This window comes from Rhizophagus irregularis, chromosome 22 (genome assembly GCF_026210795.1).
Source record: "Rhizophagus irregularis chromosome 22, complete sequence".
Taxonomy (NCBI): Eukaryota; Fungi; Glomeromycota; class Glomeromycetes; order Glomerales; family Glomeraceae; genus Rhizophagus; species Rhizophagus irregularis.
In genome coordinates this window covers 1-222,975 of record NC_089450.1, presented here as the reverse complement: position 1 = coordinate 222,975, position 222,975 = coordinate 1, and the positions used below count along the sequence as shown (strand labels likewise).

Here is a 222,975-nt window from a genome sequence, read left to right as displayed (position 1 = left end):
GGTGATACAATCGGTATAATCATCATGATTATTAAAGAAGACAAGGATTTTCTTGTTATCGCCTGATCCATCACATCGTGCGCGAGCACCATAAGAGGAATAACGGAAGAGTGAACAATCCACCCCGTCACACATAAAACGATTGGTGGTGAATTTAACTTTGAACGCGTCAGGCGCGTCATGTAAATAGGCCGCAGCATGATAACGAGAGGGTGCAAATCTGATAGCAGCAGCATTACCATCGGGAGATGGTCGTCGTTCTGGGACATCAAAGACGACAGCTTTGCCTTTACCACTAGTGTTAGAGGGAGCATGGATAGAAGCGTCAATAGTTTCGACAGGAGTGGTAATATTTTGAGGAGAAGTAATCACGTGGACTTTGTTGACAGGAAGACCAGAAGGAACGGTAGAAGTAAAGGTGGGAGCAGGGGACGGGGGAGGGCGAAGTTATATCAACATTCATCGCGTCATCAGAGACAGTACGTGTACGTTTATTAGGAGCGCCAGCGGTATTGGTAGGAGACAAGGGTCGGTCTCCAGAGGGAGTAGAAACAACAGGACGCGGTGGCGGCAGAATATTTGGGTTAATAACAGAAGGAGCTGGAGGTGTAGTCATAGTTTAAAGCTCAGTAAAGAGGAAAGCAACTGGGAAATTATTAGTATATTGAACGAGCACTTTGAAATTTTCGAACGAAAATTTCAAAAATAAATTTTATTAGTATTTTCAAAAATTCAGGAAAGAGTTGCGATGATCCTCCATATTTGGTGATTATTTTACAAGTGTTTTGTAAGTTTAATGGCCACTACTTTCCGCACCCTCTATTGAAGGCTATGGAGGTAAGTCGTTCATTGCATCATCCTTACTAAGCCATGATGTAACCATCCCCGCCACCTTTTAACAGGGACAATTCAACACCACAACCGAAACGCAAGGACTTATCCCAGGGACCCGAAGGCCTTCGAATCTGCTGAACACCACCCTACTCGTCCTTTAATCCGTTGCATAATACTGTAATGGCTACTATTATAACCCCTCACCACTACTACTTTTACGGAGGACTTTCGTCAGATAACCTTCAAACATCTGGACCCCTTCCATACCACCATATTAGGAAACAGGTCTCACTCAAAGGCCACTACAGCCCGCGATTACCCACCACCGATAGTACAGTTGTAATCCCCAAGTGGTATACTTTGTAGTGACCACCTGGACAGTAAGCTTGTAGGTGTTACCCAGGATCATCCCTTATGGTGGGTATCAACCACCAGGGAATCGCCAACCGAACAGCCCATCGGAGAAGGGAATCGAACCCAATCACCAAGCTATCTGTTCTGTGCACGAACACCGTGGTTGGTCTAAGACCTAACAGAAGGTCAAACTACCACTAAGACATTGCACCTCAGCTTTACCATCTAGGACGACCATCTAACCATTACTGACCCCAAGTGGTATCGTAGAGTGACCACCCGGACAGGAAGTCCCCCCCAAGGTATAGTAGTGACCTCAAGGACAGGACTGCGCACATGCCAATGGCCTCATAGGGAACGTTAGAAGGACACCATGACCACTTAGTTGAAATGTGCGGTCTAACCGTACACACTAATTCACCATGATGCAGTCCAACTACACTAATCCCTGTACCTTCACGCTATTGGTTATAGCGTCCGCAGTAAAATTCTTTTTATTTCCGTGGTCATGGGAATCGAACCTGCGACCTCACCATACTCAGGCTTAATGAGGGTCTCAGTGACTAACCACTGAGATAGGGTGACCAACCCCATATTTGGTGATTATGAGCAAACAGTCTTATGACTTTATCTTTTATTATTAAATTTAAACGAAAAGTACAATAAACAGATCGAACAATATTACAAATATCAATATAGAAAATAAACATAAAAAATAAAAAGAACTAGCTTCACGATTCATACAAGTAAAGAAATCTAAACAAAATAAAATTAAGTAAAGAAAAACTAAACTATTACAGAAACGCATACCCCATCTTTACCCGAAGGCCAGTGTGAGTCAACTATCCAGCATGTCCTAAGATCCAATCCGTTACCAAAAAGAAATCCTAAGTAGAGGCTGAACTGTTAAGCGGCGCCAAAAATCCAAATGCGAAATCCAAGATCCCACGGATTATAGAAGAGGAAACCCAAGAAACCCAGGAATCAAGGAAGCTGTCGCCAAGGAAGGTGTCGAAGAGTCAAGAGGAATGTAAGAGGAAGGTCGAAGAATAGAAGAAGGCCCAAGAGCTGACGATTTCATTTGTTTTGTAATGCCTTGAGCTAATTCCCAATGATGAAAGAAAATGGATCGGCACAACCAGATTTGAACATAAAGGTCAAAATGAAAGTCGTGCAAAGGTGTATCCAAGATAGACCATATGGTAGGTGAAGAAAAAAAGTTCCAAGAAATTCTGTCAAAGATTTCGGTATAAGTCCTCTTGTGAGTCGCAGGCAGGCAATTGAAGGAGGGTCACAATCCCAACAATTAAGAGCCATAAATTCAGCAGCAAAAGAGTCTGGTAAAGGCATTAAAGATGACGCGGAAAGGAAATGATCGAAGATAAGTAGTCCGAAGAGCCAATAGTAACGTTTTAAAAGTTTTTAAAGGGCTAAATTCCGGTAAAATATAAGGACAAGTCCACAAGTGGTCTAAAGTCTCAGGAAAGGAGTTACATTGAGGACAAAGCCAACTAGGATTATAAAGATGAGGCTTTCGCCTCTGAAGAGTTGTAAGTGTTGGAAGCATATCTAAAAGTAGACGATACGGAAACCACGAAATTCGGAATGGCCATTCCGATGAGAGACAAAATGCTTATTGTTATTGAGACAAAATTTGGTGCAAAATGCAATCAATATCAGAAGTTGAAGAATAGGAATTAAATCTTGGTAATACAGCAAGAATCAAAAGACTTTTGGCGTCAAAAATATCTCTAATAAATTTCCGGATATTCATATCCACAGGTAAGGAATCAAATTGTAAAATACAAGGAGCCATCAATTCCGGTGGTGGACAGAAGAAAGATGTGAGTCAGTATGAGCGGCTTTGGCTAATGCATCCACTGATTATTCGAAAGGGTCGTCGGCGTGAGCGAACGAACTGATCGAGTAACGTCCAGATTTCGCTTAAGCATAATAGTGCGTATGGAGGACCACAAAAGGTGGTTGGATTCTTTAAGCATTCTGGGAATAAAAGGACAGTCACGTATAGAGACCATAAAGAAAGTAATTGAGCGCAATCAGTGGCGACAGTAATCTTTGAATTCCGAGGAAGGGAGTCCAATCCAGTGCAATAAAGCAAAAACTTCTGAACGTAAAGCAGAAGGAAAAATGGAAGAGACGATATTATAATGGGATTCCAAAATAAATCCATCAGGATCTATAGCAGTCCATGCATAAGCCATCGAAGGATGCCGGATGACTAGGAGGAGAAAGGAAGGAACCATCAATATAAAGTGTAGACACCGAAGAAGGAAGTTGGATATCAGAGACCCTAAGCACTAGTTCATTCGTAGAAGGTAAGCGAACTGGAGCAAAAAAATGAAATAGTAAAAGAGATTTGGCGTAGCCTAACGAGGCAGAAAGTGAAACTGAACGAGTATCCGCATGTATATAAGTACGAGGTTTCGTAGGATAACGGATTAAACTTGATAACGGAACATAAGAGAAATATCCTTCAGAGGGACATCGTTTAATCAAAGTCTTAGAGGTAGAGGATCGCGGAATAGCAGAGGCACAGCCTTGGCATGCAGTAAATTCAGAAAGTAAATCATCAACCGATGACGCAATCCAATGTGAAATAAGAGCTTCATTACGTGGAGCAGGATAGGTAGTAATCACACGGCCAACGAGGAAAGAGTTAGTATTGCGATTAAAAGAAATAGCCCATTGAGGGTTAAACCAATAATTTCGACTAATATCTATAAAAGAAATAGAAGCTACGGTATGAGAACTAGGAATTCTAAATTGTTGTAAAATAAAAAAGGAAAGTGAATTAGGAATAACAATAAGATTAAACAAATAATTAAACCAAGCAGGCACGGATCCTTTGTTTGATACTCGTTTAAGAAAGCGTAAATCTTTCCATGAGAGAAGTCGAGAGCCACACGGTGTAATCAATTGAGCAAGAAATTGAGTGCAGAAATTTTTCCGAACATTTTTCATGGAAGTAAACAAATCTTTTGGTAAAATAGACCGGAGTGGAATCGCCGGACGTAAATCTTTCCTCGGAAGTCGGAACAGTAAAGACCACGTGATATTTAAACGAGAAGAGAACAATAAAGAATTAAATAAAGAATGTGTTCGCAAAGAAAAAGTGTGGGACCATGGTTCCAGGTCAATAGTAGAAGGGCAGACATCACAGTCCAAAAAACTTTGGAGATAAGTAATCATATAATTAGCAAAGAGCTTATATGAAGGGTGAGAAAAAATTTTCTGCCTGTAAGACCACATGAGATGATAGAAATCGACCAAACGCTTGTTGAATAGAGAAAGGCAACAATGTGAAGAGTGTGGAAAGAGGAGTGGCGAGGCTAAACCAGCCTTCTGACGAATAAGAGAAAGCATTGGAGAAACCATGCGATTAATGGTGGATTCTGCAAATAATGTGGTTTGTAGGCGAAATTCAAGCCTCGGAAGTAGGACAACGTTATAAAGATAAGCTATATGTTGTGCTAAAAGTTTTTTAGGACTGAGTAGAGCGGCCATGTCTTTGACCATGGAAACAGTTTGGTTATGAACGAAACGAGAAGAAGCCGAAAGGTTAAACCAAACACCTAAAAACCGAAAAGATGTAGATAAAGCTAACGCTTTTAAAGTAAGGGTATGAATCGTATTTAAAGAAGATGGAAATAGATCAAATACAATAGTTTGAGAAAATTGTTCAGAAGAAAGAAGGATATATTTTGCTGAATTTGCTTGAGTGTTATTTAAGGTGTAAAATTCAGCAGTGATGGAAAGGCGATCTTCAATTCCTTGTTTAGATGAAGCAATCAAAGTAGAGTCATCCATAAATGTAATATGTGAAACAGGAAGATTATGTTGTTCATATTCAATTGGAGAATAATCCAATAATGCAGAAGATTTCAAAATAAAGGGATCACAAGCTTCTCGATTAAGTGTGGTAAGTAATGGATCCAAGTATATAACCCATAATAATGGAGAGATGATTTCACCTTGGTCAATACCAATTCTAACTCTATATCCAGAAGTATCACCATGATGTGTAATAATTTTATTATTACGCCTTGTAAAAAGGTTAATGATAAATTTGATCAATAAAGACGGGATATGCAGACGGATTAAAGCCAGTCTAAGCATATTTAAATCAATTGAGTCGAAGGCCTTAGAAATGTCCTGAGAAACAACCCATAGTTCTTGGTCATCGCTTTTATCAAAGCGTCGTTGATGAATAATAGCATCAAGCATCTTAATAGGAATGTCGGTGGAGCCGCCTGGTAATCCAGCAAAATTACCACCTTGGAGCACTTGATTGTCAGCCAGGATTTTTGATAGTCGAGTTGTAACGACCTTAACCACACATTTTCGTACTGTTTCCAATAGAGTGATAGGTCGCGTATTCTTCAATTGGGCGTCAAATTCATGAGGCTTTGGAATGGGATAAACAAGCGCTTCACGCCAATCGGCAGGAATATCTCCATGAATGAGACAAGCATTGGCTAATACAAGGGACAAATTGAAAGCTTCTCCAGTTAAATGTTTGAGCATCTCATAAGAGATCTTGGAAGGACCAGAGGCTTTATTATTAGGCATAGAATTGAGAGTGTTTTTCCATTCATCGGCCAGAATAGGAGACATAACCAAGTTATATAAGGACGAATCAATATCTGGAAGAGGAGTATAAGCTTGTTGCCATCGTGGAGGAAATGAATCCGTAGAAGAATACTGGACCAAAGGAGGAGTGACAACCGATTGGAAGTGTTTAATAGCAGCTTGTTTGATATCTGAAGGATCAGTAAGTAAAGTGGGTTTGGAGTCAATAACAACCAAAACTCTATCAAGGACAATAGAACGATGTTCCACTGATAGGGCTGAAGAAATAAAAGAGCCCGGGGATGTAGAGAAATGTTCATCTCTAAGAGCAGTATAATATTCAATGGAATCTACACGATGCTGATGAAATTGTGTGGAAAGATAAGCTGAGACCAAAGCTTTTTGTGAACGTAAAAATTTGACAAAAGTAGGAAGCGGTGTTGTACTATAAGAAGGTATAGTATAATCTGTTAAAAGAGACTTAAGGAGGATTAATTGGGTTGGTAAAGAATTAATCATTTGTAAAATTTGAGCAGGACGACCAGGCCTAGATGTGGTCAATTTAAACAATAATCTATCCAAGAATTTGTTGACAGCAATAAGCATGGTAAGTTCAGGGAGGATATTTATGGTGATGAGTATTGGATACATGTTGGAATGGTAGAGAATCAATGGCACCACCAAGAATAGAACGTTTAAGAGCGTGCCAAAGTTTGTCCAATGAAAGAGCTGAAAGTGAAGATACTGAAGGGTGGTGTGTGGTCAAGTATAACTCAAGACGTGAGTTTACTTCTTTGGAAAATTTGTCCCAAGTGTCATCTTTCAAATTTTTGTAAAGAAAGATGGTGCGTTGTTCGCTTTTTTGCTTTAATCGAGCTTTGGATAAAATAGCGAAACATGAGCTAAAATCAAAGGCCGTTAAAAGTACACGGTGATCAGTAAATTGATTATCTTTCAGCTTAGGACAAGTTTCAACTTGAGAAAAAAGACCAGGAGCAGGGAATCCAGGGGATGACCAGATATAATCGAGTCTTGAAGAACCATTCTGGTGATAAAAGGTAGGACTAGGACCTGAAGTCGGTGAAATATGGGATTGATGATCCGTAAAATATCGAGAAGAAAGTGATCGTAAAATTTTTAAATGATGATGAGGAAGATGTGAATGTGAAATTTCATCTGCATTAAAATCACCAAGGATGACTACGTGATAGTTATGAGAACGGGCTTTATCAAGCCATAAATTAAGTTGTGCAAAAATAGCATCTCGTTCTTTATAATGAATAGAGTGATAAGGAGGAATATAAACAGAGATAATAGAAATTTTTGTCTGATGAAAAAAAAGATCTAATTTTAAAAGACGACCTTTCCAGGGATCAATCTTCTGAACATGTTTATGTAAAGGATGACGAAGTAAAAGACCAACACCATCATGTGGTCGTGAATTAGAAGGGGAAGGAGCCCAATAGGACTTAAAATTATATAAGGAATGTTCATTTTGATAAATAAATTTAGCACCAGAAGAAGTAAGGCGAGTATCGTTTAAAGATAAAACGCCAAAGGAAGAATGCAAAAAATAATTTAACAAATGCAATTGTCGGATGGGGGAACACAAACCATTAACATTGATTTGTCCAAAGTTAATAAGAGGAGAAGAAGAAGAAGGAGAAGAAAAATTATTAGAACTATTATTATTAAGTATCGCACTATTAGGGGGGTGAAATCCCTGTAATACACCCGATACAGATTGGTGTTCAATCATTGGAAGGGGAGGGTTTTGAGGAGAGAAGGAGTCCAATTTTTCCATAATCGAACCAAGTTGGGCAGAAAGATTCTTTTGTGTATTGGTGACATTAAAAATTTCTGATTGCAAACGAGAAGTGTCAGCGGGACCGGGGCAACATTAGTAGGTCGGGAGATAGGTAAAGGGACGTGTCTTCTTGATAGAACAGAGTTAGGATCCAGAGCTGAGAAGGAAGCATCAGGGGAAACGTCCATAAGAGAAGAAGAGGTATTGGGAGGAAGATTAAATCCAGAATTCATGTCTCGGGTTGGAGCATCATCCCATCCATTATTATAAGAATGAGTATAATTTTCATGATCATCCTGGGGCGAATGCAATTCAGAGTCGCCAGGGGCGTCATAATTCATCATTGATTCCAGCTCAGATAGTCTATATTCATGAGCCGTAATAGTGTCATTCATCCAAGAGACTGTTTCCTCTAGAGTGTGGAGGGTGGTAGCGATCTCTTTGATTTGTGCCTTTAATTCATCAACAACATGTTGAGGAAGCGTAGGGGCAGGATTGTTAGATGGAGAAGTAGGGTGTATAGAACTGATAGGATGAGGTCTGTGTGGAGGTTGGGCAGAACCAGAAGAATTATCATTGTCCCTGGAATTATTATTATTATTGTTGGTTCTGTTATTACTTCGTGGAGTATTGGGACGAAGTGTTATTAATATTGTTGTTATTGTTGGAACGGAATGAAGAGGAATTATTATTGCGGGATCTAGAGTTGGAACGCGATCTTGAACGGGAATTGGAATTGTCACGTGATTGGCGCGAATCCTGACGACCACGTCTAGGTCCAGCATTGAAACGAGAATAAAGCTTGTTGAGGCGATCGTCCACTTTCCGTGTGGGACGAGGATTGCATACAGAGGGAGAACATCCAGGACGCCCACGAACATGGCATAAAGTTTGTGCTTCATTGGGAGGATGCCATGTTAATCCTTTGCCGCGGAAAGCCACGGTCATTTCTTTGGCAGCTTCAAGAGATTCGAACGAGGAGAAATTCAAATACACATAGGGTTTAGGCTTGTATGAGCTGATAGACAAAGGAACGTTAAGAGCCTTAGCGTTAACTTGAGTAGCAATTTCTATCAGATCAGCTTCTTTAATATTTTTGGGGATACCGGCAAGGATAGCAACATGTTCTCTGCGGCTATCACGTTGGGATTTCGAATAAGACGCCGGGCAGACGCGTAAAGAATTACCAAGGCAAATGATCGCCCAAATATCATGAAATTGGGTAATTGCGTCCGCGGAGGAAAACTGGATATGTCCATTGTAGTAATGCTTACGAGGAGTAAGTTTGCACTTGATTACAGTGCCATATCGGGAAAAGGCCTGACGGACTTGAGTCTCGGTAAGAAAAAGTGGGATATCAGTAACAAACAAAGACTTCGCTTCGTCATTGAGTTTGGCATCTGCAGGGGAATAATGAATAAAGGCTAAATTGAGAAGATCCACGTGGTGAACTGACGCAATCGGTATAATCGTGTTGATCGTTAAAGAAGACAAGGATTTTTTTATTATCGCCTGATCCATCGCAGCGTGCACGGGCGCCATAAGAGGAATAGCGGGAGAGTGAGCAATCCACTTCATCACACATGGAGCGATTGGTGGTGAATTTAGTTGTGAACGCGTCAGGCGCGTCGCGTAAATATGCCGCAGCATAATAACGAGAGGGAGCAGATTTAATAGCGGCAGCATTACCATCGGGAGATGGTCGCCGTTCGGGGACATCAAAGGCGACAGCTTTGCCTTTACCGCTTGGTGTTAGAGGGAGCGTGGATAGAAGCGTCGACAGTTTCAACAGGAGTGGTAGTATTTTGAGGAGATGTATTCACTTGGACTTTGTTGATAGGAAGACCTGAGGGAGCGGTAGAAATAAGGTTGGGAGCCGAAGCAGAAGGTGAAGTTATATCAACATTCATAGCGTCATCGAGACAACGCGTGAACGTTTGTTAGGCGCGCCAGCGGTAGTCGTGGGAGACAAAGGTCGGTCTCCAGAGGGAGTAGAAGTAATAGGACGCGGTGGCGGTGGAATATCCGGGTTGATAACAGAAGGAGCTGGAGGTGTAGTCATAGTTTAAAGCTCAGTAAAGAGGAAAGCAACTGTGGAATATTAGTATTTGAACGACGCATTAGAAATTTTCGAACGAAAATTTCAAAATAAAATTTTATTAGTATTTTCAAAAATTCAGGAAAGAGTTGCGATGATCCTCCCATATTTGGTGATTATAAAGAGATGTGACTATATAAAAAATTTCTTATATTTGTATATCATAATTCCGGCCAAAAATTAACATAATTTTAGCCAGAATTATACTTAAAACTTTATTGTATCGTAACTTCGCCAATATTAATCGTAGAGAGATGATCTTACCGCCATTCGATTCGTCTTGATGAGACGGTTCTAATGGTATAAAATACGTCGAAATCCAATCACTAGATTAATTTCCGAAATTAAAAAAATATTAATGGTTTTTGTGTAATAACTCTGTCAATATTGATCCTAGAAAGATAATCTTACTACCATTCGATTCGTCTTGATGAGACGAATCTAATGGTATAAGATACATCGAAATCCAATCACTAGATCAATTTCCGAAATTAAAAAATATTAAATGGTTTTTAAGTAATAACTCCGTCAATATTGATCACAGAGAGATGAGCTTACCACCATTCGATTCGTCTTTATGAGGCGATTCCAACGAGCTATAAATCGTCTTTTTACAATCACTAGGTACCGAGAAATCTAGCAAATTGTTAAATGGTGCAGTAAACGTAAATCAAAAAATATTATAATGCCGATGTTTAACATTTTGTTGAATAACTCGTCAGCCAGTGATCGGAAAAGGATAAAACATTACTGCGGACGCTACAACCAATAGCGTGAAGGTACAGGGATTAGTGTAGTTGGACTGCATCATGGTGAATTAGTGTGTACGGTTAGGCCGCACATTTCAACTAAGGGTCATGGTGTCCTTCTAAGCGTTCCCTATGAGGCCATTGGTATGTGCGCAGTCCTGTCCTTGAGGTCACTACTATACCTTGGGGGGGACTTCCTGTTCAGGTGGTCACTCCACGATACCACTTGGGGTCAGTAATGGCTAGATGGTCGTCCTAGATGGTAAAGCTGAGGGTGCAATGTCTTAGTGGTAGTTTGACCTTCTGTTAGGTCTTAGACCAACCAAGGTGTTCGTGCACAGAACAGGTAGCATGGTTATGGAGTTCGATTCCCCACTTCTTGGGTCCTGGTTGGTGATCCCTGGTGGTTGATACCCACCATAAGGGGTAATCCTGGACAGAAGCCTGCTACTTCCTGTCAGTGGTTGCATTCTGAAAGTATACCAGCTTGTAAACAACTGTACTATCGGTGCTAGGTAATTGCGGGCTGTAGTGGCCTTTGAGTGAGACTTAGTACCTAAAATGGTGGTATGGAAGGGTACTAGATGGTTGATGTTACCTGTCGAAAGTTCTCCATGAAAGTAGATGCTCTCAAGGTCGTTAAATAAATTGAGTATCGGTATCATGCAATGGGTATAGGATGAGTAGGCGGCGTGCCTAGCTTCGAGATCAGCCTATAATGGCCCGATGGGGGATGTCTTCTATAGTGGTGCTGTTACCTGAGGAATTAAGTACTGGTATAATAGTTGCCCATTGAAGATGATAGGACACAGACCGAGATTAGTCGCATAGAGTGTGTGCGGCCGTAAACGTTAGCGAAGGAAAAGGATAAAACAGGGTTGGTCACTATCGTGGTTAGTCACTGAGACCTCATTAAGCCTGAGTATGGTGAGGTCGCAGGTTCGATTCCCATGACCACGGAAATAAAAAGAATTTTACTGCGGACGCTACAACCAATAGCGTGAAGGTACGGGGATTAGTGTAGTTGGACTGCATCGCGGGTGAATTAGTGTGTACGGTTAGGCCGCACATTTCAAGGCAAGGGTCGTAGTGTCCTTGCGTTCCCTATGAGGCCATTGGCATGTGCGCAGTCTGTCTTGAGGTGCACTACTATACGCTGAGGGGGGACTTTCTGTCCGGGTGGTCGGCTCTACGATACCGCTTGGGGTCAATAATGGCTAGATGGTCGTCCTAGATGGTAAAGCTGAAAGTGCAATGTCTTAGTGGTAGTTAGACCTTCTGTTAGGTGCTAGACCAGGCAAGGTGTTCGTGCACAGAACAGGTAGCATGGCTATGGGGTTCGATTCCCTACTCGCCCAGGTCATGGTTGGTGATCCTGGTGGTTGATACGCATGGGGGGGGTGATCTGGACAGATGCTGCTACTTCCCTGTCAGGTGGTCGCTACAAAGTATACCACTTGGGGAGGTAAACAACTGTACTATCGGTGCTAGGTAATCGCGGGCTGTAGTGGCGCTTTGAATGAGACTTAGTACCTAAAATGGTGGTATGGAAGTACTAGATGGTTGATGTTACCTGTCGAAAGTCCTCCATGAAAGTAGATGCTCTCTAAAGGTCGTTAAATAAATTGAGTATCAGTATCATGCAATGGGTATAGGATGAGTAGGCGGCGTGTACCTAGCTTCAGATCAGCCTAAAAAATGGCCTGATGGGGATGTCTTCTATAGTTAAGGTTGCTTGTCTAAACCTCTTTAAAATTCTACGATTAGTTTCGTCAAAATTTTACTATAGATTTATTATAGTTTCGGCAGAGTTTCAGCAGTTTCGGCATTTATAATAAGTTTCAGCAGTTTCGCCTTTCTCCAAAGTTTCGCCAGTTTTTTAATATAACTTTAATATAGTTTCGGCAGAATTTCGCTTTTCGGTGAAACGCCATCTTGCCTAAACCCCTAGGTTTCGGCAAGCAACCTTATCTATAGTGGTGCTGTTACCTGAGGAATTAAGTACTCAGTATAATGGTTGCCCATTGAAGATGATAGGACAGCACCCGAGATTAGAATGCCGTAAGAGGCATGGGTGGTCTGGCCAGTAAACAGCTAAGCAAAGAAGATAAAACTGTGTGCAGCTTCGAGATCAGCCCTAAAATGAGCCCGATGGGGGATGTCTTACATAGTGGTGCTGTTACTGAGAATCATCACTCGGTTTAATGGTTGCCCATCAAGAAGATGATAGACACGTACCGAGATTAGTCGCAGGAGACAATTGGTACGATCGTAAAGCAAACTTGCAAAGGAAAAGGATAAAACTAGGGTTGGTCGCATATCTCAGACAAGTTAGTGTTGATTGCCCCTTATTAAGCCTGAGTATGGTGAGGTCGCAGGTTCGATTCCTATGACCACGGAAATAAAAAGAATTTTACTGCGGACGCTACAACCGAATAGCGTGAAGGTACAGGGGATTAGTGTAGTTGGACTGCATTATGGTGAATTAGTGTGTACGGTTAGGCGCATATTTCATTAAGGGTCGTAGTGTCGTTGCGTTCACCGCATTAGGCCATTGGCGTGTGCGCAGTCATGTCTGAAGTCACTACTATACGTTGGGGGACTTTTCTTTGTCGGAGTGGTCGCTCTACGATACGCTTGGGTCAGTGTGGTAGATGGTCGTCACAGATGGTAAAGCTGAAAGTGCAATGTCTTAGTGGTAGTTAGACCTTCTGTTAGGTCTTAGACCAGCCAAGGTGTTCGTGCGCAGAACAGGTACGTGGCTATGGGGGTTGATTCCCTACTTCATGAGTCACAGTTGGTGATACACTTGGTGGTTGATCTACATGCGGGGGTAAGATCCTGGACGAATCTTATACTACTTGTCAGAGTGGAATGGCTACAAAAGTATACCACTTAGGGGTAAACAACTGTACTATCGGTGCTCAGGTAATCGCGGGCTGTAGTAGCCGCTTTAGTGAGGCTGAAATCTGCAAATGGTGGTATGGAAGGGTGTAGATGGTTGATGTTACCTGTCGAAAGTCCTCCACGAAAGTAGATGCTCTGCAAAGGTCGTTAAATAAATTGAGTATCAGTATCATGCAATGGGTATAGGATGAGTAGGCGGCGTGTACTGCACTTGATCGCTCTAAATGGCCCGATGGGGGATGTCTTCTATAGTGGTGCTGTTACGAGGAATTAAGTCTTTCGGTTTAATGGTTGCCGTGAAGATGATAGGACGCGACCAAGATTAGTCTCCATAAGAGGCAATGGGTGGTCTGGCCGTAAACACTTGCAAAGGAAAAGGATAAAAGCTACCGCCATTCGATTCGTCTCGGTGAGACGATTCTACAAGCTATGATACATCTTTGTACGATTATTAGATGCCAAGTTATTTAATATATTCTTTATATAACTGTGATTATAAACGGTTTTTTTTAATATAAGATTTTTGAGGATAGGTGTGATAGTGACTATAGATAGATTGTGACTATATAGGATAGATTTTAATAATAAAGTGTTTTGAACATTCAACTGGTGTGACTATATAGTAGAATGTGACTATAACGGGAGTACTATAGAGGGAGTTGACTGTATTTGAAACTTACATGAAATTTATCAACGGAACTTTGCGGCGAGGTGTAAAATTAAAGTTATAAATGACGCGGCAAAAGGTAATTCGCAGTCTTCTTGATCATACGAAAGGCCTTCTGTTCACCTTTTCATTTTCCGCTCCTCAAGTCAGCTTTGTCTGCAGCCGATGGGCTCTTTCCCGCTTCGAGGCTTCGATTGATCTTCTTGGTATTAAGTGGCTATTCCTCCTTAACTGACGACAATCGTGGTTTCGCTACCTGTTGGGTTTTCTGAAGAGTCGAACAGTCATCATCGGAATAATATCTTGGCAGGTTGTAAGATTGGGTAAGATTTTCTGGATTTGGGTAGTTGATCTGAAACTTTGCTTTTTAGGTTTAAAGTTGGGATATACAAGTTTGGGATTTATAGTTTAGTTTACTTCTCTATATGTACAAATTTGTGCGACTATTTTCTTTTTATTTTAGTTTTATTTATTTACTTTTACTTTTTCATTGTATTTTGAGTTTATGAAGTTATAAATGATTAATAAAAATTACTGTTAGCCTATCAAATGTGAGTTGTATCAGTATTGTTTGGGGTCTTATTCTAGTGTAGCATATATAGTGTTAATTAAAAATTTAGTATATAGAAAAATAAAACTTTAAAACTTATTGTGTTAACGAGTCTTTGATTAGTATTTAAACTTGTAACCCGTAATTAACGGGTTATAACGGATATCTGTTTATATTGGGTTTACGGTTTTAAAATTTAACTAACAGATTCTACTCAGGTTTAAAAATTGACTATCGGATACAATTGGTTTAACCTGATAAATGATATTGAGTATCAGTTTTGTAACAGATTATCAGGTTAATAGTTTAAACAAATTAGCTAAACAGGTTGGAGAATTTTCATGTGATGTATTTCAGATAATTATGTAAAAAAAACGTTAAAAAAAATTAATATTTTTTTTTTAAATTTTTATCTTACATTTTATATTATCGTTAATTCTTTAAACCTGTTGCTAAGAAACTATTATTAACCCATTAGACCCTTTAAGCAACCCACTATCCAACCATTAAAATCCATTAAGCAACCCGCTATTCAACTGTTAAAATGACTGTTATTTAATCGATTCATAACCGATAAAGTAAATTTAGGCTTTCTTTCCTTACAGTACTAACCCTGCATTTGTATTTCTCTTAACAGGTCAATCTATTTACCCATTAAGAACTTGGGTCTGAACATTATTTTTGATAAAGTTTTTTTTGGTAAATTTATTTTAAACATGATAAAAGCATAAAGTTTAAGATTAAATGTTTTAATTATATAACAAAAAATTTGATTTAATCCATAGTTTTTTTTTAAAATTTGAAGTAAACTTTTTGTTTAAAGTCTGATATTATAAAATTTGAATACTTGAAGCAATATATTACTAGCCATTATATGACTAACATAATTATAAATATTTTTTAGCTGCAATTGATGATATATGCACCTATCAATATTATAATATTAACTATATAAATAAACACGATAATATTAAAGTAACTTTATGATTAAAATAGTAAAATAGTTTTTAATAAATTGGTGTAATTTATGTTCTATAATTATTTTAAATAATTTTATTATAATATATGCCTGACTAACACTGAAATATTTCAATTTTTAGATGTATTCTGCAAATAATTCAGTCAAATTAAATTAAATTGATTTGACAAATTCATATGTTTCATATATAATTTTTTATATTAAATTATCTCTTAACAAATCAATTATAATTAGTATTATTACTTCATATACAGTATATACCTAATATTTTCTTTTGTGATCACAAATTATAATTCTGGCTGTATATTGTAATTTCAGCCAAAATACGAACACATAATTTTAGAATTCCACTTTTATATTTGTAATTCCTGATGTTAATGTTATAGAAATAGTTAAAATCTCATAGTTCACACATTTTACTTCAAGAATTAGTATGCAGTAATATAATTAAAATTTCATTAGCTATAATACTTTAGTAAATTATTATTTTATTAAATAATTGGACAATAAAAATTAATTTTTTTTTTTAAAAAAAACAAAAAGAGAAGTAATTACATTAAAATACAAAAATTACAAAATAAATTAAATAAAATTATTCCCATACACACACTTTACCTTTTTTATTTATTACTATACTAATATAATTTTAATAGATTTTTTTATTACAACCATTTAACTAAAGTATTAAAAACAAAAACTCTTGCTTCTTGTAATGATTCAGAATCAGAAGGTGAAGGAGGAGCAAAATCTGTCACATGAGAACCACCTTTAATAAGAAAGATTGTATCTTTTTCTACTTTTGGATTAGCTGATTCACTACTGACAGTTAAAGCTGTCCAAGGATCAATATCGCCATTAACAAAAACAGTTTTAGAGAATTTACCATTGAATCCACCAAATTTCTTATTTGTTTTTTTAATTGTTGGAGAAGAAGGTATTCCAGGAAATAAGAAATCACATTGTCCTTGATAATAATCAATATCTATAATTTGAGAACGAGTACTTATTGGAGAAGATTTTGGAAAAGTTTGATAATAACCTAATTCATTACAATATTGATAAGTATAAGGAGCCAAATCATTTTTTTCTTTTGTATTTATAGAAGTTGTAGCGAATTTTGCAAGTTTATCCTCAGGAGTTATTATACCGGTAATATTTAAAAAAGCTTTAACACCTTCAGCATAAATAAAAGCGGAAGTTTCAGGAGATGATGATTGAACTTGAGAGAATGGAGTGCAAACGGACAATATAGGATCAGGTATGTCAGGAGATTGAACATAATTTTGTACAATGTTAGCAGTTGGATGACTTATAGCGGAAGCAAAATCTTTATTATCTTCAAGCATTTCTAAACCGAATTGTTGTTTTAATCCTAAAATGGCAGTTTCATTACCGGATAATAAAATAGGATCATAAACAAATCTAAAAGCATCAGAAATATTTTGTGCGCAAGGTAAAGCTTTAGCTATCCTTTGATCAAATTCAAAGAAATCTAATTTAGCTTCTATTGGAGCCGAAGAAGCATAAGCGGCAGATACAAGGTTAGGAAATTTTTTTCTCATCCAAGTAGCTAAATTTCCTGCATATGAACCTCCTACCATAACCCATTTAGAATCTTTTGTAATATTTAATTCTTTTGGTGGATATTTTATGAAATTTGCAAAATCCGATAATGCCTGATCAATTGTCAAAAATTTCATATTTGGAGTTGACAAATCATTAATTGGTGGATAACTTTCACCATAAAATCTATGTTCAAGGCTTATCAACATTCCATTAAAACTTGCTGCTAAATTACTAACAAAAGAACTTGTTGGTATTATTTGATTAATACCAGATTCACCAGGTGTGTGAACTACATAATTAAAAAAAAAATGGTTAATAAACGAGTGAAACTCTGAAAGAAAAGATAATTTTATTTAAACTTACGAAATATTGGACCGCCTTCTTTATAAAAAGTTGAATTTACATAATATCTTTGCAAGAAATTTCCTGAATTCTTGCTAAAATGATCGATAGTTTGGTTATAATAAAATAATGGTAATGATGAAGGTACTTCCGTTGGTTGAGGTGGACCATCTTCTGTTATAGGACTTGTTCCGGCCTGCGGACTAATAATTACAGAAATAAAGGTTAAATTTAAAATTTATGCGATGATCTTAAAGCGTTAATTCTATCTTCAAATAATCTGAAATAAAAAATAAATCTTTACCTTTGCATCGATCTAGTATGTAAATTAAAAAGTATTGAAGCAGCATTTACTTTAACGCTACATCCACTAACGATAGTAGCGATGATGAAAATTAAAACAAAATATTTCATCATTTATTTTTTCAACGATTTACAAAGAAGGGGTGGGGTGTGATGGAAGAAAGTGGGAAAAAAAAATAATTTTTTTTTTTAGGAAATTTTTATTTTTTTTGGAATACATTTTTTTTTCTCGGTAGGTATTTATAATTTATTCTAAAACCCGGAAACAATATATAAATTTCTACATTTTTTTAGAAAAAGGTTTGTTGTACGATAGAGTAATTTTCAGGGGTATGTGACATATAAAGTTTAAATTATAAAGTTTATTATTGTTTTCAAAATTTTTGTCCAGTAATTATTTATATTTATCGTATATATCCTGCTTTGTTGTTTCAATTTCCTTTTTTTATCTTCAAAAATAAAATATATTTGGTCATCAAAAAATCGAACTGAAGAACTGAAAAAAAATCGGCTGTCGATGAATAACGACATATAATAATAAAATAGACAATATGATAATTTATAAATTAAATATTTGTAGGTTTTAACTTACGGCAAATCAAATGACTCGAATATTATTAGAACAATGAATAATGTAATGGTTAATATTGTATTTGAATTTCATTGCAAATTGTCCCGAATATGGAAAGCGTATGGGATTACGAAATAATATTGTCTCCTTATTATTTATTTTTACTTTTTGTACGAATTTAGAAGTTTGTAGATCTTTTTATACCACGCTCTTATACTGCTCTTATGTCGGTGTGTCTTATTTCGTATAAAAAGCAAAGAAGTAAAGAGGTCTTTATGATTGATTTTGTGTATGTTATGTGAATGTATAAACGTAAAACTCAGTTTGTAATTTACATCTGGATTTGAATCAGTTTATGTACAGTATAAAGAATTAACAAACAAAGTATCATCAAACGTAAAATATTTGAAACATATAATATAAAGTACAGTGTCTCTAAGACAAATTTCAGAATCTTTATTATACAAAAATTTATTAATTATACCGTTTGACGTTATTTATGTCTTTATAGTTAAACAATTAACATTTTATTATCGTTATTAAATATTATTCTTTTTTATTAAGATTGCGTATTTTATTAAAAGTAATCGATTGATTCAAAAATTAGACTTATCTACTAGTATCTGCACTAACTAAGATACGGTAGTAAGTACCTAATTAGATTAATTAAACTGCCAATCATTCTCCATAAATCCATTCCCGATAATCTTGAATAAATGCGTGGAATTTTGTTCTCAAAATTTTCCTTTTCCTTAGTCTTTTTTTTTTTAAAAAAAAACAGTTTTTGTCATGAAACTTACCAGACAACCAAAGTGGGGTAAATAAATTTTACTTTTAAGAAGCTCACCAGCTTAAATTTAATGTTTATTATTTTCTTCAGATATTGCTACTACCAACCTTGCCAATTTTGGCACTCAACTTGAAAAAGACGTTCGTTCTGACGCTAGTGCTCAAGAACAAGCTTGGGCCGATCCTTCTGCAATGGTTGGTCAAAAACCGTAAGTGTGTTTATTATAAAACTAATGATTTAATGATTAATTTAATAAATTCCATAAATTTTATATTAATAGAGGCCTTTGGATATGGCGTATAGAAAAGTTTAATGTTGTGCCATGGCCAAAAGAAAAATACGGACTTTTTTATTCTGGTTTGTATATTGTTATTATTATTTTATAAAATTTGTTCAATTAATATTCGCTATTATTTTATTTTCTAATACAAATCATCTTAACTCATAAAGGCGACAGTTACATCGTACTTTATGCAAGTGTTTTATAAAATTTACATTTTCAATTTTACTACTGATCTAATCAATGATATGTATGTTGTATGTTAAATGATAGTCTTACAAGAAGAATGATAATACTGAAGCATTGGCCCACGATATTCATTTTTGGCTTGGATTAGATAGTAGTCAGGTAAGTAGTTGATTTTTGAGCTAACTTTTATCTTAAAATAATTATTTATTATAACCTTTAATTTAGGATGAAGTTGGAACTGCCGCTTACAAAACTGTTGAATTGGATGATTGTGAGTAATCATTAATCTTTTTTTTTTTTGAAATAAAATTTTAATCGTAAATCTATCTAGTTCTTGGAACATCTCCAGTTCAACATCGTGAGGTAAATTAAATTTAATATTATTTTTTCGTCGCAATTCTCTTTTTAAATTTATTTCGAATTTTAGGTTCAAAGTTGTGAATCTGGATTATTCCTTTCTCATTTTAAACAATTTCGAGTTGAAGATGGAGGAATAGATTCAGGATTTAATCGTCTTAAACCAGTTGAATATCGTCCTCGTCTGCTTAAAATAAAACAAATTAAACGTACTGTTGTAATTAGAGAAGTACCAAAGGATTATACATCATTGAATAGTGGTGATGTATTTATATTGGATGTTGGCACTACTATTTATCAATTAAATGGTAAAAAATCTCAAGGTTCTGAAAGAATGAAAGCTGCTGAACTTGTTAGAGCTATTGAAGGTGAACGACAAGGTGCAAGTAAAGTTGTCGTGATAGGTAAGATTTTTTTATAAAAGAAAATTTTTAATGTCATTCTCGAAATAAGTATAGTAATTTTTCTTAATTTTAGATGAGGGAGATAGAGAAATGAGTAAATTCTGGGATGCACTTGGTAGTAAAGGTGATATCAAATCTGCTGAAGAAGATACTGGCGAAGATATGACTAAAGTTGAACGTAAACTTTTCAGGTATTTATCATTATCCCCTTCATTTAAATATTTTTTACACTCATAAATTAATTTACCTTCCTTCTTTTTTTTCAAAGAGTAAGTGATGCTTCGGGAGAATTGACTTTTAAGGAAGAATCTGCTGGTACAATTACTAAAGATCAATTTGATTCTAACGACGTATTTGTTTTTGATGCTGGTCATGAAGGTATTGTTTAAAGTACATTTACAATATTTTTTTATTCAATTTAATTTAATATTTAAAAATATTTATACTTGTAGTTTTTGTTTGGATTGGTAAGAATTCTACCGCAAAAGAAAAGAAATATTCCTTACATTATGCTCAGGTAAACGTGATAGTATTATATATACTTAATTTGGTGGTAATATTTATATATCGTTTTTGTGTTAATAAATTATTTTTCATATAGGATTATATTCAAAAATATGATCGACCTGCTTATCTTCCTATTACTCGTGTATTAGAAGGCGGAGAAAATGAAACTTTTGAATCTGCTCTCATCGTTGTTTCAACTGTTGTTTAATAATAATTTTTTTTATTTATTTTAAAAAAATGTTTCACATGCCATGGCAATTCAATTTATATTTTTAACTTGCATATATTGTAATAAAAAATTCTGTAAAATATTCATTAAATATTATAATTCAAAAACAATAAACTTTTCGATTTTTTTTTTCGGGATTTCCTTTTCAGTATTTTAATGAAATATAGAATTAAAAGTGACAGGTGATACCAATCATAATAAAGCCATTTTTCTAAAATTTAAACGTCGTTCGCTAGCATCACCTGTACGACGTCGTACGTCCTGTAAAATCTGGACTCTGGAACATTGATTGATTATCTTGTAATAAAGATCGTCTGATTGTTTGTTGACCATTCTCGTCTCCTAATTTTTTGTTTTTTAACAAAATGACAGAAATAAATAATTCGGAAAACGAAGAATTTATTAGAGATAACGAAAAAAAAACACGGTTACTCTTTCTTTTATCTTTTGTGATATCTAATAAAGAATATGCTTCGACACTTAAATTATTAGCTCCCGTGTTGAAAAAATCACTTGCGAAACTTCCAACTCCTGCAGAATTTAAGGCTGTATCCAAGTTAGTTAAAAACTTAAAAAGTCCCTTATTTTAATTTATTCTTTTAATTTCTAAAGTAAAAATTTATTTTTGTGCTAGTTTAAAACCACATACTCATAATACACCTTTATCAGCAACATTTTGTCTACATAAAGACTGTTTACCGCAAACTACACGTAGAGGCTTATTTGCCTTTATACAAGTGTATGCCATTGCTAATGTAGTTGAAGTTGTGGTTCGTTTGCCCAAATTGTTTAGGAGGAAAGCTAGGTTAGTAAATTGATAAATTGAGTTTAAAGGGTAAAAAAATATTTTAAATAATTTGTTTCTTCTTTTTACAGTCTAAATCAGATTTTAAAGAAGGTGTCATTATATTCCTCTACACGATGTGCATTATCGATTGCATCATACGCCATAATTTATAAAAGTTTATTTCGATTCTTTACGCGATTATTTGATCCATTACTTCGGCCACCTCCCTCATCCAGTTTAATAGTTAATGATGTAGTTTGTTCTCCATTGGTTCCACCCTTTTTAGCTGGATTATTGGCTGGTCCTACTTTACTTATTGACAATGTACAATCTCGCAGGATATTAATTGCTGTTTTTATGTTAAGCAAAAGTTTACAATACACTTATCATGCACTTAGGCAAAATGGCATTATTCCTAGAATGCCTTGGTGGTGGGGTTCTTGGTTATTATTTCCAATTAGCTCTGCTCAATTAATTTATGCCTACTTATTACATCCTGACATATTCCCCGTAAGAATGAAAAAAAAATTTTTTTTTCTTCAAGGGAAAAAAAAAGTTATTAACATCACTTTTTTTTTAATAGAAAAATTACGACAAGTTTATTACTAGTCGTAGTACAACATACGTAAATCCAAAACCAAGTGATTTTTCTGATGCAATGCCGTGGCCAATTGGAAGAGAAATAGTTGATCGTATAGAAATATTGGCTTCACTTTACTATCCTGAATTTTATTCATCTAAACTTCATGGTAGAGATGTACCCCCACTTCCTGACAACTTAAAACCCATTCAACCAGTATTGGAAATTGCTCATCCTGCTCATTCAAAAATGTTGTGTGCTATGTTACATCACGAGGAGCCTAGCTGTTTGGTTACTTATACGAAATTTATTGCAAAAGAAGGTATTGATGCCCTTAAGTTTATGGGAATAGTTTATACCATTTCTTTAATTTTAAGTGGAAAATCCAGGTGAGGCGATTGTGTTACTGGTTATATTTAGAATTGGGACTTTTTAGTGAAAAATTCCTCCATAATATCTTGGCACGTAATAATTAGAGTTTTTTTTTTTATTATACATCCATTTTTAGACCTAACGGAGGTATCACCACTATATTAAGCTACGCAATACCTGAGATATTTAAAGGTGCTACATTTATTACAATGGCAATTGCAACTTCATGGGCGTTATTTTGTGGCTTTCAAAAAATACTTCCAAACAAATTCATGCCTATCTCAAGGTATTCTTTTTTGTTTCAACTTTTATTTATATAAAATTACATTGGTTAATTACTTTTTATTTAGATTTTATCTCAATGGATTTATTGGAGGGATGTGGATTTTAGTGGAAAAACCTAATAGAAGATTAGATATTGGGATGTATAGTTTGAGATTATCGATTGAAACACTTTGGAAATTGTTGGTTAAGAAGGGAAAAGTTAGGAATATAAGGTATATGTTTAATTTTTGTGTGACGATCCGGTATGATGACCGTTTAATAATCACACGATAAACGGTTAAGGGATCGACACATTTCTATTTTCTGTCATTTATTAATTACAATTTTTTTCCGGTAATAGAAATGGTGAAGCTATTTATTTTTCACTGGCTATGGCATTTATCATGGCTATTCGTAAAAATCAACCAAAGAGTATAACTAGCCCTTATATTAGATTTGCTTTATCAAGGTTACTTGGAGAGTAGATTTTATTAAAGTAGAAATTATAAACAATCAATATTTACATTATAATAATGAAATATTATTGTATATATAATAGATTCTAATTATCCAATTTTAAATTGTTCTTAAACGTTATCAATATTTAACAGAATATATAAAAATATACAGTAATAAACTTCAGAATACTTTAGTTATACTGTAGCTTACTAAAAAGGTACAAAAAATTTGTTGACTAAAAAAATTAAACCATGAATGCTATAATTATACTTTTATCAATTTGAATTAGAAGCTCATATAGGGAATTTGGTTTCTCCTAAATCTTTTAATTGATTGATTGGTTATCAATCAAAAATCAATTAGTCATATTTAATTAATTAATTGACTAAAATAAAAAGCCATAATAAGACAAATACCTAAATGAATTTTGCATAACAATAAAGTACAGCATTTTTTTATGTCATTATACTACATGTTTTTAGTGAAATGTTAAAATTATTAGATACAAAATATATAACTTATTAGTTTTTAAATACAAGTTTATTAGTTTATATATTTCCTTCAGATTCCAATTATTCTTATAGATAACAAAATTTCTCTTAATTTTATATTTATCATATAAGAATTTTTTTTTAATTAATCAAAATTCTTTGAATTTAGTCAATAAACTTGGTTAGTAATTTTTTTTTTTTTTCTTTGTAAAGGCGTGATCATGTTTATTGATAATAATGTTGAAGTAATACAATATATTTACAAAAGTAAAATAAAATAAAGTATTCTAAATAAATTTAAACATTATTAATATACTACCCTTTCAAAAGGAAAAGACCGACCTGTCACCTTGAGGTCAAAGGTGACATGTCATAAAAGATTTAAAAATTTGACCAGTGACCGCCTGTCACTCGCCTGTCTCAAAAACTAAGCTATTCTATAGCTTCCAATGTAAACTTACTATTTTATTTAATTTATTAACCACTAATTTAGATTTTTTGGCCAATTTTTTCATCTTAGTATTAATTTCTTTCTGATGTTCTAAATCAGCTAATTTAACATTTTTATACTCCCATATAAAAACTTTAAAGTCAAAAATCAATTTGTTAACCAAACCATCTAATAATTTTATTCTATCTTTATCTAATATTTTATAATTCTTAAATAAGTTAACCAAATCTATATGTATAAAACCTTTTGCTAGCATAGACAAATTATATGCTTTATTAAAATCCCAAATCTTATAAAGCAAGATTTCTTTAAGAACGTCATCAGATTTTGCATTTTCCACTTGACTATTAGCTAATATCAATTCTTGTAGGTATTGTTAAAATTTACCTATCATATTTAGTTTATTTGTCCTAAATGTTCACATTTCCATAAATGTATATATGTTTCTTTATCTTTTAAACATATAGAACATTTCCATTTAACTATAAACATGCGATTTCCTTTTAACTAAATTATCCAGTATCGGTAATTCTTCTGTTTGAATTTTGACTTTAAACGAGCTTTAATTGCCATTTTGAAAAATTTGTTAATAATTTAATATTACCTTTAAGTACTCTAAATATACGATCAATCTATTTCTATAAGCATCTCAGAATTATTCCAATACTCATTTCTATATAAGTTGAAAAAATTTTCTATTCATTGAGCTTCCCTTATGTGTTTAATAATAATTGTAACTTCTTTCTCAATAGGGTTATGATTCCAACAAATATTTCCTTTATATAGTCGGATCTCGATGTACCGATATTCTATGTACCGATAATTGCCTGTACTGATAAATTTTTGTTGTCCCATTTCACAATTAATAAAAAAATCTCATTGTACTGATATTATATATAATTTCGCGATGTAATATGTACCGATATTCACCTCTTGTCCCTTTATAGTAGTCTATAGTAAGGTATACCAATATTTTAGATTACACTGATTTAATTCAGGTCAGCACTACAAACTTGGCCTCGAACTTAACGCAGATTTCCATCATTCCATCCAAGTAATTAGATTTTTTAGCTCTTGTTTCAACACAAAACGACACAATGCGAAAGCGTAGCGAAGACTGGGCGTCCGCCCCTACTTTCACATGATGTACAGGTCACAGAACATTAAAAACAATATCGATTTTTCTTATTATATTAGAAGAGCTTCTATCAGTTCTAGAATCTTAATTTTAATATTATATTTCTTAATTCTGTATAGGTTCTCCAACTTCAGAAAACATATTGATTTTTATTAATATATTAGAAAAGCTTCTAACAGCTCTAGAATCTTAATTTCTATATTAACTTTTCAGTTATATTTATTAAATCTAACGAAAATTTTTATATCAGGAATTGATTCTGCGCGTGTTAGCTCTTTAAAATAACATATTAACTATTTAAGTCTAACGAATTTAAGTCTAACGGTCCTTATTACCCATAAATAAGTCTAACGAAAAAATTATGTGACTTTTTAAATCACAAACTTTTCTATATACAAGAATGCCTTCTGTACAAGCTGGCTCATTAAATAGCATATTTGTTAAATAAATCTAACGGGATTTTTGTCCCAACTTTTCCTTAATTAAGAATGGGTTCAATGCAGGCTAGCTTACTAAAAAGCATATTTTTATAAAAGTCTAACGAAATGTCACCCCTGCAAAATCTGCAGAATTGTCCCAACTTTTCCTTAGTCAAGAATGGATTCTGCGCGAGCTAGCTTATCAAATAGCATATTAATTATAAAACTTTAACGAAAAAAAATATGCTCTGCGCCTTTGGCTAAAAAGCAAGTCTAACGAAATGCTCGTTAGATATTGTGCCCAAATTCTGGCTAAAATTAAGGTATAAAACTAGCTGAAATGGTCTTTCCATTTGCTTTACCTATTCTGGCTGACAACTAACACAATATTCTCCTTCTTCTAATTTTATCGGATGAAAGCATTCCCTGCAGAGAGTAATATTTAGCTTTGCAAGTGCATCTCTATGGGTAACCATTAATTCCTCAAAAGTTCTTTCTCGCATCTCTCGATCGAAATCTTTGTTATAAGCTCGATCGAAGACTATTATAGTGTTGTAACATAGGATACATGCTGCCCAAATTATTTTGGGGATGCCATAATTATAATTTGGGATGCCATAATTGAATTTGGAATTTTACTTATAATTACGGCAATCCAAAATAATTTGGGTGGCATGTATATATAGCATCTTACTCTGATATGTAATGGGCGTCGTCCATGAAGCTGAAGCAGTAGGTTTACCGGCAATCGGAATAAGGTATACGTTTTTTAGCCTTTCAATAGAATCGACATCCTTCAGGCCTAAGATTTAGCATTCCCACAAGCCTTTTCGGTATTGCGGAGAAGGGCTAATATTCGCCAATCATCCTACTTTTTATTACTAGATACGAAAAGATTTAAGCAACGTTCTTAGTTTTGCGATACGAACTGCTTGGAAAAGCTTCGTAAATACTTATCTTCAGTAGGTTTCTATGATCGAAAAGTGATAGGTACATAGGAAATAAATAATTAAAAAAAAATTATATAAGCAAGTAATAGCATGACGATTAGAGCTAACTAATATACTAAATGTCTGATGCTTACTTATAAAGCTCCGAACGAGTTGAGTCGAGTCGAGTTATATGTAAACTCGATTCGACTCGAGTTTCAAAGTCGAAGAATGAGTCGAGTTAAAATTATAAAAATATAAACTCGACTCGATTCGAGTTGAGTTGGCCCGTCAAACCGAATTGAGTCGAGCGAATTAAATCACGCGATTTTAATTCGGCTATACTGATCATTTCCTTTTTTTGGCGATAGCCGTTCCACAAAATTCCATTTTTGTAATTTTCAAAAATTTTTCGTCTCGGATTTTGTGTAACATAATTTCCAAAAAAGGAAATTCCATAAATTTGGCCGGAATTATGTTTAATTCAGCTTAACTCGACTCGACTCGATTTTATTAAATTATTGACTCAACTCGAATCGATTCGATTTGATTGTAATTTTCAACTCGACTTGACTCGACTCGACTCGACCAACTCGTGAGTCAACTCGACTCGTTTCGGAGCACTACTTACCCAGAATATATAGAAGAATTTAGTATAGAGATATCTGATTTCAATCTGATTGGTCCTACTGCGTATATACCTTTGCCAGAAACTTTGCCAAAATGTAATAACGGAATTATTAATATTCAAAATAATGATGACTGGTGTTTCAGCTGGAATGTCTTAGGAGCTTTGCATCCTGTAAAAGTTCATCCAGAGAGAAATCCACATCGGCTATATGGATGTTTCATGAAGAAACTTAATATGGAGGACATCAGGACCCCGAAAAATACATAAAAAGGTCACATTTGAGTTTGCTTAAAAAGAACCAAAATTTTCATGAAAATCTTGCATTTTTTAGATAGTGCCTGCCTAAATTTTATTGTCCGTTTTAATACTGGCCAGCATTATCATAATTCCGGCCCTGAAAAGTTGCTTATTTTAGGCCAAAATCTTGCCGATCATTTATGACCTCCATATGTATTTTTCGGGGTCCTAGGACATCCCAATTTCAGTGCCGGTCTCAACACCAGTTTATAAAAAGTTTGAAGAAAATAATCCTAAAATCAGTCTATGTGTCTATGAATGGCACAACCAGAATGAGTGTCTTGAATTTCGTTATGTTTCAGAAAGAAGAGGGGATGATTATAAGCAAGTAAATCTTCTAGTAATTACGAAAAAAGAAAGAAGTCATTACTGTATTATCAAAGATTTACATAAGCTAATATACAATCATAGCAAACATAAAGGGTGAAAATACTTCTGCCGTTATTGTCTCCATGTATACTCTTCAGAGATAAGATATAATGAACATTTGCCAAAATGCAAGGGTCTAAATAATGCCTCCCAGCAACCGCAAATGCCAGTTAAGAATAAGAGTATCAAAGCTTTTTATAACCATAAATGCATGCAACCAAATCCATATCGCATTTTCTGGGATCTTGAAATGTTGACCAAAAAACTAACTCCAGAAGAGAAAATGAAGTTAATCCACACAAAAAGATTACAGATGCACAAGCCATGTGGCTATTGCTATGTAGTTGTTTGTATGGATAGTTCACTCAACTATAAAATCATAAGTCAAGATTTATATAGGAGTCCGGATGCGCTTGAAAGATTCGTTACAAAAATCGAGAAGGAGCTGGCAAACATACAGGAGGACTTATCTTGCGCCCTGCAGAAATTGCTAAATTATGGACCTAGAGCATCTTAAAGCATACAATGAGGTGACAGAATGCTGGATTTGCAAGGGACCTTTTTAAAACCAGCACCAGAGATAGTACAAAAACTCGAAGAAGCAAAGCATAATTTATTAGAAATCAAAGAATGGGAAACATGCATGGAAAAAGAACATTCTAAAAAGAAAGAGGCACAGAAAAGATATCGAGAAGCTTTAAGTGAACTTAATCGAAAAGTAAAGAATCGGTGATCATATAAATGGAAAGTACCGGGGAGACCCAGCTCATGACTCTTGTAACAAAAAATTGCGAATAGGCTCTTTCAAAACTAAAGTGCCTCTTATATGTCATAATTTCTGGGGATATGACTCTCATCCGCTTATGAAAGTTGTGAGTAAGTTCACGGCTGATAAGCTAAATTGCATCCCAGAGAATATAGGAAAGTACAAAGCCATGGATGTTGGCCAGCTCCGATTTCTTGATAGCTTTCAGCATATGGAAATGGGATTAGATAAATTAGTAGAATGTTTAGGAGGAAAGCTCAAAAAATTCATCCTAACTGTTAGGTATTTTACTGAGAAAGGCTATTCAATAGATAAGATTAAACTTCTTTTTCGAAAGGGCGTTTTCCCATACAACTGGACAAATGTATGGGAAAAATTCGACAGAACAAGCCTCTCACCTAGAAAGGACTTCTACTCACTTCTTAGTCAGCAAAATATTAGTAAAAAGGGTTATGAACATGCTCAAAAGGTATGGAAAATATTTGAGATGAAGAACTTTGGAGAATATCATGATCTTTATCTTGAGACAGATGTACTTTTACTTACGGATGTTTTTATGAACTACACTATCATGTGCTTGAAAGATGACGGCTTAGATCCCTCTCATTATGTTTCAGCACCTGAAATGTTTAATGATTCTCTTTACAAAAGTAGCGGGGCAGAACTCAAGCTCATGACAGATATGGATGAATATCTGATGGTTGAAAATGGTATCCGTGGAGGAATGACAATGGCAAGTCACCGATATGCCAAAGCTAATAATCTGAAATGTCCAGATTACGATTCTAGTAAGCCTACAACTTGGACATTATATGAGAATAAGAATGCTTTATATTCAGGTGCAATGACCCAATATATGCCTATAGAAATATTGGGAAAAGTAAACCCAAAAGAGGTTCCGGACATACAAAGCATTGCACCAGATGCGGAAATAGGATATACATTAGAAGTTGATCTAGAAGCCCCAGTGCATTTGCATGATTTCTTTGCAGATTATCCTTTAGCACCAAAAAAGCAGATAGTTCCAGAAAAATGGCTTAGCTTGTATAATGAAAGATTAGTGCAAGATAAAGAAGTTGGGGGTGGAAAATATACAACAGGAGAAAAGCTCGTCCAAACCCTTTATCCTAAAAAGAACTACGTGATCCATTATCATGCACTCCAGTTATACATGAAATTGGGGATGAAAGTTACAAAGATTCATGGTGGATTAAAATTCTGGCAGTCTCCATGGATGAAAGAATATATTGAGGAAAATATTTGTAAACGCAAAATAGCTAAGGCAACTGGGGATGAGTTTGGAGTTATGTATTATAAGTTAAAAAATAATGCAGTCTTCGGCAAACAGATAGAGAATGTCTGTAAACATATGAGAGTAGAGCTACTCCGAACAGAAGAGGATAAAAAAATCAGGCGCCTAGCAAGTTCACCATTATATGTAGGCTTTAAAGCATTCGAAGGGGGAATTACAGCAGTCCATATGTTAAAAAGTACAGTAACTCTAAACAAACCAATCTATGTAGGGCAGGCAATTCTCGACATTAGCAAGGCTATGATGTTCAACTTTTGGTACAGTTACATAAAGCCTCGCTATGGAGATAAGGCCCGTCTACTTTATACAGATACAGACTCGCTCATAATGTAGATAGAAACTGAGAATATCTATAAAGATCGAGCAGAAAGACCAGACATTTTCGATCTTAACTATTCAGGAGACTTGTTTCTAATGAAGGATGAGACAAAAGGAGATCCAATAGGCGAATCAGTATGCTTAAAGCCAAAAATGTATTCAGTTCTTCCAGCAGGTCATGATCCAAAAACTCCCGATGATCCTGATTCAGAAGAACCTAAGAAGAAACATGGCATCCAGAAGGCAAAGGGTGTTAAGAAATGCATGGTCAAAAGGGAGCTTTGACATGATAAATTTCTAGAATGTCTTAGAAATAAGAAACTAACTTGGCATGATATGTATGGCCTCTGAAGTTATGATCATCAAATATATCTGGAGAGGGTAAATAAGATAGGGCTGAATCCATATGATAACAAGCGCTGGATCTTACTTAATGAAATTCGAACTCTCCCATATGGACATTGGCAAATTGGACTATATAAACGCCTGGTGGCAACCGAAATAGCTCCTGAGAAAGCAGAAGAAAGGGCTATGAAAGTTAGACTTCGTGTCAAGGAATAGATGCTTTATAACAAATATTTTTTCTGGGTAAAAAATTATTAAAGAATATATTTTTATTAATTAAAGTTTTTATATTGCTAAAGTAGAAAGATACAAAATGGTTGATCATAAGGATATAGAACTTGCGCAAGTCAAAATCATAAAAACAGCATTGCGAAAAGGCAGAAAATATGATAATCTTGTGAAAAATTATGGAGAATATCTAAAGAAACTGCAAGCTGAAAAAAATCCGAATAACTATATTAAGAAAACCGCAGTAAAGATATTCCCTAATGAAGAAGCATACACTCTAAAGCTAGAAAATTATCGGAAATGATATGAAGATAATGACCTGTATGCTAGCCTAGAGGAATTATATAAGCTTTATTATCATATAGCTAAAGAGGAGAATCATGAAAGATCAGATGATGAAATAGAACAGATGCTAAAAGCAATGGCAATCTAGCCGTCTTCTGGAAAAGTTTTTATAAAGTTATTTTTTCGTCTAGAGAATAATGTAGGTAAAAATTAGTAATTGAAATAAAAAACATTAGTTAAGTAAATCATTACGTTTGATATACAATGCATTCATACAACTCGCTTGAAAAAGCAGATACAAGATGGAAGATACAAGTATTAGAATATTATAAATTAGAATGTGAACGAGAGTTCAAAATGGATGAGGTAGAGAGAAAATATCCTTATGATTATTTTATGCAAGGATTATTTCATCAAGACATAGAGAATTTTTATACTGAAAGGGAAATTGAGACGGCTAAAAAACAGGTAGAGATCGAAAGCTATATGCTTCGAAATGGAATACTCCACGGGCAAGAAAAAGAAATTGTAAATTATAATATACAGAAAATAGCTGAAAATGTGGTCCCTTGGTGGGAAGAAACCGATACCTGGAAACTTTCTGAATTATTAGAGAAGAACAACCTTTTTATCTAGCCAATCACCAAAGGAATTATTTCGATAGAATGCTAACCGAATGGTGATACTCTACCGATCTAACTAGTCCGGAATACTGATCATCAGCTCAGAAGAATTTGCTGGGCCACTCCTGTGGGACAGAAAAATAAGTGGATCATCAGTCAGGTCATGTGCAACATAATTTTCGCATATACTGAAAAGAAGCTATGCACGCTACCAGTACTTTATTTTTTATTAAGTATAATTGCTCTATTAGCAAAATGTCAGATGATGAGACAGATGAAGGCTACAATAAATTTATCAAAGAATATGGATCGAGGTATGAATGGGATAATGAAGGAAATCCTGAATTTATACCAGAGTAGCAAGACTGGGAAGATCTATTTTGCGAAATCAAAATTTATTGGAAGACAAAGGCAGTCAGGCATTGAGGGGAGAAAATACTTAAACGATTTGTATATAGTCTGCCTGGTGTAAGAAATCCAACATCAATACTCCATACATTTACACAATCTGATGCTTTTTATCTTCCACAAATTTTGAGCCTAATAGAATTGCCATATAGTGCTGAGGAACTTCGAGAGGAAATATGGCCGGATGGTATTGATAAAAATGAGATTAAGGTAGATGATGCAGATGAAGTAGATAAGTTCCAGTATGGGTTATTGCTTCAAGGTGAAGACTCAATAGTGGATTATTACTCGAAGATAAAGAGATGTAATGATGTTATCAAGCTCTGTAAAAATCATCTTAGAGAAATATTCCATAAAGGATTGTCATCAGAAAGTCAAAGGTATATTGAAAGATTTGGATGTTATTATGGTCACGATCTTGATCCTGATAAAATGGTAGAAATGCTTATTCGAGCTGAAAAGGAAAATGTGCATGATTTTATTACTGTATTTAGTCAGGCTAGCAATGTTCAGATTTTGACCCAATCTGGGTTCTCTAATAATAATTTTATTTCTGCTTTTCTTAATCTGGAATTAACAAGACCCTCTATGGCGGGGTGGTACACTACCAATCTAACTAGTCCGGAGCTGTGATCTTCAGCTCGCAAGAATTTGCTGAGCCATAGATTTCTGTGCAATGATGTAATGGCTGATCATACAATCAGTCTGTGAAACATTATTTCTTCACATACTGAGTTATGTATGCTAACTAGTATCTCTATTTTTCCCTGAACAAACATGAGAAAAATGGCCTGCTTCACAGGCGCTTCGCTTGAAAGGAGGTCTACATGTAATACAGTACCTACCTTATAAGTTAATAGTGACGACAAAAGCATATGTTATGAAAGGCTGAGGACTTTGGAATTTCGAGATCTACAAGAACTAACTACCTTTGCGTCTCTCCGGTAGATCCCCATGTGAAAAGGTATGAAGATTCCATTTGCATGTGCCTTCATAGAACTCTTGGCATCAGACAACAATACTAATTACGCCTTATACCTCCTTATCTTCGACTTGGCGCTCTTTTTTCCCAGCAAGATATAAAGCATGTAGAGGTATGTGGAAGTTCAGCCAACTTTCCGCAAAAATAATTGAGGTATGTATATGCTAAAAGTCATGTTTACTGCAAGCGATAATTTCTCACAATGGGCCCTTACATTCCAGAAAACGAAAATATGGCCAATATTACTCTCAACTGCTTCATAATTCCCACCGGTAGCTTCATTGGAATCCCAAACAATAATGTCACTCTAATAGTTACAATCCCTCTTGAAAATGCGGTCAGAAACCTCCACACTCAGATTCAGCAACTGCTACCACAGCCATTCAGAAACGTTCCATTTTATCTTCACGCATATCACCTTGAACCTGTAAAATATGTTGCTATGCGAGAAGGGAGCTTGATTTCTGATTTTTTCGATGAGAATCTCACTGCGGACGTTTGCCATATTCTTGTAGAGGAGAATGTATATGGTTATTATAACTAGTATGCGAAATATTCGTGCGAAGCGTCTTAACGGCCAATTTTTATGTATTGTAGGCCAGGTTCTGGCAACGTTTTATTTCATAAATAAAGTATTATTATTTTATCGAACGTATATGAGAAACGGGTCATGTGTAATTAGAGGTAGGCTCCGAATTTGGTCAATCCGGTCATCCTAGGATCAATCCGTCTAATAGGCGGATTCAGATTGATCAGATGAATCCGTCAAATAGACCGGATGGATGACCGGATATCCGATCAATCCTATACGGGATCGACAAAAAAATTCCCTTTTTAGGAAATTTTATGTTACACGACCGGAAACTAAATTTAGAAAAACTGTTTTTTTTGTGGAACGGGTATCGCCATAAATGGAAATGATCGACATACCCGTGCGTCACGTGACAACAATTAAATACCTAATCATAAATTCCGGCTGAAATTAAATGATCGGCGATAAATTTCCTTTTTAGGATTTTTGTGAAACCAAAAATTTCATTTTTGCTGGGAAACAAAATTGCCTTTTTTTGGATTTGCGTAACGTTACTCATACCCTAAAAAGGATAATTCTATGCCGATTACTTAATTCCGGCCGGAATTATAATCAATCCGGTCAATCCGCGGATAATCCGATGATCCGATTTTTTTAATCTGGATTAATCCATCACGTGATCATCCAGATGACGGATTGACCAGATTCATCCGGAGCGCACCTCTACGTGTAATGATGCAATGCCTGTGCTACATAAAAACCTATATTAACGCCCAGTATTTTCTTTCCCGAACAGAAATAAATTTTTATCTTACTCTGGAAAGTAACATTATTTTTTGTCCGAGCCAAATATCCCTATAAAAACGTAACACTATGTCTTCTGAAACCAGTACACCTTATACTCCAGCTTCCACCTCTATCTCTGTTGCTGGAAATGAGACGGTCTCGTTGGCAGATGAAATTAAAAAATATGATACGGCCAAACTTATAGAATATTTGCAGGGGCAGAAAAACTTGGAGCTTAGTGAAACGGCTATCAAAATTTTAGAGAAGGAAGAGCTTAATGGCGGGGACTTGTTTGACTTGACCGAAGAATGGCTTCGCAGTGTTGGCTTAGGCTTGGGACCTGCTATGAGACTCGTGAAGTTCGTTAAGGAGTGTAAAGATAAAAAGTTGAGGTCGTTCTCCTCGTACAAGACTAAGAAAGAGTTGGGTGAGGTGCTAAATATGGGATTGTTAGCGGGGATATAACTCGCATTCCACAGTTCATACCACGTAAGTAATATCAGATTAAAGGGTTTTTTTTATATATTTCGAGCTCACATATTATAATATAGCCACCCACAACATCAACGAAAGCGCCTCCGAATTTAAGCTATGCATTGATGATATCCTTCGTAGAATAAAAAATATGGGACCAGTTGTAGATAGTAACAAAGCTATGCGATGCGAATATATTTCAACGATCTTACATACGGCTATAAGTATTCTCGGCGACTTGGTAATCACACCTCAGGCAAATATAATTGGTGAAGAAAACACAGGCCGTGTCGACTATGCCATCAAAAAAATTATCAGCGAGATGCTGGAGGAAATAATTTGCATAACCGAAGGCAAACAGAATCAAGCAACTATAGGTATCTGCCAAAACTTACTACAATGCCGAAGTGCTTGCGATGTAAGTATAACAGATTCTACTAGCTCACTCGCTATAGGATGATCATGGGCTATTGCTAATTTACTTCTCTATTTCCCTCAGATGAATATAAATATGAACAAGAAAAAAAGAAAGGTGGATGATGCATTCGATCCCGACTACGACTACGTCTATAGTATAGTCAGTACTGGAACTGACTGGTACTTCATTCTTCACAGCACTGAAGGTATCTATAGTACGAGCAGGACCGAGTATTGAATTTCACTTACAGAAGACGCTCTCAAAGATGATACAGAATTGCGTAAGAATGTGAAGAGGGTTTTAGAAGTGATCGTAGGATTATTAAAGAATAGAGCAGTAGGTAGTGAGGAACCCGCAACTAAGAAGCGCTGTGTAGAAGAGATAATTAAGAAAAAATAATCATGTATATTAGATAGACGTCATGTATCACGGGCTAAGTCCTGAACATTTGTATTTATTTTTGCATGTATTAATAAAAAATTTTTTCTTGGCAAAAGTAATCGGCGGGAACAATTGTTCACGTGCACGTGATTTTTGATCGTGAAGATTCTTCACGGTTGCACCTATGATGTGATGATGCATGGAAATAAATCTTTGATCATAGGGCGGAGTCGACTTCTCACATACTCGAAAAGGACATAATACTCTTTGTTATATATTGACATTTTGATCTTTCCGACAGTGAAATTGTTCACATGAATCTCATCACATGCAACGGCACAGCAAAAATCTTACGCAGTACAATCAATGTTTGGCGCAGTATCGTACCGGCGATAAAAAAATTGATTGTAAGAAAGCAAAGAAATAATATGACTCAGGTGTCGCATTACTCTTGAAAGCATATCATGTATTTCTCTTGCCTCTAAGAGTATTTTTCGCTCATATCCAAATTTAAAAATTATTTACATTGGGCCTAAATCTTAACTCATGTATGAATAAATAAAATTTTGATTCAGATTATGCAATTTAATAATAAATTTATTTCGCTTACACATTTTTGATTTAGATTTTTTCTTATTATACATTATTTTACATTATCTAACACTAATGAGCAAATTTAAAGCATTGCAGTAGGATATTGGTTGGATAAGAAGTTCTAGAATATTACATTAAATTTTATGTAAGAATTTTCTTTAAAATATCTGCATCCTCTTTTTTAAAATAATGTTCCAACAACTCTTTGTCAATATACATAATGATATCATTATTTTCAGTATAGCAACCACCTCTAATTGATGGTTCTGACTGATTTGAAGTGCATTCTTTAGCTACACCGGGAAAAATATAATGAATTCGCAATGAACCTTTACAGGTAAAATCTTTGTGGCACACATCATTAAGTCTTTCCTTTTTATTATAGCATTTAGGATTTGCTTCGCCATTCTTCTTGTGATACAGAAGGTTCCAATTTGTTGAACGTTGGTCATCATTAACATCTGTACCTGACAATTTATCGGTATACATTTTTGCACTAATGAGTAAAGTCCAGTAAGTAACTCTATCCAGCTTTCTAATATAAATACCATCTGGACGTACTAAATGTCCAGGTTTAAACATATATTTTGAAAATTTTGATTCATATAAAAGACTCTCAATAACATCCACATCATCTTTCAATTTAGCATCAAGTCGAGAAAGCATTTTTAAATCTCCATATGATTCAATATTGATTATTGCTTCTCCAGCCCAATCTGGCATATGTGGTTGATCGTCACCATAAATTTCATTAACAAACTCAGAGACCATTTTACCATTAAAATCCATTAATCTTCCTATGACAAGATACTCCCAAATGAAGCCTTTAGATATATTTGAATAATAAGCAGATTGTCGTAATTCATATAAGAGTTTCTCAATCAGTGGTTCAGTAGGTTTGTTGTACCGGGAACGAAGGACAATTTTAACAACATCTATCGCTAAAGGTTCTTTGACTTGCCAAAATTTTTCATCTTTGTCTGATTTCAATGAAGCAATGCCACAGTCGACTAATTTTGCTGAATCATCATCTATTTCACTTTTAGATACATAACCATCAAAGAACCTTGAAATATCATTTTACTATAGTGAGTTATCAGTTTATGAATAAACAATAAATATGTCAAGAACATACCAGCAGTTAATAAAGAGTGTCATCAAGATTTTTCATAATTCTGCATTCTCCCAATCTTCCTTTTCATATGCTTTATTTACTATCACTTCAAGATGGTCCATCATATCATTCTTGATAGACTGCACTGTCTTATTTACAGCGTATTCAAGCACCATTTGTTTGTTTTCTTGTGATACTTTTTCTGCATTTATTATTTCCTTTATAAGGCGAGCCATCAGACGAGGACGACCAACAAGATATTTACTATCTTCAATATCGTCAATTTTACAGTCTGACAATTCAAGATAACGCATAATGTAGGCTTCAACACCTTTACTATCTGTTGTATTGAAGTTAATTATATATTTTGCCTTACTTCCTTTGCCGATATCTCTTTGGATATTACTGCCCTGTTTAAGAGTAAATGCGGTGCCAGCGATTACTATTGAAATTTCAAACAGTCTAAGAATCTCAATCATTGGCGTTAATAAACCACGTGGATTATTGTTTATATTGCGAAAATAACCACTAAAAAGTTTATTGCTGGCAACATTAGATTCATCAATGGCAAAAATAAGTGATTTTTGACCGGGTAATTTATCCTGTTATATATATTGCAAATAAATTAAAATGTACATTATAAGAGTAACATTAATTTAATCAATAGATTATTACCTTTAAGTGTTTTAAAGCAGATGAAATAATTGAAATCAGGTCATCAAAGTCACATCCAAAAAGCCTCAATTCATTTCTAATACTTGCGATACATTCTTGTCTGCCGTTGAGCTGGGATAGAAGATAGTCACGAGGTGTAATACCTGGAAACTTCTTTTTGAGAAGAATGAGATAGAGAACTCGTGCAGTAAATTCTAAAATGATAAGTCGCTTTGCTTCTTCTCTAGCAGAGTTATTAATAGTATCGTTATATGGTCCAAAGGCTGAACCTATTGATGCAACAAGCTGTGCAAAATTACGATCCGCTGTTGGCTCATAATTCCGATTAATATCTGAAGATGGCCTACACTCCACATACACTACGTAGATACCATTTTCATTCATAGACATATCAAAAATTGCTCTAGTTTTGCCAGCTCCAGAAACGGCATAAAGGAAATAGCAAGCTTTGGTTTCATTTTTTAAATTGTTGATAAGCTTTCTGCCCGTATCAGTAGTCTCTACATCTAAACGCATATCTACATATTCCTTACTGCTAATTGGTATATCTCTTTTGTAGAAACGCCCGGCAATATTAGAAATAGAGTAAAGTTCTGGGGGTCTGTCAAGAGGGATTTTCTCTTCAAAGTCGACAATCAAACTTTCAAGCGTAGGGATATCCTTTTTTCGTTTTGGTTTTGTGTCAACAAATTCTATGTCAACAGATTCTATAGTTGCGAATGTCATCAACCATTAGTAGTATATTCTAATGTTTTGAGCTCATCATTGTGTCAAAAACATACCTGAATCTGCGTGTCGTTTTTGTCCAGTAGCTAAAAATAAATAAAAAAAAAGGAGATCAGACCAAACTCGATATTTTGTTACTGCAAATTTCTTATTCGAGAGGTAAAACGTTGGGAGACACTTACCAGTAGGGGTGGGGATTATGAAGATGTGAAGATGGCCTTTTTTAGGCTTTTTTCCGGCATCATTAAAATATTCATTAAGATCATGCCCAGGTTTCATTATTGTACCATTAATGTCATCTTTGGTATAAGTTTTATCATCTTCAAGGCTATCAAGTTCAAGTTCGACTTTATAAATATTCATTTTAGTTATATTAGCTTCTTTAACTTCTTTTGTGCGATAAAGTTGTTCTTTAAAGTTTGCAACAGTCATATCAGTAAATTTGATATTGACCTTTCCTTCCCTGGTGAAAGATTTGCCAATAGGTACATTGAGAATATCATTAGGAGTTTGTTCTGAAACCAAACAATTAAGTGAAAATAACATTTCGTTTCTGTAAGAGTAAATACAGAGGGCGATCAGAATTATCCGGCCACTTTTCAAGTTGAAATAATTTATATATATATAATATAGCAATAATAAAAATTTAAGTTAAACAAATTCATTATGTCTTTGTTTACTAATTCAGATAAAATTTTAATAATAAATTCTATCTCCATTTGCAAAAATAACTCCCCAATTCACAGAGATATGCTATTGATAGATTTTTTATAATATTCTGGAGTAATACCTTTCAATGCAACTTTAACATAGTACTTTTCAAGTGGTTTTATCAGAAAATTTAATAAGGTATGCAAGCATAATGTTGAAAAAGTATTATGCCATTATATTACATATTAATTACAGGTATTATGCAAATGTAATACTATGTAAATTATAAATTTTTCGAGTTTGCGAAATTCGCAAATTTTAAAATTTAAAATTGTATGTTAAGGTTATTTTGAGATCTAGTGATTGAAATTTTGAAATTTTGGGTTCATCAGATTCGTCTCATTGAGAGGATTTGAATGGTAATAATTTAATGTTTGTAGGATCGATATTCATCACATGATTACGCTCTAAAAGCCTAAATGTCATCTATGATATTTTCTGATCCTGTGATTGAAATTTTCCGATTTATAGCTCTTTTGATCCGTCTCATTGAGACGATTCGAATGGTGGTAAGCACAGGTCGATCAGATCGATATTGGCGAAATTATGATATTTTTAATATTTTTAAGTTTGTTTACACAAAATTGTAAAATTTATAAAATTCATACTATAGGGTGACTTCATATTTTCGAAAAATATGAAGCATTGGAATTTGTTTATTGTGATTATAAATACAAAGTTATATCTTATTTATATTACATTAACACATCATGATCAACAAAATTTTAGCAAAATAAACTGGCCGGATAATTTTGATCGCCTTCTGTAGCTTTTTAGAAAAAGTTAAAAAATTTCAAGAAAGTCTAAGATATATATAATATATACTTTATATACTTTTCTGAATACATCATGATTAATTATAAAATGATCTTTATAAACTCTTAATTGGTGACACGAAATATAATATAATGATATAAGCATAATATAAAAAAGTTTATATAATGATATAAGCACAGTAAAAAAAAAGTTTATATAATGATATAAGCATAGTAAAAAAAAAGTTTATAAAATTAACTTGTCGGCAAGCGAAAAAGAGTGATTCATACGATTTTATCATTACTCAGATTGCATTCATGAGGTATTTATTAATTCATCGATTGTACAACAATAATTAGTAGCCAATAAAATTAATTTTAAATTATGTCATAACTAAAGCTCCGAACGGGTCAGTTCGGTTCGGTTCTATCCGAAATTAAGAAAAATGCGAAAAAATGAATACACGACCATCCAGTGATCGTACAAGGACGAGCCATAGCTCGTTGGAATCCTCTCATCGAGACGCGTCGAACGGTGGTAAAATCAAGTCTCTAGCATCGATACATCACGAGATAAAACATGGTGAGTGTTTCTTAAAAAATTTGTATTAGAAAACGATCCATTGATGCTAGAGACATGAATTTACCACCATTCGACGCATCTCAACGAGACGAATCTAATGAGCTATAATTCGTCTTTTTGCAATCACTGGATGGTCGTGTATTCGTTTTTTCGCATTTTTTTTAAATTTTCGAACGTCAAAAATTAAAATTCCGATACAAGCGATTAAACGCCATCTATTGATCACACAAAGACGAATTTTAGCTCATTGGATTCGTCTCACTGAGATGAGTCGAATGGTGGTAAAATAAAGTCTCTAGCATCGATAGAACGTGAGATAGCCCATGGTGAGTGTTTCTTAAACAATTCGCATTAGAAAACGATCTATCGATGCTAGTGACATCATTTTACCACCATTCGACTCGTCTCAGTGAGACGAATCTAATGAGCTAAATTCGTCTTTGTGTGATCAATAGATGGCGTTTAATCGCTTGTATCGGAATTTTAATTTTTGACGTTCGAAAATTTAAAAAAAAATGCGAAAAAATGAATACACGACCATCCAGTGATTGTAAAAGGACGAATTATAGCTCATTAGATTCGTCTCGTCGAGATGCGTCGAATGGTGGTAAATTCATGTCTCTAGCATCAATGGATCGTTTTCTAATGCAAATTTTTTAAGAAACACTCACCATGTGCTATCTCGTGATCTATCGATGCTAGAGACTTGATTTTACTACCATTCGACGCGTCTCGATGAGAGGATTCCAACGAGCTATGGCTCGTCCTTGTACGATCACTGGATAGTCGTATATTCGTTTTTTCGCATTTTTTCTTAATTTCGGATAGAACCGAACCGAACCGGACGGTTCCAAGTCCAAAACCGAACCGAGAACCGAACCGAATTTTTTGCCGGTTCCGGATCGGTTCCCGGTTCAAACTGGAACTGTTCGGAGCTTTAGTCATAACTAAATTAGATCTGGTGTAATTAAGGCGTTTTCTCTGATGCAGTATCACTTTTTTTTTCTTATTCCGACCTCAAGCCGTCGTGCTATTTTCTCTGAGCATGAACCTTGCAGTTTAAAAAGTGTTGACGAAAAAATTATTAAAGTACAGATGAGACATTTCGCAATTAAAATATGAATGAAGTATATTTTTCAGACATTTGCAAGGAAGCGACTCGGGGATTGCAAAGCTTATATCTATTTTTTGTTCAGAAATTTCGAAGACCTTATTAAGCGGAGGACATAAATTTTTGGTAAGATCAATACTGTTAACTTATTTCTGACTCTGCATGTTCTACGCTTTTATTCTATCCAGAATATCGATATTGGTGACAAATGAAATCGTGTTAACGTTGAGATGTGTTAGTATATAGATAGCTTAGATGAACAAAACACCAGCAGGCATTAGTATAGAGACTCTACTTAAAACGTTTATATATTTTCGAATCTTGTAATTTATTTTTTTACATCAATAAATCAATTCTGATCGTGACATTTTGTCACAGTTTTTTATCTATGCTAACGAGCTTTTGAATTAATACGTTTTATATAAAAAATTATTATCGAACATGCAATCTATTGATTCATTGAGAGAATTAAATGCCAAGCTCTTAGCTGAGATTGCTGAGCTTAGGAAGGAGAATACTGAGCTTAAGGATAAGAATGCTGAGATCCCTGATCTTAAAAGGAAGTTTGCTGATATTGAGTCCGAGAAAGTTGAGCTTAAGGCCAGGATTGCTGAGCTTTTAAGACAGGCTGTGGAAGAGAGTAAAAGACGTGATGTTAAGAATGCCGAACTTAAGGCCAGAATCGAGGAACTAGAGAAAAATAAAACAGTTACCACTAAACTCGAGTCTGAGAATGCTGAGTTTAGAGATAGAATCACAAAAGTGGAACAGAACCAGTCGCTAATTGATAATTTTTCTAACAACACTTCATCTAACTTCAATTCGGATGCAGATCAGGTGCCCACGATAACGCATTATGAGAAACCATTGGTGGATACTTCATTACCCGAAGATAGGGAAACGGACGCTTTCTACGACGCATGTTAAAAGTTATTAGTGAATGCAGACACAGAATCAAAAGAAACTTAGCCAATCATCCTCAACTACTTCTGAATCGCTTCACCGTGAAGCAGATCTCTCCATGACTAACACTAAACATAATCTCCCGGAACAGGTAGTCAAAGAATCGGCTCCAAAGGAATCCTTCTTGGTTCATATGGAACCCCAGAAGATAGAAGAAAAACAGGTTAATTTATCAGAGATCAAGGAGGCGAAAATCCCCTATAATCAGAAAGTAGAACAAGATTTAATATGTGAATTACTTGAATTTATTAGATGACATGATTCTACACCCCTACCGAATTCTATATCTAGCAAATATATTTCAGATGTTCCAGTCAACGCTGATTTAACTCCAGATTCTGTACTTCATTTAGCTCATTTATTTGATAAGGCTGAAAAAACAGGTCGGAAAGAAAAATTACAATGGTATTACTATAGTGAGGAATATGAAAAAAAGGTTGTAACCCTTAGTTCCGAAAATAATATTAGCGATCAAATGGCAAGAACGCAAATTTATGATGAAATGGAGCTGTATCTCCCTGGTAAAAAAAGAGAGTATTTACGCAAAATGACTCAAAAGGCCAAAAGCATCCATACATTGTTCAAAGGAATAGGAATAGATAAAATTGGAGTAGTTACATCTAGTGCTGATGCAATCTCTAGGCTAACTGATGCACAAATCCAGAATATAATAAATCTTTATACTGATAAACTAATCAAATCTCAAAAATTGATCGGCATGAACAATTGTTCACGTGCACGTGACCTACCAGCAGAATCAAACAAGTCTGGATCACCAGATGTCGGGATAAGTAGAGATGCGATCCGAAATCCGAAAATTCAGATCATCCGCCAATCCATCCGATCCGAACGGATAATGGATGCATCCGGATGGATTAAGGATATCCGTTTTAATTCGAAACAGCATCCAATGATCGTAGAGAGATGCACAATAGCTCATTCGAATCGTCGTAATGAGACGATTTGAATGAGCTATTGTGCATCTCTGTACGATCACTGGATGCCGAGATATTCGGCAAAACGTCAAACATCGGCATTTTCATTTTACGATTATGCAAAATTTTACGTTTTGCCGAATATCTCGGCATCCAGTGATCGTACAGAGATGTACAATAGCTCATTCGAATCGTCTCAATGCAACGAATCGAATGAGCTATAGTGCATCCCTGTACAATCGTTGGATGCCGAGATATTCGGCAAAATGTCAAAAATCGGCATTTTTTATTTACGATACTATCGATTTTTGACGGTTTGCCGAATATCTCGGCATCCAACGATCGTACAGGGATGTACAATAGCTCATTCAATTCGTTGCATTGAGACGATTCGAAGGAGCTATTGTGCATCTCTGTACGATCACTGGATGCCGAGATATTCGGCAAAACGTAAAATTTTGCATAATCGTAAAATAAAAATGCTGATGTTTCACGTTTTGCCAATTATCTCGGCATCCAGTGATCGTACAGAGATGTATTATAGCTCATTCGATTCGTCTAAATGCAACGATTCGAATGAGCTATAGTGCATCTCTATACGATCGTTGGATGCAAAGATACCCAAAAATTTGAAGTTAATTCGGATTATCCGGATTTAATCCTATGATAATCCGGATTGATCTGTGCGGATCACGGATTGTAAAATTTCATCCGGATCGCATCTCTAGGGATAAGCACTCCACCTACATCAAAAACCAATCAGACTAATGTACAAGTCCAATCTAAACCAACTTATGACCGCTCTTATTTTCGTAGCAAAACATTGGATCAATATCCTAATTTATATAGAGAATTTAGTAGTGAAAATTTCGATTATTATGGCATTACTGATAAGACATCATGTCCGTTATGCAGTTTAGATCATGATGATGAGGAAAGCATAGAAGGTAGATATCACAGGTAGAAAGCTGACCAATCGGGTACCATCCCGATTGGTCACTTTTTTTAAATAGCACCTGATTTGTTCAATAAGCTAGAAATGGGTAAACTTTCGATCAGGTACCAATCAGGTTATTACCCGATTGATAACTATTGTTTAGTTTAAATTTACCGATTGATTTCTATTGTACTGTTTAAATTTAAAATTACCAATTTTATAATTTATAAATTTATAAACAATGTTTTAATTATATTGAAACTAAATTTATTAATCAGTATTACTAGAAATATGAATTTACCGATTTAAAACTAATCATAACATTATTACAAATGAAATTGTCTATTGATAGGTATGACTGCCATGTAAGTAATCGGTTTTCGGTTGCCTATTGTAAATTTACAAGGTAAAAATCGGCTATATATATTATGAATCGGTATAATACAATCTCTTAATAATTCGTGAAAATAATCTTTCCACAATTTAATATTACAGCTTTATCATCCTCATTGTCGATTCTACAATGAAATCTTGTTTTTTCCCTCGGTACCCACATATACCATTTTATAAAAGCAAGTCAATGCTGTTTTCGCACCGGTTGGAAGTGTTAACTGTGTGCTCAAAATAAAACTGCACTTGCTTCAAAATATCGACAGATTCATCATCTTGTATAAACTTGCTTGTGATATATGAACTTCTTTGATATCGAGGTGCAAGTGCAGATCCAAAGATTTCAGTAGCAATCTGAATATGACCGAATTGAGACACATTGGGCGATACAACGATTGGTTGATTTTCAGAATTGCTTGATGTTAAATTATTTGAAACAAATTCGACAATTGATACAAAATCCCTATTGTATGTATCATTGTAATATTTTATCAGAAGTTCATATATAGTATCTGGTAACGATACTTGCTTTTTTGGGTAATCATTTCTCCGGAAAATTCTTCACAACTGGTAATTGTAACGTCAATATTTTGATGAAAGGTTCGCATAAATCGGTAAAGTTCAGCAAAATCGAACCCATCGTAAGCCGCTAAACTTCCAGTAGTTGGCCTATTTTGTACCAGAGATAATGCTTCCATCAATTTTGGATTATCTGATTGGGCGGATATTAGGCAATTTAAATCGAGCAGAAGTTTTGCTCAGGAAACACTGTGAATTTTGCGTGATGATTCGCATCAATTCTAGTTTAATAGCTCGCTTACTATTTGGAAAAGAACCTACAGCAAGATGATAAATAAATTAATTCATTTATACCATTTATTAAATTTAACTTATACTGATAACTTATACTGATTTATATATACAGTATATTTACCTAATAATCCGTTCATTCTTTCAAACGAGTAACACCAGAAAAAATATAATGGGCCATAATCATGGCAACAATCGACAATATGGAGTGATAAATGGATGTTTGGAGTTATCATCTCTTTTCCGTAATACGTTTCAATTAAATGAGCTAAAGCAATCGGCTATGAGCTTCGCGCAATGCATTGGTGGTGATAATTCGACAGACAAGCAAAGAGCAAGCTCTTACAAAATTTGCTAATATTTCACGATCAGAAGTATCTAGGAGATCCCACATCAATGGAGTCTCGTAAATTAAAATAAACGATTTCCATTGATCGGCCATAAATCCAGAAAACCCTTCCCCAGTTGCTATTTTATACGGAATCCTTCCGATATCTGCTGGTACTTTAAGAGCTTTTGCTCTTCTTTCCATTAATTCAAGGTCCTTTTTAGTGATTTTTCTGCTATCTATCCATAATTTCTTTACGATCTAATGAGCAATCCCCAGGAATAAACAGTGCATTGGGTTGACAATAAGATGTCTTATCGGATTGAAATAAGGCAATCTTAGCATTTCCGACCACTGCACGTGAGTGTCGGAAACATGTTTTTTTCTTTCTTCCTGAGTTCTGCACTGTCTCTAAAGTTCGGCATTTCGTCAATGCTCATTTGGATCTCTGGAAATGTACCAATCATCCATATCGTCAAACCCACCAAAATTAAACCTTCTTCCGCTGCTATTGGCTGTTTTGTAGCATCAATGACAACCGACCAGTGCCGAAATATGTCCACATAATTTTCTAGCAGCTGGTATGTCATTTCTGCAGCAAATTACGGCCATCCGAATTCTTTTACCAGATGGTAGATCGACACCATCCCAGAATTCTAACAATTCGTTGACAATTGGACTAAGAAAATGATTAATCTTGTGTAATTTTACTTCTTCCGGTCCTGGGAGAAGTCCAAGATATAGCATGTTTTCTTGTTTAAATCTAATATCACAGGGAAGATTACATATGACCCCATAGATAACACCAGAACTGTAAGCTGACGAATTAAATGGCTAGAACCAGTCTAAATTAATCATGATCCCAAGATTAGAATTGGCCGTCTCATTTGTAAAAAATCGAGTATCCAGGTTGTTTAAGGAAAATGGAAAGCTTTTCCATACATCTTTATCGTAAATATCGGTGTATAAGCCTGGTTCATTTCTCCAATTTGTCCATTTCTGAAGTGATTCTTCAAAGCCTGGGCGTTAATACATCACAGTCAATTGCTTTTTCAAAGATGGTATCGGATATAACATTCTGGGTCTTCAGATAAATCCATTAACTACTGGGACTTTATTAATTAATTCTGTTCCACATATCCGCCTTTTATTATGCATAGGATAGTTAGGAAATTCCACTAGTAAAGGCATTCGGAATCCTGGTGTTTGATTGCATTTCCCTGGCAAAATTTCTGATATTTTGTTCGCATTCGACATACCGCACATGTCCTATCTCGTTTATTAATTCCTAAAAGTTTTTTTGCCATATAAAAACTTGTAGGGAAATTTTCAAAACGTGTTTGATCAGTATCCAATAATACCATCCTGAAAACTTAATAAGTGACTTAATAGCAACATCCGGAACACGAAATCTCGCTTGGTATTTGAATATCCACAGAAGTATCCACGAATCATTAAAATTAATGTTCATGTCAAAATATTCATGGTCTGACTCAAGATCATTAAAATCAGGAGCGGTAAATTCTTCAATTGAACATCGTCCTCATCGTAGTAGGAAGCTCCATCATCATCGCTCGGTACTTTATCTTCAAGTTGAACTGGTTTCAGTTTATTAGGTTGTTCAAGATTTACATCACGAAACTTATTGTGGCGTTTTCATCTTTTCGGTCCATCAATCGGCTCATTATCAGTTTCATTATCGTTTTCATCATCATCATTTCGTTCCAATTCATCATTATCATTTCGTTCCGATTCTTCATCATCGTTTCATTCTGATTCACCATTATCGTTTCATTCCGATTCTTCATCATCGCTTCGTTCCAATTCATCATCATCATTTCATTCTGATTCTTCATCATCATCGGTATCTGATAAATTCTCAACAACTCTAGTTCTTCTTTTTTTTCTTTCTTTAGAACTGTTGCTAGAATTGCTTTTTTTTCTTTCTTTAGAAATGTTATGTTTTTTGCCGGTTCCTCTTAATCAAGAAGCTTGAGATCTGGTAGCGATGGCTTGGAGTTGTTCTATTTCTTTGCGATGTCTCTCAAATGTTCTGGGATCCACCAATTTACTACCTCCGCAATGCAATAAACATTTACATTCAACCAAATTTCTAGTTTTAGGACCACTTTTAGTTACTTTCGAACGATCTCTATTAACACGATATTTTCTTGGTCTTGGCATATTTGGTTTGATATAAATATTTACCAACCCAATTTTATTTTAAATTTAAATAACCTGATTTAATAACTTTGAAGTTTGTTTATAAAATTCATCGTAATTAGTTCTCAATCAGTTAACTTATTTCATTTAGTTGATTAAATAAATTCTTAAAATTTCCATATCAATCAATTAATTTATTTCATTTAGTTGATTAAATAAATACTTAAAATTTCCATATCAATCAGTTAGCTTATTTCATTTAGTTGATTAAATAAATTCTTAAAAATAATATATCAATCAGTTATCTCATATGTGCCAATTTTTGGAATTAGTCTAAATTAAGATTTTTATAAAAATTTAATATTTTAGTAAGATTAACATTACACAAATCTAAATTAAATATGTGTTACATATTTACGTAACTCAGATTTAATAAAAATTTTTTTAATCAATATTCAAAAATAACGGTAATAACCACTTTTTTTCCCCATCACTCCCATCACTTTTCCATCATTTTTCTATTCACTTTTATTAAATATGACAAAAAAGTTTATAAGCAAATATAGCAGTTATTTTTAAGTGGTAAGTAAAAGAAAAAACTTAATATTTTATATACATAGATAAGACATATTTTTTCATAATTTTTAGCTTTAATTTATTGTTTTTTCTTTGTAAAAAATACATGCAAATAAAAAATAATTATGATGTAAAATAGTTGTAAAATGAATAATAAGATATTCTTTTTTTTCAAAATAACTAATTATATATTTGTTTTTTATCTTTAAAATTATTTTATTAGATTTATTCTACTAAAATCCTTAAATGGCAAATAAAATCTTTTAAATAAAGTAAAAGAATTTGGGATTCTCTTATGAAAGCATTTTTTGGTAAGAAATAAAATTTTCAGATCGGACTTTATGCAGGTGACAAAATCGTGCATTATTATTCCTGGAGATATGCTAACGTCATCATTTTACATTCATTTGAAAGCAGAGATTTTGCTCTATCGTAAGAATCAAAGATCAGGAAAATTGGATCACTGGATGAGGCGTAATTAACGATCAAAGTCAAATCAAATTTAAAAATTAAAAATAAATATATTAGACGTAATTATTCACAATCCAGTGATTCAATTCATTCGATTTTAGGCTTATTAGATAGACCTCAATTTTCTCTTTTAAATGAATATAATTTCATTCGTGTAGCTTGCATCTACAGGTATTTAATAAATTTTTTTATATCAGATTTTATCAAACTTATAAAATTTTATATTAATAATATAATTGATAATTCCTAAACATTTACATATATTAAACGAATTATTTTAAATTTATTTTAAAGATAAAAGTTGGCATCACCTTAGGGAGCAAAGATCATTCAAATTGAATCACTATATGTGAGTAATTAATGATCAAATTTAGATAAAATTCAATAATATACTGAACGTGATTACTGAACAACTAGTGATTCAATTCACTTGATTTTAGATTCATTAGATAGATCTCGATTTTCTCTTTCAAATGAATGTAAATTTATTTGTATAGCTTATTTCTACGAAGAATTATCAATGATTTTGTCATGAGAGTTATATTTGATCTTTTAAATTTTAATGATATCTTATATTAAAAAAAAATTAAAAATTATATAATTAATTAGTTTTTTTTGCATTATCTGGTATAAATTTATTATTCTTATATAAATAATAATTTATATTTGCTTTAATAAAATTATTTTTGTGTAAAAAAATTAGATTCCAAGGATCGGCCCATATGTTATTGCAATTAATTAAAAAATAATAATATCAATCATGATTGAACAAATGAATTTTATGTATCAATTAATCATATGAACGTATAAATCAGAGAAATTGCGAGAAAATCACTATCGCTACTATTTTTAATATTAATTGCAACGGTTAATTAAATCAGTTTATTTTTATTTTTAAATATATCAATAGTAACAGTTAATTAAATCAGTCTATTTAAGCTAAAATAAACTATCGGGAATATATATATTAGCTAATTTAGACTCGACTTTTTCTTCTCGCTTGTTACCGATTTTTGTAACATAACCCTATATTTTTCTATCTGTAAATTTACTGAAACATATTCTTACTGAAATATTATAATTAAATATGATTAAAAAACATAAAAAACATGAAAAACATGAAAAGAAGAAAAAATTTGGAAAACGGTACCACTCGGATATAGAATCCTCCGATAGCGAAAAATCTGAAGCTAAAGTGCGAAAGACCAATAAAATGGTTCCAAAGAAACAAATGGACAAACAACGGTAATTTAATTTATTTGATTTTCGTCAGATTCTTTAATTTCTCGATTTATTAGCGATCGATACCTAATATTAAACCAACGAAAAGACAAAAGCCCACTTTAATCGACTTTGTTGAAGACGAAGAAAGAAATATTGGTATATTTCGATATATTTATATAATCATGCCCGAATTTATTATATCACCTAATGATTATGAATTTAAAGTACTCAATAAAAAAAAACGAACAAAAAGACGTCAATCGGAACTAATGAAAGGCCAAAAAGGCCGAAAGTTCAGTGTAATTGACTTAGTTGACGATGATGATGATGATCCGATTCAACAGGATGAGAGAGATAATGATCAAACCAATATGTTATTAATGTATATATTATAAGTATATTATAATAAGATTATCAAATTTTATCAATTTTATCACAATTTTTCTTTTTTAGCGTTCTAGGAGCAGGTCGAAGAATTGAGTCGGTTGATCCAGAAAATAACGAAAGGTAAACAAAAAGCAGCAAATCTGAAAGATATGATTATTAACTGGTCGGGAGTAGAAACCTCAGATTCTTTAGAAAAGAGCCAATACGTATCCCGATCACCGAAAAAGAACCGATATATCCAAGCTTATGGAATTGCCAGATCATCAAAAGAATATGGAGTTGCCAGATCATCAAAAAGTGCTCTGCCTCCATCCTCATCGTCATCGTCATCATCATCGTCATCCTCATCCCCATCTCCATCTCCATCTCAATCCCCATCCTCCTCATTTTCATCCTCAAATTCATCATTTCTTCATTACGAGAAAATGGATCGGGATCTAAAGACTGCTTTAAGAGTAATTATTTTTTTTTTAGTTCAGTTTAATTCCCCAGATTGTTTGCTAATCAGTTGATATTCTTACGATTAGAACGAAATTGCCGAATTATGGACCGACTTCCGGAAGACAAAGCATTAAATACTAGGAAAACTTTTGATAGTCAGCAAAAGTTGGTCGAAAATAACATAATTCCGGTAGTACAAAAAATGATCAATAAGAATATATTCTCTGTATCCGACGGTGTGATTAAGCATATCGTGCATGAGAGACATCGTTACCAGAGAGAGCTACTACTCAATAGCGAGAGGGATGCCAATTGGAAAGATCTCAAAAAAAGAAGAAAGCATGCAAATTCAAGACAAAGTGATGTAAATATTAAATCGTTGTTTTTATATTACCTTATCTTATAATTTTCTATTAATTATTTAGAAGCGGGAAAGACGAAATAAAACTATCGACAAGTTAAAAAAATTAAAAGATTGATTGATAAATAAGTTTCATACCAACGAGCTCCAGCCTCTTTAGACTGATAATCAATACCACAGTTCAGAGGTATCGGAGACCGATAGCGATAACCCTAATAAGTGAAAGATCGTCATACGGGATCTCAAATGGAAATCAGCTACCGTAAGTATTTGAATAATTTTTACCAATCAGTGCATAATAATTCGTATTTTTATTATTCTTTTTTTTTATAGCTACGCTCTTTTTTACGAAATTATGTCGATAATGCGGCATCAAATGCTCAACGTGTAAGAAAACGGGTGTATGATACTGAATACGCTCCTAATGAGTACAGTGCACCCGTTAATGCCCCCAAATGGGCAAAAGTTGGTTACAAAGGATTATTGAAACATTTAGTGAAAAAATATAGTGCTAATCGCGAAGAGGTAGAGGATGATAAAAGCCAGGAAGATGATGATGCAACCGGCGGAGAAAAGAACGAAGATCAGGAAAAAGAGCAGGATGAAGAAGTGGACAATAGGAAAAAAAGGAAAAAGAGAAGTATAAGTCTTGTTTCAGAAGAATACGATAGTAGTGATAGTAGTAAATCGGTGGGATGATTCAATTATATAATAATAATTTAGCAATAAATTTATTTCTGTAAAACCGATTTTTATAATTTTAATAATTAATATATAATCGTATTTAGTAAACTAACCAAAATATAATTAATAAAACTGTAAATTTAAAATAAAAATGTATGGCAATCGGAAGATTTTTTATTGGTTGAAAGTTAACAATCGGTATACTGATATGTCAAATAGTAAATGGCCTATTGTAACCCGATTGTACTCTATTTAAATATCCCGATTGGAACCCTAATGTACTCTTATTGCACCATTTTTTGGTAGCAATCAGGATTCTCCCGATTGATAATAAACAAAAAAAATAGGGGACCAATAAGATGGAAATCAGGTGATCCGATTTCCATCTTATTGGTCCCCTATTTGTCATCATTTGACCGGTGGTAGAGAATATTGTTGTGCAGAATTTTGTTCAACAAGACATCTTATATTTTCTGGTGTTCTTAAGATAATTTGATCGTTTGTTAACTCCACATTGTTCAGCTTCTTACGCTCTACTAAACATTTATGACAAGGGTGGTGACAATTAACAGAGTTAAATGTTAAAGTTACCGCAGCATTTTCTGGTAAATCTCCTAACATTACGGAAATAAACGGAAAACATCACTTTATACCATTATCTATTTGAAGATCAAATCCACGATTATAGTCAAGTAATGATCATATCAATATATTTAAAGCATATTGATAAAGGACTCGCTTGGCTAACTGAAAACTCTTTGACCTCTTTTGTGAAATATCTTTTGCCTTTAGGATCGGCAGATAACCCAAAAGTATTTTGGCATCAGGCCTATTTCTGCGCCAACTAACTATATTACCAAGTGTCAAATAAATGGGATGTTTGCTGGTCTTTCCTAAGTGATCACGTGTCGTAGTATCCAAATATAAAATTACTGACAATACATTTCGCACCATTAGGAAGTGATTTTTGACTTTACTTTTACTATTATTGTCCATTATATTGTTCGTTATGATATATTCAAGATTTATGCTCCGTTATGATTTAATAGGTAAATTTAAAAGTACAATGGGCAAATATATCCTTATTGCTCAACAATTCCTTTATAACGTCAAAAATCGGACGATAAATAAGATAATACGTTTCGTTTATATGTCATGATATGTGCTTTTTTAAAAGAAATATGTGGTACAACAATTTGATCCAACAATTGATGACCTTTTTTTACCGACGTAGGTAAAATTACATTATCGCGGCAAATCTTTTTTGAAAATTTAAGTATATCGTTACCACATGCATCAGACAAATTCCATTTAGTAAGCAACTCCGTAAAATTTCCAAACTCTTCGCTTGAAAATTCTGGTATATTTGTTACTCTAATATCAAGAGATTCGAAGGTTGGGATTAGTTCAACATCAATTAGCGAATATTCGATTTCAATGTCTCTTGATTTGTCAATCACTTCCTATATATGGATGTTAATACTTAATAGACAATAAATACTTGATAAATATGTCGATCGCTTTCTATATATAGACATATATAGACGCATACAAAAGTATAAATTATTTTAATTTCATTTAACGTTGATTTCTCACCTCCTCTTCCTCTTCCTCCTCTTCCTCTTCCTCTTCATAGCTCATCTCTTCTAGTTGTTCATCATTATCGCTCCCTTCCTCTTCTTCTTCCCCTTCATCTTCCCCTTCCCCTTCGTAGTTCACATCCTCTAATACTTCATCATTATCTTCCCTTTCTTCTTCGTAGTTCACATCCTCTAGTACTTCATCATTATCTTCACTTTCTTTTTCGTAGCTCACCTCCTCTTGTACTTCATCATTATTAGTACTCCCCTCTCTTCCTCTCCCTCTTCGTAGCTCGCCTTCTCAAGTTGTTCGTCGTCACCCACTTTCTCTTGTTCATATTCTACTTCTTCAGCAATTTTTCTAAGAACTTTATCAATTATATCATCGTGAGTTTTCACATGATTTCGTAGAGAAGCACGACGACTGAAGACTCTTTCACAATGTGGATACGAGTATATAACCATTTTTTGAAGTTGATTTATGGTGAATAAGTTTTTTATTTGACGTTAACAAAGTAGGTTAATTTATATAAAAACATTAAGGTTTTTTACATGTTGATTTATTATATTAACTTGTTTAACAATAAATTGACTATGTGCCTCAATAATATTAACAATACTTAACAATACAGTATTGCTTGACGTATTGCACGGTTTACACAATGTTAACAGTTAGTGTTACTGATTACGATCAATCAAGTAATACATACATTAAATTAATCAATCATCGTGTCGTTTAAATATTTAGGTGAGGATATCAAATGATACCATCAGTTAACTGCGTAATGATACTGATGAAAATATTCACATTTAAGGTGTCAACAAACACAACAAATATCATAGAAATTAACGCATAATTATTATTATTAGTACTTTTACGACGAATAAAATAAAGGATTAATTAATACGGCACAGTAAACTGGAACGTCCAAAAGCAAAACCGAGCGTTGGATGAAGGTAATTATATTTTGTTGGAAATTTCACTTGTTAAAATTTACATCCTCGATATTTACAATTTCCCGTTAAAATTTTCTCTCTTCTTCAGATTTAATCTCTTCCTTCTCTTTATTGCTCACCTCTACTAATTGTTCTGTTCATCGTTAAACGCTTTCATTTCTAGCTGTCCATAGTTACTCATCACGTCTACTTCATCAGCAGAAATTCAATTTGAAACATCACATGATTTCGTAAGGAAGAACAACGATTAATACTTTTTGCAATGTGATGAACAATGACTAATACTTTTTTGCAATGTGGGCATTGAAATTCGAAGTGAAGAAATGAATCAGATTTGTCGTTGTAACATGTGACATGATTAATACTTTTTTGCGATGTGGGCGTTGAAATTCGAATGAATCATTGTAACACGTGACATTGCGCCGCAATTTAGTCTTAAAGTAACATCTAGTTAAGTAATTACATTAATTATGTTTGTTACAAGTTACACTGGACACTAAGTAAGTATACTAATCATTAGTATACTTAAAGATCTTACGTATAAGTAAATCGAAGTAGATCATCGCACATAGAGTTAAAAAATGATTACTTTTTTTTCTCACATTCTAATATTTTTTTTTTCTCATTCTCACATTCTAATAATCAATTAATTCTCTCTTGTCAGTCATCTTTTTATCAATGGATAACGACGATAACAAAAATAATAATAATAAAACCAGCGGCAAACGCTCTTTAGATTTTAATAATTTAAAACGCCCAAAACCTACTACTAGATCTAGTACTAGGTTTACTAGATCTACTAGATCGTCAACGAGTATGAATATAAGAAGTAATTATTTTAACTTTAAATTATTATATATATTTGGTTGTAAATTATTATGATTGTATAAATATACTTATATAATTAATATCTTTTAGATCAACGAACAAAATAATTTGAAAGGTTTTATTTTAGTTTTTTTTTGAACTTGTGTGAACGAATATCTAAAAATACATTATAATTAACAGATACCGAAGCCAATCATCAAACAATTTCAGACGCTTCACAAATAGAGACTCCAAAAAAGACGAAAATTGCAAGTTTAGATTTATTTCGTGATAGAGATATTGATGAGATTATTATCGGTACCAATAAAACTACCAAAGGATCTTCTCAAGTAATATCAGTTATCAATTTTGTTATTGTTTATATTATTCATTATTAGTTTATTAAATACATTTTATTGTTTTCATCAGGCAATAAATGAATCATCAACAATATCCTCTTATATCTTTTCGGTGGTAATTTCTCCTCCTTCCTTCTCTCCTCCTTCCTCTATTAAAACAACGATATCTGATAAAGCAGTATTCTGACGGTAAAGCAAATCGTCCGATAAAGCAGCATCTGGTGGTAAAGCAGCGTCTGGTAAAGCAGCATTTGGTAAAATAGCGTCTGGTAAAGCATCTGGTAAAGCAGCATCCGGTTCTAGTAAATCATCATCATCCAGCGTTAAGGCAGTGATTAGTAAAGAATCGCCATCAGATAATAATGCGACAACATCATCATCTAAAGTAACGGATCAAGGTTAGATATGATATATACTGTTTGTTCATTGTTGTTTTGTTAATAAATTATCAAATTGGTTCTTATTATTCTTATTAACGATAATTTATAGCAGTTAGTTCTGGTGAATTTGCCAAATTAATACAAATTAATCAAAAAACAGCATCAAAACTCAACACGATTATTAATAATTAAGAAAGATTTAAAGCTATGTTAAATGAATAAAAAGACCAGATTTCAAATATAATGTCGGTATTAGATTCTCATCGCAACGTTGAAACTGAAGTCAAGGTTAAAAAAAAGGGTAAAACGAAAAAGAAAGACAAAAACTCAGATGAATTTTATCACGTAAATATATGATTTAAAGTTATGTATTTCTTTATATTATTTACTAAATATAACAATTTGTATGTATTAAGGATGCGATTAAAGATCTTTCTTATGAATTATTTTATGAGCATTGACGAGTAACCGACTGACAAATGAAAAATCGCCTTAAAGAAAAATTAGAAAATGATGAAACATCTGTCAAAATACTCATAAAGTTGTCCAGAAAAGGAGTTTCGTTCGATTATTTGTGGGATGATAGAATGCATTCACAAGTAAGTAGTATTTGTATTATATATTAGTCATTAATTGCCAAATTTATAACAACTTGTTTATTTTATTAAATATAGTTACTTGCTGCAAATCGCGTTAAAAAAGGTTACTACATTAGAAAATTGAAAGAAAGTTTGTAAAGTACTTTCAGTATTAATAGAATAACGCCATTCAAAGATAATTTCAGCAAACAACAGATGCGAACATGGAAAGCAAGTAAAAACGTTCAACAGGTCCATGAAGATTTATACAAACCGAGCGACTCAAATGATCCGTCATCTGATACTTATATTTCGTTAATAATTAAATCGGTTTTTGCATCTGATAAAGAGCGTACAAATGAAAACGCCATTTGGATTCAGTTGGTATTAGAAGTTATATTTGACAAGAAACACCTTTCGTCAAAAATCGATGCAAACATTGTCGATTCATGGACCGGAAATATAACAGATACAGACGTGGTAAGTACTCAACTGAATTGTATGTAATGTTTTAAATTAAATTACTAGTAATATTATATTTCTTTATTTAGGATTCTGAAGAATGTGAATGTGAGTCTTCGCCCAAAACACCTATAACACCTATTGACGATGATGATGAAATCATTGGAGTTGATAATCGTGTTGATGATGTTTATGATGAGCATACGACGGACGATAATCAAGCAGCTGATTTAGAAGTTGCTGATTTAGAAGAAGAGCAATAAAAGTTCACGTGACTTTTAGTATAATTTGATATTATTCGTTGTTATCATTTTTTGTCTTCTAATCTATATGTATTATTCTAGTATGCATTATATTATGTATCAATTGCAATTTAGCAATATCATTCAGTTCATAATATTAATATAATTATCGCGTTTCAGTTTGTAGAAAGATCAATCAAGTGATTTAGTTGTACAAATCACATTCCCACCTTGTTATGGTTGTGTCACCAGAGGCGCTATGTCAACGGAAATTTAGTACATTGATCGCTTAAAAATCCGCGGCAATCCAATTATAACAAGAGGAATTTACATTAGATAATGTATTTAAATTGATATGTATTTTATCATAAATAAATTTATATATTTTATATAATATATATATTAATAATATACAATAAAATCATTGCTTTACGCATTTTTAATATCAATATACGCGTTTTTATACATTGTATACACATTTTTAAACTATCGTTGTTTTACTGTATGTTGTTTTACATTTAAATTGGTGTTGTTTTACGCGTTTTTCAACGTTTTTAGGTGGCGTTGATTGATAAAAGGTTCGTTTCCCTACGTTTTTTGGCGTTGAGCAATACATGGCGTTTTTCAACATTTTATACGCCTGTTTAAAACTTGCTGATGATCCTTAAGGATCCATAGCATAAAAAATTTACTGATGTAGGTAAATTTTATATTGGTGATGATAGGACATGAAAGCAATCTATAGGATAGAAAACCGGTTTGGAGTTTTAATAAATTAGTTATGTTTATAGTAGAAATATCTGTAATTCTATATAACTAATAAATTTATGAATTGCACTACCTTGCAAAAAAAAAAAAAAAAAATTTAATATTAATTTTCTATAAACTTAAAAAAATTCATTAAAGTGAATTTCTCTGTAAATTTATATTGTAATGAAATTCACTAATATATATTAAGGATGCTTGCTAAAACTATTTTTTCAAAATTTTAGTTTAATCAAAATTCAATCTGAAACTATTTTTTATAATAAAATTAATTGCCTAAACTGTTTTTATACTTTTCTGAAACTAATTATAATTTAGAAAAATTTCAGATTTACCAATTTTTTCATTAAAATAAAGTTTTAAATTTCAGATTTTTGAATTTTATTGTTAAATAAGTTTCAGACAATAACACTAGTATATATTACATTAATTTTTATATATATTATATAATTTTTTTATAATATAAAAAATTTAATATTTTAACCTAATATACAAAAAATACTATTTCACTTCTTTTGTTTTTTTTTGTATTTTTTAAATAATAAAATTCTTATTTTAATAATAAATGGATAATATAAAACTATTAGCTTTTTATTTAAATAATAAATATATGTCACAATAAACTTTTTTTGCCATATTTTAAACTTTTTTATAATAAAAACCTTTTGCTATATTTTTAATTTTTTAACATAAATTTTTTATCTGAATTATCTGAATTATTTTTTAGACTTTTAGACTTACTGTTTAAATTATTTTCTAAATCTCCCTTAAATTTTTTTTTAAATTACTTTTCAAGTTACTTTTAAACTACTTTTCAAATTATTTTCTAAACTATTTTTATTACCTTCTAAGCTATGAGTTACCTTTTGAATTATCTTTTGAATCATCTATTAAATTAAATTTGATGAAGATATTAATACTTTAGAGTAATTTAATAATTATCAATACAATCTTATTGTAAAAAATAGTTTTAATTAGTTTTCAGTTGATGTATTTATATATTAGTATTGCTTAAAATATAACTTTGAATAGCAAATTTTCTAAAATAATAAAGATCTAAATTAGTAAAAAATGAAATGCTTTTATTATATTCAGCAAAATATAATTAAATACTTTAAATAAATTAGGCTAAAATTTTTAATTATGATTTATTAAAGCATTTATTTATGTAGAAATATTCTAAATATTAAATTATTTAAATAATGCTGGCAATATATAGTAATAATATTTTCAGAAAGTAAAAGTTATATGACTAGAATATTATATTTAAATTAAGATAATTAAAATTAAAGCATTTTTATCATTTCAATTTAATGATAGCATTCAAAGTATTTAAAGTATAGAATCTTTTAATAGTATAATTAACAAATCATTAAATTCTGTAAGTACACTTTGTGATGTAGAAAAAGCTATTAATAAAAAATATAAAGAAAAAGCAAAGTATTATAAATTATTAAATATTAAATTAAAATATTTAACAATTGAAACCCTTATTTTTCTTCTCAATTTTATCAAATATTAATATAGTTCTTGTAAAATTTTTAATACTAATTATATTATCTTTAGGAGCATGCCAGAAATCAGCTAATTTCTCTCAATTAGTAGCCTTAACCCCCACCCCTACCTGATTGAAATCTGATTGGCTAAAAAAATTATTACTATTAAATATTAAATATTATATATAATAATTAGTATTATATAATTATCTTGGCTTCTAGTGATTCAATTTGAACAAACTTTTTTTTTTTTTGTAAAGCTAGATTTATAGAACTAAATGAGTGCTATAAATTAAAAAAAAGTTTATTAAAATTGGATCACTAGAAGTCAAGATAATTGCATTATAATAATAATTATTATAATATAAATACAAATATCTTGGCTTCTAGTAATTCAATTTGAACAAACTTTTTTTTGTTTTGTAATACTATATTTGTAGAGCTAAATAAGAGCTATAAATTAAAAAAAAAGTTTATTAAAATTGGATCACTAGAAGTCAAGATAACTGCATTATAATAAGGGCACTGTCAGATACCTAATATCACTTTAATATAAGAGTTTACCCTCCTCCCCTAGGTAAGATATGTTATATATAATTTCTTATATAGTATTGTATATAACCTAAGATCTTTATTTACCCTCCCTCCCCCTAAAATATTAGGTAATATCTGACAGTACCCTAATTATATAAAAATAATTAAATTACTTACATTTATATTTAGATATATAAATGTCACGTGATATATATAGATCTGATCTAAAGCTTGACTCCTCCCATTTCCTTTCAAATCAGCTGATTTCTGGTACGCTCCTTATAAAGATTTTAAATATCACAATATTTTATTTATAAATAACAGTTAATACCCATTACATTTATTTCAGATATAATATTTATTATTTTTTATAATATATTAAAAGTTGTATAAAATAATTGAAAACTTACAATTTATTTATTTTCATTATATAATAACTTTATAAAAGATGTAATGAATAAATTACAAATAACTTTAACAGCTTTATTAGATGATATATATACAGCTTTATGCCAATTGTACATATATAGATCTAATGGTCAACATTAGATAATAAGTAGTTTATTGGCCTAATGGCTTTAGATAGTTTAGTTGTATTTGTATATACTTGTAACTTTCTTTACTTTAGTTAATAAATGCATAGTGGAATTCAAAAAAAAAAACTATTTTTTAAAATAAAAATATATAATATTTTTTTTTATAATAAATTAGCCAATTAAATTCTTTAATTTTATATTAACTATAATTTTAAGATATTGCTAAATTTTAATTTTCATTTTCCACTATATTAGTATTAATTAAATAAAAATTTATAATATTTTTTAAGTTATTCTAATACTAATAAAATAATAATTATTAGCAGTGATATTTAATGATACTCACTAGTAAATTTAAAATAAAAATTAAAGAATTCTATTTTATCTAATTTTAATTTTAATTTTATTTGGCACCAAATTTAATAGAGAACAGAATAGAAGCACTATTCCGTCAATATTCAAGAAAAATTTGGGAAAGAGTTGATGAAGTTACAAAATTTGGGGTGTGCTTTCTCTCTCACTTCTTATATATACATCCTTTTATGAATAGAAATGGAAGAGTAGCTAGGTTACTAGGACCCAAAAATATATATATAGCGGTAGGGTACACAGATGCGTCATTATCATAGTGAGTAAAGTTTTGATTTGCATACAATTTTAGAATTTTTCATCTATAGTTAGGTCATCAAGATTGCGTATTTTTTATCAAAATTTTTATATGTAAAAAATTAGTTTGCGTATTTTTGGCCTAAATTTGGCTAATCTTATATATATAATATATTTACTGTACGTACTTATTTAATTAACCGCATTGTAATATTTAGTATTAATTGAAAGAAATTTCTAAGGGTTAAAAAGTGAAATTTTAGAAAAATATTATTAAAAAAATGGTAAATTCTATTTTTTCACATTAGTATTTGGTTTTATAAATAATATAGAAGCCATGATAAAATAATTAATAACTTAATGTCTGAAATTTTATTTGCATATTTTTGCAGGATTTTCAATATCAGGTGTCAATTATGCGTACTACTCATATAAAAAGTCTCTGCGTACAGCTCATAGTAAAAAAATTTTTCACCACCTGACCCCTATATATATATTTCTTGGTCCTGGTTACTCTTGAGTTATTTGAAAATTTACTGTGTTGTCAATTTCTTTGTACAAGAACACGGGATTTATATTTACAGTGTCTGCGAGCATCAAGGTATCATGAGCCATTCATGCTCAACGCACTCGCTACTTTATACTTGAGAAAAATGTATATTTATATTTTAGCACACATCTGCAAAAGAAATATTTCGTAACTTAAAAAAAATATCATTTCATTTATGCTGTTTTTAAGAATTCTTATTTAGTTAGGATTAAGAGTTTAGATTTATATTAGAGTATCAGAACTAACTTGGCTTAGAAATTATCATATACTGTATGTTGTTGTTTTTTAAGAATTCGCAGAAATCAAAAGTCTTCATACCTGATACTTTTTGAGATGATATTTACTCGAATAAAATCTAATGAGTAGCCACAATATTTATATACACGGTTAACTCGAAAAATTTATTGCACAGAATAAATCGCTCGGATCACGTTGCAACAATAATGCATACAGTATATACATTGACCACTTATATCCGAGTCCTATTTCTACCAAGAAATTCTAAGATTAAATTTCGCGAATTTGTTATATTTATGGGATCAACATTTTTTTAATTGGGACTGAACTGCATATATAAATATAGAGGTATATAAAAGGGAATCAAATTTAATACTATACAGTATACAGTTTAGTAACAATGTTTAACGTGCATATTAGTCATGTGATTTTGCTTATTAATTGATGCCGTTCATCATCATCATCATATTAACCATTTATACTTCGTGGGACTTACGGCGTAGAAGAGGCGAACTAGGAACAAATAAAATTTTTGCGAAAGTATGTCGGATGAAGACAAATGGTTTTTTTTGTGTAATTTAAAAAATATCTATTATGCATCACAATCTATACGTAAAGTAATACAATATCTTTAAAAAACCTAAATGATAGTCATTGCGTGAAATAAATAACCGCCTGGATTTAGGTATTCAGAACACTTATTCTTCTTCTTTCCTTTTTTTTCTATCGTATAATTTAAAAAAATATAATTTTTTAAAAAAAATGGCAGACAAACAAGAAAATAATGACCAAGTAGAAATTACAATATCGGAAGTAAGGAATTGATATTTTTTTTTTCTAATACCTTTATGTCAAAATATTAATTTTTTATACATTATTTCAAGGAAAAAAAACCTAAAGATGAACATACACATAAAATATTTAATTTTCTTGGACATTCGAATCGTTCATCAACATCACTTGAAGGCGATGACGATGATGAATTAGTAAAATTGGAAATTATTCCTGAGATAGTTGAAGATCATCGTACTTTACTTTTAATCAATAAAGAAGATCAAAATTTATATCACGAAATCAAAGAATGGCACGAAGAAGATCGTAATCGTAGTCTTGAAGATACAATTTTGAAGTTTGGTAAGATAAAGTTTTTTCGGAAGATTTCGGAAAACCCATGGCGCAGCAAATGTATACGTTATTACTAACATCCATAAATAATTATTTTTTAGATCCTGATAAATATCGTAATTCTGATGCGCTTGCAAAAGTGGTATATAATTATCCGTTACCAGATTTTATTATAAGATATAAGGATGACAAAAAAGATGAGCATCGAAATGAAAAACAAATAACGCGTGATAACTTTGAGATTTTATTACTTCAAGCTGGATTAATTCTCGAACGTGAAGTTGATCCAGATGGAATTTATACTTATGTTAAAATCATTGCTCCATTTAATACATTGTGTGAAATGGCTCAACGAATAAGGCTTAAAGTTCGGTTAAATGTAAGTTTAAAATTTTTTTTTTTCAAAAAAAAGTATTAATGATTTATTCCTTTATTTAGAAAGAAAGTTTACCTAGTGATTTGTCGATTCTTGATGAATATGTTAGATCATCTGATACTATACTTACCAAGATTATTGAACATTTTGTATATGATATAGAGCTCAAAAAAGATTCATCGATTTTTAAAAGAGAGCATTTAAGAAGTTATGAGGGAGCAGAATCTAAAAAAAGCAAAGCAGACATTGCATTAAACTTCTTTAATACTTCAAGGAGGAATTTAATGGTTCATAGAGTGATTATTACGGCCAATCTTATTAACAAAAAAGAAACCTCACCAGATGGAAAAACGGTATATGTTAATAGAAAAATAGAAAGTTTGGAAATTAAAAAACTTATTAAAAAAGGCATTTATGATGAACTTTATCCAATTCATGATGGTCCTTCAAAATATAAAGATGATTCAAAAGAAAATAATAATCCAAGAGCTACATTAGAAGAAAAATGGGTTAAAAGAGGCTTTAAGAGGCAACCGATAGATAAAATAAGAGCTTATTTCGGTGAAAAATTGGCTTTATATTTTGCTTGGTTAGGTAATAAATAATTAATTAATATAATTAATATATACTTTTAAAAAAAGTAATCATGCTCAACTATGAAATCATATCAATATTATTATAGGTTTTTACACGTCATGGTTATCTATAGCAAGTATTGCAGGTGTAATTGTAGTAATTCATGGATTAATTTACATGTCAAGGTAAATATTTATAATAATTTCATTCGCCCTAAGATATTTAATTGAAATTATAAATAGATCTTTTTTGTTTTTAGATCAAATTTCGAAAATAATAACGATAAAATTGCAGCAATTTGGGACAATGCACTCACGGCACCTTATGCACTCTTTATGGCAATTTGGGCCACACTTTTTTTAGAAACATGGAAAAGGGTAAATGCATCAATACAATATGATTGGGATGTTATTGATTATGAAAAAGATGAACTTCCAAGACCCGAATTTTACGGAACTAGTAAATTAATATTATTATATTCAAGAATTTATAATCGAATAATAAAATTAATTTTTATTTATTCGTTTTTTAGCACTTCGGGTATCTTTAATTACTTTGAAAAAAGAAATTGTATTTCCCTTTAGAGAAAAGTTAGTAAAAATTTTTATATCAGTAGCGATAGTTTTAGTTTCGGTAAGTAAAAATTCATATGCTGATTCATTGTATAAAAAGTATATTTATGCACAAATATTTTCCTATTTAGATTGGAATCGTACTTGTAACTGTGGGAGCTTTATTATTATTTCCGGAGAATTTGCAAGTGGTTAAAAATGTTAAATATGTAGGACCAGTTATTACCGCTATTATAAATTTAGCCACTATTATTATATTAAATCTGGTAAATTTTCTTTTAATTTTTTATTATTATTACTATTATTATTATTATAATGAATTGGATTGTAAGTTCATTATTTGATTAGATATATAAAAATGTAGCAAGATTTCTTACGGATTTCGAGAATCATAAAACTGAAACTCAGTTCGAAGGTACTGTATATGTTTAAAAGGTTGAATTTTATATAAATAGGGATCTTTTTTTAACAAATTCTTTTTGTCGTAGATTCATTAATTCTTAAAGCATATCTCTTTGACTTTATCAATTTTTATTCTGCATTGATTTATCTTATGTTTTCTGGAGTAAGTTACTTCACAATTAGATTATTAAATTCCCTATTTAGTTTTTATAATTTTTTTCTTCTTCCATTAAATAGGGCAGATCATGTGAAAATAATTGTAATGTAAGTTGCTTATAATAAAGATTCTTAAATCGTTAATCTCACCCCTTAGAATCTATTTATAATAATTTTCTCTATTTATTAGGACGATGCATGTCGCGAGAGGTGTATTCAACAAGTGAGTATATTGTTTATTTATTAGCTATTAAATTTCTATCTCCTAAAAAATATTTATTCCTAATTAGGGCAGAGGGTTGACTTTACTTACGATTCAACTTGCAATTATTTTTATTGGTAAACAACTTATTGGGCAAATTCAAGAAATTTTAATTCCGTATGTAGTATACTTCATTAAAATTTCTTGAGAAGAGTAAAAATTTCTTCTTTTCTAACATGAAAAAATTTCATTTAAAGATGGTTAATGAGTAAATGGAATAAAGCTAAATCCGCATTGGATCGAGAATCGTTGGAAAAAAAGTATGCAGATTCCGGCAGGAAGAATAAAGAAATTCCACAATGGATAGAAGATGATCATTTGGCGGGATCTTCGGATTCCATTAGGACCGAATATGAAGAAATGGTAATTCAATTTGGATTTCTTGCGTTATTTGGGGTTGCTTTTCCATTATCACCATTGTTTGCTTGGATTAATAATGCTACAGAAATAAGATCTGACGGCCTCAAAGTAAGTAAATAAAGAATATTTTTACATGTCTTTATTAAACGTATAACTTATTCTAAAAAACTCTTCGATAGTATATTAAAACGTTACAAAGACCAGTCGGGTATCAAGCACAAGACTTAGGAATGTGGGAAAAAATTATGAACATAGTATCATTCATAGCAGTATTAACAAATGCAGTAATTATAGCTTTTCATTCAAGATGGATGGAAAATCAATTTAAAAAATATACAGGTGATGATGAAAATAGATTGTTAGTTGCTAGACTCGTATTTGTACTTGCCTTTGAGGTAAATTATATAAAATATTATTTTTTGTATCTTTTAAATTATTTATTTTACTAATTATTTATTTTATTTAACAAAAAGCATCTTGTGTTTATTATTAAATTAATGTTTGCGTATATGATACCGGATGTACCAAATAAAGTTAGAATTGCAATAGAGAGAGAACGTTATCTTTCTAGATTAGTGTTAGAAGGTGAATCACCCGTATTGGATGAATATTGGAGTGATAAAAAAGATGATTCTTCTTTATTTTCTGAAAAAGGTTCTTTATTATTACCTCATAGATTTACTAAAAAATTTAAGTCACAATAATTTTTTTTTCCTTTATAATATATTTATTAATATAACATTTTTTTTATTTTAAATTTGTAATAACTATTAATTAATATTAATTAATGTAACTTTTTAATGTAACTTTTTAATGTAACTTTTTTAGTAACCTTAGTAAAAATAAAAAAAAATTAACGCATTAGTCTCATAGTATTTCCGCAAATTACACGTGATTTTGATCTTTAAAAATCAGACATATGTAAGAGATTTCCGCAAATTATAAACATTTAACCCGGGACTGTTTTATAGTTTAAAAAAAAAAAATTTATTAAAAGCAAATAAATTAAGTAAAACAAAACCAATATATATGTGTGAATAATATATGCAAAAAAAGTGTTGAATAGTTGAAATTGTTCATTTATGGATTATTCGTAGAATAGTATAAAAATCGGGAGTTATTCACCCCTGTTTCCCCTATTTTAGTTCCCTCCTTTTACCCCTATTCACTTTTTAACTACTTGAAATACTTCATATTCTAATACCCAAAATTTAGATAAAGTAGTAACTCTCTCTTGATAATCATCTTTATCGGAAGAACAACTATCATAAGCATTAAAATTTTGTTTCATCCATAAATCTTTGTCACCAAAACAAGGGCCATGAGATTTATCTTTTACACGTATAGCATAACCAGGTCTACTTACTCTTGATAATTTAGCGTCCGCGATATTACCTTGTTTAGGAAAACTAAATAGAAAACTATTTTGAGTTGTAATACGAGAATCCCCAGTCGTCCATTCAATAGGATTATAACCACCAACTAATTCACCCGAATAAGCTATTTGCATTACAACAATAGTTGGACCTTTATGATCACATTTTTCATGAAAAATTTCGGATTCAAACCCATCTTTACTACCTCTAACTAATAATTTAAATTTATATGGAATATCTTCAAATTTATAAGGTTTACCATCTTTTCTATCTATCCAATCACACAATCTTGCTACATGTTCTTGTTTTATTAATGTTGAATCAAATGGAATCAATCTTGGTTTATGCAATGGACTAATAGGTCTACTACTTGGTTTAAAATGAAATTTAATTATATCTTCTCTTAAATCTTTTGGTAAAATTGAATTATAAGGCCAAACTTTATCATAAAAATCAGTTGAAGAAATTTCAAAAAATCTTATTAAAGGTATGCAATTTTTTAGAATTCTTTGTAATTCTTTAAAATCCTTTTTCTCCCATTTAGAAACATTTACAGCTGGAACAAGAGAACAATCATCATATTCACCAGATGATGAAAAATTCATTTGAGCAATACCCCATTGAATTAAATGATCCCAAATTTCAATTTCTTCGGTTTGTAAATCATCTCTAGATAATAATGGTAATAATAATGATTCCTCAAATGTTGAAAAATCTTCAGATTTGAACACCAATAAAGGATTTTTACAAATCGTTTCTAAACAAAAATCTTGTAACCTTTTACATCCTTCACGTGGGTTTATCGTACGATGCACTCTAACTACATTCTTTTTCATCCACTCTGATTTGTTATGTAATAAATAATCTTGTACATGATTAAATAATTCTTGCAATAATAACTCGTCTGATGCAATAAGTAATTCGAGAATATGTGACGGATCTTGATTATTTAAATCTATAGTTCCAGAATATATATACCTTAATTTTTCAAAAGAGAAAAGCATCGTAAAATTTAATTTCATTTCGGTGTTGATTTAAAACGTTTTACATCCTTAAACATAACAACTTACTTGAGAATTATTTCGAAAACAGCTGGAGAAACATTTGGTTTTGTAAATACCGTAGAACCATCTTCTTTTCTAGCCCAATCATTTGATAACGCTCTTTTAAAGTATGGTGATCTTGCTCTAAGAATTACTGAATGGGCTTGAAACGTTTTTTCATTTTTTTCATCGCCGACTCTAATAATAACATTATAATCGTCTGAATGATCAAGTAATACGCTAAAATCTTTTGAAAGACTAGTAAAAAATTCTGACATTATGCTACTTTACGAAAGGAGAGGGGAAATGATAACCGCAAAAAAAAAAAAAAAAAATTAAATTCACAAAGTAAAAAATTAAATTTTATGTTGAAAAAGTTGTGTTAAGGAAAGAAATTTATTCTTTAATAAATAAGTGGATGGAATGATATTTATAGAATAAAATTGAGATCGGCTTGAATGATTAGCTGCATCATTTACAACATACTTTCCGAATATCGGAATCAAGACATTGTTTACCTTTTTTTGCATAAAAATATATTATATACTTTATATTACATCAATAGTGCTTTAAAGTGATATATAAGTAAAAATGATAGCCAACTTTTTTTTTCACATTGTATTCACACTATAAAGACTAGCATCAATTTTTGAAACGACAAGTTTCATCATTTTTAATAACCACAAATTATATTGTTAATCAATAATATTTTAGTAGCTGAGTTAGATATTTTGTAATAACAAAATATTTGTAATCTCTAAGCAATGTACCGCAAGTGCATTTGGCATATCTTTTACTAAATATAGCGTACTGAACTTTTTCTTTTTTTATTGGTTTAAATTATAAGCACAATAAATAATAATAAAAAAATGTTATGTGCAGTGTTACGTAAATCAGTAAAAGAATAAGGATAATTGGATGATTAATAAATAATATAATAATCATATGTGGGCGGAATTTAAACCTTTCCTGAAACTAATTTAGATTCTTTTTAAGTTTAGCTGCTTCTTTAATCGTTAGTAAAGGACCAGCCGCAGATGCCCGAAAGTAAAAAATGCGTGTAGAATTCACCCGAGATTTTCGAACGTTATTATTTCGAGTTTTGCTTGATTTACAGTAAAAAAGATTACCTAAAAATTCTATAAAGAAAGTTTCTGACCTTAATTCAGAAGAGTGGAACGGATTTACGGGGCTTATTAATTATCAGTTTCCGTATGAATCATACAAATTATAAATTAAGGCTTAATGTTTAGAAAAGGCTTTGTTTTATTTATTTCATTCATATGACGCTAATTGTTTATTTATGCATCTCATGATAAGTAATTACTACGGCATTGTATAATAATTATAGATTATCTAATACCAAGTTCTTTCATTCTGATTATATTAATGAAAATTTAAATGAAAATCCCGAATATGAATAATAATAAATTTTCCTTGAAAATCACGTGATAAGATCTTTTTAAGAAAGATTGAATGCTATAATTTTAAATATTACACATCCTCATTAACGTGAGCAAGAATAAGTAAAAAGGTAAAACAGAATTAGTAAAATTGTAAATCTACTAACATTTTATTAACTTTTAATTAATTTCAATTATAACTTCTATTGGTTTAATTACAAATTAAAGCAGTTAAAACCTAGAAATATTATTCTGTAATTTGCTATAATTATAAAAAAGAATTTCAAAATCTTAAATAATCTATTAATAATTCAGAATTTGCAGATCATATATATCCCTTAAACTGTTTTGCAGCCAAATTTGCCTGCAATTTTGTTTTTTAATTAAAGACACTTAAATATCTTAAAATATTTTATTATATAAACCAATATTTTTGTAATAAATTTTATAGTATTTTCTAAGTAAAAATCGAAAAAAAAGTTCAATTTGATTAATGATTTTTATCCATTAAACCTAGAAATATAAAATTACCACCATTTGATGCGTCTTAATGAGAAGAATCTGATAGAAATAAAATTGTCCTTCTACAAATATTATGTAACAGGATAACTTATAAAATCTAAAAATTTATAAATTAATATAACTTTTTATCTATCAATTTTAGAGTTATGATTTTATTACCATTAAATGCGCCTAAATAAGAGGAATCTAACAAATATAATTTCATCTTTCTATGATCACTAGATCTTAAGATATTTTAAAAATTCAAAAATTTTTAAAATTTATTTTAACCCCTACAGTTTAAGGAATAGATCCAATTAATTTTTTATACAGTATTATTGTTAAATTATATTCAAAGAGAATGGTAATTTTATTTAAAAAAAGAAGTTACATGAATTTACAACTTATTTATAAATAAGATATATTCTATTAGTGATTCTAAGTCAAACTGAAAAATTTAGTCATTTAACTAAACTGAAATAGTTTAGATATTTAAAATTAAAAGATAAAATACTAAAATTTAATATTTCATAGTATTTTCATAGATTTTTTATAGATTTTCATGGATTTTAATTATAATAATTACCTATAAAATTATTATATAGTATAAGATTAATTTTAATCTAATGTGATTTAATCTGGATAATTTAACCATTAGTAAATTTATATAATTATATAATTTTACCCAAATTTTTAAAAAAAATGTAAATTATGATTACAATAAAAAATAAAGAAATTTCAAAGTTTATATGAGATATTTGAATATAGGTCATATGAAATATAATGACACCAATGTCACACCCTTTTGCTTTTTCTATGTAATATATGTATTTTTGACTGCTTTGCAAGTTTACTTAAGGCATCAAAGGGGTTTTAAATGCTGTTTTTGACTTACATATGAAAAACTGTCTTTGCTGATCATTTCCTAAATTTTTTTTAAGAAACGTTAGCAAAATCAATTATTCATAGGTAAAGTCAAAACTGACATTCAAAAGCACCTTTAATGCTTTAGGTAAACTTGTAAAGCAGGCAAAAATCCATTTATCTACTAATTTTGAAGTTTATATTATTAGTCAAAATGGCAATAATCACATGATCCGGGTTCAAACATTCCGTATACAAATAGAAATTGCTAAAAATAAAAGACATGTAAAAAAATTTGGTCATTATACTCTATAATATTCAAATAAATAAAATCTATATAAAGTAAAATAGATAATAATACAAATAATTTTTTTTTTAAAAAAAAAATATTAATGTAAAATATAAATTTTAAGGAAGTAATTTAACCTAGATTATTTAATTTAGGAAGCAAGTTAGTAAAATTCTTTTTTTTTTGCAATGCATATAATAATTTATTAAATATAAAAAAAGTCTAATTACAAAAGTAAAGAAAAACTTATTGTTTATTTAACATTATTAATTACTATATTTACATATACACTGTCAAACTGTTGGGTAACAACTGAATTGAAATTCAGTGAAATGATCTTAACTTGATAAGCCTTATTTTCATTGTTCATAAAAATTGTAGAACCTGTTATGCTCTAATATAGAAATGAGGGTTAATTAACTATAATTAATTAATAGTTAATTTGATTAATTATATTTAACTAAAATTGGTTAATTAATAATTAATTTAGTTAATTATAAATTAACTAATCAAAAAAGAAATTTAAATTATATGATTAATTTAAACTAATAAATTAATATATTTTAACTAAAATTATAAAATTAATCAATAGTTAAATAACAGTTAATTAACCAAATTATAATTAACTATTAATTTATCTAATATCATAAATTTTTTGTTTCTGTAAAATAAAGTCTATCTAATCGCTTTTTTATCTATTTCATCAATATACTACTTTAAATAAAAGTTTGCATACAAATTGTTAGATCTAATAACCATTGACATAGATAATATAATAGACAAAAAGCTAAACTAATAAGTTGCACGAATTTTTCTACTTTCATATTAGATTATTTAGAAGTCTTAATATTATTGCAAAAGATTAAATATATAAATGGCAATGTAATTCTTATAGGATACCTTAATACAGTATTAAAAAAAGTACTGAAAAGTTTTAAAGTAACCTAAACACATAACTTAAAATAAAATTACAAATCTAAAATATAAAAATATAAAAAAAAAATATAAATATAAAAGAAAATAAAATAGAAAATTTTATATATAAATGAAATAAAAATTATAGAAAAAATAAAAGAAAAATATTTATAAATAAAATTAATGAAAAAAAAACAGTCCTATCTACATAAGTATTTTGTCATAAATTTATTATAATCTTTTTTCTTGATATAAAAAAATATCCAAGTATAAGATTTATCGCCATTTTCAAAATGGTATATGCAGCTCGATCATGCATGAAATTCGAATACTGATTATGATTATTAGTCATATGATCAAAATAAATAAAATTGGCTAATCAAATATTTTAACGGTCATGTGAGTATGTGACAATAAGTGAAAAAAATCATTGCTTCGCGAAAAAATTAATTTTTATTTAAAATTTTATTTGTTTTATAATTTCAATCTCTCCTTTATACAATTACAAATTAAATCCTTATAAGGCTTCAATTTTACAATATAAAAATTCCAAATTTTCATATAGAATTTCTGTAAAGATAAAGAGAAAATAAATACAAAGTCAATATCATTATTATAAAAATGTTTAGAATTTTTTAAAATAACCATTTAAACTTGATAAAACTTTAGTCTAAGCAACACCATACCTGTTAAATAACTTATTTAATTTTTTAACTTAGCTTTTAACTTGTTTTGAAGCATAAAATATCTATTGTTATAAAATTGTAAAAATAAGCATACACAGTTAGATAGTTTCGCTAAAATTCAATAAATCTAAATTCTAAACATTCCAATATTTACAGAAAAACTTTATATAGCCTTTTAAAACCTTTTAATTAACCAAAAATACTAAATTATTTTATAATAATGCAATATAATGTAATAGGCAAAAAATTTAAAATTACTTACAAAATTTATTAACACTATTAATGTAATTGATTATAATTATTATAAAAAGAGAGAAAATGGTATCTGTGAATAGAAAAAAAATGTAAGAACGTTAAAGTTTTAGAGAAAATCATTAGTTATTGATGGTAAACTCAATAATTGCCAATAATCTCAAACTTTGGACGAAAGAAACTCAAAACTGTATATAATAAATTGACTTATAACTCAAGGAAAAGCTGTAAATAAACCTATTAACACAAGTTCTGGCAGGGAATCTTAGGTAATAGTTAGAAAAGAATGCGAAACATATATTGAGTTTAAAATATTCAGTGAAAATCTGGAAATTTTTTTTAATCAGATGATCAATATTGCACACATCATTTTGAAAACGGCGATAATTATTAAATTGAAGATTATTTAAAAAATTACTAAAGATTATTTTTATAAATTCAATTAAATGATATTAATCCTATAAAAAAAATTCTTTAAAATATATTTAAAATGTACTTATATATTTTAAGTACATTTTAAAGAATTTTTTTTTTTTATAGGGTAAGCTAGTTGTTAAATTTTATATACCAGTAGAAAATTAAAAATAATTTGCTATACTGTTATTATTTTCAAAATAGAAGTTATTTTCATTTATTATTGTATCATCAGAAAATTACAGAAAATATTTAAAAATACCTGACAGCTGATTTTTAATTTAACTAATTTTTGATTGGCTAAACTTAAAATTTTATTGCAAAAAATATTTTAAAAAAATTTTTTTTGTAAATAGGTCATATAAATAAAATAGTTCATTTTTTATGAATATAAATAATAAAAAGTAATCTGGTTGTCCAGAAAAATAATTTATTTTAAAAAAAAATTAGATGATTTCTGAAATATGATTGGTTAAAAAAACATAAATTTTTTTCCTACCTAATAATTTGAAAAAAAATTTATTATCTTTAATAATTTTTTTCCTATCTGGTGATCTGCATGAAAAATTTAAAATATAAATTAAATAATAAAAAAAAAACATTTATTTTAAAATTTTTTGGATCCAGCTGGTATCATATGACTAAAAAAATAAAAAAAGTGTATTTTTTATTAATGTTTTAGGCGAAACTGTTTTGCGATTAATGTTTTGGATGAAACTGTTTTGTGATTAGTGAAACGTTTTGCCCATTTTAAGTTTCAGTTTCAGCTATTCTGAAACTGCCAAAACCTGGCAAAATGTCCAAAATTTGATGAAACTTCTGAAATTTAACAAAACTAAAATTGTCATGTACATATCTTTTTAATTGGTTGTTAAATAAGTTTCATGTCCAAAATTCAGTTGTAGATTACATGTTTATATTAACATTGAATTTTAAATTTTCAAAATCGCAAATCTAAATTCTTTTTATTATTCATGTTTTCATATTTATTTATTTTATTTGCTTTAATTGAAATATTAAATAAATTATATATATATACATATCCGCCAATTCATGAAATTAGCCAAATTAAGATTTTCATAAAGATTTGCACATTTTAACAAGAATTATGTTTCACAAGCTTAAATTATATGTGTTACATAATCAGATGATCTAAATCTATTAAAAAATAAAAAAAAAATTTTTAACATTTATTCAAAAATAACAATGGCAACTACTTTCTTTTTCAATCACTTTTTAATCATTTTTCAATCAGATTTTTGTTAGGTGACTTAGAAAAGTTTATAGGCATATATAGCAAGTTTTTTTTAATCAGTAAGTAAGAAAACAAATATTAATAATTTATATTAATAAGAAAAATCTTTTTTCATTTATTTTTAACCTTAGTTCCTTCTTTTTTTTAGTAAAAATATATACAAAATAAAATGTGAGTTATGATTTAGAGTTTTTGAGATGTTTTTTTTTTGTTTTTTACTATACTGATTTTATTCTACTTGTTAATTACTTTTTAAAATTGATTTTATTAATTTATTCAATTTAAAATAGAAATAGCAAATAAAACCTTATTAAGTAAAGTAAAAAGAGCTCAATAATACCTGTAAAGATCATCTTTTGGTAAGAATTATAATTTTAAAAATTTTTGTATCAGAGTTTTATTCAATTAACAAAATCATTAATATCTTAGTGTATATGTATGTATGCTAAACACATATATTTATATTTATATGAAAACCCAGAAACTACTCTACCTGAAAAAAAAAGATCATTCAAATTGAATTATTAGATGTAAAAATATTAATGATCAAAGTCAAAAGTCAAAAATAAATATATTGAACGTAATTATTCAGCAACTTGTGATTCAATTCATGCGATATTTGGTTTATGGATAGCTTTTGATTATCTTTTTCTAATGAATATAAATTCATTCGTCTAGCACACATACACGTTAAGTCACAGGTTGAAAAGTGAAAAATCAGGCATCAATCAGTCACCAATCGGTCACCAATCAGGTAGCTGATTGGTGATTGATTGGTGACTGATTGGCATTTTTGCCAAATACCATCACCAATCAGGCAGTTTGCTAACTTTTGATCCAGTGATCAGAAAAAAATTAAATATAGCTCATTGGAATCGTCTCAACAAGACGAATCTAATGGTAGTAAAATCGCATTTCTAGGATTAATACTTGATGAGAAATTAAGTAAAATATAAATATAAAAATGTATCATTTATATTTTATTCAATATTTTATTATTAACTATTAATCCTAAAAATATGATTTTACTACCATTAGATTCGTCTTGTTGAGATGATTCCAATGAGCTATATTTCATTTTTTTTTGATCACTGGATTAAAAGTTAGCAAACTGCCTGATTGGTGACGATATTTGGCGAAAATGCCAATCAGTCACCAATCGGTCACCAATCAGCTACCTGATTGGTGACCGATTGGTGACTGATTGATGTCTGATTTTTCACTTTTCGACCTGTGAGTTATTCAATATTTTGTCATAACAATTATATTTAAATTTTTTTAATTTTTTTTTTTTTTTTTCGCAGCGCATTTGCAGTTTTATTAAAATAAAAAAATAAAAAAATATATATAAAGTAAAATTTCCTAATAACTACTCTAATATAATTAAACTACAAACTACTTGTCATACCGGTAGTACTCCACGTGTGCACTGTCAAGTGATCGTTTGACTCCGTAGGTAGACTCTTTTATTTAAGAACAGTCATCTTAAATTTAAAGCTCGATTTCTGCCGGATGCACGACGAGCTGGCTTGGCAGCTTTTCAATCTGAGCCGAGCTGAGTCACGATTAAATTGGCTCAGTGGCTCGCGAGCTAGCTTGAAATGAGCTCGAGCCGGTGATAAATTTCGAACACGAAAAACCGAAACGATGTAAAATTTCAGTACAGCTCCGAAACTGGGCTGAGTATCATACAAAAAACGTTGCAAAAACGTTTTTTGTATAATATTATATTAAAAAAAATGTTTCGCAACGTTTTTTTTAATTCTTTAGTAAAAAATGGTGCGAAAACGTTTTTTTTACTATATTATTTTAGAAAAAACGTTTCGCAACGTTTTTTTAAATTCTTTAGTAAAAAAATGTTGCGAAAACATTTTTTTCATTATCTAATATTAGAAAAAAATGTTTCGCAACGTTTTTCTAAATTCTTTAATAAAAAAACATTGCGAAAACGTTTTTTCACTATATTATATTAGAAAAAAATGTTTCGCAACATTTTTTTAAGTTCTTTAATAAAAAAAACGTTGCGAAAACGTTTTTTTCACTATATTATATTGGAAAAAAACATTCTTTAGTAAAAAATGTTGCGAAAACGTTTTTTTCACTATATTATTTTAGAAAAAAACGTTTCGCAACGTTTTTTTAAATTCTTTAATAAAAAAACGTTGCGAAAACGTTTTTTTTATATTATATTAGAAAAAATGTTTCGCAACGCTTTTTTAAGTTCTTTAATAAAAAACGTTGTGAAAACGTTTTTTCACTATATTATTTTAGAAAAAACGTTTCGCAACATTTTTTAAGTTCTTTAATAAAAAAATGTTGCAAAAACGCTTTTTCACTATATTATATTGGAAAAAACGTTTCGCAACATTTTTTTTAACTTTAGTAAAAAACGTTGCAAAACGTTTTTTTCACTATATTATTTTAGAAAAAAACGTTTTCGCAACATTTTTTTAAATTCTTTAGTAAAAAAACGTTGCGAAAACGTTTTTTTCACAATATTATATTAGAAAAAAACATTTCACAACATTTTTTTAAGTTCTTTAATAAAAAAACGTTGCGAAAACATTTTTTTCACAATATTATTTTAGAAAAAAACGTTTCGCAACATTTTTTTTAATTCTTTAATAAAAAAACGTTGCGAACCGTTTTTCTGAAAATAAAGCTCGAGCCTGGTTTAGCTCGAGCCATGAAAATCATGGCGGCTTCATTTCACTTTAGCTTGAGCCAAAATTTTTATGGCTCGGCTTATTCTGGCTCAGGCCAGAATTTTTTTTTCAAGCTGAGCCGAGCCAGACTGTGGCTCGGCTCAAGCCGGCTCATGCGGAGCTTTAATCTTAGCCATAAAGGCCCTATCTTCAATGTCTGGTGATCACGGGCCCAAAATTTTTTAATTTTAATGATATTATTAAAAAAAATCAAAAAATAATATAATTAAATCAATTTTATTTATGTCAGCTGGTATGAATTTATCATTTTCATGTAACTTGTATTTGCATTATTTGCTTAATAAAGTTAGTTTTTTGAATATAAAAACTTAATTTTATAAATCAGCCCATATGATATATATTTTTACCATATTTATAATATCCAATCATATTTTAACTAATTAGATTACGACAAAATTTTTTAAATGGAAATTAATATTTGGTAGTGTTAAAAATAAGGACTTGTACAAAATTCTACCTTACATCTAAAATAATTTAATGAAAAATGAGATCTTGGAATCATATGATTATACCTTACTATAGCCAATTAAAAGTTTAATGTTTAACACGTGATTTTTTAGGTTTTAAAGTTTTACCAGTTTTGGAATTTTGCACATTTGATGAAATCAGTCTCACCAAATTTCAGAAGTTTCGCTAGATATTACGTTTCAGTTTTGCCTGAAACACTATTTTTCATGACATTTATATGATCCAGCTACTGATGAGAAACTAACAATTTATTTATATAGCCTTAAAATAATCTTATTTAATAAAATTTTATTTGCAAAGGCATATTTAATAAAAAATATTTTAATTAAAGATGATTCTAAAAATTCCTGTTCATTATTTTTCACTAAAAAAATGAGAAAAAATAAAGTTAGAAAAAAGAAAAAGGAGTTTAACAAATAGAAAGTAAAAGAAAAAAAAAAGGAGTTTTTCTTAATATATAGTCAGTCTTTTCTATAGTGAATTTTGATATAATGAATTTTATGATATAACAAATCCTTAATGTAGTATATATTTAATTATATAAAAAAATTTTATTACATTAAATTTTATTTAAAGTTCTAATCAGTTTGATTCTAATCTGGCAATCTGGATTGAAAATTAGGATTGGTTCAGTTTGAGTTGATACTTCAACTCAGACCGAAATATTCAGTTTGGTCTAATCTGATCTGGTCTTGAATTATAAATCTAACCTGAACTGAATCAGGAACGATGATTTTATATAATCGTATAATATTATATAAAATGAATAATTATGTGACAAATACATAATTTGAATTTTACACAATATAATATCACATAATTTGAATTTGTTTTATGATTTAACGCATAATCTATAGTTAAAGAAAAATTTATGATTATCAAATCTATTAAATCCAATCTATTTTTTTTTTTCATACTTTACAATGCTGAAAAGAAAAAAAAATTACAAAAATGTATTAGTTTATACTAAATGTAGTAAATATAAGGATATTTTCCATATTAATAATAAAGTATTTTTTTAATATTTCTGTAAAATAGAGATAAAAATCTACTATAGATAATTATTGTAATAGTTAAAAATATATATCAAATATGAAAAGTCATGAAGAGCAAAATTAAACACAACAACTTACTTTTGCTTCTACTCAAGTGACAGCTGAGTTAAAAAAATAAGTTATTGAAGATTTTATAGAAGCATTTGCAATAGCAGATATTTCTTTGAAAAAGTCAATTCTTTACTTCCTTTTTTTAAAAAACATGTTAAAAAATGGAGGTTCTATTTCTCAAGTTTTAATCTTAAAATAAGTTTACTTACTTAATGTTTTTAAAAGGCATCATCGGAGGATCCTACTTTAGTTACTTACAAGATAGATTATTGAAAACTTAAAATAAAATTTATAATTGAGAATTTTTTGAAGATCTTACTATATATAAATAAAATCTAAAAAAGGAAATACAGTCAACTCCCTCTATAGTCACTCCCGTTATAGTCACATTCTACTATATAGTCACACCAGTTGAATGTTCAAAACACTTTATTATTAAAAACTATCCTATATAGTCACAATCTATCTATAGTCACTATCACACCTATCCTCAAAAATCTTATATTAAAAAGAACCGTTTATAATCACAGTTATATAAAGAATATATTAAATAACTTGGCATCTAATAATCGTACAAAGATGTATCATAGCTTGTTAGAATCGTCTCACTGAGATGAATCGAATGGTGGTAGTTTTATCCTTTTGCGATCACTGGCTGATGAGTTATTCAACAAAATGTTAAGCATCGGCATTATTATATTTCTTGATTTACGTTTACTGCGCCATTTAACATTTTGCTAAATTTCTCAGTACCTAGTGATTGTAAAAAGACGATTAATAGCTCGTTGGAATCGCCTCATCAAGACGAATCGAATGGTGGTAAGCTCATCTCTCTGTGATCAATATTGACGGAGTTACTACTTAAAAACCATTTAATATTTTTTAATTTCGGAAAATGATCTAGTGATTGGATTTCGATGTATTTTATACCATTAGATTCGTCGCATTAAGACGAATCGAATGGTAGTAAGATTGTCTCTCTAGGATCAATATTGGCAGAGTTATTACACAAAAACCATTAATATTTTTTAATTTCGGAAATTAATCTAGTGATTGGATTTCGATGTATTTTATACCATTAGAACCGTCTCATCAAGACGAATCGAATGGCGGTAAGATCGTCTCTCTAGGATCAATATTGGCAGAGTTATTACACAAAAACCATTAATATTTTTTTAATTTCGGAAATTAATCTAGTGATTGGATTTCGATGTATTTTATACCATTAGAACCGTCTCATCAAGACGAATCGAATGGCGGTAAGATCATCTCTCTACAATTAATATTGGCGGAGTTACGATACAATAAAGTTTTGAGTATAATTTTAGCTAAAATTATGTTAATTTTTGGCCGGAATTATGATATACTAATAAGAAATTTTTTATATAGTCACATCTCTTTATAATCACCAAATATGGACTGTCCCAAATGTGTGACTATAAAGAGAGTTGACTGTATTACACTAAGTTGTTATGATTTTTTTCCTTTTTAGATTAATTAACCAATAGAATTGCTGGTAAAATTACTAGTAAATTTAAAATTTTTCCTGAAGACCTTTATTACTAGGAGTAAGTGGAGTCCTATCATTAGTATTTTAAATTGTTTTTTAATTCAAAACCTGTAACTATAATTAGAATTCTGATTTGATTTGATCTGATCCAGATCTGATTTAGTCAAATTCAGATCAAATCAGATAATTATGACCTATCATATTTTAAATCTATACTAATTTGCTAAAACTCAAAATATAAGTTATAGTAAAATTCTAAATAATATAAGTTTAAATTTGCTTAATAAAATATAATTTTAGTTTATTTAAATTATTTGTAAATTGGTAAATTTAATTATTAATTTACTGAAATTAATAATCTTTTTTTTTATTATTAATAAAAAAATAAAAAATTAATATAAATTAAGCTGTTAATTTTTATAATTTATAATTAAAATTATGTAGATTATAGATAAAATAATAATTAATAAAAATAATAAATTAAATATAAATAATTATTAAAAAATAAAATGTTGCAAAACTAATTGAATGGTTTTTAGCCTGCATTATGCTTAATTTTGGCTGGAATTATACTTAATTTTGGCTAAAATATAACCTGTACCCCAAAACTAATATTTTTAAAAATATTATCAATAAAAGTTAAAAAAAAAGGATAAAAAAAAGTACCAATTTACTCAAATATAAAATATAATTTTATAAAGTCAACACAATTTACTAAAACTCATAATTATAACTATTAATTAATTTTCAATCAATTTGCTCTATCTAAATTATAAGTTTAACCTAATTTTGATTGAATTTGCTAAAACTCAAATATGAGTTATATGTGTGATGTCCAGAATCCTGTTATAGTATTACATGTGGCACTATGAGAAATCGTTTGCACTTTTTACTATAATCAAATCCATAAATTCATTAAAAGGTTCTTATTAGTAAATGAGATATCAATTTATAATTTACTTTAGCAAGTTTTTCGTTTATTTGTAAATAATTATTAAAAAAATTATTTTGAATACGTTTTTTTATTGACTATAATTAAGAAAAAATTAAACCTATTTTAAATTTAGTACAAGTTAACAGGAGTAAAAAAAATATACAATTCAAATTTGTCAAAGATCTTCTATAGATTCATGTTCATCTAAAATTATCTGTTCTAATATATCAAGATAACAAGTATATGTATTTTCTAAATCATCTCAAGCTTTTTCTGATAAAATATTTAAATAGTCATACTCAATATTTTTAATGAATTCACTGAAACATGACTTTTCCATTGAAAAAAACTTTTAAATTCACAGTGCATATTCTCAGATAATTTGATCAGGTTATATTAACAAATAAACTCATTATCAAAAAAAGTAATTAAAAATAGTCTCAAACTTCATTTTAGAATTTTAAAAAAGAATCAGGCTACTAGTAAGCTCTGCTAGTCCTTTTACAAGGCCCAAAATCTCCCCATTTATCTGTTATGCTAGTAAACTCTGCTAGTCCTTTTACAAAATCTGGAACCTCCCACATGTATTCTTCTTTTAATTTAAAAAAAAAGATTCATATACGTGAAGTATTTTAGAGAAAAATCAGGCTTATGTTAATAAAACTCTACTAATCCTTTTACAAGGTTTAGAGTTTTCCCACTTGTCTGTTATGCTAGTGAACTTCACTAGTCCTTTTAAAAGACTCAGAGTCTTCTCATATATGCTCTTCTTTTGTTTTTAAAAAAAAAGATACATATTTTAGAAGAGTTAGGCTTTGCCAAAAAAAACTTGCCTGAATTATATGAAATTTTATTAATTTTTCAGATACATAGCTAATTAAAAAATGATAAAGAAGTGAATGAAATGTATAATACTATTAAAGAGGAAGAGAGTACGTGGATCGTAAACCATTTAGTGCGAATTCTAGCATCAAATTATTTTTTTCTTGGATTTCTTATAAATTTCTATACTAGTTATTTTTTTCCTATCATTATCGCTAATACAAAGACTCTTGACTCTATCTATATTAGATTTTTAAAATAAATATTCCTATAAATATTGACATCACTTCTACTAACACAGAAGATATAAAATAATATTTTTCAAAATAAAACCTCTTTTAAATTAAGTAATTTTGAATCTACAGCATAAATTCAAAGATTAGCAATTGAAATAAAAAGAAAGAATCAAGGCAATATTTTCTATTGATACTTGTGTTATAATGAAGATATGTTGATTTTTTTATTGTATTATTGTTAGATGATAGAAAAGCTACAGCAATTTTACTGCACTGATAAGACATGTGAATTCAATTAAATTAGATAATATTTTTGTAATACTGCTAGTTATTTCACTATACCTATTATACGTATAATGATAGTCAAAGATTTTTTTGGTGAAGATCAAAATACTGATATATAATAAGAAAAGTAATATGCCTATTTATTTTGGAATATCTATAAAGGTGGGAAGATTGATTAATATTGTAATGACATATTCAAGAAGCCAACCCAAAACATAAATCAACCTAATGCATTGAATCACAATATGTTGTAAAAAATAGCTTTCTTGAATCAATAGACATTATATTTTCTATAATTTCTAAAAGTTCCACTTCTATTTTTCTATTTTTTTAATATTCATGCAAATCTTGAGAATTTTATTATAGTTTGTTTTAAAATTGATATATAAATTTTTTTTTTTTTGCAAAATATTTTTTTTCTTTAATTTTATTTTATAGATAAATTTATATTTGAATTTTTCTAATTATCACTGGGAGGTGATGATTACTGGTGACTGAAATTATGATGATTGGTCAGCATTAAAAAAATATAGTACCAGTAAAAATTAATAATTCTGGCCAATGGTGATGATCATTCCCAGTGATTTGAAGTAAAAATCTTTATATTTAGTATTTTTGTATAATACTTAAATCTAACCCTGAGATGAAAAAAAAATTGTTGAACAACTTTAAACTTTAGAGTTAGCTGAGTAAGCTATTTTTTTTTTAATAAATTTAATAAATTTATTCTTTTTAATACCGTACAGTTCTGAAATTAAGCAACACTTTTTTATTATAGAGTTGCTTAATTTCGGGTTATATATTTTTTTTAAATAAAAATCCAAAGAAAACGAAAGAAATTATTCATTTTTTTGTAATTTAAATGATCAAATGATCGGTATAACGTGACACAATACTGTGATCGATAAATAATTAGTCACGCGCAATCTTGTTTTTCCTAAAACTCTCCACACGATATGCCGCTACAAAAAAAGAGAAGACAAAATATGGTCGTTAGTAAAAGAGTTGCTAATAAAAAAATTATCAAACGACATCGCAACTCATATTCTATTGAGCAAAAGAGACAAGTTGTTGCTTATGCTAAAGAAAATGGAATAATTAAAGCATTAAAGTCTTTTGAACTTGATAAGAGTATGGTTAGTCGCTGGGTTAATTTAAATGAAAAGTGGGTAAACGAAACAAACCAAAACAGCAAACGGGTAGGTTCCGGTCGAAAAAGCTTTTACCCAGAAGCTGAAAAGGAACTATACGATTGGATTATTGAGCAAAGAAAGCAGGGATTAGGTGTCACATATGCAATTGCACGAGTTAAAATGCTAGACATTTTAAAAAAACCTACTATGTAGTCAAGTCTTTATGGAAATTCAATAAATGAATTTAAAACATCAAACCGTTAGATTTCTGCATTTATGAAAAGACATAATTTATCTTGGCGGCGGCGTACTAAAGTTTTGCAAAAGCTACCATCACAAACGAATGAGCTGCTGAAAAACTTTCAAGAGTTTGTCACTCGGCTGAGAACTGAAAAATTATTTGAGATGTCCAATATCCTTAATATGGACGAAACCCCTGTTTGGTTTGACATGACAGGGAATTTTACTATTGATAACAGAGGCGAAAAAACAATTCATATTCGCAGAACTGGCAATGAAAAAAACTGATTCACGGTTCGTTTTCGACAGTTTCCGCGGTAAGATCATTTTATAATCACTTACTTTTAACATCGCTTACTCTATTTTTTTATACTATAGATGGTACAAAATTTCCACCAATTTGTATCTTTAAGGGAAAACGGCTATCACATGGCGAACAGATTCCTTCTGGCGTCATTGTTTGGTTTCAACAAAATGGGTGGATGGATTCTGAACTAATGAAGGATTATGTTGATTATGTTAATAGTAATCTGGGGAAAATGGGTATCGTAACGCTCCTACAATGATGGTATACGATTCCTTTAGAGGACATTTTGAAGAATCGGTCAAAATCAAATTTCGTGACAGGGGTGGTATTGATCTAGCAGTTATTCCAGGTGGTTTAACTAGCATATGTCAACCACTTGATGTATCCATTAATAAACCATTTAAAGACAATCTTCGTAAGGAATATGCTAATACGGATGGCAGGAAGTGGCTCCGGAATGACTGCATCAGGTAACTTTCGCCGTGCTAGATTATCTGATGTTTGTGGATGGGTCAAACGTGCTTGGGACAGAATCTCAGATGAAATAGTTATTGAGTCTTTCCAGACTTGTAGGATTTCAACGTCCTTGGATGGAACTGATGATGAAATTACTGACAATGAAAGTTCCGATGATGATATCATTGAATAGTGATAGTGAATTAATAATGAATAGCCATAATACTACTGTAGTTTATAATAATTTTCATTTATAATACATAATAAAATTATCTTTTATTTTGAATTGTTAAGTTAATTTTAGCAATGTTGATTATTTTTTATTACATTTATTAATTTTTTATTACAGAAATTCGTGAGTTGCTTATTTTCGGAGGTTATTATTATTGGGGGGTTGCTTATTTTCGGGGGTTGCTTAATTTCGGAACTGTATGGTATTTTATATATTTTATAAAAATTTAATATTTTTATTGGTTTATAAGTAACCATGTAATATATTGTAAAAAAGTATATCTACGTATGGCTACACTATTTTAAATTGAAAAAAAAGTCAAACATATCACGTAATAACTAAATCATTCCTCTTACCCCTTAGGTTTATTATTTATTACTCGCATTTTTATGAAAAATGGCATTACTGTATATTCTATTTCATTGCAAATATGACACTTATAAGAACCTCTAGTTTTAGGTTTTTCTCAAGTACCATATTTATTTATTTCACTACTCTCATTACTGTTATGAATACGAATGGTTTCATCAACAGCAATGAGAAAAAATATGCCAATATATTATAAAATAATTAAAACAAAAAAAAATAGAGTAAGAGAGACATTAGTAATGATAGTTAAAATATTTATAAATAATGATATTAATAAAGAACTATAATTATTTGTAATCATTATAAACTAATTTAATTCAACTTTTACACTATAGTACTGTATATTACAAAATTAGAAAAACTCTTCAATTCAATTTTTATACTTAGTTAATTATAAAATGATTGGTGAAGTAATACTACCTCCTCCTCCTTATAGTGAAAAGGATAATGATGATTTAATTGCACTAAAAGAATCGTTACCCTCTCCTTATAACGAATGTGATATAAGTACGTTAAAAATATATTACCACTTAATTATAACAAATTAGATAACAATATCATAATTAATGTTATTTAAAAAACTAGTGTTCACCTGTTGTCTACGACAACAGTTAATATGTAATTCCGGCCAGAATTAAAAGATCTGCAAAGAATTTCCTTTTTTGGAAATTTGAGCAACACAATTTTTTGAAAAGTAACAGAAGACAAAATTTCCTTTTTTGGAAATTCGCGTAACCGACAATTTCCTTTTATGGAATACTTGTTTAACTCAAAATTTCAGTTTTTCGCCAGAAATAAAATTTCCTTTTTGGTCTTGTGTAACATTGGCGACGAATAGGAGTAGGGTTACACAATTCAAATGACTTATTTATATGGTTAATCTAAACATAACGCCCACGTGATTGCAGTGTTTTTTAATATATAGAAGAAGATAGAAGATAGATTATATTAAGTATGTACGAGAGAACAGTGTAAAAGAGAACAATGTTCAAGATGACGAATCATCATGGTTCAAAAATTTCGTTAAAGAAGTAGAAGTTATAGTAGACATGGCAGCTAAAGCTCATCAAGCTGCTGTTGAAAGATTAGCAAATCTAGTAGATATGGCTGATAAAAAAAAAATATTTGAAGAGGAAGAAATAATTGGTAGAACTGGTGAATTGCAGGAAGCAGCTGAAGAAATAGTTGATAAGAAGAGATAATTGTTAAACAGGAGAAAGTAATTGAAAAAATTATTGAACAGGAAGAAGTAGTCAAGAAAAGGGTTTTTTTCTAAGTATATTTTAAAGTAATTTTACCATCGTTCTTTTTGAGTTACTATTAAAATCCGCTTTAAGTTAGCCGATTAGAGTTCTAGAAAATCACCGGTTATCACATTATCAATTTATCATGGTAACGTGACTGGGAGATCCGGATGGATTACAGTATTATACGTCATCTAGATGTCTTTACCTTAAATGAGTTTATCATAAAAGGTATTAGAAAATGAGCTAATTCCAAATTTGGATATATTTCAAAAATAAGCCCTAGAAAATAAATACACAGTTTTAGTTGAAAAAAAAAAAATAACCATGATATTTTTCGTAGCGTTAATTTCAATTCTTTTAGTGATATCACCATGGTTATGGATATCATGGAATTATGAAAAGGATCTTTCGTTAACGAATGAAATACCGACAATCAATAATTTAATAAATAATTCAATAGATATTTGTTCAATAAGTGATATAAAATATGACTGTGGATATTTTGGTATAACACAAGAACAGTGTGAAGCAAGGTTTTGTTGTTGGCGTCCATCGAAAAATCCAGAAGATAATTGGTGTTTTTATAAGAAAGGGGATTCATATTCTTGTGATATTGACCCTGCTACAAGAGTTGATTGTGGATATATGGGTATTCAGAAGGATGAATGTGTTAACAATTTAAATTGTTGTTGGAAACCCACAGATGTTATCGGCGGAAATTATTGTTATTATATGACGCAACCATGTAAAGGTTACAAAGTAGTTAATATTGAAAAACGGCATAATGATCGCGTCCTTATCGCGAATCTTGAATTGAATGGAATTGGATGCGGCCTTTATGGACAAGATTCAAACCATCTGAAATTATTAGTTGAGGTAATTGATATTGTTATTAATAAAATGACGGCATTAAAAAAACGCGTTATATTAATTATTACTTATTAGTATGAAACTAAGGATCGGTTGCATGTAAAAATATATGATCCAAATGAGCAGAGATTTGAAATACCGGAAGAAATTGTTCCTATACCAGAATCAGAACCAATAACTGATGATATGCTTTATACTTTTGTATATAATAAAAGTCCATTCACCTTTTCAGTTGCACGAACTAGTACGGGAGAAAAGATCATTGATACTAATGTTCCTGGAATGAATACATTAGTTTTTGAAGATCAATATATGGAAATTTCTTTTAAACTACCACAAGATCCATTCATTTATGGATTAGGTGAAGTGGTAGATACACTTCGGAGAAATCCTCGTGGAACTTTTCATACTATTTGGACTAGAGATGCTGCAACTCCTATTGCAGAAAATATTTATGGAGCTCAACCATTTTATATGGAAATGAGAAATGGTACTGCTCATGGTGTGTTTTTGAGAAATTCAAATGGAATGGATATAGCCATCACTCCAGGAAATCCCACTAAACTGAATTGGAAAGGTAAATCCCTGATCTATTTCAGTTAATTGATCTGTTTATTTGTAATTGAAAGAAATATGTATATTTATATTATTTTTACTATAAAAAGTCATAGGAGGAGTTTTTGATTTTTATATATTTCTTGGACCAACACCTTCAGATGTTATTGCTCAATATACGAAGGTTCAGTATGAGGAAAAAATTGTTTTAAATAATCTATTCACCTTTTTTTTAAAAAAAAATTTAATCCTTTTTTTTAGATAATTGGGAGACCGTCGCTTCCACCATATTGGGCTCTTGGATATCATCAATGTAGATGGGGATATAGTAATTTGACAATGTTAGAAAATGTGGTGTCAGAGTTTAAATCAAACAATATTCCACTCGAAACAATTTGGTCAGATATAGATTATATGGAAAATTTCAAGGATTTTACATGGGATTCCGTAAACTTTCCACGTCACGAAATGAAAAATTTTGTTATGAAATTACGTGAGAACGAACAACATTACGTTGTTATTGTTGATCCTGGTATTAAAATTGAGGCGGGATATCACCCTTATGAAGATGGTGTCAACAGAAATGTTTTCATCAAGAATTCAAGAGGAAAAAATATTGTGGGACGAGTTTGGCCAGGACTTACAGTGTTTCCTGATTGGTTCAACAAGGATACCCTTAATTATTGGGGGGATATGTTTGAAAATTGGTTAGGAGATGTTGCAGTTGATGGAATATGGATAGATATGAATGAGCTTGCTAGTTGGTGTCGAGGAGAATGTGTGAATGACGAAGAAACAAATTCGGGTGTTCAATCATCACAATATGTAGGTGATCAAAACAACTATAATCAATCTCGTAAACTAAGAAATTCCCCATATAAGATTAATAATGGGGGTATAAGGTTACCTTTGGATGATAATGCATTATCAATGGACGCTATCCATAATAATGGGTTTTTGGAATACGATGTTCATAATTTATATGGTCATATGGAAAGTATGATTACATATGATGTATTGTCAAAGAGAATTAGGAAAGGAAAGAGACCATTCATTATCACTAGATCTACTTTCGCTGGTACTGGTAAATATGCTGGACACTGGACCGGTGACAATTGGTCAAATGTGAGTTAATATTTCGACATTTATTTTTTTTATAATGATTGAACCATGTACTAAATACATTGATGATGATTTAGTGGGATCATCTATACATGTCTATTCCTGGTCTTTTGAACTTTCAGGTTTGCGATTATATTATTGAAGGATAATTTAGAATTACAATTTATTACTAATTTTTTTTTTTTTGTTAGTTATTCGGAATTCCATTTGTTGGTGCAGATATATGTGGATTTAAAGAAGCCGTAACTGAAGAATTATGTTTAAGATGGATGCAACTTGGATCATTTTATCCGTTTATGAGAAATCATAATGGATTAGATGAAGCAAGTCAAGAACCATATTTATGGCCTTCAGTAGCAAAAATATCACGAAAATTTATAAATATAAGATATTCTTTATTATCATATTATTATACATTATTTTATGAGTCACATAAAAAAGGGTTAACAGTATGGAGACCATTATTCTTCGAGTTTCCATTATCAAAAAGTTCATTATTAATTGATAAACAATTCATGATTGGATCAGGATTATTATTATCACCAGTTTTATCATCAAATGTTGATGATGTTATAGCTTTAATACCACCAGGATTATGGTATGATTTTTATTCAAATAAATTTAGTTATAATATAACTAATCCTGATGGGGAGTATGTTAATTTATCAGCACCATTAGATATTTTACCTATATTAATTAGAGGTGGACATATTTTACCTATGCAATATCCTGAATTAACAACTGCAGCTACTAAAAGAAATAATTATTATTTAATTATTGCATTAGATGAAGATGAATATGCTAAAGGAACTCTTTATTTGGATGATGGGGAAAGTATTGATGTTGGTAAAAATTTCACTTATTTAACTTTTATAGTTAATGATGATACGTTAATATTACGATGTGATATTGAATCTCCTCATAAGAAAAGATTATATAAAAGAGAAGAAAATCAAAATGAGTATAATAATAATGGATATAATGGATATAATGGATATAATGGATATAATGGATATAATGGATGTGGTTATAATAATATCAATTCAAAATTGGATAAAATTATTATAATGGGAATTTTAAAGAATAAAAATATTGGAAGGATTTTATTTAATGGAAATTATATTAAAGAATATCAAAAAGCAAATAATTGGATTATTGATGATGATGATAGTATAAAAAAATTAACTTTATATAATTTAAATTTAAGTTTAAATCAATCTTGGAATTTAACTTGGAATAGTTTATTATAAACAAAAATTTATAAAAAATTGGTTTTTTTTTTAAAAAAAAAATTTTTTATACATCAAATAAATTTATTTTTATTTTTATTTTTTTGTTTAAAAAAAAAAAAATTTCTCTATGTAAATATTATTACATCCATAAGTTCTTACGTTAACATAAATTGACCTAGTTTTTTTATCATTTATTACAAAATAAAAGTCATATCAATTAAGATATGTTAAGTAAATATATACATACATATATTTTTATATATATTATTATTATTTTTTTTTTCGAATCTTATTAATTAAAACACTATTAAAAACAAGTCCTAGCGTGATTTTTATTATGTTCTTTTTTTTTTTATATCATAATGATATATCATAATGTTCGCTTTTTTTTAAAAAAAAACCAAATCTATTAATACTTTTTTAAACTATTCTATTAAAAAATTAAAAAGAAAAAAGGGAAAAAATATACAAAAATCATCTAATATCATTAAAAAAAAGAAAAAAAAAATATATATATTTGTTAAATTTAAATTTCGTAACATAATTAACATAAATTATAATTATGGAATTCAAAAGAACTTACCAAGAATCAATCAATCTTTCAGTCCAACTTTGACCTAGTATATGATACCACCTTCGAAACAGAGGTGTTTCTCGTAAATCTATATATTTAATAAATTATATTTTAATATATTTTATAAATTTTTAATTTCTCAAAGATCAACTTTTTTTTAAAAAAAAATTTTTTTACCTGGAATATTTATTTCAGTAATAAAGTCCGGATATTCTATAAGCATATATCCACAATGAGTGTGAAAATTTATTTTACTTTCCTTTATTACTTCCAAATGTTCCTTACTGAATGTTGTCATGGTAGCATAATCAGGTAAAGATGAATTTATTTCTTCTTCATCATCAATAAAATCTCGATGATTAACTGTTAAATATTTAAATGAATGACCAGTTGCAATATCCAAGAAATCCTTTAAAGCTTCAGAACTAAATACCCAATGTTCTTTAAGATCCATAAAAATACATAAATATTCCAATGTTTTTGGTATACAATTTGCCATTTTTCCAAATAAATCATCAGCTTTAACACTTTCCCCACCATTAAAAGTAAAATGTTTTAATTGAGTACAATTACGAAAAATAGATAAAATATCATCCTCATCCAATTCCAATAAATATAATTCTTGAATATTTTTACAATATGTTATAATAGCAGTTATAACACCAGGTGTATAATCTTTTAAAGTTAACCTTCGTAAATTATTATTTGCAGTTTTAAGAATTCCTGATATAAATTCTTCAGGCATTTCAAAACATCCACCATAATAAAATTCTTCAAGTAAAGGAAATGAAGTAGAAATTTCTAAAACTCTTGGACTTTCTAATTCATAACAATTTCGTAATATAAGAGATCTTAAATTTTTACAAGATTTAATTGAATTTAAAGCTTCATCAGTAGCAATATCCAAGAATAAACTTTCAAGTCTAAGTCTAATAAGAGAAGAAGATTGAGAACCAATAGATTCCAAAGCTGGTATAAAATTAATCTCATCAGATTTTATAGTTAAATATTTTAAATTTTTTTGAGCTTTAATAAGAGATGATAAAGCTTCTTCATCAGAACGTATCACCGAATTAATATCCAATCGAATTATACTTTTACAAATTCCAGCCATTTCCTTATATAAAGGAGAAATATCCTCTTTAGATAAACTATGACATTGAAAATATTGTAAACCACTTAAACTATCAGTAGCACCTGATAAGTTCAAAAGTTTAGCCACAACAATATTTAAAGGATGTAAATCAGGATCATTCACAATACGTAAAGTACGAATATAAGTACTATGTTTTGTGAATAAGATACATAATACAGCGAATACCAACATATTCTTGAAATAACTATCATCATCTGGTTGTTTTAATGGATCCGCCAACATTGAAGGAGATAAAAAATAATACTTTATGTATTGAAATAATTCTAATAATGGAAGGTGTCGTAGATAAGATGCGTAATCGAAAATCGTTCCTTTAGAACATGAAGATAAATCCACATCATGAATAGTTAATACGGAGGTTAATTTCTCACCAGCATTTGATAAATAAGTTCTAATACATTTTGATTGATGTTTGTTATAATTCTGTTTGTTAAATGGAGCCTCCCAAAGAATTGGTACAATAATTTTGCACCATCTTCGGTTTACCATTAAAGCTGAGAACAAATCGCCCGTACTATAATCATCTTTAAGGTAAAGAAAAATTTCGCGTAAAACTTCTATTGAAAGACCGTCCATCTTTTTTTTTTTATTATTATTATTATTTTAATTTAAATATAAATATTTTTTTTTTTATAGAAATTTTACAAAAAAGGCTTTTCTTTTTTTTTTAAAAAAAAAAAAAAGAAAGGGGAGAAAAAAAATAAAAAAAAAAAAGAGAGAAAGAAAAAAAATAATATAAAGGAAAATAAGTGGTAAAAAAAAAAATCTTTCCTACCTTAAAATATAATTTTTCTTTCCAATTTTTTTTTTTTTAAAAAAAACGTGTTAAATAAAAGAAGAAAATGCACAGGTTAATCCTTTTTTGGTTCTTTATTTTTTTATTTTTATTTTTTTTTGTTCTTTATTCGAACACTTAAACTAGGGAAAATATTTTAAGGTATATTTTTTTTAAAAGAAATATATATATATATATACATATATATATATATATATTATATGTATATATATGTATATATAAAAATATGAAACGTATGAAAGAAAGAAGTTTCCTTAAGATATAGGATATATAGGATGAAAAAAAAGGAGATGAGAAAAAAGATGTTAAAAAAAAAAAGGGAAAAAAAAAATTCGAAAATCGTAAAAACTCATAAAATTGTATATCGACAAGCCATTTAAATAAAAAATAAGTTAGAGAAGAGAGATGAAAAGTAAACATCAATTCCCAGATTTGGAAAGTATACACGCTTTACAAATAAGGTTATTATATTTTTAGTAAGGTAGACGCGTTATTTGAGCAGCTTAATTATCAAGGATTACGATAAGAAGTATAACACACGTTACACGAGCAAAGGGAAAAAAGATATAGCATGTATAATATTTAAATACCGAAAAGGGTTAGAAACCAAGTAAAATTAATAATAAAATAAAGAATTAGGGTCGCGTCAAAAAAGTAAAAGATTATAACAAAATTAGATAATCTCTTTCTATTTATATTTTATACAATAATAATACAGATAATACGGGAGAGCAAGTATTTTTATTATTTTTAATTTCCAATTCAAAAAATCTAAAAAGAAAGGAATTAAATATTGGTTAGAATTTTGGTAACACGAAAGGTGAAAAATCCGATTATGGAAAAATATATCAAAATAAGCAAATGCCTAAATAGGATATCTCTACCTACGGGCTGATTCTCGGTTCTTTCCTTTCTCTTTAACTTCATTTTCGTTTAGGTTTCTTAGTTAAACATATTATTTCTATTTCGTGTCACAGCCAAATTTCTATAATTTAAATAGTGAATGCAGCCATAAATTAGCTGTGCTTATATTTGTTTTTATCATACATTTCCGGTCCAAATTAATTTGGCTAGAACAGAATAATTGAATTTGAAAATATACAAATAATTATCAAGAACCTAGAGATCACGTGGAATGGCTTATTTATGAATTAATCGACCGTTTTCGTTTAGGTTTTTTTGAAACAATACCTAAGATAATTTTTTAAATTTAATATTATTCAAAGAAATTATAATAAAATTTAATAAGTAATAGTAAAAAAAAAAAAATAGAATAGAATAGAATAAATATAAATAAATAAATAAATATAAATACGTATATATAATATTTATTTATAACAACTTTTAGGTTGTAATTAAAAAAAGGCTTTTCAATGATTATGATACTGTACACCCAAAACTAATAAGGGATTTTAGAGTGGCTCAATGAAAAAATTTATAATCTAACTTATATTAGTAAAGTTTGATAATCCATTGACATGAATATATATGAATATATGAAAATACTTGCGTTAAATTAAATTTTTTTTTTTGATATCATTTGAAAAAGGGGTCAAAAAGATTATCTTTTTTTTTTAAAAAAAAAACTTGGGCTGTAACGTTTTTAATTTTCAGCTTAACACATTTTATTGATAAGTAAAACCAGCAATAAAGCAAGATATAAATCTTGTTTATAAAAAAAAAAGAAAAAAAAAAGAACGGGGTTATTTTGAAATTTCAAATAGTTTGACCTTATTATTATTACTATTATTATTAAGGAGTTCAAACCATGTTTAAAATTTTTTGGAAAAGAATTTAATTCAAAAAAAGAATTTTTATTTTTATTAATTAACCATAATTATATTATAATTCCCTAAAAGAGGCTGCATGGTTGCATGCATCTTGCATGCACATGAAATCCATTCATGAATATTTTTAGAAAACTAGACAATGATTGTCCGTATAAAGTAGGAGTTCACTATAAAACTCAATTAAATAAAAAAAAAAAGGAGGATTAACAAATTAAATAAAAAAATAAAATAAAATAAAATAAATAAAATAAAATAAAAAAAAATAATAAAAAATAAAAATAAAAATAAAAAATAAAAAATAAAAAATAAAAACCAAAATGGAATATAAACAAATATACGAAAAGGGTAGATGAAACACATAAAACAATGTATAATATATATTGTTCGTTTCATTTTTATAAAAAATGTTTTTAATTTATTACCAAATTCATCCATTAATTTAAAAGTGAATTCCTAGATTTGAAGATTTAATGATTTTCCAAATAATAAATAACATGGTAAAATGTAAATCAAATCAATTTATTTTCCTGGGTTGGATATCTGAGTGATAAATTTTGGTTAAGTTTCAAAAAAAGTAAGGATTTGAAACAACTAAAACATTAATACTTAAAAAGTTTTCTCTTCCGACAATATTAATGATGAATTATTACTATTGTGTCGGTGACACACGATCTACATACTATTGTTTTTTAATACAATTGTACATGTGTAGCAATGCACTTTTTTTTTAACGCTACGTCAGTATTCGATGTTAAAAGTAATAACAATTTTTTTGTATTTTTCTTACTTTTTTTTTTTTCTTTTCTTATTTAGTTTACCTAGATTCGAAAGTTAGACAATAGTTATGAAATGTGGGGTTGAATGTGTGAGGGATTTGATCCCGAAAAGATAATAAATACGGCGTTAGATTCCCCTTCGAAATTTTTCAATTTCAAAAAAGAAATTTATTTAAAATAAAAAAAAAATAATAAATTTTTACAATTTTATCAACAAATTTTTTTTTTTACATTCCACCGAAATTCTTACAGAATAATAAAAAAAAAATGTCTACTGTTACCGCTGACCAATTGTACCAAACAAATCTTCCCATTCTTCCTTCTTCAAAATCATCATTAACTGAATATGTTCCACCTTCGTATATTGAGGCCAAATTACATGAAATGGGATCAACTTACTTTCAAGATAAAAATACTGCTTACGCTGAATTACGTATAGAAGGAATTGATAAATCTTTTTGGATTCATAAAGAATATTTAGAATTACAATCTATTTACTTTAATAAAATACTTGGTCAAGTCGGTGAAGGTGACATGATAATAGTTTCTTTACCATCTCCATCAACCTTTGAACCTATTTTGGAATATTTATATACTGGTGATGGTGATAAATTATATGATTTTTTAAATTCGGACAATTGTTATGAATTTTGGAAAAATATTGATTTTTTAGGTTTAGAAAATAAAATTAGAGCTATTATTTTCGCTTTTATTCAAAATGAGATTAATAATGATTTTTAATTTATTAATCCTTTTTTTCTTGTAAATTATCATTCACAAAAACATTTTTATTTATATATTATACTATACTATACTATACTATGTTATAAATATGTTATATAAGTACATATATATTTTTTTTATTTTATTGGGAGTGCCAACGCTTGGTAAAAAAAAAACATTATTTTCATAACTTATCTCTTTAGTGCTGGCACTATTTATTATAATTTCCATATCATCCAAATTTTGTAAGATCTTTTCCCGCTTTTTTTTTCTTTTCTTTTTATTTTGTAAATTACTACCCTTCATCATTCCAAAAAAAAAAATATTTTCTTTTTTTTTTTTTTTTGGTTAAGCATATTTTTCATTTCCCTCATATCAACTTCTAAAATGATTTCATTTAAGCATACCATTTTTTATTATTCATAACGTTTATGTTTTCAATTTTTTTTTTCTTTTTTTCTCATTTATTTTTTTTTCATTTTTTTTCATTTTTTTTTTCATTATTTTTCATTATTTTTCATTTTTTTTTTCATTTTTATCTCGATTTTTTTTTCTCTATTTCTTCTTTTTTTCGATGGCAAAATTTTAAAAATACTTTCGGCAAACTCGTTTATTAATCGGCAATTTTTTTTGTATATTTGGCAAAAAAAACTTTTTTTCGTAATAAAAATTGGCTTTCTTTTTTCTCCAAATTTGTTATTTGTTTGATTGTTACATGTGAAAATTTTGATGATACTAATACATGTGATATGGTGACAGGTGGCTTAGGCATTAAAGATGTGCAAATCTTACGATCTATTTTTTTTTTTTTTACAATGCAACAATGCAAACAAAATGTCCCTGCCGCAAAATTTACTCTTTTGATCCTCCTCATGTGACTAAATTAATCCGCATATATAACATTTACAGTATATACTGTACTGTAAATTACTGTATATACGGTAGCTTTTTTGCGTTCGAAATTTTTGTCAGTCTTCCGCAATCCGCAATATCCTTTTCAAGCCTTATCCTCCTCCCTGTGTCAGCCACATAAATTTCTACAGCCACAGCTAAGGCACAGTTCATAGGGCTCAGTTTATAATATTTATTTTTTAAAAAAATGTTTGATTTACGTGATCGCTTAAGCCCAATTAACAGATCAGATAAAGGTGACTGACTCTTTCTTACAGTTTGGTAGATAATTGACCCATAAGTATAACCAGGTGTAACAAGGTAATTAATTGATTATGAATTTAGTTAATCCTTTATATGAAAATATAAAAATGCATTGCTTTGGTATGTTTAAATAAATAGTTTCAGCTCTCGAAATTTTGATATATAATGTAATTACTACTAAGATGGTCTAATAATGTGGATTGAATTAATGATTATTGTATACAAATTAAAAAATGGATAAATAAATTTACCTTGTCAAAATATTTGCCAGGAACGAGTTTTTGTTTATTTCCGAGTTCCTTTGGACTTTTCATGCAGTTTCTTTTAAGAATGCGGGTTCCATAACTATTCTATAAAAAAAAGTTCAAAATATTATCCTTACCAAATCATAGTTCGTTTGCGTATAGCAATGAAAAATGTACTAGACGATCGTTCGCGTCGTGTTTTTTTATTGTGTAAGAATGTAGTGTATATAATGAGTGAAAGTGAAGTTCTTTGAAAAGTTAAAATAAGGCACATAACCAATTCTTCCTCCAGAATTAGCAAGACAACGTTATTTAATAAACACATAAAACGTAAAACTCTTTCGCAGAGATACATGAAAATATTCGTATGTATGGTATGACCGTATGACCAATAATATCGTATTTAGCAGTCACGTGCGATTTGCACGTCTCCTTATCATATAAAGTAATCCATCTACAAATTCTTACGAAAGGTTTTTTAGATTTAAACGAAATAAATTCTGTCAAAGGAATAGGAATTGTTGACTGTTGCAGTGTATGAAGAGCAAAAAAAAAAGAACCATCAAAATTTTAAAGGTTACACGTAAATAATTTTTTTTAAGTTGCAAACATATAAATACCAGATACAGGGAAAATTTATATACTATGCGATATAAAGCATTACAACTGTCAACTGTAGAGTGTAGACAAACATGATTACAAAATTTAGTTTTGACAGAAGCACTTCTAAAAATTATAACTAGTTGCAGAGGTTGTTAAAGAGAATGCAGAAAACTTATGCTAATGATTGAGCTTGTTTATTAGAATTATCAATGTCAGTTCAACCTTGTAGGCTAAAGTGTAAGAATCATAATAAGATAATCAGTGAGAACAGAATGGAGAAACAAGTACTTAAAATGCATGCGCTTATGAGAAAACTCGTTTCATGTGTGCAATGTACCATGCTATTAATAATCCGAAAAGAAGATTATCATTAAATTACTTTACTAATATTAGTTAGTGTATCTAAATTGCCGCCAACTTTGTGGACAATTGGGATTTCATCATCAGTGATGTTGATTGTATAGGAGATATGCGGATATATAATATCAGCCAATATATTAAACATATTGAACCATTGTTAAATTTTCTTAATACCACGTTTCCAACAAATGAAGGACATTTTGCCGTTGTGTATGGAGGAGACGTTGATGGTTAATTCAGGTAAATCCTCTGAAAATATTTTTGAGCATGCCATGTTCGTAAAGGAAAGGGAGGATGCGAGAAATATATTTCATTACCTACTTCCGCCTGTTAACCTATCTGAGCCAACACAGTTTGACTCTTGGTAAGTAAATACTTTTGATTCTTCCATTTCTTTATATGATATTAACTTCTAATTCTTTTATCCTTAAAGCTTTAGATAGATGGACATCTGGCGTCATCAATCTATTTAATCTATTTGTCTTCTTACTCCATCACGTAAGGAATATCACATAAATTATAAATCGGTCGAAGTAATCGGGATCTCCCCCGTTAGGTGGCAACTGTGCCTCATCGTAGTGGTCCAGTAATGAGAAGAGGTTAGGTTCTTCATCATCCGACGTCCATCGTCCAGGCTTCCAATTTTCGTAAGGGAGCAGGATCTGGAACTTTTTGTTTGGAAATCGGGTTTGGAAAGTCCAACTTTCGGATCTATCTTTACTATTTTCAGGTTTCACACTTTATAGAAGTTTGGGTGTGATAATAAGGAGTATATGCATTGCATTATGCTCCAGCATCCAGACAAATCTACTTTCACAACCGACCTTATTAGCAAAAAGCAAAAAATTTTCATGGAGTAGTTCTTGGATACCTTGATAGTGCTGATAGTGCTGATATAGTGCTGTTCAGGGTCATGATCTCATCAGGATAGAATTTTTGTTAATAAATAATTAGAGCAGAATATCCTAAGTAAGTAGAAGTGATTTGTATTATGATAAAAGCTCCAAAAAGAGGATCCTTTCTAATAAAACTTATTGTTACAGATTCATTTAGGTTATCGTTGAGCATGCTTGTTTATTATAAAGGAGATAAAGAAAACATCCATGAATTCAAAATTGGAGAATGATCAATATACAAGTGCATAAGAGTTTGAGAGGCATTGGAAGTAAAGTTTTATAGTATGACAAAAAATTTTTATTAAGAAAGGACGCGTAAACCATTTATTACATTTCGATGAAGACTTTACAATGTAGTATAACAAAAAATTTCATACCATTTTTAACAAGAAATAGTGCAAGTGATAACGTGATGTTTTTGGTGGGGGTATAAAAACCAATATTCAAATACTAAAATTAAATGATAGTTCTTTATAACCAAATAACTGGACTGTCTTGAAAAAAATGAAGGTATTGCAAGTTGGGTTTAGGAAAACCTATGCAATGGAAAATTATTGAACAAATAGCAGAATTTGAAAGTGAAGATGGATGACTGGACAAAAAGTTGGGAAGTGGATTTGCTGATAGTTTTGAGCTGGAGCAATTGAGCAATTGGAGCTAAAGCTATATATATAGATCATAAGATGATATTATTAAATTGCAAAACGATAATCATGTTCAGAGTTTCAAAATTGGTGATGAACGGTATTTAAGAAGGAGTTGGAACCAAATACTAACAAAACCAAATATCCATTTGCTTTTGTTTTTCCTACACGCTCCTTTTCATTCATTAATATTTATCGCACCGTTTAATTTCATTAATATATATTAGTAAACTAATAATTATTTATTAAAAAAAAACATGGGTCAACAATACCAAATTTCGTATTTTACACACTCATCGCGCCTTTTGATTTATTTGTTTAAGCTTCAATTAATTTCATTAACATTTAAATACTATATATTAATAAAACTAATAATTATTTATTAAAAAATGGGGTAACAATACCAAATCCCCATTTTCTCCTTGTTTTTCTATATTTGTTTAAGCTTCAACTTTATAGTATGGATAATATATTAGTATGGATAATATATCACTTTTTACGGATAATTTATTCTTGTCCGTTAAAGAAATTTAGAAGATATATTGTCTTTATAATTTTATTGTCGTAACCATTAATCACCAAAAAGCTTTTAATTGAGAGAATTTTGTAATTCTGAAAATTCTGAATCAATTGGCAAATTTTAATCAAGTGTTTTCAAATTTAATTAGAACACATATTTGGGGGGCAGGAAAAGAGTGGTGATGAACAAACATAATTAATAAAATAATTAATTTTATTTAATAAATAATAAATATACGTGTATATAAAAAAAATATGATAATATGATTGCAATAATAATTATAATAATAGATGTGTATATATGTATATATCAGAATGCAAATTATTATTAACTTAACATTAACAGCTATCATTGATAAATCAAGAAATGAAATGTAAGTGTGACTAATATAGAAAATATAATTTCTAAATAAACATTGTCCATTAATAAAGGAGCGGCAATGGAAATGTCAACTGATGCAGGATTAACAACCCTTGGCCTATATGAAGCCGGATTATCTTTTGTTGAGTACCTGTATATTTAAAGAAGAACGAGACTTAATAATTTTTTTTTTTAAAAAAAATCAAAAAAAAAAAATTCTTTATACTACTTACCCTAATGTTTCAAGTATTTGTTTAAGTTTAGGACCAATAGGCCCACCGGAATAATTACCACCATTAATAATCTCTTGTTGAAGAGTAACACCATTCATAATAACAGGTCTCATTAAAAAATCTTCAGTATTAGAATAAAGGGAATTATCAATATGACTTATACTACTAGCAACTCTAAAAGGATTAAAAGAAGTTTCTAATATAACAACATCTTTACTATTATCTATTTTTTCTTTTGAATTATTAATATTGTTATTATTATTATCTTTTTCTTTTGATAAAAATCCAATAGTATTAGGAGTTTGAGCTAAACCAAACATTTGTTTAGCAATATTAAATTGTTTAGATTTATGAAAATTGATTTCAAAATCCCTTTGATTATTAATTTTTATATTATTTAATGATTTTTGATCAAAAAATTCATTTAATTCTTGTGTAATTGAAGATATTTTTGTTTTATTCTCCATTAATATTACATATTTATCAAAAGCCCATTCAACAAATTTAATAGAATTTTCTTTATTATTATTATTATTATCTTCATCATTATTGTTATTATTTGATTCAACATTAATCTTAACACCATTAAATTTATTAATTATAGGTGGAGTAATTAATCCAACATAATATTGATCCCAACTTGAACCAAATCCTAAACCATGAATCAATTCATGTAATATAATATATAAAAAATCGAATTGATTTTTTTCTATATTAATCTCACCACCAAACCAATATTTTGCATCACTATTAAAAATAGCTCCAATATCATATTGAGAATATTCTAAATGAGTATGATATTGAAATTGTTTAACTAAAGATTGTGGATATAATCTGACCATATCATCATCATCAATCATAGGATGAAATCTTATCGGACCAGCCGATCCTAATATTTCTTCATCTTCACAATATCCTTTTTCACAAAATGGTGTAAAAGTTGCATTAACTTTTATCTTTTCAACAAAATTAATTGTTGAAGAAAGTATTTCTCCCGCTGAATCAAATGTTGCTTTTACTTTTGAACAAATTTCTTCTGTAGATGAACAATGTAAAGTTGTTTCAAACATATTTACATTTTGTTTGAAAGAAAGTATAGCGGGTGATTTTATATATTGTTGATTTTTAAGCAGTGATTTTATATCCGTGACTAATGCACAATTCACTACTTTTCCTCCTCTTGGATCCAATATATTTGGATCGAAACAATATTCTGCGCTAACTTTTAATACCATAAATTTAATCCATACTAATAAAATCACTGCACAAATTGACCTTATTCTCATATTGAGTAATAATATGATGATTATTGCATTTTGTTATAAGTGAAATTATTTGATTCGGAATGGTTTGGATTGGATTTTCAATAATAATAAAAAAATAGGGAACGTATTTTAATTATTCCTAATAATATAAAAAAAAGAATAAAAAAAAAGAAATAATTGTTTTAGAATTTAAATTTAACATTTTTTTTTAAATGAATTAGGGAACCACGGGGATTACGTTTACATTATAGTAATAGAATGTTCTTTTTTATAAAACTATTTTTAAAAAAAAAACTATATATAGGTTAATTATATAGTTGCTTAATTAAATCATAATAACATTTTTTTTTTGATTAAATAATTTATTAAATTTCAATTACAGTAATGAAATTATTCTAAAAATACCTTTGATTTTTAAAATAATCCAATATTTTTTCTCCAAGTATTTTTCTTTTTTTTTTTAATAAAAAAACAAACAAGAAATTCGCCGCGTCGGAATTTCGGTTCAATAAACTCCGGTTTTCCACGAAATCCATACTTAAATTTTGTAGAACAATGTGATTTTGCCAAGCAAATAAATTAAAAGACCGCAGTATACTTGGATACTTGGATTAAATATATATTTTGCGCAGGTGCGTAGTATAAAGGTTATTATTATATTTTGAATTACAGTAACCTTAGTGGTTGTTAATTTTGAGTCTTTCCAACTATTTACGACACTAGTGCGTAGATAATAAAAATTAAGAGCTGTTGTAAACAATTAGCAATTCACAGGAACTTGGATACCGTATCATTAAGGCATAGGTTATTGGTCTAATTTCACGTGTTGATCAACACTTGGCAACCAATAATTTTTATTTCACGTGATATCAAATTTAGCACATCAATAAATTTTTTTTTAATAATTAACTTACAGTTATTATGTTTAACAAAAATTTTTATTGAAAAAAGACATGGGGGGGGGGGTAGGGAATCAAAAAAAAATTACAAATTTTTTTAGGCAATGATCAAGCACAAAAAATGATGGGAAATTATTATTTATTAGTACTAATTTAATATAATGTTTATTACATAGAAAGGGGTAATGATAGATTATCTATTTATATATTGTAAAAATTTTTACTTGAAATTATATATGTCTCTTTTTTCACGTTTGTATTTTGCCTTTTGTAAAAAAATTCTTTTCTCTTTCTTGACAAACTTCACATAAGGGATATACTATTTGAAATTGAGATAAAATTTCTTGTGATGGTTCAACAAAATTATCTTCTTCATTACAATAATAACATATCTGTGAAAGTTCAATCTTACAAGAATAATACACCTGCTCAATTGGTAAATTACATGTTAAATTCATCCTAAGTCCTAACAAAAATCTTATCATATAAGAAATGATTTTCTGGAACAATTGGTGAACTACATGTATATGCAAATATTTTCATGACTGTTTACAATGCTTCATAGTCATAATCATCTAATACATATTAGCTAAATAGATAGAATACCCGTTCACATTACCAACACTCATATTACCGACAATTATTTTACTGACAGGTACACTTTACCGATACTCATTTTACTATCAACACTTACAGTATTTATTACTATTTCACTACCCACTTCAGTTATGAAAATTAAAATACATATTTAATATAAAAGAATTTACCATAATATATAAAATAAAAAATTGATTAATATATAACAAAATGTAAAATACTATGATATTTATATATACTAATAAAATAACTTGAATTTAATATTTAATTTTATCAATTTTATTTTTTAAAAAATTTATTTCAGCTTCATAATATATTGTACTTAAAATTGTTCTTAATAATTTTTTTAATTTAGTTTATATAATTTGCTTTTTTTATAACTTAAAAATAATTATTATTTTGTCGGTAAATGATTGTCAGTAATATGATTGTTGGTAAAATGTATCTGTCAGTAAAGTAAGTGTCAGTAAAATGATTGTCAGTAATATGATTGTTGGTAATATGAACCAGACCCATAGACAGTGTAGTTTTGAGCAAAAAATGCAAAAAACAAAATCATGAACTTTTGCAGCAATCAAAATTCCATTTGGAGCAAGTTCTTTGCATTCATAATGATTTTTTTTACTTGGAATATCTTTTTCAGTAGTATTTTGCCCATACAATAAATTAAAATCCTAATAATGATCAGGATCTAAATCAATAATTTGTGAATTAGAAAAAATTTTTAAATAAGAAATATAAAAAAATACTCACTACTTAAAATTTGTGGATCTGGTATATAATGTAATTGATTAAAAATTTCATGTGGTAATTGAACAGAATCACAAATTAAGCAATCACTTTCTCCACATTTTTTAATCATATAATGTTAATATTATTAAATATTATAAATTAATAAAATTAAAATTTATACCTGAAATGAATATTCTCAGATTAAACAGTGTGATTTGATAAATTTTTGTAAATCAACATAAGTACGAAGTTTATTTTGAAAAGTACCATTTTGAGTAATAGTATTATTAATTTTTTCACCTAAAATCTATATAAAGAATTTGACTATAAAATTTGAGTAAATATACTAAAGAAACTCAATTTTTTTTTGCAAAATAAAGTTTATGATAAGTATTTACTTCAAATAAACCATTTATTTCTTTCAAAATGGCTGGTTCAATACATTTAAACTTTTGATTTTTCAATTTTAATCGTTCAGTTCTAATTTTTAAAGTTTTTTGGGTACTTTTAATAACCATTTTTAATTCTTTACTTAAAGTTTGATTAAATGATAATACATTTTGAATATCTTCTATTATTCCTAAATTTTTAAATATTAGTTCAGAATCAAAACTTATATTACTTCTCTTTAATGCTATACCTTATAATCTAAGATTTATAATTGACATTACGCATTCTGCAGAATTAGTCTATAAATGATATGGTACTGTTTAAACTGCTGCTAAAAAATCAAAATTTCCTTTCAAAAATAAACAAATCATTGATATTTGAATAGAACCAAATGTGGTTTGGTGATCTGCAAATATAAACTCTTGTTTATTTCGATTGAACTTTATTGATGGTCAACTTGATATATTGCAAACAGTTATTAAGCAATTATTTGATTTTTAGTTTAAATCGTATATAAAAAAAATAGTTGAAAAAAAAGGAAATAATAACATAAGCCAATAACTGATGCGATGCTATCCTAACTCTCACACGTCAAATGACCAAAAATAGGCAAAAAAAATGGCGCAAATTGCATAAACTATTCGCAAATTTGTATAAACTATTTACAAATAGTATAGGTTAATTCGCAAATAGCCAAAAACAGCCAAGAATAGCCAAGAATAGCCAAGAATAGCCACTGCTTTTCACGCCATTTTTTTTGCCGATTTTTAGCATTTCGACCTGTGTCTGTTTCTTCACAGATACATTATGCGAGAATCATGTGAAAAAATTTTTCTATTTTTTAAAATCATATCTTTTTATTTATTATAGAGAGCTTTTACATTACCAAATGGTGATATTTTAAGTCCCAATTTTGGTGTCATTCTTATTACATCTTCAAATGTAGGGATAGTTCGCATCATTTTTTTTAATTTTGCTTTATTATTGCAAGTGAAATGTTTTAATAGATGCTTAGCGAAATGAAGTATACCTTTCAGTTGTATTGAATTTCATTATAGAGTTACGTTTACAATTTAATTTACCCTAATATATTCATAATAAAATGTTGCAGTGGATTAATAGTGGCATTAAGATAAGTAGACAAACTATTATGGCTATGTTTTTATAGATCTATTAATTAATATTTTTTAAGAGAGGTGGTTGATTGATCAGTTTGTAAACCTGCCTGAAGTAAGAATATATATCTTTAATGCAAATACAAATCAAATTGCTTGGCAAACACTCCTAAATCCTGGCCAAATTACATCACAAGTCCTTAATGGATTTGTAATGAATTATTTATGAATACACTAGGTATTTTTTAATAAATAATATATAATAATAAGATTAGGTAATTATTAACATTTAATGTTTGAGTATTTAGAGTTAACAGTTAATAAGAACTAATTGAGGCTTCTATTCTTTAGATTTTAGTCTGATAAGCAGAAATGAATTATTTCTTTTTTGAGGTTATTGATAAATAATAGCTTTTCCTCTTTGCATGTAGTAGTAATCAAAATCTTTTAAAGTATATTTTTGCAATGTTAAAGTTTTATTATTATATACCTATTGAAAGACAAATAATATCAATAAAGACTTACAAATAAAATTTCATCTAATCAAGTTCTATAACGTATATACAGAGAGGATTTTATATATATATGATAATTTTTTTTGATCGATGCTAGTTACTTCTAACAACAATTTGAATTAGTTAGCATTTCTGAATTTATAGCCTTATTTTCTTTATAAAGATAAAATGAAATTACCATAATAACAAGTATTCTATGATCAGTCTCCAGTTCAAAAATAAACTTTATAAACTTTAATCTACATACATTTCTTTTATTACTACTAACTTATTGAAGATATTACATGTATTTTTTACTTCGCTCCAATATTTGAACATTATGCAAATAAAGTAAATTTGTTACTAAATGGTAGACAGGCAAAAAGTTGAAGGCTTTTGTTTATATGGATACTGGAATACAGACAGAAAATAGAAGTTTCTCAGATAAATAAAGCAATACAAACTGATTCTTTGAATAAAGCAACCCAAACAGAAGGTATTGATTTCTTAGAGCAAATTAAAAAAGCTAATATATTGTTAACTGATACAATAAGCATTTTATCTAATATCTAATTTCTATAACATTCTCAATTATAGCATAATAAGTATATTTTTTTTCTGACTTTTTCTGACTTTGAACTTGAGATGCCGGTTATGCAAGATTTCACCAAAATAGATGACAAAACTTAAAACGCTACAGATTCCAAAATTGAATCCTCTACAATTTACTTAAATATAAAATAAAAAATGGCATTCTTTTAACTCTAAACCTTACGCTGAAGTTGTTTAGAAACTTTTATTTTTTCATAGTATTATCACGTGATCAAAATGATGAAACTTACTAGTTACTATGGTTATGATACTAGATTTTATTATAGCATACATGGGGTTGTTTATTTAATATAGACAATATAGACGGAAATATATAATAAATATACTAGACAAATTGTTTCTTTTTTTTAATATAAATTAATATTACGTTCTTTTAGAATTTCTTTTGCTTTAGGTTGATCACGCAAGGCAGCCAACCTTAAATATTGAATGCCTTTTGCCTCATCCTCCCCAATACCCATTTTACCTTGTAAATAAATTTCACCAAGATTATAAAGAGCAGTAGGATTATTCTTATCAGCAGACATTTTTAAATATTTCAAGAAATTATCATAGTCCATATTTTCATTCTCTTTATCAATTAAACAAAAAGCATAACGTAATTGAGCATCAGCATTTCCACCATCAGCAGCATCTTTAAATAATTCTTTAGCTTTTGCATGATTTTTATCAACATATTTTCCTTCTAAATAATAATAACCTTGCCAATATTTTGCTAATATATCACCAACTTTTGCATGTTCTTCAAAACATTTCCAAGCTTTTTCATAATTTTTTTCTTTATGAGCCAATAAACCTTCTTTAAATGGGGTTAATGGAGTAACAGGAGTAACTTTAGGTATAGGACCAATATTACGATCAGTAATTGATAAACTATGTAAACTTTCATCAATTTCATTCATTTTTGGACGTAATAAAGGAGAACCTCTTTGTAATACATGTTTCTCGTATAATTCTTGCAACATATTAAAAATATGTTGAATTCCTGGACGTAAAGATGGTTCTTGTGCCCAAGCAAGTTCAATAATACTACGATATTCTTTTTGGATAGCATTAGGACTTAAACCAAAATCTACCGTTTCTCTACCACCTCTTGATACATGTTTTTGTATTTGAGATATAGGCATATTTTCATAAGGTTTCTTTTGAAATCCAAGTTCCCAAAGAAGCATTGCAAAACTAAAAACAAAAAGAGGAGTTATTAGGGGAATTCTTTTTGTTTATATCATATTAAAAAAATAATTCACTAACCTGAAAATATCACATTGAATAGTATAACTACTGGACTCATCTTGTTTTTTATGGGATTTTTTAGAATCCTTTTCTGTAGATATATGATTCAATTTTTCAGGGGCCAACCAATGTATTATATCATTCATATCATCAATTTGGATAGTGGCAGCATTAAATTCACGAGAAAATTTGAAATTACAAATCTTTGGTAACATATTTTCAGTAATTAATACATTCTCGCATCTAATATCGTGATGTAAAATTTCCACTGCAGGAAGGGGGTTGGAGGTATAGGGTTTAAAAATTTTAAAGTTAGACAAGTTACTTACAATTATTTTAACTGTTAATAAAAGCTCCTCATTACCTGCATGCAAAAAAATTAAACCTCGACAGATGTTCCTCGCTATAGAAATCTTCGCATCCCACTCAATATTATAATTAAGATAAAGCTCTCTTAAAGTTCCATATTCAGCCCATTCAAAGATCATCACATTTTCACCATTTATTTCTGATAAACCATGAAATTGAATAATATAAGGACAAGTATCTAATTTCTTTAAAATGGCAAGATGTTTTTGAATTCTTTGAATATTATCCATTGAGATAGGTTTACAAGCAACATCCATTTCTTTATAAATTTTTTTCTGTATAGTTATTCTACTACCTTTACGTGAAACAAATTGTGGGGCATCCTTAATTTTTGAAGGAACAATTCTTTTGGCTTTAACCTCAATTTTTGAATGTTGATTATTCACTTCCTTATTTAATATTGAAATAGTTTCAATTTCGGTGTTGAGAGGAGTAAAATCAAGAGATTGATGTTTATCTTCATATTCTAATATTCTATTATTTTGTTCTATAATTTTATTATTTTGTTCTTCAATATTATGTATTTTAATTATAATATTCTTATTTAGAATTTGTATTTCACTATTATTATCAACAATTTGTTGTAATTTATCATCCATTGAAGTTATACCACCTTCAACATTATCTAAAAATTTCATCATTTCAATAATATCAGAATGCAATATAGCCAAATCCTTATTTAATTGATCATTATTCGCGATAGAAATAGCCAAATTTAAATCTATAGAACAAGAATCAAATTCTTTTATAATCTTCTCAAAAGTTTCTCTAATATTACCACTAGTATAAAATTTTTTAAATTTTGATAATTGTGATATATCATAAAAAAATTCTTTTATATGTTTTAAACAATTCACAAATTTTGAAAAAGAATCATAATAATCTTGACTACAAAATTTTACAATATTCTCTTCTTTTTGTCTCATTAATCCTTTAATTGCTGCTTCCGCTGCTTCTACTCTATTAACTAAAGTTCCACATGTTTTTTTATTATATTGAACATTTTCATATGCATCTGCTATCTCTTTAGTTAAACTTGTTATTAAAGTAACGAAAGGTAAGAATGGTCCAACAACATCATTCACATTTTTCATCGAATTAACTGATATACGAACAATTTCTTCCATCATTTTTTAGTGTTTAGTAATTAATGATTTTACGAAAAAAAAATTATAATCCAAAAACTGATGGTTGAATTTTCTTTGAATTTATATCTGTATTTATGCTGCATATCGATATATGTTTCTTGATTTGTTTGTAATATCTACAAATTTGGGAAATTTGAGATGCACTTTGTATTATCCAATTCCGTCAATTCCGTGTACTCCATTCCATATTGTTAAGTTTACAGAAAGTATGATCGGAATTTAAAGTCCGTTCGCTACTTATAAGGACTCATTATTATTCAATAATGAACTGTCTTTTTTTTTTAATTTACTAAAAATGATTATCCCTTACGGATTAAAATGATTAAAATTTTCCTAAAATTTCTTACATCATTATACTCTTTATTGGATGACCATAATTATATTTTATAAAGAAATAATTAAAGTTACATCATTTAAGTACTGTAGTATTAATGTCTTTTTTACAATATTTCTTTGTAACGTTTAAATACAATTGTTATAAAGAAAAAAAATATCCATGTAATTAGTGGTGACGTTAGCAGATGGACAGAATGTTTTTAACACGGAGTGGGTTTGCAGTTAATATAATATCACGTGTATCACATGACTGTGATATACGTTATACGAGGCTACCGATTATCTAAATTTTTTTTAGTTTTATCAATGAAACCTATATTTAAAGAAGAAATAAAATCAAATCAAGTTTTATTACATCCAAATTCATTAATAAATCATCAATTTCCATCTAATAATGATGTTTTATGTATTTCATTAAATAATTTTTTTCAAAAATTTTATTTGTCTTGTGTTTTAAATGATGATTTGGATAAAAGTGTTATTGCTTTACCAAAATGGTTATCATTGACCTGTGAACACTTGGATAATGTCAATGTTCAACTTGTAGATACATCAAGTAATTTTTGTCAATTACCTTTTAATTTTTTATTCAACTTACTCTAAACCCCGATTCTTGCCAATAGACGGTATACCGATTGTAAAGAAAATCTTTTTGACAAAAATATATGGTGATGTTTGGATACCCTCAAGCAAATCATTACATTCTCCATATTTACAATCATCTCAAAGAGCAAAATCATATAAATTGGATTGGCCCGATTTAATTTTAAACCATTTTGATAATCAACTGGTATAATAATTTCATTTTTTATATACTCTTATATGTTATTGTACTTATTTAACTAATTATTATTAGGTATCTGAGAATTCGTTATTATCCGATTTTATTATGGATCAAATTTGTATATTTCGTGTAGAGCGGATACAGTTTTCAAATGATGATAGTTCTGAATTTATATCTGCACTTCATGTGCAAAGTTCATCATTAATTTCCAAGATAGATCAACGTGAAACAGAAGTTGATATTTCATCATTATTTGTTCCACGTAAAGTACCATCAATTGTAGGATTTGAAAATGAAATTGATTCTCTTTATCAAATTATAAGTACGAATTTTTTAATTAATCTAGTGAATCTAGTCTTTTTTTTAATTGCAGTGAAATAAAAGAAAATTTTTTTTTCCCTAAGGTGGCTCATTTTTAAACACAGAAATTCATAGCAAATTTGGAATACAAGAAACAAGAACAGCATTAATTATAGGTCCACATGGAAGTGGTAAAAAATCACTAATACAGTAAGATCAAAAGTTGATCTTTAATTGAAAAATTTCAAATTTATTTAAAAGATTTTTTTTTACCTCAACAACAGACATATTTGTAATAAACTATCAGCAACATTATTCATGATATCATTAACAACGATGATGATAAAACATGATATGTTTGAAAGTATTGAAGAAGATGATGATAAAAATCCATTGAGAATTATGTTTACAAAAGCTATGTTATCTGCGCCTTCCGTCATTGTTATAAAAGATCTTGATATTTTGGCTGTAGATGGTAAGAAATATTTAAATGAAATGAATCAGATAATTCCATTTCAAAATTTCGCAATAATTTTAAAACTAGTTAACTGGTTTTAAAATTTTTTGTTTGCAGATCAGAATTATTTTGATAAATGGAAAATGAAAGTTATCAGCATGTTGGTGAGAGAGATTCAAGATATTTACAAGATTGATCAGGTATTTTCATGGATATAACAACTTGAACAATAAAATTTCAATATAAGCTTTATTAATTTTTTCAAATATAATATAGGTCTTTGTAGTTGGTTTTACTTGTGATAAGTCCAAATTACCAGTAGAACTATGTAAAGTAGAAATATTTCAACATAATTTAGTTTTATCAATACCATCCAGGTATTTATACTTCTGCATGTCTTGTAAGATCACTTATCTGTTAGGATTAATATTTAATAAAATATAATTTTTTGGTGTTGAAATAGAAAACAACGTGAAGAAATTCTAAGCTTATATTTATCAAAATTAAACCTATCTTTTTCTGTAAACGAAGCGATGAATAATTCAGTTATGAAAGATTATATCACAAAACTTGGCTTGGTATGGTTTATTTATACACTTATTCCATAAATGATATTTGTGCTTATTTCTTTGGAATATATTAGATGACTTCAGGATATGTACCAAATGATTTAGGTAAATTATGCAGATTGGCAGTATTACAAGCGTTGAGTAATGTAGAGAATATAAACAAAAATAACAAGAAAGTTAGTGTTAGTGATAATATGAATAATATAATTAAAGATTTGACAAATTTGAGAATTAATGAGAATAATGAGATTGAGAATGTATCAGAAAATAATAAAGGTAATAATAATATTAGGCAAGTATTTACTTTATTTTTAAAATATTTTTTTTTATTTTAACTTACATAAATTTAATAATGGAATTATTTTTTTTTTTTAGATCATCTTTAATTATTTCATGGAATGATTTTGAATATGCTATGTCTATTATGCATCCATTACAAAAAATCGAATTAGAATCAATTTTACCACAACAAAAATGGAATGATATAGGCGGGTAAGCTATAATAATATTGTATATACAACTGATTTTATATTTTATTATATTAATTGTTTATTTGATTCTCAGATATGAACATATAAAAAAGAAAATAAAACAAGCTGTAGAATGGTCTATTATTAAACATGAAACTTATAAAAAATTAGGTGCTAAACCATTATCAGGAATATTACTTTATGGTCCATCAGGCAAGTTTAAAATTTAACTTTATTAATGAATTACCTTAATAGTTTATTACTTACATTAGCAAATATTGCAAAATAAAAACTATATATATATTGTTAATGTTAATATTATGCATAATAATTTATTATTTAACTATATTATTTTTTTTTTATAATTAATAGGATGTGGAAAAACTTTAATGGTACAAGCATTAGTTACTGAATCTCATATGAATGTTATATGTATTGATGGGTAAAGTTTATATAATTTATTTTTATAATTAAATTATAAATATAAAATTTTATTGATTTTTTTTTTCTCTTTTATTTATAAGGCCAAAAATTTATTCAAAATATTTAGGGGATACAGAAAAAATTATAAGAGGTTTATTTAAAAGAGCAAGACAAATTATACCATGTATTGTATTTATTGATGAATTAGATTCAATAGCTTCAAAAAGAGGTAATTATAATATTATTTATTTATTATTAAAAAAAATAATTTTTTTAAAAAATAATTACATTTTTTTAGAGTGGGATTGTAGTAATTCAAGTGGAGTTAATGAAAGAGTATTAAGCACTTTATTAAATGAAATAGATGGTATACAAGAATTAAAACAAGTTATTATTATTGGATGTACCAATAAACTTGATCAAATTGATGATGCATTACTTAGACCAGGTAATAATTAATGTTTTTTAAGAGAATAACTAAATTTAACCGGGGGAAATTAACCGGTGGGCGGAATTACATAATTCCTAGTCAAACTTCAAAACTGGATTGTAAACTCAGTTCACGAGCATCCTTGTCCTAGACCACCAGAATTAACATAATTCCTTACCCGTTAATTCCCCCGGTTAAGATTAATTAATTTAATATTTTAATTATTTTTAATATTTTTATTTAGGACGATTTGATCAATTAATTTATATTGGATTACCTAACGAATCAGAAAGATTAAATATACTTCAAATTATGTCAAAAAAAGTTTCATTTAACAATGATGTAAATTTAAATGAATTATCAAAAAGTACTAATTTATTTACTGGAGCTGATTTAGAAAATTTAATAAGGTATAGTAAATTTTTTTTCTAAATATAAAAATATATATATCTTAATTAATTTTCTAAAATATATATTATATTTTTTAATTATAATTAAAGAGAATCTGGATTATGTGCGTTAAGAGAAAATATACTAAGCACAAAAATTTATAATAGACATATTGAAATAGTATTAAAAAATAAGATTAAAAATTTAAAATAATAATTTACTAATTGTAAATGATTTTAATAAAAATTAATATAGCTTTTTTTTTTGATTTTAATGATTATTTAATTATTAGATTTATTATTCTATTATTTATATTAAAATATTAATATCTTAAATATCTTAAAATTGCGAATTAAAAAATGAGAAAGGATATATAATAAAAGAATTAAATGAAGAACTTGATTTAGCAGATTATGATTAAAAAAATTACAATTAAATATCAGTAAAAAAATTATAATTTTATTACTAGATCATTTTATTATTTTTTTTATTTGTATTTAATAAGTTGTTTGATCGAATCTGTGTACATGCGAAATAATGATCCTCTGAATACAAAAATAAATTACCCGTCCGCATCTTATCATATTGTCGCTATTCTATCCTACCTTTGTGTTAAGAATGTTTAAGATAAGTTTTGTTTCAAATTTTGTTGATATCATGTAAAATTTCATTGTTTGATGTGGTGAAACTTCATATTCATCTGTATGTAAGGACCATAGATCCCCAGATATCAAATCAATAATATATATGGAAAACGAGCTAATTGTTATAGTTTTGTTTTAGAAGAGAAATGATATTCTTATTAACGCCTGTGAAGCACCTTCGTCTAAACTTTCTATACCCAACATCAACTTCTATGATCCGGTTTCATTGATATTCTATATAAAATAAGAATGGTCGTCAACTAATACGGGAAATAAAGTTTTGTTGTCAAAATGGATATTAATTTACAAGATCTGAAGCAGCTTCCACTACTAGTCATGATGAGCAATATTAAGAGAATATAAATGACTAGATATATGCAAATACATGTTAATTTCCTCAAAGTCTAACAATTAGACCATTCCAATGCATAAATAATATAATTAGCTTTAATTTAGACCGCATAAACTACTAATGCCACCTTTGACAGACCTAAAAATATTAGATTTTTTACTTGAGAGACTTGTAATATGTATTTCCACCTAATTTGTAACATTAATTAAAAAAATTCTCCCTTTGATACGAGATTATTATTTTTCTTTGCATGCATAAATCTTCATTGGCGACTTAGCTAATTCTACCTTCTCCATCACTATCTCTATTATATTTTACGGTTTAAAAGTCATTACACGGATATAATTGATAGGTTTATTTATTACAGCAAGTAGTTAGTCCCAATTTTTTTTCAAATTGAAGTAACGATATAAGTTTAGTTAACCATGGCGATGTATCATATGAGCTATGATCGACATGATTAATCGCGTATAACGCCTTGTACAAATAGAAAAAGTTGCCTTAATTCCAAGTTTCTCTGATTATTGTCTTCGACAAATAGATGTATATGCACATTACGAGTCATTAGAGCAGCAATCTTGTAAGATTTTTAGGTTTATAATTTATTTACATTAATTGTTTCTGAGGGTTAAATTAAAATTTTTTTACGAGAATTTTTTGAAGAAGGAACAGAAACATTATATAATGATTCTAAATTGCAGACCAGAATAACCCAAGAATGCTTTTGTATAAAAGTGAATTGCATATGAAAAAACATTTTCTGGATATAGTTAAAGGACTCAAGTTATTTACGTCAACTTCATGTTATCGTATGGCTGGTCAAAATTAATAGAATAGATTTACAATCAAATATTATAGCTTAGATGTCGTTCTTCTAATACAGTTCATTTCATAGGGGTGATTTTAGAGATTTATGTTTGTGAGAGTCAAAAGATTCTCAATCTGGATTATTATTATATACTTTGCAAAAGTTGTGGGGATTATGAATCATCTGAATTACCTAACATTAACGTAGTTATTGATACTTACTAAATTCTTTTGAAAAGAACTAAAACGATTGGTAAGTCTAATGATTTATACTATCATCTATTATTTAAAATTCTAATTGATATATGAAACAATTCAATTCATTTTTAGGAGACTTTTATATATCAATATTGTTAACATACGAAAAAGACAAAGTAATGATTTACATAGACGTAATTAAAGATTTATAAAAAAAGATGATAGTAAACACCATCACAAAACAATATTTATAAAAGTAATCAAATATGAAATTAACAAATATAATTAAGATGAAATCAATATTAATAAAAGTGAATCTAAACTGTTTGATAATATACACGGTATATAATTGATATTTTTACCCAGATTCAAGAGAAAATCAATGGATATATATAATTTAAGAGGTCTTTTATAGGAAATAACGAGTGATAAATACTATATTCAAAAGATACAAGATATAAAGGTATTATAAAATTAATCAAGGAAATTAATACAATGAATGTTGAGTTTATCTAGATCAATTATGTATGTATTTACATAAAGCATTATTTAAGTAAATATACGTATAAAAAATATATAGTGATTTTTCAAGTTTAAAGCTACTTAAACTCCTAACTCCGATAAGAATTATTTTTAATAAAAATTTGGTAAAGCGTCGGCCGAATTTGAATATATTGTTGTATTGAGCCAGGCTATTTCTCACGTTTTCCGCGTATTATTACGGTTATTTCCCAGAAAATACTGTTTAGCGGTCTAGGCTATAAATGTCTAATTTGTCTCCTTGTTATGCATGTCCTGCGGTTTGTTGATGTTTGTTTTACTGAAATTATTGAAAACTCGTGTTTATCTTTTTTTTCAATGATTTGGTTTATACATAACTATTTTATCCATATGCCTAATAAAAATAAATGAATATACACACATGTTGTGAATTAGAATAAATACATTAGTTTTTTGGGACATATCAGATTGCGATGATCTTACGTGAATACAAACAATTAAGCCAAACGAAAAGTTCCCAATTATGTTCTTAAACTTCGAAGACTATGAAATTTACGTCTTTGTACAAATTTTTTGATTAGTTCATCCGTCCTATTCCAATTATCTAAATTAAATTAGAAATAGAAAATCCATAACGCGAAAATTGAAACCAATTTAATACACCAAATAATCTAATTTAGAAATTTATTAATAAATCTATTTATTGATCACGAGTGACGTAGAATTTTCGTATTGATTGAAACTTGAAAGGGATGTAAAATTATGCGTCAATCAGGTAGCATATAAAGCATACTAAATATCCATACAAATTTCCTTATTTTATCGTAGATTATCTTTTAGATGTAAATAAAAAAAAATTTTAAATAAAAATACTGTTAAAAGAAATTGGAATTCGATTTTACATATTCGATGTTACATTAACATCACTATTTAAAAATTAATTTATGTGCCAAGATTTCTTCATAGAAAAGACACGAATTTTATATGTAAAGAACTATGATAATTATCATTGTATAATTTACTTTTCTAGAATTCATTTGTAGATGAAACCATTTATTATAAACAAAACTTTTTTCGTTGTGCATTATGACGATCATTCTCTTTCCAAAATTTACATATTCAACAAATGAGAAAATATTTAAATTTAAATAAAGCCGTAATTACCACAATGAGTGAAAAAAATAAAAAAAAATTTTCTTATAAATATATAAATGACAATATTAATTCAAATAATTCAAACGGTATAAAATTATCATTTCGAAATTTACATTATTTATCTTTTGACCAATCAAATCATGCGAAGTATTAGCGGAATTGGTAAATTTATAGAAACGTCATCCAAAGTTATGGAACAAGTAAATGTCATTGGATCTTTCATACCTCTTATATCTTTAATATCTGAATTAACAAAAGAAATAGTAGAAACTTATGAAAATGCTCAGTATAATAAAAAAACCTGTGAAGTATTAGTTAATCGAATTGAAGCTGCGGAAGTTACGCTTAAAATATTAATTAGAGAAAAAGATGAAAATCTTCTTAGTCAAGGTTATAGTAAATCTCTTGATAAATATGTAAATTGTTTAAAAGATATTAGAGATTTTTGTAATGATATTACTCAATTATCAAAATTTAAAAAATTTTATACAAGTGGAAGTATTAAAGAAAAATTTCGTGAGATTATTGAAGAATTTGATAATTGTTCAAGAGATTTAAATTTAGCAATAACTATTACTACAAATGAACAGATGAATAAATATTTATCATTTTTACATCTTGATATGATTGAAATGATGAAATTTTTGGATAATATTGAAGGACTATTGAAAATAGAACTAAAAAATTCGTCTCTAATACCAATGAAATTCAATTTCAAAATCAGGAAATCATTTTTAAAATAAATAATGTTGAAAATCAAAATAATAAAATTATTGAACAAAATAATAAAATCTTAGAATATGGAGATAAAAGTAAATCACTTGATTTTACTCCACTCAATGAAGAAATTATTAAAATTTTTTTACTTAATGAACAAGTAAATAATTCAAATTTAATATTAGTAACAAATCAAATTAAACCTTCAGAATTGGAAGACGCGTCACATCATGTCATACGTAAAGGTAGCATTCAAAAAAAAGTTTATCGTGCAATGGATGTTGCTTGTAAATCAATATCTATGAATAACATTCAAAAGCATCTTGCTATTCTAGAAAAATTGAATATATGTCCATATATTATTCAATTTTATGGTTTATCAGAAATATGTGAGAAAAATGTGATGGTTTTTGAATGGGCGGAACATGGAAATTTAAGAGAATTATATTTAAATAATAATATTAGGTGGGATGCAAAAATTTCAATTGCAAGAGATATTTGTCGTGGCTTGGCTTTCTTACATAGTGTAAATATTCTCCATCATGATTTAAAATGCGAAAATATTTTAATCACAGAAAAAATGCAGCCTAAAATTTCAAATTTTAGCCTTGCTCGTGAATTTAATGCTGTTACCCTCCCTATTGATAATTTTAATGATATAATGCATTGGTTGGCTCCTGAGAAATTGGAATGCATTAAGGATTCCAAAAAACGTGAAAATATTAACAGATATACTATTCAATGTGAAATTTTCAGTTTTGGAATGTTACTCTGGGAACTTGGTTTTCAAAGAAAACCATATGAAAATATGACTTTTATGGGAATACTAGATCATGTTTTAAACGGTGGTAGAGAATCATTTGATATTAAATCAGGTTCTAATTCAATTCAAGAAGAGTATTTTGCCATTATAAAACTTGCTTGGGTACAGGAGCCATCATTACGACCAGGTATTCAACAGTTATTTAATTTGTTACAAGAATTATATGAAAATCATAATATATTTCCATTATTACATCCAATACCGAGTCATGTTGTTGAAAGATCACAAAATAATGTACAAAATACCATACCATCAATGGTCATTATCCAGATATTTATAATAATTCTTTTTATTCCTTTTTATTTTATTTTTTTCTTTTTCGTCTTTAAATTGTTCGTACTTGGTCATTCATATTTGTAATTATCAATTTATCATATTAATGTTTGTATATATATAAATATAAATTAATGGCTTCATATTTATGTATTTTTATCCGTTATCACGTGATTTGTATAGGCATTATTTATTTTATTATTAATTGAATAAAGCTCTTACATTTAGTTGTATTTAATGATATACGACTTTGTTGAATTTTTGTGAATTCTGGTTGAAACAGGACTAAAAATATCACTAGATATTAATAAAATATAAACAAAAGATTGGGGAAAATCCCTGTAAGTTACCACCATTACAAACAGTGGACCAAACTATACATGACGTTAAAAACCAAACCCCCAAGCGGAGTCGTCCTGCCTGTTATTAAAAAAATCTGAGGCGTGACCTAATTCTATTATCTATATCGTATCGGTGTAATAAATCGGAGAATGAATTGGTGAATTAGGAGATAAATTTCATGTTTGGAATCCACTGGTTCAAAAATTGGAGCTGAATTAATATCATTATCGAGGAAGTGTGTGACGAGACTTTGTCCAGGATAAGAGTTTGTTTGTGATCAAGGAGTATTGCTGAACAAATCGTAGGCAAAAAAGGTTTTAATTATCCAAAAGATAAAAAAAAATCTACGTAATCACGTGATACCGTATTTTAAATACTAATGTGTGTATGTTTTCGAGCCAATAAAATTACACGATAAATATAAAACTATTTTCAATTGGAATATCAATCCACAAATAATGAATTGAGTTAATTACTGAGATGCCCTTTAGACTTCACTATCTAAATTCATTTATGCGACAGATTTCCATCGATAAGATTCTATCTAGTATATTGTTCTTTTAATTGTAACTAATTTAACATTGTTTATAAGTTAAATTACGGATATGCTTTTTTTTTAAAAAAAAATCGCATGCTATCATTATGAATTTATGTTTTTTTTTCGAAAGCCAAATCTGCAAGTTCAGTGTAGGTAAAACAAAAAATGAAGGATAATATTTTTGATGTTAATTTTACACAGTCAAGAATTACAAGAATTATAAAAATTTGCTTTAAAAGTGGGAAGAAACGTGGTTACTAGTTTCGGTTTTTTTTCCTCTTCTTCTGCTTCAAATTTGTTACATTATTCTTGATAATTACTTGGTACATTTTTACTTCCAAAGCCTTAGGTTTTAAAAAGCGTATTAAGAATTCACGACGCGCATTATCTGAACAAATTTATGGTTTGTGACGCAAATAACTGAGATAACTGAAAATAACTTCTAAATGATATCAGATTGAGGTTACACTTCGGATCACCTTAATGTAGACAACGGTTAATTACTTTTTTGTAGTCGTATATAAAAAAAGATTAAAAGATAGGCTCACAAGATCAGATTACCTAATGAAAGTCGTTGATTAGGGCGTTTTTTATCAATGCGCAAAAATTTCACCGCATAAATTATCACCCCCCAATTTAATACGGTACCTTACAATAATTATATTTATTATGCATTCGTGTGATTCGAATAGTCACATGAAAATTCGTACAACAAAAATAATAACATTTAAAGAATAACTTTAAGCTCATTTAGAAAAATTTCCAACTTGAAAATGGAAGGTATAGAATTTTCAACGCAATCTATTCTCGATAATATAAATAATATCAAAAAGGACGATACTTTAAGCGATGCAGAAAAATCTGAAAAGATTAAATTAACAAACGAGTTCTTAGGCAAGTTTATGAAATTAAGACAATGTGAGAAATGTCAAAACTTGTGCTTCACTCCAAAGTCTTGCGATTTTTGTATGAAAACATTCTTAGAAAGTAGATTCGATGAATGGGATTCCGAGAATGATAAAATTAATGCGTGGATTCAAAATTTTCAAAAGAACTTTATTAAACCAGACTATATTATAGAATGGATCCCATATGATAGTTTACAGGATATTACTTATTTATCCGAAGGAGGTTTTTATTTTAAGATTAAAGCCATGTGGCCAGAAGGAAGATACGTGAGTTGGGATTATGAGCAACAAGAGTTAAAAAGGTTTGGTCCACAATCTGTAACTATAAAGTATATCACGAATAATACAGATCAAGATCAATGGCTTCGAGAGATTAAAGCACATTTGACGCTGTCGTCAAAGATTCTACCGGTTATACGTAGTTACGGATTAACAAAAGATGGTAATTGTTACATGGTTGTCACGGAAAACGTTGCACATGATTTAAGGAAATACCTACAAGAGAAAATAAGTACCCTTAATTGGGTTGCTAAATATAAAATACTTTTGGACATACTTGATTCTTTAAGTAGTGTCCATAACAATGATTTAATCCATGGAGACTTGCATTCTGGGGTTATATGGTACTCAACTAGTCGTGAAATCTGGTTAATTGGCGACTTAAGATTTTGTCGACCGATTGACAATCCATCGAATGAGCTCTTTGGAACTATTCAATATGTTGCTCCAGAAATATTAAAAAATCAAAAGGAAAACATGACCACCAGTTCAGATGTTTATAGCTTTGCAATGATTATGTGGGAAGTGTCAAGTGGTAATCGGCCATATGATGATTACAATGGTGCAGATTTATCAGAAGACATTACCAAGAATAATTTAAGACCGGAAATTATGCAGGGAACCCCACAAAGGTATTCAAAAATAATGAGAGAATGCTGGGATGATAATCCGTCAAAACGGCCAGATATAAAATCTATTCAAGATGAAATTAAAAGTATTTTAAGTGATTATTACAAAAATAATATGCCAAAAACAGAACAAGATGAAATGAAAATGATACGTAATTTCAAGATGCTAAAAAGGTATGTAATTGAAGAGAGATTTGATGAAAGTTCCGCTAGGCCGAACGAAGGAGTATCCGTCGACATTATTAAACAAGATCAAATTAGTGCCGAAAAATTTATTGATGAAATTGAAAGGATTAGCTTTGCAACGGTGTCATCAACAGAATCTTCAACCCAAGTTGCAATTAAAACGTTACGAATTGATAAAGGCGATAAGAGTGCGAATTCATCGTTAACGATATATTTATCAAAGTTACAAGAAGTAGTAAGTAATTACGTTAATTATTAATTGAAGTATTTAAGGTTCATTATTAAATTATTTACACACAAATATATTTTAGGTAAGTAAACGGAATCATCAATTTCAGCATACTAATATTGTTGAATTTTTGGGAGTTGGTACTAGAGGTATGTATAAGTTTAAATTTATTTATTGGTTTAAATAAAATTTAAATTCAATTAATTATTGTTTTTTAGACGAATGCAAAGTGTTTTTGGTTATGCCAATTGCCAATGGCGGTAATTTAAGAGATTATTTAAAAGCCAATAAAAAATTATCTATTGATAAAAAGTTGAAAATTGTAAAAGGTATCGCAAGCGGTATTATGAAGTTACATGGAGAGGGTATCACTCATGAAAATATAGTGAGTAAATATGATCTTAATTTTTATTTGTATCCTTATTTTTAATTAATTTTTATCTTCCTTTATAGAATCCAAAAAATATTCTTATATTTGATGAAATTGCTAAAATTTCAAATATACCCTTGCAATTTGAGAAGCCATTTGACAAAGCTTTCAGGAATAGAGATATATATGCTTACGATGATCTTTTTGATAATATTGGTTATATAGATCCAAATGCGTTTATAAAAATAAACGGAAATGCTGGAGACTATAATAAAGATAAGTCTACAGATATTTATAGTTTGGGAACTCTTTTATGGGAAGTTATGAGTGAAAAAATACCATACCAAGATGAATTCTCAGATGGTGGGATCTTAGGGTTAATCAGAAAGATTAAAGATGGGCACAGAGAAAAAGCTGATATTCCCGATATTACTAAATTTCCCGCCGAGTATATAAACCTTTATACAAAATGTTGGAATGGAGATAGTGCAGCTAGGCCAACAATTAAAGAAGTTAATGATAAACTTATTAATATAAATTAGTTTGTAACCAAGGATAAGAATTTATTTTGATTTATATATAAATGTATTTTAGCATAAATATCAATATAAATTTATTTTAGCATAAATATCAATACAAAAATTTTTTGTAATACTTGTAATCAAATAAATTGCGCAATAAAATAATTATTACTGTACACTAACAAAACTTCCAGCAAAATCATTTTTTGAGGGAAGAGAGAACATGAGTTTTTATTGACCTACAAAATACAAATGACTTTCAATTATTTTTTTCCTAAAAAAAAAATTAGTAATATAATCAATGTGACTTACCTATAGTCGCATTTCTTTCTAAAACTTGTGGTAGTCCAGCAAATATTGAATTTAAATCATCAATAACTGTTTTAATGTCAGGTCGTTTATTTGGATCATTATCCCAACATTGTCTGGAAAGTTTAACAAAATTTTCTGGAGTAAAAAGCGTATGACGTTCACGATAATCGTTTATTATTTCGAACGTCAAACACAAATCTCTAAATTCGCCACGTGAATCTGCCATGAAATTTTCAAAAGGAGCTTTAGAGGATGAAATTTCCCATAATATGACACCTAAACTATAAATATCTGATTTCATATTTTTTCTATAATGTTTAGGGTTGTTCAAATATTGTGGATCTGTAAACGGAATTTGACCAATAACTCCAGTTTTGTCGTTAATATCGTCGTCTTCTTCATTTATTGCACTACCAAAATCAGTAATTTTTGCTATGAATTCAAGTTGATCACAGGAATGTACTTGATTTATTACTATATTATTACTATGCTTTATAGGAGAAAAGGAAAAAAAATTAGACACAACTATAACAAAAAAAAAATTTCTTAAAATAATGGCTTACCAAGTCACGATGAATGATTTTAAGTTGATGTAAATAACTGAGTCCTTTAGCTATATCCAGAGAAAGTTTTACTCTAATCATCAAGTCGAGTTTTAAACTTTTCAGAAAAATTCTTAGGTTGTTCCTATCGGCATATTCAAACACCATTAGATATGATACTCCTGTTTCATTTTCTGTAAAAAAAGAATGAATATAAATAATGTAAAATAATCCTCATAAACCGGTTGGTGCATATATATCCTTTTTTTTACCTTTTGTTAAGCCTAAAAATCTCACAATGTTTTTACTTGAGTGACTTTGAGTGTGCATTTGCACCTAGTGTCGAAAAAAATAATAATTAGAAAATTATCTGAGAGAGACCCTATGCGTAAACAAGAAAAAAAAAATAATTTACTTCTGATACAAATTTGTCTACATTAAAATTCTTTAAATTCTTTAACGCAACCTTTCTATTTGTACAAGGCCATTCTGCGCTTGCGACACGACTAAATCTACCTTCTCCACCACTATTTCCATTATATTTTACGTTATGAAATTCATTATATGGATATATTGACATATATCTGTTGTTTACAGCAAAATTAAGCCATTCAGTCATTGTGGTTTTGATAAATGCCAATATTTTTCTTTCAGCTTCGCATCTACTTAACTAATTATATGGTAGTACTACAGTATTATGTAATTGCGCCCAACGCGTACTCACACATGGGAGACGTACCCTGGTGAAAGTGTATCACATCAATTCGATAATCCGTGGATCTTGCATTATTTATAAGAATAATTTTTGAACATCATAAGAATATATCTCAATGCAGAATACAGTAAAAAATTTCTTGTAATATAAAAAAAAAAGAGGAATTAACAACGGATTGAAAAGGTATTATGACATTCGACAGGAGATCACGTAGTATGTTAGTAATTATTGACGTGCAATACACTTTACGGATTATTGCTTAATTTAAAGCAATTTGAACAATTTAACAAATTTTTACGACTTATACAAGTGGAAAAAAAAATAAAGAGAGGGAAACTGTTGAGATTTATTTACTATAAAACTCAATATCCATCAAATTCCGATGCAAGAATGAAATTATAATTGGTCGATTATAGAAGTTAAATGAAGTAAATTGGAATTTATTGGTATTCTAAAAAAGAATATAGTAATACCTCAGATGTATATAATAAGGTACAATTACAAACGCTCATTTTATTCTCCGTTGTTTTTTTTTAAAAAAAAAGGATAATTGTTTTTTGATTCGCTACAATGAATTGGATTGCTGCAAGTCATTCGCCATTAGATTTAATAAATGAATTGGCTTTTAATGTATACACTAATAATTTATAATCTTTAATGTACGTACTAAACATTTTTAGGGGCGAATAAAATGATAATACGAAACGAAGCAGATCAAAATCTTTACACCTGCCAACAGTTGTGCCTAATTGTCAAAACTTGAGAAAAACAATTAAGTTTTGATTGAGATTCAAATGAGATCTCTTATTTCCAATCATCTTCGTTTATGAGTACTATATGATTTTTCACATTCACTGACAGTTTGACTTGCCTCTTTATGAAAGTCATGTCGTACAATGTTGGTTACTTAATGATCAGCAGACGCAACTCTGATCATGGCAAATCAAAACAAACCCTACATTTATATTCAGTTCACATGAATTTGTTATGGCGGACTGCACAATTTTTCTATAAAAAGGTTTTTGTTGCATCGTTTTTCTCAACTCTAAAGAAAACTTTATACTACACGTCCACATTGTTGAATTCTCGGAACAGTCTCGGAACATTATAGAATGATGTAATACATCAACTTAATTACATTTATTATTTCATTGTATATGAAAACTATAGCTCATATTGTCAAAACGAATTCAACTTTTTCTCTGGGAAAGCATATTACCAAAATAAAATATATTTTCAATTATTTTCCTGTTCTAATTCAAAAAAAAAAAAAAATTTAAACAGCTTTACAATGAACGGTTGATAAAAAAAAAATCAAGTTTTAAAATTAGAAATTGAACAATCATTACTCAAAATCTGCCGTTTCACGAAAATTTTTAAGGCGATAAATTTATAAATTTAATAAATCTTATTTTGTTTATATTAAAGATCAGCAAAGATAAAGTAGTGTTACTTACTCTTTTCCTTTGTTTTAAGGTCATAAGTACTAATACCAAATGAAAGTATATACATCGCAATTGTTTTGATGATCTTTCATTCCGGAATCTAACCACCGACAATGTGTCCTATTTATATTTGCCGATCAGCAAATATATATATTAAGTCATACATAAACTTTTACCATTTTTTTTCTAGTTTAAATTTTTACATATTAAGGAAATTATCAAAAATGTCTAATGATGCCGAAATCAAAAATTCTGATTATTATATTGATTTATTAGAAAAATTAATTACTGAAGAACGTATCATTTACTATAAATATTCAGATTTCAAAAACGTACAACAAATAAAAGGAAACGTTTTTCGTGCCACTTGGAAAAGTGCGGATACTTTTCTCGCCTTAAAATCTTTTAATAATAATAAAAAAGCAACTCAAAAAATTGTCAATGAGGTACAGTATTTTTGTATATTTACTTTAGAAGAGTTTTAATTAAACTAATAAATCAAAAAAATTATTATTTTTATTCATTAGATAAATTTATATAAAAAAGTTGATCTTCATCCAAATGTATTAAAGTTCCATGGGATCACCAAGATAGAAACCGGTAAGAGTAAAAAAGAAAAGATACGTAATCTATCCTCGATGTGCTGAACATGCATAAATTTAACATTTTTTACTTGTTTCAGATGTAATTCATCATATAGACAATTACTCTTTGGTTTTGGAATACGCTGACAGTGGTACATTAAAAACATATTTAAATAATCACTTTAGCGAACTTGATTGGAACGATAAATTTCGGTTAGCACTTCAACTTGCAAGTGTCGTAGAATGTCTACACGAATTTGATATCATTCATTGTAATCTGGTAATTATCAAACTTTCAAACTTTAGTAAATTGCAAATTGTCGTAATGTTATCTGATTTTACCAAATTGTAATCTTCCCATTTTTTTTTTAAAAAAAAAGAATGCAAACAATATACTTGTACATCAGAAAAATATTAAACTAGCAGACTTTGGCTTATCAAAAAATATCGATAAAGAATTCGAGGAATCAAACGATCCATCAAAATTGTTCGCTTATGTAGATCCAAAATTTTTAAATCAAGAACAAAATTACGAATTAAATGAAAAATCTGATGTATACAGTGTTGGAGTGCTTATGTGGCAAATTTCAAGTGGACATCAACCATTTAACAATGAATTAGCCGACTATGATTTGGCTCATGAGATCATGGATGGAAGAAGAGAAAATGATGTTAAGGGTACGCCTACTGAATATATCAACTTATATCGAGGTAAACTATATAAATTACATTTATTTTTTTTAGGTAACTTATTTAAATTAATAAATTCATTTATTCAATAGAATGCTGGAAAAATGAGCACAATGAACGCCCAGATATACATAAAGTTGTTTCAACTCTTCGAGCAATCATTTCTCACGAACAAAAAGATAATAATTTATTAGAAACATACAATTCGGATGCAAATTCAAGTGAAGAAATCATAGATACAAATCACGATCTAATATTAGATGATATATCAAGTATGAATTTATCGTACGTTGATGATTCTAGGAGTAATTCAAGTTTACAAGATCAAATTACCGTTAAATCAAGTATAAATTGTCCTGAAAATAATTCTACCGAATCATTATTTGATGACATTATTAATATTATTATCGATAAAATAATTAAGAAACACAATAAAGGTTTTACTTTTGAGCAGATTAAGCAATTTATAAATCAACAAATATCGCAATTAAATCAACCTTCGAGTAATATTATCGATTGGCTTAAAAATAATCAAGATAAATCACAGTATGTTTGGTTTCTTGGATTGTTTTACTATTACAGTATTGGTAATATAGAAAATAATAACACTGAAGCATTTGAATTATTTTCGAAGGCGGCAATCAATGATTATTCAATTGCACAAGTTTATCTTGCCAAGTGTTATATTGATGGATGTGGGATTAAACAGAATAAAAGTATGTCGTTCTATTGGTATCAAAAAGCTACAGAAAATAAAAGTATTGTTGGACAAGTTTATTTGGGATACTGTTATGAACACGGTATAGGAATTGAACAAAATGAAAAGAAATCCATTCATTATTATAAAAAGGCAGCTGATAGTGGAAATATGACCGCGAAGCTTTATCTTGCGAATTGTTATAGATTAGGAGAAGGGGTTGAAAAAGATGAGACCAAAGCGTTTAAATATTATATATTCTTAGCTTCACAAAAGATTTCCGATGCACAATATCAACTTGGAAATTGTTTTTATAATGGAATTGGTGTAAACCAGGATAAAATACAGGCTAAAAATTGGTATGAAAAAGCAGCAAGTGACGGAAATATAGCAGCAAAAGATACTCTCAAAAAATATTTTAACATACAAGTTAATGAAAATAGGCTTCAAATGTTAAGTTTTAAAAAAATGAAACAATTTGGATTAAATTATTATGGAACAAAGTTAACGAAAAAGCGGAATATAAAAGGAGTTGATTATATTCAAAAAGCAGCGGAAAGTGGTTATAAAATTGCACAATATGAGTTAGGTAATGTTTATAAAAAAGGAGAAGATACAACAAAAGATGAAAGAAAAGCTTTTGAATATTATAAGAAATCAGCTGAACAAGGACATATAAATGCAAAATTTCAACTTGGTTATTGTTACGACAAAGGAATTGGAACTGATATTAATAAAATAAAGGCATTCGAATTATATGAAGTAGCAGCCAAAGAAAAAAATAGTGATGCACAAAATTATCTTGGAACATTATACGAAAAAGGTCAAGGAATAGAAAAAGATCCCGAAAAAGCCTTTAATTGGTATAAAAAAGCAGCGGAAAAAAAAAATAAAATTGCACAATATAACTTAGGCAGAAGTTATGAATTGGGGATCGGAGTTAAAAGAAATGACAAACAAGCATTCAATATATATAAAGAATTAGCTAATGATGGATATTTAGATGCAATATTCAAAGTTGGCACGTGCTATGATAAAGGGGTTGGAATTGATATTGATAAAGGAAAAGCGCTTAAATTTTATGAAGAGGCAGCAGAGAAGGGGAATATTAAGGCACAAGTTTGTCTTGGAACATTATATGAGAACGGTCAGGGAATAAAAAAAGATCTTAAACAAGCTTTTCAATGGTATAAAAAAGCAGCAGAACAAAATAACGAAGTTGCACATTATAATTTGGGCAAATGTTATCAATTTGGAATTGGAACTGAAAAAGACAATTCCAAAGCATTTGAATCATATAAAAATGCGGCCGAAAGTAACCATTTAGACTCTTTATTTCAACTTGGGTATATTTATTATAACGGAAAGGGAGTAAAAGCTGATAAAGAAAATGCACTTAGATTATATAAAAAAGCAGCCGATAAAGGACATTCTATTGCTCAATATTATCTTGGCGAAAATAGCGAAAAAACCGAAAAGAATTTAAAATTGGCTTTTCATTGGTATCAAAAATCAGCAGAAAATGGATATGAAGTTGCTCAATATACTTTAGGTACATATTATGAATTAGGAAAAGGGGTCAATAAAGATGAAGTTAAAGCGTTCGAGTTATATGAAAAAGCATCTAAAAAAGAATTTATTGAAGCTCAATATAAACTTGGAAAATGTTATTATGACGGGATTGGAACTGTAGCCAACAAAGAAAAAGCATTTGAATTGTATAAAAAAGTATCTGAAAAAGGAAATAATGAAGCACAGTATAAGTTTGGTCAGTTATACGAAAAAGGTGAAGGAACTGAAAAGAATTCAGAATCGTCTCTTTATTGGTATCAAAAGTCAGCAGAAAATGGATATGAAGTTGCTCAATATACTTTAGGTACATATTATGAATTAGGAAAAGGTGTTAATAAAGATGAAGTTAAAGCGTTTGAGTTATATGAAAAAGCAGCTAAAAAAGAATTTATTGAAGCTCAATATAAACTTGGAAAATGTTATTATGATGGAATTGGAACTGTGGTTAACAAAGAAAAAGCATTTGAGTTATATAAAAATGTATCCGAAAAAGGGAATAATGAAGCACAATATAAACTTGGTCAGTTATATGAAAAAGGTGAAGGAACTGAAAAGAATTCAGAGTTGTCATTTTATTGGTATCAAAAATCGGCAAAAAATGGATACGAAGATGCACAATATAATTTAGGTATTTATTATGAATTAGGAAAAGGAATTAATAAAGATGAAAACAAAGCATTTAGGTTATATGAAAGAGCGGCCAAAAGAGGACTTTTAAAAGCTCAATATAAACTTGGAAAATGTTATTATAATGGAATTGGAACAAAAATTAATAAGGAGAAAGCATTTGAATTATACAAAAATGCAGCTGAGGAAAATTGTGCTGAAGCACAACATGCTCTTGGATCATTATATGAAAATGGAGAGGGAACTGAAAAAGATTTAGAATTAGCGCTTTATTGGTATCAAAAATCAGAGAATAAGAAGGAATTTAATGAAAAATTTAAAATTATTAGACCAAAACATTTAAATATTAAAAATCAACTAAATAATAACAATATTAGCCGTGCAAGTATATCGATAGATGGTAATGAAATTGAAGTTGCAATCAAAAAATTACAAATTGGCAAAGATAACCGTTTATCGTTACTACGTAAAGTAAGTAAATGATTATATTGATTATATTATAAGTTATTATTTATTAATCGTTAATCGAAATTTTTAGATAAATGAATGGTCTCATATATATGACCATAATAAAATTGTTGAATTCTTGGGAATCAGTATTAAAGGTAAAATAAATTTTATTAAGTATTATAATAAATTCAAATTTTATTAATTATCAAGTATTATTTTATAGATGAAAATCAGTTATTTTTAATAATGCCATTTGCTAATGATGATAATTTAAGAGAATATATAAAGAAAAATACATTAACGTTTGATAAAAAGATAGAGATCGCGAAAGACATCACAGAAGGAATAAAGTTCTTACACGAGAAAGGTATTATTCATGAAAATTTGGTAAGTAATCAATTTTTTTTTTTAAACATATTAATGCGTATTTATTTAATAGTCTATCATTTTATTTTGCAGAATCCGAAAAATATCCTTATATTTGATGGGGTTGCTAAAATTTCAAATTTACCTTTATCATATAATAATAATGATAAAGATGACTTATATATAAATGATAGTCTTTTTGATAATATTGGATATATAGATCCAAATTTATTCTTGAATTCAGAATATGTTAAAGATAAATCCATAGATATATATAGCTTAGGAAGTCTTTTATGGGAAATCATGAGTGAAAGAATACCCTATTCAAATGATCAAAATGAGAACATATTACAATTGATTAATAGGATTAGAGAAGATTATCGAGAAAAATCAGAAAATGATATTCCTGATATTTATAAAGATCTTTATGAAGAATGTTGGAATGGAGATAGTTCAAAGAGGCCATCAATTAATGAAGTTTATGATAGGCTTTTAAATATTAAATAATATAATTAATAAATACTTTTCACAATAAATTATCTAAACAGAATCTCATATTATAATTCAGGTTTTAGAAAGAATCGGGTTTCCAATTTAGGTCGTTCAGAACTTTTAATGCTAAATTTTTATTTCAAATATTTCAATTATAAAAGTTTGAATAATTACTAATATTTTTACTTTTTAAGCATAGAGAAAGAAAGAAAAGAGAATTTATAAACGAAAATTTTAGGGCGAGTTATTAAATATGTAGTCCACTCACGCCATTAGAACACTGTAACTTGTTGTACTTGGGACACTGAAATCAGATTTGATAACGAGAATCCGAATTAGATTTTCAAAAAATGAATTTAAATTCGAATCAGGCCAGAGTTAAGCCATAGTGCCTACTAGAGTTAACTATATCCGAATTTAAATCCTGTTTTTAGAATTGAACCAAAAATTCTGGTACATTTATCCAATCCGATTCTATACCCTGGGACCTGGGTGTACTTAATATAATCGAAAAACTAAGACTTACTAGTTTTACAAAAAGAAATTTGCAATTGAGTAATTCTTAACTGATGGACCAATCAAATCAAACTTAAAATTCAGATTTTTTTGGACGTGTTTTGAAAAGCAATTTCCCATTAAAAATTCGCAACAGTTAATATTCAATAGTTTATACTTTTTTGCATGATAAAAACCTAAACGAATGCGCGACGACATTAAGAAAAGTATTAAATAAAAATATCTTATTTGCGTTGAAAGCGGAATTGTTTTGGAAAAAAAAAATAAAAGTATTATATGAAAGGGATGGATATTTTCTCAGAATTCAAAAAGAAAATATCAAGAACCGAAGAATTCAGAGTTATAAAAATGTAAGAATGCTTACTGTAGGAAGGACATTCTTCGACATTTCGACCGGCATTAATAATTAATATATATAGGTCAGAGTGTCGAGCAAACGACCTTCTTTCAGGAATCAGTCTACAGAGACTGTACTGTACAGCAATACAACCATAATTCAACGTGTTGCGATGAGACGTACGATTCGGCCAATCAGAATTTTATCCGAAATGATGGAATTAAGGCAGGATAGAGATTAAAGAAGGAAAAGATACACTAGTTGATAAAATACGGATAAATTATAAACATAGTATTAATATAATATATATATATATAAGCATATATATATAAGCATTTTAATATCACTATTTGAAGATTTTCACGAGATTTGGATATTATATAAAATTTAAAAATTAATATAAATGAGCGTTTAAGAAAGGTTTTTATTCTTTTTTAAATGATAATAAATGATGATGATAAAGCATCTCATTTAGATTCATGATAGGATCAAGAGTTGCGAACATTATCGTGACAAATGCACATTTTATTCTGTAATCCTGAGGTTTAATCCAAGTAGAGAATATTAAATTCGGGATATAAGAATTAAAGAACCGATATAATAAATTTACTGCTTTTTTTTTATTCAGCGTTAAATACTATTATTAATTAAAATGTAATATAAAAACCAATAATAAAATTACTAAAATTTTGTATTTTGCTAGATTAAGTCTGACAATCTACCTAAAATTACAATAAAGTCTATCATTCATCTATTATGATTTAAGTGTTTTCGGATTCTATCTATCTTATTAAATTCCCGATTTTAATTATATAAAATGATGACGGATAATAATGAGTTCGATCTAAGGTAGTGAATAGCATATGTTCACGTATTATCGTTATGGAATTTACTGTCTAGATAAAGTGTCCCCCCTTTAAGTGTACTCCACTTTAAAAGACCCGAGTACTTTACTATTATATTCAAGGATTTTATCCTCAATTAATACCCATTTAATTCTAGTAACTTAATTCTGGTTAAATTATATTGTAATAATACCCGGTATCTCACAAAGTACCCATGGGTATTATTCAACTTTTCAGATAATCTATGTTGGTATTTCATTATAATAATTCCGGTTACCCTTAAAAGTTTCTTTATGGAAATTAAGAGATAACGTCACTGGCGATACAAACAAGCAATATAATAACGTTCTATGCCTTTCAAAGCATATTTTATTATGTTGTTTGATTTGAGACAGTATGTGTATAGTTCAACATTAAAAACGTACAATTATCTGAAATATAAAATACAAACTTAAGCTAATTTAGGTCCAAAATTAATCTCCCCAAAAAAATATGCGCATTATGATGATCTCGGGTGGAATTATGTGAAGGAACTTTATTTTGGGAATTATTAACAAAATGATAAATGCGTAGCGCATCACACATTATAGTGTAAAAAAAAAAAAAATTATTTGAAATCATACTTTCATAATTTGAAATTGATCGCGGAATTCATGAGCGTATTTCTGGAATTCTGGAATGAAGAAAAAAAGATCATCAAAACATTTGCGATGTATATACTTTCATTTGGACTTGTATTAGATCTTATTAATAGGGCTTATGACTTATAACAAAGAAAAAGAGTAAATGACACTATAATAGATAACTTTCATAAAGTTATCTTGAACCGGTTATAATTTTATGTGAATGTACGACAGATAATCAGTTGCCGAATGATATCTGATTGATTGTTCAATTTCTAATTTTGTAACTTGATTGTTTTAATCAACAGCCCTTCTTTGTTAAACTGTTTATGTCAAAAAAAAAAAGAAAAAGAAAAAAAAATTTTTTGATTTATTATTTACTTTTTTTTTGTTTAAAAAAAAATCATTTATGTTGATCAATGTTTTCATTTGACTGTTATCGGAATAAAGTAATTTTTTTTCGTTAATTTCTAATTCTCAATCAATCAATCAATCAAGCATGATTTTATGAAATTTTACATGCAATTTTCTCTTAAAGAACGATATATAAACCAATCCTTTCGTCAGGTAATTAATTTTTTTCACGTTACACAATTATCCTCTCCTCTTAATTATTTTAATAAAAACTTTGTGTCCCGATGGGGCTAATGTGGAAATGAGATCGTACAAATTGAAATATCAGTATCCGTATATTGCTTTATCAGCACATAAAGAAAAATGCCGAGATAATCAAATATCTGTCTTACCATGTGCATCAATGTACAATTAAATCAAGTCATCATATGAAAGATGATAAATAAACCGGCAGTATTAACTAAAAAAATTGAACTAGTATTAATAAAGATATTGATAAATTGCTCACCATGACTATGAATCAGATGTATTAAATGGATACCTTATGTACATTGTAAAAGGTGGGTACAGTACATAAAACAAAGTGAATTGATGATAAAAATGAGCCATAATAGGTATTAGGCGGTAACCAAATCATTTACTTATAATATTGTAAATTAGAATCAACCAACTATAATGGGTGTCATTGATGATGTTTAAATGTAGATCCATTAATTTTTAATTTTTATTTTTTAGATTCAAAATAATGAATTTAAATAATTAAGCGATTTATGTAATGTTTTTAATTATGTTTTTGTTTACTTTTAAAAAATATGTTAAAACGTTTCTGTGAAAGATACCTTTATAATGCAATTTTCGAATTTTTCGAATCAAAAATTGCCTTAATTTTCATCTATCATTCCTAATCAATATAGAAATAAACACATGAATTGCATCACTCTAATCGGTCGCACTTTACGTGTTAAATTTTTAATAATTATTAAAATTACTATATATATATAGAATTACGTATAGTGTTACACGATGGATTACGTTTAGTAAGCATTTATGCACCACTTACATTCGATAATAGCATTTATTATTGACTTCCAAAATTTAATTCATTGTTTGCAAATATCATACTAAATTTATTGTCTTTTCAATGAGTTTGTAACATGTTCTAAAAATCTTATTGATTATTAATCATAATTAATAAACGAAAGGTAAGGTTACTCCAAATAATTCCAAAAACGTTACTTGATTAAAGAAATTTGAATTAAAGAATTCGTATGTTACAAACATTGTTCATTTATAAGATTCACAAAAAAAAAATCTGACCAAATTACTTTGTATTTTATTTAATTCATTCAAGGAGACATTTTTAATTAAGGAGAAATCATTGTCTGATTGTAAATAGTGAAATCATGGTATTATTATAATCAGAATTTTATAAATTTGTCGTATATCAAGAATTTTTTAAAAAAAGAATATTTTAAAAATTTCTTAATTTTTGACGATATTAAAAATACAATACCGTAAATTTTTTTAATTCATTATAATAAATTATTATATATATACTATTCATCCAATTTATTTTTTATTAAAAAATGTCACAAAGGAACGAAACATTTGAAGAATTTTTTTCTAGATTAAACGGCGTTAATGGTAATAGTATTAGTTCAGCTTCAGAATTTATGGGAAATGTAAATGAAGCGGTTGGACCTTTCATACCATTTATTGCTATAATTGCTACTTTAACAAGGGAAATAGTAAAAGCATATGAGAATGTACAATATAATAAAAGTACTTGTAGAGTATTAGTTGAACGAGTTGTAGCTGCGGAAGATGCAATTAAAATATTCATGAAACAAAAAGAAGAAAATATAGATCAATTTCTTACCGAAAATTATTATAATTCATTTGAAAGATATGTAAATTGTTTGAAAAAAATTAAAGAATTTTGTAATGATATTTCTCAATTATCAAAATTTAAAAAATTTTTTTCAAGTGAAAGAATTAAAGAAATTTTTCAAGAGATTATTAGAGAATTTGATAGTTGTTCAGCTGATTTAAATTTAGCAGTTACTACAAATACGACTAAAGATTTGGAAATTTTACATTCTGATATGATTGAAATGAAGAAATTTTTGGATAATGTTGGTGGAGGTATTACATCTATTGATGATAAGACCAAAGAAATTATCGCAAATACCAACAAAATTAAAATTCAAAATAAAGAAATTATTTTACAAAATAAAAAAATTATCGAAATTTTACATTTTACTCCACTAAATGAAGAAATTAATAATATTTTTTTATTAAATGAAAAATTAAATACCGCTGATGATGATGATCAAGATTCAAAAATAGAAGCCAAAAGAATCATACCTTCAGAATTGAGGGATGCATCACAACATGTTATACGTGAAGGTAGTAGAGTAATAATAAAGAAAAAAATTTATAAAGAAATGGATGTTGCCTGTAAACCTATTGTTTCTATGGATAATATTCAAAAAATTCAAAAACATCTTGCTATTTTAGAAAAATTAAATATTTGTCCATATATTATTCAATTTCATGGTTTATCAAAAATATGTGAAGAAAATGTAATGGTATTTGAATGGGCAGAACATAAAACTTTGAGGGATCTTTATCTAAGTTTCAAAATCTCATGGGAGGCAAAGATTTCTATTGCGAGAGATATCTGTCGTGGTTTAGCTTTTTTGCATAGTGTAAATATTTTACATCATAATTTGAGATGTGAACATATTTTAATCACAGATAATATGCTTCCTAAAATTTCAAACTTTGATTTCGCCCGTGAATTTAATGCCGCCACTCATCCTATTGATAATTTTAATGATATAATACATTGGTTAGCTCCTGAGAAATTGGAATGCATTATAGATCCTAAAAAAAGAGATAATATTAACAGATATACTATTCAATGTGAAATTTTTAGTTTCGGTATGCTTCTTTGGGAACTTGGATTTCAAAGAAAACCATATGAAGATAAAACTCTAACAGAAATATTAGGTCATGTTTTAAAAGGAGGTAGGGAAACGTTAGATATTGAATTACATTTTAATCCAGTTAAAAAGGAATATTGTAATATTGTTAAACTTGCATGGGATCAAGAGGCATCACTTCGTCCTGGAATTAGACATCTTTTTAATATGTTACAAGATTTATATGATAACCATGTGTTAAAAAAAGGGTTTTCATTATTACATCCAATAAATCAAGTTGAAAAATCACAAGATTTAGATCTTGATATTTCTAATTATTGTCCTACTCCATCATTTACACCATTAATACCATTTGAAGAAGGATTACAAGCCAATAAAGAATGTAATTATGAAAAAGCTTGGAAATGTTTTGAACAACATGCAAATATTGGTGATATGGAGGCAAAATATTGGCAGGGTCTTTATTATTCACAAGGGTATTATGTTGAAAGAGATCAAATAAAAGCGAAGGAATTATTTAAAGAAGCAGCAGATATAGGAAACTCTGAGGCTCAAGTTCGTTACGCTTTTTGTTTACTTGATAAAGTTGATAAGAAAGAACACATTGAATTTTTAAAATATTTGAAAATGTCAGCTAACAATGATAATGCTACAGCTCTTTATAATCTTGGTAAAATATATTTATTTGGTCAATGCGATGTTGAAAAAGATCAAAACAAGGGCATTAAATATTTAAAACGAGCTGCTTCAAAAGGTGAACCTAAATCATTGAAATTTTTAAAAGATCACAATATTACATTTTTATCAGTAAATGAAGAATAATTTATAAGTTATAATGTATTATAGTTTATTTTATATTATATATTATTAAAATAAAGGAAACGTAACATTTTACTACATAAATGATATAATAAATTTTCGGGATCTAAAGTTTTTCATACCTTTTTTATTTTGTAAAATGCTAACAAATTATATATAATCATTATAGCTGGTAAATTTTTTTTTCGTTACTATACTAATTTCACTATGCCATCTACTCTTTTTTTTTTATAGGGATAATTCTATCAGCTGTTAATAGAAAGGTATACGTCAAGGTTTATAATATAAATTAAAGTTTGTATTAACTTGCTTAAAATTATTCTGAAACAAATATCAATTATAAAACAAAACAAAAAAAAAATGTAATCAAAAGTTCGATGTTTCAGTCATTTTTGAAGATATTCAATCAATTTTTATATAAATTAGCGAAATATAGATATTAGGCCGTTACTCAAAATATGTCTTCGTGCCTGAGTAAAAAAAAATCCCATCCCCTGCATGAAAGCATTTTGAAAGGCTGTATACATATTGCAATATTGAGAACTTATTAAAAGTTTAAGTTCGAAACTCAACATTTGTTAAATAATTCAGATAATGAAGCATTGCTATGAAAACATTTGCATATACGTACGTTACTATGATTCGCCAATTGAGCACACTCGCAAATTTGTTGCTATTGTGGTGGAGAGGATAATTATCTTGAAGTCTTGAACCATCGTAAGATCGATATATCCTTTATTACTCAAATGTAATTTAGCCCGTCGGTTAATTTTTCCTCCGGTTAAATGAAGTTATTCATAAAGTGATTGTTATTTCCTCCATTTTAGTAATTTTATAATGATATGAAATTAGATAAAACTTTAATAAATAAAACGAAATAAATTAGCGTAAGAGTATATAAAGTGACTTTAAGGTGTATAATTTTGGCTTTATTATTGATAGATAGCGATAACGAGATATATATAGGAGTAAACAATGAAATGCTAGCAACTGAAAGTTACATAACTTTTTGGAAAATTCTAGTAATCGCAAGAAATTGGAATGTTTATTGAATGTGTTTCTGTTAATATAAAAAAATTTGGATTTTTTTTTGTATCCCGTTATACAAATTGCTTGATTGCATAAATACAGTATATATATCACTCGTTTCGGTTTTATTTTTACAATTATTTTTTTTACATAAAGAAACAATTTTCCCACCGGCTACCGGTAATTTACAAAAAGAGATAATATCTCTTTTATGTCTCCGCACCATAATTCACTAAAATATGTTGGGGACATTTTTTGGGCAATGCCCGTATCATATTATATTTGTAATCCCGAATTCCAGATTGGAAATCTTAAGAAAATCATGTGGCACTGTAGTTTCTTTGCATCTAGACGGAATAAACCATCGATTAATTACATAAAATCATGAAGAAAAAAATTTTATAATAAATCTAAGTATTTTATTAAACAACTTAGAAAATAAAAAATGGAAAATTTAGAAACGTTTGTTGTACGCCTTTCACATGATTAAAAAATTTTTTTTTCTTTTTTTTTTGCGCAATAAAAACAATAAAAAAAAGAAAAGAAAGAAAGAAAGAAATACATTCAAATTGGTAGTTATTGCGGATGCAGAGTATTGTTATATAGTTTCTTTTTTAGTACACTGAATGAATTTCCAAAATTCCTATATAAATTGTTGAAAGCATGTTTGTTTTGTACAACGGTGGACTATATATATATAACCAGTCCCAACGTTATTTTTTTTTTAACATATTTAACAAATATATATATTTTTAGATAATTTAATTAGAGAACAATTGTATCATTTTACTTCTTTTTAATATATTTTTTGACAGTTAAAGGAACATTTATTATTGAAGAAACATTTATTATAGTAAACTAAAAAGTGAAAGTTTTATATTAAAAAAAATTAATAGAAATAAACAAATGGCATATTTTGAACAAGACCAAGTTACTGATATACGAAGGTCAAATGATATTGGTAATATAAGTTTTGGTTTTATGTTAACTAATAAAATCAATGTTGCGATTAAAAGAATTAAGAAGCCTCCAACTGATAAAGTGAATGAATATAATCATCCTAATATCGTTGAATTTTTGGGAATTTACAGCATTAAAGGTAATATTAATATTTATTGATTTTTTTATTTGTATTGATTATTAAATTTTCTTTCGTTATTTTTATAGACGAAAATCAATTATTTTTAATAATGCCATTTGCTAAGGATGGTAATTTAAGAAATTATATAGAAAACAATAAATTATCATTTAACAGAAAGATAGAAATTGCGATAAATATCACAAATGGAATTAGATTCTTGCACAAAAACGATATGATTCATGAAAATTTAGTGAGTGAATAATCTTTTTTTTCTTTTCTTTTCTTTTCTTTTTTTTTTTTAAAGAAAAAATTTATTTATTTTTTTTTGTAGAATCCAAAAAATATTCTTATATTCAATGGAATTGCCAAAATTACAAATTTGCCCAATGATTTATATATAAGAAATAAGGATTTATATATGAATGATGGTCTTTTTGATAATATTGGATATATAGAGCCTAATTCAATCTTGAATAGGAATTATAAGAAAAATAAGAGCGTGGATATTTATAGTTTAGGAACTCTTTTATGGGAAATAATGAGTGAGAAAATACCTTTTTCAGAATATCAAAATGATGGTATCTTACAATTAATGCTTAGGATTAAAGAAGGTTATAGAGAAGTTGATATAATAAGTGATCCTGAATATGTTAATCTTTACAAAAGTTGTTGGGATGGAAATAATTTAATTAGGCCAAAAATCGATGATGTTTATAATCAACTTTTAAATATTACGAATTACTAATATACTGTATAGAAGTTAGAATATTAATAATACTAAATTATTATTTTCTCTCTTTCTCTCTCTCTCTTTCTTTCTTTTTCTTTTTTAATTATAGACTTTTACTTTTATATGAAAAAAACATTTCCTTTTATTATATTTAAGATTTTACGCTTTATTTTTTTATACTGTAATTAAATTAAATTGAATGCGGTTGTATGGTCAAAAAAGTTTCCTGATTAAAGCCACACTTTTCTTCACTCGTTAGTAACTAATAATAGTATTATTAATGCACCACGTTATCACAAATAAAGCATGCGGTTTATGCAATAAACAAAACAAGCGCTTCCGAAAAATAATGCAGGAGTCGTAATTTAAATACGGAGTTTATTGTTTCAAAGTATACCATTTTTATTTTTATTTACTGTATTAAAAAAACTGCTCAAAGATTATTATTATAGATATAGATCATCTAAAAGTTGCCGTTAATATCTACAAATATAATGTAGAAATCAGGCGTCAGCCACATTTACCAGCGCCTTCTTGCCTATAAATTATTACATAACGCAGTATAAATAAATATTGGAGCGTATTTTATTATTTCAATAAATAAATAAATAATATATCAGATATATATATATGCATTTTTTCGCTATGTAATACATGTGATTAATTACGTGCAATTCTTTTATTGGTTGATAATTTTGATAATTTCACGTAAGATTATAATAATATACTGTATAATCAATTAAAAATCCATAACTGAATCATCACCACTCTTTTGTAATAAAATATTCTTTGCCGAAGTATTACTATCTGACAACTTATGAGTTTTCTTTTCGTGTCTAATTAGAAAAAAAAAAGCGCATGAGCATTATTGATAATATAATCATTTTGTTAAATAAAACCAACTTTTTTTTTCTTTTTAATTTCAGTCTTTGATTCATCTGTTTTTTTTGTTCTCTTCCGTTTATCTATACAGTATTATAAAGTAATTATTAATTTTTAGTATTTAAAAAACCGTAAATAATTGAAATTTTATCACCTTTCTTTTTTGTAGTTTGGTCTTTTTCCTGTGGCTTTAGTTAAAAGTTATCATAAATTGTTATTTTTATATATATTAAATACATAAAAATTAAATAAATCTTACTCTTTCAGTTGCTTTTTCTGCTTGTTGTTTAAGTAATAAAGCTTCATGAATTCGTTCTCGTTCTCGTTCATTATCTTCCTCAACATTTTTAATAGCTCTTTCTCGTTCTTCATACAATTTGCGTGTAACAGAATAATACGCTACATCTGCTGCTTGATGAAATTCAGTCAAATCTTTATCCAGTAACGGCAAAGCTAATTAGTTCAAAAAATATACGTAAATTTTGAAATTTTAACTTAAACTTAAAAGATAGTAAAAAAAAAGATACTTCTTGAATTTCCTAAAATTGCATGACTATCATCTTTATCACTTTTCCAAGTATAACCAGTTGCAGGATGAAAATTTACGTGTTCGCGAATATTATTGAATACATTGTGAAGATGATATAAACTAGTATACTAACAGAGCCCTATAAGTTAAATTTGTAAAGAAAATTTTATTAATAAGTTTATATCACATACAATTCGACTTCCAATTATTGTATATAAATCCGGTGCTTGATATACGATTCCTCGAATTATATAATATGATGCAAGAGGTCTTGCTGTGGATTATTAATTAATCTTTAATGAAATGGGTATACTAAAAAAAAAAAATTACGACTTATTTTATATGTATACCTTCATATTCGCTTATTCTTTTCCGTTTTTGAACTATAAAGAAAAATGGAGGATCTGCTTGCACAACGTAGAATTCGATACCTGTCATCTTCCTAGATAAGTAAAAATAAATCATCCTAATAATAATAATGGTGTTCTTTTTTTAAATTAGACAAATTACGTTATGTCCAGAGGCTTGTGATCGGGTAAAAAATTAAATTTAGTTTGCATTTTAAGAACTTCATTGTTGCTTTGAGAATCCCAAAATGGAGATTCTGCAAAATAATCCAACACATTTTCCAAAGTTAATCCTTCAGGATGCTAAAAAAAAGATCATCTAAAGATCGGATATCACCTTTTTTTTTTTTGGTAAATAAAATAATAAACCAAATATTAAATTTACAAACCGAAAGTAACCATTCAGGATCTCTAAAAGAGACTGTATATGGTTCTTCGATTTCCATCGTATTAACTAATATATAAGTTTAATTAAAGGATCGATCAATCAAAAAAAAAAAATTCCATTTTAGATAAATGGTTCTTGTAGTTCTTTTTATAATTATTAACATGACACAAACTTTTTAATAATTATGTAATCATATCGATTTAATAATTAATATAATAATAGTTAGTTGCTGGATTATATTAGCGTGAGTAAAATATCAATCTTTATGACATCATCAGAGAAGTCGCGATTATACGTGTAACGTTTTTATTTACAAGTTTCGGGCAAATAATTTTTTCGTAAATTTTATAAAGAAAAATACGTCAACTATGGGATCTCTATACTTTTTCTAACATACATTAATTGTTTGCTGGTCAAACATTTTCTTCAGCTATTCTACGTATTTGAGGTAATTTTATTTCACCATCTTCAAATATACTAGAATCATCCTTACTTGGAGATAAGTACTCATCTAAAGCGGGTTGTTCGCCTTCTAATGCCAATTTAGAGAGATACTGTTCTCTATCCATCGCAATTTTAATTTCTTTTGGTAAATCTGGTATCAAATACGCAAATACTAATTTTACAAAAAATACAAGATTCTACAAGAAAATTCAATTACTTTAGAAAAAATTTTTTTTATAAAAAAAGAGATATATAAATTATTATTTTGTTACCTCAAAAAGAAGAATAAAAACTAATCTAGCAACCAATATTTGATTTTCATCTTCTCCATACATTTTTATGAACTTATTCCTCATCCATGTTGAATGAAATGCTATTACCAGGGCATTTGATAACACTGATAATATTGATACAAAACCTAATATATTTTCAAACATTCCTATGTCTTGTGCTTGCAACCCAATTGGTCTTTGTAATGAAGTTAAAAACTAATAAATCCAATATTAATATTTCGTTATTGAACGAAAAATTGTAGTATATACAGTAAATGTAGTAATTTTTACCTTTATTGCATCAAATCTAATTTCAAGAATATTATTTACCCATGCGAGAAGAGGAACTAGAGGAAACGCTATTCCAAATAATGATATAAATCCAAATTGAACAACTTTGGATATTTAAATAAAAAGTTGTTTTATTATCAATATTCCTTTTAAAAAAAAAAAAATTGTAAAATAGATTAAAACATACCCATTTCTTCGATATCGCTTCTTTCGTACCCGCAAGCACTATATAATTTACCATCTTTCGACCATTGAGGTTCTTCAGTACGTGTTACACCAACATTATCTTTATACTTCGCCTCCATTGCAAGAAATTCATCTCGCAGTGAGTCTTTATACAACACACTTCTCAGCCATCTATAGATAAGAAATTCAATAATTTAATAATTTCTTTTGATATGAGAAATTATTTAAATTGTTCTTTTAAATATATACGTACGGCCAAATGATTTCATTAAATTGCCCAAAAAATTGTTTACCCACGAAAATAACTGAAAGTTGAATTGTAAGATCCAACATACAACTGCTATAATCACATCCTGTAATCCCTTTTTGATTGATGATATTTTTAATGAACTATCATAAAATAAAATAAAAATGGATTATTATATTTATTATGTGAAAAAGATTTAATTTTAAACTTACCCTTTCTTTAAAAACTAAAATATAGATTATACCAGTGTAAGAATTCACAAAATCAAAAAAATAAGTTTTTATAATCAAGGAATCTGGAAAAAATGTCGCAAAAAAATGTTAGAACAATTTCTTTTATCACATCGAATTTTTTCTACGTAACTGACCTTCATAACTAGTATTCGTTCGTTGATTCTCGAAATTTGTCAACCAACCTGCAACATATGTATAAAGCTAAGCACAAAAATATATTTAGTAGGAAAAAAAAAATAAATGAAATTGCATTAAAGAAAAAAAAATAGTTACCATACTCATAAAAAACATTATTACTAAATTGGCAGCAGCAGTAATCCAAGATGTATACGATCCAAGCTTGATCCAAAGTTTAGGTGCAAGCAACAAAATTGTAACCGATACGATAACTATCAAAACCTGTACAAGTCGTGGGCGAAATGTTAAGATTTTATTTTCGACGAGCGCACCATATTTTAATTAATTAATATTTATTTATTACTTACACTGATAGAAACAACAAATCCGGAGATCACTAACTTTTTAACTCTCTCCCTGTATGGAAAATGGATTTCTTTTTTCAGCGTAATTGGCGATTTTTTTGTATCTTTTTTGAAATTATATTATTAATTTATTTCGAGGAGAAATTGAAGAAACTAAAAAGACATGAGACAGAAACAAACCAGTCCCATAAAATTCTGGTCTTGGTAATTCCTAAGAATTATTAAATGATTTAGCTTATAGAGAGGTTTTTTTAATAAATAAAGTTATGACTTACTTCTCTCTCATAATCCGACACATCCCAGTCATATGCGATTGAGGCATTGTACCGTTTCCAAGTCTCCAAGAAACATGTGGCTAAAAAATATTCGCGTTATAGATAGTAAAAAATCACAATTATTACATATGTTCTAACAAAATTATACAAAGCTTACACCATACAGCCATGAAAAACGCAAAAGGAGCTGTAAGTGCATTATCCCATATTATAGAAAAGTCATTTTCTTTTCCCGAATGAAATCTAAAAAAAAAAAATAAATATGATTATAAAGAATATTACTACATTAAAACGCGATTTTAAAGCGAACTTACACATGATATTCCAATAATCCATATATTACAACGATTGTTCCCACGACAGAAGCTATAGATAACCATGAAGTATAAAAACCTGTTAAAATTAAATATATAACGGTTAGTAAAATATAATTAATAATCAAACATTGAATAAAAATTTTATTACCTAACCAGGCAAAATATAAAGCCACTTTTTCTCCAAAATATAATCTGATTTTATCTAAAGGTTGTCCCCCTCCGGGAGGAATCCATAATTTAATTAATTGAGCTCTCAAATTCATTTGCTCCAAAGGCAGATTATTAGTAACAATAGGTGAACCATCGTGAAGTGGATAATAATCCATAAAAATTCCATCGTCAACCAATTTTTTTATGGCTAATGATTTAATGGTCTTTTTAACAATAAGTGGCTTCCCATCATCATCTTTTGTTTTCCTGCTAATCTGATTTGCAGTAATAAGTATACGATGAGTCTGAAAAATAAATTTTTTGTTAGAAAAAGATAAAAAAAAAAGGGAAGAAGAAACAATATAACGACAATAATTACCATCAAGATTCTCCTTGAAGTAGGAAAGAAGTTTAAAACAATGTCGCCAATTGATTTGTCAGGGCTTGCACCTTCAAATTCTCTTAAAGGGCCTCTTTTGAAAACAGCAGATTGTTTGTTGAAATTTACTTTATATACAAAATACTTTGTTATTGGATGAAAGAAACCTCTACGTGGATCTGATTCGATTTTTGGTAATTCACGAGGCTGTTACATAATAAAGAGCAAATATTTTTAAATAATAATTTAATTGTTTATTTGGATGCTAAAAAAACAAATAAAATAAATAAAAATTACATTTAAGCGCATTTTAAGTTTAATAATTTTTGCTTGTTCGCATAACTTTTCGAATGGTGTGAAAACTTTTATGTAAATACATTCAAGAATTGGATCCTCCTCTTCTTCGAGAATTAATCCGGAATGTAAAAGCAAACGTTCAAAATTATCACGTTTAAGCTTCATTTTATCATCTTTTTTATACTTTATTATGTAATCAGGATAACCATAATCTTTCATAACTTTAGCAATTGCATCGCTAGTTGGATACTTTTCTATTTAAAATGAATGTGAGAAGAAGGGAAATTGAAAATGGTTGATTGCGCCACAATCGCTTCCATTTTACAGACTGCGCCATCACACGAGAACTTTTACTTACCAAAGTTTTCTATTATTTCAACTAGAGAAGCACGAGGATGTTCTTCAATGTATTTGCGAATGTCATTATAAAGGCCAACATCCCGCTGATCTAGAAGTAATTCTCTATTAGCATCCACTTCTTTCCTATCAATCTGTATTTTTATCAATTCATCTTCATAGTCCAAAGCAACTTTCTTCGGTTTTACATTATCAAATCTAGTTGATTGTCCCGTAAAGGATCTCTAATTAAAAATAGAATTGAAAGAAGAAAATCTAGGTAAGTGAACATTCAAATTCCTAGATTCGATAAATTTTATTTACCTCTTCATTAATTGGGACTTTTACATCTTGCCTTTTCGAAGGTCCTCCTGGAGCATTATCTCCCATTTTTTTTTTTTGTTCAAAGTACAAAGAAGAAATGAATGATTAAAAGCCTCAGTATCCATCATATCTGCCCTATTTATATTTTAATTTATCAAAAAGAAGATATATACATTATTTCGCGTATTCGTTATAAACACACACGTTTACTGCAAGAATCTTTTTGAGGCTTAATCACAAAAATTTTCAATGTACAATAGGCTTGTAAACTACGTCACGAATAGTCACAGCCATTGTTTCACAGCCAATTATTCTTGTATCTCAATCATTGGCTGGTCTACCAAAGAAAATAACCTTTTTGGGCTTTGATTAAATTAACTTTATATCCAAAAAAACTAATCAGTGTAACAAACAAAAAAAGAATTGGTACAAATGCTTCATTCCCAAATTTCGTTTTTTCACAAAAAATTGCCATGACATCTCCGTTAAAACTTCAATTATGTCAAGAAGATCCTCCACAATTTCGTAAAGAATTAGCAGTTTGTGAAAATTCGGTTTTTGGACTTGAGAACACCATAAAAAATCTTGTTAAATTAGCAAGATCAAATGTCGAATTAGCTTCAGGTTAGTTAGAATTCCTTATCTTTTTGTGTCATTTGGAAAGTTGAATCGGTTTATTCGTTGACTTTTTAAAAATATATTTCACATTAGAATATACAGTGAAGCAACTTCAATTCGCTGAAGAGCTTGGAAATTTTGCAAAAGAACAACCCGAATCAATTATAAGTAAGTTATTTTTTATACCAGTGAATTAGAAACATTGGTTATTTATTTTTGCAATCATTAAATTTTATAGAAACTGTTCTCTCGAAATATGCTTCTTCACTCCATGAAGTTGAAAGGAGTCGCAAAATCCTGGTAATTTGTTTATTTATTCCTTATTTAATAATTAATCAATTAAATTAATCGAAAATTTTTCATCTAAGCACTCTCATATGTATGAAATGTTCATAGAACCATTGGAAGCTTTTGCTAAAAATGAGATAGTTCCGTTAAAAGTTAGTTGGGGAATTGAAGGGTTTTTTATTGAATTTAATTAATATGTTATTTTCTTTAAATATTTTATAGGATGTAAAAAAAGTTGTTGAAAAAACTTGTAATGAAGCTGATACTGCTCTTGCTAGATATATGAGCAAGAAACCTAAAGACTCTATGTTACCTGATGTAAGTGGAATCATTTCTATTATTTTATTTGTTATATTAAATATAAATATATGTTTAGGTATCAATCGAAGTCGCGTATACTCGCAGAGAATTCCATCGTCAATACATTGATTATGTAGTAAAATTAAATGAGTTAGAAGCAAAAAAGAAATTCGAATTCATGGAATATGTAAAGTTGAATTTCCTTCTATCGTTAAATTTTATATTTATGAAAGAAAGTATCTAACAAATTTCGTATTATTTATAGATTTTAGCATTAATGTTTACTGAGTCGTCGTTTTACCACCAGAGTTATGATATTTTGAAAGATATGGAACCTCATATGAAAGATGTTACAAGTTAAGATTAATTCTAATTTTTAAAATTTCATTTTAACTTTTAACTTATTATTAATAATTAATTTTATAGGATTACTTCAAGAAGTAAATTATAATGATAGTTAAAGTATCTTATCATTATCTATTTTAATTCATTTCTTATTTCCTGAATAGGCTAGGACCGCATACCATAATGATGTTGCAGAATCACAAGTATTAAAGAACAAGATTTTAGAAGTAAATTGCATATTCATTTTATTTTAATTAATGAATTATTTATTTATTTATTTTTGACAAAGCACACCTTATATGTTTTGTATTTTTAGAAAGCCAGAGGGTCCTATGATCCAATGAAAAATCCCACGAAAGATAATATAATAGAACGAAATATAAATTCACCCATTACTAAATCCGGATATTTGTTCATGAAAGGCAATCAACGAGTTATGCAATCATGGACTCGCAAATATTTCACAATCTCAGATGGAAATTTATATTATTATAGTAGAAATGGAAAGGTACTCTATTTTAGAAAATAAATATTATGACGAAGGTGGCATAATTCCAAAACTAATTTCATTAGACAAAATATTAAAGGCTTTGATCCTGAAATAATTTATTTTATAGGGAACCAATGGAGACGATGAACATCCTTCAATTACTTTAAGGGTTTGTCATATTAAGCCTTTATTAAATAATTCAGATAGAAGATTTTGTTTTGAGATAATAACCCCTAATAAGTAAGTAGTGCTATTTATTTAGTTTAAATATTTTGATGTTATTTCATAATTTATGCATTTTTGTTTTTTTTCAAGAACTTATATTTTGCAAGCTGAGAATCAAGAAGAAATGGATGATTGGATAAATTGTTTACAAACAGCAGCAAAAGATGCAATATATGCCGATCAGATGCCAAAACCTGTGTCTGATCCAAATAAATTGCAGGTAGGTTTTTTGAATTTATCTAAATATAATTATATATTCGTTAATGGAAATATTAATTTATTTGTTCAGGGTATATCTCAAGAAGATGCTGCTAACGAATTTAATTTAAATAAAAAAATTAATGATGAGGAGACATTAAATTCTAAACAATCAATTTCAAAGATAAGAGAATTACCAGGAAATGATGTTTGTGTAGATTGTAAATGTAAAGGTAATTAATAAGATATCATGATTTATACACTGGTAAATTTTTTGTTTAACACTTGTTATTATATTTAGACCCACAATGGGCAAGTACAAATTTTGGTACTTTGCTATGCATAGAGTGTTCTGGAATACACCGGAGTTTAGGTGTGCATGTAAGCAAGGTTAAATCATTACAACTGGACAAATGGGAACCTGAATCAATTGAAGTTATGCTTAAGTTGGGAAATATCAAGACAAATAAAATATACGAGGCGAAGCTTGATGATAATAGTGAGAGATTGAATAATTCCTCTTCATGGGAGCGGTTTGTTTTAAAATTTCATTATTGTTTCTTGTTTTTTTTTTAGTTTATCAATTATTTTCTTTAACAATTTCCTTTTGTATTTAGTGCTGATAGGGAAAAATTCATCATTGATAAATATGTTAAAAAGGAATTTATTAATTTGAATAATTATGATGAGGACCCAGTTACAATTAATTTGGTAAGTTCAAAATAATTTTATTATCTAAAATGTACTCTTGTTAACTTTATAAAATCAAAATAGGCATTTTGGAAAGCAATGTCAGACTCTGATTTTGCTGAGGCTTTAAGAAACTTATCACTTGGAGCAAATGTAGATTGGAAAAATGAGCAAGAAAATTCTACTACTGCACTACATCAAGCGATACTAAAAAGTGATGATGTTGCAATAGAATTTTTACTTTTATGGTCTTGTAACATAAATGAAGTAGATAATAATGGATGGAGTGCATTACATCATGCCGCTGCTACAAATAATGCTAGATTGTTATTAACACTTATGAAAAGACAAGCTGATACTCATTTAAAGGATAAAAATGGAAAGGTAACTAAAAATTCAGTTCACGCCTAATATTATCATCGAAGCTATTAATAACTTCATTTCTATTTATATATATAGATTCCACTTGATATTGCAGTAGAGAAGCAAAATGTTCAAGCAGTTACAGCATTAAGGTTATTCCAATTTGAGAGACAACTTACAAGATCAGAATATTCAATTTTTGGAGTAGATGAGGCATTAAATAGTGTATCTAAACCATATAATCGTAGTGGTGCAACATCATTATCAACAAGAAGTGCGCCAGCAACTCCACCATCTTTATCTCGACCTTTATTAGGTATGGAAATGGAAGAACATGATGATATTATGGTTAGATCAAGTGTTGGAATGTTACCTTCAACATCAACAAATAATAGTAACGGCGGCAGTTTAACTAATTTAAAATTTTCTCTATCAAATCTTAAAAATTATGGACAATTACATGATTACGGACAATTGGATCAAGATAATGACGATAATAATGATATTTAATCTTCTAGTAAATATTTAATTTTGTTTACATTTGTATATAATTTATACATATAATAATTTATTATTAGAAATTATATTAGAAAGAAAAGTTTGATGATTAAAAAAAAGCTAAAAAGCTTATATACAGTATATATAATCTTTAGCGTTATTAATAACATAATTCTACAGATATCTGTCATTCCATCTTTGACCCAATACTTCACCAATACCTCTTTTTAGGTCTCTCTGGATGAGATTTCTGGATGAGAACGAGCGCTTCTTTTTATCTTTACACTTATTAACGAAGTCCGTGAGATCTGAGGCAGGATTAAACTTATTAAATCATTACTGCCAAACTCTTTATTTATCTTGAGAAATGTCATAAGTTCTTGCATTCTAAAGCCTTTTCACTAGTCTCAAGCTCGCTAATGTGTTGTCTCAATATAATTCAAGCTCTGATGTCATGATCTATAAAACTGTACACTGTACAAAATAAAAAAAAATCACGTGCACGTGAAGAATCAAGAAAAAATTTTGACCATTAGGCCAGTTCATAATTGTTCGATCGGCTTTTTTGGTCGGGTTACACTAATCTCATGATCAAAGTTCAATTTTGAGTTGATTGTTCAATTCTGATCGTTCGGATTTTTGATCGGGTTTTGAGTCGACAAATATTGGCTGGTGAAATTGTGCAACCTGATCAGCATAGCGGACATCTCTATTTTATCACAATTTTGTCGATCATTTATCGATCATTTATTAAGATTATATCACATAATATAAATGCCGTTAAAGATTTTACATAATAATATATGCTCAAATTTTACAAACAAGTTAATTTTAGTTTTGATTTACTGCATATTAAATTTTATCAAAATCGTATCGGTATTGAGTAACTTTTACTAGTAGCAACTTTTTAAATTTAATAAATACCATATAGCACTGCCTAAGAGACCCCCCTATCCATGTACCCCACTATAATATACCCGGGTATGATATGTGGTTAAAAAATCTTAATTCTGGTAAGAATTCAGCTAATTCTGGCCAATTGCATAACATTACTAAAAATTTGACTAAATTCACCACAATTTGTATTATGTTTACATAACATTACTAAAAATTTGACTAAATTCATCACAATTTGCATTACATTTGCAGAACATTACTAATAATTCACTATAATTCACCACAATTTGCACTTCGTTTACATAACATTACTAAAAATTTGCCTAAAATTTACACAATTTACATTATGTTTGCATAACATTACTAAAAATTTACCTAAAATTTCCCACAATTTAATGATAATTTACTGAAAAATTTCTCAACATTTGAATTAGGAATTCTATAGAAATGGCGCCATTTTGACAAAATTTGCCAAATTGTAAGTCCTCCATTATCCCAAAATTGTAACACAATTTACCCCCAATTTACCGGGATAATTCTCAATTTGCCAGAAAAATTCCAGGCAAATTTTGCAACAATGTAATAACCGAAAATATAATAAAATAGAATAAGGATAAATAATTAACTGATGGGTAAATAATTAGCCGATAAAATTATATTTATAGTTTAGTTTAGTGTAACAAAATAGTCATATGATAATATATCTTTTATTTTCTTAAATTTTCTTAAATTTTTATTAGAAAAAAATAGTAGATATTAGAAATGATTTAAAAAATATAAATAATAAAAATTTTAATTTGCCCTTAATAATAAACTAACACATTCTTTTTGCCTTTTTCTTATGATGAAAAAGTGCTTCATTAATTAATTTAATTAATGACTAGTAGTACCTGTTGACTACGTCAACATTCTATGCTTTACTTAATATAAAATAATAATTGTAGTATGTTCTTGGGTATAAGCATACTACAGGATCTATATCATTGACCTTTTAACAGCATAGCGGACATGCTTTTATCACTTTGCCGATTATTCATCGATCATATAATATATCATGTCACATTAATTTTGAAGCTATGGTTAAAGCTATAAAATTCTTAGCCAAACTATACTAATGTCTTTTTAGTAGTATAATTTATGAAAAATAAAAAAAATTATATTGTTAAAGTTAAACTTAAACTGAAATTTTCAATAATTTGATATTTACCTATATTTGCTGATCATTTGCTAATTTGACTTCTTTGAAGCTTCGGGTGAAGCCACAGATTTACGGGCGAAACTTAAAATTTTCAAAATATATTATTTAGGTGTTCAAGAATCAATGGCCAAAATAATCATGTAGAATTTTAGGTAATCAAAAAGTTATCATTGAGCAAATGTTTATGACACAGGTCGAAAAGTGAAAAATCAGGCAGTTTGCTAACTTTTGATCTAGTGATCACTGATCAGAAAAGAATGAAATATAGTTCATTGGAATCGTCTCAATATGACGAATCTAATGGTAGTAAAATCGCATTTCTAGGATTAATACTTGATGAGAAATTAAATAAAATATAAAAATGAAACATTGAAGCTTCGGGCGAAGCCACAGATTTATGGGCGAAACTTAAAATTTTCAAAATATATTATTTAGGTGTTCTGAATCGAATCAGGCCAAAATAATCATGTAGAATTTTAGGTAATCAAAAAGTTATCATTGAGCAAATGTTTATGACACAGGTCGAAAAGTGAAAAATCAGGCACCAATCGGTGCCTGATTGGCATTTTCGCAGCATAGCGGGCTTTCTCATTTATCACATTAATTTGCCGATCATTTTCCGATTTTATCACATAATATAAAATGCCGTTACAAGACATTGCATAAAATTCTACATATTAATATGACCTCAAATATTGCAAATAAATTTATTGCACTTTAAATTTTAATCATACAAAGTTTTATTCAAATTGAATTATTATTGACCGATTTTTGCAAGTAGTAACTTTTAATTTAATGCATTTTACGTAATTTTTTAATATAAATGACTGGTAGATTTAAAAACTCACATAATAATCGTACTTTAAATCTTGCAAACTAATAAATATTAATAAAATATATTTGCAAAAAAAAATTTTATTAGAATCTGAAATAAATTCAAGAATTTTAATATGTACCTTCCATATAAATTAAAAATCCATTATAATTCCTGTTGCAAAATCATAAATAACTTAACATATATGCATGCTAGAAAAATGAATTTATATTTATTTGAAAGGAGAGAATGAGATCTATCCAAAAAGTTAAAAATCGCATTGATTGAATCATTGGTTCCTTAATAAATACGCTCAACACATTTACTATCAATTTGACATAAACTCTTGCATTTGAACGTAAATATCTCCTTATCTAATGATTCAATTTGCATGATTTTTGATTCCAAAATTAGAGCCCATTTACTCCTTTCAAAGGAATATAAAATTATTCATTTAGCATATGTGTATGTTGATAAATTAACGATAATGTCATTACAATCAAAACCTGACACAAAATTTAAATTATATTTCTTACCAATAGTTGTAGCCATAAAACTCCTTTCACTTTATTTAAAGGATGTTGTTTAAGCTTTTAATAGAATATACTGATGAAATTCATAAGTCAACTCTTAAAAAAGATAAAGAAATAATTAGTTTATTAATAAAGGAAAAAAAATTTCTAAAAATCCTATCTGATCCTTTAAATGGTAAGAAGTTCTATCAATAAAGAATTTTTTTGACACTAAACTTATTTAAAACTTTATAACTTACACTTAAGAAGAACCTGGAGTGTCAAAATATATCTTTATTTGATTCCAACTATTTTTTGTCAAAAATCCTTTGTAAAGCCAAATAATATAAACGTACTATACTTATTTTCGTTTTATAAGAAGGTTTCAAGTGTTTATAACTTCTGGATTCCACCTCCAATAGCCAGATTCCTTTGTAATACGTTTAAACAAGACCTGAAGAATCAATTTTTTTTATCGTCCTTTGCTATTAAATTTTTTGTGGCACAATTAAAATAAATTAGTACAGCTATCACATGTGCGATACATATGATATCCAGCCAATAAAATACATATCTATATATAAACAATTATGTCAGTATTACGTCATTTAAAAATTACTAGAAAATGTGAATTTTAGTATTTATTATGGCGCCATAACAGATAATTTATTAAATAAAAAACTAAAAATAATACATATGCCGATCATCATGTGATTATTCAAAAATCAGAAAGCCTGCTATGTTCATTTTCGCCAAATACCGTCACCAATCAGGCAGTTTGCTAACTTTTGATCTAGTGATCAGAAAAGAATGAAATATAGCTCATTGGAATCGTCTCAATATGACGAATCTAATGGTAGTAAAATCGCATTTCTAGGATTAATACTTGATGAGAAATTAAATAAAATATAAAAATGAAACATTGAAGCTTCGGGCGAAGCCACAGATTTACGGGCGAAACTTCAAATTTTCAAAATATATTATTTAGGTGTTCAAAAATCAATGGCCGAAAATAATCATGTAGAATTTTAGGTAATCAAAAAGTTATCATTGAGCATAATGGTGCCGCCCAAAATTGGGAGGTTTTATCATGTGCCGAAACCGAAATGGTAAAACCAGTTTCGGAAAAATCAATCAAGTCTGAAATACCGAAACTCACCCAAAATATACGAAATTTTCCAAAACTTATAATCTACATCTTGATAATCAAAATTACATTTTTTACAATCAAACGAAAATATTTATTTAAAGTTTTGTTTATTTTTATGTATAATTTCATCTTAAACAATAAAAAACAATAAAATTCTTACACCAAATTTATTTTATTTCATAATTCATATTTCATACTACATATGGCAATTGCCAGCATATAATATTCACAATTTTACAATTTATAATCATGGCAATATTTAGATTTCTAAATTCTAATACTCTTAGTTATAAATTTCATCTTCTTCCTCCTCTTCATTATTCAAAAATATTGCATTAGTCAAATCAACGTTATCCTCAATAAGCACATAAACTTCATGATTTGGTATTTGAGTTTCAAATATTTCTTCATAGCCATCTTCATTATTATTATCTTCATTATAATCAACTTCATCAAAAAAGAAAGATTCATTTACCATCTTTTGGACTTCATTATCGGTATGTGTTTTTTCTGAAGAAATCAGTTTGGAATTATTCTGATAAAAATGACGAATCTTAGCCATTGCTTCAACTGTATTGATGTCCAAAGTTGTTCTTTTTTTCCCATAAAGCCATCCTAGTGCAGAAAACATTCTTTCACATGAAGCACTGTGCGGAACTACTGAAAACATCTTTAATGCCAGTTGTTTCAAATAGGGAGGTTGATCATCACACGACATCCACCATGTACGTGGCGTAACACATTTTTTAACAAAAGGTACTGCGTAAGTATCTTGTTTATCTTTGAAATTTAACATTTGAGCAATTAGGATTTCTTGATCATTAATGTCATATCCCATATTCTTCCAGATGTCTTGTGCATAAGCCGAAATTTTTGTCCATATGCCTTATTTTAATCCCTCACCTAAATTAAATAGACAAACCATAAGTTAATGACCAAAAAAAAAAAACTTTTCTAAACTATTAAATTAACTTACCCCGATAACCAGGATGAAGAAAATAAGTTAATATGAATGGCATATTATCAAAAGATTCCCAACGCCTATTAATAGAATCTATTGCGTAATTTCGAAAGCCAACTAAACCTCGTTCAACTGGAATTTGTTTAATAGCATTTGCTAGGCGAATCAAAGCAATAAAACAATCTGCATAATTGGTATTAAATGCCTCAACAGACAAAACTGTCTTCTTTAATGGGTCCAACACTTTTAATAATAAGTTGACATCGTGAAAGAAACCTTGAGCATTAATGCTTTTCAATACACTCTTGCTGGTAATAATATTACTGTTTTCATTTGCAACCTATTAAATTATTATTATGTTAAAAAAATTAATAATTTAATAAAAATAATTTTTAAATTTTACAATAGTGCGGTATCTTTTCTAGTGCTAATTTTAGACGCCAAATAGAGTCTGCAGATTCAAACATTGTCGTCCATCACGTTTCAACCCAAGACTTTAATCCTCCGCCTTCAATTTTAAGATCTTTAGTGTATTTTTCTAATAAAGCCTTTCCTTGATGCGATTTTTTGAAAAATTTCACTATTTCATTACTTGCAGTTAAAATCTGTCTTGAAAAATTGTAATCTATTTAAATGTAAAAAAAAAAAAATTGAATTTATGATCATCATAATGCATATTCGGGCATATTACTTTTAAATAAATAATACCTAGTATATCTTTAGTAATTAAATTTACACAATGTGCAACACAACAGGTATTAAATATAAAAGGATATTTTTCACTAATAATATTTCGAGCTGCAGCACAATTAGCCGTATTATCCGTAACGATGGCTACAAACTTGTTAGGTCCAATATCTTTAAGTACTTTTTCAATTTCTTCAGCTATAAGTTGAGCTGTATGCTTTACAATTGAAAGATCTCGAAGTTAATAGAGAAATTCTCAACGATCATATGTCATTATTATAAAATTATAAATAGAATGGCCTGCAGGGTTCGTCCAGCCATCCAAACCTATAACAGAAATGAAAGTAAATAAGTAATATTATTTATAAATTAATAAATCCACTAAATATAGAAAAAAAATTATTAATATAATTAATATAATGTATTTAATGTTACCTAACGTTAAATTTGTTGTATTTTTAAATATAGTATCAATTTTGTCTTCAATTTTGACTGCCAAATGTGAAAGCATTATTCCTGACAGTTTATCACAGGAAGGTAAAGTATAACCGGGACAAGCTTTCTTAAACATCTCTATGAAAAATGGATGTTCAACAACACTAAAGGGAATACCGCAGCATACAAACATTTTAATTAAAGATTGATCCATCGAGTCTTGTCTTGGTTTTGATAATGCTTCGTTATGTTCATTATCCCAAAAATCAGTAATGTTAAGCTGATCAAGTTTCTGATGTTTGTTACTTTCATCATCTATGATATCATCATCATCATCACATAAACACAAAATATTTCTAACAAAAACCCTTCTTATTTCATCATCAACATTAAGACAATCTTTAGCAAGATGAACCTGAAGGTCTTGTGGTCGTCCTTTTGGCCATTTTTTTCCACAATAAAGACACTCAGCTGCAAAATGACCAGCTGTTGCTAAAGGAGTCTGAATAAAATATGTCCAGACAGGGTCTTGTGGGCGTCCACCTTTACTTCTGGGAACTGGTTCTGACCGTTCTATTAATGTTAATTGTACAGCTTTTCTTTTAGGTGGCATATTATTATACTATTAATCTTTTTTTAAAAAATGAACGTATAAAATAAAAGAAAAGATTATCAATTTTATGACGTTAGATTTTATAATTTATACCAATTGTCTGTTAAATATGGACATATTAATTATGTAACATTAATCATTGAACAAAAGTGCGAAATAAATTAATCTTATAATTTTTTTTTATTATTTTTGAAGCAAATAAGTGAAATAATCATATTTTTTTGGTGTTTTAGAAAGATTTGGAAAGGTTTTGAGTTTCGGAAAGGTTTGGAAATTTCGGAAAAATTTAGGTATTTCAGAATAGTTTCGGTATTTCAGAAGAAGTTTCGGAACTAAACTAAAATCCGAAACAGTTTCGGAATTTGAAAACAGTTTCGGGCGGCACCATTAATTGAGCAAATGTTTATGACACAGGTCGAAAAGTGAAAAATCAGGCACCAATCGGTGCCTGATTGGCATTTTCACCAAATACTGTCACCAATCAGGCAGTTTGCTAACTTTTGATCCAGTGATCAGAAAATGATGAAATATAGCTCATTGGAATCGTCTCAACAAGACGAATCTAATGGTAGTAAAATCGCATCTCTAGGATTAATAGTTAATAAAAAATTAAATAAAATATAAATGATTCATTTTCATTTTTATATTTTATTTAATTCTCATCAAGTATTAATCCTAGAGATGCGATTTTACTACCATTAGATTCGTCATATTGAGACGATTCCAATGAGCTATATTTCATCTTTTTCTGATCACTAGATCAAAAGTTAGCAAACTGCCTGATTGGTGACGGTATTTGGTGAAAATGCCAATCAGGCACCAATCGGTCACCAATCAGGTACCTGATTGGTGACCGATTGGTGACTGATTGATGCCTGATTTTTCACTTTTTGACCTGTGTGGTCATCCTTGTGTGAGGCCAGAAGGTTGTCGTATTCATTGAAAGACAAAATCACGCTTTCCTTATGCTATATGTGGTAAACCTACAGGTTCATCTAGTGGTCAATGTCAATTTCATATTGGAAGGTATTATCAAAATCGGTATGAAAATAGGTTTTGTCAAAGAATCAGAGCAATCTCAGTTTTATCTGAGTCTGAATCTAATTCGATCCAAGTTTGAACCCAGTTCGATCTGAGTCTGAACCCAGTTCGATCCAAGTTTAAACCCAGTTCGATCTGAGTCTGAATCCAGTTTGATCCAAGTTTGAACCCATTTCGATCTGAGTCTGAACCCAGTTCGATCCAAGTTTGAACCCAGTTCAATCAAAGTTCAGTCCATATGGACAGAAAGCTGTATCAAAATCAGTATGAAAATAGGCTTCGTTAAAGAATCAGAGCAATTTATGATTAGGGTTAAATTTTGGTTAGACTTCATTGTCCCAGATTTTTTCGTATTGCAGGAAAAGCTTTACAATATGTCTAGTTGACTACCTATTATACATTTTTTGGTTAGACCTCAGCCGGATTTTTGGTTAGACTTCGCTGTCCCAGATTTTTTCGTATAGCAGGGAAAGCTTTACAATATGTCTAGTTACCTTCCTGCTATACATTTTTGGTTAGACCTGGGTTGGATTTTTGGTTAGACTTTTGGTTAGACCTGTTGTCCCAGATTTTTTCGTATAGCAGGAAAAGCTTTACAATATGTCTAGTTGCCTTCCTGTTAAAAATTTTTGGTTAGAGCATAAATGGCTTAAATCATCGAATGAATCCATTTTTAGAGTATCATAAAAATAGTATGCCACAATGGATTGCTGAATCGTGCTATTAGTATTACAGACACTTTGTGTCCTTCATACCTTTGGCACTTATAAAGGCAATCTGATATAGCATAAAATTATAATACTCTAGAATGGATCCATGTGTGGTAATAATGCCTAGGAATATATGATTTTAATTTTATCTACAACGTTTGAGGGGTTCTTTTAGCTATCAAGTAATAACATATCGGGAATCAAGGTGAGATGATCTGGGGATAAAAAATCAGGTATAGTGTTATCATATCAGAAATCAAGGCTAGGTGGTCTGGGATACACTAAATTATGGTTAGACCTATATGATAGCTGCTATCCCAGAACCCCCAAGTTTGTCCTACTTATTTGCCTTAAAGTAATTCTTGAAAAAGGGGAAGTATGACTTTTTTATTATTTGCATAGTATATAGTAAATACTGGTGATTTTGATGCTTATTTATTCTTTCATCAATTTATATTATAGCTTTATATTTGTTACATTTATGTTCTATTTGACCTAGTGAATGATATTCTAATCTAAAAGAAATCTATAGATAAATACATATTTTAGAAATTTATGCTAATTGATCAATTTTATTACCAACTCTGTCCTTTTGTTCTTTTAGTTAGTCATGTTATAGGTACATTTTCCTTTTCATCTGAACGCTTTTGATTTGATTACGAAATATTGCATTAAGTATTCTTTGACATTTTTTAAAAACTTCATAATTCATATTCATATTATATCATCAGCAAGTTTTAAACAGGCGTATAAAGTGTTGAAAAACACCATGTGTTGCTCAACGCCAAAAAACGTAGGGAAACGAACCCTTTGTCAATCAACACCACTTAAAAATGTTTAAAAACGTGTAAAACAACACCCATTTAAGTGTAAAGCTACACATAGTAAAACAACGATAGTTTAAAAACGCGTATACAATGTATAAAAACGCGTATATTGATATTAAAAACACGTATAGCAACGGTAGCAATGGTATTTTTTAGTCATCGTATGATAGTTAACTTTAATTGTAGTATTAGTAATTTATTAACATATATATTATTGTATATTATTAACGTGTATATTTTAAAATTTTTAAATTGTAAAACATTGTAAATTTATTTATAGAATACAGTACAATACAAATACAATATCTAATCATGTAAAATTGTAAAAATTCATCCTCTTGTTATAATTGGATTGCCACGGATTTTTAAGCGATCAACGTACTAAAATTCCGTTGACATAGCGCCCCTGGTGACACAACCATAACAAGGTGGAAATATGAACTTTCCCTCGATAATTATATTAATATTATGCTCCTTCACTGATAAAAATCAAAACCAAATCTCGTCGTATGTGTCTTAACAACATCAAGTGGTTTAATATTCACATTGAGGATTGAGGAATTATCTTCCATTATTCATTCGCTCAAGGGTCGAAATAACCATCAAGCTGACCTACAAAAGAAAAATCCAGAGCGCCGAAAAGAAAATCTAGGCCTACAAAAAAAAGAGAAACGTTCAGTTAGAACGTTTCTTAAAGAATAAAATTAAAAAAAATAATTAAAAAAAATGTAAGTTTCGAATATCGAAACTTACCATATCGGCATATCCAAGTCCCAAAGCCGAAAGAATCGATACCTACAAAAAGAAAAGAGAAAATTAAAAAAAATAAAAAAAATAAAAATAAAAAACGTGTTTTATTCAAAACTTACTGATTTTTTGGGTTTTCCGTTCTTCGGAAGCCCACCCGAACCTATAAAAAAAAATACAAGAACGGTTAGTTAACCGTTCTTAATAATAAAAAAATAAAAAAAAAGTTAAGATTCGTACCATACCTTACGAATCTTTGGGTTTTCCGTTCTTGGGAAGCCCACCCGAACCTATAAAAGAAAAAGAAAGAACGGTTAGTAAACCGTTCATAATAATAAACAAAGAAAGAAAAAAATAAAGATTCTTACGAATCTTTGGGTTTTTCCATTCTTGGGAAGCCCGCCCGAACCTATAAAAGAAAAAAGAAAGGAACGGTTAGTAAACCGTTCCAAAATATTAAAAAAAAAACAAAAACCAAAATTCGTACTCGTACTTACAAATCTTGGTTTTCCCGTTTGTCCGAAGTCCACCCGAACCTATAAAAAAGAAAGGAACGGTTATTAGTAACTGTTCATAATATTAAAAAAAAAAAATAAAAAAAACAAAACCAAGATTCGTATATACTTACGAATCTTGGTTCTTTTCCGTTCTTCGGAACTAGGAAGCCGCCCAAAACCTAAAAAATAGAAGTAAAGAACGGTTATTAGTAACCGTTCATAATATTTTTTTAAAAAAAAAACAAAAAAAAAACAAAACCAAGATTCGTATATACTTACGAATCTTGGTTCTTTTCCGTTCTTCGGAACCAGAAAGCCGCCCGAAACCTAAAAAAAGAAAAGAACGGTTATTAGTAACCGTTCATTAATAATATTAAAAAAAAAAGAAAAAAAAATTAAACCAAGATTCGTACTTATCTTACGAATCTTGGTTTTCCGTTCTTCGGAACTCGGAAGCCCACCCGCTGACCTAAAAGAAGAAAGGAAAAAAAATGAAAAAAAATTACGAAACGTTAATAAGCGTTTCGTTAAAAAATGTAATAAAAAAATCGGAACGTTAGCCAACGTTCCGATTAAAGAAAAAATCAAAAAAAAAGTTTTGAAACGTTAAAAAATGTTTCGTTAAAAATGAAATACAAAAAAAATCGGAACGTTAGCCAACGTTTCGATTAAGAAAAATAAAAAAAAATGTATTTTCGAAACGTTAAAAACGTTTCGTTAAAAAAAATGAAAAATAAAAAAATCGGAACGTTAGACAACGTTCCGATTAAAGAAGTTAAAAAAAAGAATAAATAAAACGGTTTTCAACGTTTCTTAAAAAAGTAAAATAAAAAAATAATCGGAACGCCAATGCGTTCCGATTAAAAAAATTTAAAAAAATTGTTTCGAACATTAAAAAACGCTTCCGATTAAAAAAAAGAAAAAAATATTTTCAAACGTTAAAAAATGTTTCGTTAAAAATGAAAAATCGAACGTTAACTAACGCTTCCGATTAAAAAAAATAAAACAAATATTTCAAACGCGTTAAAAACGCGTTTGAAAATAATTTTAATGAAAAATCGGAGCATTAATGGCGTTCGATTAAAAAAATGAAAAAACAAATATTTCGGAACGCTTAGATAACGTTCCGATTAAAAAAATAAAACAAATATTTGAAACGCTTAAAAACGCTTTGAAAATATTTTTAATAAAAAAATTGGAACGTTAATAGCCAACGTTCGATTAAAAAATGAAAAAATATTTCGAACGTTAAAAACGCGTTTTGAAAATATTTTTAATCGAAAAATCGAACATTAGCCAACGTCCGATTCAAAGAATTTTTTAAAAAACAACATTTAACGAGCTTTTCAACGTTCCGATTAAAAATGAAGTAAAAAAATTAATCGGAACGTTAGCTAACGTTCCGATTAAAAGAATTTAAAAAAAAAATAATATTTCAGAACGTTTTTCAACGTTCTGATTAAAAATGAAATAAAAAAAATAATCAGAACATTAGCCAACGTTCCAATTAAAAGAATTTTTAAAAAAAATATTTCGAAACGTTAAAAAACGTTTCGTTAAAAAATGAATAAATAGTTTCGCAACGTTTCGTTGCGAAACTCACCAAACTTTTTTCCGTAAAAGGCTCATATCTCCGGAATTAATGACCTTATATTACGGAATTTATCCACTTATTACATTTTCTGTGAATGGATCCGTGAAGGCTCATTTTTACGGAGTTTTTATAGAAATAACGGATAAAACTTTTATAAAGGAAAGGGGAGAAAGGGGAGAACGAAAGGGAAAAGAACGAAACGAAAGGGAAGAGGAGAAATAAAAGGTAATGGGAAAATGAAAGGGAAGGGGAGAACGAAGGGAAGAACGAAGGGGTAATGGGAAAACGAAAGGGAAGGTGAGAACAAAGAAAAGCAAAAAAAAATTAAGCTTTGCTAAAAAAAGCTTAATTTCTTTTTTTGCTATACCGCAGTCCGCAGCGGTAATCCAGTATCACGTGATACATGTGATATAGAGTACGGCCATTATAGTATTGCCGAAATGATTTTTTTTTAAATACTAATTTTAATAAATGTATATTATACTTAAATTAAATAGTACAGTGGTTAGATCGTGAGATATGATATTGTAAGTTGAGGTAACCGGTTTGGTTCCTAAGGTGAGTAAAAATAAATAAATAAATATAATTTAATTAAAATATACACATGCATGTAATCATATATATGCGTTAATATACAGTGCGTTGAACAACAATGCATAATGTGTTGCACTACAAATTAGAGTTGAATGATGCGTATATTAACATTATGCGCTGATATACTCCAATATATGAGTGTTGATTAATATTGTTAATCATGTTGAACAACTAGCTGGTGTTGATCAACGCGTATACTGGTGTGAATCAACGCTTTTCAAACTTGCTGATGATATTATAATATTATAATTAAATTTTAAAACCTTTTAAGAAAAGAGAAAATTTATTTCTCACCCGGGTGATTTCTCACCCAGTCACATGATAATATTATATTAATATAATTATTATAAATAATTTAATTGGTTAAAACGCGCTCCTTACTATTTATAAATAAATAAAAATTTTACCCTAGAGAACGCGGGTTCAATTCCTGCGCCAGGCTTTAATTTTTTTTTTATTTATAGCATCATGCTGCATGTATCGCAGGTCATTGATGCAGCAGATATAACATGTATAACGCGTTTTCTTTGTATTCACACAGTTAGTAAAGTCGTATTCACGTCGTGTTTTTTTTACTTTTATGCTCTCTAATCATGATTTCTGAGGTTATACCATCCGTTGAACCCTCCAATCATGATAATTATGATAATAATAAAGATAACGAAAGTACTACGCCATTTGCTGAAAATATTTTAAGTTCTAATTTTAAAGATTGCGTATGAAGTTTACCTTTAATTAACACCCTGATCAAGCTTAAGGTGGGAACTAGCTTTTATTCTATGACAATAGCAGTTCACTATATAGAACAATTCGCTCTTCAGAATAATTTTGCCGTTTTTAAGCATAAAAGTGAAAAGTTTTTGGATGGTACTTGTAGAAAGAAGGTACTTAAGTGTAATTTAGGAGGAAGGTATACTCAAAAACTTTCAAGGCCAACATCAGATAAAATGACGATGAAGGGAAGCAAGAAGCAAGGGTGTAAGTGGCAGATAAATATAATGCGACCGTCAAATTCATCAATAGTAACTGTAACACAATTTCATTCTGAGCACAATCACGAAATTTCTACTGAAACTTTGCAATTTGCTCTTACTTATAGAACTTTTCCTGAAGAAATAATGGATCAAATTGAGTTTTATGTTATACATGGTAGATGTAACGCGTCAATGGTTAGAAATCTTTTGCAACCTAAGTATCCTGACCGCGTATTCCTTACTCAAGATTTTGGAAATGCTATCCAAAAGATTAAACGGGAAAATGGAATAAGCCTGGGTGATGCAGCTTCTTTATTATTGAAGCTTTTTGATCTACAAGCTAATAATCCTGCGTGATTTGTAAAGCCATTATTAGATGATACAAGTAATCGTCTGATCGGTATTTTCTGGATGTCACCAGAGCAACGCGAAAGATGGATCAAGTTTTATGATATCATTATTTATGATAATACCGCAAAGACCAACAAGTATAATTATCCATTAAGTCTTTTCATTTTAATCGATAACTACAATAAGAGTAAATTAGCTGCTCAGGCGTTCTTGCAAGACGAAAGACAGAAATCGTACAAATGGCTACTTCGATGCTGTCTTGAAGCATGTGAAATTTCTCCATTAATATTTGTTACTGATGGAGATCCCGCGATGATTGCAGCTGTTTCCACAGTATTTCCTGAAGCTTCACTAGTCGAAATAAGGCAAATCGGCTAAAAATCGGATATCCGATTTTAGGTCAAATTACGGCTGAAATATGTCCGATTTTTACAAAAAAAATATATTCCGATTGTTATCCGATTGACTGCCAATCAGATGTACTTCGGAACTTAAATCGGACATAAATCAGAACTAAATCATACTAAATTCGGACAGTCAATCAGATGTACTTCGGAACTTAAATCGGACATAAATCAGAACTAAATCATACTAAATTCGGACAGTCAATCAGATGTACTTCGAAACTTAAATCGGACATAAATCAGAACTAAATCATACTAAATTCGGAAAATTATTATATATAGAAAATTCGATTTAAATTTATTATCGTTATATATTAATTATCAGAAATATTTACGAATAATACATGAAAAAAAAAATTTAAAATAAATGTAATCGATAGTCCCGCTTCATTCAGCTAAATCATCACCGGCTCCACTTTTTTGACTATCGATTAACACCTCTTCCGTTTCTTCACCATAGTCTTCATCTTCGTCAAAACCACTTCTACTATCGATTTTCGTATCATATATAAAATCCTCTTGCTCGACATATGACCATTGTGGAGCATCTTCAGGGTGCATTCGGTCGAAGTGTTGAACTTCATCATCATACTGGCGAGGTCGTTGTAATTTTGCCGTTTGAATATCTGCCGAATGTGAGTCGATGACTTTTCGAAGTAAATTTTTTAGCTAAAAAAGATAATATAATAAAATAAATACAAAATAAAGAAAGGAACAAGAGTGATATATCGAAGTATAAATATCGAAGTATAAATATCGAAGTATAAATATCGAAGTATAAATATCGAAGTATAATAAATATCGAAGTATAATAAATATCGAAGTATAATAAATATCGAAGTATAAACCTCTTGTGATCGCCAAGAATAATCATAGACGCATACGATCATCTTATCTGGATTCTCTTCATCTGACTCACTGATTTCCGGCGAGTGGTAAGATCGATTTGCCAACATTTTTAATAATTGGCGTTTTTCATAACCAATTATTCTTTCGTCACTTTTCCTATAAAGATCCTTTGCAGCCTTAATTCGACGCAATTTTTTCTTAAATGATAAATATATAAGAAAATTAGCATAAATCATTAACATGATGATAAAGGAAAAAATTCGACAATTTTACATTTTCTACGCGACTGTTGTTGTGAACTCTGCGACTGTCCTCGTCGCTTTTTCCACTTTTTTTCAGTTGTGTTTGTGATCTTCGCGACTTATAGAGGGCGCTTAACCAGTTCGTCAATTGTGCTACTGAAGGTTTATAATTCGGAAACATCGCCCTTCGAAGTTCGGGAATTAATCTACTGCGAATTTCAACATTTTTTGGACTATTAAACGTTTCGTTATCATCCAAATTGTCATTAGGTTTAATAGTTTTGAGGATCATTTTCATTTCAATCTTTAAATCGGAACAATTAGTATAAAAGTATAAAGACTGTACAATTCTGCCTAAAATTACAAAATTACAAACCCTCGCCTCCTTTTCACGTTGTTCTTCTTGTTCTTCTTTTGGTTGATTTTCGGCGTAGTGTACCGTCTTCTTTACTTTTTTGACCCATCCGATTTGAACCGTTTTGCTAACCGTTCTTCTGGAACATCAATAAAATCAAGGCTTTCAGATGATGATCGTATCTGGTATTGTTCGAGTTTCGTTTTTAATTCGTTAACCTCTTCTTTCAAGTCGTCATTTTCAGAACCGAATTCTGCGTTAACACCAGCAAGAAATTCGTTATCTTCTCGTAAGCGAGCTATTTCAGTGGCAACGACAGCTGTATGTTTGGTTAATTCATTATTTCGTCGTTCTAACTGTAAACACTTCGCACGCAAATCGGATACTTCTTGAGATAACCTCCGATTCTCTGTATAAAAATGTAAAATCAACAAAAAAAAAATACTAAATCTAACTGACGATATATACACGATACAGACCTGTTGATGCATCATTATCATCGCGGGTAGGTTCATTAGTTTGATATCTGACCGGAAGCCGAAGATTTTTATATCTCTCTTTTACACTTTGGACTCGTTCATGACTTGGCGCAGCAGATGGTGGTTGAGTATTGGACGAATTTTTATTGATGTTAGTAGTTTGAGCTTGCTCATGCCCGGAATTGGAGTGGCAGTTCCGCTTCAACAGCTTGTTGGATATTGGACGAACTTTTATTGATTTTGTTAGTAATCGTTTTATTTCGATTATCACTAGCCAAACCTTTTTCAGTATTTTTATTTTTTCTATTTTGGATCATTATTTTTTTTGGTTGCGAATTTTGGCTCATTATTTTTTTATTTTTTTTTTGGTTGCGAAGAGTATTAGACGTTAAAACTCTAAAAAGAAAAGGTGAGAAAAAATGAAGTTTTATTTAAAAAATTAAACTTTAAGAAACTTTCGCCATCATACTGATCGAATAGTCTATTTTATTATTAATATTATTAATCGAACGATTTGAACGCAAATCGACATCATGTAATATTTATAATTTAAGTGATAGTTGATGATTTTAATAAATTTAATATAATTTAAGTATTATATCGACAATTAAACTCTAAAAAGATTAAACTCTAAAAAGAAAAAGGTTGGTGAGAAAAAATGAAGTTGTTTAAAAAATTAAACTTTAAGAAACTTTCGCCATCATACTGATCGATCGAATAGTCTATTTTATTATCAATATTATTAATCGAATGATTTATATTTATAATTTAAGTGTAGATTGATGATTTTAATAAATTTAGTATTACATCGACGCAGTTGATGATTTTAATAAAATTTATTCTAATTTAAGTATTTTAAACGAATTATATTGATATTATTGATATATTATTAACAATTAACTTTATTTCGAAAAACGTTCACAAAAATGACGAGAAAAAGATCATTATCAAGTATACTCAATGAAGAATCAGATTCTAGACCTCATGCCATACCTTCATCACGTATACAAAGAACCAGATCAGTGTCAAATATAATTGACGAAGAATCTTCAAATCAATCTTATCCTACATCATCACGTATTGGAAGGTTAGTTGCATGTAATTGTTCTGAATGTAATGGACAATTAGTAGATCCTCGTACGAAAACTATCCATGAAATTAACCAAGATTCAGAGGATGATGATTCAGAAAGAACAGAAGTACATCTACCTGATGAAGCTGAATTGCCTAGTGACGAACCATACGAAAGTCGCTCAATATCAGATGAACCACGAATGAGAGAATCGGAAGCTGATGAACCATACGAAAGTGCCTCAATATCAGATGAACCACGAATGAGAGAATCAGAAGCTGAATTGCCTAGTAGACAACGATCAAGAAAATATGTTCGACCGGTTATAATTGCTGAATTAGGAGATACAGTAGATGATAAATCTTCTGAATCTTCTGAATATACTACGGAGGAAGATGCAAATATCGATGATAGAAATGAATCATCCGATAATGAACCATCCAATGATGACGAATACCACGAAATTTTTGAAGATTATTCATGTCCACCTTTCGAACCATTTCAAGATTCTGATACTGAACAATCAATAAATAATCGGTTCTTATGGATATTATTATGGATCATGAGCTTCTGAACCAGGTTTAACTTACCAGAAACAGCTACAGAATCATTGATAAAATTCTTGAAGCTTGTTCTAACAGAAATCGGTAGTCCTGATTTTGACACATTTCCTGACACTTTATATCTAGCAAGAAAAGCCCTTAATCTTGAAGACCGGTTTCATAGTTTTGTGGCGTGTTCCAAATGCCACAAATTATACAACAAACAGGAAATAAAAAGTTTTCTCCAAAATGAGCAACCTGCCATCATGAAGTGTTGCCATGTCGAATTTCCTAATTCGACAACTCGAAGATTAAGGTTGTGCCAAACACCTTTGGCACAGAAAACAACATTGTTAAATAACCAAATTTCAATCAAACCTGAATTATTATTTCCGTTTGTGAGTATTAAGCAGCAATTGGAAGCAATGTATCGTCAACCTAACTTTGAAAATTCTCTAAGGCATTGGATAAATCGTCCAACTTTCGATAATATCCTAACTGATATATACGATGGTGAAGTTTGGAAAACTTTTAAAGAAACGACAGATGAAAGTTCGAATAATTTTTTCCGATCTGATGTTGCTGATTCGCACCTCGGATTGATTTTGAATTTGGATTGGTTTCAACCCTTCGACGGCACAATCCACAGCACCGGAGTAATATACGCTGCAATCGGTAACCTTCCGAGGGATGTCAGATTCAAGCGCAATAATATCTTGATTCGCTTATTACCCGGCCCAGATGAAGTAAGTTTACATAAGATTAACCACTATCTGGCGCCAATCATTGATGAGTTGAAGTCACTTTGGGAAGGAGTGACATTAAATAAAACGTATGAATGTCAAGAAGGGAAAAGAATTCGCGCAGCTCTGATTCTTGTTTCATGTGACATACCGGCTGCAAGAAAAATTTGCGGACATATTTTCGCTTTGGTGTCGTGTCATAGATGCGAAAAGAAGGCGAATTATGAAAATCGGCAGCATAATTTCGCTGGGATAAATGAAATGGACGAATGGTTTACTTGCCGTGATTCGGCTCAACATCGTCAAGATGCTATAGGATGGAGACGCTGTAATTCGGACGCAGCAAGAAAGCGATTTGTAAAGCAAACTGGAGTTAGATGGTCCGAATTATTGCGTCTACCATATTTCGATCCAATTCGGTTCATTACAATCGACCCGATGCACTGCTTGTTTCTGGGCATCGCAAAATGGATTGTAAGAAGACTTTGGATCGAAAATGGCGTATTAACAACACATATTTTGAAAACAGTTCAGAAAAAAATGGATGAATTTAAAGTTCCAGCTGACTTGGATCGAATCCCGGGAAAAGTCGATTGTGGAGATGGGTTTTCAAATTTTACTGCGGATCAATGGCGAATATTTTTTACAATATATGCAACAGTCTCTCTCTGGGAACATCTTTCTGAGAATGACCGGAAGATTCTCGTGAATTTTGTGAGAATTTGTTCAATTTCAGTAAGTCGAATTGTAGAAGTCGATTTCATGAGAGAGGCGCATCAGAGGCTAATTAACCTAGTGAAGTTGATAGAAGAAAATTACGGTCATGATAAAATCACACCGAATTTACATTTATCACTTCACTTATGTGAATGCTCACTCGACTACGGACCTTTATATACATTCTGGTGTTTTTCCTTTGAGCGCATGAATGGCATGCTAGGTATAATATTTTAAATATTCTTGTTACTTTCTAAAATAATGCATTTTTATCAACTTTTGTTTAAAATAAATTTAGGCTCTTTTCCGAATAGCAGAAGGAAAATTGAACCGGAAATTATGCGCCGCCTGATGTTTGATAATTAAATCAGTAATATCATTAATTCCGGCGTGGAATCAAAGGGCCTAGATTTGATTAGTAATAGACCATCTGTTGGCTCTCTATCAGAAGCCGACCAATTTTCTGCTGATGAAATGAGGCGATTTTGGTTGACTTCAAGAAACATTCATGAATCGACCACCACAGGAAAAGAAGCATTTCCGGGCGAAATGCTCAGACCAGTATTTAACGATATTGTAATGTCAAGTGATATGCTTGACTTAATAGTTGAATACTACATGGCGAGCTACGAAACGATGGAATTTCGGAAACCATTTGGAGAGGGTGCAGAAGATTCGATAATAGTTCAAGTTAAAATGAATCAATTTGGAAGGTGCCGAATTGGTTCTGAAATATTCGGCTCTTCGATATCATCACGTCATGTAAAAAGCTCATTTATCTTGGCAAAATTTATGACAGAAAGTGGTGATATCGATTGCTATCCTGGACAAGTCCAATACTTTTTTACACATGCCGTTAATTTGCCGGATGGGTTATCCGAACATAATCTAGCATTTATTCGCTGGTATAAACCTGCAGAATCATCAAATATTCGGTATCATTTCAGAGTTAGAGATGACGAAATATGCAATGTTGAATTATGGGGTACCGAGTTTTACCCAGAATCCCGCGACTGTATTATTCCAGTTCATCATATTCTTGGCCGATTTATACCAACGAAATACCGAATTTCAGGCAGGAGAAGTTCAAACGTCTATTTAGCGGTAAATCCAGTCAATAGAAAATTTCATATTCGCTGAAATTAGTATCTTTTTCGAACTTTATTTTGATGAAATGACATATAATTTCAAATAATACAAATATCGGAATTTATTAAATTTCAAAATAATACAAATTTCAAATAATACAAATATCGGAATTTATTAAATTTCAAAATATACAAATTTCAAATAATACAAATATCGGAATTTATTAAATTTCAAAATAATACAAATTTCAAATAATACAAATATCGAAATTTATTAAATGTTAAAACAATACAATACAAATATCGGAATTATTAAATGTCAAATTTACATATAATATAATTATCGGAATGTCGAAATATTATAATGCGCAAACATCGGAATTTGAAACAAATATCGGAATTTGCACCGCAAATCAGCTATGCCGAATGTCATCTGATATGCAGCCGATTATCGATCATATCCGAAATCGGAATTTTGCACCGCAAATCAGCTATGCCGAATGTCAGCCGATTATCGATCATATCCGAAATTTATCCGAAATTTGGCCGAAATTTGGCCGATTTGCCTTACTTCCGATTTGCCTTATTTCGACTAGTGCCTATCATATGCAATGTCTATTTCATCTTTATCAGAACCTTCCAAAAAACCTTCGTTCATGTTTAGGTTCGTCACTTTATCAAGAATTTCTTAAAGATTTTAGGGCAGTTCAACGTTCCCACTGTGAAAAAGTATTTGAGTAAAGATCTCAAAATCTAGTTGAAAAATATGCTGCAGGAGAAAGATATATATCTACAGTACTATTAAATCGAAAGCATACCTGGGTAAAATGCTTTACATTATGTCATTTTACAGCAGGAACACAATCTACACAGCGTGTTGAATCAGAAAATGCATTAATTAAAAAAGCTATACAGTCAAGCTTTTCTCTCTTGCAAGTTTAGGAAGCTATTGAGAATCGGCTTGAATTTGAATCTATTAATACGCGTTATTCTATTTGGAAAACTTCAACATTACAATATACACAGCCACTTATCATTCAAACGTTTTTTAGTGGCATTGATAGCATTATGAAGAAGTATCTTACTCAGCCTATTCATGATGCACATTATAAACAGATGTGCCAATCTGTGTGTTATTTTATGCGTCAAGTATCAATTGCAGAAGCTCCAACATTGGATGATGATTCATTTGAGCCAATCTTTGATGGAGAAGACTCTGCTGAAACTTTTGCTGAAATAGATGAAAATAGGGAACTGGACTTGCAATCGCTAATAGCAATGGTTAATATTGATAATATCATTGAGATATGAAAGATTTCTAGATATAATTATCCAAAGACCTACCAATTCGTGATTCTTCTTAGTACTGGTGAGCATTTATGTACTTGTTTTATGCTCATCACTCATGGTATTGTGTGTCAGCATTTTTTTAAAGTATTTGTTGAATCATCTAAAGCACGTTTTCATCTAACATTGATACCTTGCCGTTGGTATAAAGATGAATATATTAGTTCAAGTGAGGGTTATTTTAATGAAAAGGTTATAGGCAACGGAAATTTTAATCATAGTAGCACCTTTGAATTTACCAGAAAGTATACTATAAATGATTTTTCAGAAGAATACTCCAAACAAATAACACGAAAACAACTGAAATATGGCATTTTAATGGATGAAGCAAAAAAAGCCATTCAGTTTGCAATTTGTAATAATGATGAAGAATTAATCAAACTTATAAAGGAGTATAATGAAAGGAAAAAAGCTCAATACATTCAGGCGGAATCAGTTAAGCAACAAAGAGCTTTAGCAAATCGATTAGCAGAAAATGACAATCAAGTTATTTGTAGGCCAAATGGAGTACTAATTGAATTTAATCAAGTTTTAGATCCATTAAAACATCAACCAAAAGGAAGACCACCTGGAAAACATTTTAAATCATCCACTGAATTGAAAAGTAAAAGTAAAAGTGAAGCAACTGATGGGGCCGCAAGTGTGGTTTATGTGGAGGAAATGGACATTATCGTAGCACTTGTCCTTCAAAGTAGTCATTTTATGTACAACAATAAAGTGATTTTTAACTCTTGAAATTATTGTATTTGTAAGATAAATGTTCTGTACTGTTAGCATTATGACTTACACGAATATCTAGATTAAAGATTTTAGCATCCACAAGTCGAAATGCTAAAAATCGGCAAAAAAAATGGCGTGAAAAGCAGTGGCTATTCTTGGCTATTTTTAGCTGTTTTTGGCTATTTGCGAATTAACCTATACTATTTGTAAATAGTTCATATAAATTTGCGAATAGTTTATGCAATTCTAGCCATTTTTTTTGCCTGTTTTTGGTCATTTGACATGTGATCACCATGCAAAGCATCATGCAAAGCATCACGAAATATCATATAATACAAATGGAATAACGTAAACACGAATGGCAAATAGCATGTATGTCACAAATAATAAAATAAAAAATTAAAAGGCACAGTGCAGGAATTGAACCTGCGTCTTTAAGATAAATAAAATTATTTGCTTTTACAATTAATGTTTTTATTTAATTTTATTTGTATATTATAATAATTATATATATCACATGACAGGGTGAGGAATAATTAGTCTCACCTGGGGTGAGGAATAAATTCACCCTTAAGAAAAATTTGGTTAGAAGTTTAGAAGTTTTAAACAAATTTTAAAAACTTTTTAGAAAAAAGTAGTTAGATGTTTCAAATGCATTTAAAAAAGGTTTTAAAAAAAGATTATCGAATATTAGTTATTTACTGATTTTTAATGATAAAAAATTACTATACAATTTTAACAAATTATGATTGTGTATTTATACTAATATGGTAATTCCAGCCAGAGTTAAGTGATCATCATAATAATTTCCTTTTTTTTATTTTTGCATAGCTGCGCCTCAATTTACGTGATATAACTTTGGCCGGAATTAAGTGATTGGTAAATAAATTTCCTTTTTTGGATTTTCATGTTTCCCAAAACTTGAAGTAATAGAAGGTATAGCTTTGGCCAAAATTAAGTGATTGGCAAATAAATTTCCTTTTTTGGAATTTTGTGTTTCCCAAAACTTTGAAGTAATAAAAAGTTATAGTTTCGGCCGGAATTAAGTGATCGGCAAATAAATTTCCTTTTTTAGATCATTGTATAACCCAAAACTTTGGATTTTTCCAGGCGACAAAATTTCCTTTTTCGGACTTTGTGTAATGTCACGTGATATTTCAACCAATGAAAACTGTGTCACACAATTCAAAGTTTATTTATATGTCTAAACGTTACGCCACCAATGATTTTTAATATATAGATTATTATTAAGGATTTATTTAAATTTCACCAATGGTTAAATTCGAATTTTAATCACCACTGGTGAATTTAATAATTTTTAAATTTAGTTTCACCAGCCAGTGATTTTAACCACAAATTTATATAAATTTAAATTGAATTTTTAATATCACTGGTGATTTTTATTAATTTTAATTTTAATTTCACCACTGGTGATTTTTACCGTTATATTGTATAACCTTGAATTTGTATAAACATGTGGAATGTGTTACTAAATGGTATTTGTCACACCTATGCATATTATAAAAAATTTTATGCATTAAGAATATAAAATAGAGTCATGATAGTTAACGCGGTGTCATTTATTTTGGCGAAATACTTTCGTTACAATGGAATTAAATTGGGATTTCTTTCTAAATTTTTCTGAAGACGCTATTTTCCCTGAGAACTTTTTTAAAGAAAATAACGAAAACACAGTATTAGAAGATATCATTACACCTCCAGAATCACCTGAAAATTTTTATATAGAAATCAACGAAAATACCGTATTAGAAGATATCATTACACCTCCTAAGTCTCCTAATAACTTTTTTGTAGAAACTAACCCTATAAAAAGTATTTATATTTAAAATATAATTAAAAACTTTTTAAAATATATTTAAAATATACTTAAAATATATTTAATTTAAAAATTGCGAAATACTTATAATATACTTAAAATGTATTTAAAATTATCTTAAAATATATTTCTAATATATTTAATTTTTGCCCAAATACTTAAAATATACTTAAATTATATTTAAATTAAAATTTAAGTATATTATAGATATATTTTTACATACTTAAAATATACTTATAATATATTTCATAATATATTTTAAGTAATTTTAAGTATGTAAAAAATATACTTATAATAATCTTATAATATACTTAAATTTTAATTTAAATATAATTTAAATATATTTTAAGTATATAGGCAAAAATTAAATATATTAAACATATATTTTAAGATAATTTTAAGTATATTTTAGATATATTAAAAATATATTATAAGTATTTTGCAATTTTTAAATTAAGTATATTTTAAATATATTTTAAGTATATTTTAAGTATAATACTTTTTATAGGGTAACGAAAATACTGTGTTGGAAAATATTATTACACCTCCCGAGTTTTCTGATAATTTTTTTAATGAACCACCTATAGAATTATTCTTCCAAAGTTCAGTTGATAATTTTAATACATATCAATATAATCTTCGTAAAGAAGATAGTTTTGATGATTGGATGTCCGTTGATACATTTATGTATAATTACTGTTTAGAAAGAGGTTTTGGTTATCAGATTTGTAGAAATGACAAGAATCCAAATAACCCTTCTATTACTATACACAAGTCATACCGTTGCTCTTTTGGTGGTACTTACAAACCTCGTAAGAATATTAATCAAGAATTACAACGGGAACGAGGTTCTAACAAGTTCAATTGCCAGTGGCATTGTAATTTCACGTTACAAAAATTAGAAAATCAGGTGAAATGCACAACATTAGAAGATATACATAATCACGAATTAATTCCAACTGACATACCACATCTTAATGCAAGGTATCGACAATTCAATAATGAAATGATGCAAGATTTGAAGTTTTTCACAGAATGCAAAGTAGCGCCTGTTGTACAACTGGAAATTTTTAAAAAAAAATATCTGCAGCATGTATTTCATAAACAGGATGTTTATAATTCAATATATCGTTTACGTAAAAATAATGAAGAAGAAAACTCAGATACTACTTCATTTCTCAATATTTTTCTTGAAAAGATAATAGAAGATCCACATTGGAAAATATTTGTTCAACATTCAGGCAATGAGCGTCGTTTATCTGGAATTTTTTGGATGTCTCCATCACAACATGAATTATATCAACAGTTTCATGACGTAGTACTAAATGACAATACTTGTAAAACGAATAAGTACAATATGCACTTAAGTGTATTTATGATCATAGAAAATTTCGCAATGTAGCAAATGCTCTTGTTGAAGATGAAATGGCGTCTACGTATATTTGGATTTTACAATGCCTTATGAAAGCAACTAATAATATTACACCAAAGGCATTTTGGACAGATTCAGAACCAGGATTAATTAATGCGGCTGCTCATGTTTTTCCAACAACTCCACACTTTTATTGTCTTTTCCATATCTGGCAAAATATTACTTAAACATCTCAAAACAAAATTAGGTACAAAATTTCATTTGTTTAGTGAAGCCTTTTACTTTACTAAAAATGGCCAATTTTTTGAAATATTTTTATAGACCTAGATACAATGGCTTTCAAAACAATTGTGCAATTATTTTGTAAAATTTTTAAAATATATCAAGATATATTTGAGGTATTTTTGAGATTAAAATATTAAAATGATATCAAAGTTAATTATATTATAATAATAAAATAATAACAAAAATATTAAAAAATTATTGTGATATTATTTTGAGTTATTTTTATAGACCTAGATACAATATAATTACAAAATAATAACAAAAATATAATAAAAACATTTTAATGTATTAAATGTATTTTTGTAGTATTTTAAAATTATTACAAAATCATTTCAAAAAATTGGCCATTTTTAGTAAAGTATTTATGTAGAAATACATTAAGCATAGAACTATTTGAACAACGATGGGGGTCTATGATGAATGAATTTCCAGAAAGTCAACCATATATGACCAGAGTACTATATCCTAATCGAAATAGTTGGGCTAAAGCTTATACACCATTTCAATTTAACGCGGGGATCCAAAGTACTCAAAGTGTTGAATCATTTAACGCTATTATTAAAAAAGCATTAAATAGTGCAAGTAGTCTTTGTGACATTGAAAAAGTTATTGATAAAAAACATGAAGCTGAATTTAAGGTTGCTTGCCGAAACCTAGGGGTTTAGGCAAGATGGCGTTTCACCGAAAAGTGAAATTCTGCCGAAACTATATTAAAGTTATATTAAAAAACTGGCGAAACTTTGGAGAATGGCGAAACTGCCGAAACTTATTATAAATGCCGAAACTGCCGAAACTCTGCCGAAATTATAATAAATCTATAGTAAAATTTTGACGAAACTAATCGTAGGATTTTGAAGAGGTTTAGACAAGTAACCTTAGCTGAATTTCAATATTGTAAATTAGCTAATCTTAAGGCTTACCAAACAACAGTTAGACTTCCGCATTTATCATCTCAATTTTTTTCCAATATTGATGCAGTTCTTAATCAATTTTTAACGCCTCTTGTATTATCCTGGCAAAAGTTTCAAATCTCTCAATCATTTACTTACGAAGGTCATTTGGTATCATCTTTGAATGAAGTAAGTAATGTTTTATTAAGATTAAGTAATATTTATTGATAAAAAATATCTTACTTGCATAAATCTTATAGAATTTAGTAGATGCCGAAACTGCTAATGATAATTTTATTGAAGATATTATTGACGAACCACAAATAACCTTGGCATCTCTTTTAAATGGTATTGAAACTTCAAATATTATTGAAATGTGGAGAATACGACGTATAGGAGGCCTTTCACGTAAGGACAATTTAGTGATACTTTTAGATGATGGAACACATTTTTGTACTTGTTTAGAAACAATCACGAAAGGTATAATTTGCCGCCATTTCTGGAGAGTGATGCTGTATTCACATTTAGCGAAGTTCCATATTAGTATTATATCCATTAGATGGTATAAAGATAACATTTTATCCAATTTGGACATTAATCTCAAGAACTCATCGATTCTTACAGCAATAGAAACATCAACTGATATAACTTCATTTCAAATTACATGTACATTCCAAAGTTTACATCATATTCAAGGATCAGATCGTAATGAAGTTGTTTACCAAAACACTCATCAACGAAATAAGTTTGGAATTGCATTTTCTACAGCAAAAACTGCTATCAATGTTGCATTAAAAACTAATAGTGATCATGAATTAATCACATTATTAAAAGATTTTATTGAATCAAAGCGAGAAAAAAATATAGGTGATGATGATGATATTAAAGAAAATCATGATATAATAGGAATTAATGAATCTAGTCAAGAAGATGGCAGCATAATTCCGTTACAAAAAGATTTAATTGAACAGATAACTGATCTTCGTGTGACTAAAATTAGAGGAGCTCCATCAAAAAAGAGACTAAAAAGTGCGATAGAGGTATCAAAAAAAAGAATTCCGATGCAAGAAATTTCAGATGAAAGTAATACTCAACCAGTAAAACAACAGCGCCGATGCTTATCATGTGGTAAATTCGGCCATTACCAGAAAAGGTGTCCATTGAGAAACGCTAAATGATATTAGGTATATTATTTTTTATCGTTCAATTACTGAATAAAAGAAGATTCATATTCTTACTAGAATTTTATAACTGAAAGTTCTATTAGATTTATAATGCTATAAACAATTGATGTGTAATGAGAAAAGATTATATAAACTGTTTCTTATTCATAAGTGGTGCGAAGTAAAAAAGGATGGATGGAAAAGAATTTTTTTTTGCGATTTTTTATGTAATTCAAAGCATAATTTTCTTTATAATAAAGGCAATTCTATTATACATGTAATACATAAGTTATAATTCGTTTATTATTGCATAAAATTGTGAATTACTCGTACAATAATATTACGAAAATATTATTATATCAGATTTTTTTTTCGTTCGGTGATTTTTACCGCCGGTGAATATTTCCAAATAAAAAAAAAAATTAGTGTCACGTGACTGGTGATTTTCACCACTGGTGAGCGTTAAAATTACCCTATTATTAATATTAAATTTAGGGAAATTATCGCAATTTGAAATTTCGGTAAGAAATTATGTTTTGTAACTAATTTTTATTTTAAACCAAGCGAAAATATCGAACTCAACACGTCGGTAGCAATATATGATATTTTTTTTTTAATATCCTATAGCAGCGTGTTACAACAATAACATCTATTCGACTTGTATAATAAGCTGTAATAATTACAGTTTTAAATTTTAAAATGCCAATATGTCATAATTAAATTAACCTGTCAAATTAATTACGGCAGTAAAATTTAAATTATATTAAAATAGGAAATAGATCAACTAATAAACACATTATTTAACATGAGTATAAGTAGATAGATCAAGTAGACATCACTATATATATAGTGATGTCTACTTGATCTATCTACTTATACCATAGTGATGCCTACTTATAGATATTAATGCATACTTACTTATTTTTACGTGTCTATACCCCTTCTGATGCTTTATTGCTATCCATCTGTTTTCACTGGTCTGTGACTGTTTGGTCGCTAAGCAGGGCAGAGGTTTGTTTTTTCATTCTGAAGTCTTTTAACAATTATATAGGAGTAAAGTTGGTTTTTCCACTCTTTGACCCTTTTGGTTGCCATATTTGAGGTCGAGGGTGTGGCCCATTTGCTGGCCTTTTAAGTTGCTGAAATGGTGTAAAAAAATCATCAGGTGACGCAGTAAATTTGCAGTTCAGATTTTGGCCGGCTTTATACCATAATTTTGGCCGATCTTTGGAAATTAGCACCATGGTAGCGTCCTAGTAGCGTCCTGGTAGTATCCTGGAGCTGTCATGGTCTCATGGAACTGGCTGGGAACCTGAGTGTTTCTATTAGTTTGCCAGTTTCAGGCCAGCTTGGATGTCGAATTTGTACTGCGTCTTACTGTGCCAGTTACGTGATCCTGTTACGGCATCAAACACCCTTTCATAGTTACGGGTTAATGACGAGAATATTTCCAAAACATTTCTGGCTTAGGTTGCGAGCTCTTTCCTGTTACCTTCCCGTCACATTCGAGGTGGTGGTTGGTTGGAAGTTTGAAGATGCCCATTTGATTGCCGAATGAGGCACGAAGTGCTGAGTTGGTGACCCAGATGCGCAATTTTGCCTTCCATAACCCTTTTGATTGCCGAGAATGAGGCTCGAAGTGCTGAATTAGTTCAGGCTATACAGCTTTCATATCTTTTTTTCGTGTATTCTCCTGAACCTTTCTGCCTTCCTGACTTCTTTCATACCTATCGCTGGTAGTATCCCAAGTTGTAATTTCTTATTTTCTTTCTATATATTATTCTAACTTGGATTATTACCAATTTTATATCTTATTTTTCGCTTCTGCCTTTCTAGAACCCTTTCCCGTATAGTTACTACTCTGGGATACTTTAGGATACTACCACATCGACCACTTTGGAGTACTACCACATCAATCACTTTGGGGTACTACCACATCATTTACTTTCTTTTGGCTTGGCGCTGGGTACTACCACATCGATCACTTTGGAATACTACCACATCGTTTACTTTCTTTTGGCTTGGCGCTGGGTACTACACTAACCCAGTATTTTACTAACAAGCATATTCGCTCAAAATTATATAGAATTTTTATTTTGAACTTTGCTAGTTTTTCTGTTATTTTATACTGCTTTCTTGCATATACATCATGCTTCTTGCGCAAAAAAAGCCTGGCCCTAGTCCTAAAACAATAAACGAAGCAATCAGGCTCTTTTCAGGGTTAGCGGACCTTGTCTATGATCCTGGTTATAATAATCATGTATACTTTCAATATTCTGATATACACGAATGCATTGATGGGAATCTGCTTCTTCGCCTGGTTCTAGATATTGACGCAAGGCAGTATTCTGATCCCATGAATCCCGAATTCCCTTTCTTAGATGAATATAAAATTTCTCGCTAAGATTTATTATCCAGAATCTTAATTGCCTGTACTGATATTATAAACTCTGATTTAAATCATTTCATAATATTAGACGCTTTTGCCTTAGCCAGTTCGTCTAATGCTAATAAATGCAGTTGGCATATTGTGTATCCTTATGCTCATTTTATTGATTATAGAGACCTTGAGGGTTTTGTAAAAAAAGTTGCTGATAGAATTAGAAAGCCATACTCAGTTTTTATCGATTTTGACCTTTATAAATCTCGCTTCAGCCTTCGTCTTCTTGGATCAGCAAAGGAAGATAGAGTTAAAGGACCTGCAATTTCTTCAATTAAGATAGGATATTGCAAGCTAGAAAATTATCTAGTTCAGCCTAAATCCAATTATTCTAAAATCTGGCCCTGAACCTTTTCCTCTGAGAAGCCAAAAAAAGAGGAATTCCAACCCATCGAAGATAAAACTGCCTTAAGCGTGAGAGCTGGTTTGGTTATTGCAAAATATGGATGGCTTGAGATTGGTGACATTAGAAAGGAATTTATTAACTTTCAAGCTCGGTCATTGGAAGCATGTCCCATTTGCAATATCAAATACGAAAAAGATCAGTTATATGGCTTTCTTTGAAGTAATGGCTGTTTTGTACTCAAATGTTATCGGCAGAAAAATTATAAACCAGATCATAAGGGATTAGCGTTCAGAAAAGTGACCGAAGTTTCTGCAAAATCTAAAAGAGGAATAGTCGAAAGAATAGGTGATGCTATATCAAATCCACGACCTCTTATAGAATTATCAGAAATGATGATTAATGTAGAAAAATTAAAGGATGCTTCAGAAGTATATCCCAATTAGAGCTCCGCACGGGTCAGATCGGGTCGGGTAATTTGTCTGACCTGAACTGAAAAATTTTTATCAGGTCGGGTCGGGTCGGGTAACCTGCTCTGACCCGACCTGACCCGTTTGACCTGAAAGTATTCAGGTCATTTTTCTATAAAATAATATGAAAAAATGCCGTTTTGGCGATTTTTTTCATAAAAGAAGTGGAAAAAAATGCCGTTTCGGCATTTTTCCATTAAATAATATGAAAAAACGCCGCTTTGGCAATTTTTTTCATAAAAGAAGTGAAAAAAAAATGCCGTTTTGGCATTTTTATATAAAATAATATGAAAAAACGCCGTTTTGGCAATTTTTTTCATAAAAGAAGTGAAAAAAAATGCCAAAACGGCATTTTTCCATAAGATAAATGAAAAAATGCCGCTTTGGCGATGTTTTCATAAAAGAAGTGAAAAAAATGCCGTTTCAGCATTTTTCCATTAAATAATATGGAAAAATGCCGCTTTGGCGATTTTTTTCATAAAAGAAGTGGAAAAAAATGCCGTTTCGGCATTTTTCCACTAAATAATATGAAAAAATGCCGTTTGGCGATTTTTTTCATAAAAGAAGTGGAAAAAAATGCCGTTTCGGCATTTTTCCATTAAATAATATGAAAAAACGCCGTTTTGGCTATTTTTTTCATAAAAGAAGTGGGAAAAAATGCCGTTTTGGCATTTTTCCATAAAATAATATGAAAAAAGCCGCTTTGGCGATTTTTTTCATAAAAGAAGTGAAAAAAAATGCCAAAACGGCATTTTTCCATAAAATAATATGAAAAAATGCTATTTTGGCGATTTTTTTCATAAAAGAAGTGAAAAAAATGCCGAAACGGCATTTTTCCATAAAATAAAATGAAAAACGCCATTTTGGCGTATTTTTTTATAAAAAACAATGCCGAAACGGCGTTTTTTTCATAAGGTAACATGAAAAAACGCCGTTTTAGAGTGTAAACATTTTTTTTGGGCTAAAGTATTCGGGTTAACAGGTCAATCGGGTCGGGTCAAACCTGTAACCTGACCTGATACCGGGTCACGAATTTGACAACCTGACCTGAATATTTCGGGTCAACCCGACGGGTCACCCGAATTGACCCTTACCCATGCAGAGCTCTAATCCCAATTTCTTGGGTATTGAGAAAATAACAACACTTATTTATTCTCCTCCGGGGACATAGAAAACCACTGCGTTAAGAGAGATTATTATGGCATTGAAAGATAAAGTACATGATATTTCTTCTTTGCTATGCTTTATCTGGATCTCTTACCAAAAGTCTCTTAGCAATGAATCAAAAGCGAAACTCGATGATTTAAAAGCATTAGGTTTACGAATTTGCAATTACCAAAATACACTAGAAGATTTATCTATAGACAAATGGGATATTATCATAGTACAGGTTGAGAGTCTTTTCCGTATCGAGTTTACAACCCGTCCGTTTGTAGCTATTCTCGATGAAGCTAATGCCATCATGCGTTAAATATCCAGCAGTACAAATACACGGAAATCTGAGAATGCAATGCGTAATGTTTTAAGATCTGCAAGGCATGTTTTAGCCATGAATGTCTTTGCAAATACATCGACACTATCCTTCCTCCAGACTTATCGCAGTGAAAATATTCACGTAGTTGATAATAAGTATCAGCCTCGTATAGGCGAGACAGTTGAGTTTATTTATGATTCGAATAGCGGAGATGAAGCCATGCGAATAGGATATGATCTTTTAAGGCAGGGTAAATGTGTGGCATTTGTATCTACCAGAGCGGTGATAGCTAGAGCATTAGTAGAAAAAGCATCTAAGTTGTCTAAGCCTGATAATTTGCCTGTTAGAGCCCGTGCTTATTATGGAGATATGGATGGAAAATAACGTCAAAGAGACTTTTCTGATATTAATGTCGCTTGGGGTGAACTTGATTGCGTAGCTTATACAAATACAGTGAAGGCGGGAATATCATTCGAGGTTACTTTGATATAATTATAGCTATTATAAACATCGCCACTCCAGTTCATGTTGAAGCTCTTGCACAAATGCTTTATCGAATTCGTGACTGTCCTCGTCGTATTGTTTTTCTATTCTATCAGAAAAATTCTAATGAGCTTTTTCACCCACCAGGTCGTGAAAATATTTGGGCAGAACTTGCAAGTGCTCGGCCTAATAATTTACCCACAGCAATAAAGGGACATCGTGAATGAAATAATAATACCATTTCTTATAAAGTTGATGAGTCTCTGGCCGTAATAACTTTCATTGAAGTCGAGCATCAGAAACGTCTTTCTGCAAGATATTTTATTGAAAAGCTTTGTAGTCTTATAGCTAGTACAGGCGCTTCTCTCTAACTTATAAAAATGGATGAGAGTCGAGGAGTTATAGGGAATCGCAAAAAGGTTCGCAATGAGATTAAGGTTGAAGCATTAGTTATCAAGAATACAGATTTTAATGCAGTTGCTACTTCCCGGAATCTTAGTCCTGAAGAAGCTGAAGTCCTTAAATTCGATCAAGAGCGTTCTATCACAGATACTATGGCACTTAAACGTTTTTATATGCAGAATCTTTATTGCAAAGACATGAGTATTGAGGATTGGAATAATATTTGCAATAGAAAATTCGTTGAAAATTTTAGTTCGCCTGAAGCTCAGAAGCATTTCTTATGGTTGTCTTATTTTCGAAGGCAAGGTCATGATGAGGAGAATGCAATGAAGGGATTGAAAGCTAAGGAAAATATACAATAGGAAATTGCCTGCTATAAAGCCGAAGAGAATCTGGAAAAATCAGTGGCAGAAGACTTGCGTAAATCTTATTCAGCAAATCATTGAAAGGCTATAAGAGAATTCTTTCAAATATTAGGCTTTACCGGCATTGATGACAAGCATATCTTTTCTGGTAGTATGGTATCAGAGGCATTTACGCAATCATGTGAAAGATTTATAGAAATTCGAAATCAGTCTTTATCACTCTTTGGCTTTAAGTCTCATGCTAAGACAACACCAGATCTTAATTCGGCTATAAAGGCAATCAATGCAATTGCTGGTAATTGGTGTGGCTATACTATTAAAAGTGATAATAAAAGAATAGGTTTAAGGGACAACAAGTTTGGCAATACTCATATCGAATTAATCGCCAGCTATATAATAGTACTGGTTTCGGAGATAAAGGTGCACCAGAACTTCCACCATATAGGCTAAAAACAGATAACGATATTCAGGAACTCTTCGATTCTATAGGACAGGAGAAATAATACTTCAGCCCAGATCATTTATTATTCAGATAAGTATCTTGACTACATCAGATGGGGACGTGTTTACTTTGTAAACCCCGCTGATTCTGTTTTATTTTTTTTATTTTCACGCTAAGCACGGTCATAAATTCCGCTATGCGTACTACAGATTCCAGTATCGGAATAAGTTCCCTTTTTACAGACAGGACATATTGTTCTAAGAAGGGCATTATAATGTCTGGCGCATCCTAATTCATTCATGCTTCCTTTTCCACAGATCGAACCATCTCTCTTGATGTATTGGCAGATAAAATGACCCATACGAGGTAATTTTGATATTAATAATCTTAAAACTTCATCTTCACTTTTATTATAGATATTCAAAAATGTGTTACATATCTTTCACGTTCAATACTGGCCAAAGCTAGTCTCTAGGACTGTGTGAGATATATTATTATTTTTTCCTTCCTTCAACCCTCTGCTATAATATAGTATCCCAAAATCTATAATTAGGAAAATTTTTCGAATTGAATTTTTTCTCACATAATATAAGTAGAAGAAACAACTGAAGTTTACTTATATCGACATGTCTACTGCAGAACCTATCCAAAGGGCTCAAAAAGCAAAAATTAATAAATTCGTTTTGATTCTAGAACAGTTCTTAGAAAGATATAACTTATCCGCTAAGTCAACTACAGAACAATTGAGCGAACATACTTCCGAACTTAATGCTTTACTTCCAGATTGGAAGGCCCGTAAGTGCGTTAAGGAAGCCCTTGTGAGAGGTACTGAAAAAAGAAGTGCATTTAGCAAAGAGCAGATAGGGGCTCTCGTGCCAGATCAGAGAAATAAGATATATTCTGTCAGGTAGAGATGCGATCCAAAATCCAAAAATTCGGATCATCTGCCAATCCATCCGATCCGAACGGATAATGGATGCATTCAGATGGATTAAGGATATCTGTTTTAATCCGAAACAGCATCCAATGATCGTAGAGAGATGCACAATAGCTCATTCGAATCGTCTCAATGCAACGAATCGAATGAACTATAGTGCATCCCTGTACGATCGTTGGATGCCGAGATATTCGGAAAACCGTCAAAAATCGGCATTTTTTATTTACAATACTACCAATTTTTGACATTTTGCCGAATATCTCGGCATCCAGTGATCGTACAGAGATGCACAATATCTCATTCGAATTGTCTCAATGCAACGAATCGAATGAGCTATAGTGCATCTCTGTACGATCACTAGATGCCGAGATATTCGGCAAAACGTAAAATTTTGCATGATCATAAAATAAAAATGCTGATGTTTCACGTTTTGCCAATTATCTCGGCATCCAGTGATCGTATAGAGATGTACTATAGCTCATTCGATTCGTCTCAATGCAACGATTCGAATGAGCTATAGTGCATCTCTATACGATCGTTAGATGCCAAGATACCCAAAAATTTGAAGTTAATCCGGATTATCCAGATTTAATCCTATGATAATTCGGATTGATCCGTGCGAATCATGGATTGTAAAATTTCATCCGGATCGCATCTCTACTGTCAGGAAAAGGGCCCAAGAAGTCGCTAAAAGTGAAGATAAGTGGGATATTTTCATTAATACTTTATCTTTGGGACCAAAAGGAAATAAGGATGGAGTAATTGATGATAAGGAAATGGTTGCTTCTAGCTCAAACCAATCACGATTTCGTAAGTATTTAGCAGAGTACGGGGCCAATCATGAACTTATTGATCGCTATGCCAAAGATTTGAAGACCACTACAGCTTCCAACAAAATCCAGCAAGAGTGGATTGAGAAGCGCTTGGCTAATCCAGGTAGAACCCCAGAACATTTCACCTTTGAGAAAGTGCTTAGAAGACTCCAGAATATCGATACTTCTAAAATTCCCTCTATGCAGGATTTCGCGGATGTGATAGTAATGCTGAGCATGAGGCCTGCTAAAGTATCATCTCTCCAGATTATTAATTACAAACCAGATTCTGAAGATCTGCCAGCGTGGTATAAAGCTGGTTATTCTTGGTATTGCACTGGATGTCGCAAACAGAGAGATAAACCGATGCCTATGCGCTTACTCTCTATGGAAAAGGATCCAGAACGTGCTAGGGAATTACTTACCTGGATTCAAGACGCTATTAAGGCTGGAAAGTTGCGTGATCCAGTTTATACTGAAACTGGAAAACGTAATAATGTGCCATTTGCCAAATTCATAAAGAGTTTAAAAACTAATCAGGACAAAGATGAGATTACCCCTGAGCTTCTAAGAAAAATAGGAGCTAAACATGCCTTGATTCATGCCGGTCCAAATCCAACCCCTCAACACCTCGACAATCTTTCAGAAATCGCATTAAGACATAAAATTAACTGTCTTGATGCGGGGAAAAATTACGCTTTATTAGGTGATTCAGAATCGAAGGAGCCCATATCTGATTCTGAAAATTCACCAAGCCTGGTACCTCAGCCTAAAAATGATGATTATAACCCTTTTAATGGACAGATAGCAGAAATAGATTCAATGTTAGCTGGTTTTTAAAATCCCCCTCGTTCATAGAACTTCGAGGTGGTAATGTAAATATAGTTCTAAATAGTTTTTTCTTAATTTGATATATAGCTATCCACCCTGAAGATCTTTGATCGAAGGGAAGAAATGAGGCAGGATTTTTTTAGTTCGATCCTACAATGATCATCAACCCTGAGTGGCTCGGAAGATTTTTTTGCGCCCTGTGTGATAAAAAATATAGATTAGCTAACCTGTTCTAGACATGGGCATTGACCGGCACTAGATGGATTTTTGACGAATATTTCGTGCAATTGTTGAGGAGAGAGCTTCAGAAATAATGGAAGCCCCTCTCCAGTAAACATAATTTTCTTTACACCCATTTCACCATATTTCGGAAATATCACACCTGGATCATTCTCTAAGGAACCATGAAACTCCTTAAGCTTCCAGAGACATACTCTCATATTTTCATCAACTTCTTCCGCCCTTTCTTGATTAGAATAGCCAACAATGTCAAGTTTATCCTGAATTGCTATTATATCCTCTTCCAAACACATAAACAAATTAAATATTTCACCAAATGGAATATCTGTAGAAGCTTTATTGCTTCGGAGTGCCTCTTCTAGAATGGGATTACCATCAATGTTGAGTTTCTCCTGAATCGGTATTAAATCCCCTACCAATTCTAACAACAGCTCGTAAGAATCGGCAAGTGTTTTCCCCATGAACTCGGAATCTGGAGGCACTACTAATTCATTTGCATTGCCAGGGCCAATACCGAGTTTCTCCTGAATAGCTATTATATCCTTCTTCTTATATAAAAACAGTCCATAAAACTGAGCAAGCGTTTCGGGATTATTATTTGCCATGATTGCTATAATAAAGTAATATATTTAATGCGGAAAATTTAGCGAAGCGCCTTAAGGGCTAAGTCTGGAATACTGATCATCAACCCGGATCACTTCACTCGAAAGAAGAATTTGCTGGGCCACTCCTGTGCGACAGAAAAATAAGTGGATCATCAGTCAGGTCATGTGCAACATAATTTTCGCATATACTGAAAAGAAGCTATGCACGCTACCAGTACTTTATTTTTTATTAAGTATAATTGCTCTATTAGCAAAATGTCAGATGACGAGACAGATGAAGGCTACAATGAATTTATCAAAGAATATGGATCGAGGTATGAATGGGATAATGAAGGAAATCCTGAATTTATACCAGAGTGGCAAGAGGACCCCGAAGAATACATATACAACTCAGATCCAGACCTAAAATTTTAATATAACTTTATACGCCTAATTTTATTAGAAGCTTTATACAAAATCATCACATAAGTTCAAATTTTATTATAAATTATACAATTATAAATCTGAGTTTATATAAAAAAAAATTTTTAAAGAAAAATTTCAAATAAATTTTATTGAAAATTTTAATAAATATTATTAAAAACTATTTAAAAATTCCAACAAATACTTAGATATTGATGCCCAATATGTATAATATAGTAAGTTTTATGCAAAAATTTGGGTGTATACTACAAAATAAAAGAAAATACATTTTGTTAAATATCTCACCACCCAGTGATCGTAAAAAGATGAAACACAGCTCGTTGGATTCGTCTTGACAAGACGAATCGAATGGTAGTAGTTTCGTATTTCTAGGTGTGATAGATGTTGAGCTATACCACACATCGGCACTTTGTATTTTCGTCCACTGTGCATTTTTACATTTTATCACATATCTCGGCATCTATCGCGCCTAGAAATATGAACCTACCACCATTCGACTCGTCGTATTGAGACGAATCTAATAAGCTGTGTTACATTTTTCTACAATCACTGGATGCCGAGATATATAATAAAATGTATTTTTTTTAAATTTGTAAATGAATTTTAAAAAAATTTCTTCATTTTTATTAAAAAATGTCTTTAAACGAACCCTTAAAAACTTCTTAAACAAAAAACAATTCTATTAAAAAATATTTCAAGTGTTTTTTAAAACAAATAAAAAAACTCTTTATTAAAAAATATCTTAAAAATTTCTTAAACAAAAAATAAAAAAAAACTTTAAAAAATTTTAAACGTATATAAAAAAAAATTCTAATATCCGTTATACAAAATGAAAATCTTACTTATTGTAAAAATCATTATTGTTATACAAATAAAAATCTGACTTTTTGCGTAACTGCTATTTGGTTATACAATTTCAAACATATGACTTATTAAGAAATTACATAGTAAGTTTATACAAAATTGGATCCCAGTATTATATGTATTCTTCGGGGTTCTGTGGCAAGACTGGGAAGATCTATTTTGCGAAATCAAAATCTATTGGAAGACAAAGGCAGTCAGGCATTGGAGGGAGGAAACTCTTAAACGATTTGTATATAGTCTGCCCAGTGTAAGAAATTCAACATCATTATTCCATGTACTCTTACAATCTGATGTTATTTATCTTCCACAAATATTGAGCCTAATAGAATTGCCATATTATTCATATGAACTTCGAGAGGAAATATGGCCGGATGGTATTGATAAAAATGAGATTAAGGTAGATGACAATGCAGATGAGGTAAATAAGTTCCGGTATGGGTTATTGCTTCAAGGTAAAGACTCAATAGTGAATTATTACTCGAAGATAAAGAGATGTAATGATGTTATCAAGCTCTGTAAAAATCATCTTAGAGAATTATTCCATAAAGGATTGTCATCAGAAAGTTAAAGGTATATCGAAAGATTTGGATGTTATTATAGTCACGATTTTGATCCTGATAAAATGGTAGAAATGCTTATTCAAGCTGAAAAGGAAAATGCGCCTGATTTTATTACTGCATTTAGTGATTGTCTTAGACAGGTTAGCAATGTACAGATTTCGACCCAATCTGGATTCTCTAATAATAATTTTATTTCTGCTTTTCTTAATCTGGAATTAACAAGACCCTCTATGGCGGGGTGGTACACTACCAATCTAACTAGTCCGGAGCGGTAATCTTCAGCTCGGAAGAATTTGCTGAGCCATAGATTTCTGTGCAATGATGTAATGGCCGATCACACAGTCAGTCTGTGAAACATTATTTCTTCACATACTAAGTTATGTATGCTAACTAGTATCTCTATTTTTCCCTGAACAAATATGAGAAAAATGGCCTGCTTCATAGGCGCTTCGCTTGAAAGAAGGTCTACATGCAACACAGTACCTACCCTATAAGTTAATAGTGATGACAAAAGCATATGTTATGAAAGGCTGAGGGACACGCAATTTTGAGATTGCCAGGCGTAAAACCAACTATATCTTTCCGGTAGATCTACATGTGAAAAGGTATGAGAATTCTATTTGCATGTGCCTTCATAGAACTCTTGGCATCATATGACAATGCTAATCACTATTTTTATCTCCTTAACTTCAGCTTGGCGCTCTTTTTCCCAGCAAGATATAAAACATGTAGGAGTATGTGGAAGTTCAGCCAACTTTCTGCAAAAAATTTTAAGGTGCGTATGTGATAGAAGTTATGTATGGGAGCAAAGTGCGACATAAAAAATACTCACTATGGGTTCTTGAATTTAAAAAACTCGCTACATAATGACCGATAACAATAATGATAACAATGGTATCGATATCACTCTCAATTGTCTTATCGTTCCCATAGGGAATCTCTTCAATCTTCCAAACAATCAAGTAGCTCAAGTAATTACAATCAACACAAGTCAAAGGGTTAGTAGACTTGAAAATGTCATTTGAAGCCGGTTGGGGCCACCATTTGATAATCTTTATCTAACAATTCGAGAGATCCATCCCAGAACAGTTAACGAAAAACCAATGGACTCTCAAGCCTTTATTTCCATTTTTTTAATAATCAATCTCTACCTCGAGAGAACCGCTTCCATGTTACCGTATATTCTACATAATTTTAGTATCATGTAGCGAAATATTCGCAATTTTATGTATTGTAGGCTGACTTCTGGCAACATTTTTATTTCATAAATAAAGTATTATTTTACCGAACGTATATGAGAAGCGGGTCACGTAAAATGATGCGATCCACTATAAATCTAACATTTTTATCCGAACCAATTTAGCTTATGTAAAAACGTCAGGTGATAAGTGAGAAGAGTTTTGGAGGCGCAGTGATTAGGCAATCATTACACCTATGATGTAATGTGGCTGATCGGTCTCTTGTGAAACAAAATAATTTCTCACATAGTACTCACTCAGTATTTTTTTTCACAAATAAAATTCTTTTTACTCTTGTCCTCATATACTGCACTTTGAGCCAATAACATTTCGCAAAAAATACTATATAAGTCAGAAATATATCTATCACTTTACTATGTCTCATCAAAGGAAATAAGACCGCAAACGCCTTCGCTGTTGATATTGATAGTGGGAAGTTGGTTAGCCACCTCAAGGACGCTATTAAGGCAAAAAAGTCACCAGAGTTCGACAATTTTCCTGCAGACAAGCTCAAGTTATGGAAGGTGACGATCCCTGGCGATCAGGACAATCAATTAAAAAATCTAATACTCGAGGACAGTGACGAGCTGTTGGCAATAAGAAAGATTTTGAAATACTTCCCTGACTCACCTCCCGAGGAACATATTCATGTCATAGTCTCTCCACCAGAGGCCACCGCCACTTCGAGTCGAGAGCAGGAATTACTTAAGGAAGTCGTCTCACTTCGTGCATTGATCAACAAGTCCACATATGGTACGTATAAATTTTAGGCTATATTTTGAGAAAAGGATTTTACTAACTAGTCTATTGAATTTTAGACTTCGACGTCATTGTTAGACCGAAACAGAAGGCAAACAAGTGGAGTATAAATATCGAGCAAGCAAGCCTCAAAGACCTCAAAGATTATATACGTGAAATGTACAAACCACTAGCGCTTGAAAATGATGGAGCGGTACTCAACTTCATGAATGGTGGAGATAGATATTCACCTAGAACTGATCCCTCATTCCGAGAAATGTTGCGGTCGCTAGTTTCAAAAAACAACCCTAAGTTTACCGTATTCATTGAGACGCCATCAAAACCATTCAACTCCTGGACCTTTCCGAAAGTGTGCGAACTCTATGGGCTTAGCGATGACCCGAATCCTAGTATTGATGTATATCCAGTTTTTCAATGCGGATGTGCTAACACTAAGGAGAAAAAGTATAAAGAAGCGTTGCGTAAACTTTTGATGAATTGGAAACTCGTGTCGCGACAACCCCCATTGACGTGTCCTATGAGGCCACAAAAAGCATCTATTCCTATTCCTTTCTCACCTCAGCAACTTATCCATTTAAAAGCCAAATAAAAATAGTACCCGAAAAGTTGGTCGAAGGTAAAACGGACACGGAAATCTTGACTACGGTATTGAATTACGTACAACAAGGAGAACAATCGGCTTGATCAAGGTCAAAAAAGATGACTTTAAGCAGGGCTTTGCTCAGGCTACTGTACAGATGGAATCTTCTCTTTCTCGCAAACGCAAAGCGAATGAAATATACGATGAGTACGATATGGATAAAGTATGGGGAATTGTAACAAATGCACAAAAATGGTATTTTATGGAATGTACATTAGAAAATGAAAGGAAACCAGTATTTAAGCTGTCGAAGCCTCTATTTGTTGCGTATGAAGATGAGGGTATGAAAGACATGGCGGAAAAAGTCCTTGCTCACATTTTATGGTTACTCGAAGAAGCGCAGAAACCGGTGAAAGCTTTGGAGGAATCGAGGGAAATAAAAAGGGTAAGGTCAGGCGAGTTACCAAAGGTAACCGATCTTGAGGGGAAAACGAATTAGAATTTAGGAATAGAAATTTCGTCATGTATCACGGGCAAGTCCCGATTTATTTTTGCATATATTAATAAAAAATTTTTCTTGCATTTTTCCGGGACATAATGTCTCAGAAATTTCTTGGCAAAAGTGATCGGCGTTCCAAATTGGAACGGACACGTGATTTTTTTTTTTTATATCAAACATGTCATGGGTTATGAAAGACCGTGACATTTGATTAAGCTACTGTCCAAAAAGATGAAGCTTTGCATGGTCGCCGTTCAGATTGTCTTCACTATCTCGCAAACACAAAAGCAAATACGATAGATAATGTATGGGGATAATAACAGATGCTGTAAAATGATATTTTGCTAGACAGTGATGAAAAACCATCGTTCAAGTTATTGAATCCCTTATTTGTTGCGTACTAAGATGAAAATATGAAAGACAAGGCAGAGGTTATGTTATATGTTACTGGAAGAGGCACAGAAGCAATGAAAAAAAAAAGGTAAAGTCATAGAGTAATCTCGCGGAGGAATAGGTAGGTTAATGGGATAGAAACGTAGTAATTTAGCGATGTAGTAGGACTCCCTTTAAAGCATGTCATATATTTCGCTTTCTAAGCATTTCTTTATGTATTTTACGTATCTAAAAAATTAATAAAGTTTGCCCGCATTAACGCATCAAATTTATGATTAAACGCTAAATAAAATTTATCGTATTTATTTATAATTTATATCTTATAGACTAGAACATTGCAAAATTACACTTGAGAAAGATATCGATCAATATCTTTATTGACGTTCGCAAATCCTGTTACTACCGAAATGTAATCGGGATTAATCTCAACATCTCTATTTCTTAATTTTTTAATCTTCATTTCCACTTCCTCATCAGCTCCATTTTTGCATGTAATCCATATGAATATTATCACTACATCTTTTGGTATATTTGATTTCAATTCTGGCCAAATCCCAGAAAAAAAAGCTCCTTCAGAATCTGAATGTCCTTCCTTATCAAGGGTGATCTGAATTGGTGCAATATACAACATACCTGTCTTGTATAAGGCCAGTAATCCGTCTATTGACTTTTGGTTCCATTTACGTGGCAAATAAAATGTACATGCCCCCTCACTCAAAGAAAAATTAATATCTTCTACACCAGAAAAAAACTGATGACTATCGACCTTAAATCTTATTGAATTTGCCATAATTCCGTTCTTACAAATGCTAGCAATGCAATCCCTTTACCGATGGATTGTTCTTGAATGACTTAATCCAATTTATGTCTATGAATACTTCCATTCTGTCCTTTCCATAAAGGTAATTTGCCATGCAATCCCGTGCTAACCCACAAACGTAATAGCATTTTCCATTGTCAACGTAGAAGAAGCGATGATCGTAATCATTATGCCCATAGCCATCTGTAGGATCTTTATTTGTCAGAAACGATTTCATCAACTTGACATGACTATGTAAATAGAGAAGTCAGTTTTCATACAGTGCGCCAATCACAAAACAAACTAAGAATACATACAGTTCCCATCTATTGCTACTTGATATAATGTCTGAAAAGTTCATCATTGGCTCTTTTATCTTTGATGTTAATTGTTGGTCTAAATACTCCCATGCATCTTTAAAGTTCTTGTGATCTGATTCTAACAAAAACTTTAGGAAGAGCGGAATTTTTCCAGAGATATCTTCGATTTGTCTTATCTGTTGTTCATCCATTGCTGGTAAATCGGAATTGTGCTTATTCCACCATTCTTTCATCTCCCCCTAAATAAATATTACATAAATACACAGAACGTTCACAATATAAAGAAGATTTCTTATTCTTACCTCATCAAACCCTCCAAAAAGCTTGATCTTCAATTCTCCGGTCTGCTTTGCCATAAGATGCAACATTGTCTTGTTGTTAGCCGAAGAACTCATAATATAAAAGTGGTTATCGACCATTTTATCAAGATTTTCTCGAATTTGCCGTTTCTTTTCTAAGCTAATCCCAGTGTTATCTCCTTCGTCCAGAGCATTCATTTGGTCTACGATGAAATATAACTTTTCCTCCAATGATTTGCAAAATTTTATGATCTGACAAAAATCTTCACAGGCATTTATTTCACTTATTTTCACATCATCATTTTCGTAAGTAAGAAATAAGGCAAGTTTAATGTATTCAACTGGATCAACAGCCAATTGGCGACAATCAGGAAGAAATACAACACGCCTTCTTGTTCGGAAAAGAAAACATGCAATGGCTGTAAGGATATGCGACTTGCCATATCCGACAGTACCATAAATAAATAATTTCATATAACTACGAGGCCGAAGTTTGTTAATGTCTTCTAGAACCTGCTCAAATTTCGTTCTTCCCATGAAGATGAAAGAGCCATCATGGTCAATATCAAATCTATCTATTGGTAATTTTTCGCCAAGGTATGGATATGGTAACGAAAGGAAATTTTTAGGATCTGAGTAAATAGTTTCATTCTCGTCGAGTTTCATTATGTCCTCCATGATTCTATGAGCGGTAGAAATTATTTTCGGATCTAATAAAATAAATGTGTATGTTAAAACAGTGATGTTTAGTCTTAGTTGAACCCTAAAATTACACACCTGCTAGTTTCACCCTTTTACTATTTTGATCTTTGTCCGAATCTTCTGCTTTCCTTTTCCCTAATCGAATAAAAAAGATGTGAGATAAACGCGAATTTCTTGTTCGAGAGGTAAACCATTGGGAGACACTTACCAGTGGTGGCGGGCGGTGGCGGTTCCACGATGATGCGGATGTTAGTACCAGTGGGTGTTTCTTGAAAATAACTTCCAACAGATTCGAATGAATGCAACTCTACACCTTTGTGCTCTTTTACGATCACTTCTTGATTTTCCTTGGTTTGAATAATATCGACCCTCCATAATGTCAGTCTGTCTGCGTCAATACCAACGAAGGCATTTTGTTTCGCGTCCTTTATGGCTGTTCTGAGGTGCCCAAAGGTCGCGTAATTTCTAGTATCAATCGGGAAAGAGTTTTTAATAGCGTCACCTTGAACGAGGCAAAATATCATAATGTCGGTATATCTGCAAACGCGGAAATCGAGTGTTAAAAACAATGATCAAAAAGTAATTTTCCAGTATAACACAAATAAAAGACTTTTTGGATACAATTTTAGACCTAGCAGGAAGTGATTTTTTCCTCGAATTTAGTTTGTACCCGGGATGGCGAAAGTACTCGAAATAGCGAAGAATAGTTCGACATTTTGATTATTTATCATATATATATATGTTTCCATAAACGGTTGTTGACTAATTACTACGAACTGTGAGTCAGTAATACTACGAACTGAGTCAGCGATGTGTCAAGGATCAATACAAAATTACGAAAAAAATTTATCAATCAAAAATCAGCCACATGTCACAATGTCACATGAGAGTGCCAATCAAAATAATTCCTGATCGGCGAAACTAAGACAAGATATGAATATTTCGGTTATGACTGTGCGTTTACAAGGAAGCGACTCAGAGCTTGCAAAGCCAATATCTATTTTTTTGTTCAGAACTTTCGAGGACCTTATTAGGCAGAGAACATAAACTTTTGGTGAGTTTTAATATTGCTAATTTATTTCTGACTCCGCGCGTATTCTATGCATAATTGACCATTTTATTCTATCCAGAATATTGACGTTGGGTAAATGAAATCGGATTAGAGTTAGTATAGATAGTTTAGATGAACGAAACACCAGCAGGCATTAGTATAGAGACTCTACTTCACTTTGTAAAACAAGTTTATGTATTACCGAATCTTGTAATTATACTTGTGTCCGAAATTATTTTAGTATTACGGAAATACGTAATTACGTAATTCTGTAATTATTAAGTAATTCATTAGAAAAACTCCGTATTCCGTAATTAATTTCGGACTCCGTAATTAATTTCGTATTACGAAAATATTTGGCCAGAATTAGCCTTAATTTTTGCCGATTTATATATAAAAACTTTAATAAATAATAACTCGGCACCCAGTGATCCGTTTTGGATGATCTTACTACCATTTGATTCGTCTCGATAAGGCGATTCTAATGGTAGTAAAATCATTTAAATCCAATCACTAGATCGCGCTCCGATACCAATAACTTTTAAATATTTATAGCATAATAGCTCCGTCAATTTCAATGCTAGAAAGATGATCTTACCGCCATTAGAATCGTCTCGTCATGACGAATCGAATGGTGGTAAATTCATTCAAATCTAATCACTAGATCGTGCTCCGACACAAAAATTCATTAAATGTTTATAGTAAATTAACTCCATCAATATCGGTGCTATAGAAATGAAACACATATCATTAGATTCGTCTCGATGAGACTAATCGAATGGTAGTAAGATCATCAAAATCTGATCACTAGATCCCGAGATATTCGCAATTTCGCACTATTATGCAAATTTCGGAATTTTGGAATATGTAATTAATTACGATTTCGTAATTTCGGATTTCGGATTTGCCAATTGAATTTCAGAAACAACTATAAGAGAAACTAGCAAAGTTCAAAATAAAAATTCTATATAATTTTGAGCGAATATGCTTGCTAGTAAAATACTGGGTTAGTGTAATACCTAGCGCCAAGCCAAAAGAAAGTAAACGATGTGGTAGTATCCCAAAATGATCGATGTGGTAGTACCCAGCGCCAAGCCAAAAGAAAGTAAACGATGTGGTAGTATCCCAAAATGATCGATGTGGTATTACCCAGCGCCAAGCCAAAAGAAAGTAAATGATGTGGTAGTACCCCAAAGTGATCAATGTGGTAGTACTTCAAAGTGGTCGATGTGGTAGTATCCTAAAGTATCCCAGAGTAGTAACTATACGGGAAAGGGTTCTAGAAAGGCAGGAGCGAAAAATAAGATATAAAATTGGTAGTAACCCAAGTTAAAATAATATATAGAAAGAAAATAAGAAATTACAACTTGGGATAATACTGGCGATAGGTAGGAAAGAAGTCGGGAAGGCAGAAAGGTTCAGGAGAATACATGAAAAAAGGATATGAAAGCTATATAGCCTGAGCTAATTCGGCACTTCAAGCCTCATTCTCGGCAATCAAATAAAAGGGTTATGGAAGGCAGGATTGCGCATCTGGATCACCAACTCGGCACTTCGTGCCTCATCTGGCAATCAAAAGGATCATGAAAGGCAGGATTACACATCTGGGTCACCAATTCAGCACTTCGTGTTTCATCCGGCAATCAAATGGGCATCTTCAAACTTCCAACCAACCACCACCTCGAATGTAATGGGAAGGTAACGGGGAAGAGCTCGCAACCCAAGCCAGAAATATTCTGGAAATGTTCTCGTCATTAGCCCGTAACTATGAAAGGGTGTTTGGTGCCGTAACAGGATCACGTAACTGGCGCAGTAAGGCGCAGTACAAATTCGACATCCAAGCTGGCCTGAAACTGGCAAACTAATAGAAACACTCAGGTTCCCAGCCAGTTCCATGACAGCTCCAGGATACTACCAGGACGCTACCAGGACGCTGCCTACCATGGTGCTAATTTCCAAAGATTGGATGAAATTATGGTATAAAGCCGGCCAAAATCTGAACTGCAAATTTACTGCGCCACCTGATGATTTTTTTACACCATTTCAGCAACTTAAAAGGCCAGCAAATGGGCCACACTCTCGACCTCAAATATGGCAACCAAAAGGGTCAAAGAGTGGAAAAACCAACTTTACTCCTATCCAATTGTTAAAAGGCTTCATAATGGAAAAACAAACCTCTGCCCTACTTAGCGACCAAACAGTCACAGACCAGTGAAAACAGATGGATAGCAATAAAGCATCAGAAGGGGCATAGGCACGTAAAAATAAGTAAGTATGTATCAATATCTATAAGTAGGCATCACTATGGTGTAAGTAGATAGATCAAGTAGACATCACTATATATATAGTGATGTCTACTTGATTTATCTACTGTATATTAAATAAATATAGTATATAATAATTATGTATTATATTTCTTAAATTTTTTTTTAAAATATTTCTTTATCTTAAAAAATGCCAAATTCAAAACATTTTTTAACGCGTATACCAATTAAATAAACATTCTAATTAGTGATACTTGGCGAAATCAAAATATTTCGTCATATGACGAAACCGAAATATATTTATCACTTCATTTTAAATTTCGAAATTTCAAAATATTTCGTCATGACGAAATTGATATATAGTACAAATGTATAATGAAGATCTTAGATATTAGATCAGTAGATCTGATCATTTGATTAACCGATTATATAACAGTTACAATATTACATTTAAAAAAAAAAATAAAAACTTCCCTGAGTCTATTTGCTTTGTTAATTGTTATATAATATTAATTGTTATATAATAATTAGTAATCATTTTAGCACGAATGCATGATTATTTTATTCATTTAAGTATTATAACACAATTTTCCCCTTAATTTCTCAACTATATATTGGTAATGTTACGTTATAATTTTTTTTTTTTGTATTTTCACATTATTATATAAAAATCAAAAATGAACTCTCAACAAAAAGAAAGAAAATCTAGTGGTCGTCCTTAAAGTGAAGTGTAAAAGCATTTTGAGAAGAAACCTCTTAAGTCTACTGGCCATTTTTCTGCTAAGTGTAATTATTGTAAAAAATTTGGACTCGTAGCCACCCATACCAATTAGAAGAACATTTAGCTAATAATTGTAAAGAAAGTCCAGAATTGGTATATGCATTTTATTTAGGTGTAGTTTCATCATGAGATTTTGGAAGTGAAGATACTACTGCAATTCCTTTATCAGAAAATAATAAAAAAAGAAAAATTCAGACAGAGCAACGAAAGTTAACTGATTGGTTTGAATCAACTAATATACCTCCTCAAAAAGAAGCGTCTATTACTCGTGCTCTTGTACGTGTATTTACATGTTGTGGTATATCATTTTCAATTATTGAAACCCCATTTTTTATCAAATTTCTTCATGAAATGAGACCAGGATATATGCCACCTTCACGTGAATTGTTTGGTAGTAGATTATTAAATCAAGAAATAGCAAGAGTTAATGAAAAAGTTAAGAAAATTATTGAAGATTCTAAAAATCTAATGCTTGATGAGTCAAGAATTAAGATTTATTTATTTTTTTATATTTTATAATTTATTATTAATTAATTATTTTAATTTTTAACTCTTTAAAGCAATTGACGGATACAGGTCGAAAAGTGAAAAATTAGGCACCAATCGGTCACCAATCAGGTAGCTGATTGGTGACTGATTGGTGCCTAATTGGTGACTGATTGGCATTTTCGCCAAATACCGTTACCAATCAGGCAGTTTACTAACTTTTGATCCAGTAATCAGAAAAGGATGAAATATAGCTCATTGGAATCGACTCAACAAGACGAATCTAATGGTAGTAAAATCGCACTTCTAGGATTAATACTTGATGAGAAATTAAGTAAAATATAAAAATAAAATGTATCATTTATATTTTATTTAAATTTTTATTAACTATTAATCCTAGAGATGCGATTTTACTACCATTAGATTCGTCTTATTGAGACGATTCCAATGAGCTATATTTCATTCTTTTCTGATCACTGGATCAAAAGTTAGCAAACTGCCTGATTGGTGACTGATTGATGCCTGATTTTTCACTTTTTGACCTGTGGGATGGACTAGTCCAAGTGGTAGCTCCATTTATAATTATATAATTTTAACACCTGATTGTGAATAATATCTTTACGCTCTCAATGATTACTGATAATATCCATCATCATTTTTTAAAATTGATCTTAATCTTCCAAGTTTTTTTTGACCATTATTATCATGATAGTAAACAAAATCACCAGATCGGTACAATACTATTTATTAAAAATAACTTTAATAAATATTATCAATGATAATAAATTATAATTGTATCAAAGTGTATTATTTTATAACCTTCTGATATTAATATTTCGTGTTGTCCAAAAAGTGGGGATTCCCCCCATAAATTTCCATGCCAAAATTCTGATTTTTCTTCAGAATTAATGCCAGGTCCAAAATACATATGCTTCATTAGCATCGGATTATTAAGAACACGCCATATAATTTCACTGATTGAGAGTTGATACGAAAGTTTTGATCCTCGTGAAGTTGATGGAGTTTTTTTTGGTGAAATTTTAATAGACTTTGTTATTATTGGTAGGAGAGGAATACGTTTTCTCCATGATTGGAATCTTCAGATATTTTTTACCACATGGGTAGGTTCAAATTGAGAATTGTGAATGATATCGACAAGATCTTCATATGCTTTCGTAGAAACATTATGCTTCTGAAGCCAGCAAAATAATGCCGTAGTTGTATAATTATTAAAGTACAGTGCAAACTCACCATTGCAGAATGGTATCTTGTCTTCATCTAACGCTTCAACGATTTAATCTATTTCTTCCTCTTCATTATTACGTTCCTCTTTATCGTTATTACGTTCCTCTTCATCGTTATTACGTTCCTTTTCCACTTGATTATTATTATCATCATTGTTACCTTCCTCCTCCTCCTCTTCGTCATTGTTTTCATTATTATCTTCCTCCTCTTCCTCCTCTTCATAATTGTATTCGTTATCACTTTCTTCTTCCTTTTCAGTATCAGATGAATTGATATTATCTTGCGAAAATATCATCTCATCATTGTAGTCTTGAGGATTAATTGATCCATATGCATTATCGTCATCATTAATGTCTTGAAAACTTAAATCATCTTTATGATCATACTGAAAGTCCATGTCATCGTTATCATTATCAGGTGAACGTACAGGCGAACGAATTGCAACTCTCTCGTCAGAATCTGTTGTCTCATTAGGTTTGCTATAAGAAAACCGATTTCGAATTCAAATTGGCTCTATTGGTTTATTGTGACTATATCGTCTTCTCATCTTTTGACAATTTAAATCCTTAACTTAATTTAGAATTTTTATAAAATTCAATAAATCTTTATAAAAATTATTTATTAAATACCTTAATACCTTTTATATTGTTTAGCGTATCGACAAAAAAACCAAAATCAATTCGGTTAAAATTATTACCGATTTGCTATAGATTCTGATTGGAGTTTTGAAAGTAACACAATCATCAAGTTTTGGAACACAATCGTATACAAAATCAAGTAGCACATTGGAGTTTTAAAAGTAACACAATCGTCAAGTTTTGGAACACAATCGTATACAAAATCAAGTAATACATGCTTTTTTTTATCGTTAATCAATACATAAAAATTCAATTAGTATAAAAAAAATTTATTTCATACTTGCTTAAATCTCACGAATACGTCAAAAAACTCAAAAATTAAACTAATTGAATTGCGAAGTTTTTGACCTGTAAATTCATATGCAGGATTATAAAAAATAGTGGTTGAAAATTATACTTAATAAATAGAAAATGCTCTCGCGAAACAATAATTTAGTTAATTTAGTAGTAGAGTATTAAAGTTTATGATTTAATAAAATAATAGATAAAGTATGATTTAATTTACGATTATATTTTTCGAACATCAAAACTAACGAAGCGAATTCGTTAAACACCATGATTGTTATTAGCAGACCAATTAAATCAATTTTCGTTAATTAATTTTCGTTAATTTTAAGCCATTGTCAAAATAAAATAAATGTTGTGGTAAAACATCCCCGATTGAACCTCTAAATCAACCACCATAGAAGATAATTACGTGTATAAAAACATCTTTATTATTCCATAGTAAGTCCTCAAATTGACCCGCGACTCACTCATGGTAAATGCTTTAATTTACCATAAAGACACCGTGATACACCCACGACACACCCGTGGCATACCCATGGCTTATCCAAATTTGTTTAACAAATTTGTTTAAACTATTTATTCCATATCATTGCAATTTCTTATTGTGTTCATAGATTGTAGGCGTAATAATTTGATTTTATTTTTTTACAAGGATTTTTTTTTTACATGGATTTTTTTTATTTTCCCACTCCTTTTACAAAATTCTTTCGTTTCATTAATTCTTTCGTTTTCATTAATATAATTCTTCGTTTCATTAATTCTTTCGTCTTCATTAATATTTCATTAATTCTTGTGTTTATAGATTGTAGGCGTAATAATTTGATTTTATTTTTTTACACAGATTTTTTTTTTTTACACGGATTTTTTTTTATTTTCCCACTCCTTTTACAAAATTCTTTCTCTTTCGTTTTCATTAATATTTCATTAATTCTTTAATAACATGTGGACTGATAGACAATTGCGAGTTTTAATTAATGAAAGAAAAAACGAAAACGATAATTTTCACGAACTTAGTGGTAATATAAAGCATAATTTTTGGAAAGGGCTAGCAAGCAAAATAAATCTTGAATTCGGAACCACGTATACTGGGAGGCAATGTAAAGAAAAATTTAACGGCTTAGTGCGAGCTTATAAAGTATATAAACATTATTTCAGGTTCAACTACTATTTTAGCATATTAAATAGTACTAATATAATTTTATAATTTTATTAGAAAATGCAATTATATATCGAGGGTAAGTCAAAGGGAAGGAAAAGTGCTCTAGGGACGAAGTACTACGAGGAATCAGTGAACGTTTTTGGGAAAAATGACGTAAATATTAGAAAACCACGTAAATATTTTATTTTTTTTTTATTTAATTCATAAATTAATCTGATTATTTATTTAGAAACAATTTATGATATTGCTCACGAAATCAATATAACAAGCCATACAACAACTCCGTCATCCTCACCACTACATTCACCAATATGCTCACCTATATCACCTCTCCGTTCACACTCATCATCATCACCTACGCCTCTCCGTCACTCATCAACTACACCTTACCATTTACGAGGCTCACCTTCATATTATGAAATCATTTAAATTGAATAATTTCGCCTCTCCGTTTACGCTCGCCTCACTTCATATGAAATTGTAAATCTTTCAAATCATAATTACTATTTTGTTATATTGATGTCTGTACAACATTCAATTTTGCTTAATATTATATTGCTGTACAACATTCAATTTTTTGCTTAATATTATATTGCTGTACAACATTCAATTTTTTTATTTTCCGAACGATGTATCTTTCATTATTTGGAAAAAAATACTATTTACTTTACTACATAAAATAATAAAATATGCTAAATCATTAAATAAGCAAATAAGCAGATCGTCACTGTATTATTTCAATTGGAATATTTTAATTATAACCTCCACAATTAATCATGAAAATTATTTTGAGAGTATTCTAGCAACCATCAAACTGTACTATGTTTCATCCATTTATCGTTTAAAAATTTCTCTTCCTTTAGCAGTTAAGTTTATAAATTTCTATTTAATGGTACTATTGAAATGTAAATTCGTTACCAACTCTAAATATTTTTGAATTTTGTAGCTTTACATAATATTCTATAGACTGCTCACGACTTTCTTTTCATAATTGTACAATAATATATAAAAATCATATGTTAAGGAGTTGCATTGTCTTTTCGCAAATTTAGTAATCAGTCACATATGAGTAAAAAGGTTTGATTGGGTTATTTGGATGCAATAATATCTTTAACATTACGTAATTTAATGCCGAACGATAATAGTAGCTATAATGGCTATACTTTTTGAGTTTGGTGCGCATATCATTGTATCACATATATAAAATGATACTTCACATGATTAATTTCTTCTCACTCCTTTCTTCTAATATTTTTCTTCTCACTCCTTATATGGCCTAAAAAAGTATAATAAAATTTATGAAATTGAATCGTAAATATGCAATAAAATAAAGATTTGGAACTGATTTGAAGTAATCTTCTATATAAAAAAAGTGTCCAGTATTCACTTTTATTATTAAATGAAATACAAATTATTTATATAAATTAAATTTAATTTTTGATCTTGAAATCATAATTTTTAGTTTTCCCATCTCCTGATATTTTTAACTGATCCTGCATTTTACACAATACACAATGATATTGAGATCATGTATATTTTCCAATTAAATACTACAATCATAATTACAATAGCTAAAATCTCAAAATTATATCATGATAACCTCGCCCTTTTTTTTTGTTCATTCAATGTTTATCACCTACTTTTTTGAGCAAGAAAGTTGCTCCACATTTTTTATTCATTCATATTTTCTCGATATATATCACCTACTTTGAAACAAAAAGGTTATTCCACTTTTTTTTTCGCTCATATTTTTTTTTATATTATGATGACTAAACGTAAATCACCTAATAAATCGTCTGATGATAATCAAGAAATGGAAGTTAAAGGAGGTATGTAGATATAACTTTTTTGTAAATTTATAGTAAGTTTTGTTATATAGTTATATGTAAGAAGAATAATTAATAAATACCAAAAATGTGTATAATAGGATCGAAAAGAAAACAAATTACGAAAAAAAGAAGAGATATTGACATTGAGAAAGCCAATCAGTTGATGAAAAAAAGTAAAAACCATAGTAATAAAGAAGCTGCCGAATCTGCCGATAAAGAAGTTATAGTAGTAAATGAAAAAAGAAGTAATGATGATGATGATGATGATGATGATGATGATGATGATGATGATGATGCGAGTAAGACGGAAGATCATAAAAAACCCGAAGTATTTCAATCAAAGTCAAATTTAGAAATAGTTGCTTGGCTCGTCGACTATCCGGAAATTTTAAGATTGGCACTAGAAATGAACAATACGGATGTTGCTATCTCATCATCCAGTAAAATTACGGACGTAAGTATTAAATTAACATGATAATATTTATTTGTCTAAATCTTTTAAATAATGTATTTTTAATATTTTAGGATAAAATTCGTCTATGGGACGAAAGTGTCAAGTGTCTTTTTTTACGTGCGAGAAGTTCACGTGGTGAAGTTTTTGATGAGTTGATAACAAAAATTTTCAAAATAAAAATACATTCGAACGAAGCTAAAAGCTACCTCGAAAAAACCCAAAAATTTTTCATCAACTTCAGAAATAAGTTTAACCAAATTATTTTAACTTCTGTAGAAGAATTTAAAGAAATAAGAAAAAACAGGTATTTATTTAATTGTTTCCTAGCTAACCAAATAGTGCTGTTTGTATTAATTATTAATTTAATTATAGAGCATCTACCGGAAGTTTATCTCAAAAGGAACTTATAGATTACGTTGATGAAGAATTTGTTCAAAAGATTTTAAGCCGACAGCTTGTAGCTGTTAATATTTCAGAATTAACAAGAAATGGAGGGTTCGATATCTTGGTTGATTTCGTAAGAGAAACCTTTAAGGTTTCGTGGAATGGAAAAAATTTGTCCACCGTTAAAGAATTAGATAATATAACCAAAGAATTAACGATCCCTTCTAGGAGCGGAAACAAGATTGTTGATTCTTTATCGGTAAGTTATTTTATTTATACTGATACTTCATATCCTTTAATCATAGTTATTAATAATAATATTAAATTATACATAGTTATAAATCTTAGCAAACGCTCTAATTTTTTTATAAAATTATGCATTTTATAATGATATTACATTGAATAAATTTAGTAAATTTTACAAGTAAATGATAATATGAAACATCATTATTCTAAACATTATACCATATAATAATATAAAATAAAATGGATGTATAAAACTATAAAATGTTTGTCTAAGATATAACACTTTCAAGTTTAAAAAGTAATTGTTGTTTTGTTAAAAATGGAATGGTTATTATGTGACGTTTCTTCTTTAATGTATACGGCCTAAATATCTCTATATATTTGACGTTATTATACAGATCAAAAAGAATACATTTACATAACATTTGCATAAAGTAAGAACTTTAAAGTTTAAGCCAATTCTGACTGGTAATTTACAAAATAACAAACACATTTCTTAAAAAAATTCTGAATCAGAATACTTTTCCGGGTTTCATCTTCGATTCTGCAAAAAATTGAAAAGTTCAGGTGATAATTCAAGAAATATCCACCTATAAAAGACTAAACAATTATCAGGTTGATCAAGTTCGTGTAATACCAAATTTAATAAATTGTCTGATTAAATAATCGCGTATATTAAATGATCGCGTATATTATAAGGCTATTAATTCCTAAAAAGTCAATTAACCACTATTTTATTTAAGACTATTTATTTTGTACATTTTTTTTTTAAAAAAAAAACTTTCTTTCTGAAAGTAGAGTCTGCCTCCTATACCGTTTGCCGTCGTGCATAGTGTGTTATAGGAAAAGGTGGACTTGAATTATATAGGTGTAAGCTTATGTTATATAGGCGTAAAGCTTATATAATTAACGCAATGAAAATCCTTTAATCAAGGGTTAAAATAGGCATGATGGGATATTCTCATATATCATGAGCTCTGTCTGTTCGAAGTGTCGTTTTATATATAATTAAGTAGGCTTAAGTCGTAAGTAACTTTTTTATAACATTGATTATTGGAGAATTAAGTGGCAAAAATAATTTTTAGTTTGTAAGACTTTAACTCCATACCAACTTGTGTGTGTTTGGCGTATATTTTATTCCCTAACCCTTAGACCCACTCGTGGGTTGGTAGGTTGCTTTGCACTTTTTGCAGCCTATCTTTAATGGGTTTTAGGTCCACGTTTGCCCATTTAAAATTTATTAAACAGGATGTCATTCGTCCAAACACATTGCAACGTTTGTTGATGAAGCTATGGTTGTCTAATAAAAGTTCGCTTTGCCAGGCAATTTATGGTGGATTTAATGGATCAAATTACAAACAACAATAATGCAGTCATATGAGAATTCCAGGCCAAAGAATAAGGGTGAATTGTCAAAGTTGAAAATATATTTGTATTTTTTTTTAAAGCCGTCATTCTCATGAACTTTTTCATTGTATCCCTAAGTTCAATGATTTTGGTAATGATGAAACTGCAGTTGTTTACAGGGGTTTCCCGCCAAATTTCTGAGGTGAATTTATATCTGGTGTTTTCGAATATACTTATCCTTTTTGCAATAGAGTCGTAGCGAGTCTTCTTAAAGCGTACCCTGCGACACCCCATTCAACTTGGGCAGTGTCGCTGAATCTAAAGCAAGGTACCTGGTTAATCCTCAACTTTGGGTTGATGAGTTATGATTCTGGAGTATTAAGGCATAATGTTTTGACTTACATCACCAATTTAACTCATAATTCTAATTTATTGAATTAGTTTATTATAGATTTATTGATATTTTTTTTATCTGTTATATAATATTTAAACTAATGTATACTTTATCTGTAATTAAAATTGTTATTGTAATAAATAACCGGTAACTTAAATCTATTATTGAAATTAACTTTTAAATTAGATTACAAATTATTAAATATTATAAAATTGAATTTAACGATATTTGATTGATTTGATATTTTTAAAGGTAAATTCAATATTTATAGATAATATCATTTTGATATTATTTTGATACTGAATTAATATTAAAATAATATTATATTGATATTGCATTTATTAAAAAAAAATCATTATTGTTATAACAATATCAAAATGATATCGTTTCGTTATATCAAAACGATATCATATTAATATTGTATTTACTTTCTATTTTTCATTATTGTTATAACAATATCAAAATGATATCGATTTGATGTTTCGTCAATATCGTTATGATGTCGATTAGATAATTATAAAGTGATATCTTTACGATATCATATTGATATTGAATTAATGTTGGAACAATATCATATTAATATCGTATTTACTTTCTATTTTTCATTATTGTTATAACAATATTGAAATGATATCAATTTGATGTTTCGTCAATATCGTTATGATGTCGATTAGATAATTATAAAGTGATATCTTTACGATATCATATTGATATTGAATTAATGTTGGAACGATATCATATTAATATCGTATTTACTTCCCATTTTTCAAAAAATTCATTGTTGTTATAACAATATCGAAATGATATTGATCTGATATTTTTTCAAACAAATATCTTTACGATATCATTTCGATATATTGAATTAATATTGAAATGATATCATTGCGATATCATAATGATATCATTTGCAAATCGATATCGCCACGATATTTATTTAACATCATTATTATATCAATTCGGTATTGTTTAAAAATTCAAGGTTTCTGTAAAGAATGTTTCAGAAATTTCGGTCACATAATTTTGTTCTATTAATGGCGTTTCCTTATAGAAAACCAACTTTGAAGCAAATAATTCTTGCTTAAGCTTATTAACACTTCTCCTCTTCTTGCACTTTGAATTCTGTTCACTACCTATCTTCTCTTCTGGAGGTACTTCCCCACCATCTTCTTAGGCTTGAAGTTTCTTCTTCCTATTGCGTTGTCTAATCTCATCACTAATCTTTTTCTTACGTACTTCATCCAAGAAAGCATTTGTTTCTTTATCTTCTAAGGTTGTCTGATCACATTGGTCCATAACAGATATGTTAACAGCTGATACCGATTGCTTTGCAATCACCTCTGGAATCAGTTCTTCAGGTAATGAAGTATCCATTTTCTTATCCACTAACGGTTTCTCATGATGTGTTGCCATGGATAACTGATCTGCAACCGAATTGAAGTTAGGTGAACTGTTATTAGAGGAAGTATCATTTAGCATTTTCCTCTATTCCACTTTTGTAATTCTATCTCTAAACTCAGCATTCTCAGACTCGAGTTTAGTGGTAACTGTCTTATTTTTCTCTAGTTCCTTGATTTTGGCCTTGAGTTCGGCATTCTCAACATCACGTCTCTTACTCTCTTCCACAGCCTGTCTTAGAATCTCGGCAATCCTGGCCTTAAGCTCAACTTTCTCAGACTCAATCTCAGCAAACTTCCTTTTAAGATCAGGGATCTCAGCATTCTTGTCCTTAAGCTCAGCATTCACCTTCTTAAGCTCAGTAATCTCAGCTAAGAGCTTGGAATTTAATTCTCTCAATGAATCGATGGATTGCATGTTCGATAATAATTTTTTATATGAGATGGGATAATTCAAAAGTTTGTTAGCATAGATAAAAAACAAGGCAATATCCTCATCGGAATTTCTGATTTATTGATGTAAAAAAATAAATTACAAGATTCGGTAATACATAAACTTGTTTTACAAAGTGAAGTAGAGTCTCTATACTAATGCCTGCTGGTGTTTCATTCATCTAAACTATCTATACTAACATAATATCCTAACATTAACTCTAATCCAATTTCATTTACCCAACGTCAATATTCTGGATAGAATAAAATAGTCAATTATACATAGAATACGCACGGAGTCAGAAATAAATTAGCAATATTAAAACTCACCAAAAGTTTATGTTCTCTGCCTAATAAGGTCCTTGAAAGTTCTGAACAAAAAAATAGATATTGGCTTTGCAAGCTCTGAGTCGCTTCCTTGTAAACGCACAGTCATAACCGAAATATTCATATCTTGTCTTAGTTTCGCCGATCAGGAATTATTTTGATTGGCACTCTCATGTGACATTGTGACATGTGGCTGATTTTTGATTGATAAATTTTTTTCGTAATTTTGTATTTGATCCTTGACATATCGCTGACTCAGTTCGTAGTATTATTGACTTACAGTTCGTAGTAATTAGTCAACAACCGTTTATGGAAACATATATATATATGATAAATAATCAAAATGTCGAATTATTCTTCGCTATTTCGAGTACTTTTGCCATCCCGGGTACAAACTAAATTCGAGGAAAAATAAAAGTCTTTTATTTGTGTTATACTGGAAAATTACTTTTTGATCATTGTTTTTAACACTCGATTTCCGCGTTTGCAGATATACTGACATTATGATATTTTGCCTCGTTCAAGGTGACGCTATTAAAAACTCTTTCCCGATTGATACTAGAAATTACGCGACCTTTGGGCACCTCAGAACAGCCATAAAGGACGCGAAACAAAATGCCTTCGTTGGTATTGACGCAGACAGACTGACATTATGGAGGGTCGATATTATTCAAACTAAGGAAAATCAAGAAGTGATCGTAAAAGAGCACAAAGGTGTAGAGTTGCATTCATTCGAATCTGTTGGAAGTTATTTTCAAGAAACACCCACTAGTACTAACATCTGCATCATCGTGGAACCACCACCGCCCGCCATCACTGGTAAGTGTCTCCCAATGGTTTACCTAATGTTAATTTTGTACTAGTTCACTAAATTTAAATTATCTTTCTCGTACAGGTCTTAAACGGCCAAATTCCGAATCCCATTTTCAAAACCGGAGGATGCGTAAACTCGTGAAAACTGAAGGACCTGTAGATATCACAAAAAATTTTTATGTTCCATTTGATATTCTGGAATCAACCTATAAGCTAGAGGAGGCCATAAATGAAAAGGTGTGCGTGCTCCTAGTGGGTCATTTTCAATCTGGAAAATCATCAACTCTACATTATTTGAGTGGCACCAAAGAGAATTATTTTTATATACAAGCTTCAATGTTAGCAAACGGATTCCTGTATGGATTGTGCGACCAACTTTCTTTGAATTTATGTAATAACATAAGTGAATTCGATCGTGAAATCGTTCAATTATACAAGAAGCAGATTGTAATCATGATCGACGAATTTGACCGATTCTTACTTAATCAAAACAAAAGCCCTGTGGATACAATTGATCAGATGAGAGAACTCATCAAGCTTGTAAATGATAGGGGAGTAAGAGGAATCAAATCGGTCATTTTTGCGGGCAGTTTTGCAATTACTACAATACTTGAAAATGGAAGTCATCAAGTTAAAAAAGTCATTGAAATATCATCACAGGAGTCATCACAGGAATTACCACAGGACAATTTGTTAGACGATAGCTTGTTGGGGAAACTGACTCAGTCCTGTCTTCAAAAGCCTGAAGGAGTTCCATCACCATTAAATTCAGCAAAAATTATTGAGGCGTCAGATTTTACCAAAGAACAGCATATACAATTCTATTATGATATCCAAGAGAATTTAAATCTCCGTTTTAATGAAAAGGTTGTGGATGATATTTACAGCCTTACTAATGGTTACGCTGGATTAGAAGGGTTACTTGCATCCCTGTGCATTCAATATGGTAGCAATGAGGAAACTCTTGAATTTAATGCATGGAACGATCTTTTCACAGAATTCATTCGTAATCCCACAAAGAAAAAGATTAGTGCGGTTAAACACATTGAAAAATACCTTTCTGAGCCAGTTAATAGCAGTAATAATCACTTTATCAAAGATACAAAGAAACTTTTAGAGCGCTTTTTACGAAAGGGAACTCTGCATTCATCAGAAATCAATGACGAAGATTTAGTTGCCATTGTACACCTGCGTGCAATTGGAATCATAAGGGATATGGGAAATGAGATTCTTGGGTTCACTTCTAACATCATTCTCGATCTGTTGTCAGACAATTATTATCCTGTTTTCAGACGAGATGCTTTAGCAAGAATTCCGCATATTAACTCTCCTCAAGACTTTTTAAGTAAGACATTGGATCTTTTTAAACACATCCGTTATAATGAGATTTTCGATCCCTTGGCCGCGAATCAACATTCTTTTTCTGAATCAACAATCCAAGGAGAGCTTTATGCTCTATTACGTATGGCTGTATCATATCCAACATATAGGATTTTTCGTGAAACTAGAACTTTAGAGAAATCTGAAAAAAAATGTAATGTCTGGGTATGTAATAACAAGGAGTATGGAATTGAATGCAAAGTTGACAAAGTTTCTGAAAAAGAGATAAAAAAGGCGGCTGAACAGGCTATTGAGTATACAAAAGGGCAAGACAAAGTGTGCGGTATGTTTGTCTTTAACTTTGTGCCATCTGACAGTAAAGCCAACAATTGTCAACTTTTTTTTCCGAATGTAATTAAGCCGAGGAATGATATCTATTTTGAAACAGTCCATATATTATATTCTAAAACATCTCGTAGTGCACAAATCTTTCGTAATAATATGGACAAAACTGAGATTCCTTTCGCATTGAGTTAATCAAATAATATACTGCTTATTTTATAAAATGCTTAAAGGAAATATATACTTTGAATTAAATAAATAAATGTTTGTAATGCTTTCGATCATTTTATTTTTCCGATTCATGCATGCAAAACTTTATTAATAATTTTTTAGATACTAAAAATAAAAATGTAAGAGTGCAAGTGAAATATATTTCTAGTTTCTATTACTACTATTGCTAACACCAGATTTCCGAAGTAAATTATCCAACCCACATCCACAAAATTTCGTATTCCCATCCTATAAAATATCAATTTTAGCTAGTGAACTTTGCCGAGATTAAATAATTTCGAATCTATAGCATAAATTCGGAGGATTAGCGACTGAGGTAAAAATAAGCAATGCGATGTTTCTGATTCACACTTGCCAATTTTCATTCGTAAATTATATGCAATTACTTATTTCTGGGATACATGATGTCTAACATTACTGCGCATTTATTTATCAGCATATTCGATTACAACTTTCATGTAGGACGCAATTTACTTTATCCAAGTGTGACTTTAGGTCTCACTTTTTTTATTCACCATACATCTATATCTCATGCTTGATACAATGTATGCCTTTTCAGCCGAATTCTTTATTGATGTAAACAAATTACACAGAGAGTAACGTATTAACTAATACATGCGAAAAATAAAATAAATACAAATGTTCGGGGACTGTGCCCGTGATACAACTGATACATGACGTCTATGCTAATGTCTAATCCTACAGTCTAACTAACCACCTTACATTTACGTGACTTGGAAGTTCGCCCCTCCTTCTTTACGAAATGTCTGTAACATCAGGAAGTTACAAAAAAAATGTACATTACATGTACATTTATGCAAATCATATACATTGCAATATTCATTCTTTTTAATGTACAAGTAATATTTAACATTAATGAGCATCATCAATGCAATTTTTATCATGATGTGCAGTATTTAATAATAAATATTCAATGTACATTAAAGTTTTTATTTTTATTTTATATATAAGTTATAGTACAAATTATAAAGACTAAAAAAGAAGCCAAAAAAATTCGGTCATGTGATAAAATGACCATATTTTGACTTAATTTTAGCTGACGGAACGTTAAACTTCGACTAAAATTAAACCATGGCTAAAAGAAACTGGCTGATCAGACTAGTCTAATTATGGTTTGTGTGCCGAAAGATAATCTTTTTACTGTAAAGTTTAAAAAAAATAAACTTTTTTTCTTTCTTTCTAAAAAAATTATTCTCTCTTTTTTTAGGTATTAAATCGGTAAAGTTTTAAAGTTTCATTTTTTGAAGCTTTATTTTTTTTTTTGTCTTTTTTTAAAATAAAAAATTTTTTTTTCTTTTTTTTAGGTATGTATCGACTTTGATGTTACGCTTTAAATCGGTAAAGTTTTGAAAGTTTCGTTTCGTTTCTTTCAGAACTTTATTTTTTTTTTAAACTAATTTTTTTTTTTTTTTTAGGTATGTATCGGCTTTGACATTGCGCTTTAAATCGGTAAAGTTTTGAAAGTTTCGTTTCTTTCAAAACTTTATTTTTTTAAACTAATTTTTTTTCTTTTTTTTAGGTATGTATTGGCTTTGACTTTGCTCTTCGCTTTCGAAACTTATTTTTTGTAGATATCGCCTCGTCCGCAGGGAACTTTGAATTGGTAAGTTTCCTTTGAAATTTTTTTAGTAAATTTTTTTTTTGAAAAAAATTCGGCTTAATTTTATTTTTTTTTTTAGATATCGGCTTCTTCGAATCGGTAAGTTTGAAGCAAAACTTACATATATATTTTTTTCTTTTTGATTTTTTTTTTGATTTTTTTTTTTTGTAGATATCAGTTTTCGACTTTGAACTTGAATATGCCGATATGGTAAGTTTTGATTTGAAAATTTAAAACATTATTTTTTAATTTATCTTTTTTTTAATTTTTCTTGTATTTTTTTTAATAGGTGTCGGCTTCTTCAGCTTTGAGACTTTGATCTGGTAAGTTTCGATTTGAAATTTGAAACTTTTAATATATTTATTTTTTTAATTTTTCGTATTTTTTATATAGGTGTCGGCTCCTTTGGCTTTAGAACTTTGATCTGGTAAGTTTCGATTTGAATTTCGAGACTTATGTTTTTTTTAATTTGTTTTTTTTTTAATTTTTCTCGTATTTTTTTATAGGTGTCAGCTTCTTTGGCTTTAGGACTTCGATCTGGTAAGTTTCGATTTGAATTTCAAAACTTATGTTTTTTTTAATTTATTTTTTTTAATTTTTCTCATATTTTTTTATAGGTGTCAGCTCCTTCAGCTTTAAGACTTCGATCTGGTAAGTTTCGATTTAAATTTCAAGACTTATGTTTTTTTTAATTTATTTTTTTTAATTTTTCTCGTATTTTTTTATAGGTGTCGGTTTCCTTTGGCTTTAGGACTTTGATCTAATAAGTTTCGATTTGAATTTTGAAACTTAATTTTTAATTTATTTTTTTTTTAATTTTTCTCATATTTTTTCAGTTATAAGTGTTGATTCCTTCGGCTTTAGGACTTTGATCTGGTAAGTTTCGATTTAAAAATTTGAAACTTATTTTTTTAATTTATTTTTTTTTAATTTTTCTTGTATTTTTATATAGGTATCGCCTCCATAATGGGATCAGTAAAGCATTCAGATCGTGTGTCAGTAATGGTGACTTCAGTAAGAACGGAGAAGACACAGGAGCACGTAACGATAGATTATTTACAGGGAACAACCGAGACTGCAGGTCCTTTCTAAGTTTATGTTACTTAATACACAATATTCTTCTAAAGGGAAATTTGGATTCTTTTTCGCGTTTTCAGTTGTAATTAATTTAATTTGTTTATTTACTTTTGATTTTGATTTATGCATAGAAATTTCAACTACATTTATAATTATGTTAATGTTGATCATGTCTAGCATGGCGGTGATGATGTTTATATTGGCATTTCTTCGTGTTTGGTGATGTTGCGAGACCTTTTCCACTTATGGAGCAAGGAATTGTGTTGGGAGATATATATTCGATACAATTGCTATTGTATAGACGCAAAGAAGTTAAAGATAACCTGTCGTGACTGAATGTTTATTAGTGTAGGATTGAATTACATTTACTATCTCTTGTGGGACCAGTTGATGGAGAATCAAATATATGTCGTGCGTATTGTCATTTACGTTGGCTAAACGAACCATTGAACGCTATTAAGGATGAATTTAGAAGATTTTTAAAGAAAATGTTTATTATAAACGTTGTGAATGAGTGATACTACTGGAAATGAAAGCAGTAAGTTTCGCAATACCTGTTACGAAACTTCAGTTGTTTTTGTTTTTATTTTTATTTTTAATAGAATTAGCTAATATTTTTGGATTAATTAGATTTAGTAGTATAGATTTTATAGTGTAATTTAGTATAGATTGTTATAGTGTAATTTAATAAAATAATTTATTAATAATATTTAGCCGTGGCATATTAACATAAATAATAAAATATTGATATGATGTTTATTATCTTTAAAATAATGTACATCGTTAATGAACTTTGAATTTAGGCGATGCATCAAATATTGTGACATCGGTAGTACATTGCAGAGTCCGATGTTCAGCGTTTCGCATCATGATGTACATCAAGTGACCGATGTACATTTGATGAACATTTTCCCGTGACTTCTGATGTAAATATGATTATTAATTATAAGGCAAACTAGGATTACAGGAAATGCAATACAGTAATTTGCGAAATAGTTAGACTCTTATACGTATATCCATCTAGCAATTGAGATAATTTGAGCTGTTCCTCTTTGAAAAACTTTCTCTTCTTTTTTAGCTATCCTCGGCTTGCCATCCCGATCAATCGGGTATGGGCACCTTTATCGTTAATTAAGATATTTTCTCCCGAATGTCATTGTGGAGGATGCGCTTGTATGGAGATCGCTTAATCCGCTCATGTACGCCTTGTCTTTTGCTGTTTCTTTATTTTTTGGTCGCTCAACGAAGTGCCGACAGATAGTCATGCCGATAACGAAGCTCATACCTCCTCCATAATATCATAACAGACCAACTTGGGGATATACTTGCCTTGAATATCGGCGAGGTCTTTATAATCTCAACTTCTTTCTGCATTTCTTCCAGGACGCGCGAAGGGGCTTTCGATAAGTCTGCATCTTCGGAGCAATCGTATCTCCACGAAATTCGCATAGGAGGGTTTTCACTTCGTCCTTCACCTAATATCTTCTTGGAACTTGAAGTCTGAGAAGCTATAATTGTTCTGCTTAACAGAAGTGTTAGAAGATAATTGTTGATTCGCAAAGGAGTGCTGGAAGATTGTTGTTGATTTAATGAGGAGTTGGACGATGACTTTGAGTGTGACCGAAGAGTACGTGAATCGTGTCTCGGCGAGACCGATACTACTACTTGAGGTTTAGGAAAGACTTAAGATTCTCTTTCGCCTGTCGAGTTAGATATCGCATACGCCTTCGAGTACGGTGGAGATTCGGATTTTAGTGGAAGGGTTTTTGAGATCCAAAGGCTTGCACACGCTCCCGGCGTAAAAACTAGTGATTATCATAGGTGGTAAGAATACTATATCTAAGTTCGTTTCCTCCCATATAATTGTAGATTTGCTGAATTACATCCCGCCTTTATTCGTCGATAAAATTCGGGAAATGTTTCATCGCCCATATTTTCTAAAACATGCTTTCTTTTAGCTTCAATCGACTAAGATCAATGAGCCGCGAGATGACAGTTGAAATCTGGTATGCCGGGAGTGTCGGTAGATTTCCCTGAATATACGTAGTCTCTGGTGTAAGATCGTTGATCCGTACGTATATTGAAATTTATGGCATTACGAACATCCTCTTCATCGTATAACAATCATCATCGAATTCGACGGCCTCTCGAATATCGGCTGTTGGTCGAGCGAAATTGATTCGCTTTATCGAAAAAGTCGTCCAAAGTTGCACACTTGCCCGGCGGGTGCTACCGCAGCCTTAGTAGTTACGTAACCGTGGTAACGCAGTCCGTAGAATATGTTATCGGTGGCGGAATACATGACAATAATCGCCTCTTTCGAAGCTGAGAATTGGAAACGAATATGTGTTATTATTCTTAGGGTAAATGACGAAAAATTAGCCGTTAGCCAAACACTTCGCAGGCACTTTGCATAGGACTGCACGAGACAATTTTACATGGCAATTTTACAATAACGTGGATATGTTTTTCGGGGAGGTGAGTCTGGGAAATATTTCGAAATCTTTCTTATTGCCAACAGTTCGTCACTTGTCCCGAGTATTAGATTTCTTAATTGATCATCCCTGATCGCTAGGGATCATCCTTGTCCTTTGGCTTGTCGCAGGAAAATTGTCGAACTCCGGTACGCCTTGCGCAATAACTTTTTGAGGGTGGCCACCTGAGCTTGACGCCTTATTAATATTGATAGGAAAACGCTAAGCGGTCATATTTCCGGCTTTAACGAAGTACTGTAGGTAAAGTGATAGAACATGTTTTCGGCTTTTATAGTATATTTTTGCGAAATGTTATTGGTAACAGGCGGTATGTGAGGACGAAGTAAAAGAATTTTATTTGCGAAAAAAACCGAGGCGAGTATATATAGAGAAATTATTCTTTATTTCACAAGCCTGCTGTATGATCGGTTATATTGCATCGTGGGCGCAGCGACAATCGCGTAATTACTGCGCACTCCCTAACTGTTGAAGACTTTTTACGTATTATACGCGTTTTATATAAATTTAGATGCGCTTGTCGCTGTTCGGATAAAAATGTTAGATTTATGCTAGCATCTTTGATTAGTTCCGATATTACGTATGTTCTCGTTATTACGTGCGATGTGATCTATTTCTTATGCACAGTACAATAATAATAATACTTTATTTATGAAATAAAAATGTTGCCTTAGAAGTTAGTACACGATACATAAAATTGTGAATATATTGCTAATATATGATATAAGAAATTATTCTGATCGGGGGGTATACGGTGATATGGAAGTGCTTCTGCTTTAAGCTCTCCTCTAAGTAAAATATTTGGAAAAAGGGGTTAGGGGTTAGGAGGGTTAGGGTTAGGGTTAGGGTTAGGGTTAGGGTTAGGGTTAGGGTTAGGGTTAGGGTTAGGGTTAGGGTTAGGGTTAGGGTTAGGGAGGGTTGGGGTTAGGGTTAGGGTTAGGGTTAGGGTTAGGGTTAGGGTTAGGGTTAGGGTTAGGGTTAGGGTTAGGGTTAGGGTTAAGGGTTAGGGTTAGGGTTAGGGTTAGGGTTAGGGTTAGGTTAGGGTTAGGGTTAGGGTTAGGAGGTT

The 222,975-nt window shown here is 29.9% G+C and overlaps 63 protein-coding genes across 65 annotated transcripts; 43 read left to right on the top strand and 20 right to left on the bottom strand.

Annotated features, from left to right (window-relative positions):
- Window positions 1-15,991: 15,991 nt before the first annotated feature.
- OCT59_014290 (uncharacterized protein) lies at window positions 15,992-17,857 on the bottom strand (the record flags this gene model as incomplete). The annotated part of the gene is made up of 3 exons (XM_025332580.2): window positions 15,992-17,390; window positions 17,465-17,646; window positions 17,748-17,857. The coding sequence occupies 3 exons, from the start codon at window positions 17,855-17,857 to the stop codon at window positions 16,198-16,200; spliced, it is 1,485 nt and encodes a 494-aa protein (XP_025170083.2). The 3' UTR covers window positions 15,992-16,197.
- A 1,249-nt stretch (window positions 17,858-19,106) lies between these two features.
- OCT59_014289 (uncharacterized protein) lies at window positions 19,107-21,175 on the top strand (the record flags this gene model as incomplete). The annotated part of the gene is made up of 12 exons (XM_025320965.2): window positions 19,107-19,134; window positions 19,198-19,315; window positions 19,388-19,464; window positions 19,558-19,580; window positions 19,661-19,735; window positions 19,802-19,847; window positions 19,908-19,939; window positions 20,004-20,337; window positions 20,411-20,528; window positions 20,606-20,715; window positions 20,790-20,854; window positions 20,939-21,175. The coding sequence occupies 12 exons, from the start codon at window positions 19,107-19,109 to the stop codon at window positions 21,050-21,052; spliced, it is 1,140 nt and encodes a 379-aa protein (XP_025170084.1). The 3' UTR covers window positions 21,053-21,175.
- Window positions 21,176-21,398: 223 nt separating this feature from the next.
- On the top strand, window positions 21,399-23,745 carry OCT59_014288 (uncharacterized protein). Its single transcript, XM_025320966.2, has 7 exons — window positions 21,399-21,629; window positions 21,708-21,878; window positions 21,950-22,370; window positions 22,444-22,829; window positions 22,949-23,098; window positions 23,163-23,309; window positions 23,438-23,745. Exons 1-7 carry the CDS (start codon window positions 21,439-21,441, stop codon window positions 23,559-23,561), a joined length of 1,590 nt encoding a protein of 529 aa, XP_025170085.1. The 5' UTR covers window positions 21,399-21,438; the 3' UTR covers window positions 23,562-23,745.
- Window positions 23,746-28,798: 5,053 nt separating this feature from the next.
- Window positions 28,799-29,127, top strand: OCT59_014287 (uncharacterized protein; the record flags this gene model as incomplete). The annotated part of the gene is made up of 2 exons (XM_066149913.1): window positions 28,799-28,978; window positions 29,059-29,127. The coding sequence occupies 2 exons, from the start codon at window positions 28,799-28,801 to the stop codon at window positions 29,125-29,127; spliced, it is 249 nt and encodes an 82-aa protein (XP_066002140.1).
- A 1,625-nt stretch (window positions 29,128-30,752) lies between these two features.
- On the top strand, window positions 30,753-31,217 carry OCT59_014286 (uncharacterized protein; the record flags this gene model as incomplete). The annotated part of the gene is made up of 2 exons (XM_066149912.1): window positions 30,753-30,906; window positions 31,051-31,217. The coding sequence occupies 2 exons, from the start codon at window positions 30,753-30,755 to the stop codon at window positions 31,215-31,217; spliced, it is 321 nt and encodes a 106-aa protein (XP_066002139.1).
- Window positions 31,218-31,314: 97 nt separating this feature from the next.
- On the top strand, window positions 31,315-31,533 carry OCT59_014285 (uncharacterized protein; the record flags this gene model as incomplete). The annotated part of the gene is made up of 1 exon (XM_066149911.1): window positions 31,315-31,533. One exon carries the CDS (start codon window positions 31,315-31,317, stop codon window positions 31,531-31,533), a length of 219 nt encoding a protein of 72 aa, XP_066002138.1.
- A 245-nt stretch (window positions 31,534-31,778) lies between these two features.
- On the top strand, window positions 31,779-32,150 carry OCT59_014284 (uncharacterized protein; the record flags this gene model as incomplete). Its single annotated transcript, XM_025327668.1, has 1 exon — window positions 31,779-32,150. One exon carries the CDS (start codon window positions 31,779-31,781, stop codon window positions 32,148-32,150), a length of 372 nt encoding a protein of 123 aa, XP_025170086.1.
- Window positions 32,151-32,392: 242 nt separating this feature from the next.
- OCT59_014283 (uncharacterized protein) lies at window positions 32,393-33,178 on the top strand (the record flags this gene model as incomplete). The annotated part of the gene is made up of 2 exons (XM_066149909.1): window positions 32,393-32,451; window positions 32,596-33,178. The coding sequence occupies 2 exons, from the start codon at window positions 32,393-32,395 to the stop codon at window positions 33,176-33,178; spliced, it is 642 nt and encodes a 213-aa protein (XP_066002137.1).
- Window positions 33,179-36,853: 3,675 nt separating this feature from the next.
- Window positions 36,854-39,773, bottom strand: OCT59_014282 (uncharacterized protein; the record flags this gene model as incomplete). Its single annotated transcript, XM_025327669.1, has 5 exons — window positions 36,854-37,778; window positions 37,968-38,428; window positions 38,502-39,208; window positions 39,284-39,313; window positions 39,410-39,773. The coding sequence occupies 5 exons, from the start codon at window positions 39,771-39,773 to the stop codon at window positions 36,854-36,856; spliced, it is 2,487 nt and encodes an 828-aa protein (XP_025170089.1).
- A 3,554-nt stretch (window positions 39,774-43,327) lies between these two features.
- On the top strand, window positions 43,328-43,606 carry OCT59_014281 (uncharacterized protein; the record flags this gene model as incomplete). Its single annotated transcript, XM_066149908.1, has 1 exon — window positions 43,328-43,606. One exon carries the CDS (start codon window positions 43,328-43,330, stop codon window positions 43,604-43,606), a length of 279 nt encoding a protein of 92 aa, XP_066002136.1.
- A 5,127-nt stretch (window positions 43,607-48,733) lies between these two features.
- OCT59_014280 (uncharacterized protein) lies at window positions 48,734-48,934 on the bottom strand (the record flags this gene model as incomplete). The annotated part of the gene is made up of 1 exon (XM_066149907.1): window positions 48,734-48,934. The coding sequence occupies one exon, from the start codon at window positions 48,932-48,934 to the stop codon at window positions 48,734-48,736; it is 201 nt and encodes a 66-aa protein (XP_066002135.1).
- Window positions 48,935-51,047: 2,113 nt separating this feature from the next.
- On the top strand, window positions 51,048-53,072 carry OCT59_014279 (uncharacterized protein; the record flags this gene model as incomplete). Its single annotated transcript, XM_066149906.1, has 6 exons — window positions 51,048-51,155; window positions 51,259-51,566; window positions 51,638-51,691; window positions 51,831-52,026; window positions 52,080-52,376; window positions 52,707-53,072. The coding sequence occupies 6 exons, from the start codon at window positions 51,048-51,050 to the stop codon at window positions 53,070-53,072; spliced, it is 1,329 nt and encodes a 442-aa protein (XP_066002134.1).
- A 393-nt stretch (window positions 53,073-53,465) lies between these two features.
- On the bottom strand, window positions 53,466-53,678 carry OCT59_014278 (uncharacterized protein; the record flags this gene model as incomplete). Its single annotated transcript, XM_066149905.1, has 1 exon — window positions 53,466-53,678. One exon carries the CDS (start codon window positions 53,676-53,678, stop codon window positions 53,466-53,468), a length of 213 nt encoding a protein of 70 aa, XP_066002133.1.
- A 2,594-nt stretch (window positions 53,679-56,272) lies between these two features.
- Window positions 56,273-56,799, top strand: OCT59_014277 (uncharacterized protein; the record flags this gene model as incomplete). Its single annotated transcript, XM_066149904.1, has 2 exons — window positions 56,273-56,423; window positions 56,603-56,799. The coding sequence occupies 2 exons, from the start codon at window positions 56,273-56,275 to the stop codon at window positions 56,797-56,799; spliced, it is 348 nt and encodes a 115-aa protein (XP_066002132.1).
- Window positions 56,800-56,837: 38 nt separating this feature from the next.
- Window positions 56,838-57,332, top strand: OCT59_014276 (uncharacterized protein; the record flags this gene model as incomplete). The annotated part of the gene is made up of 3 exons (XM_066149903.1): window positions 56,838-56,875; window positions 56,956-57,158; window positions 57,250-57,332. 3 exons carry the CDS (start codon window positions 56,838-56,840, stop codon window positions 57,330-57,332), a joined length of 324 nt encoding a protein of 107 aa, XP_066002131.1.
- A 287-nt stretch (window positions 57,333-57,619) lies between these two features.
- OCT59_014275 (uncharacterized protein) lies at window positions 57,620-58,443 on the top strand (the record flags this gene model as incomplete). Its single annotated transcript, XM_066149902.1, has 4 exons — window positions 57,620-57,739; window positions 57,815-57,842; window positions 57,915-58,198; window positions 58,270-58,443. The coding sequence occupies 4 exons, from the start codon at window positions 57,620-57,622 to the stop codon at window positions 58,441-58,443; spliced, it is 606 nt and encodes a 201-aa protein (XP_066002130.1).
- A 5,147-nt stretch (window positions 58,444-63,590) lies between these two features.
- OCT59_014274 (uncharacterized protein) lies at window positions 63,591-67,795 on the top strand (the record flags this gene model as incomplete). Its single annotated transcript, XM_025311588.2, has 18 exons — window positions 63,591-63,686; window positions 63,798-63,831; window positions 63,916-63,959; window positions 64,031-64,280; window positions 64,373-64,650; window positions 64,710-65,241; window positions 65,330-65,408; window positions 65,483-65,682; window positions 65,756-65,856; window positions 65,927-66,061; window positions 66,144-66,210; window positions 66,284-66,360; window positions 66,435-66,461; window positions 66,544-66,576; window positions 66,644-66,732; window positions 66,813-67,083; window positions 67,155-67,370; window positions 67,449-67,795. The coding sequence occupies 18 exons, from the start codon at window positions 63,591-63,593 to the stop codon at window positions 67,677-67,679; spliced, it is 2,760 nt and encodes a 919-aa protein (XP_025170094.2). The 3' UTR covers window positions 67,680-67,795.
- Window positions 67,796-68,140: 345 nt separating this feature from the next.
- On the bottom strand, window positions 68,141-69,672 carry OCT59_014273 (uncharacterized protein; the record flags this gene model as incomplete). The annotated part of the gene is made up of 3 exons (XM_066149901.1): window positions 68,141-68,475; window positions 69,136-69,329; window positions 69,422-69,672. The coding sequence occupies 3 exons, from the start codon at window positions 69,670-69,672 to the stop codon at window positions 68,141-68,143; spliced, it is 780 nt and encodes a 259-aa protein (XP_066002129.1).
- Window positions 69,673-85,016: 15,344 nt separating this feature from the next.
- On the top strand, window positions 85,017-85,406 carry OCT59_014272 (uncharacterized protein; the record flags this gene model as incomplete). Its single annotated transcript, XM_066149900.1, has 1 exon — window positions 85,017-85,406. The coding sequence occupies one exon, from the start codon at window positions 85,017-85,019 to the stop codon at window positions 85,404-85,406; it is 390 nt and encodes a 129-aa protein (XP_066002128.1).
- Window positions 85,407-85,707: 301 nt separating this feature from the next.
- On the top strand, window positions 85,708-85,999 carry OCT59_014271 (uncharacterized protein; the record flags this gene model as incomplete). The annotated part of the gene is made up of 2 exons (XM_066149899.1): window positions 85,708-85,750; window positions 85,812-85,999. The coding sequence occupies 2 exons, from the start codon at window positions 85,708-85,710 to the stop codon at window positions 85,997-85,999; spliced, it is 231 nt and encodes a 76-aa protein (XP_066002127.1).
- A 165-nt stretch (window positions 86,000-86,164) lies between these two features.
- Window positions 86,165-86,389, top strand: OCT59_014270 (uncharacterized protein; the record flags this gene model as incomplete). The annotated part of the gene is made up of 1 exon (XM_066149898.1): window positions 86,165-86,389. The coding sequence occupies one exon, from the start codon at window positions 86,165-86,167 to the stop codon at window positions 86,387-86,389; it is 225 nt and encodes a 74-aa protein (XP_066002126.1).
- Window positions 86,390-87,195: 806 nt separating this feature from the next.
- OCT59_014269 (uncharacterized protein) lies at window positions 87,196-87,999 on the top strand (the record flags this gene model as incomplete). Its single annotated transcript, XM_066149897.1, has 2 exons — window positions 87,196-87,304; window positions 87,776-87,999. 2 exons carry the CDS (start codon window positions 87,196-87,198, stop codon window positions 87,997-87,999), a joined length of 333 nt encoding a protein of 110 aa, XP_066002125.1.
- Window positions 88,000-88,368: 369 nt separating this feature from the next.
- On the top strand, window positions 88,369-91,935 carry OCT59_014268 (uncharacterized protein; the record flags this gene model as incomplete). The annotated part of the gene is made up of 6 exons (XM_066149896.1): window positions 88,369-88,920; window positions 88,990-89,491; window positions 89,580-89,653; window positions 89,731-90,594; window positions 90,669-90,713; window positions 90,783-91,935. 6 exons carry the CDS (start codon window positions 88,369-88,371, stop codon window positions 91,839-91,841), a joined length of 3,096 nt encoding a protein of 1,031 aa, XP_066002124.1. The 3' UTR covers window positions 91,842-91,935.
- A 242-nt stretch (window positions 91,936-92,177) lies between these two features.
- On the bottom strand, window positions 92,178-94,129 carry OCT59_014267 (uncharacterized protein; the record flags this gene model as incomplete). Its single annotated transcript, XM_066149895.1, has 3 exons — window positions 92,178-92,301; window positions 92,407-92,485; window positions 92,575-94,129. Coding segments are annotated over 3 exons (1,635 nt in total). The 3' UTR covers window positions 92,178-92,300.
- Window positions 94,130-97,182: 3,053 nt separating this feature from the next.
- OCT59_014266 (uncharacterized protein) lies at window positions 97,183-97,656 on the top strand (the record flags this gene model as incomplete). Its single annotated transcript, XM_066149894.1, has 1 exon — window positions 97,183-97,656. One exon carries the CDS (start codon window positions 97,183-97,185, stop codon window positions 97,654-97,656), a length of 474 nt encoding a protein of 157 aa, XP_066002122.1.
- Window positions 97,657-98,854: 1,198 nt separating this feature from the next.
- Window positions 98,855-100,146, bottom strand: OCT59_014265 (uncharacterized protein; the record flags this gene model as incomplete). Its single annotated transcript, XM_066149893.1, has 6 exons — window positions 98,855-98,980; window positions 99,045-99,143; window positions 99,507-99,563; window positions 99,659-99,764; window positions 99,864-99,871; window positions 100,021-100,146. 6 exons carry the CDS (start codon window positions 100,144-100,146, stop codon window positions 98,855-98,857), a joined length of 522 nt encoding a protein of 173 aa, XP_066002121.1.
- A 2,091-nt stretch (window positions 100,147-102,237) lies between these two features.
- OCT59_014264 (uncharacterized protein) lies at window positions 102,238-103,940 on the bottom strand (the record flags this gene model as incomplete). Its single annotated transcript, XM_025311590.2, has 2 exons — window positions 102,238-102,572; window positions 102,655-103,940. 2 exons carry the CDS (start codon window positions 103,938-103,940, stop codon window positions 102,410-102,412), a joined length of 1,449 nt encoding a protein of 482 aa, XP_025170100.2. The 3' UTR covers window positions 102,238-102,409.
- Window positions 103,941-109,105: 5,165 nt separating this feature from the next.
- Window positions 109,106-111,490, bottom strand: OCT59_014263 (uncharacterized protein; the record flags this gene model as incomplete). Its single annotated transcript, XM_025320970.2, has 3 exons — window positions 109,106-109,937; window positions 110,010-110,259; window positions 110,356-111,490. The coding sequence occupies 3 exons, from the start codon at window positions 111,488-111,490 to the stop codon at window positions 109,106-109,108; spliced, it is 2,217 nt and encodes a 738-aa protein (XP_025170101.2).
- Window positions 111,491-112,150: 660 nt separating this feature from the next.
- OCT59_014262 (uncharacterized protein) lies at window positions 112,151-115,880 on the top strand (the record flags this gene model as incomplete). Its single annotated transcript, XM_066149891.1, has 16 exons — window positions 112,151-112,400; window positions 112,468-112,634; window positions 112,701-112,950; window positions 113,033-113,138; window positions 113,213-113,403; window positions 113,503-113,585; window positions 113,662-113,762; window positions 113,849-113,963; window positions 114,029-114,246; window positions 114,330-114,446; window positions 114,519-114,637; window positions 114,797-114,866; window positions 114,949-115,076; window positions 115,146-115,295; window positions 115,522-115,687; window positions 115,778-115,880. The coding sequence occupies 16 exons, from the start codon at window positions 112,151-112,153 to the stop codon at window positions 115,878-115,880; spliced, it is 2,334 nt and encodes a 777-aa protein (XP_066002120.1).
- A 3,584-nt stretch (window positions 115,881-119,464) lies between these two features.
- OCT59_014261 (uncharacterized protein) lies at window positions 119,465-121,394 on the top strand (the record flags this gene model as incomplete). Of its 2 annotated transcripts, XM_025311592.2 has the most annotated exons (3): window positions 119,465-120,012; window positions 120,138-121,122; window positions 121,353-121,394. In XM_025311592.2, the coding sequence occupies 3 exons, from the start codon at window positions 119,465-119,467 to the stop codon at window positions 121,392-121,394; spliced, it is 1,575 nt and encodes a 524-aa protein (XP_025170106.2). The 2 variants fall into 2 exon arrangements, with proteins under 2 accessions (XP_025170106.2, XP_025170105.1); XM_025311591.1 differs by lacking the exons at window positions 120,138-121,122; window positions 121,353-121,394 and having other exon boundaries at window positions 119,465-120,067.
- Window positions 121,395-123,849: 2,455 nt separating this feature from the next.
- On the top strand, window positions 123,850-125,318 carry OCT59_014260 (uncharacterized protein; the record flags this gene model as incomplete). The annotated part of the gene is made up of 5 exons (XM_066149890.1): window positions 123,850-124,254; window positions 124,331-124,397; window positions 124,467-124,508; window positions 124,578-124,633; window positions 124,702-125,318. 5 exons carry the CDS (start codon window positions 123,850-123,852, stop codon window positions 125,158-125,160), a joined length of 1,029 nt encoding a protein of 342 aa, XP_066002119.1. The 3' UTR covers window positions 125,161-125,318.
- Window positions 125,192-126,627, bottom strand: OCT59_014259 (uncharacterized protein). The gene is made up of 5 exons (XM_025327673.2): window positions 126,409-126,627; window positions 126,266-126,329; window positions 126,015-126,187; window positions 125,452-125,941; window positions 125,192-125,378 (listed from the first exon to the last, which is right to left on the bottom strand). The coding sequence occupies exons 1-5, from the start codon at window positions 126,610-126,612 to the stop codon at window positions 125,371-125,373; spliced, it is 939 nt and encodes a 312-aa protein (XP_025170108.2). The 5' UTR covers window positions 126,613-126,627; the 3' UTR covers window positions 125,192-125,370.
- A 1,750-nt stretch (window positions 126,628-128,377) lies between these two features.
- On the top strand, window positions 128,378-133,698 carry OCT59_014258 (uncharacterized protein; the record flags this gene model as incomplete). The annotated part of the gene is made up of 8 exons (XM_066149889.1): window positions 128,378-128,599; window positions 128,681-128,753; window positions 128,836-129,017; window positions 129,118-129,448; window positions 129,520-132,794; window positions 132,862-132,928; window positions 132,997-133,160; window positions 133,233-133,698. The coding sequence occupies 8 exons, from the start codon at window positions 128,378-128,380 to the stop codon at window positions 133,644-133,646; spliced, it is 4,728 nt and encodes a 1,575-aa protein (XP_066002118.1). The 3' UTR covers window positions 133,647-133,698.
- A 4,194-nt stretch (window positions 133,699-137,892) lies between these two features.
- OCT59_014257 (uncharacterized protein) lies at window positions 137,893-140,076 on the top strand (the record flags this gene model as incomplete). Of its 2 annotated transcripts, none has more annotated exons than XM_025311593.2 (1): window positions 137,893-140,076. In XM_025311593.2, the coding sequence occupies one exon, from the start codon at window positions 137,893-137,895 to the stop codon at window positions 140,074-140,076; it is 2,184 nt and encodes a 727-aa protein (XP_025170111.2). The 2 variants fall into 2 exon arrangements, with proteins under 2 accessions (XP_025170111.2, XP_066002117.1); XM_066149888.1 differs by having other exon boundaries at window positions 138,148-140,076.
- Window positions 140,077-141,828: 1,752 nt separating this feature from the next.
- Window positions 141,829-143,173, top strand: OCT59_014256 (uncharacterized protein). The gene is made up of 3 exons (XM_025320973.2): window positions 141,829-142,201; window positions 142,270-142,433; window positions 142,515-143,173. Exons 1-3 carry the CDS (start codon window positions 142,009-142,011, stop codon window positions 142,926-142,928), a joined length of 771 nt encoding a protein of 256 aa, XP_025170112.1. The 5' UTR covers window positions 141,829-142,008; the 3' UTR covers window positions 142,929-143,173.
- Window positions 143,174-143,648: 475 nt separating this feature from the next.
- On the bottom strand, window positions 143,649-145,168 carry OCT59_014255 (uncharacterized protein; the record flags this gene model as incomplete). The annotated part of the gene is made up of 9 exons (XM_066149887.1): window positions 145,061-145,168; window positions 144,835-144,974; window positions 144,675-144,766; window positions 144,516-144,598; window positions 144,323-144,452; window positions 144,055-144,248; window positions 143,950-143,983; window positions 143,813-143,878; window positions 143,649-143,749 (listed from the first exon to the last, which is right to left on the bottom strand). Exons 1-9 carry the CDS (start codon window positions 145,115-145,117, stop codon window positions 143,649-143,651), a joined length of 897 nt encoding a protein of 298 aa, XP_066002116.1. The 5' UTR covers window positions 145,118-145,168.
- A 158-nt stretch (window positions 145,169-145,326) lies between these two features.
- On the bottom strand, window positions 145,327-149,399 carry OCT59_014254 (uncharacterized protein). Its single transcript, XM_025320975.2, has 18 exons — window positions 149,293-149,399; window positions 148,991-149,213; window positions 148,633-148,886; window positions 148,336-148,542; window positions 147,955-148,261; window positions 147,804-147,882; window positions 147,647-147,732; window positions 147,490-147,569; window positions 147,395-147,425; window positions 147,218-147,318; window positions 147,006-147,131; window positions 146,867-146,933; window positions 146,712-146,794; window positions 146,506-146,642; window positions 146,254-146,423; window positions 146,067-146,170; window positions 145,776-145,991; window positions 145,327-145,700 (listed from the first exon to the last, which is right to left on the bottom strand). Exons 1-18 carry the CDS (start codon window positions 149,356-149,358, stop codon window positions 145,473-145,475), a joined length of 2,565 nt encoding a protein of 854 aa, XP_025170114.1. The 5' UTR covers window positions 149,359-149,399; the 3' UTR covers window positions 145,327-145,472.
- Window positions 149,400-149,765: 366 nt separating this feature from the next.
- On the top strand, window positions 149,766-153,448 carry OCT59_014253 (uncharacterized protein; the record flags this gene model as incomplete). Its single annotated transcript, XM_025327674.2, has 18 exons — window positions 149,766-149,916; window positions 150,004-150,078; window positions 150,149-150,210; window positions 150,279-150,350; window positions 150,421-150,516; window positions 150,575-150,685; window positions 150,764-150,854; window positions 150,925-150,938; window positions 151,008-151,070; window positions 151,160-151,351; window positions 151,461-151,573; window positions 151,649-151,778; window positions 151,848-151,989; window positions 152,058-152,289; window positions 152,374-152,467; window positions 152,531-152,830; window positions 152,906-153,326; window positions 153,388-153,448. 17 exons carry the CDS (start codon window positions 149,766-149,768, stop codon window positions 153,317-153,319), a joined length of 2,352 nt encoding a protein of 783 aa, XP_025170115.1. The 3' UTR covers window positions 153,320-153,326; window positions 153,388-153,448.
- A 6,440-nt stretch (window positions 153,449-159,888) lies between these two features.
- On the bottom strand, window positions 159,889-160,574 carry OCT59_014252 (uncharacterized protein; the record flags this gene model as incomplete). Its single annotated transcript, XM_066149885.1, has 2 exons — window positions 159,889-159,907; window positions 160,153-160,574. 2 exons carry the CDS (start codon window positions 160,572-160,574, stop codon window positions 159,889-159,891), a joined length of 441 nt encoding a protein of 146 aa, XP_066002115.1.
- Window positions 160,575-168,700: 8,126 nt separating this feature from the next.
- OCT59_014251 (uncharacterized protein) lies at window positions 168,701-169,696 on the bottom strand (the record flags this gene model as incomplete). Its single annotated transcript, XM_066149884.1, has 3 exons — window positions 168,701-168,982; window positions 169,162-169,359; window positions 169,436-169,696. 3 exons carry the CDS (start codon window positions 169,694-169,696, stop codon window positions 168,701-168,703), a joined length of 741 nt encoding a protein of 246 aa, XP_066002114.1.
- A 155-nt stretch (window positions 169,697-169,851) lies between these two features.
- On the bottom strand, window positions 169,852-170,555 carry OCT59_014250 (uncharacterized protein; the record flags this gene model as incomplete). Its single annotated transcript, XM_066149883.1, has 3 exons — window positions 169,852-170,168; window positions 170,239-170,466; window positions 170,519-170,555. The coding sequence occupies 3 exons, from the start codon at window positions 170,553-170,555 to the stop codon at window positions 169,852-169,854; spliced, it is 582 nt and encodes a 193-aa protein (XP_066002113.1).
- A 4,913-nt stretch (window positions 170,556-175,468) lies between these two features.
- Window positions 175,469-176,482, top strand: OCT59_014249 (uncharacterized protein; the record flags this gene model as incomplete). Its single annotated transcript, XM_025311736.2, has 2 exons — window positions 175,469-175,681; window positions 175,823-176,482. 2 exons carry the CDS (start codon window positions 175,469-175,471, stop codon window positions 176,480-176,482), a joined length of 873 nt encoding a protein of 290 aa, XP_025168750.2.
- A 1,592-nt stretch (window positions 176,483-178,074) lies between these two features.
- On the top strand, window positions 178,075-179,706 carry OCT59_014248 (uncharacterized protein; the record flags this gene model as incomplete). Its single annotated transcript, XM_066149882.1, has 2 exons — window positions 178,075-178,278; window positions 178,813-179,706. 2 exons carry the CDS (start codon window positions 178,075-178,077, stop codon window positions 179,704-179,706), a joined length of 1,098 nt encoding a protein of 365 aa, XP_066002112.1.
- Window positions 179,707-181,196: 1,490 nt separating this feature from the next.
- Window positions 181,197-182,029, top strand: OCT59_014247 (uncharacterized protein; the record flags this gene model as incomplete). Its single annotated transcript, XM_066149881.1, has 2 exons — window positions 181,197-181,199; window positions 181,457-182,029. 2 exons carry the CDS (start codon window positions 181,197-181,199, stop codon window positions 182,027-182,029), a joined length of 576 nt encoding a protein of 191 aa, XP_066002111.1.
- A 2,134-nt stretch (window positions 182,030-184,163) lies between these two features.
- On the top strand, window positions 184,164-184,802 carry OCT59_014246 (uncharacterized protein; the record flags this gene model as incomplete). The annotated part of the gene is made up of 2 exons (XM_066149880.1): window positions 184,164-184,357; window positions 184,433-184,802. 2 exons carry the CDS (start codon window positions 184,164-184,166, stop codon window positions 184,800-184,802), a joined length of 564 nt encoding a protein of 187 aa, XP_066002110.1.
- A 1,663-nt stretch (window positions 184,803-186,465) lies between these two features.
- Window positions 186,466-186,738, top strand: OCT59_014245 (uncharacterized protein; the record flags this gene model as incomplete). Its single annotated transcript, XM_066149879.1, has 1 exon — window positions 186,466-186,738. One exon carries the CDS (start codon window positions 186,466-186,468, stop codon window positions 186,736-186,738), a length of 273 nt encoding a protein of 90 aa, XP_066002109.1.
- A 39-nt stretch (window positions 186,739-186,777) lies between these two features.
- Window positions 186,778-187,451, top strand: OCT59_014244 (uncharacterized protein; the record flags this gene model as incomplete). The annotated part of the gene is made up of 2 exons (XM_066149877.1): window positions 186,778-187,093; window positions 187,240-187,451. 2 exons carry the CDS (start codon window positions 186,778-186,780, stop codon window positions 187,449-187,451), a joined length of 528 nt encoding a protein of 175 aa, XP_066002108.1.
- Window positions 187,452-187,604: 153 nt separating this feature from the next.
- OCT59_014243 (uncharacterized protein) lies at window positions 187,605-187,988 on the top strand (the record flags this gene model as incomplete). The annotated part of the gene is made up of 1 exon (XM_025327965.1): window positions 187,605-187,988. One exon carries the CDS (start codon window positions 187,605-187,607, stop codon window positions 187,986-187,988), a length of 384 nt encoding a protein of 127 aa, XP_025168753.1.
- Window positions 187,989-188,144: 156 nt separating this feature from the next.
- OCT59_014242 (uncharacterized protein) lies at window positions 188,145-188,494 on the top strand (the record flags this gene model as incomplete). Its single annotated transcript, XM_066149876.1, has 2 exons — window positions 188,145-188,293; window positions 188,392-188,494. The coding sequence occupies 2 exons, from the start codon at window positions 188,145-188,147 to the stop codon at window positions 188,492-188,494; spliced, it is 252 nt and encodes an 83-aa protein (XP_066002107.1).
- A 565-nt stretch (window positions 188,495-189,059) lies between these two features.
- OCT59_014241 (uncharacterized protein) lies at window positions 189,060-191,022 on the top strand (the record flags this gene model as incomplete). The annotated part of the gene is made up of 2 exons (XM_025330799.2): window positions 189,060-189,340; window positions 190,038-191,022. 2 exons carry the CDS (start codon window positions 189,060-189,062, stop codon window positions 191,020-191,022), a joined length of 1,266 nt encoding a protein of 421 aa, XP_025168754.2.
- A 209-nt stretch (window positions 191,023-191,231) lies between these two features.
- Window positions 191,232-191,858, bottom strand: OCT59_014240 (uncharacterized protein; the record flags this gene model as incomplete). The annotated part of the gene is made up of 1 exon (XM_025329472.2): window positions 191,232-191,858. The coding sequence occupies one exon, from the start codon at window positions 191,856-191,858 to the stop codon at window positions 191,232-191,234; it is 627 nt and encodes a 208-aa protein (XP_025168755.2).
- A 201-nt stretch (window positions 191,859-192,059) lies between these two features.
- Window positions 192,060-192,272, top strand: OCT59_014239 (uncharacterized protein; the record flags this gene model as incomplete). The annotated part of the gene is made up of 1 exon (XM_025332687.2): window positions 192,060-192,272. One exon carries the CDS (start codon window positions 192,060-192,062, stop codon window positions 192,270-192,272), a length of 213 nt encoding a protein of 70 aa, XP_025168756.2.
- A 1,495-nt stretch (window positions 192,273-193,767) lies between these two features.
- On the top strand, window positions 193,768-193,980 carry OCT59_014238 (uncharacterized protein; the record flags this gene model as incomplete). Its single annotated transcript, XM_066149875.1, has 1 exon — window positions 193,768-193,980. One exon carries the CDS (start codon window positions 193,768-193,770, stop codon window positions 193,978-193,980), a length of 213 nt encoding a protein of 70 aa, XP_066002106.1.
- Window positions 193,981-196,439: 2,459 nt separating this feature from the next.
- OCT59_014237 (Coronin-like protein crn1) lies at window positions 196,440-196,781 on the top strand (the record flags this gene model as incomplete). Its single annotated transcript, XM_066149874.1, has 1 exon — window positions 196,440-196,781. The coding sequence occupies one exon, from the start codon at window positions 196,440-196,442 to the stop codon at window positions 196,779-196,781; it is 342 nt and encodes a 113-aa protein (XP_066002105.1).
- A 200-nt stretch (window positions 196,782-196,981) lies between these two features.
- OCT59_014236 (uncharacterized protein) lies at window positions 196,982-200,110 on the bottom strand. Its single transcript, XM_066149873.1, has 7 exons — window positions 199,926-200,110; window positions 199,503-199,831; window positions 199,370-199,429; window positions 198,596-199,302; window positions 198,291-198,532; window positions 198,005-198,224; window positions 196,982-197,940 (listed from the first exon to the last, which is right to left on the bottom strand). The coding sequence occupies exons 2-7, from the start codon at window positions 199,816-199,818 to the stop codon at window positions 197,518-197,520; spliced, it is 1,968 nt and encodes a 655-aa protein (XP_066002104.1). The 5' UTR covers window positions 199,819-199,831; window positions 199,926-200,110; the 3' UTR covers window positions 196,982-197,517.
- Window positions 200,111-202,287: 2,177 nt separating this feature from the next.
- On the top strand, window positions 202,288-202,560 carry OCT59_014235 (uncharacterized protein; the record flags this gene model as incomplete). Its single annotated transcript, XM_025327966.2, has 1 exon — window positions 202,288-202,560. The coding sequence occupies one exon, from the start codon at window positions 202,288-202,290 to the stop codon at window positions 202,558-202,560; it is 273 nt and encodes a 90-aa protein (XP_025168760.2).
- A 2,610-nt stretch (window positions 202,561-205,170) lies between these two features.
- On the bottom strand, window positions 205,171-205,865 carry OCT59_014234 (uncharacterized protein; the record flags this gene model as incomplete). The annotated part of the gene is made up of 2 exons (XM_066149872.1): window positions 205,171-205,600; window positions 205,819-205,865. The coding sequence occupies 2 exons, from the start codon at window positions 205,863-205,865 to the stop codon at window positions 205,171-205,173; spliced, it is 477 nt and encodes a 158-aa protein (XP_066002103.1).
- A 1,122-nt stretch (window positions 205,866-206,987) lies between these two features.
- On the top strand, window positions 206,988-207,635 carry OCT59_014233 (uncharacterized protein; the record flags this gene model as incomplete). Its single annotated transcript, XM_066149871.1, has 3 exons — window positions 206,988-207,182; window positions 207,261-207,378; window positions 207,436-207,635. 3 exons carry the CDS (start codon window positions 206,988-206,990, stop codon window positions 207,633-207,635), a joined length of 513 nt encoding a protein of 170 aa, XP_066002102.1.
- Window positions 207,636-208,968: 1,333 nt separating this feature from the next.
- On the top strand, window positions 208,969-210,214 carry OCT59_014232 (uncharacterized protein; the record flags this gene model as incomplete). The annotated part of the gene is made up of 5 exons (XM_066149870.1): window positions 208,969-209,035; window positions 209,134-209,489; window positions 209,561-209,793; window positions 209,862-210,132; window positions 210,209-210,214. 5 exons carry the CDS (start codon window positions 208,969-208,971, stop codon window positions 210,212-210,214), a joined length of 933 nt encoding a protein of 310 aa, XP_066002101.1.
- A 2,612-nt stretch (window positions 210,215-212,826) lies between these two features.
- On the bottom strand, window positions 212,827-213,336 carry OCT59_014231 (uncharacterized protein; the record flags this gene model as incomplete). Its single annotated transcript, XM_066149869.1, has 2 exons — window positions 212,827-213,026; window positions 213,090-213,336. 2 exons carry the CDS (start codon window positions 213,334-213,336, stop codon window positions 212,827-212,829), a joined length of 447 nt encoding a protein of 148 aa, XP_066002100.1.
- Window positions 213,337-214,516: 1,180 nt separating this feature from the next.
- On the top strand, window positions 214,517-216,683 carry OCT59_014230 (uncharacterized protein; the record flags this gene model as incomplete). The annotated part of the gene is made up of 2 exons (XM_066149868.1): window positions 214,517-214,832; window positions 214,909-216,683. 2 exons carry the CDS (start codon window positions 214,517-214,519, stop codon window positions 216,681-216,683), a joined length of 2,091 nt encoding a protein of 696 aa, XP_066002099.1.
- Window positions 216,684-217,849: 1,166 nt separating this feature from the next.
- Window positions 217,850-219,640, top strand: OCT59_014229 (uncharacterized protein; the record flags this gene model as incomplete). The annotated part of the gene is made up of 11 exons (XM_066149867.1): window positions 217,850-217,852; window positions 217,948-217,958; window positions 218,156-218,189; window positions 218,260-218,343; window positions 218,512-218,550; window positions 218,756-218,767; window positions 218,847-218,880; window positions 218,958-218,991; window positions 219,205-219,216; window positions 219,293-219,381; window positions 219,468-219,640. The coding sequence occupies 11 exons, from the start codon at window positions 217,850-217,852 to the stop codon at window positions 219,638-219,640; spliced, it is 525 nt and encodes a 174-aa protein (XP_066002098.1).
- A 781-nt stretch (window positions 219,641-220,421) lies between these two features.
- OCT59_014228 (uncharacterized protein) lies at window positions 220,422-221,349 on the bottom strand (the record flags this gene model as incomplete). The annotated part of the gene is made up of 3 exons (XM_066149866.1): window positions 220,422-220,536; window positions 220,703-221,099; window positions 221,301-221,349. The coding sequence occupies 3 exons, from the start codon at window positions 221,347-221,349 to the stop codon at window positions 220,422-220,424; spliced, it is 561 nt and encodes a 186-aa protein (XP_066002097.1).
- Window positions 221,350-222,975: the final 1,626 nt, after the last annotated feature.

What these genes read in the sequence shown, in the direction of transcription:
- OCT59_014288 (XM_025320966.2), top strand. Translation starts at nt 21,439, where the DNA reads ATGACAGAAATAAATAATTCGGAAAACGAAGAATTTATTAGAGATAAC. An exon ending in ATTTTAAGTGGAAAATCCAG is followed by an intron (nt 22,830 to 22,948) that starts GTGAGGCGATTG and finishes ATCCATTTTTAG; the next exon opens with ACCTAACGGAGGTATCACCA. An exon ending in GGAAAAGTTAGGAATATAAG is followed by an intron (nt 23,310 to 23,437) that starts GTATATGTTTAA and finishes TTCCGGTAATAG; the next exon opens with AAATGGTGAAGCTATTTATT.
- OCT59_014259 (XM_025327673.2), bottom strand. Translation starts at nt 126,612, where the DNA reads ATGACTGAATGGCTTAATTTTGCTGTAAACAACAGATATATGTCAATA. An exon ending in TAGACAAATTTGTATCAGAA is followed by an intron (nt 126,330 to 126,408) that starts GTAAATTATTTT and finishes TTTCGACACTAG; the next exon opens with GTGCAAATGCACACTCAAAG. An exon ending in ATTTTTAGGCTTAACAAAAG is followed by an intron (nt 126,188 to 126,265) that starts GTAAAAAAAAGG and finishes CTTTTTTTACAG; the next exon opens with AAAATGAAACAGGAGTATCA.
- OCT59_014256 (XM_025320973.2), top strand. Translation starts at nt 142,009, where the DNA reads ATGGCATATTTTGAACAAGACCAAGTTACTGATATACGAAGGTCAAAT. An exon ending in GGGAATTTACAGCATTAAAG is followed by an intron (nt 142,202 to 142,269) that starts GTAATATTAATA and finishes TTATTTTTATAG; the next exon opens with ACGAAAATCAATTATTTTTA. An exon ending in ATATGATTCATGAAAATTTA is followed by an intron (nt 142,434 to 142,514) that starts GTGAGTGAATAA and finishes TTTTTTTTGTAG; the next exon opens with AATCCAAAAAATATTCTTAT.
- OCT59_014254 (XM_025320975.2), bottom strand. Translation starts at nt 149,358, where the DNA reads ATGGGAGATAATGCTCCAGGAGGACCTTCGAAAAGGCAAGATGTAAAA. An exon ending in TGTCGGATTATGAGAGAGAA is followed by an intron (nt 147,426 to 147,489) that starts GTAAGTCATAAC and finishes AATAATTCTTAG; the next exon opens with GAATTACCAAGACCAGAATT. An exon ending in TTTAATGAAATCATTTGGCC is followed by an intron (nt 146,424 to 146,505) that starts GTACGTATATAT and finishes TCTTATCTATAG; the next exon opens with ATGGCTGAGAAGTGTGTTGT.
- OCT59_014236 (XM_066149873.1), bottom strand. Translation starts at nt 199,818, where the DNA reads ATGATATTTTGCCTCGTTCAAGGTGACGCTATTAAAAACTCTTTCCCG. An exon ending in TAAAAGGGTGAAACTAGCAG is followed by an intron (nt 199,303 to 199,369) that starts GTGTGTAATTTT and finishes TTATTTTATTAG; the next exon opens with ATCCGAAAATAATTTCTACC. An exon ending in AGTAGCAATAGATGGGAACT is followed by an intron (nt 198,225 to 198,290) that starts GTATGTATTCTT and finishes CTATTTACATAG; the next exon opens with TCATGTCAAGTTGATGAAAT.